Genomic DNA, 284,148 nt, shown 5'->3' on the forward strand with positions numbered 1-284,148 from the left:
TGTGTGTGGTGTGTACGTGTGTGGTGTGTGTGTGTGGTGTGTGTGTGATGTGTGTGTGTGCACGATGCAGTGTGTTGTGTGCTGTGTGTGTGGTGTGTACGTGGGTGGTGTGCACCTGCGGGTGGGAGTTTTGCCTGCGTGCCCATATAGTCCTGCGGCGCCTGGGGGTGGAATGAGGTTCTGTGCTGGTGGGAGAGGCCAGGGACTCCCCCTGGGCGCTGCAGGTTCTGTGCCCCTGCTCCCGACCTCTGTCCTTGACACCCTCATGCTCATCACGGCCACAGCAGCAGGAGGCACCCAGGTCATACCGGGTATCTGCCCTGTCCCGCTGTCCCTGAGGCCAATCCTGCAGCCATGTCTACTCTCTCGGATGTCTCCCCACCCTGGGCGGCAGGAGAAATGGAGGTGGCAGCACGGAGGCCACTGCCTGGAAGGGCTCCCAGGTCAGGGGTTCGGGGGCTCTTTGGAGCGGACCCCCTGAGTCTCCTCTCCCCTGAAGCCTGAGCGGATGTGGGCTGGGAACATTAGCTGAGTTCTGAGAGATATATGAGGGGGGTGCTTGGGCAGATAATGCCGTTCTCTGACACATGGTAGCCCCTCCCGAGTGCTGGCTGGCTCGGGGCTCTGCGAATTGTCTCTTGTGGTCCCCTGGTCACCCTGGACACAGACGCTGGTGTGTAACCTTCATCTGCTGACAGGGAAACAGGCTCAGGGAAGGTAGGTGGAGGGGGGGTGGCTGAGGGAACTGGCCCTTCCCTCTTGTCACGGCTTCAGAACCGAGATTCCTGCTCAGCTGACCATCACCCACTGTGCACCTGGCACCAAGGCCTCGTTACTGTTAGCCCACTTCATGGATGAGAAAACTGAGGCTGAGGAAACTAAGGAATCTCTTCCGGTGACCACGCTAGGAAGCAGGATGTAGCCCGGGGCTGTCTGACTCTCAGTCTGGCCCCCTTCAAGGTCCTCTGGACCAGGTGCTCGTGGGAGGATGGATTGTGTCGGGATGGGTGGAGGCTGATGGGGTGGGAGAGGCCCACAGCCGTGTGGGCTCTGCCAGGTAAGTGCCGGGAGGAGCGGGAGTTCCCAGGGCACCCAGGCCCTGTTGGGGTGTGCAGGGGGCGGGGGGATGAGTCAGAGATGTCACCAGAAAGGATAAATTCTTCTGCATATGGTGCTACCTTGTTTTGCTTCTAAGGAAAAACAAGTAACCTTCACCCTAGCCAGGTGAGCACGTTTCTTGGGAATTAGTGACAGAGCTGGCCACAGCCCCCCAGCAGGAGGCCACACCGTAGTTACACACAGGAGTTCAGAAGCACCTGTCAGCACCCCCATCACAGGACCAGAGCCCACATTCCCTCTGTAAAGCCGGCCCTACCTTGGTATAGCAGACTCCCCCATCAGCCTCTGGCCAAAACCCAAAGCCCCCAGTTTGCCTGGAAACGGTCTCCTTCACCTAAGGGAGGGTCAGAGCCCTGCAAGGGCAGAGAGCATCAGATGGGGAGGAGCCGAGAGGGCCTGGGGAAGGGGAGGCATGATGGGAGAGGCACATGCAGGGCAGCTCCTCTTCCGATGGCCCAAGTGGGTAAGGCACCTGTGTGCCCAGCAGGAGGCGACCTGGGCAGAATCAAAGAGGTGGGGCTGGGAGTGCAGTGCAGGCACACCTCAGCTTCTCTGAATCTGTGTCTTGGGCCCATGTTAGTGAGGGTTCTCCAGAAAAGCAGAACCAATAGGGTGTGTGTGCGTGTGTGTGTGTGTGTGTGTGTGTGTGTGTGTGTGTGTGTGTGTGGAGAGAGATTGATTGATTTAAAGGAATTGGCTCGAGGGCTTCCCCGGTGGCGCAGTGGTTAAGAATCCGCCTGCTAATGCAGGGGACATGGGTTCAAGCCCTGGTCTGGAAAGATCCCACATGCCGTGGAGCAACTAAGCCCGTGTGCCACAACTACTGAGCCTGTGCTCTAGAGCCCGCGTGCCACAACTACTGAAGCCCGCACGCCTAGAGCCCATGCTCCGCAACAAGAGAAACCACCGCAATGAGAAGCCTGAGCACCGCAACAAAAGAGTGGCCCCCGCTCGCCGCAACTAGAGAAAGCCCGTGCGCAGCAACGAAGACCCAACGCAGCCAAAATAAATAAATAAAATAAATATAAATAAATAAATAAATAAAATAAAGGAATTGGCTCGAGACTTCCCTGGTGGTCCAGTGGTTAAGACTCTGTGCTCCCAGCGCAGGGTGCCTGGGTTTGGTCCCTGGTCAGGGAACTAGATCCCACATGCTGCAACTAAAAGATCCTGCATGCCGCAACTAAGACCAGGCACAGCAAAATAAATAAATAAATATTTTTTAAAATAAATAAATAAAGGAATTGGCTCATGTGATTAAGGAGATTGGCAAGTCCAAAATCTGCAGGGGGATAGGCAGGCTGGAGACCCAGGAGAGCCAAAGTAGCAGTTTGGGTCCAAAGACCACCTGCTGGCAGAATTCCTTCTTGTTCAAGGGAGGTCAGTCTTTGTTCTAATCAGGTCTTCAACTGATTGGATGAGGCCCACCCACATTATGGAGAGCAATCTGCTTTATTAAAGTTCACTGATTTAAATGTTAATCTCATCCACAAAAAAACAAAAAACAAAAAAAACACCCTCACAGAAACATCCAGAATAATGTTGGACCAAATATTGGGGCACTGTGGCCCAGCCAAGTTGACATGTAAAATTAGCCACCACAGACCATTTGCTTGGATGCAGCTTTGCTGTGAGACAGAAATCTGATCAAGGGGAGACAAACCAACATGACACAAAGGAAACCCAATAGGCTTGATGCTGAAATGCACCCGTGGGCTGGTGGCTGTCATCATGCGGGTTGGGGGGGGGACCTCAGAGCCTAAGGGAATGTGGGAAAAGGGGTTGAAATAATACCCATAGTGGGCAGCTCTTCAGGAATTCACCAGGGGTGGTCTACCCTCTGTGGTCCTTGCCGTAGTTCCCAGCCACAGGGTGCCCCCAGTGATGTCTCCTGCCACCCCCCAGGCTGGCCACCCTCACTGCAGCAGCCACACCAGCCTGGGTCCCGCACCTGGCAATGCCCTCTGCCCAGCTCCTAGCTCCCTTCCTTTCCCTTCCCCCCACCAGCCTGCACCCTGCCTCTGCCCTGTGCTGGTTCTGGAACTTGACAGATCAGCTTCTCTGGTGGGAGACCCTGTTGGGTCTCCCTCCTGCCTCATAGGGCAGAGGTTAGCCCAGCCTGGGCCACTGCCACAGGCATGTGGGCAAGTTTGGGGGGTGAGGGCAGGTTTGGGAGGTAATGACTGTCTGGAAAAAAATGCTTGAAGCTGAGGGCAGAGCCAGAGCCGCATCCCCAGGTGCCAGGATCGAAGTCTGGACCTGAGTTGTCAATCCAGAACTCAGGCGGGGAGCAGGAGAAAAGTGGGCTCCCAGGTGGACGGGGATGCAGTTGAGCCCAGGGCCTGGAGGGACCCAGTGGGGGCAGCAGGCTGCATGGGGTTCCAGAAGAGACACATGGCTCTCAAGGCAGCTGGGCCGGTGCCGGGGCCTGGTGAAGACGCAGAGGTGGCCCTTCCTGCTCCTCATCCGGGTCCTTGCCCCTGTACCCCATCCTAGGGGATCTGCTGTCCTCGCCCCTGTAGGGTTTGCCCCAGCATTCCATGCCGTGGCTGGGACCACAGGGCAGCTCCCAGGTGTGGGGCAAGGTTGCCATGGCGACCCGCGTTCACGAGGACCAGCACTCTTGAGTTCTGCCCACCAGCTTGCCGGGCTGCGCCTCCGGAGCCCTATCACAGAGATGTGCTTTGTGGCAGCTCAACGTTCAGCCCGTTCTCCCCAAACATGGCTCTCCAAGGGGTGAACACGCAGTGGGTTCCAAGGCGAGGAGCCCTTGGGGACCCGCCAGCCTTCTGGATGGGCCATTACCAGGAAATGAATGTCAGGAAGGTGGTCTGATCTGCGGTCTCTCCCGGGGTGGGCTCTGCACGCCTGGCGCTCACTCTCCTCCGCGCCCGCACCCCTAACCGCCAAGGGAACAAGCTCCCAGGCTCTGAAGCTAGGCTCCCCTCACGTTATCATTCCAAAGGCCCCAAGTGGAAACATGTTCTTCCTAGAAGATGTTTTATGATCACGTGTAGCATTTGACAAGGGATGGACTGTGCCAGGCTGTGGGTTGGAGAGTGACTGATTCTGTAGCTGGGGTACATAAATGTGCTAGAGTCTGCAATGGACACGTCATGACAGGCCCAGATCTGCAAAACCAAGGACAGACCTGTTTGACTCCATCTGCTGGCTGAGCTAGAACTCCCTGAGCCCTGAGCACCGTCGTCACCGCCCACATCATCTCCTCCATCCCTCCCCGCGCTCCCCACCCCATGGTCCTCACCAACACCTCTGCCACCTTCCACTTCTTATGTCTTTATTTGCTGGGCCCTGCCTTGCACCCTTCCATCAGCAAGCACATCTTATCAGGTGTGGCCCAAGCAAAAAAAAAAAAAAAAAAAAAAAGCACAAGAGTGAACAGATACGGCCAGTGACACACAATACAACTGTAGCCTTACCGGATGCACATCGCATGGGGACATCATGGAGTGACAACAGAGAGGGAAGGACGGTGAAATGAGCCTGGCTACCCAAGGCCTGAAGGAGGCAGTCGGGGAGGGGCACAGAAGGGAGGGCAGAATTCTGCTGCAGACCCTTTCAGTGGCCACCCTGTTCTCACCCCTCTGGGTCTTCCCACTGCTTCCCAGGGTCCCTCACGATGTTTCTGTGCTGAGCCAGGGCCCCCAGACACCCAGCCAATAATAGCTTCTTAGAAGCTTGTGTCGGGTGCACGCTGGTGTAATGGACTCACAGAACGTCACAGCCTGCAGGGGATATCCAGAATATTCCCCCCAGAGTTCAAAGATGGATCTTACCTTCCTCTGTGTCTAGGAAGATGGCAACCCTCTTGCTACCTGGGCTGACTTCTCTGCAAACCAGGAAGGACTGATATGTGGTAAGAGAGGTTTTGTCTGCTCTGCTGGAAACGAAGGAGACTCTGTCCAATGGGATTACTACAGTTGCTGCCCCTACGGTTTCGTAATCACAGTGAGTGAGTTCATAGTTTGCAGGGAGGGGAAGCAGTTTAGTCTCTGCTGAAAGCTGAATTGGTCGGGCTGTACTTAGAACTCTCTTGGCATCAAAACCAGAATTTACAAAAAAACAAAACAAAACAAAACAGAACTTACATTCCTGGCGCACGAGCGCACGCGGCTGGGAACAAGTCGCGTTCACACTTGTGAGATGCGAGTTCCCGCCACCTCCTTCAGCACTTTGAACTCCCCCCGGGCTCCCCTCCTGCGTACAGGGCTGCCGTTTTCTCTGGCACCCACTCCCACCTCACGCTCTGTCAAAATGCTTTCAAGAAACGTGAGGATGAAATGTAACTAACATGTACCTTTGTGTGAAAAAGGACACCAGAGGTCTGAACAGGCCCTGGGAGAGGCAACTGCACAGGAAGAGAGGAAGAGCCTGGATTGGGAGATTCACACTTCCTTCAAGGCCTCACCCTCCTCCTGGGGCCGCCACCACCATGCTGGCCTCAGGGAACCGCTTTGACTTTTAGCTTCTCTGAGCTGGGAAGTAGGCATCAGTGGCCTTGGTTTCCTTATGAGGGATACCTACCTCTCCATCCCCGCAACCGCCTTCCAGGAACAGGAAGATCAGGTCACGACAGTTAACAGAAAGGAGTTTTGCAAACTGCAACTCAAGCCACATTGCTATGTATCTGTCTGAGTCTGTTAAATCAGATGGTATTAAATTTAACTAAATGGCATTTATTTATTCATGCAATAAGTATTTGTTGAGTGTCTACTGTATCGATATATGTGTCATGGGCTGACCAAAGCAACCAACCATCCTGGTTTGCCTGGGACTGAGGGATTCTGCGGGACTCAAGACTTTTAATGCTCAAACTGGGACAGTCCCACGCAAACTGGGACCGTGGGTCCCTCTGGACAAGGTAGAGGTCTCTATCCTAATGGAGGGGAAAGGTGAGCAGGAAGAAAGTAACCCTGGCCACCACCACCAGTTCTAACCTTCAGGGTGATGGTAGTAGGAGGTGGGGCCTTTGGGAGGTGCTTAGGTCATGAAGGTGGAGCCCTCATGAATGGGGTTAGTGCCCAGAGAGATCCCTTCCTCCATGTGAGGTTACAGAGCTGTGAGAAATAAATTTCTATTGTCTGTAAGCCATTGGTCTACAGTATCTCTGTTACAGCAGCACAAACAGACTAAGACACATGGCCAAACCCAAAGGATTCATGTGATGGGAGAAACCACAAAGTCATATGGCAAAAGCATGAATGTAGGAGGGGTAGGGTTGGGGCCAATCATGCACTGACCATGTGGACACAGCCATCCCACTGTGATGGGTCAGGTCTGGGTGACAAACCCAGCCCAGGGCCAGGGAGAGGGTCAGACACTCTGACAGACGCACCCCAGAACTACATGGAATATCAGGAAAACGGGCACCTCCCCAGCTGGAAAAGGGTGCTGGGCAGACAAAACCCCACAAACGTCCTCTACAGACAGGAAGGCAACTAATGGCTTCCGTGGGACAAAGACCACCAAGGGGCGTGACCATGGGCTGTGGAACTCAGAGGACACAAGGCAACCTGGAGTGGCCAGGAAAGGCCTTTCTGGAGCGAGGCACGCAAACTGAGCCTCGAGCGTGGGCGCAGGGGCATTTCAGGCAGAGGGAACCAGCTGTCCGCAAGCGTGAAGCAGACCTATGCTCAGGGAAGTGAGTGCCTGCAGCCTAGGGTTGGGGGTCTGGTGAGGCAATGAGGCAGGAGACAGACGGGAGAGGCAGGCAGCCCGCAGATCACAGAGGGGCCACAGGCCAGGGGGAGGGGTCTGGAGTTTGTCCCGAAGGCAGTGGAAATCCCTCATGGGCTTTAAGGAGGGGCGTGACGTGATCCCACCAGCAGATAGGCAGGTGGCACTGATAGCAACATGGGGTTAAGTGGGAGTGGGAGCTCTCGTGTCGAAACTGGAGACCATTCGGGACGGAGTTGCTGAGGCTGGAACTAGGAAAAAGGGGACACAGAGAGAGAGAGTAAATCAAGGGACATCTAGCACCTTAAAAGGATAAGGATTGGTTTCTCTCTGATCGGAGATGAGGGAGAGGGAGTGTCCAGAAGGAAGCCAGGCGCCCAGATAAGGAAAGTCAGCTCACGCATCTCAGCAGCTCAACACAGCAAAGTTTATTTCCCGCTCAAGCAGGGGTTCAATCTGGGTGTCCTAGGCAGCTAGCTGCAAGCAGAGACTTAGGGATCCAGGCTTCTTTCCTCTTGTAGAGCCACCCTTTATGACATGTGGCTCCCCAAGGTCACCCTGGGGGTTGCCTCCCCTCTACCCACTAAAAGAAAAAGGAGGACGAGGAGGGGGAGGGTTTTATGGACCAAGACTAGAAGATCCATAAATCACTTCCACCCAAGTTCCTCGGGCTCCGTCTCCATCGCATGTCCACACCTAGCTGCAAGGGAGCCTGGGAAATGCAGTCCAAACTGTGTGTCCAGGAAGAAGAGGCAACAGACTTGGTGTTCAGCCTGTCCCACACCAGGTTTGGGGCTTGGGGGAACCCAGGCAGGGAAGACTGAAGGGGGAGGAAATGTGTGGAGGGATGGTCTGGGTGGCCTGAGGGACATCTAAGCATGTGTCTACGTGGATGCATTGGCGAGAGTTGAGGCCATTAGCGGTACAAAGAGCAGAGGTGACAAACCTGGGAAAGAAGACCTCTCAGGAGGCTCTGAACAGAGGAAAGACTTTGTACAGGAGTCTGAGATTTCAAATCCAGAGAATGTGACCTTTATTCTGGGGACAGTGGGGAGCCATGGCAGATCTTTGAGTGGAGGGGTGACCTACGCAGAACCGTTTCTTCATAGAAGGTAACGTTTGTAGGTTTCGGGGATTAGGACACGGATGCTTGTGGGGTCCTGGGCCACACAAAAGCCTGATAGGCTCAGAAGAGCCGGGGTTGCCCCAAGTCCCCCCACCCCCTGTACATACACACACTAGAGGTGCCGGCCTTGCCCAGGACTCGGCCCTCTGGGCTTTCAGGGCCTTCCTCACTCGGTCACCTCCTCTGGAGGAAGAACCCAGCTCAGATTTGCCGAGAATCCCTGAACATTCTAGCTGCCTCGGCTACAAGTACCCAGTGGGCTCCATTTTAAGAAAACCCAGTATAGAAAACCCCACGTGTGTCAGCGCCCTTGCCGCTATTCCTGGTCTAGGTGAAACATTCGCTTGGCAGCTAAGTCACCTTGCAGATCCTTTCAATACACGTCTCCTGGTGCATTTGAAATATTCAGTTCCACAAACCCTTATTAGGTGCCAAGCACTGTGTTGGGCACGGAGCTGGGGCCCCGGAGACCACACGCATAAGAAAAACTCCCCAGTGACTCTGAGAAGGCAGGGGCTGCGTCCAGGGCAGGGAGGGGCCCGATCAGCGCGACCCGAGGGGACTCGCCTGGCGGAGGACACACCCCTGCACGTCCCTGGAGCCATCATCTTCCTGACTTGGCTAAACTCAACAGGATTTCCAAACAGCACCTCTGTGTGGAGCGAGGCTCCCTGCCTGCTGGCACCATCAGCTTATCTTTAGAGGCTGGAGGAGCTGCCAAAAGAGAGCTCCCCTCTGTGTCGAGTTACACCCTGGCTTTGCCATTTAACAGCTGCCCTGCGTGAACCAATCCCTCTCCTGCCTCTGCCCTCCACCTGCTCCCGGGAATGGGTCTTTGGGAACTAGTTTCCTTAGCTGTCAGGGCGGAACCTGGCAGCCTCCTTTCTCCTACGTCTGAGAGGAGGCTCGGTGCCAGAACCTGAGCTCTAAGGATGGAAAAGATACTCTGCCTCCCTCCAGATGCCCCCAGTCAGGTGGGAAGGCAGACTCCTAGACACTTAATGCAGCAGCTTTGTCCCCGGACAGAACACACACCCTGGAGGGGCGGTGGGGGCAGAGGCGTCCTGGGGAGGCAGTGAAGCCAGGCTGGGGCTGGACTGCTCCTCCTGCAGGTGTGCATGATGACTGGGTCAGGGGTCCACCTCCACCTCTGCCCCAGTGCCTGCACCCCAGCCTTGGCTCCATTTATGTTCCAGCTAAGTGTGCCAGCCCTTGTGCTGAGAGCAGTCTGCAGAGTCTCCCGCCATTGATTATTATAATACATGCCCCTGATTCTAAGAGGCCACCTGCTAAAAGATGTACCTGCAATTGCAAAAGAGCATGAGGGGAGGGGATAGACCAGATGCAATTACAAGATTCATTAGAATTTCACACATATTATCGTGTGTGTGTGGCTGGGGGTTGGAGGGCAGCTTAGAATCAAGGAGATGTAGTGAATGAAGATGACGCATGAGGCAAACCGTACCTCAGAGCATGCAGTGCAGTGGTTCTCAAAGTGTGATCCAAGGGCACCTCAGGGGTTCCCCAAGACCTTTTCAAAGGATCTGCAGATCAAAACTGTTTCCATAATAATAGTAAGACATTATTTGTTTTCATTGTTCTAGTTCGCTCCTGAAGATACAGTGGAGTTTTCCAGATGTGGGCACTATTATAATAAATGCAGAAGCAGGCATGTAAATCCTCGATCAAGCCAGACATTAAAGATATTTGCAAACAATGTAAAAGAATGCCTGCCACTCTTCTCACTAAATTTGTTTTATTTTAGAAAATATAGGGGTTTTTTTTCATGTAAAATGTTATGATGTAAAGGACTTATTATTTTTAAGTTAATTAATAAAAATATCTCTGAAATTTGGAAGTTTTAATTTCGAATACAATATATTGATAAATATAACCCCCATACACAGAGTATCTCTGGCGTCCTCAATAATTTTTAAGAGTGGAAGGAGTCCTGAGACCGCAAAGTTTGAGAATGCTGGTCTAGAGACAGCCCTGCCGAGCATGGAAGCTATTGAGGTGTCAGGTGGGGACGCTGCAGACAGCTCTGAACTTGGAGTAGGAGACAGGGCTCGTGGCAGGCTCTGCAGCACCAGGCCCACGTGGCTCTGGGCAAATCACATGGTTCCTCTGGACTCCCATCTCCCCTCCCTGCCGGGGGAAAGGTAAATCCAGCCCGCTCCAGAGGCAGCAGGACCCAACAGGGGGCCAAATGTGGGGAGGGGAGCGTGGCTTCGAAGCTGTAAGCACTGTGCAAATACCGGCTTCATCACCTTTCATGTTGCTCCCTGGGCATCAGGGGCGTGTCACCAACAAGAAGCCAAAACTACAGAAGCTGTGTCACTGGCAGGCAGGGAGTGGTTTCTCATGAACACGCACACCTATTGCGGGAAGCGCTCAGGTGCCGGCCTCTTTCTGGCCCCCAGCTCCGGCATAAGTCAGATGAGCCAGGTTTTCTGACTTTGAAAGGTGGAGAGGGAGTGAGGGCGGAGGGCGGAGGGCAGGCCAGGGGTGCTCCTCTCTGCTGGTCCTCAGTCCTGTTCCCCAACAGGTGGACCTGGGTCAGGTCTGGCAGCGAGAAGGACCCCACCCCGTCAGCTCCTGGGGTGGCTGAGCCCAGCCCGTGCCAGCCACTCTGTGCCCCCAGGGTCCTTGGGCACGCGGGGCTGGACACACGGACACGGAGGGCCGAGGATGGAAGGCGCTGTGGCTGACCAGCTGGGTGACCTTGGGCACGTCCTTTCTTCTTCCAGGGCCTCAGTCCACCAGCTGTGAAATGAGAGGGCTGGAGTCTGCTGTGGGGTCTGAAGCCTCCCACGGGGGGACCTCACCCAGGTTTCTAAGGGCTTCTGCATGAGGAAGGTGCCCAAGGACCAAGCCCACAAGGCTGCGTGGCCTCACCCGGTACCACTCCCCTTCCTCAGGCCAGCCAGGAGCCTTTTCGGGCCTGCCTTGCCCAAGACACCGCAAACCAGATATTGCAAACCTGGTATCCCAGGCTGAGTGGGAAGCGTGTGTGTGTGTGTGTGTGTGTGTGTGTGTGCGTGTACCTACACTCCCTCTGCTTCCTGCGAGCACTTCCTTCCGTTGTGAGGCTTAGGTCAGAAGGATCATGTATGACCCGCCTTCTCCTTCCCAGGAATTGGGGTCAAACGCCCAACTGCAGCAAAACTGGCCCGAGGAGACCACAGCCGGCTGGGGAAGGTTCTTTCCAAGGAGGACAGCGTCCCGCAGGGCCAGACCACACACCCCCGCTGGGCTGCACACACAGGCAGGGGAGGGACTCGCCTGGCCCTGCTTTTCTCTTTTTCCTTCAGACTGTCTGGCCGATTCATATTTTCCAAAAGCCTAGTGACCTCACCATCTCTTTATCATGCCTGTGGTTGAGTTAAAATTTTTTTTTTCCAACTTCCTTTTACTCTTTCCAGCTGATTTAACTTTCCACGCTCAAGGCCACATTACACACCAGAGACTCCCTCCAGCCAACAGTGGCAACACTGGTTCAGGCTGGGCTCTGAGTGCGGGACCCTCAACCCTCTTTTCCCAGAGGCGGGAGCTGAGCCCCGAGAAGGAGAAGGTAGGGCTGGGGGGAGGGGGCCCAGGGACCTGGTCTAAAATAAGGAGGGCTTAAAAAAAAAAAACAAAAACAGACTTCCCTGGTGGTCCAGTGGTTAAGACTCCGTGCCTCCACTGCAGGGGCTGTGGGTTCGATCCCTGGTCGGGGAAGTTCCGTGTGCCGTGGAGTGCAGCCCCCAAAAATAATATAAAAACAATAAAATAAAATAAGGAGGGCTTCTCCTCCTCAACCCCACACTTCCCACTGAATGGCTGTGGCCCCCCTCCCCTCCTACTGTCCACGCAGTGCTCATCTCCCCAGCCCGCCCCCTCTTTGCCAGGAAAACCCCTACTCATCTGTCAGGACACAGCTGAGGCAGTGCCTGCTCTCAAAGCCCATTTGAGGCTCCCAGTTTGCAGTGGATGCCCTTCCCTCCCTGGTAGGGTTGAATTGTGTCCCTTCCAAATTCATACTGTCAAGTCCTAGCCCCCAGTAACTCAGAATGTGACTGTATTTGGAGAAAGGGCCTGAAAGAGGTAATTAGGGTGAAATGAGGTTGTGTGAATGGGCCCCAATCCAACATGATTGGTGTCCTTATAAGAAGAGGAGATGAGGTCACAGAGAACTCAGACAGAGGGACGACCCCATGAGGACACGGGGAGAAGACGGCCAACTACAAGCCAAAGGGGGAGACTCAGGAGAACGCACCCCCGCCGACACCTTCATCTCAGGCTTCTGGCCTCCATTTCTGTTGATTAGGCTCCCCCCCCCCATTTGCCATGGCAGCCCCAGGAGACTAATATACCCCCTATGCTCTCCCGCCTCCCCGATTCCCTCCATGCCAGCGAGCACCATGTTGAAATGCTTTCTTTACCTTGACATCTCCTGCTCTGGATGGTGACTTCCCTGGAGAGGAATTCATCTTGCCATCAGTGCCTGGATGTCTAGGTATTCAGGGAATGCTTACTGGAGGGAACTAAACTTTTCTTAAACCAAACACACACTTTCTACAGCTCCTAGGTTCATGGAAGAAATGAATAGTGGGCCTGGGCACACAGACTCTTCAACCCTCTCGAAGGTTCCGGGGGCACCTGACAGTACATTAGGCTCCATTTAACTGATGATCTGCAGCTCCGAGCGATGCCCACTGGTGCTGCCAGTTCTTGACCGCAGTGCCTCCCTGGTGTGCCCGCGTCGTCGGGCTGCTGCGGCTGCTGTACCTGTCCCCCTGTCAGTCTGTTACATCCCCAAATCTACTTACGTCAGTTATGCTTGTTATTAAAACGACCTTATGTATTAAACATACATAAAATGATAAAATGTGGACTTAAAGAGTTGTTTCTCTGAATGCTAAATTAAATGCTTTGAAAAAGATTAATTCTAGGTGAGTTGCTTTAAATAGATTGCTGTTGAATTAAGCTTGGTGCCATAGCCAGTCTCCAGGAGGGCCCCCTTGGTGTTCACACCTTGTGTAAGCCTCTCCCACACTGAATCAAGACTGCTGCGTGAGGCCAAGAGACTACGGTGTGACACTCAGTGCCTTCTGAGGTGAGGTCACAGAAGGTATTGCAGCTTCTGCCTGGTTCCCTTGGGTCAGTTGCTCTGGAGGAAGCCGTCACACCATAAGGACACGCAAGCCTCTTGGAGAGGCCCACGCGGAGAGGAGCTGAGGCCTCCCACCGCCGGCTGGCACCAGCCCCGTGAGGGAGCAGATACGGACGTGGACCCTGCAGCACCCCGAACCTTCTCGTGAGGGCAGCCCTGGCCGCCGTCTGGCAGCAGCCTCATAAGAAACCTTGAGCAGACCTGTGTGGATGAAAAACACATTGCCTGCCATTTCAGTTAACAAAGAACGTTACCTGCCATCAAGCCATCAGCCGACGGTGCATCCTGGTGGGAATTCGGGATGGAGAAAAATAGGATACTGGCCCTAGATAGTTAAGATACACATGAAAGGAATAATTTCAATGAGCCCTGCCTCTTGCATCTGCCCATACATAGAAAAGCACTAGAATCATTAACTCGAGATGTCTGGTTTTTTTGCAATTAGCAGTAATCTTTTGATTACTTTTTTCTTTTCTTTTTTTTTTTTTACAGTAAAAATCTCTTATATGTCCTGACTCCTTCCTTACCTCTTTGGCACCATCCTTCAGAATTATCTGAGAGGCTGTCTCACGGGCTATGGTCCTTAGTAAGTTCCCCAAATAAAACATAAGTTGAAACGTTTACGTTTTTTGTTTTTTTTTTCCAGTCAACATGTGAATAATCCAGTTGCTCCTGAACTGCTGGTCGCAGACACTGAAACAGAATGAACGATTCTCATTGCTTCCAGGCACTAAGTACTGACGGGATTTTTTACACAGCAGTAGATAACCAGCACACACAGGGAAGGTCTTTGTAAAAGAACCACAGAGACAAGAACAATCTAAACGGAGCCTGCACTCAGGTTGTTTCACAAATGCTTTTCAGTGTTTTTCAGATTTTAAAGAAGCAGGAAGTAAGAGTCAGGAGTAGTGCGGTGTGGGGGCTGCCGGTGTGAGAAGAGCCACTCGTGCTCCAACCACGTGACCCAGGCTCAGGGGAGGCTTTGCCCCGTCATCACAGTTGACTGATGAATGTACTTCTACATGATTTAAGTTAAAAATGTTAAGATATGTTTGAATTTTTTTTTTAGGCTGAAGAACAACTTTAATTTATTAAGACTTAATAAGACATAATATATAATAATGAAAATAATCAAGAACTAATAATGTATCAAGAAAAAGGATTAGTACTGACTGATACACGTAACTGAAAAGCGCAAGCATGGCTAGATTCCAAGACTCAGATGATGCTGTCAGGATTCCGCCTCCTTCCATCCCTCGGTCTAGCTCTATGCCTTTCATACAGACTCTCCACATGTGGTAATAAAAGTGGCATTCAGCAGCTCTAAGTTTAAATGCTACCAGCAGTAACTCTGAGACAAATAGCTTCTCTTTCTGAAGGGTTCCAGTACATTGACTAATTGGCCTGATCCGGTTCAGGCACCAACCTCGGAACCAGTCTCTCTGGGCAGGAAAAGTGTGATGCATCAAACCTGGGCAGGGTCACGTCCCACAGTAACCACACTGCTGATTTACAAAGGATTCATTTCCCCCAAGAAAATTTCAGATACTGTTGCCAGTTGAATAGGGTAGATTCTGGGAAGAAAAAAATAGCAGGTATTCATTACTTTTATCTTAAGACCATAAGCACTTAACCATATTTCTCAGACAAAGGAGTTTACTGAAATAGCTATGTGTGTGGTGGTTAAACTGTTACATTAAAAAAGGGACATTGAGTGATTAAGTCTATACCAATCTGTTCATGAAGGTAGTCTCAAATGTCCACAGACAATGCTGAACACAAGAACAAATGCTCAACTTTGGTTTGTCACAATAATAATTAAAATAAAAAATATACAAAGGACCAAGAGCAGAGATTTGAGGCCTAAAATCCATATCAAGATATGTTTGAATTTTTAAAAATAATTTTCCAGGGAATCCCTAAGTGTGGTTAGGACTCCACGCTTTCACTGCCAAGGGCCCAGGTTCAATCCCTGGTCGGGGAACTAAGATCCCACAAGCCACGCGGCCAAACTAAATAAATAAATAAATATAATTTTCCACTTGAACCCACTTTTTAAAAATTTATTTTTATTTTTTGGCTGCATTGGGTCTTCGTTGCTGCACGCAGGCTTTCTCTAGTTGTGGCAAGCAGGGGCTACTCTTTTTTTTAAAAATTAATTAATTAATTAATTAATTAATTTATTTATGGCTGTGTTGGGTCTTCGTTTCTGCGCGAGGGCTTTCTCTAGTTGCGGCAAGTGGGGGCCACTCTTCATCGCGGTGCGCAGGCCTCTCACTATCGTGGCCTCTCTGGCTGCGGAGCACAGGCTCCAGACGCGCAGGCTCAGCAATTGTGGCTCACGGGCCTAGTCGCTCCGCGGCATGTGGGATCTTCCCAGACCAGGGCTCGAACCCGCGTCCTCTGCATTGGCAGGCAGACTCTCAACCACTGGACCACCAGGGAAGCCTCGAGCCAATTCCTTTATTTATATTTATTTTATTTGTTTATTTTTGGCTGCGTTGGGTCTTTGTTGCTGTGCACGGGCTTTCTCTAGTTGCGGCTAGCGGGGGCTACTCTTCGTTTCTGTGTGCGGGCTTCTCACTGCGGTGGCTTCTCTTGTTGCAGAGCACGGGCTCTAGGCGCGCGGGCTTCAGTAGCTGTGGCGCGCGGGCTCCGTAGTTGTGGCTCGCAGGCTCTAGAGCGCAGGCATAGTAGTTGTGGTGCACGGGCTTAGTTGCTCCGCGGCATGTGGGATCCTCCTGGACCAGGGATTGAACCCGTGTCCCCTGCATTGGCAGGCGAATTCTTAACCACTGCACGACCAGGGAAGTCCCCTTGAACCCACTTTTTGATTAACTAAACCAACACTGCTCCAGAAAGCTTGGAGAGAGAGTGTTTCTATGGGATTCGATATATACAAATGGATGGCCCTTTGTGCAATGACCTCGAAGGTTGACTGTCAATCAAACATTAAAACATTTGTTATATTTTAAATATCTGATTAGATAGCTTTAATTTAAAAAAAAAGGGGGGGCTCATAATAAGTTCTTTGACATAATCTGGGTTCAGGTCCTAAAACGGCTAAAATGGGTAAACTCATAGCACAGGTGGACCAGACCAGAAATAAGAGCGTTCCCACAGAGAGCTGTCGTCCGTTGGTGCTGCGGCCCGGCCGACCTTCGGCTCAGCTGTTGGCTTGAAGAGAATTGCGTTTCTTCCCTTAAGTTTTCACGAACTGAAAAGAGCTTGAGAAAAGGCCGAGCAGCTCCCCCAGCCCGGGAGGGCAGCTGTTGCTGGGTTCACAGGCTCGAGGCTCCATCTCTGCTTTCCTCTTGCGTATTCCCTGGTACGTCTCCTCCTCAGGCTCAGCCACCTCCTCCTGACTGTCACCGCGAATCGCCCCTCGCCTGGGCCCCATTTTGTACATCCAACCACCTGCGGGCATCTTGTGGATGCCACCACAGCTCACCACGACCTTCTCTCCCTTCCCCAGCCCTCCCACTCCAGTGCCCTCCCCTTGCAAATGGTGTCACCTGCCCGCTCCTGAGCCAGGAGCCTGGGCTTCTCGCCTCTTCTCTCCCCGGCTCCCCTTACCTCCCATCAGGGACAGAGTCCTCTGATCCCCCATCCGCCCTCTCCTCTCTCTCTCTGCTCTCACGGCTCGAGGACCCACCAAGAGTGGCTGCCTTGGAGCCGGGAGACCTGGGTCCCAGTCCCTGCTCTGCTGGGCACCGGCTGTGGGACCTCAGGCTGACTGCTTCCCCTCTCCAGACCCTCAATGTCCCCATATTTAAGAATGCTTTCATGTCTTCATGCCTTCAGCAAACACCAGTGTGGCGGCATTGTTCTAGGAAATGTCCCCACCTGAGGAAGTTCACACCAGGTGGCAGAGGTAGATGTTAATCAGATAATCACACACCTGGTTAATTGATCACACTTGCATGGGGTGCTATTGACATGTAAAAGGGGGGGACACTTACCTACTGGCGGGAGGTTCTGGCAGGTTGCTTGACAAGTGACATCTAAGTTGGGACCTGAAGAAGGAGCAGGGGCCAGGCAAGGAGGGGCCTCGGGGACCAGAGCATTTCAGCAGAGACCATGGTGCACGTGGACAGCCTGAGGCTGAGTGTGGGGCATTGGAGGAACAGGAAGAGGGCGACGAGGGCTCTGCTTTGTCAGAGTGGGGAGATGAGGTTGGTGAGGTCACAGTGGGCATTTAGGCAACACCTTGTGGGCCGTATTCCTAAGAGAAACGAGAGGCTTTGAGGGGTTTTACCCAGGGGAGCAATGTGATCGATTCATGATCCAGGAGCTGATTTGTTCCACAGGGTGGAGCGGACACCAGAACCAGAGAGAGGCTCTTCCTGCATTGGAAGTGCGGAGTCTTAACTGCTGGACCGCCAGGGAAGTCCTGAGAGAAGCTCTTCCTGAAGGCCAAGTGTGAGATGCTGGCAGTGGTCATGGGGATGGAGAGAGGCAGACAGATGCGAGGAATATTCTGGAAGCTGGACCACAGGGACTTGGTGGTGGACTGGATAGAGGAGGTAAGAGAGAGGGATGGATCACAGATGATGGCCATGTTTGGGCATGAGGCTCCAGGTGGAGGTCAATGCCACCTTGAACCAGGAGCAAAAGGAAATGGAGATGCATGAGTGCATGGGTGGAGACCATGAGTCCTTTCAAATTACAACACATTTGAAACAGAAATGAAAGAGAAGGAGGGCAGTAAATGGAGAGGAGCATGGAATTCTAGAAAGGATTTGTTGTTATCGTTTTATTTTCAGATTGGGGATAGTAGAGGGTGCTTATCCATTACAATTGGGTTTGCTGTGAGCTTGTTATGGACTGAATGCCTGGTCCCCTGAACTTCATATGTTGAAGCCTCATTCTCCACTGTGATGGTATCTGGGGGGTGGGGGGGAAGGGGTTGGGAGTTGATTAGGTCGTGAGGGTGGAGCCCTCAAGAAGGGAATTAGTGCCCTTATAAGAAGAGGAAGAGAGACCCAAGTCCTCTCCCTCTCCCCCTTCCTCTCCCTCTCCCTTCTCCTCTCCCACCCTCTCTCTCTCCACCATGTGAGGACACAGGGAGAAGGTGGCCATCTGCAAGCCAGGAAGAGGGCTCTCACCAAGAGCCAAACCTGCTGACATAACGACCTTGGACTTCCCAGCCTCCAGAAGTGTGAGAAACAGATGTCTGTGGTGTAAGCCGCCTATGCCGTGGTATTTTGTGAGAGCAGCCCGAGCTGACTACTTCTGACACCGACCACAGGGTGTGGTTGTTCTGTCAGGAAAATTTAGAGGTCAGCCATCCAGGGTGGGAGTGACAGTGACACCCTCACGTCTGCCCTCCTGCCGGGAAAGTCTCCTGGGCACTTTCTGTGCCTCATACACACAGCTCAGAATCACCACCACCTCCCGATTCCCTCCTGCCGTTGGATGCAGGAACAGGGGCAGCACGTGCCTTAGCCGCAGACTCTAGAAATCAGGGCACGGGGCAAAGATTCAAGAGCTGCCTCTTTATTGGGGAAGTGAAAGCCCAGGGCTGTGAGGGTGAGGAAACACCAGAAATGAGATGACCGTTCTTCCCCAAGGGGCAGTAAGGAGACAGCAGTGGCTCCCCAGGTGCTGGGCAGAGCCCAGAGACAAAGGAAGGCGATGCATCTGCAAACCCCCTCACCTCCCGTTGGTGCAGATCACTCAACAGGGAGCTCCCCTGACCCAGGGTGCATGCTCTGGTCCCTTGGGAAGCTTTAGGGAGAACTTCCTCACTGAAACCAAATCCCCCAGCACCCTGATCTCAGACTTCCAGCCCCCAGAACTGTGAGAAATTAATGTCTGTTGTTTAAGTCACCCAGTCTGTGGTATTTTGTTATGGCAACTTGTGATTTTGTGATTCTTAATAAGAAATATATATTTGATCTTCGTCCCCGCCTCCCACTTCCTGCCACAGAGCTCCTAAAACCCTTGGAATTTCCTGAACGTGTGAGAGATAAAGGTATCTTTTGTTATTCATAACAAGCCCCTTTCAACCACTGCTGAGTTTATGTTAATGAAGTGACTTTGGAAAGCCCCCAGGGGAGACCTGAGGGGGGCGGGGCTGGAGAGTGAGTTCAATCACCAATGGCCAATGATTTAATCAATCATGAAGCTCCATAAAAATCCCCAAAGTACAGGGTTTGGAGAGCTTCCTAGTGGAGCTTCCAGAGGGTGGCACCTCTGGAAGGGGCAGGGAAGCTCCTCCCCGAAGCCCAGCTTGCCCTGGCTGCTCCGGAGTTATATCCTTTGCTAATGAACTGGTAATCTAGTAAGGGAACTGTTTTCCTGAGTTCTGTGAACCACTCTAGCAAATTAATCAAAGCTGAGGAGGGGTCATGGGAACCTCCAATCTACAGCCAGTTGGCCAGAAGCACAGATGACAACCTGGACTTGAGATTGGCATCTGAAGAGGGTGGGGAGTAGTCTCATTAGACTGAGCCCTTACCCTGTGGGATCTGTCCCTCTCTTCAGGAGGATAGTGTCAGAATTGAATTGTAGGGCACCCAGTTGGGGTTGTAGAGTTACTTGATGGGAAAACCACTATATGTGGAGTTCAGAATATTCTGTGGGTAGAAAGAACACTGGAGTTTTTCCTAGATGCAGCTAGAGCAGACTAACAGGCCAGGTTTGTGCCCAAAACTATGAGCAACAAGTCGAATTCACCTCTGCTTCCTGCACAGCCGCTGACTGGGTGCCTGGCCCCAAAGCCCACAGCGTAAGCATCCCCAGGAGGGGACGAGTGAGTCCTGGGCCGCAGCCTCCCGCAGGGATGGAGCAACAGGGGAGGAGGGAGCTATCCATGTACAGTGAGGGCAGTGAGGGCTCATGGCCCCCTCTCTCTGTGGGTTCTCATCCTCACACTCTGTGGGGGAGGTCCTTGGGCCCAGATGGGTCTGGCAGAGGAGCTGGGAAAGGTAGGGGAAGACGGGGTGTCATGGCCATGACGTTGAAGCAAACAGAGCCTTGGGCTGCCTCCCAAGGGCTTGCATGTCCACCTCTCTGCACCACACTTTCCCCATTTTTTTTTTTTTTTTGGTCATGCTGCATTGCTTACAGCATCTTAGTTCCCCAACCAGGGGTTGAACACGGGCCACGGCAGTGAAAGCTCAGAGTCCTAACCTCTGGACTGCCAGGGAATCCACCCTTTCCCCATTGATTCAGTTATTAAAGGGTGTCACCAAGCACCACCCAGCTCAAAGGCTTCCCATCGTTGGCCCAGCCCTGCTGGCCCCCAGGCCCCCTCTTTGGCTGCTGGTATTCTGGGCATCACGGGGAGGCTTCTGTAAGTACCAGCCTGTGGGGAGGGGTTTGTTCAATGAGGGTTCACTCCATGGCCAGCTGCTGGGCACCCCGCCCCCAGTTTTGCCCCCCAAGTGGCCTTTCTCAAGGCCCACTCACAGCCCCTCCCAAGCAGCTGCTCATCCCTACTCACCCCTCCAAAATGGACCCTCCCTGGTAGGACCAGCTCCCAGCCTGAGAAGCTGGGGGCATGGCACCCCTTCTCTCCTCTTTCACCCTCACCCTCTTTATTCTGCCACCCCCAAAGTGCTCTCTCTTTTTCTTTCATGTTAGATCCTTTCTGCAAAGGCCAGGCTAGCTTAACTTCCATATACTTCCTGGATGTAAAGGAAAATATTTGCATTTTTCTCCTGGGAGGTGCGTTTAATGCTGGATCCTTCTTAAGCAACAAAGAAAACGAAGAGGAAAAAAATTGTAGTTTCCATTTCAAACCAAGCTGTACGTTTATTTCCTGTCTCACGTCACGCAGACATTTGTTGTCTGGGCCCCCAAAATAAGCCTGGGATGCAGCGGGGACTAAGATGGTTCCTGCCGTCAGCACTCCTTGGGGGGGAGTCTGAGCAAAAGACCCAAGTCACAGAGCAGAGGCAGTGCTGGCTAGAAGGGTGCTCAGGGCCCCAGTGACTGCAGGGCTAGGGTGGCAGCTGGCCCTGCAGAGAAGGGGGGAAGGGTCCCCAGGCACCTCTCCATCACCCAGGTGTTGAGGCACAGAAGCGGGGTGGCAGGAGGGGGCGTGGTTCAGCACTACAGGGAAAAGGGAGAACTTGGAGATAGACGATGCCCCAAGGCAGCTCCTTCAGGAAGCCCCAGGGCTCCCATACCTCTGGAGCTCTGAGACACAGGGGGCTGAGTGGAGATTCCCCACCCAATGCTCCAGGCCCTCTGCCATTAGGGTGTGGGGACCTGAGGCCTGTGACCTTTCTCTGTCAGAGGCTGGTGCAGATGCCAAGTTGAGCACAAAGACACACCGTGTCCTCTGGCATACGTTAACTGACCCTAAGTAGCCAGCTGAAAACAGGCGCAGCTCTGAGGGGACCTGGCACCCTGTGGATGATGCCTCCCCAGGCTCCATGGGGGGCTGTGCAGCCTCCCTCCCAACCTGCACTCCTGGCAGACACGCTCGCGGCAGCCCCGGGACCCAGGTCCTCCTGGATGAGCATCCTTCCCCACCGTCAGTCTGGGTGTCCTGAGTTTTGGAAAATATGACCACCATCCACAGCAGCTTGTACCCCAAGACGTCTGCAGGGAAGCAGATCACCACGTGTGACCTTCGAGACCCGTCCCGTCCTAGCTGCGCTAACATCTGGAAGCTTCCATCATACGGAGCACTTCCCACGGGCGGACACATTCACTCCCCTTGACAGCCTGCAGTGAAGCCCAGACAGACAACCTGCCTTCTGAGGCTGGAGACTGGTGTCTCGAGGAATGAGGGAGCTGCCTCGGGGCACACAGCATGGGCAGAAATGTGTGCTTGTGTCTGAGCTTCAAGCGGGGACCTGTGGTCCATGGCTTTTCCGTCGTCACCACTGTGCTTCTTTTGCAAGAAGGAAAACTTGCCGAGCACCTCCCTGGGCTGTCCCCGGGGAACCCTGCAAGGACCTCACAGGGCAGAAAGTGGGGAGCACACAGAGAGCCACCATGTATGCCTCGACTGCCAACACGGAGAGGGGAGCTGCAGGGCCAGATCTCCTGCGGGGCCATTGAGCTGGGAGGAGTTGTCTGCACAGCTAAGAGCAGGAAAGCCTCAGAGGTAAGAAAGGGCGGGGTCTGCAGACAAGGGGCGGGACTCTCAGGGTCACTTTATATTTTTTAGATTTTATTTATTTATTTATTTTGACAAGTGGTATTGCTTTATCTTTTTTTTTTTTCCTTTTTATCATTAACTTGTATCCTAGGTGTTTGCTTATCATTGTGAATACTACATTTTTTTTTTTACATCTTTATTGGACTATAATTGCTTTACAATGGTGTGTTAGTTTCTGCTTTACAACGAAGTGAAGCAGCCATACATATACATATATCCCCATATCTCCTCCCTCTTGCATCTCCCTCCCACCCTCCTTATCCCACCCCTCTAGGTGGACACAAAGCACAGGGTCACTTATTTAATTCTTGAATCAGCTTCGGAGGGAGGAACGCTGAGTTCCAATCCTGCTTCTCAGAGATGAAGAAACCCAGGCTCAGAGAGGTTGTGCGATATGCCCAAGGCTGCACAGCTGCAAATGGATTATCAGAAGCCCAAGTCCCAAGGTCTGACCTCTGGTCCGGGGATGGCACCTCAGAAACACCAGCCCCAGGCGCTGGCAGGCACCAAGCTCCCTGCTGGCTGCCCAGCCGGTGGAAGGGGTGGTGCTCTCAGTAGGAAGCCTGTCTCCAGTGCTGAATCACTCTGGCCCCTGGCTGGTGTGGGCAGGAGGAAGGTGGCTGCCCGGGCTGTGGTGACCGCTTGGCCCTTTGCTCCCCAGGGTTCCCAGCAGCCTGGGTTCACATGGCCTGTCCAGATGCGGACAAGCCAACCCACCGACCCCTGCAGGGCCTGGCGAGGCCCCAACCCTCGCTTGTCACTGTGTGTTTACTGGGCTGGGGCTGCCCCATGCCCCTCAGCGGGCTCGCAGATTGGGCCGTGCTGGCAGGTAACCCATCATCGTGAAGCCCCGCCATAGTGCTGTGAGGGAGCAGTACAGGGCCGGAGGGCCTGGGGGAGCTGGCGCTGGGGGCCAGAGGGCGCTCAGGGAGGCCACGTTTGAGCTTTGAGATGAGGCTGAAGGGTGAAAAGTGCGTAATAAGTGGAGAAGGTGAGAAGGGCCTTCCCAGCGGGGGTGGCGTGGGCAAGGTTGCCTGTGGGGATGCAGGAGGAATCCCAGGGTGGCCCATGCAGACTGGCCGACTGTCGGGGGAGGCCAGGGAGAGGGGAGGCTGACTTTTGCTGTTAGGGGCCTGCCGACTTGTGGTGGGCCCTGATTTCTCAGCAGTCTCCACTTTGATCAGGTGCTGGGTGGGCTTTTGGGCAGGGAAGGCTGGCCAGGCTGGCCGAGGGGTCCTGCCTCAGAAGCAGCCGGTGGTGAGGACGGCTTGAAGGGCTCAGTGTCTCATGTCTTCACTGAGATCAGAAGATGGAGGTCTTGGGCACAAACCCTGTGGGGAAGGTCCCTACCCTGCATATTCTTACCCAAATGCACATCTCTGACGGGGAATCCCTTCCGGAGAGCAGGCCTGTCAGGGCCTCACCTGACTTCCGCACAGGCAGGCCTGGCCCTTGCTTGCCTCTGCCCTCGGCCGGGGCTGCAGAGGGCCGGTGAGCTCAGTGCCCTGCTCCCTCTGAGTTGACGGTCTTTTCTGGCAAATCTGGACAGCCTCCCAGGAAGGTGGAGGAGGTGAGAAGAGCCCCTGAAGCAATCCAGCAAATCCCCTCCTCCCAAAGCAATGCCCAGCACCACTGCAGCCTCAACCCTCAAAAGAGAAACAACAAAGGCAGGTGATTTACTGTCTGCAAAGTGCTTTCAGCTTCCTTTTCTCGCTGGTGTCCTGGCCACCCTGTCACCCTGAAGACAGTGATGCTGAGAGCTTCTGCTCTGGGAGGGGGAGACGCAGTGCGTGTCGGACCAACGGAGGGCTGGTTGGGTCCGGAGACCCAGGTTCTGGAGCTGCCAGAGGCTCAGGGCATGGCCCAGGCCTGCCTTCGCCTCCCTACACCTGTAACTGACACACGGGGGCGTTGGTGGGGGGATTATTTCAGACCCTGAACCCCTGGAGCCTCCGTGAGCCTCTAGACCATGCGCCTGAGATGCTGGGGATAATGCTGGGGGTTCTGTTGGCAGCTGGTCTGAACTCCAGAGACAGCGGGCAGAGAAGGAACCATATTCTCCCCAAGTCAGGACAGGATGCTGCCCAGTCAGCCTGGGTTAGCCCATCACCAGGACCAATTTTAGAACATTTTTATCACCCTGAAAAGAAACCCTTTAGCAGACACCTGCCCATTTCGCTCCAACACAGCCTCCAGCCCTAGGAAACCACGAATCTACCAAGAAAATAAAATGCTTTTACATTGGAGGTTAGATCTTTGCAGATCCTAAACCTGCCTTAACAGTGTAGATACGAATGTATGCTGACTTTCTCTTTTTCCTTTTTTTCTGCCATGCCACATGGATGGTGGAACCTTAGTTCCCTGACCAGGGGTTGAACCCGGGCCCTCGGCAGTGAGAGTGCAGAGTCCTAACCACTGGACCACCAGGGAGTTCCCTGTGCTGACTTTGACATTTCCTTTCTTTCTTTCTTTTTTTTTTGACATTTCCTTTCACTGGAAAAGCCCTAAGACCCCCACCCTCTGCCCCCAGTCAACATTCCACCTTGACGCTCTCCCTTTAAAGTATACAAAGTATTTTTTATTTCAACTACTTTTTCATGGAAATCTTTCTAAGATATTGTGAGAATTGCCCCAACAGTCATTCTCTTCCTGTTCCTTAACAACAGGATCCCAAATATATTTGGAGCTGCAAAGATCTCATTTAAGGACTACACATTTTCCAGCTTCCTTATTGGAAGGTGTAGCTATATAATAAAGTTCTGGCCAATGAGATGTGAGCAGAAGTGTTGTGTGGCACTTACTTTCTCTTTAGAAAGGAGGGAGATGGCTCTTTCATCCTTCTGCCTAGAAAAAGTATGTAAGTGTTGGAGCTTTTGCAGCCATTCTGGGCCATGAGGGGACTTTGAGACTAAAGATGATGCAAGGAGGAAAAACACAAAAATAGAAGACCAAGTCCCAGTCACCTGGACAATTTTAATCCCAAACTTCCTATCTTTGGGCTACTTCCTGTCTCTGGGTTTCTCAACTTTATTGAGTTATAATTTACATAAAATAACTTGCACCCATTTTAAGTGTACAGTTCAATGAGGTTTGATATATGTATATACCCATGCAACCACGATCCCAATCAAGATATAGAATATCCCCGTTACCCCCAAAAGTTTCCTTGTACCTTTTTGTAGTCAATCCCCACCCCTTTCCTCAAATACCTACTCTATCTCCTTTCTGTCCTATAGATTAGTTTTGCCCTGGGCTACTTTTATATGAGGAAGAACTAAATGTTTATTTTGCTGAAGCCAGTAGTTCTTGGGCCTTTATTATTTGCAGCTGATTCTAATGCAGAATTGAATATAGATATATTACACGGTCTCACATAGAGGCTCCTAAACACATTGTATGTAACATGTTTTTGATAACTTCAGACCAGTGTTAGATACCCTGTGTCTTTGATTGTTCCCTGGGAAACAGATTTGGAGGTGAGATTTTCAGGCAGGAGGTTTATTAGGGAGTGCCCTTGGGGACACACCTCTGCCGTAAGTAAGAGACACAGAATGAGGCAGCTACAACAGAGCCTCAGCCATCCTCACAGGGAGCTCTGAGGCTGGGTAGACCTTCAGAGACGTCCTGAGCTGGGTCCCCAAGCTAACAGTTACTGGATGTGGGCTGTCCCTGGGGAGCGGTGAGCCTTAGGCCAGGCAGCTCTTTTCACTCAAGGGCAGTTCCCAGGGAAGGATGAGCCGAGAGCCATTAGTAGCCAACACTCCCAGCAGCTGAGGTGTGCATGTCTTGGGTCTGATGGGGAGTCTGGGAGGTGCACTACAGCAGCCATGATACCGCGAGTTCTGGGTGGTATCCTCAGGGCAACTCAGGGGCGTGGGAGCGGCTTGCACTTGCCTGGCAAGATCTTATGTCCCTCTTGGGGCAGATGCCCGGCTCTGTGGGCCCTGAAGCTCTCAGAACAGCAGAGGCCTGATCTTGGGGGCAGGGCCATGAGTTGTCAAAGAAGCTGTCTGCTCTGCTTCTGCTGGACCTTCCGTGCGCTTCTCCTCCTGGATTCCCTCTGGACAGCCCCTCCTACACCCCCTCACCGGGGAGGTTGTGGCATCAGATGCCTTCTCTCACTGTCTCTTAAGCTTCCCCTCATAGGGGCTGTCTTTGCACACCCTGACTTTGGCAGTGCCTCCTCCTGTCCCGGCCCTTCCTTAATTTTGAGCTTTACGGTGACTTTGACCCTGCTCGAAAGACATGAAATTTTAACATCCTTCTGAGCTACTCACATTCTTCTGTTGTGAGAATTGTTTCTAATATCCTGCTTTATTTATTTTTTTAAACATTTTATTTATTTATTTATTTTTGGCTGTGTTGGGTCTTCGTTTCTGTGCGAGGGCTTTCTCTAGTTGTGGCGAGCGGGGGCCACTCTTCATCGCGGTGCGCGGGCCTCTCACTATCGTGGCCTCTCCTGTTGCGGAGCACAGGCTCCGGACACGCAGGCTCAGTAGTTGTGGCTCACGGGCCCAGTTGCTCCGCGGCATGTGGGATCCTCCCAGACCAGGGCTCGAACCCGTGTCCCCTGCATTGGCAGGCGGATTCTCAACCACTGCGCCACCAGGGAAGCCCTATCCTGCTTTATTTTACCAACTAAGGCTGAAGCTTCTCTAGAATTCGGTACCTGGGCTTCATAACAACTGTCTCCTCCACGCCAAGGGCCCTTCCCTTGGTTTGAGGGCTGTATTCCAAAAAGTTGAGGTTCCTGGCACTTTGACTTCTAGATTAGCCAGACATTACCATAAATCAGAACTGGAGACTTAACATCAAATAAAATGTGGGTCAAGGGATACTATTCATGTTACTTTTTAACGAGAACTATTTAAAATACAGGTAAGTACTGGGACTTCCCTGGTGGTCCAGTGGTTAAGACTCCACGCTTCCACTGCAGGGGGCACAGGTTCAATCCCTGGTTGGGGAACTAAGATCCCGCATGCCACGTGGCGTGGCAAAAAAAATAAACAAATAAATAAAATAAAATAAAATACAGGTAAGTACAGAGACTATCAGACACATATGCAGCCACAACAGAGTGGCTGTCAGGACATAGCGGCTTCTTTTTTTTTTTTTTTTTTGGCCATGCTGCAAAGCCTGAGGGATCTTAGTTCCCCGACTAAGATCAAACCCATGACCCCTGCAGTGGAAGTGCAGAGCCCTAACCACTGGACCGCCAGAGGATTCCTTTCATATTTTTAGAAATAATGTATGTCAGGTATCAGTGAAGCCCCCTTCCATCACTCCAGTCTTTTTCTCACCCTGCCCTGTTCCAGAACCAATGCTTAACATGAATTAGTGGCATTCTTTTTCAGTCCACTTTGATACTTTTGCTATATTTGTTTATATTTACATAGATATACGTTGTATTGTATGTTTTAAATAAACCTAAACAGTAACATACCATACAGTTTCCATTCCTTGCCTTTTTAAAAAATTCAGTGCTGTTTTTTAGATCTGTCTATGTTAATTCAGATATATCTAGTTAGCTGATTTTAACTGCGGTTTATAGGAGTCCATCGTGTGAATATAACGTGATTTATTTACTCATTCGCTGAATGCTGGACATTGAGGCTGCTTTCAATTTTCACTCCTCCTTTGTTGCAGTGATGTTCTTACACATGGCCTTCTGGCTTCTGCACAGAGGTTTTCTTGGGGTGTATAACCAGAGGGGGTGGCAATTGCTGGACGGAAGGGTATTTGCCTTTCTGCTTTACTAGATGTTGCCAAATTGCCCTCCAAAGCGATTGTCGCAATTTCCCCTCCATGTACTCGAGTCCCCTTACTTACCCATATCCTCTTCACTACTTGGTACTGGTAAGGAGGTAACACTATCTGTCTCGTGGTTGCTTTATTTTGTCTCAGCTGCTGAGGAGGCTGGACATCTTTCATGCTTATTGGCCACTTGGATTATTTCTTCTGTGCAATTCCTTTTTCACTTTATAAAAGGATTTTGCCCTTCAAGCTTCTTTTAATGTCATGTTCTTGCAATACTAAAAAAAGAAAAAAAAAATGTAGCCCCACAGGTCATGTGAAGCTGCAGGGAAAAAATCTTACGTAGGAGTCTAGGGCAGGGTCTAGCTCCCACCTTGATGTTATTATCTATATGATTCGGGGCAAATATCTTCCTCTCTGATTTTTAAAAGTTTATTTTTCAAGTGTACAATTCAGTGGTTGTAAGTATATTCACAAGGCTGCACAGCCATCTTCCCTGTCTAATTCCAGAAAGAAACCCCGTGCCCACTAGCAGTCACTCTTCCTCCATTTTCCTCAATTCTCAGACTCTGGCAACTACTAATCTCTATGGATTTGCTTATTCTGGACATTTTGTATAGCTCCTTTCACTCAGCACGATGTTTTCAAGGTTCAATATGCTGTAGCATGTATCAGTACTTCATCTCTCTTTAGGGCTGAATAATATTCCACTATTATGGACAGACCACATTTTTCTTTTTTCTTTTTTTTGGCCGTGCTGCACTGCACGGCTTGTGGGATCTTAGTTCCCTGACCAGGGATTGAACCCGGGACCTCAGCAGTGAGACCGAAGAATCCTAACCACTGGACCACGAGGGAATTCCCAAGACCACATTTTGTTTATCCATTCCTCAGTAGGTGGACTTTGGGTTATTTCTACTTTGTAGATGTTATGAATAGTGTTGCTATGAACACTCATGCACAAGCTTTGGGGTAGACATATATTTTCAATTCTCTTGCATATATACCCAGGGGTAGAATTGCTGGGTCATATGGTAACACTATGTTTAACTTTTTGAAGAAGTGCCAAACTGTCCTCCGCAGCCGTCACACCATTTTATATCTGTTCCCCACCACCCAGCAGCGGACGGACGTTCCAGTTTCTCCCCATCCCACCAACACTTGTTAGTGTCCATTTTTTGGACAATAGCGACCCTACTGGGTGTGGAGTAACCTCACTGAGGTTTTGATTTGTATTTCCCTGATGACTAATGATGTTGATCATCTTTTCTTTTTTTTTTTTTTTAATATTTATTTATTTGGCTGTGCTGGGTCTTAGTTGCGGCATGTGGGACCTTTAGTTGCAGCATGTGGGATCTAGTTCCCTGACCAGGGATCGAACCCAGTCCCCCTGCATTGGGATCGTGGAGTCTTAGCCACTGGACCACCAGGGAAATCTCTTGATCATCTTTTCCTGGCGTGTGCTTATTGGCCCTGCATATATCTTCCTTGGAGAAATGTCCATTCAAGTCCTTTTCCATTTTTAAATTGGGTTGTCTTTTTACTGTTGAGTTGTAAGTGTTCTTTATATATCCTAAATAAAAGTTCCTTAGATATTTAATTTGCAAATATCTTGTTCCATTTTGCGGGTTGTCTTTTCACGTTATTGAGAGTGTGCTTTGAAGCACAAAAGTTTTATTTATTTATTTGTTTGTTTGGTTGCACCGGGTCTTAGTTGTGGCAGGTGGGCTCCTTAGTTGCGGCTCACCAGTGAAGCACAAAAGTTTTTAATTTTGATGTCTAACTTGTCAGTTTTTTCTTTGGTTGCCTGTGTTTTGGGGTCATAGCTAAGAAACCATTGCCTGATCCACAGTCAAAAAGAGTTATGCTTATGTTTCCTTCTAAGAGTTTTATAGTTTTAGCTCTTGCATTTAGGTCTTTGGTCCATTCTGAGTTAAATTTTTGTAAATGGTGTGAGGTAGGGGACCAACTTCATTCTTTTTCAAGTGATTATCTAGTTGTTCCAGTACCATTTGTCGAAAAGACTATTAAGCACTTGAATCTCATCTAATCCGAACTGAGATGTGCTGTAAGTACAGAACACACGCTGAATTTCAAAGACTTAGTATGAAATAAAAAGAATGCAAAATATCTCATTCATAATTTTTAGATTGATTACATGTTGAAGTAATAGTTTTTATAGATTGCATTAAATAAAATGTATCATTAAAATTAGTTTCATCTGCCTCGTTTTACTTTTAAAATTGTGCCTGCATGTGTGGGTTGTGCTCTCTTTCTGTTGGAATTTGGACATTGTTGGCTGGAAGAAGGCACAGGACCGCAGGCTGTTCCTTGCACCCCACAGAAGTTGTGGAACTGTTGCAGGCACACACCTATTGTCCCGCTCAGGGCATGTACCAATTTCTCAGGCACCAGGAGCTCTATTTCCCAGAAAAGAAGCCATCAGGAGCAGAGCTGGAAAGGCAAGCAGCCTTTTCCAGTATGAACTGGTTTGAAACAGTGGTCAAAGCCACTGTTTGTGTTTGGCTTTGGGTTTTGTGCTTTCGAGGGAGCCTTATGCAGCCACACAGACTCTGGGCTGCTCCCCACCTCATTCACTGACATGGAGAAGATGTCAGGCCTGGCGGGCAGAGCCCTGGGCTGGGGGCTTCGGCTTGCGGGGGCTGGCAGGCTGCTGCCCCGATGCCTCCTCCTGCACTGGGTAACCACGTTATCCACAGCCGTGTTGTGCATGGACACACGTCCTGGCCCATCTTGCTCTGCAAATCAACAACGTGCATCTGCCCTGGGGGCTCTAGAGCAACCCACCCACCTATCCTTGTGGAGCCACTGCTTTAAGATCAATACACTCGGTCCTTGGTCTGCACTGCAACAGGGGACAAAGGCATTTCCCATTCCGAGGCGCATCTGAATGCGCCTCTTCCTGTAGCCACCTGAAGGCAGAGCACTCGTGAGGAAACAGCTCAGAGAGGGTAGCTGTTCTTGTCCAAGCGACACAGCTAAAACCTGTTGGAGCTGGGACCAGAACCCAGGTCTCCTGACAGATTCACTGTGATGATTTTCTTTATACCTTTGTTCTGAGTCAGCTAGCCTTTGATGTGATGTTGATGATGATGCTGATGAAGGTAACATACTGATCATTTATTGAGTTTCTCTCATACCATAGGCCCTGTACACACATTTGCCTCTCTTAGTCCAGGGGAGACATTAATATCCACATTTTACAAATTAGGAAATCAGAAACCTGGTTTATCTTGACCCCCCGGAGCTTGCAAGGATGAAGGGGAAAGGGGGATCCATCAGAACGTGCCCCTGAGTCACATTCCCTGGGTGACCCATGGACCACAGCATCTTCTTTGGGGACCGCCACAAACACTGGTGGACCTCAGGGATATGCAAGATGGTCTAATGGTTCAATTTCCCCACCTCTGATCATCCACTGACCAGAGGCAGATCCAGTGATTCTTACTGCTGGTGCTGCCAGCGAGTTCTCTGCCTGTTTCCTTTGCCTTGAGCTTCTGGGGTCAGGAGAAGGGCGGGCAGCCAGAGGAGCCACCATCACCCACTCTATTCCTGGCAGCCACACTGTAATTACAAACGAAACAGTGACAGAATAAAAAGAGGACCTGGAAACAAGCGGGCTTCCACCTTCTCAAACATTCTGGAGCAGGGGTTTGTGAGCTAGAACTTCATTTATTTGAAAGGACCTCCCTAGTAAGATACACACTCAAGTTCAGCAAAGTAGTACAGATAGCTTTCTTAAATAGTATTTTTTCTGATGCCTGTGTGGGCCCAGCACGGCGACACCGAGTCTGGCTTTAAACCTGGCTGTCACGGATTCTAATATGCAATCTTACACACCTCATTTCTCCAAGCAGAAGTGTGCTCAACTGTAAAATGGGGGGGAAATAATCTCAAGACTGTTGGATGTGGTATATGTAAAAGTGCTTCAAAAACAACGTCATACCCCAGACATAGAAAAAAAACTGATGGTTACCAAAGGGGAAAGGGGGTGGGGAGGGATAAATTAGGAGTTTGGGATTAACATATACACACTACTATACATAAAATAGATAACCAACAAAGACCTACTGTATAGCACAGGGAACTATACTCAATATTTTGTAATAACCTATAAGGGAAAAGAATCTGAAAAAGAATATATATATATGTAACTGAATCACTTTGCTGTACACCTGAAACATTGTAAATCAACTATACTCCAATAAATTAAATAAATAAAAAAGAAGACAGACTCTAAAAACAGAATTTGTACATAAAAAATTGAATAGATGAAAATATTTAATATCTGTCTCGTGCAGAAGGTGAATGGTAATCTTCATCTCCAAGGAGATCTTAGAAATGATAACAAAAAGGCAAGTATTTTGTAATAACCTATAAGGGAAAAGAATCTGAAAAAGAATATGTATATATATCTGAATCACTATCCTGTGCACCTGAAACACAACATTGTAAATCAACTACACTTCAATTAAAAAAAAATCATAAAAGTCAGATATTATTAAGAATAATCAGAGTCATTCCTACCTTTAAGTTTTCACAGCTATCATATGGAAAACAAGTCATATGACACCTGTTATGCGTTGAATTGTTCCCCTGTAAAGATGTTAATGTCCTAAACCCTGGTACCTGTGAATGTGACCTTATTTGGAAATAGGGTCTTTGCAGTTGATTAAGTTAAAGTGGGGTCATGAAGGTGGGCTCTAATTCAATGACTGGTGTTGTTATGAAAAGGGGGAATTTGGACACAGAGACAGACACACACAGAGGAAAGCTGACATGAAGATACAAGAAGACAGCCACCTGTGAGCCAAGAAATACCCGAGGCTACAGAAGCTAGGGGAGTGGCCTGAGAAGACTCTCCCTCACAGCCCTCAGAAGGAACCGACCCTGCCGACACCTTGATCCTGGACACTCAGCCTCCAGACTATGAGACAATAAATATCTGTAGTTTAAGCCACCCAGTTTGTGGTATTTTGTTACCGAAGCCCCAGGAAACTAATGTAACACGCTACTCTGAACTTGCTTTCTTTCTTGCTCTATTGATTAAATCCACATGTACTTATTGAGTGACCACTGCATGCTCTCCACGAAGCTTCATAAGGGGTATTGAAGGAGCTGCAGACACAGAAAGGAAGATTCTCGGTTGTATCTCACCTGAGGGAGAACATGCCTTCCTTAGAAGTTCAGAGAAGGGAGAAGTACATCTGAGCTGAGGGATGGAGGGCCAGGTGGGAGCTGAACTGAGCCTCAAGGGACGGGTAGGTGCCAGATTGGTGGGAGAAAAGGGGAAGCCATGCTGGGGGAGAGAAGAGCCTGGGCAAAGGCAGGGAGGTCGAGGAATGTGCCCCATCTGCTTCTGCGCTTTCACAGGGCTTTCTCAGCCTCCACCCTGCTTCTCCCCTGTGTCTATGTCTCCCCTCCTCATCTTTCCAGGCCCAGCAAGAATGTCACCTGCTCTGTGAGCCTCTTCTGAGCTTGTTTTGTGTGTCATCATAGGTGGTCACAGCTCAGACCTTGATGACAGTGATTCCCGTGCTCTGGTGGACATCTGTGGCCTTGAAACTGAGCTTCAAATTGTGTTCTGATCTTGTAGCAGAGACTTTGCAATGAGCTCACCAAAGTGACTGTTTTCTTCTGGGCACACAGGAGACTGTAATTCCCAGACCCCGTGCATTCAGGTGGGACCAGGTGGTTAATTCCGATCAGTGAATGAGGTGGATGTGATGTGTGCCTCCTCCAGGGCTGGCTCCTAAGGACCCCCGAGACCCCCGGCTGGCGCTCTCTCTTCTCTCATTGCTGGCTGGTAGCCGAGGGGCCAGTGGAGGCCTCAGAAGCCCTGAAGGAGGGTGGTGGACTCTCTAGATGGAAGGGCTAGGGTTCCGGAGTGCTTGTATGGACTCTTCTCCATGCCCCCCGACCTGCACTGAACCGCACCCTGAGTGAGAAGTAGGGTCATAAGTGTGACCACGGCAGAACATAACCTGCCTCCACTACCGGAGGCTGATAGGCTTGGACTGGACTTCTGAGTCAGGGCGCCTCAGCTGTAACCCTACCTTCTGCGTGGATATGCTACCAGAAGCCGAGGCAATGACCTTGGCCACTGGTCTCTGCAGAGAAAGAAAGATGGAGCCCTTGGGTGCCAGAGCTGGGTCCTGATGACATCACCACAGCCCGGCACTGCTCCTGCTGACGGTCATTACAGCAGTTAATGCTTGAAGCAGGGCCCTAGGAGACGAACTCCTTCCAGGTTTAGTTCTAGCATTTGCCTGCAGAGAGAGGGGTCTGGGATCAGACCTCCTTGCCTGCCAGCCCCAAGCCAATTTCCCCCAAAGCCGCCAATAACGATTTCTCTGGGCAGCCTCCTGTGTAGTGGGAATTCACGTACTGTGCTTTTGTGGAGGAGGATTTGAGGGAGGATTTGAGTTCACCCCTGGAGACTCTAGAAAGACAGTTTGTCTCAGCCTAACACTAACTCTCAGCTCCACATTTATGGCAATTTCTGTGGTTAAATTTCTTTGGGGATGTTTGGGGTGGGTGGAGACGGTAGTGGAGGGGGTGGTGGTGATGCTAATGGTGGGGGTGGTGGTGATGGTAGTGGAGGGGGTGGTGGTGATGGTAGTGGTGGGGGTGGTGATGGTAGAGGTGGGGGTGGTGGCGATGGCAGTGGAGGGGGTGGTGGTGATGGTAGTGGTGGTGGTGGTGGTGGTGGTGAGGTTGTGGTGGTGGTGGGGCGGATGGTAGTGGAGGGGGTGGTGGCAATGGTAGTGATGGGGGTGGTGGTGACGGTAGTGGACGGAGTGCGGGTAATGGTAGTGGTGGTGGTGGTTGTGATGGTAGTGGAGGGGGTTGTGCTGATGGTACTGGTGGCGGTGGTTGTGATGGTACTGGAAGGGTTTGTGGTGATGGTAGTGGCGGTGGTGGTGTTGATGGTACTGGAGGGGGTGCTGGTGGTGGTAGTGGTGATGGTGGTGGTGATGATAGTGGAGGTTCTTCGGGTGATAGTTGTGGAGGGGGTAGTGGTGATGGTACTTTTGGTGGTGGTTGTGATGGTAGTGGAGGGGGTTGTGGCGATGGTAGTTGTGGGGGTGGTGTTCATGGTACTGGAGGGGGTGCTTGTGATGGTAGTGTTGGTGGTGGTAGTGATGGTAGTGGAAGGGGTCATGGTGGTAGTAGTGGCGGGGCCCATGGTGATGGTTCTTGAGGGGGTGGTGGTGATGGTAGTGGAAGGGGTAGTGCTGATGGTAGTTGAGAGGGTGCTGGTGATGATAGTGGAGAGGGTGTGTTGATGGTAATGGAAGGGATGCTGGTAATGGTAGTGGTCTTCGTGGTGGTGATGGTAGTTGCGCGGGTCGTGGTGATGGTACTGGAAGGGTTGCTGGTGATGGTAGTGATCTTGGTGGTGGTGATGGTAGTGGCGCGTGTCGTGGTGATGGTGCCGGAGGGGGTTGTGGTGATGGTAATGGAAGTGGTGGTGCTGATGGTAGTGGAAGGGGTAGTGCTGATGGTAGTTGAGGGGGTGCTGGTGATGGTAGTGGAGGGCTAGCTTGTGATGGTAATGGTTGTGCTGGTGGTGATGGCAGTGGAGGGGGTCGTGGTGATGGTAGTGGAGGGGGAGCTGGTGATGGTAGTGATGGTGGTGGTGATGGTAGTGGAGGGTCTTGTGGTGATGGTAGTGGTGGTGGTGGTGGTGATGATAGTGGCAGGGGTGGTGTTGATGGTACTGGAGGGGTTACTGGTGATGGTAGTGGCGGTGGTGGTGTTGATGGTACTTGAGGGGTGCTGGTGGTGGTAGTGGCGGTGGTGGAGTTGACGGTACTTGAGGGAGTGCTGGTGGTTCTAGTGGTGGTGGTGGTGGTGATGGTAGTGGAGGGTGTGTGGGTGATATAGTTGTGGAGGGGGTAGTGGTGATGGTACTGGTGGTGGTGGTTGTGATGGTAGTGGAGGGGTTTGTGCTGATGGTACTGGTGGTGGTCGTTGTGATGGTAGTGGAGGGGGTTGTGGTGATGGTAGTGGCGGTGGTGGTGTTGATGATACTTGAGGGGGTGCTGGTGGTGGTAGTGGTGATGGTAGTGGAGGATGTGTGGGTGATAGTTGAGGAGGGGGTAGTGGTGATGGTACTGGTGTTGGTGGTTGTGATGGTAGTGGAGGGGTTTGTGGCGATGGTAGTGGCAGGGGTGGTGTTCATGGTACTGGAGAATGTGCTGGTGACGGTAGTGGTGGTGGTGGTAGTGATGGTAGTGGAAGGGGTCATGGTGGTAGTAGTGGCGGGGGTCATGGTGATGGTTATTGAGGGGGTGGTGGTGATGGTAATGTAAGGGGTGGTGCTGATGATCGTGGAAAGGGTAGTGCTGATGGTAGTTGAGGGGGTGCTGGTGATGATAGTGGAGGGGGTTGTGTTGATGTTAGTAATGGAAGGGATGCTGTTAATGGTAGTGGTCTTTGTGGTGGTGATGGTAGTTGAGCGGGTCGCGGTGATGGTACTGAAGGGTGTGCTGGTGATGGTAGTGGCAGGGTTGGTGTTCATGGTACTGGAAGGGTTGCTGGTGATGGTAGTGGTCTTGGTGGTGGTGATGGTAGTGGAAGGGGTTATGGTGATGGTAGTGGCGGTGGTGGTGTTCATGGTACTTGTGGGGGTGCTGGTGGTGGTAGTGGTGCTGGTGGTGGTGATGGTAGTGGAGGGTGTGTGGATGATAGTTGTGGAGAGGGTAGTGGTGATGGTACTTGTGGTGGTGGTTGTGATTGTAGTGGAAGGTGTTGTGCTGATGGTACTGGTGGTGGTGGTTGTGATGGTAGTGGAGGGGGTTGTGGTGATGGTAGTGGCGGCGGTGGTGTTGATGGTACTTGAGGGGGTGCTGGTGATGGTAGTGGCGGTGGTGGTATTGATGGTACTTAAGGGGGTGTTGGTGGTGGTAGTGGTGGTGGCGGTGGTGATGGTAGTGGAGGGTGTGTGGGTGATAGTTGTGGAGGGGGTAGTGCTGATGGTACTGATGCTGGTGGTTGTGACGGTAGTGGAGGGGGTTGTGGTGATGGTAGTGGCGGTGGTGGTGTTGATGGTACTTGATGGGGGTTCTGGTGGTGGTAGTGGCGGTGTTGGTGTTGATGGTACTTGAGGGAGTGCTGGTTGTGCTAGTGGTGGTGGTGGTGTTGATGGTACTTGAGGGGTTGCTGGTGATGGGAGTGGTGGTGGTGGTGTTGATGGTAGTGGAGGGTGTTGTGGTGGAGGTAGTGGCGAGGGTCTTGGTGATGGTACTGGAAGGGGTAGTGCTGATAGTAGTTGAGGTGGTGCTGGTGATGGTAGTGGAAGGGGTGCTTGTGATGGTAGTTGTGGTCATGGTGCTGATGGTAGTGGAGGGGGTGCTGGTGATGGTAATGTAGGGGGTGGTGTTGATGGTACTTGAGGGGGTGTTGGTGGTGGTAGTGGTGGTGGTGGTGGCGATGGTACTTGAGGGGGTGCTGGTGGTGGTAGTGGTGGCGGTGTTGGTGATGGTAGTGGAGGGTGTGTGTGTGATAGTTGTGGAGGGGGTAGTGGTGATGGTATTGTGGTGGTGGTTGTGATGGTAGTGGAGGGTGTTGTGCTGATGGTACTGGAGGGGTTGTGGTGATGGTAGTGGCGGTGGTGGTGTTGATGGTACTTCAGTGGGTGCTGGTGGTGGTAGTGGCGGTGGTGGTGTTCATGGTACTTGATGGAGTGCTGGTGGTGGTAGTGGTGGTGGTGGTGGTGATGGTAGTGCTGGGTGTCTGGGTGACAGTTCTGGAGGAGGTAGTGGTGATGGTATTGGTGGTGGTGGTTGAGAAGGTAGTGGAGGGGGTTGTGGTGATGGTAGTGGTGATGGTGGTGTTGATGGTACTTGAGCGGGTGCTGGTGGTGGTAGTGGTGGTGGTGATGGTAGTGGAGGGTGTGTGGGTGATAGTTGTGGAGGGGGTAGTGGTGATATTACTGGTGGTGGTGGTTGTGATGGTACTGGAGGAGGTTGTCGTGATGGTAGTGGAGGTGGTGATGTTGATGGTACTTGAGGGGGTGCTGGTGGTGGTGGTGGTGGTGGTGATGGTAGTGGAGGGTGTGTGGGTGATAGTTGTGGAGGGGGTAGTGGTGATGGTACTGGTGGTGGTGGTGATGGTAGTGGAGGGGGTTGTGCTGATGGTACTGGTGGGGGTGGTTGTGATGGTAGTGGAGGGGATTGTGGCGATGGTAGTGTTGGGGGTGGTGTTGATGGTACTTGAGGGGGTGCTGGTGATGGTAGCGGTGGTGGTGGTGGTGACGGTAGTGGAGGGTGTGTGGGTGATAGTTGTGGAGGGGGTAGTGGTGATGGTACTGGTGGTGGTGGTGATGGTAGTGGAGGGGGTAGTGGTGATGGTACTGGTGGTGGTGGTTGTGATGGTAGTGGATGGGGTTGTGGTGATGGTAGTGGCGGTGGTTGTGTTGATGGTACTTGAGGGGGTGCTGGTGATGGTAGCGGTGGTGGTGGTGGTGATGGTAGTGGAGGGTGTGTGATTCATAGTTGTGGATGGGGTAGTGGTAATGGTACTGGTGGTGGTGGTTGTGATGGTAGTGGAGGGGGTTGTGGTGATGGTAGTGGCGGTGGTGGTGTTGATGGTACATGAGGGGGTGTTGGTGGTGGTAGTGGTGGTGGTGGTTGTGATGGGAGTGGAGGGTGTGTGGGTGATAGTTGTGGAGGGGTTAGTGGTGATAGTACTGGTGGTGGTGGTTGTGACGATACTGGAGGGGTTTGTGGTGATGGTAGGTGCGGTGGTGGTGTTAATGGTACTTGAGGGGGTGCTGGTGGTGGTTGTGGTGGTGGTGGTAGTGATGGTAGTGGAGGGTGTGTGGGTGATAGTTGTGGAGGGTGTAGTGGTGATGGTACATGTGGTTGTGGTTGTGAATGTAGTGGAGGGGGTTGTGCTGATGGTAGTGGTGGTGTTGGTTGTGATGGTAGTGGAGGGGCTTGTGCTTATGGTACTGGTTGTGGTGGTTGTGACGGTACTGGAGGGGGTTGTGGTGATGGTAGTGGCGGTGGTGGTGTTGATGGTAATTGATGGGGGAGCTGGTGGTGGTAGTGGTGGTGGTGTTGTTGATGTTACTTGAGGGGGTGCTGGTTGTGGTACTGGTTGTGGTGGTTGTGACGGTACTGGAGGGGGTTGTGGTGGTGGTAGTGGTGGTGGTGGTGGTGATGGTAGTGCAGGGTGTGTGGGTGATAGTTGTGGAGGGGGTAGTGGTGATGGTACTGGTGGTGGTGTTTGTGATGATAATGTAGGGGGTTGTGGTGATGGTAGTGGCAGCGGTGCTGTTGATGGTACTTGAGGGGGTGCTGGTGGTGGTAGTGGCGGTGGTGGAGTTGATGGTACTTGAGGGGGTGTTGATGGTGGTAGTGGTGGTGGTGGTGGTGATGTTAGTGGAGGTTGTGTGGGTGATAGTTGTGGAGGGGGTAGTTGTGATGGTAGTGGAGGGGGTTGTGATGATGGTAGTGGCGGTGGTGGTGTTGATGGTACTTGAGGGGGTGCTGGTGGTGGTAGTGGTGAAAGCGGTGGTGATGGTAGTGGAGGGTGTGTGGATGATAGTTGTCGAAGGAGTAGTAGGATGGTACTGGTGGTGGTGGTTGTGATGGTAGTGGAGGGGGTAGTGGTGATGGTACTGGTGGTGGTGGTTGTGATGGTAGTGGAGGGGGTTGTGCTGATAGTACTGGTGGTGGTGGTTGTGATGGTAGTGGAGAGGGTTGTGGTGATGGTATTGGTGGTGGTTGTGTTGATGGTACTTGAGGGGGTGCTGGTGATGGTAGCGGTGGTGGTGGTGGTGATGGTAGTGGAGGGTGTGTGATTGATAGTTGTGGAGGGGGTAGTGGTGATGGGACTGGTGGTGGTGGTTGTGATGGTAGTGGAGGGGGTTGTGGTGATGGTAGTGGCGGTGGTGGTGTTGATGGTACATGAGGGGGTCCTGGTTGTGGTAGAGGTGGTGGTGGTGTTGATGGTACTTGAGGGGGTGCTGGTGGTCGTAGTGGTGGTAGTGGTGGTGATGGTAGTCGAGGGTGTGTGGGTGATAGTTGTGGAGGGGGTAGTGGTGATGGTACTGGTGGTGGTGTTTGTGATGGTAGTGGAGGGGGTTGTGGTGATGGTAGTGGCGGCGGTGGTATTGATGGTACTTGAGGGGGTGCTGGTGGTGGTAGCGGCGGTGGTGGAGTTGATGGTACTTGAGGGAGTGCTGGTGGTGGTAGTGGTGGTGGTGGAGGTGATGGTAGTGGAGGGTGTGTGGATAATAGTTTTGAGGGGGTAGTGGTGATGGTACTGGTGGTGGTGGTGAAGATGGTAGTGGAGGGGTTTGTGCTGATGGTACCGGTGGTGGTGGTTGTGATGGTAGTGGAAGGGGTTGTGATGATGGTAGTATCGGTGGTGGTGTTGATGGTACTTAAGGGGGTGCTGGTGGTGGTAGTAGTGGTGGTGGTGGTGATGGTAGTGGAGGGTGTGTGGGTGATAGTTGTGGAGGGGGTAGTGGTGATGGTCCCAGTGGTGGTGGTTGTGATGGTAGTGGAGGGGGTTGTGATGATGGTAGTAGCAGTGGTGGTGTTGATGGTACTTAAGGGGGTGCTGGTGGTGGTAGTGGTGGTGGTGGTGGTGATGGTAGTGGAGGGTGTGTGGGTGATAGTTGTGGAGGGGGTAGTGGTGATGGTCCCAGTGGTGGTGGTTGTGATGGTAGTGGAGGGGGTTGTGCTAATGGTATTGTTGGTGGTGGTTGTGATGGTAGTGGTCGGGGTGGTGGTGATGGTAGTGGAGGGAGTGCTGGTGATGGTAGTTGTGGTTGTGGTGGTGATGGTAGTGGAGGGGCTGCTGGTGATGGTATTGGAGAGGGTGGTGGTGATGGTAGTGGAGGGGGTGGTGGTGATGGTACTGGAGGAGGTGGTGGTGATGGTAGTGGAGGGGGTGGTGTTGGTGGTAGTGGAGGGAGTGGTGGTGATGGTATTTGTGGGTGTTGTGGTGATGGTAGTGGTGGGGGTGGTGATGGTAGTGGTTGGGGTGGTGGTGATGGTAGTGGAGGGGGTGGTGGTGATGGTACTAGCGGGGGTGGTGGTGATGGTAGTGGAGGGGGTGTTCATGATGGTAGTGGTCGGGGGGGTAGTGATGATAGTGGAGGGGGTGGTGGTGATGGTGCTGGAGGGGGTGGTGGTGATGGTAGTGGAGGGGGTGGTGTTGGTGGTAGTGGAGGGAGTGGTGGTGATGGTAGTGGCGGGGGTTGTGGTGATGGTAGTGGAGGGGGTGTTGGTGATGGTCGTGGTCGGGGTGGTGGTGATGGTAGTGGAGGGGGTGTTCATGATGGTAGTGGTCGGGGGGGTGGTGATGATAGTGGAGGGGGTGGTGGTGATGGTAGTGGAGGGGGTGGTGGTGATGGTAGTGGAGGGGGTGGTGTTGGTGGTAGTGGAGGGAGTGGTGGTGATGGTAGTGGCGGGGGTTGTGGTGATGGTAGTGGAGGGAGTGTTGGTGATGGTCGTGGTCGGGGTGGTGGTGATGGTCGTGGAGGGGGTGTTGGTGATGGTCGTGGTCGGGGTGGTGGTGATGGTAGTGGAGGGGTTGGTGGTGATGGTAGAGGTGGGGTGGGGGTGATGGTAGAGGTGGGGGTGGTGCTGATGGTAGTGTTTGGGGGTGTGGACATATTTGCTCTTCTGTGACCCAGATTTTCTGGGGCTGGTGGCAAGGTGTCTTGGGAAGCACAGACCCTGATGTCTCTCTGGTAGCTGCTCACGCCAGTGACATGGCAGGCAGATGGGAAAGTCTGCAGGAGATACCTGTCCACCTCCCCGAGACCCAGGGACTCTGAGTCCCTGGGACTAAGATTGCAACCAAGCCCCTTCCTCAGCAGAGACTGAAAACCCACAGCATGTCAAGGAGGGAAGGGCCCGAAGAAGCCCGCTCATTGTCCCGTCCATTTTATGGGAGGGGAAACCGAGGCCGAGGGAGTCCAAGGGATTTGTCAAAATGGCCTAGAGTCAGAAAAGGGAACCAGAACTGGAACCCATGCCTACCTTCTCCCGGCCCCGGGCTCCTTCCCTGAACCAGGCGCGGGAATGCTTGGGGCATCTCCTCACGGGACGGGCGGTGAAGGGTACCAGAGGGGCCTGGCAGTTGGCCTGGGGCAACTGAAGCCTTTTCCCTTCTGGGTCACCTGGGCCGCACTTCCGGAAGAGGACTCGAGGCCGGCCCCTCCCGGGTGCCGCCTCCAGGCCTCTCCCACACCCTCAGGCCAGAGGCCAAAGGTTAGGGAGGCGGAGCCGGTGCTTGGCCCCGCCCCTGCCCCGAGATCCAGGCGGGGCTGAGACCGGGACAAGGCCTCAGCCGGGCAGAGTGCGCTAGAGAGGGGCAAGGGGCCGGCGTTGGAAGAGCGGCGGCCGGGCGCTGCAAGGCCATCTGGGGGCGTGGTTAGGGCCGGGGGCGTGACCTGAGTGGGTTGATGGGTGGGGCTAAATTGGGGCGTGGTCGAGGCGGGGGCGGGTCCGCAGGAAACTTGAGCTCCCGCCCCGGCCGCGTGCCCCGCCTCCGGGCCCCGCCTTCGCGTCCCTTCCTTCCCCGGTCTGGCAGGCGGGCCGCGGCGACTGCAGACGGCGGACTGGCGGATCGGCGGACTGGCGGGTACCTCCACTTCGCTCTCTCCCTCACTGCCGGCTTCCTTTTGTCTTTCTGGGAGGAGATGAGCGCAGGGCCGGCGCGGCGGCTGCGGACTCACGGAGGCCCGCGCTCCTAGGCACCCTTTCCGGCCTCGGTGCGCTCGCCCCTCAGAGCGGCCCGCGCTCTCCCCAGCGCCGGTGGCTCGGAACTTGGGCTCGGGGAGCCGGCGGATCGCGCCCTGCGACGGAGCAGGTAGGAAAGGGGCGGGCTGCGGGGTTGCGGGGAGTACGGGCGTGTGCACCGGCGTGCGCTGCGATCGGGCTCTCTGCGTGTGTGTGTGCGTGTGTGTGTTGAGGGGTGATTGTGTTTCTCTGCGCGGTGGAGTTGTGGGTGACTGAGTACGGTGGTGTGTCCCTGGAATGGCGTGTCCTCGTGGGGATCCGTGTGTGCAGTTCGATGTGCACATTTGGGGCTGCGTTTGTGGAATTGTGTGTCGGGGCGCAGTTGCTGGTGGGGACCGGGGCGGGGAGCGTGTCGTGTGTGAGCGGCTGTGCGTGAGGCGCGTGTGGCAGGGTGGGCGTGGGCGGTCCACCTCGAGCGCGGAGCCCGGGGTCCCGGCCGGCCGGCCCAGTGCGGACGGAGTACAGAGCCCCGGAGGATAGCTGGGATCCGAGGGGGCTAGCCCTGCCCGGGGACAGGTCCGCGCGGCCCACGTGAGTCGCCTGGGGAGGGGGCCCTCGCGGCGGCCATCTGCTCCCTCTTCCCCAGGCGGAGGGGCGACGTACAGAGCCCTGCTGCGGAGTTAGGAGCCCTGGCATCGCCGTGACTCGCACTGCGACCTGGGCCCGACACGCCACCTTCCCGGGTCGCGGTTTTATCAAATGGGGACAGTTCCTCCCTCGGGGTCTGTCGTGACGGTTAAAATGAGAACCACTAAAGATAGCTCTCGGCCCAGTGCCTGGCACATAGTAGGTGTTAATGTTAATTGGATTAGCGTCTCTCTTTTAAAAAATCCTTTTGTTTTCTTTATCGTGGGTGGGACTCTTACACCCCCCCCCGCCACCCCGCGCGTGTTTTGTGCCTCACTCGCCGTCCTAACTTAACCATGAAGCTCCGAGATTCGAGAAAGTTTAGGCTGCCTGCTGCGCCGCCTCCCCGCCGCAGCTCCCAGGCGGCGCCGCCTCGAAGGTGCAGTAGCGCGCAGCGCGGGGCGCCGGCCCTTCTCTAGCTGCGAAGGCTCCGGCGCCCGAGCGGGGGTCCCTCTCCTGGCCGAAGGCAGAGGCTGCGGAAGTCAGGAGCCCTTTTGTTCAACAAGTGCCTAGTCCCCGGGGCGTGCACATCTGCAATCTGAGAGCCCCGGTGTGAAGTGGCGCTCCCCGCAGAGACGGATCTCGGGCTCCCAGGGCACCCTGGCCAGGCCTGGTCACGCCGAAGGCTGCCCCCTTTTCCTCCCCGCCAACATCGATTCCCCCTAGAGGAGCATGATTGCCGGGACGGCGAGTCCTGCCTTAGGCCCTGGCATTGAACACTCTCTGGATACCACCGCCCCCCACCCCCATCAACGGCAATCCCCTGTCCCTTTGATCAGCCTTACGCAGGAGGCTGAGGGTCTGCATCCTAGTCCCACGCCTTAATTTTTAAATTGTTTAGTTTCAAACCTACTACTCATTGAACTGCAGTGAATGTGCACACAGCTCTAACCACGATTCTCTCTCTGGCGGAGTCCTGCCAGCAGCACCACAGCGCTTGCTCAGACCCAGCAGGGTGAGCTGGCCAGGGCTGCTCTGCCGCCTTCTGCCACAGCCAGTGACTCCTTTCCTCCATCTCTGGTTTCTTCCTCTCAGGACCCTTCCCGGTAGGAAAAAAAAAAACCCTTTGCCAAGGGAGCAGCTGACCTCATGGTACATGAGGTTGTTAAAATGAAGCACTGGCATGGAGTGGGCAGGGCCCGCGTTTGGGTCTAGGTGCCTTTCTAAGTATCAGATGCTCCCGGTTGGTGTTCTCAAGGAAGCTTGTTCAGACTTTTATGACACAGTAGCAGAAACCTCTGGTTTGTCTTCCACCAGGACCGAAGCCCTGAGATCTCAACAGTGATTGCAGGTCAGGGGAACGAATAAGCTAATTTGTTATCCTGATTTGGTGTCAGGAGCATACTTAGAATGGAACCTGCTTTTCGTGTTTCATAAAATGATTTTATATCCTTGAGGAGAGAAGGCTCTTGATCTGAATCCTATTCTCTTCCCCATAATCCAATTCAATAATAATATTTTAAAAAATTCAGTCTGACTTTCTCTGCTCAGAAGACAGACCAAAAGCTGGGATTTTTTTCCCCCTAGTTAAAACCAGCCCTTTGCCTTAAGGAAACCAGTGTCTTGGCCCTAGATCTATTTCTGTTTCACTTTTGAAAGCGCCTATAATTACCGAGCTCTTGAGGTTTTATTGGATAATGTGCCAGAGGGAAGGGCCAGGGGCTCTGCCTCCGGTTTGCCGTGGGACGTGGTGCCATGTTCTCGCCTTGCCTGCTCCATTTGCATTCCGATTTTTGTAAGTTGGAAAATAGATGTCAACGTGCGATAATAATTTGGGAGACCTGGCTTTGGGAATCAGATGCCCGGAAGGTCATCTTCTTGTGGAGAAACAAGAATAAGTCAAAACCCCAGAAGAACAAAGATTTGCCCCAACTCTAGCCAATGACCCATTCATTTCCAATAAGCCCTTCTAGAGAGAGACTCTAGAGAAATAAAAAGCTTGGATGAATTCCTTCAGAATTTGTCCTAATGTCCCTTTCTGGCCACAGGGCTGTGCAGAATTAGAAATACAAGCGACAGAAGGGCAAGGAGTGGGCCCCCGTTGGCCCACACTCCCCAGCCTGGGCCTTGCACTCACCAAGCCCCATTTCTATTGGAGCTGCTGTGGAGTTTCATTTGGTAAAGAGGTAGTGCTATCATCTGGGGCTGGCACCCCCCTCTTTTCAGGGCTCTGTGTGCACAATTCCAAGGTCACCATTCACATAAAACACCGTGATGAGGGACTTCCCCGGTGGTCCAGTGGTTAAGACCTCGCCTTCCAATGCAGGGGGTGAGGGTTTGATCCCTGGTCGGGGAGCTAAGATCCCGCGGTGATCCCACGGTTTTCTCGCGGCCAGAAAACCAAAACATAAAACAGAAGCAGTATTGCAACAAATTCAATGAAGTCTTTAAAAATGGTCCACATCAAAAAAAAAAAAATCTTTAAAAACAAAAAACACCATGGTGAGTGTTCGTCCCTCAGGGTAGTCTGTGTTCTGCTTATTCCCACAGGCCTCCCCCAGACTTACTCTAAGACCTTGCATTGCCACTTGGAAGTAGTAGAGTGCCAAGATCTGATAATCCAGGGTACTAATAAGGAGCCCCAGAGTTTATTTGGCACCAGATAGCAAGCTTCTTGGCAGCCAAAATTTTATCTAGGTTGGGGATTGGGTTTGTATTAGAATTTAGCATTCCAGCAAGCCCTAAACAGTGCTTGTTTTTTGCAGGATAATGCTTCCAATTTATGAGTTGCCAGCCCGGACTTGATGGGGGATTATGTGTGTTTTGCTAGTTTGTCAGCCCCTGATGTCGTTGTGCTTGGGGAAGGAGGGCACTTGGAGGCTTAATCATGCTCTACTTTAGGACTCACCATTATCCCACAGTCTCGTTGGGTTCCTTTCATGTTTTCATGCCCACACGCAAGTCTGCACATCTGTGCATCTCATGTGGCTCTTGTCTTCTTCCCTTTGGGTTGAGTTTCTAATCAGGGGATGACAGAGGGTAATTGTATATGGAAATAGCAGAGCGGGCTTAGGGCCTCTCGGTGCCACTTGCCCCATGGAAAAAACTCTTTCTTTCAAATCACTTTCCACCAAAAAGAAAAAAATCCGTTGGAATCTACTGGTGTGGGTTTAATGTAACTTCAGGTAATCAATACAGTTTGACAGGTGGAACATTTCTTAGGCACTGAGCAAGGTGCAAGTCTAAAGAATTAAAAAGAAAAAAATCATCTGAAAAGCTCAGTGAATCCTTTAAGAGAGCCTTGCCTCGGCCATGTCATTTCAAGTCGAATTGAATTTCAGAGGCAATGCTTCATATCTTTGCGTTCATGACACGTGACTAACTAAAGACACTTTCTGAGAGGCCTCAGGCTCCCTCCCCCGCCTGCATCAGGGCAGCAAAGATGCCTTCTTTTACCTTTACATTTTCATTTATAAGCCCAGTGCACCCTACCCCTAGACCCCTGCTTGCTAATCCAGTAGCTGTGTTTTCTGGATATTTGTCTCTTTTTAGAGTCTTAGTACAACCCAGGCTGGCAGGAAGCCAGAAGACTGGAGTAGGGGTGCTGGCATCAGCCTCACCTGCCTCGTTAGATGAGAAGTCTTCTTTGAGGAGCTAGTGATGGGTTTCTGACCCTTGATTAAGGAATACTCAGGATTGTTAAATTCTGACTCTTTGGATAAAGCAGCCATGGTCTTGGACACAGGAAAAAAGCTTTTGCAGGTATGCAGTTCCCCTCTTGAAAGTCTTCCCTGATTGCCTGAATACCCTGTTGCCCTAGCCGAAGTCTTCCCTTGCTGTGTGTCCCCTTGGTCAGGCACCTGCTGTCACGTCTGTGCACTGACAGTGAGCTCTCCCACCACCCTGGCCCAGTGCTGTGTGTGTGCTCCGTGCTACTACACGTCAAAGCAGAGCCCAGAGTCCACCGCCCCCTGCCCTTCCCCCATTTCCCCACCCATCTAATGGGTCAGACCTCTGCTGCCCAGCCCTCCTCCCCATCCCCACGCCTCTTCTTCCCAACGCCCAGCAAAGCCTCATCCCTTAGCCTGGAGCTCGGCTTCCATTTCATCCTGTCCCTTTCCACCCGCCCCCCAACCCCCCGGTTCATTCTCTTCCTCACTAACTTCTTCTGAACACCTACTGTGGCCTTGCTTCAAGCTGGGCTCCGAAAGCTGGGCACGGGCTTCATCCCTGCCCCTGAGAGCTTGGTCTTGGCTGGGGGTGGGGAGAACATCTAGTGAGCTGGTGGAATTGCTCCCACCCCGGCCCGGGCCTGGGGAAAAGCCTCGGGAGGAGGTGTCTGGAGGGAGGTGGGGGAGTGGAGCGGCTGGAGGTGGGACAGTGAGGGTGAGGCCAGGCAGGTGGGCACAGCGTCTTTCTTCTCTCCCAGCCAGACTTGATCCACTAAACTCCTACTTGATCTTTAAAAAATTTTTTTTCAATTAACAGCTTTATTGAGGTGTAATTCATATACCACAGAGTGTACCCATTTAAAGTGTATTAGTAGGACTTCCCTGATGGCGCAGTGGTTGAGAATCCACCTGCCAATGCAGGGGACACGGGTTCGAGCCCTGGTCCGGGAAGATCCCACATGCTGCAGAGCAACTAAGCCCGTGCGCCACAGCTACTGAGCCTGCGCTCTAGAGCCTGCGAGCCACGACTGCTGAGCCAGTGTGCCACAATTACTGAAGCCCGTGTGCCTAGAGCCCGTGCTCCGCAACAAGAGAAGCCTGTGCACCGCAACGAAGAGTAGCCCCAGCTCGCCGCAACTAGAGAAAGCCCGCGCGCAGCAACGAAGACCCAACGCAGCCAAAAAAAAAAAAAAGTGTATTATTAGATGGGACTTCCCTGGTGGTCCAGTGGTTAGGACTCTGAGGTTTCACTGCCGCGGGTGAAGGTTCTATCTCTGATGGGGAACTAAGATCCCGTATGCTGCACAGCGTGGCCAAAAAAAAAAAAACAAACAAAAAAAACTATTATTCGATACTTTTCAGTAAACTTACAGAGTTGTGCAACTGTCACCACAATCCAGTTTTAGAGCGTTTTCCTCGGCCCCGGAAGGCTCCCTCGTGCCCATTAGCTGTCACTCCCTGTTCCCACCCCTGGCCCCGGGCAACTACCCTCCGGCTTTCTGTGTCTAGATTTGCCTTTTCTTCCTCTGGTTCCTTTTATAGATTTGGCTCAAGGGTCCCCTCTGGGAGGCCTTCCTGGAGTCTTCCAGTTAGAACTGGCTTCTCCCTCAGGCTGCTAAAGTAGCCAGTGCTGTCTCCCTGTGGGTTGGGGAGCTCTTTGAAAGAGCCTCAGGTCTTACTGGCCCCTCATCTGTCACCTAGCACAGCGCCGGGCACCTGGGATGCCCAGAGCATGTTGGCCGGACTAACTGAAGTTGCCTCCCTCACGTTTCTTTTGTGAACTCCTGAGTATCCAGCAAAGTGTTGGAATTTAAAGTACAGGGTGTGTAACTGTGTTGTGAGGCCCTGCTACATTATCTTGTTTCAGCAGGAACATGTGAGGCAAATGGGATCAAACCCATTTTTTAAAATGAAAACGTGGAGGATGCCCAGGGCAAAATAAGTAGCCCAAAGCCATTGGTAGATAGTAGAAGAAGCAAGAATTAAACCTTCTCTTCCACACCTATTAGGTAGTAAGGAGATGCCCTTCTGTGGCTTTTCCTGCCATCACCTCCCAGGCAATGTAAATTCCTTTGAGGGCATGAGTGGTACAGGGCGCAGCTTCCTTTGCCCCAGTGCTTGGCCTGGTAGGAGTGACTCAGTTTAAGTGTGTGGACGTGCAGAGAGGTTTCTTGGTCAATAGATGTGGAGGAAGGCCCTGGGGGAGGGAGGGGGTGCATGCGCCTCCATACATTGTGCGTTTCAGAAGTCTCTTCCTGTGTCATTTTTCTTTTAATTAATTAATTTTATTTATTTTTGGCTGCGTTGGGTCTTCGTTGCTGAGCGCAGGTTTTCTCTAGTTGTGGCGAGTGGGGGCTACTCTTCGTTGTGGTGTGCGGGCTTGTCATTGCGGTGGCTTCTCTTGTTTCGGAGCACGGGCACTAGGCCACGCAGGCTCCGTAGTTGTGGCGCTCGGGCTTAGTTGCTCCGCGGCATGTGGGATCTTCCCAGACCAGGGCTCGAACCCGTGTCCCCTGCACTGGCAGACGGATTCCTAACCCCTGCGCCGCCAGGGAAGTCCCCTCTTGTGTCAGTTTTGTTCTTTGAGGAAAGTAGCAGGGGAGGAGATCCCATTTTACAAATGTGCAGCCTGAGACACAGAAATTGTATACCCAGTGTATATAGGTCGATTTGGGTCTGGTGTGTAGACCACCAGGTCACAAATGGTCTCTACCACTCACTGATGCAGAGAACTTTCACCGCGGACACTGAGAGTGTCTTGTTTCTTCCTGAAGGATTGGGGTTGTTGGACCCTATTTTTCAGAATATCCCAGGGGAAAGACCAGGGATGGGGTCAGGCAGACCAGGGTTCCAGTCAGTCTCTGCTCTGTTGTTTATTGGCTGAGTGACCCTTTCTGAGTTTGCTCATGTGAGAAAAGGGGTTCTGGGCCCCCATCAGACAATCTCATGAAACCTGGATGTAGAGGACCCAGTTGAGTCTGGCTGGTCACATGTCTGCGGAAATGGAGGCTGCTGCATGGCTTCCTCAGCAATAAGTGTTTCTTTTCAAATTCAGGTTTATTAGGCATATTTTGACCCAGACTGTAGCAGCAAGGCACGTGACATGAGAGCCTGTGAATATGTGTGTGCCAAGGGTCCTGGAAGGGAGCCGGGAGGGTCATGATTTGGAGTTTGGGGAGCTGCCGTGTTGGATTGTCCCAGCTCTCATCTCCTGCAAAGCGTCGCTCAGGGTCCCTGATGCAGCCACACTGACCCTGAACCTGGGGGGGCGGCAACTAGAGAGAGACCTGTGGGTTATTCCTCAGAGATTAGGAGGCCCAGACCCCCTAATCCCCTCCCCCCTTGGGCACTTGGAAAGCGTTTATTAGTTTGGATGCGTGGGTGCCAATGGGCTGAAGGGGGGCTCCTGGCAACATTGGCAGAGTTATGATTCTGAGCAGCCGTATGTGTGGATCGCAGTGCTGTTTTCCCTCCAGCAGCAAAATGCTCGGGTCTCTGCTTCCTTCCTGTGCATTTAACAGACGTTTCCAGAAAACAGAATTGACGACAGCTCCCCACCCTTCCCTGTCACTCCCATCCTTTCTCTCTGCTGCGCTGTAATCCACTTTTGGAGGGAAGTGAGGACCTCTCCAAATCAATCACCTGGGTTTAAAGACAGTCGTTTCCAATGTCGTGCCATTTTCTGTATTTACGGGCGTGGCTGAGTGAGCCGGTGGGGGGTCCCCTGAGGGGCAGGACTGGGGGCGGGCTCGCCCCCTCTCTCGCTCTCAGCCCTCGCCAGAGCGTGGGGCGGCGGCGGCGGCAGGAATGAGGCTTTATTAAAAATCCCTCAGTCGTGCGGTGCCAGTGCCACGCTTTGTGACGCAGCCTGGGCTGCCTGGCTCAGCCTCCAGGGGTGGGAGCCCGGCCGTGCTGGCTGCTCCGGCTCGTTTGGGTGTGTTTCTCCTTCCTGGTGAGTAAAGGTAGAAACAGGCCTTGGACAGATGCTAAGTCCTGGCTTTCCTTCATGCCAGAACTTTGGCATTCTTATTCTCTGGGGATGGCTTTTTTTCTCTTCTTTCTCTCTAAAGACAGGATAAAGGATTATTGCTTTTATTAGCCTACATTCCTGGTGATGTGCTTTTACCTGACCTAAAGACAATATGGCCTGGCTGACTGTTCTCAGAGTTAGCTGTAAAGTGAAAGCTTGTGCATTTGGGAATTATTTTCAACATTGTTGGTGGGGGTGGGGCAGGGGAGGTGTAGCACAGGTAAGGGACTCCAGGTCCTCGGGGCCAGGGACTCTCAAGCAGTGTAAAGGTCTCACTGTGTTCCTTCCACTGTAACTACTTCCCCCTGTGTGTTGTCCTGGGCCAGTTGCTGGCTTTCCAGTACAACCACATCATCCTCATCATCGCCCATCACTGTTAGTTACCATCATTGTCATCCTCATCATCACTATCACCATCACTAGCATCACTATAGCCATCATCATGGTCACCGTCATCATCATTCAGTCTCAGCATTGCTTCCCAAACTTTGGCTACTGCATCACATAGCCCATTTCTGCTGAATTAGCTGTTCTTTGGGGGGATGCCCCCTAGTGTTAAGGGGGTCATGAGGGGAGTTACGACAGGGTGGTGGTAGGCACAGAGGACCCAAATGGGTGGATGATGGAATGTTACTCTGCAAGTGGCCTCATGAGAATAACTAATCTGTAAGATTCTTGGACAAATCTCACCTGTGATGATTAATTTTATGTGTCAGATAAAATTTTATTTTTTAATTTTATGTGACAGGGCTAAGGGATGCCCAGGTAGCTGGTAAACCATTATGTATGGGATGTATGGGTATGTCTGTGAGGGTGTCTCTGAAAGAAATTAGCATTTGGTTCAGTAGACAGAGTAAAGAAGATTGCCCTCACCATTGTGGATGGGTGTCATCTAATCCATTGAGGGCCTGAGTAGAACAGAAAGGCAGAGGAAGGAGAAATTGGCTCTTTCTCTTGAGCTAGGACATGTATCTTCTCCTGTCCTTGGACTTCAGTGTTCCTGGTTCTTTGGACGTGAACTGGGACATACACCGCTGGCTTTCTTGGTTCTCCAGCTTGTAGGACGTCTTGGCCTCAAATTGTGTGAGCCAATTTCTGTAATAAATCTATCTATATATGTATATACAGTAGTCCCCCCTTATCGGTGGTTTCACTTTCCACGGTTTCAATTACCTGTGCTCAACTGTGGTCCAAAAATGTTAAATGGAAAATTCTAGAAATAATTCCTAAGTTTAAAATTTTGCGATGGGAGAACAGTATGGAGGTTCCTCAAAAAACTGAAAATAGAACTACCATACGACCCAGCAATCCCACTAATGGGCATATACCCTGAGAAAACCATAATTCAGAAAGAGTCATGTACCACAATGTTCATTGCAGCACTATTTACAATAACCAGGACATGGAAGCAACCTAAGTATCCATGAACAGATGAATGGATAAAGAGGATGTGGCACATATATACAATGGAGTATTACTCAGCCATAAAAAGAAATGAAATTGAGTTATTTGTAGTGACGTGGATGGACCTAGAGACTGTCATACAGAGTGAAGTAAGTCAGCAAGAGAAAAACAAATACCGTATGCTAACACATATATATGGAATCTTAAAAAAAAAAAAAAAGGTTCTGAAGAACCTAGGGGCAGGACAGGAATAAAGACGCAGACATAGAGAATGGACTTGAGGACACGGGGAGGGGGAAGGGTAAGCTGGGACGAAGTGAGAGAGTGGCATGGACATATATACACTACCAAATGTAAAATAGATAGTGAGTGGGAAGCAGCCGCATGGTACAGGGAGATCAGCCCGGTGCTTTGTGACCACCTAGAAGGGTGGGATAGGGAGGGTGGGAGGGAGACGCAAGATGGCGGGGATATGGATGGGGACATATGTATATGTATAGCTGATTCACTTTGTTATACAGCAGCAACTAACACACCACTGTAAAGCAATGATACTCCAATAAAGATGTTAAAAAAAGAAAAAAATAAAATAAAATAAAATTTTGTGATGTTCTGAGTAGCATAACGAAATATCACACTGTCCCACTTCATCCCCCTGGGATCCCCAACCATCAATATCATCTGCTCCTGACATCCAACCGTCAACATCTTCATGGCTCAAGTGATCCAGGATCCCCAAAGCAGATGATCCTCCTGACGTATCATCAGAAGGTCAGTAGAAGCCTAACATAACATCGCAATGCGTACGTCATTCACCTCACTTTATCTCATCATGTAGGCCTTTTATCATCTCATGTCATCATAAGAAGGATGAGAATGGTACAGTATGCTATTTTGAGAGAGAGACCATATTCATATAACTTTTATTACAGTAAATTGTTATAATTGTTCTATTTTATTATTATTGTTGTTAATCTCTTACTGTGCCTAATTTATAGTTTAAACGTTATCATAGGTATGTATGTACAGGAAAAAAATATAGCAATATAGGGTTCAGTACTGTCTGTGGTTTTAGGCATCCACTGGGGGTCTTGGAACGTATCCCTCTCGGATAAGGGGGGACTACCGTATGTGTGTGTGTGTATGTATATATATGTGTGTGTGTGTATACACACACACACACAAGATATAAGATATATGCGTATCCTGTATTTGCATATGTCTCTTTATCTGGAGAACGCTGGCTAATTCACCACCCATTCTTTCAGGCCCAGGGGGGAGCCATTGTCACCTTTGTCCCCCCCAGGGAGGACAGATTGGGCTCCTGGCCGTATTCTCCAGGCCCTTTGCTGATGCGCCTCTCTAGGGCCTGACCTAGCAGGTTGGGGACTGAGCTCCTCTGCCTCTCCCAGGGCAGTGGGCCTCTTTGCATATGGGGCCCCTGTGGATTTCTCCTCCGTGGCCCCGCATTCCTGGCACTGAGCCTGCGACTCAGTGGATGTCCAGGTGTGTGGCCAAACCACCATCCTCTTCTCTCAACTGTAGGATGGTGAGTGAATTGAATAATTTAAAACTTAGCACCTCAGCTAAGGGGCTTGCTTTGCAGTCCTGAATGTGCGACTGTGCGGTTCAGTGCACTAATGCTGTTTCCTGTGCTGTCACTGGTGGTGAGTGTTTTACGCGTTCATGAAAATTGCAGGACAGTGGCCTGGAAAGCATCACGACGTTATGGGCTGGTGGAGTGACTGCCCTCCTGTTATGAATGTCTGGTTTCACTTGGCATGGGCGGCTTTTCCTCCCCAGATCTCAGTTTCCTCATTTGTCAAATGCAGCTCAGGGCTAGATAACCTGTAAATTCTCTGTCAGCTCTACAAGCCAGGAAAAATGCTTAAAATTGTAAACTTGAGGGGCTTCCTTGGCGGTCCAGTGGTTAAGACTCCTCGCCTCCACTGCAGGGGGTGCAGGTTTGATGCCTGGTTGGGGAAGTAAGATCCCACATGCCACGCGGAGTGGCCAAAAAAAAAAAAAAGTAAATTTGAGTTGTAGGGCACATCCAACATAAAGCATAGAGAGAATTTGCATAGCTAAACTGACTGCAACAAAAAAATGAACCTCTTACGAAACACAGATGCAACTGCCATCTGAAGAGCTGGCATCACAATTCAGAAGAGAGTGATAATGTTGAGGAACAAATTTGTGGAGCACAGACTAGAAGGAAGGGGTAGGGCAGAGGGTACTGAACTTAGGGGGATGACCTTTGTGTGTTTCATCCACCCATCCGTCCATTCAGTGCCTTCTTATAACTTCCTGTGCCAGGGATGGGCTATGTCTTAAGGAAGCTGAGATTAAGAAGACAGGGACTCCTGGTACCAAGGAGGAGTGTGATTTCCTTGGGGTATTCGCTGTGGGAGCACAGAAGCAGGTTGGCAGTTGAGCTGAGATCTTAGGCTCTAGATCCGAGAGCCTCACTTAGAAGCTGTTTACGATTCCTTTTTTTTTTTTTTTTTTTTTTAAAGATTGATTGATTGATTGCTATGTTGGGTCTTCGTTTCTGTGCTAGGGCTTTCTCTAGTTGCGGCAAGCGGGGGCCACACTTAATCGCGGTGCGCGGGCCTCTCACTATCGCGGCCTCTCTCATTGCGGAGCACAAGCTCCAGACGCGCAGGCTCAGTAGTTGTGGCTCACGGGCCCAGTTGCTCCGCGACATGTGGGATCTTCCCAGACCAGGGCGCGAACCCGTGTCCCCTGCATTAGCAGGCAGATTCCCAACCACTGCGCCACCAGGGAAGCCCCCGATTCCTTTTTTTTAAAAAAATTATTTATTTATTTATTTGGTTGCACTGGGTCTTAGTTGCAGCAGGCGGGATCCTTAGTTGCGGCTCGCCGGCTCATTAGTTACAGCACGTGGGCTCCTTAGTTGCGGCTCGCCAGCTCCTTAGTTGCGGCATGTGAATGCTTAGTTGCGGCATGCGTGTGGGATCTAGTTCCCTGACCAGGGATCGAACCCAGGCCCCCTGCATTGGAAGCGCGGAGCCTTAGCCACTGTGCCACCAGGGAAGTCCCATGTTTACAATTCCTTTAAGAGGACAATCTGGCAAGAAAAGCCAGCGTAGAGGATGTAGATGTTGCCTTCCTCGGTGTAATGGGGCACTTCTGTTTTTTCTGGGAGGTCATGCCGCTCACGATCTAAGAAACTGGTGGACTGAACTTCTTGTTTTGACTAATTGTGAACCAGAGAAAAGTCAGAATTAGGGAGTTTTGTAGAAGATAAGTAATTGTATTATTTTCAGACAAAAGTATATGTATTGATGCAAACTCCTGACCAGCTTTCACCTCAAATTGGTCTTTTTAATGAGTTACTAAGAATTCTTTGAAATGAACATATTTCTGGCAGTAAGCTAGTAAGTATTTGCTAAAGGGGTTGAAAATAAGCAATTTAAACGTGTCTCTTAAATATGGGGCTGAAAAGCAAGATGTAGAACTAGATAGGGAGGGAAAAAAGGGTCAGAGAAAATAGATGGGAAGGAAATATACCGAACTGTTAGCAGTTGAGTCTGAGGGGATCATGAGTGGTTTCTCTTTTCTGCTTTTTCATATTGCTCTACATTCTAAATTTTCACCCACGGGAATGTATTAGTTTTGCAATTAGGAAAACAAGAAGGTTTTAAAAAGGAGCCCCAAGAACGCATTCCTCTGATAACCTTGTTTATCCTCTTAATTTGCTTAGCAAACTTTCTTTTTATAGGCAGACTGGCTGGAACCCATAAATTCCATACTTGTGATGATTTGAATTAATGGAAATTTATCATGCTACATTGTTAGAATTTGTTAATCTCATCTAAATTCAATACTGAGTAACTCTATTAACTTGGATATAAAAAAAAAATGTTCCAAGTCTTCCAAGAAATTCGCCATTTCAACATGGCAGGGGTAGAGTTTGTTTATGATCTAGGATGTGCTTCTTCTGTTTTGTTTGCTTCCCTTTGGGCGTTCACTTTGTTTCTTGACCTGGAAGGAGGCTTCGCGGCTCCTGCTGTGTTGACATTGGGTCTTTTAATGAGGTGGTTTGACGTCCTCGGACCACCTACCCCTGCTTTTCCTTCTGTATTCTCATCACTGAGTGATCGCGCAGTGGCCCTCTTCCAGGAATAATCTCCTTACTGTTTGTCTCTCAGGCTGATGTTTTTTAGCTCCCTTTTTGAAAATAACTTTTTTGGTTTCCCATCCCATCCCAGCCCTTCCTTCCTGACTCCCCCAGAGTGGAACTGCTGGTCTTCAGCTCCTGCAAATTGAAGGACTTCTGAGGGTGATCCTTCCCCGCTGCCTGTCTGCTCCTGCCTTGAACTTGGGTTGATGTTGGGTTGACTTGGGTTGACCTTGGGTTGATCTTGGGCTTATGTTGGGTTGACTATATTTATTTACCGGCTGGTGAGCAGGGCCATCTCAGCCCTTGTTAGGGCCGTGCCTGACTTTTGGTGGCATTCCTCCAAAGGCTTCTTAGGCTGTTATTCCTGTCGTTTTGCAGAGGTTTAATCTGTCTGAGTCCAGGATATTGAGTCAGCAGTGGAAAGTTATGAAGGCAGAGCCAGCCATAAGAGAAATTGGCTAATAGGAAAGATTAATTTCAGAGTGAATGAAGGAGAGGGATGCTTGGGGGCTGGGCTGTCTCTCCAGGCAAATAATATTGCTATAAAATGTGATAAATCAGAGGTTGCCTTTGCTACTAGCTCAGTGCCTGCTCATAGTCTCTTGAATTAGAAATTTAAAAAAAATCATATCTTTATAGTCTAGTGTCTGTATTTATGATCTTGTGAAAGAAAATATAATTGTCAGCAAAATTACATACACATCTGGTTAATTATTTCAGGATCTTCACTATGAGGAAACCATATTTTAAAAATATTAGTATGGCCCCTGTGTTCAGAAATTGTTATTTTTGAAAGCTGGGTCCTTAGCTTATTGCGGGATTCCACATGGAGGCGGGAAGGAAGCTCTCCTGTCACTGGAAACAGGTAGGTTACCATGGAGACCGGGTGTGTCCCACTGGTTTCTTGGGTATCCCAGTTGTCCTGGAGAAGGAATAAACCTCACTTTCTGTGATATTTCTGAAACTGTGTATGTGAATTAAATTTTTCTAAACAAAGGTCCTCTGTTTTATTGACTTACACAGGGATTTCTGACATAATTTTGCCCTCCGTTCTGTTTGCTTAATTTTTAACACGCATAACCCTACCTTTCCTGCCAAAATGCTTAAAATGAATCGAAGGAACACCTACCCCAAAACAACAGCTGGAACAAAATCTTTGAATAAAGCCAGGAATGCTCTCTTTAGTGTGAACGATGATTACCCTGTACAGTCCAACAAGTTAGTTCAATAATTCTATATTGTATGCCAAGTCCGGCTCTGGGCCTGGGGATACAACGATGAACAAGATGCTGGGGGACCTGCCCTTGTGGAGCTTATATTATGATTGCGACCCAAGACAGCAGGAAGCCAAGGAGGGACCCTGGGCTGACCTCCCCTGGCCTACGCTGCTGGCCGCTGCCACACAAGGGGGCCTTGAACGCCTCTCACTGTCCGTGGGGTGAGAGCCCCCGGGCCTTGTTGGAGGGATGACACAGCAACGGATTCGTTTGAGCTGTTCTTATCCACAGGCATTTTCCAGAGTGTAGAACAGTGCTTTATCAGTCTGCTTATCATGATTTTATACACAGAAAAAAATCCTACTCATGCCTATGCTTGGGTCCCTCTCCATCTAATAGTTTCTAAAGGCAATCCCTTGATGGTTAACTGTGTAGAAAGATCTTTGCACTTCCTGCGTCTTGTTGAACACCTGGCAGTTTCCTTTCTCCCTTCATCCAGTTCGGCTTCAGCATCCTCCAACCCCATGGAGACAGACTGCCTCCCCCGCCCCCAACATTAGCAGCTGGAGGCCCACAGTGGGCATCCCTGCCTCGCTCTCCCGCCCTGTGCTTCTTTGCAGTCACTTCATCAGCAAAGGCACATCCACTCTTTTCCTCCCCTTCTGCGGGTTGGTGGTCATGAGCAAAGGCCTCCTTCGGCCCCTCCGCTGTGCTGGACGGCCCGTTTTGCACAAACTCGTTAACTGGTGGGGACCTCGAGTGGGCTCGTCACAGCCTGAAGAGGCTGTACATGGGCGTGGCACAGAGTTGGTGGCTGTGTTGGCTTTCAGCGCCGTTGAGAAAGTGGCAGACACCGGCCTCTGTGTGCACTGTGAATTGACCGGAGAGCTTGGTCTCATAGCTGTAGAGGATGCTGCGATCTGAACAAGAAGACAACCTTCAGACCCCAAGTGCCCTGGGCTTAGGGACATCCTGCCTGGTTGGATTCCAGTTTGGAGGTAACTGCACACTGGAGATGTCTCTTCCTGATGCTGCCCTGACTTCCTTACCGTCTAATGGATAGGGAACAGACCATTCTTTTTTTTTTTTGAAATAATTTTTGTTGGAGTATAGCTGCTTTACAGTGTTGTGTTAGTTTCTGTTGTACAGCAAAGTGAATCAGCTATATGTATACATATATCCCCTCCTTTTTGGATTTCCTTCCCATTTAGGTCACCACAGAGCATTGAGTAGGTTCTCATTAGTTATCTGTTTTATACATGGTAGTATATGTATGTCAATCCCAGTCTCCCAATTCATTCCCCCACCCCAAGACCATTCTTTTTAAAGGAAAAAAGTCACCTCTATCACTTTGTCCCGATCCTGCTTTCCTCCCCGAGGCTCAAACACCTCCCACCTTCACCTTCTCCACGCAAGTCCCTTGGGTCTGCCAGGCACTGCCCTGGAGCATCTGTTTCCTCATCTGTGAAATGGGAATTATAGAAGCACCCAGGATTGTTGTAAAAATAGCCATTAGACCTCTTGTAAACTCTAAAGTGCTATATGAATGTAAGGCCCATCACCATCATCAGCATTATTATCATCATCATCCTCATCATCATCACCAGTCTTTTTATTCACATCCTGCTGCCCCTGACACTTGATCGCCTAAAACAGCAGGGTCTTTCTGGTTTCCTTTGTGGAATTTGAGTTCCCAGTCTTCTGCCCTTTTCCTTTCTCTGGTCTGGAGTCAACCTGTGGTTTTCATTTTCCTCCTGCAAGATGTTAGCCCGCAGAAGAGGTCCGGGGAGTGTACTGTCTGAGCCTCACAAAGGATGTGGAAATTTGTATCTGCTCTTCCATCTTCCCGGAATGTCGGATCTGCTCCGTCTTTCTGTCTCCAGGCAGGGAGCGACTGGCTGTTTGTGTGCTGGGCAGCCCGGGAATTTACTGCTCAGGTTAAAGACATCTGTTGGAATAAGGGCAGTCAGCTTGGCTCAAATCAGATCATATGTTGAGCAAGCAGCTCCCCTTAAACCTGCTCCTGGATTACAGCCAGCTGTGTGGTCACCTTTGTCGGGGACAGAGGGCCAGGGTTGGGTGGGGACTTGCTATGAAACTCTCAGGGACTTTTTATTTTTTATTTTTATTTTTTTAAGGGACTTCTTTCACATCTGACCTTCTCCTTGCTCAGGGAGCTGGTCCTGGGGACTCCCCCATCACGGCCTTGCATTTGGGTTATGATTCTCAGCACCATCATTTGAGGAGAGGAACATTTGCTACACCCTTCTGCTTGCCCCTTGCACCCTCCCAAATCACCCTCACAACTCCCAGCCTTGCTCAGGGGTTGCCTCTTCCAAGAAGCCTTCTGGGCCTGCTCAGGTGCCCTGCTCAGCTCCTGGGGCAGTGCTGCTCCGGCTCCCACAGCCCTGCCATCTGCAAGGCTCTGGTCCTGGCCAGTCACCTCCAAACGTGGGTCTCATCTTTCCTCCAGGCCAGGGGCTCCTAAGGGCAGGGACCACATACTGAATAGTCTCCCTTTAAGTAGAGACCGGGCTTGGGAAGAATCCCTAGGTAGGGAAAGGTGCTCTCTCATGAACCGGCCCTCCATTCATTCATTCATTCATTCATTCACATAGCTCCCACTGTGTGCCAGGCTCTGCTCTAGGAGAATATCCAGCAGAAATCCTGCCCTCTCAGAGCTGATGTTTCTAGCTGGGAGCAACAAGCAGTAAACCAAATTAGTCAATTTGTAGTATAATACAGTAATACTTAGAAGATGTGGGGGGAAAAAAAAGGGAATTCCGTGGTGGTCCAGTGGCTAGGACTCCAGGCTTTCACTGCTGAGGACCTGGGTTCGATCCCTGGTCGGGGAACTAAGATTCCAAGCTGCAAGGTGCAGCCAAAAAAAAAAAAGAAGCTGTGGGAAAAAATGTTAGTGAAGGTCCAGAGGTATTAGATGGGGGGGGGGTGGGTGAGAAATGAAATTTTAAATAGAGTGGTCAGAGAAGGCCTCATTAGAAGGTGATATTTGAGCAAAGACTGGAAAAAATGAGGGAGCTGGTCACGTGGAGCTGGGCAGGACGGCAGGCACAGGGAACAGCAAGTGCGAGGGCCCCTCTGCTCAGAGGCTGGACAACTAAAGGTACAACCTTCCAGCCTGGAGAACCCAGTGAGTTTTGGCCAGTGAGATGTCAGTTCGAGGCTGCTGGCATGCTCTCCTATCCCTGCTCCCTTCCTGAATAAAAAGCCAGAGTCCCAGGACAGAAAGATTTTGACCCATCCATCTTCTCCTGCCTGGAAAGCAGATGCAATTTGTGGAAATAGGGTAGCCATCCTTTGATCACGAGGCTGAGATCCATGTGCTAAGGATGGTAGAACAGAAAAAGACTCTAGGTCCTTGATGGCATTCTTGAACCGCTGCCCAAGCCCTGGACACAAAGAAAACCCTTTCTTGTCAAAGCCATGGTTTGCTGGGTTTTAGGTTGTCTGATGGAATGTCCGAAAGAGAACCTGCTATTCCCAAGTCCCCCAGATAGACCACTGCCTGCTCAGATATGGAGGCAGGCCCAGGAGACATTCTAGCCCCTTCTCAGCTTTTCTTTCCCTCCATCCTATCAAGCTGGTCTCTTACGTTAGTCATCAAGATCTAGATCCCCCAGATGCAGCCCAGTCTCTCCAACTAAACCGCTCCTGTGCTGCAGTCACACCACCTGCTTGCGTGATTGTCAGTTTCTAGCCGGTTTCCTGACCCCGCCTCTCCCCACACCCACCAGACCCATCGCCCACACACAGCCCCAGCCCCAGCCCTGCATGAGCCTTCTCTAATGTATGTCAGTCGCATTGCCCCACGCTCTCAAATCCTTGCTTGCAGAGCAAAGTCCAAATGCTAAGCGTGGCCTGAAAAGCCCTCCTTGTGACCCTCGACCCTGCCTGACCTCTCGACCAACCCTTCATCCCCTACGTGACGTCTTGAATTCCATTGACTGGCAGTTCCTTATCGCCCATTCACTCCTCTGGGCCTTTGCACGTGCTGTTCCTTCTGGGAATCCCTGACCGCACCCCCTCCCCCAACAAGCACCCACACATCCTTCAAGAATCGAGCAGGGCTTTCCAGACCAGTTGATCCCTTTTCCTGTGCACCCGACTCTATTGTCCGTGTTAGAGCACCTCTTGGAGGGGGGGAAATGGCATTTTAAAAAATACTTCTTTCTTCCCAGTAGACAGAATTCCCCGGAGAACAGAGGTCAAACACGTGTGGTCTAGAGACTCTAGCCTGTGTTGGGCTTTGCATCAGGCCTGTAAGCAGCACTTGCGGTAGATGGATGTTCAGTTGGAATTGCTGGGGGTGGTGGGTGACTGAGGCAGTTACAGGTGTTGGCCCCCAGGTGAGGTCCCTTCCCTCCCACCTGCACCCATATCCTTACAGGCCCAGAAGTGCCTTCTCCAGGCAGGAGCCTCACCTCACTTATAATGATAATGAAAATAGTAAAAGCTCAAGTAACTGGCACCATGCTAGGTGTTGTACATGCTTTATCGCAGGTAATGAGAAGTGGCCCACCTTTACTCATTCAACAAATGGTTATGGAGGGCCTACCAGGGATTCTTCTAGGCACAAGGGACACATCAATGGGAAAAAAAAAAAAAAGAACCCCCCCCAAAAAAAACCCTCCCCCGTGTCCTCATGGAACTCACATACACTTCCATTGTTGCTACTTCACACGCCTTGCACTAAAGCACCAAAAGCATTCTAATCATTAATTTTTAAGTGCGATGCAGGAAGTCTATGAATTTCAGTTGATGAATTTCAACATGCAAAAGGTCCTGCTGTCTTCTCAGAAAAAAAGAGGAGAATTAAGCAAAAATGTGCTTCCAGCAAGTCAGTGAAGAATTTTTCCAGACACGAAAATTTTAAATTATGAGCTTTCATCTTGCTGTTTTAAGGGTCCCACTATTAAGAAGTCATTCACCCTGTTGTCATTAAGGGTGAAACCGAGACGTTTAGTTATGTAAAAGCCAATTAAAATAAATGCAAATACTGTTTCATTGTAATGTTAATTTTGAGAGCTGGATCAATCAAAGGTTGTGGAAATGCCAAAGTTGTTAAGACTTTGGTTGCCATGACGACAGCACTCCGTCGGTGGTCTGATATTCAGGTTCCGGCTCTGGCGGTGACTGCGTGTCTCCGGGCAGGGTTGGAGCTTCCTGCAGTCAGGTGTGGGCTCAGCCAGGCTACCTGTTTCATGACCTTGGGAAGAAAATCACCATCCCTCTGCTTCAGTTTCCTCGCTGTAGGGACGGCCCCTCCACAGCTTTGAGTGTAACACCGCCATTCAGCGCTTCTCAGAAACCACCGCATTAAGTTCTGGGATTTCTCGTTGGCCTTGCTGGTTTTCAGCCTCCCTTTTGGGGAAATGTGAATAACAGAGGCGAGGGAAGGTGAAAAAACCGTTGCTGCTCCCGCCTCACCTGTCTAACTGACCTTTGGTGAAAATGGAGTCCTTTATCATCGTGGCCAGTGAATAGCTGCCCTGTTGTTGTTTGTTCTGGTGTGTGTGTGTGTGTGTGTGTGTGTGTGTGTGTGTGTGTGTGTGTGGAGGGTGAGGGCAGTTGTTGGGTTGAACTCAGTGCTTTTAACCCATCGCCTGCGATAATCACATTTTCTCAGGGGTTTTTCCCTGGGGCCACCGTTGTTTTCTAGACGAGGACATCGGGACTCGGTGGGTGGCTTGTCCGAGCCCTCAGGCTCCAGGTGGCTGGGCCAGGATTGGTGCAGGCTCGCAGGTGCTGGGATGGGCTGTCCGCATGGAGCCCCGGAGGCCCAGGCCACTCGGCCTTGCCCTGCACCCGTTTCTGCAGACAGTGGCTCGGAGTGGGTCCCAAGGAGCCTCCCTCGTCAGCATCAGGCTGACCAGGCCTCCGTCCCCAGCTCCAGGCCCAGAGCTGCCATGATGTTTCTTTTGGGGTGTCCTGCAGAGAAGCTTCCTCGTGCTGCGCGGTTTTAGGACGTCACGAGTCAGAAAAGCGCGCATTAAACATCTGCTCTCCTGGCTGGAGGCGGGCCCAGGAGCCATTGCTCAGGTGCCGCTGGCCTGACTCACTGTCCCTGCCCTGCGGTCCTGCTCTCTGGCTAAATCAGGGCTAATTAGTGCCTTCTTGGGGCTGCACTCCGGGTCCTTGTTGAATGAGATCCGACTGGCCTTTTCCCACTCTTGGGGGGCGGTTGTTGGGAAATGATGAAGCAGTTGGGTTTGTTTTTTTATTGGAGTGTAGTTGCTTTACAATGTTGTGTTAGTTTCTACCGTACAGCAAAGTGAATCAGCTATACGTATACAGATATCCCCTCTTTTTTGGATTTCCTTCTCGTTTATGTCACCACAGAGCATTGGGTAGAGTTCCCTGTGCTATACAGTAGGTTCTCATAGTTATCTATTTATACATAGTATCAATAGTATATATAAATCAATCCCAATTTCCCAATTCACCACCCCCCCTTCCCCCTTGGTATCCATACGTTTGTTCTCTACGTCTGCAGTTGGGGTTTTTTTAAACTCTGTGCAGGAGACAGGTTGTTGCACTAACGTTTAACCTGCTGCAGAGCCACCTGAAAGTGAGGTGAGGACCCAGAGAACTCAGAGGGGGTGAGATTGGACTTTTGCCACGGGCCTGCGGTGGCCGGACTCCACCTCGGTGCCCGCACCCATCGCCTGCTGGGAGCTCCCCAAATGCATCCTGGACAGAATAAGCACAGAGGCAGCAGGGGCACTGAACAGCCTCGCTCCCAGGCCTGTTGGGGGGTGTATGGGTGAATTAACTTAGCCATGTAATCTTGGGGTTGCTTCGGAGGTCTCAAAGTGCAGCGGGGGTCTCCCTGCCTCCCAGGCTGCTGGCCATGGGGCCTGAGCGAATGCTGCCCGGTCGGCCCCAGCAAGTCACTGAGAAGGGAGGGTGCTGGTTTCAATGTGGGTTGAAGGAGGCTGGCACGTCATCCCCGTCTGGCATCCTTGGTCTCTTAAAGCAGATGGTGGGAGCCCTGTGGTTCGTCCTGCTTTCAAAACCTTGTCCGGGGACTTCCCTGGTGGCGCAGTGGTTAAGAATCCGCCTGCCAGTGCAGGGGACACGGGTTCGAGCCCTGGTCCGGGAAGATCCCACGTGCCGCGGAGCAACTAAGCCCGTGTGCCACAACTGCTGAGCCTGCGCACCACAACTGCTGAGCCTGAGCTCTAGAGCCTGCGAGGCACAACTACTGAGCCCGAGCACCACAACTACTGAAGCCCGCGTGCCTAGAGCCCGTGCTCCGCAACAAGAGAAGCCACCGCAATGAGAAGCCCGTGCACCGCAACGAAGAGCAGCCCCCACTCGCCACAACTAGAGAAAGCCCGCATGCAGCAACGAAGACCCAACACAGCCAAAAATAAATAAATAAATAAATTTAAACAAACAAACAAAACCTTGACCGGCAACTCTTTGGGGGTGGAGGTGGGGGTCAGGTCGTGCTGGCGGGATGCTTGGCCTGGGAGTTAGTGGCCTGGTGTGTGCGGCCTCCCTGCCTCCTGAGCCTGAATGTCTGCACCTGTGAGGTTAGGTAAGGCCACCCGCCTGGCCAGCTCGCTGTCAGGGTGAGAATCAGAGGGGAGAGTGTGAGAGAGGCTGGCTTGAAGCCTGTGGAGCCCTGGGTGAGGGACTCACTTTCCTTCTCAGCGGCAGCGCTGATAAATTTATGAGACATGTGGTTTCTCCCTTTGGAGGACTTGGGGTGGTGTCACTAGACATCTTCTGTCTTTTATAGAGCCCTTGCCCCCTCTTCCCCTCTCCCCATGCACTTTGAGGTTGGCCAGGGCTTTCTGACAGATGCTCCCAGCTTCCAGCCTGGGCTGCTGGCTACCGAGGCCTCTCGCCCCAGATCCACCCTGGGGTCCAGCTGCGTTAGACCGTCACCATCCCCCAAACGCATCCCCTTCCGGCCTCCAGCTGTTTGTCTCTGCTGTCCCTTTGGCTCAAGGGCAGGTGTCAGCTCCTCTGGGAGGCCCTCCTTCCCCAAGCTGGAGCCAGCTCTCTGTCTGGGTGGCCAGAGCACACGGGGCTGGCCCTGCTTTGACGTGTGGACCCCACATCTTAGGCGCAGGGAGAGCGAGAGCCTCTCCACCGCAGCATCCTCCAAGGAGATGAGCCCATCTGGGATGTGAGCCGGGGCCCTTCTTCCCTGTGGTCCAGAGCCCCGTGCAGCTTGTGGAATGGCTCCTGTCACCTGCGTCCACCTGGAATCTGGCTTCACCTTCCCCACTACTCCTGGGATTGGCAACCACGGCTAAGAATTGGGGAAATACTTTGGTATTCTTCTAGATCATGTGAGACAGAATTTCCAAATGTGCGTTTCGTGCACAGCCATCCTGTTACCCCAAAATGTGTAAAGCAGCTCACTGGTGGCGGGGGGACTGGGTCAGTTGCTTCTCTCGAGCCCACGCAACGGCCAGTGATGGGTTAGATGCCGGCTCTTTGCTTCTTGGCGCCGTGAGCCCCAAGCAAGTCCCTTAACTGCTCTGAGCCTCCGTTTCCTCACGTGTAAATTATCCTGACCGGGGAAGGCTGTCACGAGGATTCTATGAGCTAGTGGTGATTAAAGTGCTATTGTATTCTTGTTAGTTATTTTGGTAATGTTGGGGCTCAAGAAGTTTTTTTCTGATTTATTTCTGTTTTGGGACTGGACAGGAACCAACTTACCAGAGTCATCTGTGGGTGTGAGTACTCTCACCTTCAGCCAGGGCTTAATTTTGGCCCCGAGCTCTGTCTTATTCCGGGAGAGAATGGTGTTATTCAGAGCCGAACTGCGCGGGACTTGGTTCTCTAGGTAGCGTTCTCTGCAGATGGCATTAACGCTAATGACTTACTATATATGTATTCACAAGTGGGTGATTTATGGTTACACCAGACCCGTAACTTTTCATTTCCTGACTGATGTAGCAGAAGCTTCATTTGTAATGGCCTGTTGCATTTAGTAAGTGTAAAAAGACTTCAGTTGAAGCCATTTCTGTCCTCAAGCCGTTTGTTCGTGAGGTTCTGAGGCAGCCTGGCCTGGTGTGATGGCTGGGACAGCCCAGGGGCGCCCGCACTTGCCTCCACGCGTGGCCTTCTTTGTCTCCTCAGGCACCCTCTGCAGTAGGCAGGTGCTGGGGAGGCTCTCATTTCACAGAGGAGGACGCTGAGAGGCCCAGAGAGGTTAAGTAACTTCTCCGAGGGGTCACAGCTCTGCATGGGAACTCAGGGGTGTCTGACTCCAGCCCGGAGCAGTGCCTGGCACGGAGCAGGTGCTCGGTAAGATTTGTTTACCACCATCTGGGTTACTTCCCCACCTGAATACTGTCTGCTACAGATGTTCTGGCCCGTGAGGGGTTGTCAGGGAAGATTATTAAATGCAGCTTCCTGGCCACATCCCACCTCTCCTGCATCAGGGGCACCAGGGGTGAGCCTCAGAATGCCTGTGAGCTGCCCTGGGGGGTTCATGCACCCAGAAGTTAGAATCCGTTGGCTCCAGCTTTGTGGAATCCAGCTCCTTGGCAGTCTTGTGGTCAGCAGGATAATGGCCCCGAAAGGAGTCCACATTTTAATCCCTGGATCCCATGACTGTGTTACCTTACATGCTAAAGGGCTTTGCGATGTGATTAAGATGGAGGATCTTGACACGGGGAGAGTGTCCTGGATGACCAGGGTGGACCCAGTGCCACCAGGGGCGAGCTCTTAAAAGGGCCTTTCCCAGCTGTAGTCAGTCCCATGGCAGTGTGACTTAAGAATGGGCAGCGATGCAATGCAGCGCCGCTGCTGGCTTTGCAGATGGAGGAAGGGGCCAAGAGCCAAGAGATGTGGGTGGCTGGTAGAAGCTGGAAAAGGCAAGGAAACAGATTCTCCCTTAGAGCCTCCAGAACGGATGTGGCCTGGCGACACCTGCCTCTCAGTGAGACCCGTCTCTCCTGCGTCACTTCACCCTTTCCTCCAAAACACAGCCCCCGTCCCACCATCCTGGCCCACTGCTTCCACCCCCCTACCCACCCAGGCCCAGATTCCTGGCCTCCAGGTAGGTGCTGGGCTGGTGTGGTTCCCAGCTGCAGGAACCATGAAGTTCCTCTGAGATGACGATTCCTCTAACAAAGTGTGTTTGAGGTGATGCTGGCCCCATCAGCTAGGCCTCAGATTTGCCACGCTTTTTCTGATAAAGCAACAGCAATAGGCCCTGCCCCCCTGGTCTGCATGGGGGCACAGGCTGTGGCTACACGGATTGGCGGACGGTTCCAAGAGTCTGGCTCCAGGATTAGCCGAGCCGTGCAGGGTCTCCCACCCTCAGAACATTTCCTGTTATTTAAATCTTGGTTCTTTTGCTTTTTAAACTAAAGACTTTGTGCAGTTTCTGTGGCGAGCCAGAAGTGTTTTCCTGTTCAGAGTGGTCCCGTGATCTTTGAGTGTGTGATGAGGGCCTTGTAATGGGACTCGGTGAGGCCTTGATGGTCCCAGTGTAGATCCTTCTGCTGAGGAGGAAAGATGATAAATGTTGCCTGACCAGGGATCGAACCCATGCCCCCTGCGGTGGAAGTGCAGAGTCTTAACCACTGGACCGCCAGGGAAGTCCTGGGTCAGTTTCTTAACCATGCCACTCTCAGTGTTTCCTCTGAGTGGGAGGCTTAAATAACAGAGATTGATGGCCTCACAGTTCCGGAGGCTGAAAGTCTGAGATCAGGGTGTCAGCAGGGTTGGTTCCATCTGAGGGCTCTCTCCTTGGCTTGTGGACGACCACCTCCATACTGTGTCCTCACGTGGTCACCTCTCTGTGCGTGTCTGTGTCCTGATCACCTCTTCTTCTAAGGACACTAGTCAGATTGGATTACGTCCACCCGTATGTCCTCTTTCTAACTTCATCACCTCTTTAAAGAGCCTGTCTCCGGATACAGTCACATTCTGAGGTCCTGGGGGTGAGGTTGTCAGCGTATGAATCTGGGGGACGTAACTCAGCCTATAGCACGTGGGAATGATAGTGTTCACCTAATAATGTTGGTAAGGGATTAATCTCGAGGATGATGCATTTAAGGGCTTAGCACCCTCAGCTGGTGGTGGCCAGTGCTAACTATGGAAAAGGAAAAGGACTCTTTCCTTAGTGCCTCTTATATGCCGGGTCTAGATTCTTGCTGGACCCTCTTCTCTCACTGATGTGCAGCGCAGCCGCTTTCCACGCCTGTTCCTCAAAGCGTGGACCCCGACCCTCTACCTGAGGATGCAGATTCATGGGCCCCACGCCAGCCTTTTGGAGTCTGAAGCTGCTCTGTCGGGCCTGCGAATTTGCGTTTTCAATACAGGAACTGCAGTTTGAGAACCACTGCTCGAAGCCCTGTGGATTCTGCCTCACTAGCATGTTCCCGTCCACGCCCTCTAGTCAGCTGTCTTGGCCTGTCCCTCGTCCCTCCCGTGGACCAGGTGGTCCCACTTACCCGGTCGCCTCCACGTCCATCCAGGCCTCTTGCCTAGTCTCCCAGCTGCAGGAGTGACAGAAAAGAAGCCACACACGACTGCTCCGCCCTCTTGATTTGCACTTTGGGGACGTGCCAGTCATCTGCAGAGAGCAGCTCCAGCTCTGGGGACTGCCTGGCGTCCAGGTTTGTCCTTCCTGGGCTCCTGCCCACCCCTCCGCCACTCCCCAGGTGCCCCCGGCCCCAGCCTTCAGGAGCGGCTGCCGTCTGTGGGACGGGCAGCCTCTCCTGCTTCCTAGGCTTTGCACGTGCCCTTCCTGCGGTCCAGGGATCCTGCCCTTCACCCTCCTGCGTTTCCTCCTGTCCAAGTCCTCAAGCACTGGGCTAGGCCTCCTTCATGTCCTTTGGGGCACCGAGCACTGTCCCAAACCCAGGGACACTCAGGAAATGTTTGTTGGCCAAATGGATGCAGGAAGTGATTTTCCAGGGTAGGAAGCGAACTCCCAGGAACTTTTTCAAGGCTGACTTGGACATCCTTCCTTGTTAGGTGTGTTCTCGGGGAGCGGGAGACCGTTCACCTTGTGAGCTTGCGTGTTTTGTGCCTTGTCCAACTCCTTGCTTGTTCCAGGCTCTGTGTCCTCTCCGGCAATTCCTTCCTCCCCATCTGGCGTGGTGTTTCTGATCTTCTTGGACTTGGAAATAAATAAGCCACCATCACTTGCTCGGCCACATTGGCCATGCCGTGGTGGCCCCTGGCTGAGCTACTGCCTGTGCTGGTGACGTGCCCTTGGCAGGGCTTGTGTCACCTGCTATCATCTCACTGGGAGCTGTGTGTACCTGTCATCATCTCACTAGGAGCCCCATGTCACCTGTCATCATTTCACTAGGAGTCCTGTGTCATCTGCCATTGTTTCCCTGGGAGCCCTGTGCCACCTGTTGTCCTTTCACTTGGAAGGCTCTTGTCACCTGTTGTCATTTCCCTTGGGGGGGCTCGTGTCACCTGTGATCATTTCACTTGGGAGGCCGTGTCACCTGTTGTCGTCTCGGGGGGAGCCCCGTGTTGCCTGTTGTCATGTCATGCCCTGCGATTGCTGGCTGAGCTGTAACCTGGCGCACACCTGCGCTCGCGGCACCAGGTAGGGGGTTGGGCTGGGCCGTCGCAGTTACCTGCTCTGCAGCTGGGGGTGCAGGAGGGTGGACGGGGGGGCCTGAGCCCCGGTGAGCGCCCCGCCTGCCCTGCCACCCGCCCTCACCCCGCACCTGCATTTTATCGAGGTTCTGGGTAAGAAATCATTTTTAAATCCTTAGCCAGAATGTTTGAAAACACTAACCTAGGCAATCTCCAAGGCCTTCCCAGCGCTCACCTTCTTTGGCTCGTAAAGCGTATCCCGTCAAAAACTGTAGGTATGTTCACTGGAGGTCACTAAGGTCAGGGCGCCTGTCCCCACTGTTCCTATGAACTGTCGTGGCTGCCTAGACCGGGTGAGTGAGGATGGCTGAGAGGAAAGGCAGCTTGCGATGCGGCCGGTGGGACCCCTGCGTGTGAGCATCTGTCCTGGCCTTCAGCATCCAAAGCATCCCCCACTGGTCACTTCATGGCCATGCTCCAGGCCGCATAACCGACCCTTGAGCCGCAGCTGTCCCCTCCCTGCAGCCTGGCGGATGTGGCCTGCACTTTAGGGGGCTGAACATAGCTTTGGGGAGCAGGGTCCACAGCTAACCAGGTGGGAGAGAAGGACACCACTGTCATCCCGTCACAAGACCTGAGAGATGGCAGCCTGCCGGTGAGTGGTAGCGGGCTTCTAAAGAAGGGCCTTGAGGCTTTTAGCCTTGTTGAACTCCATGTAGCTCTGAGTGCTGATTTGCATCGCGGTGCGTGGAGACAGGTTGCGGTCTGAGAATTTTCCTTGTCCTGCCACTGGCATCAAACTGGAGTGGGTCCCACCCCCCCAGGCTGATGAAGGCCCCTCCTCCCTGACGCGAGAGCAGAATCACTTGTTTTGCGGACTCCCAGAGACATGGTTCCTAAACACTCATTTGCTTGTCTCGTCTGCCTCCCTTCTTACTTCTGTGGAAGCTGACAGAGGGTGGTTCCAGGGGGAAGTGACTTGCCCAAGGTCACCCATTTGGAGGCAGTGCTGGACCAGAGCCCGCGTCCTCTCACTGCGTCCCCAGCCCACCTCCCTTCCCTTCTCATTTCCTCTGGCCTCCTAAGCATCTACCATCTCATTCCAGTAAAGACTCCGTTACAGGACCATGAAGTTCATCATGTTCTCTGACTTTTTTTTAATGTGTGTTTAGGTCCCTGTGCCCAACAGGTTTCTCTTTTCTCTGGAACTGCCCTCCTTCCCTCCAGCCACTGTCCCATCCCCACCATCCGGTGGTTCTCTGCAAGTCCCTTTTTGATCCTGCCACCCCTTCTTTGGGCAGCTTCTGCCCAGGGTGGCCCCTGTACTCCCTGCCAGGCCGAGAGCTGTTACAAATTATCCTGACATTTGCTAAATGGTAGGGAGACTTTATTCAGGACCATTGAAAAAGGGTTGACCCTGTTAAACCGGGGGAGAACACAGCGATGACAAGTGGGAATTCATAGCCAAGGAGCAGGGTCGAGGGGTCAGTGGATGGAAAATTACTAAGAGGACACATCAAGTGTTGGGGGAATCTTGCTAAGCTGGCCTGACGGGATTGTTGCCACAGGCAGGTTGAGGACTTGGACCTCAAAGGTGGGGGATGAGGAACGTGATCAGGGATTGGGGGGATCAGATATCAAGGGTGGGGCGATTCTCCATAAGCTGACTGGGCCAGGCAGGGGAAGCCAGGAGGGGCCGGGTGGGGTGTGAATTGGGGGTGGAGAGGCGGGGTGCAGAGGTCCAGGTATGGGCTGGGTCATGGTGGGCTTGGTCTTTAATCAACCTCTTGGGCGGATGCAGACAAAGCTACTTCTCTTTTTAAAGATTATTTTCTCCCCTCTGATACAAGCAATGTGTTTTTACTGTTGAGGCTCGGGAAGCAGAGCGGAGTGTAAATCAGGTGGTCATAATTACTTGTAGACACTTGTGCCTGTGCTTGGGGCTTTGGCGTTTCTCCTTCTGACCCCAATCTCTGTGAACCCTCTGGGGGAAGGGTTCTGCCTTGGAGGTCAGGGGAGCCAGCACGATGGTCTCAGCAGCCTCCTGGCCTCAGCACAGGCAACGAGAAGCCTTCCCTCCGGGGCTGGGAGCCACTGCAGCCTCCCAGGCAGCTCCCCAGGGTCCTGACGTCAGGTGCGCCTTCACGTGTCCATGCCCAGGGACGGGGCACCGCCTAGAACGAGCTTCTAGAGTCTGTGTTCTCAAGGAGGCAGGTGTATTCCTTCTTCTGCCCCAGACCTTCCCTGTAAACTGGAATTCCTTCGTGCTCCTTAAGCTGACACGTCCAGAGTTCACCTGTGGCCATTTTGCTTTTGAGCTTGACTTGATTTTTGAAGAAATTATTTTTTTCACACAAAAATTCCTGGGTGAGATTGGAAAACACAGAAAAGCAAAGAAGAAAGAAAAAAATCCCCCACAACTCTTGCTAGCATGCTGTCGTGTACCCCTCAAGAGTTATTCCTGTCTACATAGAGGAGTCCGTGAGGTCTGGAAACATTGGCAGGTAGACACAGCATCGTCAGGAACATCCTCAACCTGTGAGGGAACAAAAGAATGTCTTCTGTGTCCAGACTTTATAGATGCCCTGTATATACTTGTAATAGAAATGTATATCTTTAGCAAAAATAAGATCATATTTTCACTTACTTTGATTGATGCTTCTGTAAAGACCTGTAAACATGACAGATGGGCATAAAACAGTATCACACGGTTGTTTTAAATTGTATGTTCTTGAGTTCTAGCGAGGCTGAACACTTCAGTATGTTTATTTTCCTTTTTGGTTTCCTCTGCTGTGAATTGTGTGTTCATTTCCTTTGCTCAATTCCTTTTTGGGTAATTATCTTTTTCATATTGATTTATAGATATTTTTGTATTTCAGAGACTAATCCTTTGTCAGTAGTGTTATTTTATATTCTGCTTTTTTTTTTAATTCTGCTTTTTTTAAAGTTAACATACTGAGACCGTTTTCCATGCTAATGTCTACATCATTTTATTGGCCTTCCATTGTGGAGATAGATAGATAGATAGATAGATAGATAGATAGAATTTGTTTAGCTGGCCATTTAGGTTGTTTACAGTTCTGTATTAATAGGAACAGGGCTGTGTGTCAGTCAGCTAAGTTATGTTCTGGTAACAAATGACCCCCCCGAATCTCCATGGTTTACAGCATCATAGGTTTCTTTCTTGCTCAAGTTACATGACTATCCCTGTTGGCTATGGCTCTGCTTGATGCCCTCGTCCCTCTGGGACCCAGGCTGACAGGGCAGCCTCATGTGAGACATTGCTGGTCTCATGGCAAAGAAGAAAAGATGGTGGAACACGATGGTTCTTTAAGCTTCTGCTCAGAATCGAGAATTGGCGTGTACCATGTGTCAGTTCCCCTCACACTTCATTGGCTAAAGCAAACCATATGGCAAGGCCTGATGTCAGCGGGGTGGCCCACCTCACCGTACCCCCTCCCCTCGCTGTGGGGGAGGGACAGTGAGCGTTTTGAACATTACAATTTACCAAATGATATAATGAACATTCCTGTACCGCCCCCCCCCCCCAATCTGTGTGTTTATGCCTGAGGATAGATTCTTAGAAGTAGAGTTGCTAGGTTAGAAATATGCACATTTGTAAAGATTTTGCTATTTATTATGTTTACTAGGTTTCATCTGTTGCTGCATGTCTGCTGTGAAATTATAAATAATTATCAGTTCTGATGACCATTTTTATTTTTTTAAATTTATTTATTTGAAAAAATATACCCTTATTTATTTATTTATTTAGGCTGCACTGGGTCTTAGTTGCGGCACATGGGATCTTCGTTGCAGCATGCAAACTCTTAGTTGTGGCGTGTGGGATCTAGTTCCCCGACCAGGGATCGAACCCAGGCCCCCTGCATTGGGAGCGCAGAGTCTTACCCACTGGACCACCAGGGAAGTCCCCTGATGACCATTTTTAGAAGAAAACAATACTATTACATGGAAATACTTCACTGCACCCCTCCCCCCTCATGACTATAACGACTCATCTAGCTTGATAGTTGTCAGATTGCTTTCATATTTTATTTACTTCTCACAGCCGCCTTGGGAGGTTTGGTGTTACGGGTGTTTCATCTCTATTTACAGATGAGATGCCTGAGGCTCAGAGAGGTTGAGAAATGTGCTCAGGGCTGCACAGCTGGTAATAAGGAGAGGCCCTGAATCCAGCCCCGTCCTGGGCTCTTTCTCTGCCATTATGGCCTTTGGAAGCTGTGACTAGAATCTTGCCACCCACCCCCTTGCTCCCTTGCTGCTCCCTTCCTCCCCACAACCTGCCTTTTCCTCCCCACCTCCCCACCTCCCTTTCCAATCGCGCTCAGTGGCTGGGTGTGCAGTCCCCTGGGAAGGAAGCACCTGGGCCAGACCCGGGCTTAGGAAGGCCCTGGTGGTGTCCCTGGTGACGCTGCAGAGCCTGCCCTCTGAGGACGAGCCACCCCTGCTGCACTGGCTTAATCTGTATCACTGACCATCTCTGGATTTGGGGAGGGGATTTACTATTTTTAGAAAAAGTTAAAGGAGCATTATAAATCCTTTTAGTGGGCAGAACTGAAGAGACATGATTCTTTATCGGGGAGGGTGGCTTTTTCTTAGGAGTGGTGCATTTTAGACCAAGGGGACTGGTCTGAGTGATGTGGAGGTGCTGAAATCTATGTAAACCTCACAGTGCGGTCACAATAAACGGCGGGAGTCCTTCTTCCTCGTGGGGCCACCAGTGTCTGGCCGGTCTCTAGAGCAGAGGAGAAACTGAGCTCAGAATCATGCTTCTTATTTCTTTGGGATGGAGGTGACCTTCTATCATCTTTCAGTCAGGTTATTCATTTCCTCTGAGCCTACAGTTTACTCATCTGTAAGATGTAAAAGTCTTCTCTGCCTACTTTGTGTGGTTGCCTTGAGGAGCCCATGAGATTTCACAGAAGTTTAGGACGAACTATAAATGCATATAATAGAAATGGATGCCTCCGCCGTGATGGCTAGAATCAAAAAGCTGGACGATAACAAGTGTTGGTGAAGATGTGGAGAAATAGAGGCATTGCCAGTAGGGGTATAAAATGGTGTAGCGCTTTGGAAAAACAATTTGGCATTCCTCAAACAATTAAACATAGAGTTACCATATGACATAGCAGTTCCATTCCCAGAGGATAGAAAACACACGTTCACACAAAAACGTGTACGCAAATGTTCATAGCAGCGTTATTCATAATAGCCCGAATGTGGAAACAACTCAAAGGTCCCTCAACTGATGAATGGATAAACAGAACATGATATATCCATGCAGTGGAATATTATTCAGTCATAAAAAGGAATGAAGTACTGACACAGGCTTCAACATGGATGAACCTTGAAAACATTATGCTCAGTGAAGGAAGCCAGACACAAAAAGCCAATTATTGTACGACTCTATTTATATGAAATGGCCAGAATAGGCAAATCTAAAGAGACAGAAAATAGATTAGTGGTTGCTAGGCCTAGGAGTGAGGAGGCTCAGGAAGTGACAGCCAGAGTATGGGGTTTCTTTTAAGGGACGATGGAACTGTGCTGAATTAGATGGTGGTGATGGCTGTACAACCTTATGAATATGCTAGAAACCACTGAATTGTATACTTTAAAAACAAAACCAGGGCTTCCCTGGTGGCGCAGTGGTTGAGAGTCTGCCTGCCAATGCAGGGGACACGGGTTCGAGCCCTGGTCTGGGAAGATCCCACATGCCACGGAGCGACTAGGCCCGTGAGGCACAATTGCTGAGCCTGCGCGTCTGGAGCCTGTGCTCCGCAACAAGAGAGGCCGCGATAGTGAGAGGCCCGCGCACCGCGATGAAGAGTGGCCCTCGCTTGCCGCAACTGGAGAAAGCCCTCGCACAGAAACGAAGACCCAACGCAGCCATAAATAAATAAATAAATAAATAAATAAAATTTAAAAAACAAAAAAAAAAACAAAACCAAGCAAATATTAATGGACAATATTTTGACAAATTACTGGGAGGCAACGTAAGGGAACAGAGTGTGAACTTTGGAACCAGACAGGCCTGGATGTTAGTTGTGTGATTTTAAAAAATAGATGGCTTAATCTTTTTGAGCCTCAGTCTCCCCAGCTGTAAAGTGGAGATAATTCCCACTTCGTAGGGTTGAAGGGAGACTCAGCAAGGTGATGTTTGTCTCGCTTGGCACTGGCAGGTGCTCACAGAGTGGTGGCTGTGATTGTTTGGCCACCTTCTCTGTGCCCGGCTCAGTGTGCCAGCCGTGGCAGTGTGGTCATGTGGGCTCATTGATGTAATAATGGGGAGAAGTGCAAGCTAATGTTTATTGAGTTCTTACTATGTGCCCCCTCCCGGTGTCTGAGTGCTTTACTTGTACCATCTCTTTAGTTCTCAGAGCACCCCTGTGGCCTACTGAGATAGCTAGCGATGGACAGGGATGTTTCCCAGGAAGCACCCGGGGGGGGGGCGGTGGTGGTGGCACAGAGGGGACAAGATGTGTCGCGAGTTGGGCATCTGAAGCTGGGTGATGTGTACCCACCATTCATTACACTAGTCTCTCTGTCTTGTATATTTTGGAATTCTTTTTTTAACAATAAAACGTTTACAGACCAATAACACCGTGAGGTAGGTGCTATTATCTGTGTTTTACAGATAGGGAAATCGTGGTACAGAGCGTACAAGGTTACATGGCAAGTCTCAGAGACAGATCGCTACCGTCTTCTGGATGCTGGGGCTTAGCAACCAGACTGGCGAACAGGTCCCTTGGGCCAGTGGGCCTCCTGGGGTTACTTGACACCAGTTCTTCCTACTGCCAGAGCTGTCGAGGGCCTGGGGCTCCTGCGTCGCCCAACCCTGGCTGATACCCTCCCCTTTCCTTATCCCGAGAGATCCAGGCTTGACAGGTGGGAGATTAAAGGCTGGGGATTAAAGAAGGAAGACATTTTCCTTCTGTCCCTAAATGCAGGGGATTCTTGGATAATCTGGGCTTCGTGACATTGGGATGAAGTTGTTTCACTTGATTATGTTGATCTGGTAAATCTGTGGGCACGGACATCACTTTGTTTCTCATACTGTGACCTCTCAGAAATTTGGGAATCAAATGGTGGGGGGCGGGGCATGTGCGCCTGCCCTGCTTTTTAGCCCCATCCCCACCTCGCCATCCCCAGAGCAGAAACAAGACACAGACCTGAGTGTGAAATGTAGCCCTCCAACCAGCTGTGTGGCCTTGCAGAAGTGGCTTAACCTCTCTGAGCCCAGTTGCTTCACCTGAACAGGAAGGCTGTTAATGCTTCCTTTACTGATTCCTGGAGCTCCTCGTGTCTCCAGGAATGCTCCTCCTGGGTCTCCAGGCTGCTCTGACCACGTAAGGCATAGCGATTATGTTATAGGGGTGATTATGTTATAGGAGCAATTATGTTATAGGACCTGTTGCTAAAAACTGCACCACAATCCTGCTAAGGGTTGGCAGAGAAATGTTCTAGTTGTTAATGTTTCTTTAATGTTGGATAACTCAGAATGTCACTTACAACAGTAGAGGTGGTGACTTTGCGAGGCCATCTGTAAGTGGGTGTGGGAATGTCCCTGGAGGGGTGACATCGTTTGTCCCACGGGGATGCAGGCTCACAGGGGGCTGAACTGGCTGGGCCACCAAATCTGTAAGTGGCAGAGCTGGGTTCCAGCCCCAAGCTTGTCACTCCCACAGCTTTGCTTTTGTGCTGTCACTTTGGATACCAGGGGAGTTTCCTTTGGGACTTAGTCTGATCTCTGAAGAGCCTCTAAGAAGAAACTCTGCAGCCTGCAGGCCCTGCAGGTTTCTGTCTCTGGCTGGCTTCAGTGCCCAGAGCTCCCCTCCTCCCCCGTCCCTGTGTCCCTGTCCTGTTGACTTTCCTCTGGGTAAGAAAGGGCTCTTACAATCAAGATGATTTCATTCAATTAACCCTCAGACTTCTCTTCTCTGGGCTAAATCACCACCCACCCCCGCCCCCCAGAACATCTGTCATAAATTCCAGATACTGTATTGGATGTGCAGTAAATTCCAAATAAATTACGTGACGGCCCACTAACCTATGCTCCATATAATGCATCTAGAGGGAGGTTTTCAGCGGAGTTGTGCTTTAAATTGGCTGTCCCGGGCAAAGTTTCTTAAAGCCTAGGCTGAACCCAAGGGTCTAGATGTAAAATGGAAATTGTGGCAGAAACTGAACTACAGGGCTGCTTCTCTATCAGGTTCAGTTGTGACCACAGGGTGTGGGCTGGGTCTTTAAGCAAAACTCTCCCCTAGAGTCATGAAAGCTGCCCACAGACTTCGGAAACCTAACTGGGAACTGTTGGCCCTTACAAAATCGGGAAGTGATTCCAGGGCTGCTCAGGCTGTGTTGTGAGACCACCCGGGGTACGTGCGAGAAGCGCAGCTAGAGCAGAAGCTGGTACGGCCCAGCGCTTCCGCAAGGATGTGACTGTGTTAAAGCAACGCCTTTTTGATTACCCTGGGGAAAATTCAAATATTTTGAAAAGATCCAGGAGTGTGGAGTTTCAAGGGTCCTTCCTTGCAGAGTTGCGCTGTTTCATTTAGATAGGGATTTTATAGGATTTAAGGCAGATTTTTTATCGCTGGTGAGTAATCAGTGACTCGTCACTGAATGAGCTTGGGGGTGGGGACGCTGCACTGCTCGGCTCCAAGGGGCACCCCGCCTTCTCTGCGCAGGCGCCTGGAGTGCAAGGCTGGGCAGCTCCGGCTCCTGGGATATGGTGATAAAGCGCTGCAGTCCCTGGCCTCCAGCCTGATGGGGAGGATGAACATAAATAATATAGCCCACGGGGACGAGTGCCCAGAGAGCTCCAGGAGGGACTGATTAACCCTGCAGGGGGTGGTGGTTGGGAGAGGCGGGAGGGGGGACGTGATTTGCTAGCCTGGGCTGTTAGGGTTGCTCGACTTTGGCTTGGGAAGAATTTGGGGCGAGTGCGTTCCAGGCATCAGGAACAGCATGTGCTAAGGCATCTGGGCCGTAAAGAGCCAGATGTGTTTAAGCTCTTCCTGTGCCTCCAGTTCTCTCTCTGGTTGAGTTTGGTTCTGTCTCAGGGCAAGGAGAGGCACAATCTGTTCCTGGGGTGGGCTGGCTGCCCTCCAGGCTGGCCAGAATGTTCCAGCCTGGCCTTTGAGGATTCTCTCCGTCTGTCTGTCCTGTGGCCTGAATCCAAGGCTGTGGCGTGTAAGTGGCTGTTTGCATCTCTCCCCACAGTGTCCCCTGTCCCCCTCACGGGGAGGCCGACATACCAGCCAGGGCATGGCTGAGCCATGCGGTGGAAACACAGGCTTTGGAGGCTGCCAGCTCCTGATCAGGGCCTTGCGTGGGACTGGAGGGAGGAGGAGGACTGTTTCCTTCTTCTAACTAAAGTCAAGTTGAGGTTGGCAGAGTTTTAAAACAAGGGAAACATTCGGTCCTTTCCATTCCTCTTTGCACCCCCTTCCCCTCCTGTGCCCATCCTGCCCCTGTTCTCCCCTAAGGCAACCGCAGAGGCCCGTCCCATCCCCTTAAAACACACCTCACTCATTACTTATCCCCTCTTCCCCTACCCCTCTGCTAAGAGGGTCCGTGCTCTGAGTAGTGGCTCCCTTCTGGGGCAGGATGAATGCAACCTGGTGGTAATTCACACTAGGGTGTGAAGGACTGATGGCACCATATCTCCCCCAGGACTCCTGGGTGTGTGTGTGTGCGTGTGTGCGTGTGTGTGTGTGTGTGTGTGTGTGTGTAGGGGGTGTTTGGATGGTGGGCCATGCTGGGGGGGCGGGCAGGTGAGCCAACCTAGCATCTGCCCACAGACTTTCATGTAAGTGCTTCCCGTTCTCAGGGTCATCCTTTCTTTCGTTTCTGAATTTGGAGGCTCCTTGAAGTCTGCAGCATTTTCAGGGTGAGGAGGGGCTTAGGGTGGGGCCTCTGGTACGTGGGTTTGCAAGCCGCAGCTGCCTTTGACTGCAGACCTTGGATTGTGCGTGGCCAATGGCGGCTCAGAGAGACCCCACTGGAACCGACCAGAACTGAGTTTGAAGGGCAGACGCAAAGCACATCCTTGCAGAGGGGTGTTTAGATGGACCACCGATGGCATATAAAGTCCTTCTGCCGTCCTCTTGTTCGGGGTGGGGCTGCGGGGTAAAGAGTGACCAGAGAAGAAAGACAGAGGGCTCAGCCTGGAGGCTGGACAGACGGCCCACGGCCGAGCTCTTCCTAGGCAAGCAATTATGGAGCGAGCCTCGGGCAGGCCCGCGCCCCAGGAGGATCACGCTTTTCCTGGGTTATTGAGAACCTTAGCGCACCAGCTCTTTGAAGTGCAGACCAAGCAGCGCAGAGCAGAGGGCTGTGTAGCCCGACTGCATGGGGCCCTGACCTGTTGCTTTTAAACTAGGTTCTTGAGCTATTGAAGGACCAGGTATGCGGGGTCCCTTATTAAACACTGAACAAGAAAGGCAGAACAAGCCACTCGGAAGACTGAGTGCTACGGTGACCTCATCAACCCTGCTTTCATCTTGGAGGACGAGGAAGACGTGGGCTTTGATGTGCGCTCTCCCCGCGGCTATCACCGCTGAGTCGAGCTGTCTGTGAAGGCTGTGCTGCTCCTCTGAGCCAAGGATTAATTATGTAACAGAGCCCAGATCCCTGGGCGGGCGGCCATGCCACGAAGGGGCCACCCCTGTCCGAGTGCCCCCAGGTGCCTTACGGGTAGCCAAAGGCCCGTTTATCTGGGAAGCAGGAATGAAGGCACATCTGTTACTCGGATGCATTGAACAGTGTTTCTTAAATTGTACAGTTATTGTGTTTATGGCGTCCAGAATAACTTCTTGGATATCACTCTGCAGGTCCCTGAAATGGAGCCCGGTGCAGAGAAATGAAGAAAAGCTATCGGGCATCTGCAGCCTCTATTATACCATCTGGTGGCTCAGAAATATTTTATAATCAAATGAGTAAGACGGGTTTCTTGCATGCCACGGTCCCCTCCACCCTCCACCCTCCCTTCTCAATGTGCTGTCTCTCCCTGTCTCTCTCTCTCTCTTTCTCTTTGTCTGTCTCTCTGTCTCGCTCACTCACTCTGCTGTCTTTGGGAAACACCAGAGAAGCCTGTTCCCAGCAGTAAGATACCATCTACTAGCTGGGTGACCTTGGGCAGCTCTGTCCATTTTCCCATCCTTGGTTTGTTCCTTTGTAACATGGAGACGCTCAGTGCTGTTATGTGAATCAAAATGAGATTAATATCTGAGTGTGTCCTACTTTGATGCTACTTACTACTTGCCTTAGAAAGACTCTTAAAAATTGTATACTTGAACTTCTTCTGAATATAAATGTGATATGTGCGTGTTCACTGTAGAATATTCAGAAAATATAAGGAAACTAGAAAACAAATTAATAATGTGTAATACCCCTCCCTGCAAAGGGGCAACCACTGAGAACATTTGGCCATTTGGGGGAAGATTTTCTAAGTAGCTCGAGCACACAGATGGTCTATGTACGCAAACCAGGGGGAGTAATTGAGTTTATAAATGGAGTGTGAGTCTCTGGGCACGTCTGAGTGTGCTCCCGAGGGGGGTGTATGGGTGCGTGTGAGTGTGTGCTCACGTGTGCGTGATGCCTTGGGGTCTTTGGGCCTGCCTTGGTCCGAGCAGGGTCCCCCAGCTCCCCTGGTGGGGCACCAGCTCTGTTCCATGGGTGCCTTTCTCCGAGAGGAGGCGTGGTGCTGGTGGCACGGGGCGGGGTGGGGCGTGAAGGTGCACTGCTGGCCTCCTCTGTGTTTGTTTCCAGCAGTGCTGCCGAGGAGCTGGTCTGGCCCCGCAGAGGCCGGGCCGGGAAGCTTTGGGATGTGGCAGAGGAATCCTGGTCCCGGGATGCCCCACCCGGCTGGTCCTCGACCCCATCCCAGCCCTCATGCCTCATTTAGGACCGGCCTTTGGAGCCCCCAGTGCTCACTTTGTCTGCCTGGTTCGCCACCCCGCTCCACCAAGAGGCTTTTTTCCTTTTCGGGTAGGGAAGCAGTTCTGTCTTCTAGAGACAGTTAAACAAAACACATCTCCAGATACCCTTGAGGGTGTTTGTGTCTTAAGTCGCAAGCCAGGTGGTGTAAATGATCAGTTGAGTGTCCCCCCCCCGCCATTGACTGGGCAACTGAACTGAGGACCCCAGACCCAAGACAGGTGTTTAGTTACATTGATTAGGTGCCCGGAGAGCGTTCAGCATGGTCACCAAAAGCAGAACTAAAAGTTCTGTATCTGCAGGACGACGGTAGAAAAACGAGAACATGACCCAGTCTGTCACTCTCTCTCTCCCTCGCCTTTAGTTTTCCATGTCTATTAAAGCCCCCATATCCCCCTACGCAGACGCTGGCCCTCCCCCTCCCTCCCCCTTCTCTCTCCCTCTCCGACACCCCATCTACCGCCCAGACTAGTTTCTGAGGGAGTTGTACTTACTTGCTTGGGGCGAGGGGGGCAGGGGGAAGGGGGTGGTGCGAACCATTCTCATCCTCAAAGGGACACGGCGCTCACAGATAAGCCCGAGTGTTGTACGACTGGAATTCACTTTCAGAAGTCGTCTCTGGAACACCTGCCCCAGGTGCTGGCTGGTGGTGGAAGCTGGTCACATGAGTTCAGCCTGCCACGAGGGCCAACCTCACGAGAGCGAGTGTGTCTGACCATCTGGCCTCTGGGGTCCGAGCGGTGGGCCCTGATCTTTAGGAGGACTTGCTCACAAGGTCACTGGTTTGGTCTTTGACCCACTAGCCTTCCCCTCTGAGCACCTCCTCGGTGCCAGGCTCGGCCGTGGCCGAACCTCACGGGGTCCGGGATCCAGCACATCCAGGGGAAGCTTTCTCCCGAGCTGGTGGCTGACTTGGATCACGGCGGTTTCATGTTCGGTAAAAAATGTGTCTCCCAGTGCCTGATAATGGTCGTTCCGGTTGAGCTCCAGTCACAGGTGTAGTGACCTGTAGGGGGGCAGTGGGGACAGGGGTGGGGCAGAGATGGGGGAGGAAAACAGTTTTCAAATGGCCACACTTTCCACTCCTCATTCGGAAGTGCCTCTTGCTACCCTGGGGTTCCAGGATCTGATGTGGCGGTGTCAGTCCCTTCCTTCAAGTCCAGCTCAGAGACTCTGGGTCCTTCTGCCGGCCCCTGGTCCCCTACAGATTTAAACACCCGTGGGTTATCGCCTCTCTCTGGGTGAGGGTGGGAATTCCCGGAGGCCTCCTTCATATCCCTGGGATCCACTATGTGCCTGGCACAGAGCACGGGCCGAATCGGCTTGCCTTCAGTTCCCCAGTCCCTTCATTTCCATGTCTTCGTGGATCCAGTCGGGGTCCTGGCTTAGCAGACTGTATTTCAAACATAAGAAAGCGTAATTATGAGAATGTGGGGCGTGGCTATGCAACAGAAGGATGGAAGACACGTTTCAGTGGCCCCTGCCATTTCAGAAGCTCTGGTCTGCCGCAGAAGCATCAGTATCCTGATAGGCCACTCTTCACTGCATCATTCGTTCTCTCCTTCCGTTGTTAGATGCCTACTGTAAACCCAGCAGGGTGCTGGGAACTTAGAAGCCAGATCAGCAGTGGAGGAGTTTAGATACAGTGAGACGGACCTCTTAACTGACTTATTTTGCATGTATCAAAGCAGAAGCCTTGTGTTTCTTTAGAAATACTCTGAATTCTGGCCTTCTCCCAGGAAATCCAGATTTGCATGGCGTGATGTTACTCAAACCTGTTTGATCTGGCAGCCTTGTCTCCTTTCCAAAAGCTAGCCTGCCTCTCCAACTGCTGACCCAAAATGCTTAGCGGAGGGGCCTATCTTAGTTTCCACCAAAGTAAGGAATCTATTTCAGTGTTTATTACCTCTCAGTGAAAGGAGCAGCACACTCCGGTCAGGGAGTCCTGGTTGGTTCCATGCTGTTCCCTTCCTGTTTCTCCTCCTTATTTACCTGTGTAGCCCCGGGGCACTTTGTTGGCACCACCGGGGACAGTGCTGGCCCGGACAGTGTGGCAGTCCTGAATTTCTCCCCATTGCTAGCTGGAAGTAATAGAATCTGAATCTTAAAAAGGAAAATTTATCACACATTTTTCTCTACTATAAAAGCAATACATACTCATTAGAACATCTTGAAAATACTAGATGATAAAAAGGAGAGAGGAAAAAATGACATCTTGTCACACCTGCCCAGGTAACCATTGTATATTTGTGTCCAGAAAGAGCCCTCTTCTGCTACCATCAGCCCTGGCAGCAAGTTGCTTAATTAAAAAGATTATTAAAGAAGGGATCATAAAAATGAAAAAAAAAAAAAAAAGAATACAGGCATACCTTGAGCATTTTATTTTAATGTAAAACATTTCATTTTAACATAAAATGTGTGTTCATTGTGCCATCATCTGATTTAAGGCCCAGGCCTTTCTTGGATTACCACTGGATGGTGTCCACATTATCTTTTTTGTAGTATCCTTTAATACATTTTCTGTGATTCTTGGTTTCTGTTTCTATCAAGTAAAGTAGGAACTAAGTGCCCAATACTTGCAGATTTTTATACATCCCTAATATTATACAGCTATTTTGTCTGTGCCTGAGTTAACAGCAATCTTCCCCGAATATTCAACTGCGATCTGGAGCCCGCGAGCCACAACTACTGAAAGCCACGTGCCACAACTACTGAAGGCCCCGTGCCACAACTACTGAAGGCCCCGTGCCTAGAGCCCGTGCTCCGCAACAAGAAAAGCCACCGCAGTGAGAAGCCTGCGCGCCGCAACGAAGAGTAGCCCCCACTCACTGCAACTAGAGAAAGCCCGCACGCGGCAACGAAGACCCAACTCAGCCAACAATAAATAAATTAATTAATTAAAAACAACAACAACGGAAAAAAACTACAGTGAGATTCCACTTCACACCCACTAAGACTTCTAGAATCAAAAAGTCAGATCAATACAAGTGTTGGCAAGGATTTGGAGAAATTGGTCCCCTCATACACTGCTGGTAGGAATGAAAATGGTGCAGCTGCTTTGGAAGACAGTCGGGTGGTTCCTCACAAGGTTAAACAGAGAGTTGCTATAGGATGCAGCAATTCTGCTCCTAGTTATATACCCCAAAGAAGTGAAAACTTATATGCACACAAAAACTTGTACATAAATGTGGAAAGAACTCAAATGTCCATCAACTGATAAACAAAAGTGTTGTGTCCATACAATGGAATATTATTTGGCAATAAAAAGGAGTGAAGTACTACTCATGCTACAACACAGATGGAGTTTGAAAACAGTCTGCTGAGTGAATGAAGTGAGTCACGGAAGACCGCATATTGTGTGATTTCGTTTATGTGAAATATCCAGAACGGCAAATATATGGAGACAGAAAGTAGATTCATGGTTGCCTAGGGCTGGGGTTGGGAGGTTGGGGGGAAATGGGGCGTGACTGCTAACAGGTAAGGGATTTCTTAAAATGTTCTAAAATTGATTGTAGTGTTGGTTGCACAGCTCTGTGCAGCTGTTAAATTATATGCTTGAAATTTGTGAGTTGTATGGTATGTAGATTATATCTCAACAAGCTGTTATTTTAAAAACAAAACAAAACACCAGGAGCACTGCTGCCTATCCATACCCACCCCTGCCTGACCCCTCCCTCTTTTCCCATCTCAGATTTCTAGCAGAGGGAGGTTCTTCTGCATCCTGTTCCTTTTGAGGTATTGGGACCCTCCTCTTTCCCCTCCGTAATCCCTTTAAGCCCTTTCTTAGAAGGTAGAATATACCTTTATCCCCACCCACATATTAGCTAAAACTTTTCCATTCTAGTCTTGAATCTCTTATTCTCTTAATGGGCTGTCTGGACCTAAATTAATTATCCGAGAAGCAGTTGACTTCATCCCCTATCACTTGGTTCCATTGGCACAGGTCATGTGTGCTGGGGCAAGACCCAGGCTTGTCTCTTCCTCTGTAGCCCTCTGGGGACGCCTGGGATCTGGTCTGGTCTCCTGCCAAGGGGTCAGGAGAGTTCACAGCATCCAGCACAGGCCTCCAGGGAGAGGTGGGGAAGGAGACGTGAGGATTTTTTTAATGTCAAGAATGGAACCCGCCTTTAAAGAGCTTACTAGTTGGTCAGAAAGACTGCAAGACTCTTTCTTGTAGGCGGGTTCCATTCTTGACATTAAAAAATTCTGAGCAGGTTAGACACGTAATGCTTTTTGATTTGAATTGGTCACTGAAAACGAAGACTTTTCTTGAAAATTATGCTTTGTTAGTTCTGCAGAGACAGGGTGGTTGGAGGTTGTTTGCTTGACCAGGTTAAGATGAGGGCAGAGATAATCCCCACTGCCCTGGGCTGGTGGTCAGTCAGTGAGGACTTGCCATTCATTTGCTGGGGCACCCTGGAGAGGTCACTTGGCCTTTCTGCACCTCAGTTTCCTCATCTGTCAAATGGGGAGTATGTCTGCCCTGTTGGCCTCGAAGATTGATTTGAGAAGCAGCAAAGGCCTATGCAGGCGTGTGGGACCTGGGACGATGAGGTCAGGGTGACATCCACGGTGAGGCAGGTCCCCTGTACCCCCAGCCTCTCTCCGCCTGAGGCTGCAGCCACCTCAGCTTTGCCCTCAGCGCTGGCAGGGGGTCAGGGCGTCACACAGGTGCTTCACGTGGGTCTTGGAGAGGCGAGGCTCTGGGGGTCAAGAGCAGCCTGAGGGAAAGTCAGTTTTTAGGACGCAAGGAAGGGGCAGTGGCTCCCAGACTTTAGGGTTCTATGAACTGGTTAAAAAAAAATTTTTTTTTAAGTTAGGGCCAAGATAGGGTTTCTAACTTTAAATTTTGTCAAATAAGAACATAAAACATTCTCGACTACTGTTATTATTCTTTGATAATAGAAGGGACATTTTATTCTTTATTTCCTTATTTATTTTTATTGAAGTATTGTTGATTTACAATACTGTGTTAGTTTTGGGTGTACAGCAAAGTGATTCAGTTTTATATATACATATACATAATATATATATTTTTTCAGATTGTTTTCCATTATAGGTTATTCCAAGATAAATTGAATATGGTTCCCTGTGCTATGCAGTAGGACCTTGTTGTTTATTTTATATATAGCAGTGTGTATCTGTTAATCCCAGATTCCTACTTTATCCCTCCCCCCGCCTTTTTCCCTTTGGTAACCCTAAGTTTGTTTTCTATGTCTGTGAGTCTGTTTCTGTTTTGTAAATAAGTTCATGTGTATTATTTTTTAGATTCCACATATAAGTGATATCATATTTGTCTTTGTCTGACTCACAGATCTTCATTTTCAGCCCCTTCGGGCCCAGCGGAGGTCGGCTCCCTCTTCCCTGTGCACAGCCCTTCAGCCCTGCACTTCCACTCCTTTTTTTTTTTTTTCTGATTAATTGTTATTGGAGTATGGTTGCTTTACAATGTTGTGTTAGCCTCCACTGCACAACAAAATGAATCAGCCATACACATACAGATATCCCTTCCCTTTGGGACTTCCCTCCCATTTAGGTTACCGCAGTGCACTAGGTGAGTTCCCTATGTCCACTCCGTCTTTTCTTCATTCCACAAATGTTTCTGAGGACCTCCTACCTGTCAGGCAGCTAAAAGGCCTCTGGGAGCCACCCCCCAATCCTCCCAGCCCCGAGCCTTCGTTTTCCCTGTCACGGTAAGAGGCCACTTTGCTCTGTGGCTCACTTAAACAGAACCTCCCATCTCTTCTCAGAAATTCTGGGCTGAAATCAGGGCCCGCCTGGCCAGGGTCAGGGTCAGGGCCAGCTACCTTACACGTTCACTTACCAGAGCGTCCCACAAGTGCCCTTGTCCTTGTATGGAGGCGTGAACCAGGCTCCCAGGCTCATTGCTCAGCCCAAGGCCAGGGCGCGAACTCAAGGCCAGGTCTCTTGGCTTTGAATCTCACGTTCTTTCTGTCGTGCCACACTGTCAAGGCAGGAACCAGCGTTCTAACTACTTAAGACTCCTTTTTGCTTCTTTCTGGGTTCTTCCAGAAGCTCCAGGGATGGAAGATATGGATGGGGGCTTATTGTACAAGTGCCCCAGCTTTTCCAAAAGCATCTGATCCTAAATATGCAGCCCCATGGGAGGGTCTACTGTGAAAACTTGTGGAGCAACCTTTGTTTTGCAAACTATGGTCACCTCCTCATAGGTCCTTCGATTAACAGGTCCACTGAGCTTCCTTCAGGTGCCAGGCCCTGTGTTAGCTGCTAGGGAGATGATGAGGGAGATGGTGACCTTGTGCCCTGGGAGCTCACAGATTAGCAGAAGGTCAGGAGACAAAGGGGGCACGTGCACCCAGCCTTCTGAAGGCCCCCTGGGAACAATGGGTGGGACGTTCCTGGGCTGAGCAGTGGCAGCAAAGAGAGAGGACTTTTGAATTGGGCTTTGAAGGGTGCATAAGAGTTTTCCAGGACAGCCACACAATCAACTGATTGCTAAACAGTAAGTGAGGGGCAACAATGGTGTTCAGTCCTGACAACCTTTCCTGGAGACTGTCTGTCTTGGTTTTTGCGGTGACACCCTAGAAATGGCTGGGAAGATCAATCACTGTTTGACCTCCTTTATCTGCTTACTGCCCAGGGGTCAAGGAGAGTGAGAAGGTAGTTTCACAAAGGCATTGGAAGAAAAAACTCCACGTAGACATACACACTTTTTTCTAGATAGATAAAGAAAGACCTTATTAAGGTTTCTTTTGGCTCTGTGTAGGGGGCCCACAAAGCCTTGCTATGAGAGTCTCAGAAATCAGTCCCTATTTTCTCTTATTTGGACATGGGGGTCCCTGGCTGAGGCAAAGGGCTCTGTCTTGGAAAGTGTGTTCTTGTCCCTGGGAACATTAGTCATGTAACACTAATTTACCCCAGGACTTGTACAGAGTGGGATGGTACTGATTTGTGAGCCTTTTGGCAAAACATACTTGTTCACATCTGGCAAGAGACCAGCCTGAAGACATGCCGTGCAAAGCCTGAGTCCATGGTCACAGATGAGGTCCTGCCCTGCTCTCCACACGTCGGGGAAGACAGGTGGAGAGAGAGAGATGATGGGGGTGGGGTGCAGAGAGACAGAGAGACAGACAGACAGACACACACATACAGATCTGCAGAGAGAAGGAGGCAAGGAGACCAAGAGGAGGGGAGAGATGGAGAGAGACACACACACGGACACGCGGAATGAAGGAAAGAAAGAGATGTGCACAGTGGGAGAGAGACACGGGGGAGGGGGACAGGGAGATGGAGAAAGACACAAAGAAGGGGGAACAGACTGGGAGAGAGATGTAGAGACACGCTGGGCAGAGATGGAGAGATAGGGAGAGAAAGATATGCACAGAGGAAGACATGCAGAGACAACGTCGGGGGAGAGACACGTGGAGATGCAGGTCCAGAGAAGGGCGTGGGGGGAGAGGCCGGTGTCGTTGGGTTCACTCATGCCCTGGCCTTTTGCCTCCTTGGGAAGCATGGTTTCTGAGCTGCCTGGTGCCACCCCCCGCATCGCCTCGTGCCTGTGAGGGGACAGAGCCCCCCGCGGGAGGAGCCTGATGGGGATACGCCCCCGCCCTGCCCCCCATGCTTGTTTGTTGTGCATATTCACTCACTCATTCGAATCATTTGTCTTCTGATTCCAGCAATAACCCTGTGAGCCATGTATTTTTATTGTCTCTGTTTTATCCATAAATGGATACCCAGCAAGGTTAGGTAACCTGCTTAAGGACACACAGCTCCCAAGTCCAGGGCGGAGACCCCTTCTAGCCTGAGGGTCTGGGAGGTGGCTTTGAATTAGACCTCGAAGGACAGGCTGAGGGGGTAGCTCGAGGTGGGACAGGTGGTGCAGACACTGGGGGAGGAGGTGGAGACAGGCTGCTCAGTGCTGGGCGCCCCAGTGCGGGTGTCACACACACTGTCCCCTTCGTCCTGCAGCCACTCAGAAAGGCTAAGTAACTGGGTAGGATGGGGACCCAAGTCTGTCTGGCCTCACAGCAAGCCCGTGCCCCCGTCACCCCACCACCCGGGGCTTGGCTGGCAGGAAAGAGCACCCCAGTTAACATTCCAGCATTGGTGGCACTAAGTGAGCGGCCGATGTACCGAGAAGCCCTCAGCTTAATTCTCCAGGCACCTCCCGTGGGGTCCTGGGCCCTGCCCCCGGCCTCCCCCAGCTCCAGCTCCTGCCCTGGGCTCCCGTGAGCTCCTCAGGCCTGACCATGTTTGGGGGCTCACACCTTCACTGGCTACCCATCCCCCAAATCCTAGCTGTAAATCCTCATCTTTGAAGCTGTTTAAGGGAATTCCCCGGCGGTCCAGCGGTTTGGACTTGGTGCTCTCACTGCCGTGGCCTGGGTTCAGTCCCTGGTTGGGGAACTAAGATCCTACAAAGTGCGTGATGCGGCCAGACAAAAAAGCAGTTTGAAATGGCCATGCTCTCCACCTGTGGGATGTGGGCCTCCTGTTCCTACCACGAGCCCACGCCGTCCATTCAGGCAACTGCATCCTTTTATAAAAGGTCCGGATGGCCGAGTGGGATAGAGGAGGAGTGCTGGGTATATGCAAGGTACACGCAGTTGGGGGGTGGCCGGGGGTGGGGAGGAGGGAGAGCCGCGCAGGTGATGGCCACATGACGAAGTCCCCACACCCTGGCCTAGCCCAGAGTCCTGCGTACCCCATCTCAGGTTTCCTTCTTTCCCATGTGAGCGTTTTCCTTATTAATTCGCAGCGCTTCCTTATCTTACTCCTTCATCCATGGTGTGAGCTGTGTGATGCAGGGCCCAAGTCTCATACCTTCTGTGGCACTGATGTGGGCAGAGGGGCGGCAACAGGTCAAAGTAAACGACCCCAGATGAAATGCGGGAGGGAGCGGGCCCTTATGGGGCTTGGCACCGGCAGAATTCTGCCCTGATTGGTTTCCCACCATCGCCGGTGATGCGTTTCCCCCAAGGAGTGTATTAGAAAGAGCAGAAATGCCACTTGCATCATGATTAGATTACGCTAAATTGAGCATCGAACCAGAATGTTCTTTTAAACATCACGACCTTCCCTCCCCACGAGGTGTTTTCAGAACAATGTTATTTACTCCTGTTGTTTTCCCCGTTTGCAGTTTAGAGAAGGAAATCAAGAAATCACGTTTCTCTCCCACACACAATCCCATCCCCAACAGCAACAGTAAGGAAACTGTCATCCTGTTATGAAATCGCAGCAACTTCTTTGGGCAGAAAGGACGTTTTCTTACCAGGGATGAGAAATCATAAGGAGCAGTGGGGGTTGAGGGGGGAGCGGCCACACCTCCCCAGGTGTACCCACCCCCCAGGGCTGCTAGCTCTGACCACCTGCCCATCATCTTCCTCCCAGCCTGCTTCCTTTCATGTGGCACAGGAGCCTTTGTCCTGGTCCACAGTGAATTGCCGGGAGAAGGAAGTGCCTTTCTGGCTAGGCATGGCCCTGCTTGCGATGACTCTGGTCCCACTTAATAAACGGACAGATGTAATGTCTGGTTGTCAGGATAGCTGCTGCCCCTGCGGGCTGCTAGCTCTGACCACCTGCCCATTATCTTCCTCCCAGCCTGCTTCCTTTCATGTGGCACAGGAGCCTTTGTCCTGGTCCACAGTGAATTGCCGGGAGAAGGAAGTGCCTTTCTGGCTAGACATGGCCCTGCTTGCGATGACTCTGGTCCCACTTTATAAACAGACAGATGTAATGTCGGGTTGTCAGGATAGCTGGGTCAAGCCCTACCTTTTTAATAGAAAGTCTGAGGAGGGAAACAAGAATGCATCAGTAGTGTAACCATCTGAAGAGCCTCCTCCTACTTCAGAAATTCCTGGCGACCACAGCAGTGGCCATACGGTGGGCAGAGGGGCAGCCTGCCCAGCGAGGGCGCCCCCAGCCCCAGCCCTCCGGCTGGAGTCGAGCCTCACAGGTGATGTGGGCACCCCCGGCCTGGTGCTTTTGCAGGCGTCCGTGGGCCTGCTTTTTACCTGGTTTCTCCGCATCTGTTTTCCTTTGTAGTCCCCGCAGGCATGGGACTGCTAGCCAGCAGCTAAGGAGCTGAAACGAGGCGCCTTTGTTCCCAGACTTCCCCACTCCTGCCCCATCCTCGTAGCCTGCGTGGCAGCACTGAGGTCAGAGAGTTGGCCCGGGAGCCCTTCTCCCACCCTCTGCCCCGAAGGGAGCCCTGAGCCACGGCGAGTGGGGCCTCATCTCTCTGGCTCTCTCCGCAGGTGGAGCCTCCCAGCTAGACCTGGGCCTCGGAGGTAAGAAAGCCACGTCTCTGAACCATGAACACGCTGGGCTTCCAGGCCTGCTGGGTGGTGGGTGGTAGGTGGCCTCACTCTCCAAACCCAGACCAACCACAGCACCCGGTTCCCTTCCTCCCGGGACCCTGACTTCAGTGACACCGTGGCTTGACATCGGGCCAGCTCCTCTCCACCCTGAGTGAGGTGCCCCCCTGCCCCGCCCCCCAGCAGAGTCCAGCGCTCCCAGCAGTGGTGGGCGATTTTATTTCCGTATTTAGGGATGCAGTAATGCACACGGAAAACCCCTTTCAGAGGAGGCCGGCGTCCTCTTTCTTCCCCCAGCTCGAGAGACCCTGAATTTGCTTTCCACCTCCTTGTGCATCGCCCTCTGGTTTGGTGTCAGGGCTGAACAGCACCTTCGCTCACTTGCTCTTTGTTTGTCATTCGTTCCTCCGCTGACATCCTGCCTGACCTTGTGTTGGGGCTGCTGGTCACTAGCAAAGGCTCCCAGTCTCGCGAGGGCAGTCAGACCCCACAAGCACATTGATGGAGGGGGCACGGGCTAAAGGGGGGCAGGGCCGACTCCCCTAGGGTACAGGGTGTCGGGGAGGCGTCCCTGGAAGGGGCTGCCAGGGGAGAGCGCGCTGAGCGGGGAGGGGATTCCGGGCACGTGACGCCTCGTCCAGGAAATTGAGAAGATCCTTAGGCTTCCAGGAAGGGTGAGCTGAGGCTTTATCTGACTGCCCTGTTTGATGAAAGACTGAAAAATGGAAAGCAAAAACAAAATAAAACTAAATCTCATCAAAATTTCCTTTGGAAAATGAATCCCCTGTGATAGGAAAACAGCCGTCTTCCTAGTATGAGGGCTGAGCCTTGTGCACGGTCCAGAATGGTTCTTCGGGAGCTCGCCTCTCCCTCCACTTCCCTCTTCTCTCTCTCTCTCTCTCTCTCTTCCTTCCATCACACTTTTCATTACTTAGCCAACAGCCCTGTCTCCTGCATGTGCTGTGCAGCTGCGAGGTGCTGGGACCATGTGGGAACAAGATGGCCAGACGTGGGCCCTGCTCTCAAGGAGCTCATTGTCTGGCCTGTTGGCCGGGGCCTCTATTTCTATAAATATTAGATCGGGATGGGTGAGAGTACCCTGGAAACCCCGGTGTGAGTGGCCACGCAGGGCATCTGATGGTCACAGGCTCCCAGGTGATGGGGGAGTTCAGTCGGTGGTGGATGGGTGGGGGAATCAGAGAGAGAAGAAGCTGGTTTCACTTTCCATCCATTATCTCGGGAGGAAAGTGTACAGAATAACTCACATTTTGCTCTGTCTCTGAAATTTGAATCAGTTACCCTACTTGCTTTCAAATTATTGGAAGGGCGAACTCCCAGCAAAGGATCTTGGCCAACCCCAGCTGTCTGGATGTTACTTCTCTCTCCTCATTTGGTTTTGTGAAACCAGTCACATTCAGGGACTTGAGATGGGCGATTCGTCAGTTACTTTGTAGCTGATTGCCTAAGCTGTGAACAGCGATGCTTAACATGATGCCTACAGCCCTTCTTATGTTGTAAATGTTACTCTCTTACATCAGAAGGTTGGGCTCTGTTATGGTGACTGTGCCTTTTGATAAAAACATTAATAACATTTCCATGGCTCTTGAAAGCTTGCTGAGTGCTTTCACATACGTCAGCTAATTTGATTCTCACAATAGCACTAGGAACTGGAGTTATATCATCTCTCTTTCATAATGAGGAAACTGAGACTCAGAGAGGTTAAGTGATGCGCCCAAGGTCACGCAGCTAATACGTGGTCGAGCAGGGCCTCAGTGCTGGTTCGACTTGACTCTGCTGTCCTTGAATACGGGTTTCTCAACCAGCCAGTCTATACTGAGCACTTGCTGTAGGCAGCATCCTGGGGGAGAGTGGAGCACGGGCACGAGCAGGCAGTAGCAGTCAGAGCTTGAGTGGTGGCACTGGGGGAGGGTGGCAGTCTCAGGCGGCCGGGCGGGGGGAGGAGCCCGGGGCAGGTGTGTGGGTGGCACCTGGACGTCAGGTGGGGACAGCACCTGTGGGAGGCTAGTGTAACAGCAGGCAGAACTTCGAATGCCTCTGGGTCCTGCTCCCCTGACAGGTCAGGCAGACATTCTCGGGGGTTTATTTCTGCAGAGAGACATCCGGGGAGTGGCGAGAACAGGGAAGGAACATTTCTGCTCGTCCCTCTACTTCCTTATTTAGATGAGCCTTCATTCCTTCTGGAAAGAAAGGTGAGCCGCCGAGACGGAAGGAGGCCCAGGCCTTCACAATGTGCTGTTGTAGGCTCCTGCTAGTTGACAGCCTGTCGGGGGGGACATAGCAGTCCCTGTGCTTATCTGCAGACACGGGATCCCATTCTGCTGCTGCAGGCCCCGAGGCTGTGCAAAATGCACGCTTGTTTATGCTGGGGGGGTGGGGGGTGGGGGGAACCCACATAGCACCTGCCCCGGCCTTTCCCCGGCGCCCACGCTGAAGAGGGACGCTGCCTACACTTGTCCTCTGTCAGATAGAAGCGCTCCATAAAGGGGCTCCTTTGAATGGTGGCTTTAGGACAACCCTGGCCTGTATTATCGAAAAGATGAGGTCAGGTGATTCCTGAGCAGAGACGGATCTTAGGGATTCCCGTATGGCTGGGAATCTCCAGCCCAGAGAGGGAAAGTGGTTTTCCCAGAGTCACACAGCCTTGCAGCACCATTCTCTCTAGCCCATGCTGTCTGATTTTTTTTTTTTTTTGAAGTGGACTTGAAGATGAGGGGGTTTTGGGGGTTTTTTTTTTGTTTTTAAACAAATGCAGTAAAGAGCCAAGCAGCAGGATAGCCATTTTTCTGAGGTCACCGTGACACCATGGCAAGGAGGGAGAGCATTTGACTCAGAGAGCTCGGCAATGTGAAGCGAGCAGTGCACCCTCCAGTGTGGGTGGGTGGAGGTTTCCCCTCCATCACCTCCATTTCTGCCGCCCCCAAACTTGGCCGTGTCAGTACGTACTCACTCCCATAAGTTTTATGTGTGGCATTTCAGTTCTGTGAGAGGTTCTGGGCCATCGCTGTGTTTCTGGAAGGCGTCACCCACTTTCCCTCAGAACCACCGGGGAGCTGGCAGGGGAAGGTGAGACTCCTGGGTCCTCCCAGAGCTACTGATCAGAATCTCCAGGGCGGGGCCAGGAATCCACATTTTAAACCAGCTCCTTAGGTGGCTCTTAGGTCAGCCAAGGTGTGAGCGCCCCTGGCCGGGAGCCAGAATGTGGTTCAGATGAGGCTGTGCCCTTGGGTCAGCTATTCCCCATTCCTGAGCCTTGGGGTTTATTCTATAAGGTGGAGATACCACACCACCACTCTAGGTCAAGATCGCCTGCCGTGTAGAAGGCGTTCAGCGCCCAGGGAGTGGTGGCCTTCAGTGGGCCTGCTAAGTGGTGAGCAGGGCAGGGTGATTTGGGGTGCAGAGAGGGGGTGCAGGCACTGGGCGGTGGGACATCCCCGCAGGGAAGGTACCTGGTCGTGATGGGCCTCCTGGAGGAGAGTGGCCTTTGGGACTAGAACTCAGATCCTCTGACCCTGCTTTTGCCCCTGTGGAATGATGTTCTAGGACAGTAAGGTCTTGGTTATTTCAGTGGACACCCTCACCAGGCACCTGCTCCAGGCCCTCATGTGTGTGTGTGTGCGTGCGTGCGTGCGTGCGTTTGTGTGTGCGTGTGTGTGTGTGTGCGTGTGTGTGTGTGTGTGCGTGTGTGTGTGTGTGTTGAGGGTACTTTCCAGAGCCGGAGCCCCAACTCTAGACATGTTCTTGGAAACAAGTGCCCCTTCCAGCAGCGAGGCGGGTGGGTGAGGTGTCTGCCGTGTGGACCGCCAGCCCGGAGTTGGAAGGGGGGGTGGAGTGGAACTGGACTCCGGCCTGGGAGGGACAGCAGGTCTTCCCCAGGGATGGCTGTTTCTGGAGGCCGCAACCAGGAGCCATCGCTTGCCTTCCCACCTGGTCTGGGATGGTTCCCCCTCACCCCTCCTGCATCATGATGTGCCCGTCGCAACCCCACAGGCGCCTCTGCCTGCCTTAGCTGCTGAGGTGGGACAGTCATGACAGCCACTAACAGATGCCAGGCCTGCAGCTCACACGCGCTCATCTGAGTGAGGTGCGCTTTGTCCTGACCTCACGAGGCTCTGAGAAGATGAGGGTGAGCAGCACACCGAGCCGTCCGTCTGGACCAGACCCGGGTCTTCTGCTTTCTGGAACCCACTCCTATCACCGTCTCGCCTGCTGGATGCGAGTCTCCACCACCCGTGTCCTGCGGGCCCTCCCACTGAGCTCCAGTCGGACTGGAATGTTAACCACGGAGGGATGCTTTGTGCACCAGAGGCGCTCACGGCTGCATTCCTATAAATAGCAAAATCTCAAATTCAGTTAAAGATCTGGTTTTCCCAGCGCACATCTGTCTGGCACCGGGGGAACCAGCATCCCTAGCTCACGGCACCTGGCCCTTCCTGGTCTGACGCCTCCTGCCTCCCCGGCCCATCGTAGCCTCAGCCTCCCACCTCAGTGGCTCCACCATTACCTCTGGAAGCCTCTGATGCCCGCCCTGCCCATCCACCGAACTGTGTGCTGTCCTGGTTTCTACCCCCTGGTGTAGACACTCTGCCTGTGCATCTCTGAGCCTCTAGCCATGGGCACAGGGAGCCCTCGGCACTCGGTGACAGCACCAGTGGTTTGGCTGTTAGATCAAGGATGCTAGAGCTGCAGGAGCCCCAATTGATCTCACGCAGGGGACGGAGTCAGGACTTTCGGGGGGATAGTGCTGCAGGGCAGACGCCGGACCCTCAGTGTGAGGATGGGGGCTTTTACCAGACGAGAGGGGCCTGGAGCCAAACGCAGTCCTTCTGGCCCTGCCTCTTGGGAGAGGAGCCCATCAGGAGCACGACCCCCGAGTCGCATTGGGTGGAAGGAGATGTTTCTGCCTTGCTATTTCCAGTTGTTTCTCCAGTTTCTTGTCACCTGCCTGGTCCTTGAGGAGAACTTTGTCCCTGCACATGCTGGCACTTATATGAGATATTTAATCTGTGGAGGTGGGCAGATAGTGGCGTTGTATCTGGGGACACTTTGCTGGCATTTTTTAAACTAAAATTTTAATACCCTCTTGTGGAAAATTCATAAACTTTAGAAGGAAACCAGTAAATATGTGAAATAATAATAATAATCACTATAATCCCACATGTTGGTTTAGATATATATTTTTTAGGCTTCTCAGCATAAGTTTGTCAAAGTGCCAGAAAAACTCTCGTCCCATTCCACAGTCCACAGCCCCCATGGAAACCTTGGAATTGTCACAGTGAGCCTGGTCCTGGGGGTAGGTCTGCCCTGGACCCCCGTGCTGCCTGGGGTCCTCATTTGTCACGTGGTCCTTACTGCCTGCCCTGGGACTTTGCGAGTGCATGTGTGTGCATAGGTGTCAGCGTGTGTGTGCCCACAGGTGTGCATCCGCAGTCCCTGGACTGGAGCCCCCTGAGGGCAGGGCAGGTCCCTCTCCTCTCTGTCCCCAGTGCCGGCCTGGCATTTAATCCTGCGGTCAGTGGAGCTTTGCTGACCGCCGGGGACCTCCCTTGGGAGCCTTCCGACTCCCCCGGTGCGGTGGGTGCATCTGTCCTCAAGCTCAGTGTGTCACGTCCTCGTTGCTCTGCAGCACACCTCCCAGACTCTCAGTCGCCGCCACCTGCCCCCCACCCCTGTGGCATCCTCGGCTGGCCCCCAGCACAGGCGCCGGGCACCGCAGCTCCGGGTCACGCGGGTGTGTTTGGGCCTGAACGATGCGTGATTCCCGAGCTTCCCCGTCGCCTGCACCAGCAGCTCCAAATGACACTTCAGGAATTGAATTACGACGTTTCAGTACTTGCAGAATCCAGGAATAGATAATTTGATTACATCTGTTGGAAGTCATTGCCACAACTGGCTTCGTTTTCTTAGCCATCATCTATCCCGAGTGGGGAGAGACAGCAGAGGAATGCCACAATGACTGCATTTTCCCCAAAGCGCGTCTCCCAAGCTGGTGGTGGCCTGTGGCCTTTTCTGGGGGTTGGGGAAAGCGTGAGGCCGCCTCCAGGTAGGACCCAGACCCGCCCTGAGTGCCGCCCGGCGCCCGGCTGCCCCGCCTGGCCCACGTGGCCGAACTTGCCTAGCACCCAACCAGCTACAGATGCCGCTTCAGGGTGGCCGCTACAGCAGAGGGATGTCCCTCCGGCTCTGTGGGATCAGGGAGAGGGAGATGTCCCCCTGTGCCCTGGAGAGTCACAGAATACCTGCGGCCTGATTTCTGTGCCTCATCTTGCCTCTTTGGGGTTGTTACCTCGGGGTCACACGTCCCACGGGCCCCGGCAGCCCTCGTGGCTGGCTGTTCCTTCCTTCACCCCTTGGGAAATTCTCTCTGGGGTTTTCCGGCCTCACGGTATCAGGAGACCCTGTAGAGGTCTCGGGGTGCCCTTCTTGGCCCTGCAGGGGCATCTGCCTTCCTGCCTTCTGGCCGGGAGTCTGGGGGCCGGGCGAGTGTAGACACTTGCCCCGTGCGCCTGTCTGGGTTCTGCGTGGAGCTGAGCTGGGCCCCTGGCCGGCCCCCGTCCAGGGTGTGAGTCCCGAGGTGTCTGCTGCTGCAGAGAGGTGGGAGCCGTGGAGGCCCTCCCAGCGGTGAGACAGGAAGCAGATTTAGACCCTGGTGTGTCCAGGAAGAAGTGAGTTTTCCTAAGGAACTTCAGAGGAGAGAGTCTCCGATCCAGAAAGGACAGCCCTCAGCCTGCTGCCAGCTCCCGTCCCCTCCTTCCCCTCTGCTCTGACATGGCGCTTCTCTCCGTGCTGTTGATGTGTGGACGTCAGCTGGACCCTCTTGCTCGGGTGATCTTGGGTGTAGGGTCAGGCTGCACGGGAGCCAGGCCCATGGCTGGGCCTCCGTTTTCGTCTCCCACGTAGGGCCCCGGGCCCAGTGCCGGGAGTAGGCCCGAGGGAATGTAACCGAGCCCTGCCTAAGAAATGAGAATGGGGCCAGCGCAAGGCAGGGAGCTGGTTGATAAAACATGTCTTGTTGCGGTCGTTTTAACCAGCAGTGCGTGTGGGCCTCCTGGTGCTTTCTGGTTCAGCTCCTTTTGATGAGGAGCAAGTTCAAGCACTGCAGGACCCGCCTCTGCCCCCAGGGGCTCTCCGGACAGAGGGCGTGTCCTCACGGTGGCCCTGATACAGCTCCCATGACGGTGGGTGCGGTGGGAGCGCTGGGAGGGGATCCCTGGAGGAGGTGGCAGTTAAGCCAGCCAACTTTGTTGGCAACTGTCACCTATTTGGTTCCCTCTTTTGTTGTTTGTTGTTGCTGTTTTGGTTTTGGTTTTGGCTGCGCTGTGTGGCTTGCACGGGGATCTTTGTTCCCCGACCAGGAATCAAACCTGTGCCCCCTGCAGTGGGAGCGCGTGGAATCTTAACCACTGGACTGCCGGGGAAGTCCCTTGATTCCCTCTTAATCAAATAATATACGTTGTGTTTGGATCCACCAGGGAAAGCTGCACATGAGCGAAAAAGCAGCGTGAATTCAACCAGACCGGAATTAGTTATACTTTAAGAAGTTCAACTTAGGATTTTGAAAAAGGGAAAGGCTCTGGCCTCACTAGGCCACTCCCAGTGTGTCCTTGAAACCTTTCCACCCCTTGAAATATGCTTCTTAACATTCAGGAAAAACCAACTTTCTCCTTCTGTATACAGCCCTTATCTCTACGTGCAGGCCGTACCTGGTCCACTTACCTTCAAGAAATGACTGGGTTAGGCCCCAGGGCTGGTGGGGACTCAGGTATTGGGTTTGGCATCCTGCCCAGGGCAGCCCAAGCTTGTCCTTGGTGGGGCCCCAGTGGAGGTAGCTAAATAAATCTAGGAGCCCTTTTCTTTCTCTCTTGAATCTCCCCTTCGCCTTAGTAGCCACTACTTCCCCATCCCAACGCCTCCGGCTTAATTTTCTTGCAGCCCAGTTCCCAGCAGTCCTAGAGGGGGTGGGGCATGGGGTGGAGGACCGAGAAGCAGCACGTGTGTGTGTGCACCCCTTGTGTCCATGGCTGCATGCACGGAATTTGGTCTGTGTGTGTGTGTGTGTGTGTGTGCACGTGCGCAGGGGACTTTGGGGTTAGGATTTTGGCCTGTTTTGTGAGTTTGTCCCCAGCTGGGGAAGCTCTAGCTAGGCCCTTGTGTGCAGAACCGGACTGTCTCTCCGAGGAACAGTTAGGTGGATGCTGGCAGGAAGAGGAAGTGCTAGCCTCGGGGCGGGTTGGATCGCGTCTGAGCCGAGCGGGGTCCCGCACACTTGGCTGTTCCGGGGCTCCGGGCCGGGTTGGCCCCGGTCCTGTTCAGGAAGCCAATGTGGGTGGTGGGGAGACCACGGTCTGCAGGCCTGGCTGCCCTCTCCTCGGTCCATGACTGGGTCTGCTGCACTTTGGACGGCTCTCTCGTCCTCAAAAGGCGGCTTCACATCCCTCGGTTCCTCTGCCTGATGAGTTTGAAGATGACGGAATACACCTCGAGGGCCTTCTTGACGGAATACACCTCGAGGGCCTTCTTTCTCTTGCATAAAAGCCCGAGAACTGCGTTGCTTAACTGTTGGCTGTTGGGTGAACGGAGGTCAGTCTAGTTTCACCAGCTGGTTCTGCTCTCACTTTGGCTTCATCTCTGTTTCTGATCATTCTTCAACTGGGGCTAAAGATCTGAAAGGTTGCCTTTCTGTGGCATGAGCCGCGTAAGGGAGCCGGGTGGTGCTGTGGGTTGCGCGGCTCAGGTGAGGGAGCAGAATCTCCCGAGAGGTGCTTCTTTGGGGCCCAGTTTGGTTCTGCCTGAGTGTGTCGAGCACCCACTTCCCACCCTCCTTCAATTATTAAGCCCCTATTGTATTCCAGACACTGTGTTCCATGCGGGGGATACCCGCTGGGTGAGGCTTGATGCCCAGAAGCCCCCGGTTGGGGGGGAGGGAGATGGGCAGGGGAGCATAGATGTGACACAGTGTCACGGGCACTGCCACTGGGGCAGCGGGGGCCCACACTCCCTGGCCCGGAAGCTGAGGCTGATCCTGGAGAAGGCAGCCAGCCCCCTGTGGCCTCTGGAAGCTTCCTGGACCCCTCTCCCCACCTCTCATCCTTCAGCGCCCCCCCGAGTGAGCAGATCAGCACTCAGGCCCCCCCCGCCTCTCTGTCCCCGCGCTGGCCTTACCCCACAGGTGGGACGGTCTTGAACAGGTGTGACGTCGGGGCCTCAGAGCCACAGGCATGTTCCAGGCCGGTGAGGCTAGCAGGTCTGAGTGCCGATGATGCTCCAGGAAAGAGAATGGCCTGTGGGCCGGGGGAGGCGGGTGGGCAAGATTCCCGGACTGGATGGGAGGCAGGCGGGAAACTGAGGCCCAGAGCAGCGGGGCTTGTCCTGGGAGGGGCGGAACCGGGCCTCCCGCACGTTCTCCCTGAAGACACTGCTGCTTCTCCGTGAATAAGACATGAGGTGGGCAGAGGCCTCGACGTGGCATCGTTATCATTTGACTTGATAATAGAAAAATTAAAATTTAATGTGATCTAAAGTGACAAGTGACAGGAATGTTCCTAGAAACCGGAGATTGGGTGGCAGAGCAGATCTCAGGACAGATGATATCAGACACAAAAGCCCCTGGATTTGGCGGGTTTTTAATGTTTCAGAATCCTAAGACAAGGACAAAAGGTCCCTTGATTCTGGGGTGGCTGGAGGGTGTCCCCCGTCTTCAGCGCTCTGAGTCCCGGGCTCAGGCTGAATCACATATCACAGCTTTGTTTCTGGGTGCAGCCTCTGTGGTCCTGGGGTGGCTCCTTCCAGCAGGGGACCAGAGCTGACCCCCTTGGATCTGAGGCCTCCTTCTCATTCAGATCTCCCACCAGCCTTGGGAAGCAGACTCTCCTCCCACCCGGCCCCCAGCCTCTGGAACCAGGAAGGCCCCCGGGCCGGGCAGGTACAGGCCCTTGGGAAGCTGGGTGCCCTGGCGTGGCCCAGTGGCGCCCCTACCCTGGTAGATTCGGATGTTCCCATTCCTAACCAGAGGGCCCTGGGGACTCCTAATCCAGACCGCCCACCCCGCCTCACCTGGGCTCCTGCATGGCTGCCTTTCTGATGCATTTTAGTCTGTTTTCCCCCTGGGCCTCTAGGAAAATCCAGCTGGCTGCATCCTTGCTTCCCTGTCCGGGGCTCAGGGTGACCTGGCCGGCTTAGCTAGCAGCCCCCTACCCCGTCCCCGTCCCCACAGTGCTGCACCTCCCTTCTTTCTTGGTGTCCTAGATCTTCCCCAGAGCCACTGGGCCATGACCTTCGGGTCACTGGGGCAGAACGCCAGAGCCCAGGGGACAGCGGACGGCGTAACACACTTACTTTAATTAGAAGAGTTATGTAACAATCTATCAGATAGTTGGCAGAATACAGGGCAAAAAAAAAAAAAAAATCACGGATGGTGGCTTCCCAAAGCAGGCTCTCTCTCCTCTGTGTATTCCCTTCTGGTCTTTGTTTTCATTGCAATATCGGCACCTACCTTCCAGGGTTGCCTGTTGCCCCCCATCTGACAGTTCTTGTGGTCTTTACAGATTGCCCTGGGGGGCTGTTTCTCTTCATGTTTTTGTTTTTAATTTTTTTTTTTTACAATGTTGTGTTAGTTACAGGTGTACAGCAAAGTGAATCAGTTATACATATACATATATCCACTCTTTTTTTTTTTTTTTTTTAAGATTCTTTTCCCATATAGGCCATTACAGAGTGTTGAGTAGAGTTCCCTGTGCTATACAGTAGGTCCTTATTAGTTATCTGTTTTATATATAGCAGTGTGTACATGTCAATCCCAATCTCCCAATTTATCCCTCCCCCGCTTATCCCTTGGTAACCATAAGTTTGTTTTCTACATCTGTGACTCTACTTCTGTTTTGTAAATAAGTTCATTTGTACCCTTGCTCTTCATGTACTGCTGTCTCTTCAAGTTCTTATAGAGCACAGGATGCAGAGATGGGGCCCTGTCCTGCCCTCGGAGGGGCTGACCCTCTAGACTGGAGGCACAGTTTGAACTGAGTTGGCCTTCCCAGGGCCCCGTGACTGCCAGGCCCGTGCTGGGTGTGGGTGAGGCCTGGCTCCTAGGAGCATGCAGGGAGACAGACATGGGTGCATCTAGTTCAAAGATGAAACATGTGACGGGATCCAAGTGAGGCAGGAGCGGGGTCTGGAGAGGGGGGTTTTGGATGGAAAGGAGAGAGTGCTTTTGACTGAGAGGTTCTGTGACGGCCTCTTGGAAAGGCCTGGGAGCTGAGCTGGGACAGAGAGGAGGCAGGCAGACCTTCTCCCCCACCAAGCGGCGTAGAGATGGCGTTCTAACCCCGTCATCCCCGGCGAGGACCAGTCTGCTGTTACCTTGTCTGGCGGGATGGGTTGGGGGGAACGCCCAAGGGACAGGGCTTCGTTGACCTACTCGCCACACAGGATAGACGCCTTAAAGTACTGACTGGAGGGATGGGAGGGGGAGAGGTGGTAGGCTGATGTCTGTGCAATGGAAGAATCCATGGGCTGGCTTCAGAAGGGTGGTCTTTGCAGGGGGATCTGAGCCCAGAGGGGGTCTGGGGTCTCTTCCCTAGTTAGCTGTCTTTTGAGAAGAAAAATGAGAAAGTCATAGACGAACAAAGCAGTGTGGGGAGGGGAGAGAATTCCTACCCTTAATCCCAGCACAGAGGCAACACTTTGGTGTATATCCGACCCCGGGATGCTCTTGCACAGATCCGTAATCCTACAGATTTGATTTCATACATGGGATCATCCCACATCTACTGTTTGAAAACCTGTTTTTTTCACTTAGCGACGTTTCATTCTCTGTAGAATTCACCAGGCAGCACCGTATTGACAAGAAACCTCTCCTGCCCGGACACCCTGGTACTCATCTTGGGGCTGGTCTTAGGGGGTCTTGGGGGCTTTTCTTAGGCCCAGAGTTGTGTGTCGCAGCCATCCGGGTAAAGCACAGTGGCAGAGAGAATGGGAATTACCCCCACTCCTATTTCATATCATTTAGGAAACTCAAGACAGAGCTGTCAGACAAGACTCAGAAGTAAGAACACAAATTACAACTACGTCCTTGGTGGTGGTGATTACATTAACTGTACCGTTATTTGTTGGGACGAACGTGAATTCTGAAATCAGAATTGACCTGGATTTAAGCCCCAGATAGTCTACTTAGCAGCCGGGTGACCTTGGACGAGTTAGCTGCCCCGTGTACGGTGGGGACAGTACCTCCCTCTGAGAGTTGGAGGAGAAAATGAAACCCAAAAAAAGTCTCTACAACAACCCCTTATGCACACGGGGCACTGAGCACGTGCTGGCTGCCTTTCTGCCCTTCTTTTGTATCTGGTAAAATATGAAGGAATCAACTGGAAAACTATCAATTAGTAAAATAATCAGAAGAGTAGTTGGAAAGATGATAAATATTCATATCAGCCACGACCACTTATTATCATATAATATTCAAAGATCCCATTCTTGTGCTGAAAATATTATGTCAGTGGTTATACAGCCACACACATTTGTCAAAACCCACTGAACCGTATACCTAAAATGAGTGAATTTTACAGTATGTGAACTATACCTTAAAGGGCTTGACTTTAAAAAAAAAAAAAGACCCCATTCTTAATGCCAACAAAGCAGGTCTAGCATTAAGGAGAAATATGACTGACCTAGATGAAGAAGAAAAAGGATTTAAATATTCTGTTATTTTTTCCTTGTTACAGAAGTTATACATGTTCGTTCCTCATTCAACAGGTGTTTATTGAGTGCCTGCTATGTGCCAGGCACTGTTTTAGGCTCTGGGGATCCACCTGAAAAATAAAATGACAAGCTTCCTGCCTCAAGAGGTGCACATTTCTTGGGGGGGGACCACTAATAAACGTGGTGAGTAAATCGTATCACGTGTCAGGTGCTACACGCCACGGGAAGGCATTGATTGAGCAAGGTGATGGGGAGTGGAGATAAGCTGGCGGGCGTCTTGCAGTTTTAGGTAAGTCGTGATGGCAGACCTCATTAAGAAGGTGATAGGAGCAAAGTATGGGGACCACTGCCGAGGAGGGTGGTCCAGGCCGAGCCAGTGCCAGAGCCAGTGGGGGAGAGTGGGCCCGTCAGGTGGGAGGAGCGGCAAGGAGAGCAATTTGGGGCAACCTTAAAAGTCTGAGTGAGGAAATAAACCCTCCTCACCCGGCAGGGCAGCCCCGGATCACACTGTCTTAGAGTTCCTACTCTCGTGAATGTCACAAAATGCATGTTTCATTAAAGTTTACCATAATGGGACTCTATTTTTTACATACTGTGTTGTGACCTAACATCATAACTTATTGAAAAATGTTACTCTGTTTATTAAAATCACCTTGTGTGGCCCGACTTTGCAGGCTTTGTTACTGTTTCATTCCTCGGCGTGCACTACGATTTGTTAAACTAACACCCTGCTGTTCAGTGCTTGGTCCTTCTAGAAGGCGCCGTCGAGAGGCGTGAGGGAAGCTGGGCAGCCGGGGCCGAATCCACCCTGAATGGCCAAGTGGGAGGTGGTTGAGCTGAGCCCCAACTAAAGCCCGGTACCTTGTGTGTCCAGAGTTGCTAGACACTCTGGATTTATACTGTTTTTCCATTGCTTTAGATGTAGAGGTGCGTCACCTGGACAGGTGTGTGGACGGTCACTGCCATACTGCTTGCTGATAAGTTTGTCTCCCAATCTGTGGACTCCGGGATAGTTAAGTGGCCTCACCCACTACCTGGCTGGCACCCGAGTGCCTGGCCACATAGGACCCCCTCCCCCCTGGGCGCGGTTCCCTCCACTCCTCCCGGTCTGCCTCCAAGCCCAACCGTAGATCCTCCCTCCTGGAAGCTTCCCTTCCTCTCTGCTCACATTAAGTGTCTCCCCAGCAGATGAGCAACTCCCCGGGCAGTGCCCGGGGCCAAGGTTATTCACCAAAGCACAGAACCACCTGCTTTCTCCTTCTCTCCTGTCTTCCATTCAACCCAAGTGCTGGGTTTGGCACTGAGACACAGAGGTTCTTAGGGGGTTCTGTTCTGAAGAACTATCGGCCCAGTGTGGAAAAGTAAACACGTAAACATATATGAACATTCAGAGTCGTCCTGGGGGCACGAGCTGCCGAGGGGCAGGGAAGGCAGCACAGGACGGGGCATTGGAGCAGGTGCAGAGAAGGGAGGGCTGCCAGAGCCAGAAGATATGGGGCTGGGAAGGCCTCTTCCCTTTGGACTGAAGGCCTTAGTTGAGGCAAGGTGGTAATTTCCAGGCTCGTGTCCTCCTGTCAGCATGAGTGTTAGAGGACAGGATGACACTGGCCCTTTCGGGGTAACTTGTTTGGATTCGGGCTCTCGATGGGATTTCTGACATAGTAGGATCCTGAGGATGCCTTCAGCTGTCTGAATTCTCTGGCATGTTCCAGTGTCAAGACTCCGCAGCTGCCTTGCCCAAGGCAAAATGGAGGAAGGTATAGTCTCACGTTTGGTTTTTTTTAAAAGGCTGCCTTGAAGGGAGGTGTGGGACTCGTCTGCATGAAGCATTAACATTTCTGAGGCCCACGGGGGCCAGAGAGATGCAGTTGCAGCTGTCAGTTTTACCTCCCGTCCCCAGAGGAGGGTGCTGCACGGTGCAGGGTGCGGGGCCTGGGGCAGCTTGCTGTCCTTTGGGCGTCTGTCGTGGAGAAGCATGTCCTTCAAAGTATTTTTGCTCTGGTTATATATGTTAAATGCTCATTGTAAAACAGGCGAGAAATGAACAAAAGAAGAAAGCAAATACAATCCGCAGGCTGACAGTTCAGAGATCATCACAGCTAACATTTGGGGCCATCTCTTCTGGTCAGTATTTATTTACAGAGAGGTGAAGAGACATAGCGTTATGTTGTCCTTGACGTCATGTAACATTCGTGTCACGTCCCACCTTTTCCATTTACTCTCATTTCAGCCCAGTTTCCTGTGTCATTAAAAAGTTTTTGTAGGGACTTCCCTGGCGGTCCAGTGGTTGAAACTCCGCGCTTCCACAGCAGGGGCCGCGGGTTCGATCTCTGGTCAGGGAACTAAGATCCCGCATGCCGTGCGGCACGGCCACAAACAAAACAAAATGAAACAACAACAACTACAGCAACAGTTTTTGTAAACTTTTAATGGAGAGTCACAAAGTTTTGGACTTGGACATGGTTCAGCCCAGCCTTCTCATTCCATGGAAGGTGGTCCTCGTGCCCCTGGCACCCTCCCGGGGGCATCGGGACGGAGTGGGGAGTTGGCACTGGATGCGACCCTGTGACCTGCCCCCCGCACCACTCTGCTTCCCTCCACTGGAAGCGTGTTTGGGTCTCCAGCCCACAGGCCTGCGATTGTCCACCCGAGCAAACGAGCGATTCTAGAGATGAGACCTGAAGTCCCAGCTTCCCAGCGGGACTTAATTTGAAGGGGAGGTGTCGATGGCTCTGGGAGGCGGGTCTGAGGGTGGCCATACGTGAGGACACGCAACCCCGCCTGCCTTTTGATGGGCTGGGCTATCAGAAGACAGCTGTGCAGCTGGGCCTCTGGTGACGGGCGCTGAATATCAATGGTTAGGTGGCCTCACAGACAGCCGAATGACCCGACCCCCAGACGCCTTGAGTGATGGGATGGTGGTTGCTGACTGCATCTGCATTTTCAGCCACCGCTTTATAAGATGTGGCATGTGTATCAGATTGGCTGAGGGTACAAAACTGGAGAGCTATGAAATTCCAGAAGCTCTGGTAGGTTGAAAGGATGAGAGGAACATAGGATGAATTTAACAGGGTTAAAGACAAGCTGTGCACTTTGGTTTAGTACAGATTCGTTCATTCATGAGCGTGCAGGTTTGAGAAAAAATGGAAAGCCGTGGGAGGCTTCTGCACACACGCAGATCCTGACTCTTCCCGGTTGGTCCACGCAGGCTGCACTGCAGCCTCCGAGCTGGAGTCCGGAGCAGGCCCAGCTGTGCGTCCTCTGGGCGAAGCTTCCGGGAGCCAGGGGGCCCTCTTGTAAGGGAAGGTGGGCTCCCTGCGCCGGGTCTACCTGGAGGTCCAGACGGGAATTGTCATCACTGCAGAAAACCTTGGCACAATTTTAACTGCACAAATGTCTACAGCACCGAAGAGGTGTAGGCAGAGCTGGTTGTGAAACTGTGGGCTGCGTTTCCCTTTGCCAAAGTAAATTTATAATTAAAAAAAAAAAAATCCAGCTCTCAGTCAGGAAGTGCACGAGGCTGGCTTGGTCTAGGGCCACCAGGGTCCTGCGCCCTGGGGATGGTGAGAAGGTGGTAGGCAGGCCGGCAGAGGTCAGCCTGCCTCCTGGGGGGGCCAGAGAGTATTTACGCAGGGGCACTGCTGTGGGCTGGGCGGGGGTGGATGTGTGTCTGCTGTTTGTGTCTTCAATATGACTGGCCCCTGGGCTTCTTCCACCCAGGACAGACCTGCTGGACACAAGCCTGTGGGCTCCTGGCAAAGGCTCCCCACCTGATCCTCTCAGGTCCCTTTAACCTGGGAGCTGGGGGTCCTGACTGCAGCCGCCCACCACCCTGTGGTGTGTCAACTGCCACCGCCTGGGTGAGGGAGTGTCTTGGGAATCCTTGGAAAAGCTTCTCCCTAGACCCCACCCCTCTGCGTTTCCTCATTCTCTGCATGGCTAACTCTTAGTCATCCTTCAGGTTGCCATTTAGATGTCACCTCCTCCAAGAAGCCGTCCCAGATCCTTAGATAAGGCTGTAGGTCTCACCACGGTCCCCCTCAAATCCTATACTCACTATCCTCATGGCACTTGTCACTTTGCCCCATAATCTCCTGGGACACTTAAGTGAGCTCCTTGAAAGCAAGAATTGTGCATGTTCCCTGTTGCATCTGTAACACCTGGGAAAGTGCCTGGCACATAGTAGGTGTTCAATTAAATGTGTTTTGAGTGAGTGAAAGGATGCATAAATGAGACTTCTGTTCCATCTCAGAGACCAGCCCATCACTCCTGTGAGAAGGGTCAAATGTGGGAACCCCTGGGCGTCTTGGTTGGCCTGGGTCACCACTGGTGCAGGACAGAGGCAGCCCCCAGGTCTTCATGGGGGCTCATACTACCCTGAGGGCCGGGCTTCCTAAAACATTGCCCGCTGCCCCCGAGCGGGGTGAGTGTAAAACGTGGCTGTGGTCGCCACGATTCCAGAGCAGTGGGTGTGGGGTGGCTCTGCGCACTGCAGGACCTTTGACCCGGCATTTGGGGATGAGGGTGTGGTTCCATCAGCACACCCCTGGCCACTAGATTCTGAAACCAGTGGAGAGGTGGACCCAAGTGATGAGCAACAGGGGACAGCGTTTATGTCAGGGTCTCACCCTCGCACTGCGGACAGTTTGGGCTGCATGACTTTGTGGTGGGGCGACCTGTGCACTGTGGGGTGTTTAGGAGCATCCTTGCCTTTACCCATCAGGTGCCAGTAGATGACTCCCCCGCTGCCGACCCCCGCCGCCCAGTTATAATGACCAGCAATGTCTCCAGACACACACACACACACACACACACAGACACACACACACATACACACACACACACACACCCTATTTTTGCTGGTAGTTCTGGATTGGCAAGCTTGCTCTGTGGCCAGAATCAGCTTCCTGCTACTTGCTCTCACCCTTAAAAATGTTTCCCAATCGTAGGCAGACAGCAGAGCCACTGCCGGCGTCCGCTGTCGGGGCAGAGTAGGGGAGACGGGAGCGGGGCTCGGGGAATGAGGTTGGAAGGTCGTTTCTTTAGCCAGGTCAGATAAGCCCCCTCCTCCCCCCAAGGAGAGAGGTGAGAAGTGTCGTTCTTGCAGAAGACCCCTCGTTGCAAGGACAGGGATGGAGGGACAGAGCCCGCCCGCTCACATCACACGGGACAAGTCTGCAGAGAGACAGCTTTCAGCTGAACGAGTGCCGTGGGCCGCGGGGCGCCCCTCTCACGCGGTCACTGCTTCACCGCCCGGCTGACCCGCGGCTCTGTGCCCGCCTTGGCAGTCAAAACCCCTGAGGCTTTTCTTCCCAGCTGTGAAGTGAGCTGAGAGGCTGGAATCAAAGATACAAACACGGAGAGGGCAGAGACCCAGCTGCGAGTCGGAGTACTCGTGTGTGACAGTTGCTTTGCAAAGGTTCTTTCTTGTCATCCTCCCAACAGCCCCCCAGAGCACCTGGGGCCCCGAGAGGCCCAGAACCTGACCTAGGGCTGCCCAGGGCTGCGAGGCCGGCCGAGCTGCAGTTGATCCGGGGGTGACTCGGGGACTCCAGCACGTCCTCCTGGTGGCCTCAGCTCCAGCGTGTGTGGGAAATGCGGTGCTGCGGGCTGAGCCCCAGAGGGGGTCTGGGGCAGGGTCTGGGACTCTGCATTCTAGCAAGCGGGCCGACCCCAGGCTTGGGTCCTGATGGGTGGTGGTAGGGCGATGCAGACCCCGGAGTGGCGGCCTGGGGAGGCTCTGTGTGGAAGGCAGCTCCTTGGGACCCGGTCCTCCGGTGTAAATGCTCTGCCCAGGAGCCCCGTGCCGCCTGGGCCAGGCCGGCAGGGCTGTGATTCTCCACGTGGCGCCGGGCTTCTTTCACCCGCGGACGCGGAATGGACCGCAGCGTGGGCAGCTCCCGGCTAGAGCCGCCTACACCGGGCGGCGGCGGGATCCAGCGTCTGCTCGGCTGAGCGCTGCCGCTAATAGGATTCGCAGAGCCTTTCAGCTGCCGCAGGAGCCCAGAGGCTGCTCGTTTGCGGGGAATGAATAATTTATTTGTGTTTTCAGATGACTTATCCCTTCATCACGGATACGGCACATGGGCTGCGCGAGCTCTGTGCTGAATAAGTGGCTTCTCAGGAGGACTTGCCTTGATGCTCCACGGCCCTGGCTGCCCGTTAGTGGGCTGCTTTGCAGGCTGCGTTTCATGGGAGACCAGATGCTCTCTCGGCGCCTTCCTTTCTTTGTGGGGAAGTTATGCTTTTCTCCCCGGTTACCTGCTTTGGGAAGCGCAGCCCGGAGCACCAGCTGGCCTGGGGGTTTCAGGGTGGACCGGCGACTAGGACATTAATGCCAACAACGCACTAGAGTTCTGTCTTGGGGGGCGGGGCTGTTTCCCATTTCTGGGTGTGACCAGCTGAAAGCCACACGTGATCGCAGTCACCCTTAAAAATCCCCGATATTCACGAGTGTCAGTGCCCGCGTTGCTCACCCCCACTCCTCCGATGGCCTCCCTGACACCAGCCTCGGCACTGCTGTCCTTCCTTCCTGCCCAGGCTGCCACGCGGATCTTCCTCCTAGTCCCTTGCTCAAGAGCCCACCGTGGCTCCCTATTGCCCAAAGCGACCTGGACCCCAGTGTTCAAAGCCCTCCGTGGGCTGGCTGTGTCGTTCTCTGCAGCCTCATCTCGCATCTCCTCTTCCTCGAAGCGGCCTGGTCGCTGATTCATTCGTTAAACGCTGACTGAGGGTCCGCTCCGCCGCCCTCCAGGCGCCGTGCAGGGCAGATGTAGGAACGAGACCCAGCCCTCCCAGCGCTCAGCCTCAAGGGCCAGGAGCCCCAGCAGGCGGGTTCCAGGCTGGCCTCACAGCCTTCCAGCGCCCTGGGAATGGGGGGAGGCTGTGTGGGAAGGAGTCTCGGAATTTTCCACATCCTCAACCTGAGGGCCCAGGGGTACCTGGACTGGGGCTTGATTGTCAAAGTCCTCAAACGCTTAGTGCTGGGGCCTGGGGGACCACCAGGGCTTCAGTCAGGGCACGGGGCAGGCACCTGGAACCTGGCCCGGGGAGACTGCTCTGCGGGTGGCCTGGCCGAGAGCCCCTCTGCCTGCCCTCCTGCCTCTGCACAGACCCCACCTCACTACCCTCTGCACTGCCTTGCACATCTTGCTTAATTACACTCAAATGCTTAATTAGTGCCTCTTTCCTCGCTCCTTTATCTGTCGCTCCTCGAAGGCAAGGTTTAGTCTCTGGCAGCCTCCACTGCGCAGGTCACGTGGCCTGCAGGACCCGGCAGGCTCAGCTGGCGTAGCACTGTCCGGCTGTGTGACCTTGGGAAAGTGGCTTAATGTCTCTGAGCCTCCATTTCCCCATCTACAGGTGGGTGATGATCCTGAGACTGGGGTGGTGTGTGAGTGTGCCCAGTGGTCCTGAGGTAGAGCCTTAAATGCTAGGAGCTTCAAGGGCTTCCATGTGAATGTGTCGCCTCCTCTGGTCCTCGCAGTCTCCTCCGGGAGCTCATGGGGTGGAAGCAGTCACGAAGGACAGGTGACTTGCCCAGAGCCACATGGTGACATGTCAGAGTCCAAACCTGATGCGCTTTGGGCCGTTTCCATGTGAAGGGGGTGCTTGGTACCCACCCCCATTCCTGACGCTCTAGTACCTGCTGTCCGGGGCATCCAGGGTGGGCCCAGGGACACCTTGTCGAGGAGTAGCCTTCCTGTCCTTTGCTGCCCAGCTGTGGTCGCACTGGTTGTGAAGGGAGGGGACTTTGGGGTGGCAGGTGCAGTAAGGGCACCCCCGTGCTCCCTCTCCCCATGGTTACTTGTTCAAGATGTCCACGGTGAGGGACCCCACCCGGGCCTGCAACCAGAGAACAGAGGCCAAGGGGCGCCTGTCCACAAGGCATGGCCACTGTCACCTGGTGACCCCTTCCTTGGCTCCTGTTTAGAATTACAAACCCCCTCCCCCTCCCCCCTCAGGACTTACAACGTGTGGCATGAACCATATGTAACCAGAACTTAAGCCCCAAGAGGGCAGGGCTCTGGGTCTGTGTGCCATCTGTGTCTGGACGGTCGGCCGACTCATGGGCCGTCGGGTCAGTGGATGGAGGAACACAGGGCAGAGAAGCAGGTGGACTGGCCAGAGCCAACTCCCACCTCAAGCCTGGGACCAGACCGGGCGCATCCTGGGCCGGCAGAGAGCCTCCTTCCTCGAAGGGACAACTGTTCTGAGGGGGAAGAACTGGTTGGGCATCAAGTAGCCCCTTTGGGAGTGGTGACACCTCCCCTGAGTGACCTGAGTTGGAGTCAGAAGCCCACAGTCTCTTCCTTTCTGTGGCCCTGTGGCTCCAGGAGAGACCCTGAACTTCCGGGCCTCAATGTCCTCATCCATGAAGTGGGGGTGAGACTGAATCCAGTGTGTCCCCCCGCTGTCATGAAGTCAGCTGCGGTCACGGGTGTGGCCCTTGCTGCCGTTCATGGGGTGCATAATTCCCGTCCTCTCCTGCCCATGGGCTTTCAAGGAAAAGAGCACTGTTGACAGCTCGTTCGAAACCCTTCCCCTCTCTTCTCCAACATCGTTACTCATAAGATTCTCAGAACATTTAAGAGAGAGGCCTGTGGCCCAGCTCATGGGACAAGTGACCAGCCGGGGACAGGTGACATGCATTCTGAGCACCTGGAAGGGGCCTGAGTCTTCGCATCTCTGCCCAGCAGATGGAAAGCGCCTGCATCCCTGCAGGAGTGTGTCGGGCTGGGACCTGGCTCTGTGACCCTGGGTGAGACCCTTCGGGCTGGGACCTGGCTCTGTGAGCCTGGGTGAGACCCTTCGGGCTGGGACCTGGCTCTGTGAGCCTGGGTGAGACCCTTCGGGCTGGGACCTGGCTCTGTGAGCCTGGGTGAGACCCTTCGGGCTGGGACCTGGCTCTGTGAGCCTGGGTGAGACCCTTCGGGCTGGGACCTGGCTCTGTGAGCCTGGGTGAGACCCTTCGGGCTGGGACCTGGCTCTGTGAGCCTGGGTGAGACCCTTCGGGCTGGGACCTGGCTCTGTGAGCCTGGGTGAGACCCTTCGGGCTGGGACCTGGCTCTGTGAGCCTGGGTGAGACCCTTCGGGCTGGGACCTGGCTCTGTGAGCCTGGGTGAGACCCTTCGGGCTGGGACCTGGCTCTGTGAGCCTGGGTGAGACCCTTCGGGCTGGGACCTGGCTCTGTGAGCCTGGGTGAGACCCTTCGGGCTGGGACCTGGCTCTGTGAGCCTGGGTGAGACCCTTCGGGCTGGGACCTGGCTCTGTGACCCTGGGTGAGACCCTTCGGGCTGGGACCTGGCTCTGTGAGCCTGGGTGAGACCCTTCGGGCTGGGACCTGGCTCTGTGAGCCTGGGTGAGACCCTTCGGGCTGGGACCTGGCTCTGTGAGCCTGGGTGAGACCCTTCGGGCTGGGACCTGGCTCTGTGAGCCTGGGTGAGACCCTTCGGGCTGGGACCTGGCTCTGTGAGCCTGGGTGAGACCCTTCGGGCTGGGACCTGGCTCTGTGAGCCTGGGTGAGACCCTTCGGGCTGGGACCTGGCTCTGTGAGCCTGGGTGAGACCCTTCGGGCTGGGACCTGGCTCTGTGAGCCTGGGTGAGACCCTTCGGGCTGGGACCTGGCTCTGTGACCCTGGGTGAGACCCTTCGGGCTGGGACCTGGCTCTGTGAGCCTGGGTGAGACCCTTCGGGCTGGGACCTGGCTCTGTGAGCCTGGGTGAGACCCTTCGGGCTGGGACCTGGCTCTGTGAGCCTGGGTGAGACCCTTCGGGCTGGGACCTGGCTCTGTGAGCCTGGGTGAGACCCTTCGGGCTGGGACCTGGCTCTGTGACCCTGGGTGAGACCCTTCGGGCTGGGACCTGGCTCTGTGAGCCTGGGTGAGACCCTTCGGGCTGGGACCTGGCTCTGTGACCCTGGGTGAGACCCTTCGGGCTGGGACCTGGCTCTGTGACCCTGGGTGAGACCCTTCGGGCTGGGACCTGGCTCTGTGACCCTGGGTGAGACCCTTCGGGCTGGGACCTGGCTCTGTGAGCCTGGGTGAGACCCTTCGGGCTGGGACCTGGCTCTGTGAGCCTGGGTGAGACCCTTCGGGCTGGGACCTGGCTCTGTGAGCCTGGGTGAGACCCTTCGGGCTGGGACCTGGCTCTGTGAGCCTGGGTGAGACCCTTCGGGCTGGGACCTGGCTCTGTGACCCTGGGTGAGACCCTTCGGGCTGGGACCTGGCTCTGTGAGCCTGGGTGAGACCCTTCGGGCTGGGACCTGGCTCTGTGACCCTGGGTGAGACCCTTCGGGCTGGGACCTGGCTCTGTGACCCTGGGTGAGACCCTTCGGGCTGGGACCTGGCTCTGTGAGCCTGGGTGAGACCCTTCGGGCTGGGACCTGGCTCTGTGAGCCTGGGTGAGACCCTTCGGGCTGGGACCTGGCTCTGTGAGCCTGGGTGAGACCCTTCGGGCTGGGACCTGGCTCTGTGAGCCTGGGTGAGACCCTTCGGGCTGGGACCTGGCTCTGTGAGCCTGGGTGAGACCCTTCGGGCTGGGACCTGGCTCTGTGAGCCTGGGTGAGACCCTTCGGGCTGGGACCTGGCTCTGTGAGCCTGGGTGAGACCCTTCGGGCTGGGACCTGGCTCTGTGAGCCTGGGTGAGACCCTTCGGGCTGGGACCTGGCTCTGTGACCCTGGGTGAGACCCTTCGGGCTGGGACCTGGCTCTGTGACCCTGGGTGAGACCCTTCGGGCTGGGACCTGGCTCTGTGAGCCTGGGTGAGACCCTTCGGGCTGGGACCTGGCTCTGTGAGCCTGGGTGAGACCCTTCGGGCTGGGACCTGGCTCTGTGAGCCTGGGTGAGACCCTTCGGGCTGGGACCTGGCTCTGTGAGCCTGGGTGAGACCCTTCGGGCTGGGACCTGGCTCTGTGAGCCTGGGTGAGACCCTTCGGGCTGGGACCTGGCTCTGTGACCCTGGGTGAGACCCTTCGGGCTGGGACCTGGCTCTGTGACCCTGGGTGAGACCCTTCGGGCTGGGACCTGGCTCTGTGACCCTGGGTGAGACCCTTCGGGCTGGGACCTGGCTCTGTGACCCTGGGTGAGACCCTTCGGGCTGGGACCTGGCTCTGTGAGCCTGGGTGAGACCCTTCGGGCTGGGACCTGGCTCTGTGAGCCTGGGTGAGACCCTTCGGGCTGGGACCTGGCTCTGTGACCCTGGGTGAGACCCTTCGGGCTGGGACCTGGCTCTGTGACCCTGGCTGAGACCCTTCGGGCTGGGACCTGGCTCTGTGACCCTGGGTGAGACCCTTCGGGCTGGGACCTGGCTCTGTGACCCTGGGTGAGACCCTTCGGGCTGGGACCTGGCTCTGTGAGCCTGGGTGAGACCCTTCGGGCTGGGACCTGGCTCTGTGAGCCTGGGTGAGACCCTTCGGGCTGGGACCTGGCTCTGTGAGCCTGGGTGAGACCCTTCGGGCTGGGACCTGGCTCTGTGACCCTGGGTGAGACCCTTCGGGCTGGGACCTGGCTCTGTGAGCCTGGGTGAGACCCTTCGGGCTGGGACCTGGCTCTGTGACCCTGGGTGAGACCCTTCGGGCTGGGACCTGGCTCTGTGAGCCTGGGTGAGACCCTTCGGGCTGGGACCTGGCTCTGTGAGCCTGGGTGAGACCCTTCGGGCTGGGACCTGGCTCTGTGACCCTGGGTGAGACCCTTCGGGCTGGGACCTGGCTCTGTGAGCCTGGGTGAGACCCTTCGGGCTGGGACCTGGCTCTGTGAGCCTGGGTGAGACCCTTCGGGCTGGGACCTGGCTCTGTGAGCCTGGGTGAGACCCTTCGGGCTGGGACCTGGCTCTGTGAGCCTGGGTGAGACCCTTCGGGCTGGGACCTGGCTCTGTGAGCCTGGGTGAGACCCTTCGGGCTGGGACCTGGCTCTGTGAGCCTGGGTGAGACCCTTCGGGCTGGGACCTGGCTCTGTGAGCCTGGGTGAGACCCTTCGGGCTGGGACCTGGCTCTGTGAGCCTGGGTGAGACCCTTCGGGCTGGGACCTGGCTCTGTGAGCCTGGGTGAGACCCTTCGGGCTGGGACCTGGCTCTGTGAGCCTGGGTGAGACCCTTCGGGCTGGGACCTGGCTCTGTGAGCCTGGGTGAGACCCTTCGGGCTGGGACCTGGCTCTGTGAGCCTGGGTGAGACCCTTCGGGCTGGGACCTGGCTCTGTGAGCCTGGGTGAGACCCTTCGGGCTGGGACCTGGCTCTGTGAGCCTGGGTGAGACCCTTCGGGCTGGGACCTGGCTCTGTGAGCCTGGGTGAGACCCTTCGGGCTGGGACCTGGCTCTGTGAGCCTGGGTGAGACCCTTCGGGCTGGGACCTGGCTCTGTGAGCCTGGGTGAGACCCTTCGGGCTGGGACCTGGCTCTGTGACCCTGGGTGAGACCCTTCGGGCTGGGACCTGGCTCTGTGACCCTGGGTGAGACCCTTCGGGCTGGGACCTGGCTCTGTGACCCTGGGTGAGACCCTTCGGGCTGGGACCTGGCTCTGTGAGCCTGGGTGAGACCCTTCGGGCTGGGACCTGGCTCTGTGAGCCTGGGTGAGACCCTTCGGGCTGGGACCTGGCTCTGTGACCCTGGCTGAGACCCTTCGGGCTGGGACCTGGCTCTGTGACCCTGGGTGAGACCCTTCGGGCTGGGACCTGGCTCTGTGACCCTGGCTGAGACCCTTCGGGCTGGGACCTGGCTCTGTGACCCTGGGTGAGACCCTTCGGGCTGGGACCTGGCTCTGTGACCCTGGGTGAGACCCTTCGGGCTGGGACCTGGCTCTGTGAGCCTGGGTGAGACCCTTCGGGCTGGGACCTGGCTCTGTGACCCTGGGTGAGACCCTTCGGGCTGGGACCTGGCTCTGTGAGCCTGGGTGAGACCCTTCGGGCTGGGACCTGGCTCTGTGAGCCTGGGTGAGACCCTTCGGGCTGGGACCTGGCTCTGTGAGCCTGGGTGAGACCCTTCGGGCTGGGACCTGGCTCTGTGAGCCTGGGTGAGACCCTTCGGGCTGGGACCTGGCTCTGTGAGCCTGGGTGAGACCCTTCGGGCTGGGACCTGCTCTGTGAGCCTGGGTGAGACCCTTCGGGCTGGGACCTGGCTCTGTGACCCTGGGTGAGACCCTTCGGGCTGGGACCTGGCTCTGTGACCCTGGGTGAGACCCTTCGGGCTGGGACCTGGCTCTGTGAGCCTGGGTGAGACCCTTCGGGCTGGGACCTGGCTCTGTGAGCCTGGGTGAGACCCTTCGGGCTGGGACCTGGCTCTGTGACCCTGGGTGAGACCCTTCGGGCTGGGACCTGGCTCTGTGAGCCTGGGTGAGACCCTTCGGGCTGGGACCTGGCTCTGTGAGCCTGGGTGAGACCCTTCGGGCTGGGACCTGGCTCTGTGACCCTGGGTGAGACCCTTCGGGCTGGGACCTGGCTCTGTGACCCTGGGTGAGACCCTTCGGGCTGGGACCTGGCTCTGTGAGCCTGGGTGAGACCCTTCGGGCTGGGACCTGGCTCTGTGAGCCTGGGTGAGACCCTTCGGGCTGGGACCTGGCTCTGTGAGCCTGGGTGAGACCCTTCGGGCTGGGACCTGGCTCTGTGAGCCTGGGTGAGACCCTTCGGGCTGGGACCTGGCTCTGTGACCCTGGGTGAGACCCTTCGGGCTGGGACCTGGCTCTGTGACCCTGGGTGAGACCCTTCGGGCTGGGACCTGGCTCTGTGACCCTGGGTGAGACCCTTCGGGCTGGGACCTGGCTCTGTGAGCCTGGGTGAGACCCTTCGGGCTGGGACCTGGCTCTGTGAGCCTGGGTGAGACCCTTCGGGCTGGGACCTGGCTCTGTGAGCCTGGGTGAGACCCTTCGGGCTGGGACCTGGCTCTGTGAGCCTGGGTGAGACCCTTCGGGCTGGGACCTGGCTCTGTGACCCTGGGTGAGACCCTTCGGGCTGGGACCTGGCTCTGTGACCCTGGGTGAGACCCTTCGGGCTGGGACCTGGCTCTGTGACCCTGGGTGAGACCCTTCGGGCTGGGACCTGGCTCTGTGACCCTGGGTGAGACCCTTCGGGCTGGGACCTGGCTCTGTGACCCTGGGTGAGACCCTTCGGGCTGGGACCTGGCTCTGTGACCCTGGGTGAGACCCTTCGGGCTGGGACCTGGCTCTGTGAGCCTGGGTGAGACCCTTCGGGCTGGGACCTGGCTCTGTGACCCTGGGTGAGACCCTTCGGGCTGGGACCTGGCTCTGTGAGCCTGGGTGAGACCCTTCGGGCTGGGACCTGGCTCTGTGACCCTGGGTGAGACCCTTCGGGCTGGGACCTGGCTCTGTGACCCTGGGTGAGACCCTTCGGGCTGGGACCTGGCTCTGTGAGCCTGGGTGAGACCCTTCGGGCTGGGACCTGGCTCTGTGACCCTGGGTGAGACCCTTCGGGCTGGGACCTGGCTCTGTGACCCTGGGTGAGACCCTTCGGGCTGGGACCTGGCTCTGTGAGCCTGGGTGAGACCCTTCGGGCTGGGACCTGGCTCTGTGAGCCTGGGTGAGACCCTTCGGGCTGGGACCTGGCTCTGTGACCCTGGGTGAGACCCTTCGGGCTGGGACCTGGCTCTGTGACCCTGGGTGAGACCCTTCGGGCTGGGACCTGGCTCTGTGACCCTGGGTGAGACCCTTCGGGCTGGGACCTGGCTCTGTGACCCTGGGTGAGACCCTTCGGGCTGGGACCTGGCTCTGTGACCCTGGGTGAGACCCTTCGGGCTGGGACCTGGCTCTGTGAGCCTGGGTGAGACCCTTCGGGCTGGGACCTGGCTCTGTGAGCCTGGGTGAGACCCTTCGGGCTGGGACCTGGCTCTGTGAGCCTGGGTGAGACCCTTCGGGCTGGGACCTGGCTCTGTGACCCTGGGTGAGACCCTTCGGGCTGGGACCTGGCTCTGTGAGCCTGGGTGAGACCCTTCGGGCTGGGACCTGGCTCTGTGAGCCTGGGTGAGACCCTTCGGGCTGGGACCTGGCTCTGTGACCCTGGGTGAGACCCTTCGGGCTGGGACCTGGCTCTGTGACCCTGGGTGAGACCCTTCGGGCTGGGACCTGGCTCTGTGACCTGGGTGAGACCCTTCGGGCTGGGACCTGGCTCTGTGACCCTGGGTGAGACCCTTCGGGCTGGGACCTGGCTCTGTGAGCCTGGGTGAGACCCTTCGGGCTGGGACCTGGCTCTGTGACCCTGGGTGAGACCCTTCGGGCTGGGACCTGGCTCTGTGACCCTGGGTGAGACCCTTCGGGCTGGGACCTGGCTCTGTGACCCTGGGTGAGACCCTTCGGGCTGGGACCTGGCTCTGTGACCCTGGGTGAGACCCTTCGGGCTGGGACCTGGCTCTGTGAGCCTGGGTGAGACCCTTCGGGCTGGGACCTGGCTCTGTGAGCCTGGGTGAGACCCTTCGGGCTGGGACCTGGCTCTGTGAGCCTGGGTGAGACCCTTCGGGCTGGGACCTGGCTCTGTGAGCCTGGGTGAGACCCTTCGGGCTGGGACCTGGCTCTGTGAGCCTGGGTGAGACCCTTCGGGCTGGGACCTGGCTCTGTGAGCCTGGGTGAGACCCTTCGGGCTGGGACCTGGCTCTGTGAGCCTGGGTGAGACCCTTCGGGCTGGGACCTGGCTCTGTGACCCTGGGTGAGACCCTTCGGGCTGGGACCTGGCTCTGTGAGCCTGGGTGAGACCCTTCGGGCTGGGACCTGGCTCTGTGAGCCTGGGTGAGACCCTTCGGGCTGGGACCTGGCTCTGTGAGCCTGGGTGAGACCCTTCGGGCTGGGACCTGGCTCTGTGAGCCTGGGTGAGACCCTTCGGGCTGGGACCTGGCTCTGTGACCCTGGGTGAGACCCTTCGGGCTGGGACCTGGCTCTGTGAGCCTGGGTGAGACCCTTCGGGCTGGGACCTGGCTCTGTGAGCCTGGGTGAGACCCTTCGGGCTGGGACCTGGCTCTGTGAGCCTGGGTGAGACCCTTCGGGCTGGGACCTGGCTCTGTGACCTGGGTGAGACCCTTCGGGCTGGGACCTGGCTCTGTGAGCCTGGGTGAGACCCTTCGGGCTGGGACCTGGCTCTGTGAGCCTGGGTGAGACCCTTCGGGCTGGGACCTGGCTCTGTGAGCCTGGGTGAGACCCTTCGGGCTGGGACCTGGCTCTGTGAGCCTGGGTGAGACCCTTCGGGCTGGGACCTGGCTCTGTGAGCCTGGGTGAGACCCTTCGGGCTGGGACCTGGCTCTGTGACCCTGGGTGAGACCCTTCGGGCTGGGACCTGGCTCTGTGAGCCTGGGTGAGACCCTTCGGGCTGGGACCTGGCTCTGTGAGCCTGGGTGAGACCCTTCGGGCTGGGACCTGGCTCTGTGACCCTGGGTGAGACCCTTCGGGCTGGGACCTGGCTCTGTGAGCCTGGGTGAGACCCTTCGGGCTGGGACCTGGCTCTGTGAGCCTGGGTGAGACCCTTCGGGCTGGGACCTGGCTCTGTGACCCTGGGTGAGACCCTTCGGGCTGGGACCTGGCTCTGTGAGCCTGGGTGAGACCCTTCGGGCTGGGACCTGGCTCTGTGACCCTGGGTGAGACCCTTCGGGCTGGGACCTGGCTCTGTGACCCTGGGTGAGACCCTTCGGGCTGGGACCTGGCTCTGTGAGCCTGGGTGAGACCCTTCGGGCTGGGACCTGGCTCTGTGACCCTGGGTGAGACCCTTCGGGCTGGGACCTGGCTCTGTGACCCTGGGTGAGACCCTTCGGGCTGGGACCTGGCTCTGTGAGCCTGGGTGAGACCCTTCGGGCTGGGACCTGGCTCTGTGAGCCTGGGTGAGACCCTTCGGGCTGGGACCTGGCTCTGTGAGCCTGGGTGAGACCCTTCGGGCTGGGACCTGGCTCTGTGACCCTGGGTGAGACCCTTCGGGCTGGGACCTGGCTCTGTGACCCTGGGTGAGACCCTTCGGGCTGGGACCTGGCTCTGTGAGCCTGGGTGAGACCCTTCGGGCTGGGACCTGGCTCTGTGAGCCTGGGTGAGACCCTTCGGGCTGGGACCTGGCTCTGTGAGCCTGGGTGAGACCCTTCGGGCTGGGACCTGGCTCTGTGAGCCTGGGTGAGACCCTTCGGGCTGGGACCTGGCTCTGTGACCCTGGGTGAGACCCTTCGGGCTGGGACCTGGCTCTGTGAGCCTGGGTGAGACCCTTCGGGCTGGGACCTGGCTCTGTGACCCTGGGTGAGACCCTTCGGGCTGGGACCTGGCTCTGTGAGCCTGGGTGAGACCCTTCGGGCTGGGACCTGGCTCTGTGAGCCTGGGTGAGACCCTTCGGGCTGGGACCTGGCTCTGTGACCCTGGGTGAGACCCTTCGGGCTGGGACCTGGCTCTGTGACCCTGGGTGAGACCCTTCGGGCTGGGACCTGGCTCTGTGACCCTGGGTGAGACCCTTCGGGCTGGGACCTGGCTCTGTGAGCCTGGGTGAGACCCTTCGGGCTGGGACCTGGCTCTGTGAGCCTGGGTGAGACCCTTCGGGCTGGGACCTGGCTCTGTGAGCCTGGGTGAGACCCTTCGGGCTGGGACCTGGCTCTGTGAGCCTGGGTGAGACCCTTCGGGCTGGGACCTGGCTCTGTGAGCCTGGGTGAGACCCTTCGGGCTGGGACCTGGCTCTGTGAGCCTGGGTGAGACCCTTCGGGCTGGGACCTGGCTCTGTGACCCTGGGTGAGACCCTTCGGGCTGGGACCTGGCTCTGTGAGCCTGGGTGAGACCCTTCGGGCTGGGACCTGGCTCTGTGAGCCTGGGTGAGACCCTTCGGGCTGGGACCTGGCTCTGTGAGCCTGGGTGAGACCCTTCGGGCTGGGACCTGGCTCTGTGACCCTGGGTGAGACCCTTCGGGCTGGGACCTGGCTCTGTGACCCTGGGTGAGACCCTTCGGGCTGGGACCTGGCTCTGTGACCCTGGGTGAGACCCTTCGGGCTGGGACCTGGCTCTGTGACCCTGGGTGAGACCCTTCGGGCTGGGACCTGGCTCTGTGACCCTGGGTGCGACCCTTCGGGCTGGGACCTGGCTCTGTGACCCTGGGTGAGACCCTTCGGGCTGGGACCTGGCTCTGTGACCCTGGGTGAGACCCTTCGGGCTGGGACCTGGCTCTGTGACCCTGGGTGAGACCCTTCGGGCTGGGACCTGGCTCTGTGACCCTGGGTGAGACCCTTCGGGCTGGGACCTGGCTCTGTGAGCCTGGGTGAGACCCTTCGGGCTGGGACCTGGCTCTGTGAGCCTGGGTGAGACCCTTCGGGCTGGGACCTGGCTCTGTGAGCCTGGGTGAGACCCTTCGGGCTGGGACCTGGCTCTGTGAGCCTGGGTGAGACCCTTCGGGCTGGGACCTGGCTCTGTGACCCTGGGTGAGACCCTTCGGGCTGGGACCTGGCTCTGTGACCCTGGGTGAGACCCTTCGGGCTGGGACCTGGCTCTGTGAGCCTGGGTGAGACCCTTCGGGCTGGGACCTGGCTCTGTGAGCCTGGGTGAGACCCTTCGGGCTGGGACCTGGCTCTGTGACCCTGGGTGAGACCCTTCGGGCTGGGACCTGGCTCTGTGAGCCTGGGTGAGACCCTTCGGGCTGGGACCTGGCTCTGTGAGCCTGGGTGAGACCCTTCGGGCTGGGACCTGGCTCTGTGACCCTGGGTGAGACCCTTCGGGCTGGGACCTGGCTCTGTGAGCCTGGGTGAGACCCTTCGGGCTGGGACCTGGCTCTGTGAGCCTGGGTGAGACCCTTCGGGCTGGGACCTGGCTCTGTGAGCCTGGGTGAGACCCTTCGGGCTGGGACCTGGCTCTGTGAGCCTGGGTGAGACCCTTCGGGCTGGGACCTGGCTCTGTGAGCCTGGGTGAGACCCTTCGGGCTGGGACCTGGCTCTGTGAGCCTGGGTGAGACCCTTCGGGCTGGGACCTGGCTCTGTGACCCTGGGTGAGACCCTTCGGGCTGGGACCTGGCTCTGTGAGCCTGGGTGAGACCCTTCGGGCTGGGACCTGGCTCTGTGAGCCTGGGTGAGACCCTTCGGGCTGGGACCTGGCTCTGTGAGCCTGGGTGAGACCCTTCTCTCGGGGCTGTTTGTTTGCTCAACTGCAAAGTGAGAGAAAGGGTGGGACAACGGGGGTGGTTTTTCTTTGTTATTATTCTTTTCAGCTGAACCTTTTCCTCCCAAGTGAAGTCATGGTGGAGGTCCATGTACGCGGCAGGTGAGGTGGCCTCACGGGGGGTGGGGGAGGCCTGGCCACTTCCCGGCACCAGCCCGGGGTGTCTAGGGTCCCCTCAACTGCAAAAGCGTGAGGCTCGTTCTCTGGCCGAGACTGACAGCTGACGGTGGGCGTGTCTGTGGGCAGAATGTGCCCCCAGATAGAAATTGCCGGCTGGGGTTTGGACTTCTTGCTCCCCCCTCCCCGGGCCTACCGGTGTTTCCCCTGTGGCTGCCTCATTGTTCTCTGTTGGCAAAGGTTTGCTTTTTCCTCCTCTGTCGGGAAAAGGAGGTGCCTCAGACGCCGCCTGAGAAGAACGCCAGGCCGGGGTTTTACGGCCCCTGGTCCTGGGCTCTTTGGCATCAGGAGCCTGTCGGGGGAGTGGGAGCGGTGGCTGGGCCTCCGGAGGCTCTAGGAATTCATTAGTGGGCAATGAGCCATTTTATGTTCTTTCCTGCCCACGGAGGATCAAGAGTGAACAAACTTGAATTCTACGTCTCAAGGAAATGCAGCACCTTTAGAAGTACCTGCCCCTACCCCCAACCCCCCACCACTGGGGGAGGCCTGGAGGGTCGCAAGGAGGTCTCACTTCTTTTTTTTTTTTTTTTTTTTTTAAAAGGAAGTGTTGATTTTTTTTTTTTTTTAATATTTATTTATTTATTTATTTATTTTTGGCTGTGTTGGGTCTTCGTTTCTGTGCGAGGGCTTTCTCTAGTTGCGGCAAGCGGGGGCCACTCTTCACCGCGGTGCGCGGGCCTCTCACTGTCGCGGCCTCTCTTGCTGCGGAGCACAGGCTCCAGACGCGCAGGCTCAGTAGTTGTGGCTCACGGGCCTAGTTGCTCCGCGGCATGTGGGATCCTCCCAGACCAGGGCTTGAACCCGTGTCCCCTGCATTGGCAGGCAGATTCTCAACCACTGTGCCACCAGGGAAGCCCAGGTCCCACTTCTTGCTGCCCTCAGTTCCAGGGAATCTTATAATCCCATTCCCCAGCGCCTGGTAGTTTTGTAGCACTCTCTGGTTTTTCAGAGCTCTTCTACAACAATTGTGCTTAAAATAAAAATGTGAACTCCCTGCCCCGTCCTCTGAGCCCCTGCTCACTGCTGACCCCATCTCTTAGCCCCCTCCCCTGGCCTTGTTGCCATGCTTTGGCCACACTCACCTTCTTGCTGCTCCTTGACAATGCCAAGCACACTCCTACCTCAGGGCCTTTGCACTTGCTGTTCACGCTGCTCAGAGCTGCCTTCCTAAGTCTGTCCCTTCCTCCTCATGTGTGTCCCTGACTCAGGAGTTCCCTGAGCATCCAAGCTAGAGTATCGCCCTGACCCCTAGCCCCCTGGTAATCTTTGTCAAATCACTTCATTTTATTTTTTTCCTAGCAGTTTGTGATCTGCGCTTACTTTCTCTTTTGGTGTCTTGTTACTGGAAAGCCAGCCCTTTGAGAAGTGGAGTGCTGGTCAGTACTCAGTATCCCTGATGCCTGGCACATACAGTAGTTCGTCAGTAAATTTCTGTCCAATAAATGGGTGGCTGACATTTCAGGAAGTGCAGGCTGGACGCTGGGTCCACAGGGGTCTCACTTTGTGAAAACTCACATCTCTAGCAGCCTCCCTGGACAGATGTGGGGAAACTGGGGCCCCTGGAGGAGGTCAGGGCCTGAACCCAGCCTGCCCGACTTCAGAGCTCTCTCTTCCCACCATTTCATAAGTGGACCTGTCTTGGGAGATGTCCTTGGGCTATGAGAACAGTTACCACCAGTCCTCAGCCTGGGTGGGGCTCCCGGGAAGCCCCCAGATCTGCCGGGTGGGCTGGGATGGATGCAGGAATGACAGCGGGTGCCTCGCTTCCTTTCTTTAACATTTTACTGAAACTTAACTTGCGTGCGTTAAGTGGACAGCTTGGTCAGTTTTCACAAAATGAACAAATCTGTGTCACCAGCACCCAGAAGCCCCCTCATGACCATTTTTGGTCATTGCCCCCCACCAAGGACAGCCGCTGTCTTGATGCTAATCACCATGCGTCCATTTTGTAAATGGACTCACACAGCATGTACTCTTCTGTGTCTTCCCGTTTCACTCAGCGTCATGCTTAGAGCTTCATCTATGTGTCATGTGTCACTGAGGTTCGTTTGGATTGCTCTGTGGTCCTCCGCTGTACCAACGCATTACAGTTTCTTATTCATTGATGGCGGATAGACACAGGGACAGTTTCCACCAGGGACTTTTACAAGTCTTGCAGCTGTGAGCCTTCTCGGTGGACATAGGTCCAACTTTCTGTTGGGAATACATCAAGAAGTTGAATTTCTGGTTCACGGAGTGTGTGTAGTCATCTTTAGTAAATATGACAGTTTTTCAAAATGGTTGGAGATTGTAGGTTCCTTTTGTTTTGTGACGGGAGCTCAAATACCCAAGTAGTGGGAGTGGACACAGGAGCTACAATAAGACGTTGTGACTACCCACTGGAAGTTGGGAATGCAGCTGGCCAGCCGCCAGGGCCCCAGGTGACCAGAGGGCTAGTGCTGGGTACTGGTCATGGCCACGCAGGGCTCAGGGTTTAGCTCACTATCGCATTGATGTCCTTTCCAGTCCTGCCCCCTTTGTGAAGCTTGCATCCTGTGTGGTCTCACCAGCACGTCTTGGCTTCCACGGTATGTTCTGTGGTCTTTCCCGCCCCCGGGGACATCTGCAGGACATGCAGCCCCTCTAACTCAGTTCTTGAATTGAGCAGTAGAAGAAAATGCCTCTGTCTTGTGCCAAACGTCTGTGTGAAAGTATTCTGCGAGCCACTGCCCTGGTTACCTGGGGACCGTGGGGGGATTAGTCATCCTAAAAGCACAGTCACCTCAGAAATAGTCATAATCCAAAATCCATCCGTCTTTGACTCCAGACCCACTATATTTTTCTCCCACCGGGACTCTGCTGTTGAATTAAGTTGGACTTCAGGATATATTAAAATAATTTGTCATCTCTTGAGCACACATCCACCCTGGTGTGAGCGGGCAGATCAGAGGCAGCCCAGGAGGCCTGTGTCTGGGCGAGAGGAGGCGTCGAGCCCTGGCAGGAAGAAGCTTGTGTAGCTGCCTTTCCCAAGGACTGGCCAGCAAGGACGGTGGGCACTGAGCCCTCCAGGCCTGGGCAACTAGAGGAGGAACTGGCCCCAGAAATGGCCCTAGAACTGTTGCTTCTTAGGTGGTGATTCACAGTGAGTGCCCTGCGGGGCAGCCTGTGTGGTTTCAGGAACTGAGCTCTTTCAGCCTGGACCGAGGGTGTATCCTGAGGGACTCCTCCCTCCCTGCCCCGCCAGTGGACCAGATCACCTCCTTGAATGCAGAGCCATCCTTAGAGCTTGTGTTTGGCTGCCCACCCCTGACATCTGGCACAGGCCTGCGGGTACCCCGCTGGGCTGTGGGCTTCTCAAAAATTGGGCCAGTGTCCCTGCACCTAATACACATTGCAGGCACTCGGCATGTTTCTGGAGGGCATGCTGTGGGGAGAGGGGGCTGTTTCAAGGCAGTTTTGCAGCTCAGCCTGGATTTGAGTCTGCCAGGTTCTCAAGGTCGGCCGCAGTGACGAGCTCTGAGCCCCACTGGGTCCCCGGGCTGTAGCACTGGGAAGCCCTGTGGTTTGTCTCCCTGCTCCTGTGAGCCTGCCCTTTGCCGTTCTGTCCTCTGAGGTAGAGAAGTACAAGAGCACTGGCCTGGATTCTGTTTTTTAAAAAAACAGCTTTATTGAGATATAATCCACGTTCCATACAATTCACCCTTAGAAAGTATACAGCGCGATGGTTTTTAGTACATTTACAACTATATGCGATGCTATTGCTAATGGAATTGTTTTCTTAATTTCGTGTTCGGATTTTTCATTCCAAGTGTACAGAAATACAATTAATTTTTGTATGTTGATCTTGTATCCAGCAACCTTGTTTAACTTATGTTATTAATTCTATTAAGGTGGGTTTTTTTTTTTTTTTGGTGGATTCCTTAGGATTTTCTATATATAAGATCATGTCATCTGCAGATAGAAATAATTTTACTTCTTCTTTCCAATTCAAATGGCTTGTATTCTTTTTCTTGCCTAGTTGTGCTGGTTAGAACCTCTAGTATAATGTTGAATAGAAGTGGCAAGAGTGGGCATCCTTGTCTCATTCCTGATCTTAGGGAAAAAGCATCTGGTCTTTTCACCATTAAGTATGATGTTGGCTGTGAGTTTTTCACAAATACCCTTTGTCAGACTGAAGAAGTTTCCTTCTATGCCTAGTTTGAGTGTTTTTATCATGAAGGGATGTTGGATTTGTCAAATGCTTTTTCTGCATCAATTGAGACGAGCATGTGATTTTTGCTTTTTATTTTATTGTATGATATACTACATTAATTGATTTTCAGATGGTAAACCAACCTTGCATTCCTGAGATAAATCCCACTTGGTGTGATGTATAATTCTTTTCATTCTTTACGTTGCTGGATTTGGTCTGCTAGTATTTTGTTGAGGGTTGGTTTGTTTTTCTTTTCATCCATGCCCATTAGGACATTGGTCTGTAGCTTTCTTCGCTTGTGAAGACTTTGTCTGGTTTTGGTATCAGGGTAGTACTAGCCTCATAGAACCAGTTGCGAAGTGTTCCCTCCTCTTCTATTTTTTGGAAGAGTTTGTGAAGAATTGTTATTAATTCTTTAAGTGTTTACAGAACTCAGCAGTGAAACCATCTGGGCTTTTCTTTGTGAGTGATATTTTTTATTATTAATTCAATCTCTTGCCTTGTTATAGGTATTTCAGACATATTTCTTCTTGAGTCAGTTTCGATAGTTTGTGTCTTTCTAGTTGGCTTAGATTCTTACAAGAATGTTTTCAAGACCTCTCTCTGCTCTTTTAGTCATTGTTGACATTTAGTGCGTTCTTCCTATGAGCAAGTAGTTTGTGTGTGTGTATATTAGCTCATTTAATCTTTATAAGAGCTTGATGAACTAGGTAGGATTATTATCATCTCCATTTTACATCCTGGAAAACTGAGGCAGAGAGAAGTTAAATAATGTGTCAGGGTCACACAGCTAGGGAATAGGAGAGCTAGGATTTGAGCCCAAGCAGTCCAGCCACACAGCCCTCTCTGTTCTCCCGAGGCCTTGCTCTGTGCTAGGAGCTGGGAGTACAAGAATGAGTCAATCCTGGTCACTGCCTGAGTCACTCCTCAGAGACCCCAGACCTAAGAGAGGGAGGTGCCTTAGGCCTAACGTGAACAAAGGGCTGAGAGGTCAGGCAGGGCCCCAGGAGAAAGTGATGGGTGAAGAGGGCCTTGAAGGAGGGTTCAATGCAGTGGGGCATGTGGGGGAGTCAGTGAGTGTGCCCCCTCCCCAGGGCTTTTGTCTTCTACCTCTCCTCTCTCCCAAGTGCTCAGAGAAAGGAAAGGGCGTCACAGAGAATCTTGCCCTACGATGCTGATGCCCCGCCCAGCAGGAGGAGTTTGGAGCAGTAGAATTGGGCGCAGGAGGTCTGTCTGAATCACCCAGGCCTCTGCAGTTTGCTGTCCCGGAGAGGAAGAGGCAGGACCATTTGTAAGACAATTGTGAGACAGAAATCAGGAGCAACCAGACATAACTCAACATAATTATTTCTGCATAATGACTTCTGCTCCTTGATTCCATCTCGAGCAATGACTGTAATCTTTATCTGTCACAGGAAAGCTGGTGGCTGGGGGAGCCCCTGTGGCTTAGCGATAGAGCCAGGAGGAAATTTGCAATTTGAGTTAATGGAGTGTTCCCAAGCAGCCTGGGAGCCAGAAGCCTCTGGAATGATGGCCCCTCCTGCTAGGAAACCTGGTATCAGAGCTGGCCCAGCCTCCCAGGGATCCAGCCCCTCCGCTTTGTCACAGATGGGGAAACTGAGGATGGCAGAGATCACAGGGCTACTCAGCACAGGCGCACCTCTCTGCTCTCCCCACTGCACAGAGCTTGCCCCGTGAGAGCTGGGGTGTGTCTGGTGAGACGGTGTCCATGTGGACTAGGGACGCTTTCATCCATCCCTGAGCTGATCCCTGAGCTTGATGTTCCTGCAGGGCTGCCCCCACGAGGCTGGAAATGGTCGGGCCTCTGTGGCCGGATGTCAGACTGACCTGCAGCCAGGCGAGGCCCCTAGGTATTAATTGTGCAGTATGGCTGGAGGGCGGGGTCCCCCCAGGAGGGCTGCAGCCCTGGGACCCACCTGCTCCAGCTCCGGGAAAGCAAAAGCCCCCCTAACCCGAGGGGGTGCCTGCCCACTGCATTCTCATGCCTCCTATAAGCCCCTGTAACTAACAAGTGCATCTGGAAAGAGCAGAAGTGGGTTTAGGGATTTGCATTTTGAGCGTCCCACTTAGCCGCGTGTGACCTTGGCAAGTGTCCCCAAGTCTGTTTGCTCCTCTGTAAACCGGGGGTTAGAATGGACCTTCCCCGCCAGGGCTATTAGGAGGCCGGGATGATAAAATGACCACCAGACACAATGCTTCTAGCACATTCTACCACCGACTCTTGTTACCGGTTTTCACAAGGGTGACCTTGTGGAGGGCCCTTGACCCTGTCCGGATCTTGATTTCCCTGAGTGTCAAAGCAGGGATCACAGAGTCGTGAGATGAATTCGCTAAGATCATTGACATGAAAGCGCCTTTTAAAAATATGAGACGAGGCGAGCATAGAGGAATTTTAGGGCAGTGAAACTGCTCTGTATGATACTATAATGGTGGATACAAGACATTATACATTTGTCCAAACCCACAGAATGTAAAACACCAAGAATGAACTCTCATGTGAACTATGGATTTGGGGTGATAATATGTATCAGTGTAGGTCCACCGATTGTAACACATGTACCCCGGTGTGTGGAGGGGATGCTGAACGTGGGGAAAGTTGTGTCTGGGGGACAGGGGGTCTGTGGGAACTCTGCTTTCTGCTCTGTTTTGCCGTGAACATAAAACTGCTCTAAAAAATAAAGTCTATTAAAAATGTTACATATAGATATATATGTGTATGTATGTATATATATAAAATCTGTAAGTGACCTCCAGTGAGAATTTCTGGTGGGAAGATGTGTGGCTTTTCTGCTCCACGTCTGGAATCCTAGCAGTGAGTTTAAATAATGTAACTGGCATATGAAGCTCTATATTGGTGAAGCAGGGTCGAATTTCAACTCTGAACAAAGTGCACTCTGCCTGCAGTTATGTCCGTGTGATGCATTTTGGGGCACTCGTTTGTCAAACATGGATTATTTATGGAGCGCCTGCTGCATACAGGCTCTGGGCCAGGAGCCAGCTGCACAGAAACGAAGACGCCGCCTCCCTGCCCTTGTGGAGCTCATAGTCAGTTCGGGGGAGCTGCAGCCCCTCATTCTGCAGGAGCAAGGGGAGCCCCGGGGGCCCTCACACTGTGGGGGACTGGGCTTTCCGGGGTGGGTGAGCTACTCAGTTCCTGTCCTCAGGACCACTCCAGTGAGTGCATATAAACCATGATCATTGCTGTGGAGGGAGAGAACCTTGTATTACGAGAAGATAATGCGGAAATGGGTGTAGATTGCACGGAACCGACCGGAGAGAAAGCCAGTTGCTCTGAGCCAGGGTGTCCCCACCCCACATGATGGTCTGTCCTCTCTTCCAGGGCATGGTCTAGCAGCCCAGGCCAGGACGTGGGACCGGCCTCCGAGGTTCTGATCTCTGCTCCCTCTCCGCCTCCACTCGGCCTTGGGTAAGTGTTCCTGGAGACCAGACGGGCCTGGGGGCAGGTGAGGATGGGAAGCTGAGGGGCCTCTACCACTCTATGGGGTCCTGACCACGTGCCGGCGTGCACGGACTTGACCCAGCTCACCGGAACAAACAGGGAAGACCGGGCTTTGGGGGGACAGCCTGCCCAGCACTCCCATGAGATGGGTCAGGAAACTGGAGCCTGGAGACAAAAAGAACCACCCAGGTCTTACAGTAATCTAGGTTTCTTGTCCTAAATTGGCCGGGTTTTTGTGGGTAAGTCATTTGGCCTGGGTGCTTTGGTGGTGGGATGCGTCCATTGAGGAGAATTAGCGAATGAGAATATAAGGGGCAGGGAATTCCCTGGCAGTCCAGTGGTTAGGACTCAGCACTTTCACTGCTGAGGGCCCGGGTTTGATCCCTGGTCAGGGAACTAAGAGATCCTGCAAGCCATGCAGCAAGGCCAAAAAAAAAAAAAAAAAAAGGAATATAAGGGGCAGACTTTTTTTTTAACTATTTATTTTATTTAATTTATTTATTTTTAATAGATCTTTATTGGAGTATAATTGCTTCACAATACCGTGTTAGTTTCTGTTGCACAACAAAGCAAATCAGCCATATGCATACACATGTCCCTGTATCCCCTCCCTCTTGAGCCTGCCTCCTCCCTATCCCACCCCTCTGGGTCATCGCAAAGCACCGAGCCGATCTCCCTGTGCTATGTTGCTGCTTCCCACCAGACAACTATTTTACATTCGTTAGTGTATATATGTCGATGCTACTCTCACTTCGCCTCAGCTTCGCCCTCCCACCCCATGTCATCAAGTCCATTCTCTATGTCTACCTCTTTATTTCTGCCCTGCAACTAGGTTCATCAGTAACTTTTTTTTTTTTTTAGATTCCATATATATGCCTTAGCATACGTTATTTGTTTTTCTTTCTCACTTACTTCACTCTAGGTCCATCCACCTCACTACAAATAACTCAATTTCGTTTCTTTTTATGGCTGAGTAATATTCCACTGTATATATGTGCCACATCTTCTTTATCCATTCATCTGTCGATGGACATCTAGGTTGCTTCCATGTCCTGGCTATTGTAAATAGTGCTGCAATGAACATTGTGGTGCATGTCTCTTTTTGAATTATGATTTTCTCAGTGTGCCCAGCAGTGGGATTGCTGGGTCATATGGTAGTTCTATTTTTAGTTTTTTAAGGAACCTCCATACTGTTTTCCATAGTGGTTGTATCAATTTACATTCCTACCTACAGTGTAGGAGGGTTCCCTTTTCACCACACCCTTTCCAGCATTTATTGTTTCTAGCTTTTTTGATAATGGCCATTCTGACCGGCATGAGGTGATACCTCATTATAGTTTTGATTTGCATTTCTCTAATAATTAGTGACGTTGAGCATCTTTTCATGTGCCTCTTGGCCATCTGTATGTCTTCCTTGGTGAAATGTCTATTTAGGTCTTCCGCCCATTTTTTAACTGGATTGTTTGTTTTTTTGATGTTGAGCTCCATGAGCTATTTGTATATTTTGGAGATTAATCCTTTGTCTGTTGCTTCATTTGCAAATATTTTCTCCCATTCTGAGGGTTGTCTTTTTGTCTTGTTTATGGTTTCCTTTGCTGTGCAAAAGCTTTTAAGTTTAATTAAGTCCCATTTGATTATTTTTGTTTTTATTTCTGTTACTCTAGGAGGTGGGTCAAAAAAGATCTTGCTGTGGTTTACGTCAAAGAGTGTTTTTCCTATGTTTTCTTCTAAAGGTTTTATAGTGTCTGGTCTTACATTTAAGTCTTTAATCCATTTGGAGTTTATTTTTGTGTATGGTGTTAGGGAGTGTTCTAATTTCATTCTTTTACATGTAGCTGTCCAGTTTTCCCAGCACCACTTATTGAAGAGGCTGTCTTTTCTCCATTGTACGTTCTTACATCCTTTGTCGTAAATTAGGTGACCATACATGCGTGGGTTTATCTCTGGGCATTCTATCCTGTACCACTGATCTATATTTCTGTTTTTGTGCCAGTACCATACTGTCTTGATTACTGAAGCTTTGTGGTATAGTTTGAAGTCGGGGAGCCTGATTCCTCCAGCTCCATTTTTCTCTCTCAAGATTGCTTTGGCTATTCGGGGTCTTTTGTGTTTCCATACGAATTGTAAGATTTTTTGTTCTAATTCTGTGAAGAATGCCATTGGTAGTTTGATAGGGATTGCATTGAATCTGTAGATTGCTTTGGGTAGTATAGTCATTTTCACAATATTGATTCTTCCAATCCAAGAACATGGTATATTTCTCCATCTGTTTATGTCATCTTTGATTTCTTTCATCAGTGTTCTATAGTTTTCTGAGTACAAGTCTTTCGGCTCCTCAGGCACGTTTATTCCTAGGTATTTTATTCTTTTTGTTGCAATGGTAAATGGGAGTGTTTCCTTAATTTCTCTTTCTGATTTTTCGTTATTGGTGTATAGGGATGCCAGAGATTTCTGTGCATTAATTTGGTATCCTGCAGCCTTACCAAATTCATTGATTAGTTCTAGTAGTTTTCTGGTGGCATCTTTAGGATTTTCTATGTATACTATCATGTCATCGGCAAATAGTGACAGTTTTACTTCTTTTCCAATTTGTATTCCTTTTTCTTCTCTGATTGCCGTGGCTAGGACTTCCAAAACTATGTTGAATAAGAGTGGTGAGAGTGGACATCCTTGTCTTGTTCCTGATCCTAGTAGAAATGCTTTCAGTTTTTCACCATTGTGTATGATGCTTGCTGTGGGTTTGTCATATATGGCCTTTATTATGTTGAGGTAGGTTCCCTCTATGCCCATTTTCTTGAGAGTTTTTTATCATAAATCGGTGTTGAATTTTGTCAGAAGCTCTTTCTGCATCTATTGAGATGATCATATGGTTTTTATTCCTTAATTTGTTAATGTGGTGTATCACATTGATTGATTTGCATATATTGAAGAATCCTTGCATCCCTGGGACAAATCCCACTTGATCATGGTGTACGATCCTTTTAATGTGCTGTTGGATTCTGTTTGCTAGTATTTTGTTGAGGATTTTTGTATCTATCTTCATCAGTGATATTGGTCTATAATTTTCTTTTTTTGTGATATCTTTTTCTGGTTTTGGTATCAGGGTGATGGTGGCTTTTAGAATGAATTTGGGAGTGTTTCTCCCTCTGCAATGTTTTGGAAGCATTTGAGAAGGATCGGTGTTGTTAGCTCTTCTCTAAATGTTTGATAGAATTTGCCTGTGAAGCCATCTGTTCCTGGACTTCGGTTTGTTGGAAGATTTTTAATTACGGTTTCAGTTTCATTACTTGTGATAGGTCTGTTTATATTTTCTAATTCTTCCTGGTTCAGTCTTGAAAAATTGTACCTTTCCAAGAATTTGTCCATTTCTTCATGGTTGTGCATTTTATTGGCATATAGTTGTTTGTAGTAGTCTCTTATAATCCTTTGTATTCCTGCAGTGTCAGTTGTGATTTCTCCTTTTTCATTTCTAATTTTATTGATTTGTGTCCTCTCCCTTTTTTTCTTGACGAGTCTGGCTAAGGGTTTATCAGTTTTGTTTGTCTCCTCAAAGAACCAGCTTTCAGTTTTATTGATCTTTGCTATTGTTTTCTTCATTTCTATTTCATTTATTTCTGCTCTGATCTTTATGATTTCTTTCCTTCTACTGACTTTGGGTTTTCTTTGTTCTTCTTTCTCTAGTTGTTTTCAGTGTAGGGTTAGATTGTTTATTTGAGATTTTTCTTGTTTCTTGAGGTGAGATTGAATTGCTATAAACTTCCTGCTTAGAACTGCCTTTGCTGCGTCCCATAGGTTTCAGGTCGTCGTGATTTCGTTGTCATTTGTTTCTATGTATTTTTTTATTTCTTCTTGGATTTCTTCAGTGATCTCTTGGTTATTTAGTAGCGCACTGTTTAGCCTCCATGTATTTGTGTTTTTTAGTTTTTTTCCTGTAATTGATTTCCAATCTTATAGCGTTGTGGTCAGAAAAGATGCTTGATATGATTTCAATTTTCTTAAATTTTCAGAGGCTTGATTTGTGACCCAAGATGTGATCTATCCTGGAGAATGTTCCATGTGCACTTGAGAAGAAAGTGTATTCTGCCACTTTTGGGTGGAATGTTCTATAAATATCAATTAGATCTATCTGGTCTATTGTGTCATTTAAAGCTTGGGTTTCCTTATTTATTTTCTGTTTGGATGATCTGTCCATTGGTGTAAGTGCAGTGTTGATTTCTCTTTTCATGGTTGTTAACATTTGCCTTATGTATTGGGGTGCTCCTATGTTGGGTGCATAAACATTTATAATTGTTATATCTTCTTCTTGGATTGATCCTTTGATCATTATGTAGTGTCCCTCCTTATCTCTTGTAACAGTCTATTTTAAAGTCTATTTTATCTGATACAAGTATTGCTACTCTAGCTTTCTTTTGATTTCCATTTGCATGGAATATCTTTTTCCATCCCTTCACTTTCAGGCTGTATGCATCCCTAGGTCTGAAGTGGGTCTCTTGTAGACAGCATATATATGGGTCTTGTTTTTGTATCCATTCAGCCGGTCTGTGTCTTTTGGTTGGGACATTTAATCCATTTACATTCAAGGTTATTATCAATATGTATGTGCCTATTACCATTTTCTTAATTGTTTTGGGTTTGTTTTTGTGGGTCTTTTTCTTCTCTTGTGTTTCCCACTTAGAGAAGTTTCTTTAGCATTTGTTGTAAAGCTGGTTTGGTGATGTGAATTCTCTTAGCTTTTGTTTGTCTGAGAAGTTTTTGACTTTTCCATTGAATCTGAATGAGATCCTTGCTGGGTAGAGTAATCTTGGTTGTAGGTTTTTCTCTTTCATCACTTTAAGTATATCCTGCCACTCCCTTCTGGCCTGCAGAGTTTCCACTGAAAAATCAGCTGATAACCTTATGGGGATTCCTTTGTATGTTATTTTTTGTTTTTCCCTTGCTGCTTTTAATATTTTTACTTTGAATTTAATTTTTGTTAGTTTGATTAATATGTGTCTTGGTATGTTTTTCCTAGGGTTTATCCTGTATGGAACTCTCTGTGCTTCCTGGACTTGGGTGACTATTTCCTTTCCCATGTTAGGGAATTTTTCCACTATAATCTCTTCAAATATTTTCTCAGACCATTTCTTTTTCTCTTCTTCCTCTGGGACCCCTATAATTTGAATCTTGGTGTGTTTAGTGTTGTCCCAGAGGTCTCTGAGATTGTCTTCAATTCTTTTCATTCTTTTTTCTTTATTCTGCTCCTCAGCAGTTATTTCCACCATTTTGTCTTCCAGCTCACTTATTCGTTCTTCTGCCTCAGTTATTCTGTTATTGATTCCTTCTAGTGTATTTTTCATTTCAGTTATTGTGTTGTTCATCTCTGTTTGTTTGTTCTTTAGTTATTCTAGATCTTTGTTAAATACTTCTTGTATTTTCTCAATCTGTGCTTCCATTCTATTTCCAAGATTCTGGATCATCTTTACTATCATTACTCTGAATTCTTTTTCAGGTAGATTGCCTATTTCCTCTTCATTTATTTGGTCTTGTAGGTTTTTACCTTGCTCCTTCATCTGTGACATATTTTTTTTGCTGTCTCATTTTTTTTTCTTTTTATGAGTGGGATTGTGTTCCTGTTTTACTGGTTGTTTGACCTGAGGCTTCCAACACTGGAGTTTGTAGGCTATTGGGTAGAGCTGGGTCTTGGTGCTGAGATGAGGAACTCTGTGAGAGCTCAGTCCAATGAATAGTCCCTGGGGTCTGAGGTTCTCTGTTAGTCCAGTGGTGTGGACTCGGAGCTCCCACCGCAGGAGCTTTCCCCCAACCCCGGGCCTGCGAATCAAGATCCCTCAAGCTGCGTGGGGTGGCAAAAAAAAAAAGAGAAAAATAACAAAGTAAAAAATAAAATTAGACTAGGAAACTAACAGTTATGTTAGAAAGAATGTAAAAATAAAAATATAGATGAATCAACAACCAGAAGGTACATCAGTACCACAATAGTAAAATAGAGGAGGAGGGAAAGGAAACAAAAGGGGGGGGTTGGATGGAAAGGCCTTGGGTGTGGGGGGCGGGGCCTAAGCAAGGGTGAGGTTTGGGGGTGGGTGGGGCCAATGCTCAGGACCCCCAGGGCTGGAAAAGGCCCTGGGGGCTGTGCAGGGTGGGGCTTAGGCTCAAGGAACAGAAGGGGCCCAGGCGTTCCCCCAACCCCAGTCTCAGAGAGCAGAGGACCTCACCTGGGGGCCCAGCAGGCTTCCTGGGCTCGAGTGGGCGGGGCAAACTCCCTCCTCTCCTCTCCTGCTCCTCGGGTCTGGGGTCTGGGAGGGCCCCTCCCACCTGCCTCTCCTCATCTCCCCGGCCTCCCTCCTATGCCCCCGAGGACCCATGTGGCCTGGAGGGGGGCTTGGAGGGCAGGGATCGCCCTGGGAGCTCAGCAGCCTCCCAGTGCCTGAGTGGGTGGGGCAGTCGCCCTCCACTCCTCCCTGAGGGCAAGGGGCAGACTTTGAAGAGGACACTCCGGGGGAGGGTAGGGGTGAGTGTGGTCGGGTCCCTCAGTGCTCCCAGCCCACGTCCCACAGCCCTGGGCTCCTCCCACAGGATGCCTGGTGCCCCTCTCCCAGGTGAGTAGACTTTGCTCCATCCCCAAACCAGGGTCTGCAAGGACGCAGCACCCTGCAGCTGGCTCCAGCTGTCACCCCTGATGACAAAGTGGGAAATGAGTATCGAGTCCTCCCTCCTCTAACTAAGAAGGGGCCCCTGGTCGCTGAGGCTCTTGCCGCTGAGCTATTCCCTCTCCACCCACATCTCCTGTCATCCTCCACCCAGACCCCATCCTCCCAGAGGCACAAGGGTCCCGGTGCTGAGCCTCCCCTCCCCTCCCTTCTCACCCTGTCAACCCAACCCCCTCCCATGGCCACACCGGGACCTCAGCCGCATCGTTTACCTCTGACAGCTTGGGTTCAAACGCCCCCTTCTCCCACCCACCTCCCTCTTCCCAGTCGTCTCTCTCCAGCCCCCGCCTTTGCTGCCCTTCCCGTCTCCCCAAACTGATCACAGGAATCTCTTCCTCGCCCAGAGCCCCCTCACCCTACTGTCCTCCTGCATGGTAGGGCCCTAACCTGGTCTGAACCCCAAACCTGGAGCGCTGTACCCCACCTGCTCTCCTGTCAGACAAGGGGCAAAGTGCAAGGTAATTAGCAAGACCTGCGAGCCCTTCGTCTGTTTGCATCCGGTACTCTCCCGGCCTCATCTCAAGCTTTGGGTGTGAGGGAGGCTCTGTGAGAGCAGGGCACCTGCACCGTCTGAAGGTGGCATCCAGCCCCCGGGCCTTTGCTCAGCCTTGCCCTCTGCCTGCACCACCTTTCCCCTTGTATCCGTTTCACACATCCCATCCCTTCCCAGGCCTTCCTGACCCTGGGCGGAGCCGGTGCCTGTCACCTGTGCCCAGAGGCACTCTGTATTGCTCCCTTGTGATCCCTATTGCCCTACGGGCTGCACGTTGCTCTTCTCTAGCTGAGTGTTCAGTCCTGTCCCGAAGGAAGGAACCAGTTGGTGGGTGGGACAAAGGCCTTTGACCTTGGATCTGTGCACTCAGATCCCTCTAGGCCACTTAGCCTCCCCCCAGTCTCACCCATAAGGTGGTTAATCACACCTCCCTCCCTGGGGTGGTTACAAGAGTAGAGCTAAGAATAGTGTCCGGTGCGGTGCTGGGTCCGGGTGCCGTGGGGGTAGAAGGAGGCTCGGTGGTCCCTTAGCTCCTCCGCCTTCCCGCCCAGTTGTCCAGTAGTTAGTACAGTGACTGCCCTTCGTCCTCAGCCCTGCCCTGCCCGCCCCCAGTGCTCTGAGCGACCACTGAGGCCAGGGATGTGGGCTCTGTTCCCGAAGTGGGGGGAGGGCTTGGGGCAGCGGCTGTTGGAGGCTCAGCCCTGCCTGGCCATGCCCAGCCCAGGAGAGCCAGCCTTAGAGCCCTCCCAGGACGTCTGGAATTTTCTCGCCCTCAGAAGCAGAGGATGCCGCTTTGTAATTCTCATCTTCCCACCCAGAAGGCATCACCTTTAGCGCTCGGCCATGAGGCTGAGATCTGGACCCCAAGCCTGCTGAAGTGTCACCACCTTAATTTCCGAGGTCGCTGGGTGCCCGGCATGACGACCGGTGTGTCTGAGGGCAGATGCCAGGTTGCCGGTTCCATCTGGGGGCTCCCACCAGATGTGAGCTGGCAGCTCAGACACACAGGCCCCAGCAGACCCCGGGTGTGGCTGCTTTCACGCCGGCACAGATGCCGCGGCACCAGCCGAGCACTCTCTCTCCTCCCCGCATCCCGTGGGTGGGGCTTTCCTGCCTCTCTTGTTTGGACACTGGGGTGTGGACTTCCTGACGGAGGGGTGTTTCTCCCACTGCCCCATCCTTCCTTCTCTCATCTTCCCTGTTCACCCAGTGAAAGCATTCCCTGGGGCGGAACAAGAGACCCAGGCGGGGCCCTCTGCCTCAGGAGACAGATTAGTGAGTGCGTCTCTGGGCTTTTCTCCCCAAAGAAAACAGACATAGCTTCACGTGGAAGGTGCTGCTTTCATTAGTCCAAACTCCTTTCACCAGCCCTGTTGGAGCTGGGTCTGGGTCTCCTTACCTGGACATCACCTGCATACAGATGCCCAGCTGGAGGTCGGCGGGTGGGCCCAGGTGCACGGGGTGAGGGTGGTGCCTGGCCAGGTTGAGTCCTGCTGAGGCTAGTAGCGAGGCATCAGGAGCTGGAGCAGGTGCAGGGGTCCAAAGGGGGCAGAGGAGCTGGTCCGTGGTGTCTCTTCCCATCCCGAGGCCCCGGGTATTTCAGTGCACACATGGCAAATACTCAGTAACCCCTCCACCCCTACCACCAAGAGATCAGAAGCTCTGGGGGGCAGATGGCACCTCTGCCACAGGAACATCCTTGGTCAGGATGTGCTGGGTCAGTGATGGGAAATGGCAGGACCCCTTCTCTCTGTCCCTCTGCCTTTGGTGATAGACAAGCCAGTGTGTCCCCTGCATCCTCCATCTCGGCCCACCTGCTCCAGGCACTGGAGAAGAGGCACCTGCGTGCTATGGCTGCGAGTCCCAGCCTCCCCCCCCCCAGCAATCATGCATTCATTCCCTCGACAAACATGTACCGATCACACACACTAGAGCTTCCAGGCTCTGGGCTTCCAATGGAGAAGCAACTAGAATAAAACCTGGCCCCAGGAACTCTGTATTCTAGTTGGGGGGAGAGAGACAATTCAGTAAAATAAAGAGAAAAAATAAGGTAGGAAAGGGGATAAGAATGTTTGTTGGGGCTTCAGTTTTGGACAGAGGACTTACAGAAGGCTTCACTCAGAAGTGCCCTGAGCCAAGACCTGATGGAAGCGAGGGAGAAATTTGATATCAGAGGAAGAGCCAGTGCAAAGGGCCTGTGGCAGTAGCATGTCTGAGGTGTTCAGGAGTGGCAAGGAGATCAGTGTCACTGGAGGGGATGAACAAGTGGGGGGCTAGGAGATGAGCCGGACAGGTGGGAGGGTGTAGATCATGCCTGAGGAGTGGGACACTCACAACCATGATCCAACAAGGAGAAGCATCTCAGTGCAGCCGAAATCGCACTGCATGGTGGACTTCTGCACACACTTCAAAGATAATTGTTGCTCATAGAGATTTAACCATGGCTATGTAAGATGGTAGATGAACAGGGACATGGAGACCAGGGGTTCTGCAGGAGCCAGGAGAGACATGCCCCCGGGCTAACCTCTCCTCTGCGTACTGTCCACCTGCCCGTCCCGAAGTGGCCTGCAGAATGGAAGCTGCTGTGGTTTTGAGGCGGGGCACCACGAAAGGGAAATCCTTCCTAGGTTGCACGTTGAGGGTTATTTTTAGAGTGACTAGCGATGACTTGGCAATGTCAGTTCCTGTGGGCGTCTCCTTCAACCCTCAACCGCAGGGGCAGGTCCTGCCTGACGAGCGTCGTGGGCAGACGCGTGCTCACGTGTGCACACACACGCACACACACTGTGGTACGTACCACTTGTCTTGGCATTCTCATCCACTACGCAATCAGTGGAGAGATGGGGGCCATTGTCCTGGCCTGTCTGCAGGACGACCAGCCCCAGGCAAGGGAATCGCTGTCTTTGGCACCCCTGAGCTTCTGCTCTGGGTAGGTTTCTGCATGAGAAGAAAGGCAGGGGTAAAAGGAAGGGCACCTGCTGGTCAGTCTTTGCTCAGCGCCCAAGGGGTGGGACAGAGAGGGAGGCTTCATAATGAACAAACGAAGGATCGAGCAATGTCCCCGAGGTCTCGCTGCCTGTTGGCCCCTGGCGGGGCCCCTGAGCCAAGCCTGAGCCCACTCGGCTCTTCCCCCGCTGTCGCCCACCTCTCCCGTCGAGCCCACGCTGCTCCTTCTTACTTCACCTCCCAAGGCACCCGGCGCGGTCCCAGGCCCATGGCCATGATTTCTGAGACAGCCCAGATTTCACATTTTCTCTCCTGTGGACCCCTCAAATTTTCTTGGGTTTGTCAGGCCCCAAGTGCACATTTTTAGCTTAGAAATACCCCTGGGGCATGCTTACCAGACGGTAGCTCTGGTGGCTGTTCCTAGGACCTCAGAGGGTCTCCAGGAAACTGGCTCTTCCACTGATGTTGCAGAACATCTGGGTCAGAAGGCCTCTGATGGACAATTCGGATACCTGGAGGGCCAGGAAGGCGGGCTCTCGGGCACGCTGGACAGCGCTCCGTGGCTACAGATGCACTGAACTGCTGGGCCCGCGGAGGAGCTGGGGCTGCCTGCCAGGGGCGCCCTCGTCACCGGCCTTCTCTCCCTCTTCCTTGCTTCCTCTCACCAATTACGCGTCCATCCTGTGTGTGTGTGTGTGTGTGTGTGTGTGTGTGTCAGGTGCTGTGCTAATTGGCTGTGGATTATTCCTAGCCGCGCCCTGAGTAACTGGAACTCAGCTCTATGTCTTTGGGGAAAAGGGTCAAGGAAGGACCCCTGGGCCCTGGCCTGGAATGCCACCTTCCTTCCCTCCCCCTTCTGCCACCCCTTCCACTGCCCCCCTAGCTCCCCACACACCTCCAGCACCGTGCTGTCTCAGAGTTAGGCTAGAGTAGGAACTAACTCAGAGTAGAAAAGGAAAGAGGAATTCACGCCTTCCACGCCTTCCTTCCTTCCCAGCTAGACTGGAGGAGCTTTGGGGGCACCTTGTACTTTTGTGTATCCCAATGATTCCCACGCAGTAGGTGCTCAGTTAATCTGTGTTGATCGACACTTCCTGTGTGAGTTTGTGCTTTGGCCCCAGCTCTCCCTGCAGAATCTGTGGCTTCTGGTGCTGTGATTTAAAGAATAAAAATGGCAAAGGGCCACGTTTATGAGCTGTCTTCACTCTGATTGTAAATACAGTCTCTGATGACAGCTCAAGACCTTAGCCCTGGGCCCACCAAGGGGCAGCTGGCACCTCACCATCTGTGTGTCTTGGCCAGGCTGATGCCACTTTTAGGAAGAATGACTTACTGTTTTTATTTCTCTCCAAAGACATTAAACATGAATCAAATAGCAGATGAGATGATTCACTGGAAGTTTTCTTCCAAGTTTCAAAAAACACACACAAAAAATGGGGATTGGTGTGCTGAACCGCACTTAAGTGAAGCGAGGCAGCGTTCGGCGGGAGCCATCCCTCCAGGGGCTCTGCCGTGGGCAGCACCTTGCAGAGTGGACCTTGCCCTGAGGTCGGAGCCCTGTGTCAACCGGCACAAAACCCCAGGGGGGCCACATGGTTCTTGAAAACACCTCAAGTCTAATGTTTAGAATGACATTTCTTCTGTTTCTACCCAAGACGTCATAGAATGTGACCGAACCTCATTCATTTGGGGCACAGGAATTCAACATTTGCGAAGGGTTCATTTAGGGCCCACGGATTGAGAATTGAGTCATCACTCAGGCAGGAACCTGGCAGAAATTAGCTTTCTACCACCTGCTGGGAAAAAAGGGAACGGGTCTTTTCCCAGGGATCCCGGGGAGAGGGACACACACTCCAGCCAAGTGGGCGAATTTCTCCGGTGCTGTGGAGACCTCCACTGGGGATAGACTCCAAGACGTTTTTTAGAGTGGGACATGCCTGGGGGCCACATTGTCCAAACTCGTATTTTTTAGATGAGGAAAGTAAAGCTGTGAGACTGGTGACTAACCCAAGCTCGCCCAGGCCTCCCGAGTCTGCCCCGAGGGGGAACGTCGGCGGCTGTGCTAATAATAACAACTGATTCCTTTCTGCTCACTGCAAACGCCGCCATCTACCTCGCAGCTCTCTGACATTCCAATCCTTACCCTTTGCCTGAAAAAGAATTCAGAGACATTTTTTCAGGTATTTTTTGACTCAGACTTTACCCAAAGGGCAGTTCAAATTTGTAATTAGTCTGAATTCCTAGCATTTGATGGTGTTTTTTCCTTCCTTCCCCAGCTGCCTCTCCCCTCCCCACCCTGCACTTGTCCTTTTGTTCCTCAGTGTCCTCTACCGCGCTGTTCTACACTGTTCGCTACTGTTGTATTGCTAGGCCAGTCATTGCCCAGGAAGGTGCCTGGAGAGGTCGCAGGCCCAGCTGTGCGGCCTGGATGGGTACTTGCTGGCGGTGGTCTCCCCAGAAGCTCGGGCCTGTGAGTGTCTGAAGTGGAGATGCTGCCTGGGCCCCCCGCCCACCTCCCCGGCCTTGTTCATGTTCACACCCTCACGCCGCCTTGAACACTCACTTCCCCTGGAATGCTGCTCCGACCCTTCTCCACTGGGTGGACGTTCCCCGGATGGCAGCTCGGAGGCCCACTCGCCCCTCTGCCCCCGCAGAGCCCGGCTCTGGCACAGCTCACGTGTCCCGTCGTCAGGTCCTCCTGGTGCATAAAATATCTGCGAGTTTAGTAGGTGTATAAAATAGAGGTGGCACGAATGCAGGAATGATAAGCACGGCCCATACTGTTTTCTCTGAGATAATTGAATTCCCAGGAGTGAAATCCTAGCCATTCCATACGCTGTTGTGTAGGAAAGGCCTTCACCCGAGAGCACCGCCCGCTCCGCCGCCAGGCCTGAGTCTGATTTCCGTCCCAGTACCAGGAGCCAGAGAACAGATCGAGGCTTTCAGACAGTCAGTGGTGGGGACCACGCCAGTGTGGAGGAAAGGGGCGTGCTCTGTGTGTGTGTGTGTGATGGGTATGGTGTGTGTGTGATGTGTGTAGGGCGTGATACGTGGTATGTTGTGGTGTGTGTGTGATGTGTGTAGGGCGTGATACGTGGTATGTTGTGGTGTGTGTGTGATGTGTGTAGGGCGTGATACGTGGTATGTTGTGTGTGTGTGATGTGTGTAGGGCGTGATACGTGGTATGTTGTGGTGTGTGTGTGATGTGTGTAGGGCGTGATACGTGGTATGTTGTGTGTGTGTGATGTGTGTAGGGCGTGATACGTGGTATGTTGTGTGTGTGATGCGTGTAGGGCGTGATACGTGGTATGTTGTGGTGTGTGTGTGTGATGTGTGTAGGGCGTGATACGTGGCATGTTGTGGTGTGTATGTGATGTGTGTGGTGTCTATGCATGGTGTGTCTATGGGCATTATGTGTGTGGGGTGTGTGTGTGTGAGATGTATGTGGTGTGTGCAGTATGGTGTGTGTGTGCACAGGTGTGTCACAGGCCCACCGAGGGCTGCCCTGTCCAGCACAGATCTGAGCGGCCGGCCTCCCGGGAGCGCAGGGGTTGCTCTGGGCTCGTTCTCCTTCAGTATCTGCGAAGTGCCCTGTCCTTCAGGGAGCCTGTCCCGTGGGTAAAGAGGATCCTCGTGCCCGTTTAAGTGGACCTGAACCAGTTAGAAGCCTCAGGAGACACCTTGCTGTTGGAGAGAGCCCTTCACCTCCTCGGGATGGGGGTTCGTGGTGTCCGTGTTGCACTGATCCCCGGGTCCTCAGGCTGGAGCCGAACTTGCCTTGGGCAGTGTGAGCCCAAGGCTCTGCCGCTGTTGCGGGACTGGGTCTCTCCCATCCTTTTCCCTCATTTTCTCTTTGAAGAACAGGAGTTGGATTTTCACTGGCCCTGCCCCCGCTGGATGTATTGAGCCGCTGGGATCCCAGGCCCTCTGCCCACCTGGGTGTGTGGCCCAGGGTTTAATACCACTGTGTCGGGCATGCAAGGGAGAGGGTCGGCGGGAAAGTGCAGGACCGCCTGCAGCCTCCAGCCTCCCAGCCTGGCTCTGTTTGATACTGTGATTAAGCTCATCAAGCGCATCACGCATTTCTTTTGTCATAAAAGCTGTGATATAACCTCCATATATTTGTCTGATGCTTAAATTTGTCAAAGCCCTTTCACAGCCTTCATTTCCCTTTATCCTCACAACTACACTGTGAAACCAACAGGTTGGGACCATTATTCCCATTTACTGCCAGAGAAACTGAGGCCCAGAGAAGCTCAGAGACAGCCAAGACCAAAAGGCTGGAGAAGTGGGTCCTGGGAGGAGACTCAGGCTGGCCATTTACCATCCGGGGGGGGGGGTCCCTTCTGTACACAGTCCGCATCCCGACTGCAGCCCCCGAGGCTGGCATTCGGTCCCCTTTACAGAGGAGCATCAGAGGCTTAGTCTGGAGCCTTGAGACAGGGGACTGCCTGACTAAAGCCCAGCGAGTAGCCCCCGCCCCAGGCCTCCCGGGAGCTGCCTGTCCAGCCACTGCGTGCTGGGTGCTGGCCCACTGGCTGGGCCAGTTCCTCTCCTCGGTTCCTCTCCTGCTGGGAGGACGTTGCCTCGGGGAAAGACTGCGGCTCACATCCCGGCCGGGAGCATCAGAGTGGAATTGCAGACTCACTGTGCCGCCTGCCTGCGGGTCTTTCCCACGCGGGCTTGGCCTGCGTGAGTCACTCCGCAGCCAGCTGGGCCCAAGCAGCCGGGAGGAATTTACTCCAAGATGTGCAGGGGCCGGTGTCCCAAACCTCCATGCGTAATAAGCCAGCTGAGGTGGTGGCCCCTCTGCCAGCTCTGTCCCCCCCCAGGGCTGACCGAAGTGGGAGCAGATCTGTGGCGGGGCTGGGAGTGGAGGGAGTGGCTTCTGAAATCTCAGACCGGTTCCTGTCTTCAGCCGACGGTGTCCAGCCTGCCGTGGCCTCTTAGGTTTCCTTCAAAAGAGCAGTCAGCCTGCGGCCGGCTCTGGGTCCCTGAGGAGATGCTGTGTGATTTATATGTTTGTTTGTTTCAACCTCGGAGCTTTTATCGTTCGATAGAACAGTGATAGAGTCCTGAGTCCTGATTCCTGGACGAGATTCATTCTGAGCGTTTCCTGGGGCATGGGCTCTTTCTGGGGAGGGTTGGGGGGCATCACCCCCTGTGCCAACCCCTCCTGTCGCTCCCCTTGACCATCTCCTCTGCAGTCGGCATTGCGTTTTTGGCATTCTTCTGCAGTCATGCTCAGTGCGCACGTCCCAGCCTCTGTGGCACTGGGTGGGTTCTCTCTGGGCCTCCTTGCCCTGGCACACGCTGTTCCCTTTGTCCGCCCACCTGGAGAACTCTTGAGCCTTTAAGCCTGGCTCAGACCTGCACTGTCAGGCCTCCCAGCCGTCTCACGGGGGACAGGCCAGCTCGGCTCCGGCACTCCTGGACCCTCTTAAGTCAGCCTCGTTCTACACGTTACCCATCTCGTGGGTGTGCTGGGGGCACCTGGGAAGGGTCTCTGTGTCTTGTTCATCCAGGTGTTTCCATGCCCGGCACAGAGTGGGCCTCGGGAACATTTGTGGGCAAAAGGGAACAAATTTCCCTCCCCACTCCAGCCTGGCATTTGGGGCTGTGCCACCATAAGCCTCAAATTTGCCTTCAAAGCAAGGCACTAAGGCTCCAGGTGGGGCAGAGGAAGCCCCAGGCTCTGTGGCCAGGACTGCACACCTGGATTCCCACCTGGCTCACTCAGGCCCACCTCTCGCCAGGTGCTGCTGGCCCTGCTCCTGGCCTGGCATCCAGCACCCTCTGTAGAAACATGGGACTCACCTACGGCTGGACATGCATGGCAATTTCAGCATTAAGAAAAATCACGCGGCCTTGGTTTTGGTCCTGCCTCGAGTCCTTTTCCTGTTGCATCATCAGAGTCCGTCGAGAGACGCTCATCCTCTCGGGCATTTCCCCTTCCTTTCCCTGTCTTGTTCTTCCCCCGGAGGCTCATTTATGTCTGATCCACTAACCTGCCTTCCTCCACTGGGCAAGCAGCTCAAAGCGCTCGTCCCCTGAAGATTCAAGTAGCAGTGACCTTGGCTCTAGGGTGAGGCTGCACCACTCAATTGAGAGATCCCAGCTGGAGGGCAGAGTAAGCCCCCGTGGCTGAGGACCACATAGTTGGGGGTGTGTTCACTGCAGGAGGGAGGAGGTGGCACCAGTTTGGTGAATGGACCTCTACTCTGCTGCAGCTGGTCCTGTGCCGATACATGGAACTTTCCAGAACACCAAGTCTGAATTACAGAATGTCCCTTCCTGGAGCTTCAAACCTGAGCAAGAGAGCACTTTGTCATCCTAATCCCTGATGTTCCTTCCCATCTTCCTGTTACTGGAAGAGTCACAAACTGTTAGAACAAGAGGGTCCTAGAAGAAACCCATTCACTTGTTCATCTGTTCATTCATTCGGACACTGTGCTAAGCCCTTGGACACGCAACCATTATTCAGATATTTTTACTGAGCCTAGTTGCGTGCCAGGCCCTGTTCTGGGCAGTGTGGGGATGTAATGGTGAGCAAGAGCAGGGAGTCAACCATGTATCAGTATAGTGCCAAGTAGTAGGAACAGCCACGAAAAGGGGGCAGGGTAAGGGCGGATGCTGCTTGAGATGGGCTCTTTGGAGGAGGTGCCCCCAAGAAGACTCGAGCAAAGATGTGAACATTGAGGGAGTGCACTTTGCAGATACTGAGGGGGAGGGCAGACCAGGTGGAGGGAACTGCAAATACAAAGGCCTTGGGGCTAGAACATGCTAGCAGGTTCTCCTACTAGCATGAGTGAGACATCCTCTTTCCTAAAGGAGGTCCCAGTCTAATGAGGGAAAAACATTAGTAAACGATGTACTAAAAGTTGAGGTCATAATAGAAATAAGTTTAAAAATGGTATTGGAATGCAAAAGGAAGAGCAACTGTAGAGGGGTTGGGAAATGCCTCCGTGAGTAGGTGACATTTGAGCTGGGCTTTGGTGGATGAGTAGGAGTTTGCTGGGTGGCTGAGAGGAGCAGCCACATGGCTGACCTGGTGATTTCAGGCACAAAGTATTCAGGGAAAGCTATCCACAGTTCCTATTGCTGTTGTGTTAGCAGTTTCTGCAAGGGAAAGAACATCCTCTCCTCTTGGGGACTTTCCTTTCCTTTTCTCCACCTCTTCCTTTTCCCCTGCCTCATTTAGGGCATGTCAACCTCAGGAAAGTGGAAGGAGAGGATGGCTCAAGATAAGGAGGAGATTTCTCTGCCTTGCTTGGTCAGCCTGCCTCTTTCCTTCCTTCTTCCTTCCTCTCTCTTTTCCTCTCCTCCCTCCCTCCCTCCTTCCATCCTCTCTTTTATATATTTTTAAAGCTTTGGGGAGTCGTGGGATTTTAAACTGCTGGGGTGGGTACAGAAGTCAGGAGGACTTTCAGTTGGATTTCTCAACCATGGTCACTGCCTGAAGCCCATCCAGCATGTGAAACTGTGATGCAACAGTTTTTCAGGAAGCCTCTGGAAACGGGCTCCCCGAGGTCCGTGGGCTGAATTTGGATCTAGGTACACCCTGTAGCCACCAGCTCCAGAGGTGTTACTAACCCCCTCTTGCCCTAGATCTCACCTGGGGCTTTTGTGTTCTCCCTCAGAAGAGGAGGAGGGACACCCCCTTTCTGCAGCCCCTCCCCCTGGCCTTACACCTTAGCCAGGACCAGACCTGGGTCTTCATTGCAGCTGGCCTCCGGCAAAGTTCTTGAAGCTGCTGAAAATAGAAACTTGTGGGACTCACATGTAATTATGAAACGCAAACACCCTTATCTTTCACTCAAGGGCACCAAGGAGTGAAATAAACACAGGCCACCTCTCCCAGCTGGGTCGCAGTTAGCAGTGGGTCTGTAAACAGGACGCTAAGGAACTTGGTAGCCCCCTAAACCGCGCCCCAAGGATCTACCCAGTGCTGAGCAACCACTAGATAGACAACGCAAGTCACCTACGTATGTAATTTTAACTTTTCTGGTAACCACCTTAAAAAAGTAAAAAGAAACAGATGAGATTAATGTTACCAAAATGATTAATCCTACTATATCTCAAATGGTATCATTTGTCATTTCACATGTAATCAGGATAGAAAAATTATTTTTTAATTAATTAATTGATTTTTGGCTGCGTTGGGTCTTTGTTGCTGCGCATGGGCTTTCTCTAGTTGCGGCGAGCGGGGGCTACTCTTTGTTGTGGTGTGTGGTCTTCTCATTGCCGTGGCTTCTCTTGTGGTGGAGCACGGGCTCTAGGCGCGCGGGCTTGCTCAGTAGTTGTGGCTCGTGGGCTCTAGAGCGCAGGCTCAGTAGCTGTGGCGCACGGGCTTAGTTGCTCCGCGGCATGTGGGATCTTCCCAGACCAGGGCTCGAACCCGTGTCCCCTGCATTGGCAGGGGGATTCTTAACCACTGCGCCACCAGGGAAGTCCCGAAAAATTATTAATGAGATATTTTTTCCCTGTATTAAGTCTTCAAAATCCAGTGAGAATTTTACTCCTAGGGCACTTATATGAATTCAGATTGGCCACATTTTAAGTGCTCAATAGCCACTGTGGTTACTATATTGGACAAATACAGCTTATAGATGGAAGAACTGAGGCACCAGCGAGGTGGAGGGGGCGTGGCAGGGGCGGGGTCAGAAAGCTGGGAGGCGGGGTCTCCAGCTCAGGTCCTGGGGAGCCTGCCCGACTGCGCCCTCTAGCGTCCAGCCAACCGCACTGCAGCCGGAGCCACCCCTGCACCGGGTCCTGGCAGTTGTCGCAGACCTCTTGGGACAGGACTGGCCCCTCCTCAGAGCAGCTGCACTAGAAGCCCAGGCAGCAGGCGGCTTGCTTCCCACCCGCATACTGGGAGGAAAGAAGGACACGAATGCAGTCAGCCTCTTTTCCCCCTAGGACCCGGGCTCAGCCACCGGAGGAGCGTTTCTCCATGAGTCATCAGGAGAAAGACCCAGGGCTGGTGCTGCATGAGAAACAACACAAACCGCCAGTTTTTCTCCTGCCCCTCCGGCCCCCCCGTACCCCACCCCACCCAGCGTGTCCTGTTCTGCCAGACAGAACAAGCGCTGTCTCAAGTGAGCCCTCCAGTTCCTTGAAGTGCAAATTCACTGCCGCCGCCCCTCCAGCCTTTGGCCTTTTATAAGGAGTTGGTTCCTCCCACCTCTCCCATCATCTTCCCCCCAAGTGTTTCTAAGTCTGGTTGGACCAGCAAGCTTTGGAGATCTGAGGTGATGAAAGCGTTTTAGAGCAATGGGATGAAATGTCTACCCACGCCGGCAGCAGGCGTTGAGCTGTGATTAATGGGACACACGCGCCCTCGGTTCCAGGAGCCTCGCCGGGCAGCTGATAGGAACTACGCCATTAAAAAGGCTTTAATTTGCAGGCAATACAGACTTTGGGTTTAATATTTTCATAGGGCTCCCCAGTTACATGTTTACTTTTTTTTTTCTTTACAATTTAACACATTGAGAACAATAACAGAGTAACTGAGAAGCAGAGAGATGGCTGTTAGCGCTACATTAACTCCCTCCCCCATTTTTCCATTACTGTGAATTAAAATGTCGTCTTCGATGCCCTCAGAAGGCTGTTGTCTGATCCAACCCCTGCTTGGTCGTGAAGCTTTTTAAGCCCAGTAAGAGATGGCTCTGACCTTGAATCAGTTGTCCTCCCCTGGCACGTCCATTCTTCACCCCATCTTTCACTGGAGATGAAAGTAAGATTTTCTGGTAAATGAAAGCTGGGGTGTTTGCCTGATGACAGGGCCAGGGGGCCATTTCTGCTGGGAAGTGGGAGTGGTGGCTTTGTCTTTGCAGAAAGGCTTGCGTTTTGTCAGCCATCTTCCCAGCCAGCTGGTCGTCAATAAGGTTGGTTCATTGGCTTAATTAGTAACAGAGGGGTCACTGGGGTGCAGCGTTCCACCATCCACCATGTTCCCTTGAGGCTGCCTGCTTCGGGCCAAGAGCCTCCGGGACAGAGTGCTGAAATGAGGTTCTTTGGAAATATTTCACCCGAGCCTTTGGAAAGCACACGCAGGCTGATCCAGGAGGTGATGGGGAGTGCCGGTGGGGCTTTATGTGACATTCATGGGCCCCACTTCACGGCTTCATGAGAGTCACAGTGGGAAGGCCGTCTTGTGAAACTGTGTGGTGAGAAGTTTAATGGCAAGGAGACAGAGGAGGTGGTCGCCAGCTGGAAGCCCTGCCTGTCACAGACAAGCTCGTGCCTCGCAGAAGCCTCAGTTCTTTGTCTCTAAGTCGGAGATGTCGGAGATGCCCTTGCCTGCTCCCAGTCTGGTCAAGCGTGACCCCCGCCTGCAGGGCCTGGAACCTGCCTGTGCACCCTAGAGGTGGCCTGTGGGAGTCAAGCCTCCAGTGGCTTTTAAAGTCCTTGTCATTCAGTTTGGATTCCGCGTGCCACCTTTCTAGGCAGACTGCCTCCGCTCCACGTGGGAATGAAGGATTCCTCCTCGGAGGTTGGACCTTCCCCCGCCCCCTCCTTCGTGTCACTTATTATGCCCCATCCGTATGCCATAAGCAGCCTGGAGTGAGAACCAGGACCTCCGTCCCCAGGCATTCAGAGGACCCAATGGACTGGAGTATACTGCGCACAGCCTGTGCAGCCAGCCTGGAGCCAGACCCAGAGGACACGCCGAGGGCAAGGGCGGCCTGCACTCCTGGGCTGAGGTTTTGGGGGGCAGAGCACCGGCTAGTGGACACATGTGCACCACAAGCATTTGCACAATTACTCAGGTGCAGGATGTGATGAGGCACACAGGATTTGTAGACAGCGGGTTTCTGGATTCTTCCAGGGGATGCTGTACCACCTTCCCTGATTCCATTGCCTGTCTTGGGGTGGGGGGGGTCAGCCCTTGTGATGAGAGGCTTCCGCATCTCAATAGGGACACAGGATTCTTCGACCTGGGGCCTCCAGACCCAGGGGTCCTAGACCATCAGACTGCAGAGGGGCCCAAAGAACACTGTGGTCCTTATACCGCCTGGCCCCCCCCCCCGCACCGGTTTTAAAATTTGTGGTAAAACATACATAACATGAAATTGACCATCTTCGCCATTTCTAAGTGTACAGTTCAGTTGTGTTAAGTACATTCACACTGTTGTGCAACCAATAATCTCCAGAACTCTTTTCCTCTAAATTCAGCTTGGGCTCTTAGGGAATTTCTGCAAACATAAGCCCTCTCCCCAACTCTGGATTTTTACCTGGTACCCCAGGATGGCTTCGACATCCTTGGAGTTGTCTCGAACTTTCTGTAGCAAAATTAATGTCACCGACTTTTACAACGGTAATGCTATAAGTCAGCCCTTTAATTCAGCTGACTGGGCATGGTCAAGAAATCAAAGCAGAGGTGGGTTCCCTACTTGAAAGCCGTGGGGTCTCCCTAAAGGACACTGGAAAATCAATGATGGATTCCTGCAACATCATCCTCAAAAATGTGGTCTCCCATCAGCCCTGATTTTGGCAGCCCCAGATTTTCCTAACTCAACCTTCAAGACAGTGGCAGGAAAACATGTTTTTCCACCCACGATTTCTTGATAGTTTTCCCCCAAAGTAAAACTTATCTTTGTTTCCTGGACCCATCCCTCAATTTCTCCCAGCCTTGCTTTTCCTCTCTGTACAGCTTGGAATGCCAGGCCTGCCCTGCCCATCTCCCAGGGTTCAGGGTCGATCGTAGAGCTCCGTGGTCAAGTTCAAATGGACTCCTGGTCACATCCCAGCTCCAGCAGCTGTGGGACCCTGGGAAAGTTACTTGACACCCCCGGGCCCCAGTTTCACCATTTGTGAAATGGTCTGCACAGTGCCTGGCACAGCTTGGTGAATTGTGGCTGCAGTGGGGGGTTTTGATGCTAAAATGGACCAGTGTGAGTGACTTGCCTGCATCCTACATGCTCTGGCCTTGAGGAGCTCTTCAAAGGCAGGACCCAGACCTGATATGTCTGTCCCAGAGTCCTACCTTCTCCCCTCTCCCCATCCCGTGAGCCCCCAGAACTCTCAGGAAGGACCCCCTGCATTGCATCCCCCAAAGGGGAGCACACCCAGGCTCTGCTGGAATGCCAGCTTTGCCAGAAACCACCCTGCCTCAGAGTTAGCAGGTGTCTGTATATGTGTGTACACAACCAGCACCAGCACTGCAGCGGGAAGGCCCACTCAACCAACACAGACATCTGTTCTGCGCCGGGCCCAGCGGGCCGCTGGGATTCTGCAGCCCCACGTGCCTGCCTGCGGGGACACGTGAGAAGGGCTGGGAAAGCTGAAGCCTCCCCGGGCAGACCTCGGAGCCCTCGGCTGTCACCTTCTAGCGGTTGTGTCGACCGTACTTGTCGTGCTCCCTGATATGGTCCCTTCCTTTCCATAAACATTCGTTACATTGGGTGGAGGAGGTGTTAGGAGTTTGGCATTTCTGTGGGATCAGAAAGAACACAAATCACAGACAGATTCTGAGGCCAGTTGATACCGTTGTTCTGAGCCGTGGTTTGGTTTTCGCTGAGGTGAATGGATTCTAAAAGGACCGACCGTGGGAATTCCCTGGTGGTCCAGTGGTTAGGACTCAGCACTTTCACTACCCGGGCCTGGGTTCGGTCCCTGCTCAGAGAACTAAAATCCTGCAAGCCATGCGGCGCAGCAAAAAAAAAGAGAAGATTTAGAAGGACCAACCCTGAGCTCTCAGAGCCCAGAGCTTCACAGAAGGTGGGTTGTTTCCACGATGAAAAGTGCAGGAAGGCTAATTGGGAGAAGGATGTACCATTAACTAGTGAAGGCGGCCGGGAAGGCCATGTTCATGACCACGGTGCCCTCCCCTGGACCAGCCTCCCCTGGACCAGCCTCCCCTGGCTGCCCCCAGCAAGATGTGGGACAGGGGGCCAGACGACCTGGTCCGAGGGCTGGCTTTGCCGCCAGAGCCTCCGGGTCTGTTTCCTCCCTGGTGAAGTGGGACTAATACAGACAAGGTGTCTGATAAAAACAAAAGTGTCCCACAGTCCGTGGACCTTCTTCTGATTGTCCCCGATGCTGGCAGATCAGGAGTTAAAGCTTTGGGAACCTCACGGTGCCTGGCACGGGGTTCTGCCTCACGGATGCTGATGCCACACGGTATCAGGTCAGTTCTCGGGGCAGCTGTCTTAGGGCCCCAGAGCTGCTGCATCAAAGCACCACAGATTGGACAGCTTCAAAAACAGAAATTTATTCTCTCTAGCTTCTGGAGGCTGCAAGTCCAAGATCAAGGTGTCGGTTGGTTTGGCTCCTTCCGAGGCCTCTCTCCTTGGCTTGAAGACGGCCGTCTTCTCCCCGTGTCCACACATGGTCTTCCCTCTGTGTGTCTGTGTCCCAAGCTTCTCTTTCAAGGGTACCAGTCAGATTGGATTAGGCCCCACCCGTATGACCTCATTTATCTTAATTACCTCTTTAAGGGCCCTGTCGCCAAATACAGCCACATTCTGAGGTCCCAGGGTTAGGACTTCAGCGTGTGAATTTGGGGGGGACAGTTCAGTCCACGACAGCAGCTGACCCGCTCTGCCCACCCCTGCAGACACGTGGGCACACGGTGCTGGCAGAACGGGCTCAGGTCTCAGCTGAAGGAGTGAGGAGCGAGGAGGGGCAGATGCAGTGAAACTCTCCACATTGCAGCCTCTTCTGCTCGTGGATGCTGCCTTTGAAGCACGAGACGGGAAGTTGAAGGAGAGACACCTAAGACAAACCACTCCTCTCCACACCCTCCAGACACTGGCTAGGAGACTTTCACAATTAAGGGGAGTGTGGAAAATACCAAGCCTTGAGAGCAGCTGAACTGAGTAAAGGACTGAAGATTAGCCTTTTTAGTGCAGGAAATGCGGAGGTGGAAGTGTGCAGTCTGCGGGGTGTCTTAAGTCAAGTCTGGGAGCCCTGGGGCGGGGGAGTGGGGCTGCTGGGGGCCATTGGAAACTGACAACCAAGTTACGTAGAGATTTGCTGGTTTCCACCTATTAGGATCAACCTATAGGTAAAGCAGAAAGTAGAGATTGTAAACCTTGGTGATGTACAAATAGTGGTTCCCACACACGACAGGAGCTGATGTGGAAGGAAGGTGGAGAGGTTAGGGGAGGAGAGGGGGATCAGTAGCTTGATCGTAGAGAGAGAGAGAGATCCGGGTCAAGTTGCTCAAGCAAGAAATAGAGGATTCGTGTGTGTTTATTTTTTTGAATTAAAAAAATACACGGAGTTCAACATTTGAAATTACAAAAAGGGTTTACACTAAAAAGTCTCTGTTTGTATAAAAAATAAAAATAAAAAATATATATAATAATAAACAGAAAGTAATGGTAGAGGGATATTTATTAAAAGAAAATATGTTTGTTGTAAAAGAATAAATGATCCAAAGAACATTAAAAAAAAAAAAAGAAAACCAACTATACCTCAATGAAAACTAAACAAAAAAATAAGTCTCTGTTTGACCCTTGTCTATCAGCCGTCTCTCTGTAGCCAGTGTTATCATTTCCCAAGAAGTCATTCCAAACATACAAACACGCACATATATTTTCTCTTTTTTTTCCTTCCACAAACGGTGGCAAACTCTATGTGCTGTTCTGCACCTTTTCTTTTCACTTAAAAATAGATCTTGATGATTATTTCACATGTTAGTAATGACAGACGCCTGGGTTGTTTATTATTACAGACAACGTGTCGGAATTGGCCGTGTACACAGGCTATTTGCGCGGGTGGGAGCATCTTTAGATTTGTTCCTAGAAGTGGGGTTGCAGCGTCGAAGGGAACGTGTTTGTAATTTTGAAAGATATTCCCAAATCCCCCTACCTGGGGGATAGAAAAGGAACTTTTCTGTAATTTAAATTTATATCAATTTAAATTTCATATAATTTCAAGTCATAAAGATAACAAGTAAAAACAATGACATATGTGTATGAAACTAATAAAACCTGGGAGGAGACAAAGAAGAAAAAGGAAGTGCCAGGGAAAATATGTGAACTACATTGATTATATTTAGTAATGGGGATTCAGTACTTAATGTTTAGCATTCATAAATGTTAAGAAGCAGTTCAAGGTGGTTACCTCTGGGACGAGGGTGGAAAACCTTTTGTTTTTATTTTCTATTCTATATGCTTCAAAAATGAGTAAGCCAGGTACTAGTATTACTGTGAAAAATCAGAAAATAAAATGAGGTGGCGAGGTGAAAGCTGTATTAACGTCTAGTAAGAGTACCACCCCAGGGTCAGTCTTACGGATGAGTCTTATGGAAAACCTCGCGGGGGAGCACGCTTCTGCACGCCCGCAGGTGCCTGAGACTTGACTACAAACCTCAGAGACATTCATGTACTCTTGGTGCTAATTGTAGATCCACCCCTGCCCCCCACTCCCAACCAGAGGGCTTCTCAGAGGCGAAAACAAACAAGAGGGACTCCTTAAAAGCTTCTATATAAAGCAGAAACTAACACACCATTGTAAAGCAATTATACTCCAATAAAGATGTTAAAAAAAAAAAAAAAAGCTTCTGGATGCCTGTTCTAAGGATAAAATCAGAACATGGTGCCCGAACAAGAAAAGAACTGCTCAGAACACAGGGTGTGGGGTGCAGTCAGCGTGACAGTTTTGCCTGAAGCTGATGAGGGTGGTGAGATTCATCCTCCAATCTTGTACAGCCCCTGCTGGGCACTTGATAAACGCCTCATTCCATTGATTTCAAGTTGCTGTTTTTTCCACATTTTCACATTCTGGAAGTCAGGATATGCCTTGCAGCGCGAGGTGGCCTGTCCTGACTCCACCGGAGTATCCTGGCCTTCCTAGTGGTACACAGACCGAGGGCCCCCCTCCCCGCAGGGGTCCTAGGAGGACTGAGGCATCGCATCGCGGGAAGGGCCGGAGGCGGGCCTCTCCGGCCCTTGGTGCGGGACACGTGGGGGACGTTTCTTCGCCCCGCTCGGTGGCTGTAGGCTGTGGGGAGCCCTCCCCCGCCCTGATGGCCCCAGCCCGGGCCCCTGTCTTGCAGGTGTCGCCGCCGGCCGCCATGGGCAAGCAGAACAGCAAGCTGCGGCCCGAGGTGCTGCAGGACCTGCGGGAGAACACGGAGTTCACGGACCACGAGCTGCAGGAGTGGTACAAGGGCTTCCTCAAGGACTGCCCCACCGGCCACCTGACCGTGGACGAGTTCAAGAAGATCTACGCCAACTTCTTCCCCTACGGCGACGCCTCCAAGTTCGCGGAGCACGTCTTCCGCACCTTCGACACCAACGGCGACGGCACCATCGACTTCCGGGAGTTCATCATCGCGCTGAGCGTGACCTCGCGGGGCAAGCTGGAGCAGAAGCTCAAGTGGGCCTTCAGCATGTACGACCTGGACGGCAACGGCTACATCAGCCGCAGCGAGATGCTGGAGATCGTGCAGGTGCGCCCCGGAGGGAGGGGCTGGCGGGGCGCAGCCGCGGGGGGTGGGGGTGGGGTGGGGGCGTGGTCCCCCGAGGCCCCGCCCACTCCGGACAGCCCTCCTGTCCTGCCCGCGCCTTCAGCCCTTCGCGGCTAGGTGGCTGCCAGCCCCTCCCTCGTGCACTTTTGAAAGTGACCAGTTGTCACCGGACTGGCGGGTCCTTGCAAATAGTGATGAGAAGAGCCATTGTTTACTGATCACTGGCCATCCATCAGGCCTGGCCTAAGCCCTTTGATGAGTTGTGGCCTTCCCGACCCTGGCGGGGCGGGGGTGGGGTGGGCGGAGCGGGGGGTGGAGGTGTCGTTCTCTGCATTTCACAAAATCTGAGGCTGGGTGGGGGATGGTGATTTCCTGAGAGTTAACAGAGCTGAATTATAGTAATTCAGGGAGAATTATAGTAATTGAGAGGACCCTTGACACTTGCAGAAGGCACCTGCCAAGACCTGTTTGAGTCCCCGTATCTGAGAATAAAAGAACAGTTTGTCATGTCCCCAGGAACGTGCAGTTGTAAAGCAAAACTGAAACGTTAGTGGTCACAGAATAAGCTCTGGTACAGAAAGCACCACTTCAGAGACCTCTTCTCCTGGACTCCAGTCAACAGCTCTGGCAGGGGAAGCTGTTTTCCAGAAAGAAACCGTGTTTTGTCCACTTCCCCAGCTTCCTAGGTGTGTGGTAGAGAGGCACAGAGCTGCCGTTCCCTGGGTGCCTCCCTGCATTCCCACTCCTGGAGCCTGGGAGCTTCAGTTCTAGAATTCCTCAGAGGAGATGTCCTCTACATGGAAGGAACTTCCGGGCTAAGCCACAAACAGAGGGTATCAAACTCATGAACTCCTAGACCAGCAGCAAGTGGCCTGAGGAGTGACCAACCTATTTCCTGAGCAGGTGGTTTTCGCACAGTGAGAATAAATCAGCACAGGTTCAGGGGACTCTGCTTCAGCTGTCGCTCCTGGCTCTTAGTGACAAGCGGTGGCAGAAGGAAGAAATCTCCTTCTCAGGAATCACCTGTCCCGGCCCACAAGCTGGCCCTTACGCTTCCCTGTCCCTGGCCAAGCAGACCGGCCCGGCCAAGACTTAGAGACACAGCAGGACAGCGAGGGGCCCCATGCCTGTCCAAACGGGATCTGGCTGCTAGGCCCCCAGACCAAGTTCCCAAACTCTGAGACCCTTCCCGTGACACCCGCAGGTGGCTCCTTGGCCTGCTGAGCGGGATGCCCGGCCACTACACCTTCGTCAAAACGGACTGGGTTCTAAGTACTTCAGAGCCGACCAGAGGCCGGGAAGGGCCTTGGCTCTGCCTCCTCTGCACTTGAGCAAGTGCCTGCCCCTCTCAGGAGGGGGTCCTGTCCCAAGGGGCCCTGAAAGACACACTGGCCATGCTGTGAGGCCTGGCCACCTCCACCCTCCTCGGCAAATGGAGAGGGGGCAAGGAGGAGAGAGTATAACAGATACCAGAAGCCTCACTTGGGATCATTCCTTTTTGGTTTGGTTTTGTAAACCTGCTTTTTAAGATGCTACAACTCTCAGACTTCTGCTGTCCTTGGTGTGTTGTTTCAGGAATGAGACTCTCAGTCAAGCCATCTCCGCACAGAAACCCACAGTGGCACAGCCCCTCCCCCTCACGAGTTACTCTGATGAGCTTCTGGTCACTGGCCTCATCACGCCCCCTGGACCCACACACACACACACACATGCACACACACACCCACCACTGGGCCGGGCCCCTTGGACAGAGACACACAGAAACGACTGGCAATGGTGCTGAGCCCTTGGATGGCAGTGTCCTGGGGTTCTCGGTCCTGCTGGAGACACCCATCTGCCCTGGCGCTGGCCTTTCTGGGGCTAGTTATGTGGCTTTCCCTGTGGGCTGTCTTTTTTGCTTTTAACTCAGGTACAGCAATCCCATAGTCAAATGTTTGCGGCTACGTGTGCTGAGTGATGGGCAGTGCACGTATGCGCCTGTGTCACCACCACCCTCTGTGAGTTAGGGAGCATTCCCAGCCCCACAGAAGGCCTGGGAACTGTCCCACCTCCCCGCCCCGCAGACACCCACAGGCTTATAGCTGTCAAAGTGGGTTGTTTTGCCTGTTCTTGAACTTCGCGTAAATGAGTCTGGCTTCCTTTTGCTCACGTGCTGTCTGTGACATGCATTCACACTATTGGGAGTAGCAGAGAACATTCCAGCTGGGGAAGGGCCCTGAAGCTGGTGAGCATCCTGACCTCTTGTCCTGCTGTGGGCTGGGCAGAAGCTTATGCCTGTGCCCCATCCGCCCAGGGACACTCTGGAACCTCTGAGCACATCTGTCTGTGTCCCCCTTTGCAGGCTATATACAAAATGGTGTCCTCCGTGATGAAGATGCCCGAGGATGAGTCCACGCCGGAGAAACGGACGGACAAGATCTTCAGGCAGATGGACACCAACAATGATGGTAGGATCCCTGTGTGTCTGTGCCCCACTGCTGGGAGCAGAGATGTGTTTGGGACCTTTTCCTCCTTCTCTGCAGCTTCTCAGGCCTCACCTGGCCCACACCTGGCCCTGCCCGGCCAGTGCAGCTGCGCTGAGGGGAGAGCCGGAGTTTGGAGTCGGGGCACTGGGCCAGCATCCTGCCCCATGAGCCATAGTCTCCTTGCTTCTAGAACGGGGAGACTGTAGGCCCGTGGGCGTGTCCCGGGGAGAAGAGGCAGGTGTGCCCTTGGCACCTGGGCCCTGGAGGGGTTGGGATCAAGCCTCCCAGGTGGTGGGGGTCCCTTTGCCCCCCATCATCCCTCCCCCAAGCCTCAGTGGCCCCAGGGACTCTGTCAGGATGTGCTGGCCTGCAGCAGCTCTGCCAGGATCTCTGGGCCCACACCGCAGCAGAAGTGGAGTGTCCGGGGGGGGGGCGGTGGCGACCATACAGTGAGGACGTGCCCTGTGTTTCCTTCTCTGCATTGGCCGTGAGCTTCTGCAGGGTCCCTGCTGGGGAAGGTAGCTATGAAACTGGATGGATCCGCACCTCTTGCCAGTGCTAAGTGCAGTCCCAGAGTCAGGTCTGATTTGTTTTTGAAGGATAAAGAAATGCAGCATTTAGAAAAGAAAAAGAGAAAATACCCCCGGGCTGTGCTGGAGATTAAAAATAAGCTAATGCACAGAAAAGTGCTCCTAAACCCTAAAGTGCGGTTTGCAGATGATGCCAAGGACTGAGCCAGCAGGGGGAGGGGGGCAATGTGGCTGCAGGCACATCATCCGCAAGGAAACAGTTTTCCAAACACGATCCATCAAATGTAAAACAAGATGGCCTCGTGCCTGGCGTTGCCTTTGGGCCAATTTAAAACATGTCTTCTGCCTTCCAGGGTAGCAGCACAGGCTTTGGGTTCAACAGACCTGCTCCAACCAATCTTGGCTTTTCTGAGCCTCGGTTTACTCCTCTGTGAAATGGGGATAATAATTCAGTCTCTTGTGGTTTTGAGGATTCAGTGACATGGAGCCAGTAGAGCTCTTAGCACAGCGTCCGGCTCTCCCTCCACCCACCTCTGCCCTGACCCCTCAGGGCCTGCTCTGGGCACCTTCCCAGGGTGTTTGTGAACTTGGGCCTGTGCCCACCAGGACAGAGCTTCTCCTGTGAACCCCGGGGTCCATGCGTCCCTGGAGCTCGGGGAGGGGTGGAAGAGGTGATGTTGGAGGAGAGAAGAGTGAAGCAGGGGTGGTCCAGAGCTAGGCCCTCGTCCTTCTCTGGGAACTGCCCCACACCTTCCCTGCCCCCCTAGGAAAGCACAGGTATCATTGAAGCACCTTCTCCTGTGACCTGAGCCTGGCCGAGCACCAGGAACACCCTGATGGCTGCAGGACAGACGGTGCTCAGGGATCCCCAGCCCCTTGCCAGCCCCGCTTTCTGCCCGGAGGAGAGGCTGGTGCTTTCAGAAGCTCCTCGCCCTGAGTGGTCGGAGTAAAGTGCCCACCGACCATATGAATAGTAACAAAGCCCAGTAACCCCTCTCCATCATCAGAGGGGCCCAGAGATCTTCTCTTCTGCCGAGGGGATGGCTGCCCCCTCCCTTCCCAATCCATCCCTTAGCCTGGGGTTGTTTAGTCTCCCTCGGGGCCAGCCTGTCTGCCCCCGCTGCTGGGGACCCACAGGCGGAGGTGTCCGTCTCGGCAGTGGGCAAGCAGGAGGTCCCTGCCTGGCTTCCTGGCAGCAGCTCACTAGCTGAGTGCATCCTGCAGGCCAGGCGTGGGCTGAACCCCTCAAACACATCCTCCCAATTAACCTTCCCGGTGGCCCTTTGAGATGGGCGTTCCCACTATCCCACCACACAGATGAAGACCCTGGGACGTGGAGAAGTTGGTAGCTTGCCCATGGCGGCAGAGCTGTGAGCCCTTTGTGTGCTGGGCATGGCCTCAAGCTCCTGCATTCCCTTTACTGCTGTCCTCCGGGGTAAATGGCTCTATTTCATTTTATAGCTGCAGAGCCTCAAACGCAGAGGCAAGAAGTAGGTCCCCACCCAGGCCTGGCCCTCTCGACCCTGGGTTAGTTATGGTTTAGAGGCAGATGTCATGTTCTTTCTGGACAAGGCACATCTTTCTTAAATAAGGCGTGGGGCTATTTCTAAAAGGGTTTGAATTGCCCCACCAGGCACGGCCTGCTGCCATACTGGGTACGTCCCTTGCGATGCCCGGTGCTTTGCAATGAGCACTGAAAGCAAAAAAGGTTTTTCCAGAAATGCCCTGGAAGTGTGTGGAGCCTGGACGCATCTAGCTTCAGGAGGGCTCAAGACTTGGGCCAGAGGAGACGTCCCTGACACAGGAGCCGTCCCCGTGCTCTCCTAAGGGTGATGAACAGTGAGCACTGGCTAACTCCCATTTCTCCCGTCCTCCATCCCACAGGCAAATTGTCCCTGGAAGAATTCATTAAAGGTGCCAAGAGCGACCCATCCATCGTCCGGTTGTTACAGTGTGACCCCAGCAGCGCCAGTCAGTTCTAAGGGGTCGGTGTCTGGACAGTGCAGAGAAACACAGGCTTGTCTTGCCGTTTAAGCTTTGCTTGCAAAAGTGGATGCCTCTTCAATCATTCCTGCTCTCCCGGGGCGGCCAGGCTACACGCACCTGCCGGCTTGGTGGCCACGCCTCCCTCCTCACCTGGCCTCCTCCCGCCCCCTCCCCAGTCCCTCCAGGACGAACTCCCCGGCATGTGGTTACTCCCAGAGCTCACGGTGTCCTCGCTTCTGGGGCACCTCCCTGCCCGCAGGGAGCCCAGAGGACACCCTGAGGATCCCGGTGGGACTTTCTAAGATCGCGCCATGGCCAGCTGATTGATTTTGTGATTGCAGGTGACTCTGTGGGAAAGACGGGGACAAGAACAGAGGGAGAGTAGACGGGCAAGCCCTCCCCGTGCATGGCTCCACCCAGCTCGTTCGTTTTCTCTGACCAAAGCCGCTTGCACGTATATATACTGTGGTCTCCTTTTAATATATAAGTTATACGTATGGTGAAGTGAAATGTAATGTGTAGGTCCCATATTTAATGCCTCGATTGCCTTTGAAGCGTGGTTCCCTCATGGCCTGTGATCTCTCCGAGCCTGGTTATTTTGTGGTATTTATGCCCTCAACCTGCCCTTTTCAAAAGGACATGCATGCGTGCCCAGGGCCGTGGAGACCCTCCCGTCCGCGTAGTGAACGCAGCATCTCTGTAAGGTTTGTCCTCCCTGTTGATTGGTCTGGCAGTTCCTGTATTAAAATGATCAAATAAATGGCATTGTCTGAGTTTTGTGTGGGATCGGGAGACCCCCGTTCTGCTGCCGTGGCCTCCGCGCTCTCCGGAACAGGTGGATTCGGCAGGTCCTGCTGCTGTTTGTAAACTTGGCCCCTTCTGTATCCATGTAGCCGTTACTGTGTCTATAAATCTTGTGCAGCCTGTTCTTCAATATCTGCCTAATGCCAAGAAATATTTGTGGAAATGAAAGATGACAGTTCTTGGCAGGTTTGACTGTCAGGCTTCTGCCTGCATCCACCCCCCCGCCCCCCGGCTCTCCCGCCAACCCCATGGTTTAATCAGCAAGGTAGCAGGACCGCACACCCCCAGCGAGGACTCCATGTGCCGAGACTAATGCGGCAGCTGGGGGGCGTCGCTAAGGATGTCCAGGTTCCTTCCGCCTCCCCACCTCCCTGCCCCCGGCCTCACAGGCAGCTTCTGTCCTCGCACTTGAATCCTTGGGGTCCCCGCAGGGCTGTCACCGTGCAGGGCAGTGCAGCTGACATGGGAGCCTTCCACAGGCAGGACGAGAAGCAGCCTGTCTTCTGTTCTTCCTTAAAGGGGAGGAGAACTTTCCAAAATTCTCCTGTCCTCCCTGCCCACCCCTTCTCAGTGCCTTGGCCAGGAGTGTGAGGTGACCACGACTGGCCAGTCAGGATGCACCCAGCTGATGAGGGCCCCCTCCCCCCAGAGGGCATGGCGCCGGGAAGGGTGAACAGGATTGGGGTTCTGGTTCCAGTGTCTGGCACATCCACCCATGGGCCACGCCACCTCGCTGAGTCTCACCTGTGGAAGCCGTGCAGCAGGGAGACGGGATCAAGGTAAGTGGGCCGAGCGCGTAGCTCAGAGCCTGACCCACAGCAGGCGGTCAGGCACCCTGGCTGTTTGGCTGGTTTTAGAAATCTTAATACCTTTCACCACTCCATGCCTCTGAATAGAAACGGTGAGCCCTTCTGCAAGTGACTTTCCAGCCAGTGGCACTGCCCGAGGCTGGACCGTTGTGGGCGGCGCCAGGGGAAGGGGGGTGGGAGGGGGAGGCCAGGTGACCCGGGGGTGGACCCAGCTTGCTACAGATAAGCAGGATGGTGCCTTGCCAACTCCGCCCGGCCTGGAGGAATCTCCCCTCCCAGAGAGGGGCTTGTATTTTACAAAATGTAAGGAGAACTGGCCAAGGCTAAATCAGTAGTGCTTGTTGCCTGTTGAGGGGAGGCGGGGAGTGCTGCAGTGCTACTAACAGGGGACGTTGCCCAGGAATGAGGCACAGATGGGAATGACCACTGTAACAGGGTTCCCCCCAGAGACAGAGCAAAGGGGGTGTCTCCCTCTGTATGCACACATGTATACTCGGGTGGGGCGGGGGGGAGAAAGAGAGAAAGATTCATTGCAAGGAATTGGCTCATAAGATTATGGGGGCTGAACGAACCCAAGATCTACCAGCTGGAGACCCAGGAGAGCCGATGGCATTAGTTCCAGTCTGGATCTGAAGGCAGGAGACCGACATCCCAGCCCAAGACCGGCAGGCAGAGGACGCAATCTCCCTGCTCACTTCAGCCTTCTGTCTAGTCAGCCCTCTGGATGAGGCGGCTCACATTGCCGGGGGCGGGAGGGGGGGCATTCTGGTTTACTCAGTCCGCTAAGTCAGATGTTCATCTCCCCCAGAAACGCCCTCACAGACACACCCAGAATAATGTTTAACCAACTGTCAGGACACCCACGACCCAGGCAAGTTGACCTAAAATAACCATCCCAAGCGCTTCCACCCGAATGTGGAAGATGTGGATCTGGGGGTCAGGGTGGTGCCTTAGGGAGTCTTAGGCGATGAGGAAACCGGCCCAGGGAAGGGCAGGGATGACCCACAGGCCCGTCACTCACTCCGGGGACTCCGCTAGCAACCGGCCATGCCCCTCAGGTCCCAGGAACTCAGTGGCAGAATCAGAACTAGTCCGATTGTCTTACCCCCCAGACAGTGCCCCTTTCACCGTGTGTGTGTGTGTGTGTGTGTGTGTGTGTGTGTGTGTGTGTGTGTGTGTGGAGGGGCAGGTGGTGTAGTCTCTGCAGGCAGGGCTTGGTGGGACTCAGGCGTCTAGTTTGGGGGGTGTGTCTGCCCTACAAGGCAGCGTCATAGACGCACACCTAGGCCCGACCCGTGCAGAGACTCGGCACCAGACTCCCGGCGCGTCTGGCCTGGGCCCGTATCAGCAGGTGAGTGGCTTCTGGGGACGTGTGCGAGGCTGCGTTGGGTGGCAGCCCTGCAGCTCCTTCCAGGTGGGTGGGAGCGGGACCCGAGCCCCCTGGCCCTGGCTCTCAGCTGGCCCAGTCGGCTTTCACAGTAGGGCGCCCACCCTACTCCTGTCCCCAGCTCGGGCTGAAATGGCCTCCGTGAACTTCATGTGCGCCCACACACCTGCCTTTCCCAAGATGCCATGCAAACGTCCCTTCCTCCAGAAAGCCGTCCCCACCCCTCCGCAGATACTCCCTACAGCCACCATGTTCCCCTCACACACAGCGCTGCTTCCCTTGTATTGACCTCATAATTCACTTCCTTCTGGTCGCCTTCCCCCTTCCCCTCCCCAGAGCCGGTACAGGCCAGGCTTAGAATTAGGGAGTTCCCTGGTGGCCTAGTGGTTAGGAGTCCAGGCTTTCACTGCCACGGCCCGGGTTCGATCCCTGGTCGGGGAGCTGAGAATCCCGCAAGCCGTGTGGCAGGGCCAAAAACAAGGGGGAAAAAAAAATTCGAGGCTCAGAATGAGTGAGTGAACAAACGAAGAGTCAGCGTGGGGTCCACCCCACAGGCTGGAACTGCACCCAGTGGGCCTCAGACACAGAGGCAGAGGTACCAGTCTCAGCCTGGCCACTGACAAGCCACGTGACCCTGGGCACATAAAGCAGGGGCCCAGAGAGCCAAGGGTGCTGACCTTGATCTCGCAGGTCAGCTGGCAGAGGGACAGGCTGCAGAGCCTTGGGGGAGGGCAAGGATGCCCGTGGGCCAGGATCTGCCCCTCTCTCTGCCCCTCCAGCTCGGAGCGAGGGCTGCAGATGGTTCCTGGCTCCTCCAGAAGGGGGCGCCAGAGCCAGGGCTGGGACCAGGCATCCAGGGTGGGGCGGCCCCCCCGCTGTGGGAAGAGTATGGCCCCGGGCCAGGCGAAGATGGGGAGGGGCAACACCAGCAGCCTTAGGTGCCCGAGCACCGATGTGTGGGGATAAGCAGGACCTGGACTTAGGTCTCAAGGGCTGGTCAGTGGGTGGGGTGTGAGGGCAGTGCCCCCTGCTTCCCACGCCACCCACGCTTCAGCGGGGGGTGGGGGGCGAGGGGGAGCCTGGCCGCACGGCCCGGGCGGGGCACGGGCTCGAGCGGTGTGCCCAGGGGGCGCCGGAGGGGTGGCCGGCCAGGTCACCAAGTGTGGTGTGGGTACTTCAGGAGCCCAGGCTGGGGGCATCACCCACTCCGGACAGGCAGGGGGCAGAGAACGCAGGCCGTGGGGACCCCCAGCTGTTCCGTGCGTGTGAGGCAGGGGGTGAGGGCTGGGCTGGGGGAGTCTTCGCCTGTGGGGCTCGGGAAGATTTTCCGGGGGAGCAGCCTGGTCCAGGACGAGCTGTCTGGAGCCTCAAAGCCTAGCTGCCCAGGTGTGGCTGCCCTTGGATCTCCCCCTGAGCCAGGCCACGCTCCAGTCCCCACAGCCCTCCTGTCACAGTCAGGCCTCCGCCATCGTTTGCTGAGGGACTGGAGGACCTGTCCACTTGGTCGCAGCGCCAGACGGGCCGAGGAGTCTCAAGCGCGAGGTGCTGCTGCCCCCTGGTGGGCGTAGCCAGGAGGGCCGTCCGGGCCTGGGAGCGCGGATCCCCCAGCCTGGGTTCGGAGCCTCTCGGGCCAGCTTCATATAGGAGCTTTCTGTCTCTGTCCCATTTGACAGATGAGGAGCCTGAGGCCCGGGGGAGCAGCTGATTTTTCGCGGGCCACACAGCACACAGAAGCTGAGGCCGGGCTCCTGGTACCCGGGACTCGGAAGCCTGGTTGATAGGGTTGTCACATAAAATACAGCCTGACCAGCCGGCAGGTAGAGTAACCTGGGAAAACCTGACAAACAAGGATGGAGTCTGCACAGAGATGCAAGGTGACCATCGTAGGGGTCACCGTGGGCCGTGGGGAGCACAGGGCTACAGAAGACAGGCTGAGCAAGGCCTGCGTGGGCCAGTGGGCCACCTGCGAGGCAGCACGAAGGCTGCTCAGCCAGGAGGCTAGAGACGGCTGTGGAAGGCATGGACAGCGGCCTGGCCCTGGGTGCGGACGGGTCCAGGTGCAGGCTCAGGCTCTGACCCTGACCCCGGGTGACTGCACCCTGACAGGGCAGACGGCCCCGCCTGGGCAGTGACGGGGCTGCGGGGCAGAGGTGGGGGGTGAGTACTCTGCCCCGATGACTCGGCCACTTCCGGCAGCCTCAGGAGCTGGGTGGGCGCGAGCCAGCCCCGCCAGCCGTGCAGAGCTGCAGAGAGGCCCTGGCCAACGCCGCCCTGGCCCCGGCCCAGCCCGCTGGCCCTGGTTCAGCCGCTCGTGCGCGTGGGAGTTACACGACTGAGGACTTTTTCTCTGGGACTCTCTTTCCTCACCCAGGAGGCATATTTCATTTGATTCCTTTAAGATCAGCCAGACACGTGTAAAAGTGCGTACGCAGTCAGTCTCCACCCCCCTCCTCAGGCCTCCATCCTCCTGCTGCGCTTCTTGTCAGTTCTTTCAGAAGTTTCCGTGCGTGTGCAGGTATGCGCTTGCACACCAAGTTTGGCTTGCTTTTTGCACAGGGAATAGCTCACTGCACGGTGCTCCTCACCCCGCTCTTGCTCCAGCGTGGAGATCGTCCCCCACCAGCTCCTGCAGGGCTCTGCGTCTTGAAGCAGCCGTGTGTTCAGTGATCTCAGCAAGTACCCTCTTGACGAGCAGACGGTTGTTTCTAATCTGTGCTGTACAGACACTGTCACAATGAAAAGCCTTGTAAGCCGACTCGTCAGAAAATTCTTACAAGTAGACTTGTTGGGGCAAAGAAAATGTGGATTATTTTTGATATTGCCAAATTCCCTCCAGAGAGATGATTCTTGTTCTCGCTTTCCCATCTGCCTTGGGCGAGCCAGCCTGCTTACCCAGCAAGCCAGTGCACTCTCCTACCTTCGCCAAACTGACAGGTGATAGATTCTCATAGTTTTAATATGCACTTAAGTTTTAAAGTTTGTTCAAGTTCAAAGTTTTTTCTTTCCTGTGAACCTAAGTTCATGGCTTGCCCACTTTCTATTGAATTGTTTCTTTTTTACGGATTTATTGGAGCTCTTTTAACACAAAGAAAATTGGCCCCTTCCATGTGTGTTAGTTTTCCCATTTGCCCCTTGCATTTTTGACTTCAAATGTTTTCTTCTTATAGATTTGTGGCCTAACCTGTCACAATGAAAACTTTCATCTGGGATTTACTGTGGTGTAAGGAGCATCAGTGACATTTTACTTTGCCCAGGTGGTTACCCGTTGCCCCACACTCCCTGTCCCCAGTCCTGGGGTGGACCCGGCAATCTGCATTTTGAGACGCTCCCCAAGTGATTCAAATGCAGGGCCTGCCAGGCTTGGAAACCACTTCCTTTACCTTGGACCAGTAGCCCCTCCCACGGCGGCCTGCGTGGAGACTCCAACACCCTCAGGAGGAAGAGTCACCCACTGCCTTGGTGGAGGCCAGAGCTATATTCACTTCAAATCAAGGTCTAGAAATGTCATTTCTATGAATGACCAGACAGTACCATCTATAATGGACATAGGTAAGTGAACACTGCAAACTAGAACTTAAGAGGGTCCTGGAGGACAGTGATGACCGACACACGCCCAGCCGTCTGAGATCTCCATCCTTTTGCCAAACTCGCCGGGAGTCATTTGGCCCAGCCCAGGCCGTGTCACCATACAAGCTCCAGGGCTCACAAGTGGCTTCACCAAGCTGTCAAGAGCCAGGTTCAGAGGCTGTTGTGTGGGCACCATGGGACTACCCTGGGGCTACTTCTGCCCCCACCAGCACTGGCCAGTCGGTTGGACTGCACTTTTACCTAAACCGGCTGAGAGAAGAGCAGTTCCCAAGCCCTCAGTACTGCATACTTTTTGAGTGGGAAACCTCTCCTCTTTTCAATCCAAGCTCAGTGCTGTCACTAGGGCATCTTGTTATTCCTTACTTCTGAAGGTAGATCTGATTTCCCAAAATCCTAGGCATGGCATCTAGCTTGCATTTCTTGGCACTTAATCCATACAGCACACCAATTCCTTTACTCTGAACATTAGCAGCGGGCAGACTGAGGACCCAGAAAAGGATGTGCTCACAGGAAGTGGGACAGACAGTCCATTTAAGTGTTCTTTCCTCTATTCTGCCCAGACTCCAGTCAGACCTATTGTCTCTGTGGCTCCTGAGAAGTCTTATTCAGGAGTCTGGCAATAAAGCAATGTCCTCAGGTCCAGGAAAGGACACCAGGGCTGGTGACAAGCCAAGCCCTGGTCTGGCTAAGCAGCCAAGATGTGACGTCAGCGATCACAGCAATGTGCTGTGTCCAGGTGGAACTCAGGTCTTGGGGGAAGGTGGCTTTTTAGAAACACAAGTCACTCCCCTCAACCCCTTGGTAAAGGTACTAACAGCATCAGCAGAAGCGCTTCATTTAGTCCCTGAGATGCAAGAAGCTGCAGCATTCCCATCTGTACCACATGCTGTCTCCCCGTGTCCCTCTAAAGAAGCTGGTGAGACACTCAGTGCCGTCTGCAGTGTCTGGTGCAGACAAGTGGCAGTTACTAAGGTGACACCTGGCTTTTACATGGCCTTCCTTTCCTCCCTCCTCCCTGTGCTACAGCAGGAATTCACAATTCCCATTTTGGAAATTTACTATGAGAGCCTGCCAACCTTTTCTGAGGAATGGGGGTACAAGTTGAGTAAGAGAATATAAAAGGCCAAGGTCGGAAAGGTAAAGATCTACAACACGTGTAACAACTGCCAAAAGCGGTGCTACATTCCTAACTAGTTGTAACTATGCAACTAGTGAAGTCAAGATGGGGAGGGCCTGTGTCTAGCCTCTGGAGGCAGGGTTCAGAGGGCCTGGGCACCAGCCCTGCTCACCGCAGGCCGGCTAGTTAACAAGGGTCTCTGGGCACTCCAAGCTCACAGTCGCATCCAGGGTGGACTGAGCCATTAACAGCAGAGACTGCCCACTGTCTCGCCCCTCCTTTTCCTTCCACCGCACATGGGGCTAGACCCACTCACTATTCTTTCCGAGAATCCACAGCAAACTTCCTACAGGACTCGCGGACTTGAAATAAAAGCGTCAAACAGGAAAAAGGCATTCCATGGATCTTCAAAATATTAAAAACCTGTCAACTCCTTAGTCCTCTGGGGCAATTTTCTCAGCCTATGGGAAAAAACATCAATTCCCCACCTGTAAAACACACTCAAGGTGAGCCATTTGGAATGGACACACTGTAAAAATTTCCCAATGCCTAATTATTTCAAGATACTTTATTTACTTTAAAACAGGTCGCGACACTAAGCTTCTGGCCCATTCCGCCGCCGCGCAAGCTACAAACGCTTGCTCAGCAGTTGAGGGGCACGCTTTAGTAGCACGTTTGAAAAGTGAATAAAAATCCATATAAAACAAATATTCAAATAGTTTCCATAGGAACACAGATAAGTGTGACCCCATCGCCTAGTCTTCCACATTGCTGCATCTGTGCCAACCCTATTCACATAGACATCCAAAACTAGCAGTAATTAAGTTAAGTGGTCCCCCCCAAACCCTTAAATCAAGCTAAACGCGCAGTTAACAGCTACAAGAATGGTATCTACACATTAATACGAGCTGAAGCACAGGCTGCTGGGTGCCGTTTCATTCCACTCTCCCAAGCACAGGACACAGGCAGAGTGCCAACATCCTGCTCCTCTACTCCGGGTGGGAAGTCGTGGTTCTGGATTTGCTGCATCAGTTGCCTGAAAGAGACAGAAGTGGCATGTTCAGAAACCCTGAGTCACCCCTCACTGAGCAATTTCACACCGAGAAACTGAGAATAACTTATTCATGAGCCTATTTATGCCCTTGGTTACTATGTCATCAGGAAGCAATTCAACGTAGCTCTACAGCAAGCATTTCTTCAGAATCATCTTTATGGTAACAAGGAAAGCACAAGTCACAGACACTAATTAAAATATTCTAGTTGGGGCTTCCCTGGTGGCGCAGTGGTTGAGAATCTGCCTGCCAGTGCAGGGGACACGGGTTCGAGCCCTGGTCTGGGAAGATCCCACATGCCGCAGAGCGACTAGGCCCGTGAGGCACAATTGCTGAGCCTGCGCGTCTGGAGCCTGTGCTCCGTAACAGGAGAGGCCGCGATAGTGAGAGGCCCGCGCACCGCGATGAAGAGTGGCCCCCACTCGCCGCCACTAGAGAAAGCCCTCGCACAGAAACGAAGACCCAACACAGCCATAAATAAATAAATAAATAAATAAATAAAATTAAAAAAAAAAAATTCTAGTTGCATAGAAATATCCTGATCTTTTCTAAAATGATTATGCCTTAAAAATCTGAAAATACAGATCACTATTATTGAAGAGATTTTCCTTCCATTGTATTTTCCAAAATTTCTAAAGCATACATTAATATGGAGAGAAAAACAATTAAAAAAAAATGTTACTATTTAATCCTAGGTAAAGCAATTTCTTATTCGGCAAAAGCAAGCATAACAAATCCAGGAAGGTTTTATTTTCTTATCGGAAACATAAACACACACACTGTTGTCACTAACCATGTTGGCCCTGACATCACATAGTAGATGGTCGGTCTCTGGAATCCATTGAAAGTAGAAGCAGCAGCGACAGTGTAAGCACCCATGTTTTCAAAGAGCATCCAATCGCCCACATGCATCTCGGGCAAGTTACAGCGCTCAACAATGCGATCCAGGCCATCACAGGTCGGTCCCCAGATGCTGGATGAATAATACTTCTCATCTGGTTTGGGTCTCTACATTTGAGAGAGGAAAACACACCTGCTTACACGTGTTCTGACCAATCATCTTAACTGCTGTATACAGCATGTTCAGAAGGTACCTTCTGCAGAAGAGGCTTCACGTGTGCATGATCGTAGAGGATGCAGTTGAAGGATCCGTATACTCCATCATTCACGTAATACATAAATGTCTGTTCACTTGACTCATCTTCATCTAGAAAAGCAGAATTAGTCTCAATTACCACTTTATGTACCAACTTTGTTATACATGCGATGATTCATCCTTTGTACGTACCATCAGAGCCCGTCTGTTCCTTTAATACGCGTTTTTTGGCAATGATATTAACTGCTAGCGTGAAAGCTGATGCAACATAGTATCTGCCTGGCTCAGCTATGATTCTAACTCCAGAGTCTGATGGAAAATACTTGTCCAACGCCGGGTTGATTACACTGGTGATCTACCAGAGTGAGATAGAAAAGAGCAGTTGGTCATCAAGGGGAACTCACACAGACCAGCACTTTGTGACATGACACATCAAAAACACTGAGAGCAGTCATCAGTAGAGAGGTTTACCCTCAAACAACAGCAAAAGATAAACATCTCCCTGAAAACCAGCCTGTACATCCCTGTGGTTTCATTTTGATTCCCCTCCAGACACCCTTTCTACCCTCTTGAAGATGTTATGGGTATGATTTTATTAAACAATGATACAAGTTTATTACCACTTACAAAGTGCCTAAATGTTTTTATCTAGCAAATACATGCCAACAGAACAAAACTTTCTATTCTGCCTATTCACATAATTTTAACAAAAAAGAGTACGGATTTATTTTATAAATGAGTAGCATATAATGGCCTAACTTCTTCTAGTTCCTTGACCAGGGATCGAACCCGGGCCCCCTGCATTGGGAGCTCGGAGTCTTATCCACTGTGCCACCAGGGAAGTCCCTTAAGTACAATTTTAAATAGCACAGAAGTCATTCAAAATACCACACCAAGACATTTATTTTCATGTTTGTAGAGTCCCTTTACTATCTGTTAAAACTAGTAAGTTTTGAAATATTCCAAAAAGGAACTTGCTAAGAGCTACAGATTATAGTTTTGTTATAAATTACCTCTTCAAATTTAAGCTTTACATCCTCAGATCCAGGAAAGCCACCACCAATATCAAGCAGATACATGTTGAAACCAACCTCAGCCTAGAGTCAAGAAAGTTAATTCAATCAAATTAAGTCAATCAAGTAGCCAGATTCATAACAAGTCATGAAAAATGCATGCAGCAGATAGGGTTAAATGTCTGTAATATGAGATGACGTCTACAAAAGGTCAATTCTGGAATTGGGACTAGTTATTACTGTCATCCTTGCCCCCCTCCTCCCACTTGGGGTTCACATATACTCACTCCCATGTCAAAGACACAGCGGGCATCAGAGATGGCCTGCACAAAGGTCTCCGGATCAGTACAACCACTTCCGACATGGAAGCTGGGGCAAAAAAAGTAGAATATGCTATTTCTTACTATTTCTGGAAATAACTATTCATAGTGGGAGAAAACCTGTAAAACTTGCATTGTCTAATCTTAATCTCTACCTCTGCCATCACCAAGATCTCACCTGACACCAATGACATCAATATCTAGCTCTTTTGCCCGTTCCAAAAGAAGCCTGCTGGTTTTGAGTGTGGCACCAAATTTGACACTGAGGCGACAGACTGCTTTGGAATCATCAGTGGCAATCCGCAAAACCAACCTAGAAGCAAGAAAAGTGTATCAAGTTTCCCATAACAGAAGATCACCTACAGCCATGGTTAAGACAGAGACTCCTTGGCTCTGATACCCTGTGGTTTGAGTCTAATTTGGTTTTATTAATCAAGAGGGTTTAAGCTTTTTTCTACTTTGTCTCTGATCCAGTACACAGATAATTTACTAAAGTATGGAAATCTAACAACTGGAAATTTGAGTTTGTCTGCCATTATTATACAGATGCCACATCTGACCCTGCCCTCAAATGGAGAAGTAACTCACTTGGCCTTTGGATGTGCCCTGGCAACTTTCATCAACTCAACTTCACTATCAAAAGTCATCATCTGGACTCCATTATTGGCAGCGTATTTAATCTGAGACACTTGTTTACAAGGATTTGCATAGATAATCCTCTCTGGAGGCACCCCGAGACTCTGCACCAACTGGATTTCAGTCTGAAAAAGAAGAGGTGTTACAAGACATGTAGCTAATACATGGAAGCAACAGAAAAACATGGGAAGCTGTCACCATCCCCACTCAATTCACTAGCAACGCAATTCCTGCCCCAGCAACACAATTTCGATCTGCCCTGCTGGGAACACCGAGGCCATTACAATCACGTGAGTTCTGGGGCTTTTGCTCACCTTGCTGGCACAGTCAAATCCTGTCCCTATGGCAGCTAGGGTCTTCACTATGGTTCTGCTATCATTGCATTTGACTGCATAAAAGGGGGTGACCCGAGGAAGAGCTTTAAACCATCTCAGATGTTTCTTTAGGATGTCTCCCAGGTCCGCAACATAGAAGGCATCCTTATCGTCCTGCGGTAACAGGAAACACATCAGCAGCCTAACAATATGTCCAACATGCAGCCTTCCCGTCTCTTGCCCGTCATTCTCATGAATCCTACTCTATTTAGTCAATCCCTGGCATGAATATCATTATTATTGGAGGAGCCATAGCCAATTAAATTCTAAATTCCCTAATAAGACACTTCCATTTCCGCAAGACCCCACTGAAGCTTCCCATCCAACCCAACATTCTCAAAGCTGCACTCCCAGCAAGGACTTAACATACACTTACAGAAGAAGAAACTTCATTAATTTTTTGGTCCAGAATGTCCTTGGCAGTAAAGCCTTCATCCAAGAAATGGCAGTCAAACTCTTCATTACTAAAGTTATTCATGGTTCCTTGATATCTTTCTGAAACAACAAACTGCAAACAGGGCAGACAATTTACTCAGAAGTCTTAGCAATACTTAGTAACTCCTAATAAGATAAACCTGCAACAACCATGAATACTTACAAGGGAAACTAAGAGATGAAATTTAAAGAAATTATGCCAGCTTTTCACAAAGGCAATTCTCCAGGAATTCCAAGTCCCAGTGAAGGATGGGCGTGCCCTTGCTGCAGCAGTGAAAATGTCCTGACAAACGCACAATCTGCTGTCCACCTTCGGAACACATTAAATTGGAAGATCAGTTACTGACTGATCACACAATTTAGCACAACTGAGCACACACAAGCAGCAGGACTACTCAAGCACCCTCCACAGATACCTCACTCACTGGGTTTGGGAATCCCATTATTCCTAGGTTTAGGTCACATGATCCCATAAACCTCAATGGAATGAGGACACCACAGATTCAACACTAGATTTTTTTCACACTGAACTTCCATATGTAGTACTGACCACCTCAAAAAAAGCATTTCAAATATCCCTGGTAAAAAATGCTGAATGCAGGTTTCAGAAGCTTTCCTGCACTTAGTTCACTGATAGGGAAAAAGTTTCATGACAGTTAGCTTACTTTATTTCGGATCTGTTTCTCTTTAGAAGCTTAAAATAGCATGACAGCAATTTTTCAAAGTTGCTATATAAACATCTTGCTATTTCCTAAGTCTTATACAGAAAAACTTTTAGTGACTAACAGGCATCATTGCTCTCAATTTACTGAGTGCTCTTAAGTTTCCTGAGAATTTTATGAGTTAATTTTCATGCTAGGCATGTGTTTTTTAAAACTGCAATCTTCAAATCAACATAATGTATTACAGTTGCTGTAGCTGATCAGAAATCAGTATTCTTAAACCAGCACTGCCTACTAAATTAGCAATTCTGGGAACCTCAACTGTCCTTACAGGCACTCTAATACTTGCTTAGCTATGAAGGATCATCACCTGGTAATAATTTTTGACTAACTTTATGAATAACAAAAATAAGCCAACAATAATTTATGAATAAGCAAAAATAAAGCTCATTTAACAATCAGAGCCACTGTCCTTGGCCTTCATGAAATGCGACATTGGTCAATGACAGTTATCTTAAGATTACTGATTTTAACCTATTTAATTTCTGCCAGGGAGGGCTACTTTTCCACTGTGCAACCCGCTTCAGTGCCTGCAGCCTACGGGCAGAGGCCAGGCAATGGTTCAGGGCCAGTTTGCTCTGGCATGGGACACTATGAGAGGCCCAGGGGGACGGGCCTGCCATAAATCCAAACCCATGCACGGCAGAACTTGCAAGACTTGATCTAATGTGACTTGCTGGCACTGTCAACCTCCTACGTTGCCTAAATCGCGCATAGGGGAAGGGAAGAGACTTAACTGCCAGCAAACCCATTTTGTCTATATAATAACATTTAAATACGCTCACCGGTGACAGACTGGGCTATTTAGAGTCTTGTTAAACATTTTTAAGGCAATATTCAGGCTTAAGCTTAGGACGTTTTTGTTTCTCTGAAATACACCCCTACTAAGTATTTTGCTTTCTTGTATCTTTCAAAGCTTCATCTCAATAACTTTTGATATAGAGACATTTCACCCAAGAACACCTTTTGGTATTCTTTCTGTATAGCTAAGTTACTTAAAATGACTCGGATTAGCGCAAGATAGCACCTCTCTGCTATGAAATGCTTTACTGCCAACTGGGTAACGTTAGAAAAGACAGGTACTAATTCAAACAGCAACTGAAAAATTTACAAGTCAACTAAATTACGCCCTATTTTAGGTTTGAATGAAGTCAACACATTCTTTGTCGTCCCTAGACATTTCCAAGAGGTTCTACTCCCCACACTTTCCCCCATTATTTCGGATTTTCAAACACAGTTGGTCTTTTTGGGAAGATCTTGGGACTGGCTCCTATGCCTAAGCCTGAACTGGGATCTTAATAATATAGGTTTTTCTTGACTCACCAAGTCATTCAAAGACCCGTAAACAACTCTAAGCCATGGCCGGCTGAGTATTACCAGTTGTTATTACAAGGTTATCTCATCTCAGCTCTAGCGACCCGAGTGGGTTTCTATAATGGGTCATTCGCTCTGTACACATAGCACAAATAAAAGCTAAAATGAAAAAAGAAAAGGAAATTCCAGGGCAACACGGCGGAATGGCACGTCTCTTCCGTCTAGAAGTGAGTGCGAGCGATGGGCGCCCGGAGACCTGCGCCAGCTCGCCTCTAACCTCTCCTGCACCTGCTACCGGACTGCCAGATGGGTTTTTAAAAAAAAACAGCGGTTGAAGGAACGACCGACCCTTTTCAACAGCTTCCGGCTCAGAAACCCTCACTGACGTGGTTCGGGGGAGATGAACCCCGGGCCGTTCCAGCCCAGGCTGCCCTGAGCCGGGAGGGCGGCCGCCGTGCGCGCCGGGGGCCGGCTTCACCGGGGACGCCAGGGCCGGGGGCGCAGCGGCTCACCGAAGTCAGGGGCCAGCGGCCGGCTCTGCGACCACGTGTCCTCGCAGCTCCAGGGCGCGGGAGCTGCTCCGGCCTCAGGCCGGGCCTGGGCGCAGGGACACGTGGCCGTCACCCCCGCTCCCCCGGCCTTCCAACCGCCCGGACGCGCCCCTCTCACCTTAGAGCGCACGGGCGTCGCGGGCAGACCCCATGGAGACCAGACGCCGCCGCCGAGCGCGCAGGGCCGCCGGCCGCCCCGCCGCTGTCCCCGCCGCCTCCGTCAGCCGCCCGCCCGGCCGCCCGCCGCCTCACTCCCTCCCGCGGAGAACCGCCGGCCCGAGGTGGCGCCGGAGCGCTGGCAGAGGGACGGCGGCGGCGGCGGAGGCTCAGGGGACTGACAAAGCCCAACTCGCCGCCGCTCCGCTACTTATAGCGCCGCGCGTGTCGTCATGGAAACGCACCAGCTCAAACCAGCCGCGATCGGTTCCGTCCGGGCGTCCTCCCAGGGAGGGGGCGGGGCGCGGCGGCGGCCAACCCGGAGCCGGGCGGAGGGCCGGGGGGCGCGGGCGGTTAGACGTCAGCGCATCCGAGCGCCCCCCGCCCCTCCCGGGCCAGCTGCAGGCCCGCGCAGGCGCACACGCCGCGGGCCCTGGGCTCCAATAACGCACCCTCAGGCGCCTGCGCCTGGCGCTCCGCCTGGGGCCAAGAGCCGCAGCCGAAGAATTGCGAAACCTGCCTCTGACCGCCGCCAAATTTGAGCTCCTGCGCCAAGCAGCACTGTTCTTCCACCTGGCATTAAATGCCTCGTGCCCTCGGGCGGAGAAAGGAAATCGCGGGCGCGAGCGGGCCACGTGGACCCCACCTGGCACACTCTGGCTCCTTCTGCCCGGCGTCTCCATTCCTATGGGAGGGACCTGGAAGCGATTCTGGCGCAGTTCCACCCCACGAAGAAGGGGGCAGAGACGCAGAAGGGAGAAATGTCATCCGGCAGGTTAGCGGCACAGCTGGGGGCAGCTCCCGAGCCACTGCGCCTGTAAACCGTGTCTAACATATCCAGGTGTCTTACAACTAACTAGGTGGCAGACAGCAGTGGACAAGCGAAGATACGCGTTATGCTTACCAAGCCAAAGACTTGTCTAAGGGCATTAGGGGAAGGGGTAGGAAGTAACAGGTTTGCAAGCCACCGAGCGATCCACTGCCCTTAGTTGTATTGGGTGGCACTCATCAATGACTTCTTTAAGGGCAGCTGCGATTGGCACGCTTTGGGAGAGTTGAGTCCCAACACACCACCAGTGTCTACTCAAGAAATACATATGGAAAAAACTGTGTCATCAATTGGGAGTCCCCAAGAGTGCAGCCAAGGGTCTGGTGGAGAACTGGCCTCTCCAGGGTGCAGGCCACCCCCCCACTGCCGGCCCCAGGGAGGGATTTGGGGCACTTTTTTCCCCTTGCATTTTTACCGTTCCTTCCCTTGTAGACAAAATCCAACAGGTGATTATGTCCCAACCTAGGGTGTGACCGACCTGAGGGCTGCGGGTGGGAGTAAAACGGTGTGAAACTAGCCCCAGGCACACAGTCAGTGCTCGGGACCCTGGAAGAGCTCAAGACTGTAGCCCACCTTGGCCCCAACTTGCTGTGTGATCTTGGGTAAGGTACCTCCCTTCTCTGGGCCTCAGAAGAAGGCTGGACTAGAAGACCCAAGGATCTTTACAGCTACAGAAACCTCCTTTGTGAGGAGAGAGTACTTGTTTGATGAATGCAGGAATGAATGAGTATCTAACTCTCCCTGGACCATGCATGGCTTCCACAGAATCAAGAACAGGGAAAACAGCAGTAAACAGTAATGAGTCTTCATATGTGAAGGGATATGACAGGCTGAGCTCCCTTTTTTCTTGGCCACCCTGATCAACCTTATTTTTACATAGTCCTTGAGCAACCACTGGGTACCAGTGAGAGAGAGGGAGAGGGGAGTTATCCGCATCCCAGCAAGTTTAATTCCTAGGAGGGCATGAGATTAATAATGAAATTAACAGTCCCATCAGACACCATTACAATCCCAGGCACTAAGTGGGACAGCTTTGATTCCATGGTGAACGCTCTGGTATTTGTCCCCACTCTGAGAAGAAACATTTTGTTCCAGTGACACGCAGATTTTTCCTCAAACTCCGGAAGTCTCCCATGTCCAGAGCTGGGGACGAGAGGGGAGCATTGTCTGCACTGCCCAGCTCTCCGAGGCACATCAATCAACCAGTCCTTGCGTGGCAAACACTGTCCCCACTATTCGGCTTCCTCCCAGCAGAGGGAACCGGATGTCTCAGCGTGTGGGATCCTAGTAGGAGCCCGGTGTGGAGGGAAGGATAGCCAGCACCCCCGTCCCGCCGGCAGCTTGCCTTGTGTGACCTTGACCATCTCCTTGACCCCCTGTGAGCCTCTCTCCAGCCATCAAGGGAAGAGTTCGGGCCTGATCTAGAGTCCCTTTCAGCTCAGTTCTGTGATCGTATTTTAGAACTAGAAGTATTAGCTGGAACGCAGAGGTGAGTTCTTGATTCAGGAAGCCGGGTGATCTGTCCCTCTGCTGCTCATATGTGCTACTCACATGTGGTCACGTCCCACACTGCCTCTCCTGCTAGCCCACCCCAAGCTGCCCATGTGCTGCACTTTCCCCTGGGGAGGCCTGGCCTTGCCCAGATGCCCCATCTTGACCCAGATGGGGAAACAGAAGCAAGAGAAGGAGGAAGTACGGCTTCCCTGAGAGCTGGCCCTCCTGGCCGCAGACAGACTCTTAGAGTTTGGCCTTGGGTCTGGGAGTCAGCCTGCCTGAGTCATTAAACCCAGTTACCAATCTGGATCTGAAAAGATAAACCTACAGTGATTAAACCTGGCTTTGTTCAGATGCATGGCATTCATGTCTTTCTGTATATTTTCAGTAGAGTTTATCTTCTCCCTTACTTTTTTTTTTTTTCCTTAGAGAAAAGCAGCAGATCCTTGAAAACTATGTGAAGTCCAACACCTAGAAGTTACCCTTACATGGAGATGAGGCTTTTGTGTTTGGCACAGAAGCAGCACCTTAGGGAAGTGAACAGAAACATCTGAAACCACGTTGGACATGCCAATAAGATCTGTACCCTTAGTCATCCCACCTAAGTTCTGGGACCACCTCCAATTTCTTTAGCTACCCTCAGCACCTAGCTCATCCCTGGGTATCACTTCTGCTGTCTGGATCTCAAGCTCTTTCTGTAAAATGCACTCTGGCTGGACTGGACTGAATGAAAACTCAGGCTCTTGCACTCTGATGTTCTAAGAATCTCTGACTTCTTTTACAAAGAGCTCTGTATGAATCTGCAAATCACATTTTCTGAACCCAAAGTGAGGACATGTCTGGAGCAGAAGGTATTTTTTCTTAACTTACTTACCCGAAAGGGCTTATAAAGGTATGTGATGATTACAAATTTAAGGAGTCACCTTTACTGAGAAGAAGTAACATAAAAGACAATGGTCAGCAAGAATTTATGTATCCATGTCCTCAGTAATGGAAGAGTCAACATTCCAGTAAAAATTGAGAACTTTCTGGGAAATGGGTTTGTGTTCTGTCCACACGTCCGTGGTCGTATATATTCTGCACCAAATCTCTTCCCAGAAGTGTAGTAAGAGTTGACTCTGGAGTGAGGCTCATGACATCCAGCCACAGGAGGACTTTGGGAGGTTAGGACCTGTCCTGCAAGGATGCCACAACTCAGGGAAATAGGAATTAGTCACGGGACACTGCTAGTCACATGTGGATGCTGGACCAAAAATAATGTTTGGAAGCTCAGTTACTCACTAACGCTCCAGGCTTGCCCTTAAATTGTTTTAGGTGTTTCCAAAAATCCAATCCACCCTCTGAGGCGGAAAGTGTACCATCTTTGCCAATATCCAAGTGATGTGCCCTGGGCACAGGGAACTTCCGTGGAGGCCCTCCTTGCTCTGAGCAACACAGGTGTCATCGGAGAAGTAGAGCATCTCCAAAAGTACCTGTTGGAAGCCAAAGACACCAGTGTCAGTGGAAGTCCCGGGACGTTTGTATTATGAAGTGCTGTTGCATCACCGCCCCACCCGGCCTCCGCCCTGGTGTGGCTCCCTGGGAGTTGCTGGGACAAAGGCCACCTGGCAGGAAGTGGGCCAGGCCTCTGGGAGCCCAGCAAGGCCCTGCGGCATGTCAGCGGCCACATAGTACATTGCAGAGAAGAGGTGGCCTCTGTCCAGAGGTTGAGAAGCAGGAACTCACTTGCCTGGCGCATTGATTTTAGCGATGCTTTGCTTCCCACAGCCTGCCTTTTCAGTGGACTGAAGACAGAGTCCCAGGAAGTGTGTGCCCAGGCCAGCTTCAGACATGCCACCTTCCTAACACGTGGGCTGACCTTAGGACAGAAGGTTTCAGATCTGACCACTTGTTTATTTAAAGCCCTTCGCTGGTGGCCCTTGGTCCACAGGGTAAAGTCCAAATGCCTTAGCCTAGCACCCAGGAGCCTCCGAGGTCTGCCCTGCTCACCTTCCCAGCCTCATCCATCTCCTGCCACTCTAGCCACCTGAAACCACTCTGCTCTGCAGGCCCTGCATGCCTGACATCACAGCATGGATCACACCGTACGGACACCTTGGGCCTCCCCCACTCCCACTCCCTTTGAAGTTAGGACCATGATTTACTGGTCTTCGTAAGTGTCTAGCCCAGTACCTGGTACACAGAAGTCGCTCAATCTTGCTAAATTGAAACTAGGGCTGTCCTGAGAAATCTGTGATTTGTATTTGCTACATGACTGATTAACTCGTGGGAATTTCTCCCCACGTGCTATCTAAAATTTGTGGGATAAAAGATTCGGAATATTTTCCTTTGGTCGTTTATTCATTCATCCGTTCAATACATGTTTTTTTTTTTAATTTTTATTTTTTAGCACCTTTAATTATTATTTATTTATTTATTTATTTTTTGGGCTGTGTTGGGTCTTCGTTTCTGTGCGAGGGCTTTCTCTAGCTGTGGCAAGCGGGGGCCACTCTTTATCGCGGTGCGCGGGCCTCTCATTATCGTGGCCTCTCTTGTTGAGGAGCACAGGCTCCAGACGCGCAGGCTCAGCAGTTGTGGCGCACGGGCCCAGTTGCTCCGCAGCATGTGGGATCTTCCCAGACCAGGGCTCGAACCTGTGTCCCCTGCATTAGCAGGCAGATTCTCAACCACTGCACCACCAGGGAAGCCCATCAATACATGTTTATGTTGAGTGTCTGCTACATGCAGGTGGGCAAGGAAGGACCCCCTTTGGATGCAGCTGGGGGCTGGGTTCTTGGGGACCAGTGAGGAACCGATGGGGGCCCAGTGAAACCTGACCTTCTCCCCAGCGCTAAAAGAAAACTGTCTCTTAAACTCCTGGTGACTACATCTGACCCAACATGCTGCAGCACCTCTGCTAGGTTTTGCCACTGCCCCATTTTTGCCGGGGCCCACCCTAGTGGGGCCCCGCCTCTGGGAATCCCCAGAGCCTGCAAGACTTCTCTCATGGCAGGGAACAGCCTGTGGAGGGCCCTTGCACAACCTAGACCTTCTGGAAGGTGTGTGCTCTTCCCAGGTGTGGTGTGAGCATCACTTTCCTGCCAAGTCAGAACTGAGACCATCCAAACGGCCTGCAGCATCGTGCCGGACTGAGCCCCGGGGGCCCCTGGACACAGGGCAGCTGTGGGTCTGGGCTCCCAAGGACAGGCTGCAGGAACATCTGAGGGGATGCTCGTTGCCTCCCTTCACACAGCCTGTGAGCCCTCGTCCTAGGCCAGGGCCGCTCCAGCCACCAGGGAGAAGGTGAGCAAAGGAGGCCCCCGCTCTCAAGGGCTCACAGTCCGGAGGGGACGCTGGTCCCCAGGCTTGTGCTCCGGTGTCCTGGTCCCTGGGACAGTGGTCACACGGTACCACCATGGGGCCCAAGGACAAAGGTGTGAGCTCTGCTCTGAGTATTGGGAGGAGCTGGAGGAGGGCTCTGGGCTTGGAAAGGCTTGTGCAGGGCTGGGGTGAGTCGGCGAGGGGCCCGTGGCACGCAGGGCAAGAACAAGACCGGGGCACACAGAGAGGCAGCCCTCCACAGGCCCAGCCTCCTTTGGGGAGAGGACCGGGGTCTGTGGGTGGGGTCGTTCTGGGGACAGCATCCGACCCCCAGGGTCTTTTCCTTCATTGAGCGGACAACTCAGCTCTGGCCTCAACCTGCATTTCCCATCAGTCCCACCAAATCCTCGCTGACTACAGGACCTGGTGATCTTAGAAGGCGGGGAGGCCGCCATACACAGGTACCAAACCTTCCCCTTTGGCAGGTCGTGCCCTGTATCGCTCAGGCCAGAGCAGGCAAGGCAGTTCAGCAAAGGGAATTTAACTAGGATGGGAACCAGCTACAGAGATAACAGAATATCTAACCGCTGCAGGAAGCACCACCACCCATAGGGCTGGGCGTAAACGGGAACGAGGCCCACCTGCAGAGGACCTGGGGGCTGTCCAGTGAGGACCGGAACCACAGGGAGAGGTGCTGACCAGATGGGCTGGAACCGAGGGGAAGCAGCCAGTGCTGTGGACGCTGCCCGAAGCAGAGAGGTGGGAGGGAAAAGGTCCACTTCTGCCTTCCTCAGGCTCCTGCCAGGGCCTCCCACTTGGAACCTATTGGCCAGAGAGCCGGCAAGCGTGATTTCCAGGGGTCAGCCCCCGTCTCCACTCCTCCCAAGAGACAGAGCAGGGCCCGGAGGGGTGGGGAACGGGTCTGAGATCCAACAAGCCAGCGACGGGCACAGCTCCCTTTCCAAAGGCTTGTCAGCATCTTCCTGCCCGCTCGGAGGGCACTTCCCAAGAAGAGTCTGGTAGGCATACTGTTACGTTACACGCTGGCTTAAGCAACACGGAAAATTAATCATCTCCTATGACAAGAAGTCTCAAGGAAGGGAGGCTCCAGTATCATCCACTCAGAACCTCAAGAACAACACCAGAGACCCAGGCCTTTCCATTTTTGTCATTTCCAGGCCCAGAATGTGAGCCCAACTCCCCTTGTGGTTCCAAGATGGCCCCAGTTCTAGGCATCAGGTACAGATAGGACAAAGGAAAGGGCATCTCTTCCTCTATGTCTCTCTTTATCTAAGAGACGATTTTCCTCAGCAGACTTCCCTTCCTGTCTCATTGGGTGGAACATACCATATCCTCTTGCCTTCTTCGTCCCTGGAAAGGAGAGTAGGGCCTCTGTGGTTGACATAAGCTGATTATGATTCACTCCCCAGCACTGGATGTGGGCTTGGGCCTCCCATGAAGAGCATGGCTCCCCGGAAGATGCTGTCTGTTAGGGCTTAAATTGTGCCCCCGGCCGCCCCACAAATTCATACATTAAAATCCTAAGCCCCAGTACCTCAGAATGGGATCTTATTTGGAGACAGGGTTTTTGCAGATGTAATCAAGTTAAAGGAGATCATTAGGATGGACCCTAATCCAACATGTCTGGTGTCCTTGTAAAAAGGGGAAATTTAGACACAGAGACAGACAAGCACAGGGGGAAGATGGTATGAAGACACAGGGAGAAGGCCAGGGGAAGATAAAGACAGAGATCAAGGTGATGCTTTTACATGCCAGGAAACACCAAAGATTGCCAGAAAACCCCTGGAAGCTGGGGGAGAGGCCTGGAAGAGATTCTCCCTCACAGCCCTCAGAAGGAATGAACTCTGCTGACACCTTGATCTTGGACTTCCAGCCTCCAGAGATCTTGGACTTCAGCCTCCAGAGCTGTGCGAGAACACATTTCTGTTGTCTAAGCCCCCGAGTCTGTGGCACTTTGTTACATCAGCCCTAACAAACAAATCCACCATCTGTCAAAATGAAGGTTCCACTGCCAGAAGAAAGCAGGGGACAAGAGTGTAGGATAAGCCACTTGGGGAGAACCTCAGATTTCTCCAGGACTCCCAAGCTTGCTGTGAAGAATAGAGATCGTGTGTGTGTGCAGGGGCTCATCGTCAAAGCTCAAGACGAGTTAACATAAAGCTTACAAGGCTGTGATCCCCAGAGCTCAGCCCCCGTGGGGTGTTGTGTTTCAAGACAGTCCAAACAGAAATTTCTGTCTTCCCTTGCTTCTTCTCGAACATTGGGGGAGGGTCCAGTGTCTCAGGAAACTGTCTCCATCACTCTGTCTCCGGCAAGGGAAACCCCTGGGACCTGCTTACTCCCCTCCCTGGAAGAACCTTCTCTCCCTTCCTTGGCAGACTGCCCCACCTGTGTTCCTATGATGGCCTTGCCCTGCTGGGACACTCCCCTGACAGCCGTGCCTCCCACAGCCCTCCTGCCCTCCTGACACAGTCCCTGGTCTCCATTCTGCCCTCTTTTCTCATGCCAGAGCTCGGGAGGGCAGAGGAGCAAAGAAGACACGGCCTTCCCGGAGGGAGGGAAACGGTGGGTATTGGGATGAGACAAAATCGTTCAAAAAGTATTCAGTGAATCAGTTAGAGAGGGGCTACGTTAAAAAATGTAAGGGTCTGGAATTTCAGAGTCTGAATAAACGTTTTCACCAACAGTCCAGGGAGGTAGCTACTGCCTGGTGATTGGTAAATGCCTTCAAAACTCAGCAGATACCATATACATCAAAGGTCTCCTCTTATCTGCTGCTTCTCCTAGAGCCCCACACCAAAATGCTTTCTGGGTTGGGACCGCCTGACAGATCTGTGATAGACCAGGAACTGGAGAAGGCTGCAAGTCCCAGGAAGGGCCCAGCTGAGCACTGACGGAGCTAGGAGATTCAGGAGCAGCTGGGCAAGAAATGAGAAGAGAGGCGAATTGGAGCTTGCAGAGACAGCTGCCAACCCCATCGAGAAGCGAAGTGGAATCTGGGCAGGCCTGCGACTTGTTTAAACCTAGAGAATGTGACAAAGGCGATGCAGCTTCTGCCTGGCTAACTGGGATGCTCAGCTTCGGAACCGTCACCTTGCAAGAGTGAGGCTACCCTGAGGCCACCAGGCGGGGAGAAACTGCAGGCCACGTGGACAGCCCCTGTGCAGGTGCTCTGCCCCCAGCGAGCTGAGCTGCCAGCTGATAGCCAGCAGCAACTGAGGCGTGTGAGCTAGGACACCAACAGACAACACCCAGCCCCAAGCCGGGGAGTCTCTCGGCCACCAAATCCTCCCAGCTGAGGCCCCAGATGTCACAGAGCAGAGATAAGCCCGGCACCACCGTCCCTGACACACACAATCTGTGCACCTAATAGATGGATGTTTTACCCACTAAAGTTTGGGGTGTTTGTTATGCAGCCACGTAAAACTGAAAGAAGCAGCTGTAACATTCTCACCAAAAAATTCGTAGCCAGGCCTTCACACCTCAGCAAGAATTGGTCTCTGGAAGAGCCCAGCGTTCGGGTTAAATACGTCCCAGTAGAGTAGTCAAGAGAGCAGGCTCTGGGGACAGAGGGCCTGGGTCTGAACCCCAGCCCTCCCTGGCAAGTTAGTTCACGTCCCTGAGTCTCAGTTTCCTCATCTCTAAAAGGGGAAAATAAAGAAGCCACCTCATAAGGTTGCCATGGGGATTAAATGAGATAATTTATACACAGCACCAATGTTGTACCTACTGGACTTGACCCCGAAACAGAAAAGCTTTCATACCCCCTCCTTGGTACAAGATTGTCTTCTGCAGTAACTTATGTAAAAAACCAGCAGTAATCATTATTTTCTTGATTTGTTCCTTGGGTTTAAAAGAAGAGACTTCAGTTCTAAAGACATTATTCAAATTAAGTTAAACATTTCACGTACAAACTAAAATTTGTACCTACTGAACGAATAGATGATGTCTTGCAGTTAGCACTTTTGCTGTTTAAATTTTCAACACCATGAGAGTTCCCTGGCGGTCCAGTGGTTAAGACTCTGTGCTTTCACTGCGAGGGCCCAGGTTCATTCCCTGGTCGGGGAAGTAAGATCCTGAAAGCCGCAAGGCGTGGCCAAAAATATGTTTTTTTCAACACCAAAACTGCAAGTGGAATGACAGAATTGCAATAATTCAAGCTCTGTTTTTTGCCTTCACAGCCTCTGTGATATCCAAGTGTTTGGGATGACCAGGGCTGAAGTCAGAAAATCCCAGCTGACTGGGACCAGTTGGTCAGGCCACCAAAGCATCGTCCCCCATGAGCAAGACTCAGAATGAACACAGGTGGTCCAGTGTGTGGGAATCAGGCCCAGCCGTGGAACTGGGAGTTCTCAGAATTAATTTAGGCGCGGAATACAAAGCTCATGAAAGGGCAGGTAATGAAAACGTGAAGTTCACATCTATGTTATTAAAACTCAATCATAACCACAGCAATTGTTTTGAACAAAGGAATTTTTTTCAGGGAGGAGTATTTTATCAGTGACATTGTTTAAAATTGATGGGCATGGTGATAATAATATGCAGAGCAGCTTTTAGTCAGTTTTAAAAATTATCTACAGGCCATGCAGTTCCTCACTGCCTGCACCTGGGCTCCACTCTCCCGCCCTCAAACCACAGCACCTGGTCAGCACAAATGCTGCTCTGGTCAGAGTGAGCCTCGGGCTCGCAGGGAAGTCCTTCCATCTCTGTGCTTCTGGGCGTCCAGCGATTATTCTGTCGGGTCGTTGGACGTGGAGTTTTGCGGGCCTGTTGTCAGTTGCAGGTGTATTGGGTGAACTGCTACGTGCCCAGCTCAGGCCCGGACGTTTGGAAGGGACACAACCACTGTCAGTTTTCACATCTGCCTCTGCATCTACCTGGGCCAGTTTCTTCTCCTGGAATAGCTGACCCTTTGATGCTTGCTGATTGAATTTGTCTCATCCCAAATCAGGGAAGCCCCAGTCCCTGGATTCCTACGGATCGCTTTGCTTTTGGCCTCTCCGGAATCTCTTGGCCACATCTGATTTGTCTGGTCTCTGCTTTCTAGACAAGGCGGAGAACTAGCCTTCTGCCATGGGCTGTCTTGTGACCCCAGTAGGCTGCACGGTCCTTGGATGGTGGGACCATGTTTTCCCTTCACTGCACCCATGTGGAGACCGAACCCCACCGTCTCCAGTGAGGCACTCGTGTCAGATGTTTGGGGTCCCATTCCATGCAGCCTCTCGGTACTAACTGTAGGGGAGACACGTGGTTCCAGATGGTACTGAAGTCGGGTGTCAATCCTGGCTTGCCTGGTGCAGTCAGCCCTGGTCTGTGCTGTTGGTCTAGTGTCCTGGTGTCAATCCTGGCTTGCCTAGTGCAGTCAGCCCTGGTCTGTGCTGTTGTTCTAGTGTCGTGGTATGGCTGAGGCGTCTCATCGTCCCTTCCCGCTAGGTGACCATCGCCTCTTATCTTCCAACCTTCACACGGCCTCCTCTGCACTCACCTCCTCTCTCGCAGTTTCTCTCCAGAACGCGCCACCTGCCTGAAACTCGGGCCGTGCCGCACGCCCTCCTCTGCAGTCCTGGGCGCCCTGCTGCCAACGTTCTTTCCGAGGGTCCGAGCTGGTGGCTTGAGAGCAGTTACTGGACTTTCAGCCCAAAGCAGCACTTTGAGAGCTGTGAAGCAAGACACCTAGCAGGAGGAAGGGGAGAAACCACGGGTCACCAAGAATTTTCAAAAATGTATTTGTTTAGGCTGTGGACTTGGGACAGTGACTTTCTCATAACTAAGAGAAGTGCAAATCGGTACAGCATTTACTGAATGCAATCTGGCAATAAGTATCAAAAGCCTTAAGAATGCCATTTCCTTTAGTCTGGGAATCCCACTGTTAGGACTGTATCCTAAGGATAGACTCTAAAAAGCATATGAAATTTTATGCCCAAGGGTATTCACAAAAACTTCACTTATAATAACCCAAATTGGAAAACACTCCAAATATCCAGCATGAATGGAATGGTAATAAAATTATGCTGCGGCCATAGGATGAAATAGTATTCAATCTGTAAAATCATATTTATGAATGTTTTCTAATGATATGGAGAAATGTTGTGCTATATTGTAAAAAGAAAACATTTATAAAATTGTGTGTCTGGTGAGAGTTTTTTGTTTTTGTTTTTGTTTTGGTGAGAGTTTTTTCTTTCATTTTTATTGTGGTAAGATATACAGATCCTAAAATCTAGCATTGTAACCATTTCTTTTTTTTTTTTTTAATAGATTTATTTATTTATTTATTTATGGCTGTGTTGGGTCTTCGTTGCTGCACGTGGGCTTTCTCTAGTTGCTGCGAGCGGGGGCTACTCTTCATTGCGGTGCGCGGGCTTCTCATTGCGGTGGCTTCTCTTATTGCAGAGCACAGGCTCTAGGGCGCGCCGGCTTCAATAGTTGCGGTGCATGGGCTCAGTAGTTGTGGCTCGTGGGCTCTAGAGCGCAGGCTCAGTAGTTGTGGCGCACAGGCTTTGCTCCGCGGCATGTGGGATCTTCCCGGACCAGGGCTCGAACCCGTGTCTCCTGCATTGGCAGGTGGATTCTTAACCACTGCTGCCACCAGGGAAGTCCCTATCCATTTCTTAAGTATACAATACAGTGGCATTAAGTGCATTCATGAGGTTATACAGCCTCACTATTATCCATTTCCAGAACTTGTTCATCACCCCAAACAAAACAGTGGGACTTTATATACTGTAAATGTATATGAATGGACAAAATTTTTACTCTCTTTTTTTATGCTGTCCTGTATTATCTAACTTTTAATTGACAAGCAAATTTCTTTGTTGATTTAAGGCATATTTAAAATGCTGTCTCATGGGAGAAACACCATCTTTGTCTTCAAAATAACATTTTTAATTGCCACCTCCAATACTTTGGAATGATTTTGGATACTTGTTTTTGCTACAGTGAAATTTATCAAGAGAGTCAGGAAGTGTAAGTTCAGTTTTCCTTCATCATCTTTAGAATACGTGTACATACAAACTTACTTAACTTGTGTCTTCCCCATGAGACGGAGCTCAGAGATGGAGCTCTGAGAGCCAGTTCTGTGTCTCTTTCATTGCCAAGGGTTCCCAGTGTGCTGTGCAGGGTAAATTTTCAGTAAATGTCTGCTGAAAGAAAGATATTAAAAACTTTGTGTCTATTTAGGCACAAAAGGATTTTTTTTTCCTTTCAAAAATCAAATATTTGGGGATTTCCCTGGTGGTGCAGTGGTTAAGAATCTGCCTGCCAATGCAGGGGACATGGGTTCGAGCCCCGGTCCAGGAAGATCCCACATGCTGCGGAACAACTAAGCCCGTGTGCCACAACTACTGAGCCTGTGCTCTAGAGCCCACGAGCCACAACTACTGAGCCCATGTGCCACAACTACTGAAGCCCGTGCACCTAGAGCCCGTGCTCTATAACAAGAGAAGGCACTGCAATGAGAAGCCCGTGCACCGCAACGAAGAGTAGCCCCCGCTCGCTGTAACTAGAGAAAGCCCGCACACAGCAACGAAGACCCAATGCAGCCATAAATAAATTAATTTTTAAAAAATCAAATATATGAAATAAAATTCCTGTACTCTGTGGATCTCTTATAGTTCAATGAGGCCATTCATTCGTTCTTTGTACAAATATTCATTGAGCAGGCTGTGTTCTAGACACTTGGACACTGAAAATTTAGGTTCACATTCTTGAATTTCCAGTCGAATCTGATCATTGTAAATGACCATAGAGATTTTCATTGTTTTGTTTTCTCTTTTCTGACCACACTATTGAGGATGTTCTGATTGATCTCACACCAATTTGTACCAGAGAGGCAGCCATTCTTTCCTCCTTCTCCACCTGTCCTAGAGCACATGTGCCTTCCACAGTCTTGGAATAAATGTACCCTCAGGCTCAAGCGGTTGGACATCGGAGAGATACCTGACCCGGACCTGCAGGGCCGAATTCTAGCAGACCAGATATGCTTGGCCTGGACTGCTGGCACCCTGGAGCCACAATGCTTGGGGGTCGGTCAGCCAGGATCAGCTGAGAGCAGGCAGCTGAGGGAATCACATAAGGCACGTGCACAGAGGAGAATGACCCCGTGGCCTGTGGCCGAGGGAGCAGGAAAAGGGAATGCAGAGGGGCAGGTGGGGTGGCCACCCAGGGCCTGCGAGGGGCCACTTCCAGCCCTGCCAGGGGAGAGCTGCCTTCCTCAGGTGTCATGAGATTTCCCAACTCCTTAGAAGAAATCTCCCTTTCCTTAATCTAGGTCACTTTGGTTCCTTGAAAACAAACATGCCCTTGGAATAAGTAGGAACATTTTTCTGGAAGAGTATGATTCGATTTATAATAATTGCTTCACGACTGGATATCCAGGACTAAAAATACATGCAAAGTGAAAAACAAGAGACTGCCTATGGTTCCTTTGTGTCTCCAGCGAGTCCCCCACTAAGTGGGGTTCATTCTGGAACTTGTTCTGTGCAGAACCGATTTGACACCATGGTGCAGCCAGCAGATTCCTCCCTGTAGAATGATGTGCACTGTCCCCAGGTCTAGATTTTCTCACTACATCTAGACTTGCAGACTCGCTCACGTGCTCTGCGGCTCAGGCCTTTCTGGGTGGTCCCTGGATCTGTACTAAATACTCTTTTCACCCACTCCTGCCAGTGGTCCTCACTTTCTAGGCCAATGCCATCCAATTCTGCACCCCTGGAGTGTTCTCTATTTTTGCTGTCCAGAATGGCAGCTACTAATATGGCTTCTGGACACTTGAAATGTGGCTAGAGTGACCGAGAAACCGAATTTGTAATTGTACTTAATTTTAATTCGTTTAAATAGCCATGCCTGGCTGGTGGTTGCCATGTTAGTTGCTGCAGTTCTAGGCCAAAGCTATAAACGTTGATATTAGACATACAAATAGTGACACACCCAACAGCATTTGCATTTTTTTTTGACCGCGCAACGCAGCATGGGGCATCATAGTTCCCCAACCAGGGATCGAACCCATGCCCACTGCATTGGAAGTGTGGAGTCTTAACCACTGGACCACCAGGGAAGTCCCAGCATTTGCATTTTGAAGACCATCTGAATTTGCTGGAACCATTTTCCCCTTTCAACCTGGCCTTTCAAGAGCTGTGCCCTTGAGGCAGGATTCTGGCCTGGAACAGAAAGTCTGTTAACTCAGCGCTTCAGAAGCAAGTGGGAATGGCTCCCTAAGCCACAGGCTGTGCCCCCTCAGCTCTGACCTCCCCTTGGAATAAAGCACCCCTGTGAGGTGTCATACATTGCCAGAGTCTGAGAGCCGCCCCATGACATAATTTTAACTTTAAAACCACTTTTTCATGCTGCTGGACAAAGGAAATTCTTCCTGTCATAAAACCAAACCCCTTATTACACAAAATGGACTCACAGCTAAATATTACTTTTGTGAAACACACACTTCACAAAAGTGAATGAAGGATCCGGAAGATGCTGAGCTGCAGATGTGAAACACAGGGGAGGCGGGTGCTACACCGTCGCACCTCCATGAAGTCACATGTGGACAACTCCCAGTGACATCACTGAGTGCAGCTCACAGAGCGGCCTTGTGGCCGTGCCCGCTGACTGCAGGGGGAAACGGCTCCTTGTAGCTTAATTGCACGTGTGCACTGGGACCTGGGGAGTGAGAATGACTATGCCCTGACCTGCACCCTGCCAAGAGAGCAGGCAGCGTGCTGGGTATACGAAGGCCTGGTTTCTAGCCCTGGCCCTGCCACGTTCTGGTTGTTTCTTTAGCCAAGTCGTTTCCCTGTTCTGAACCTCACTTTTCCCATCTATAAAATGGGAGGGTGGGATGACTGACCCAGTGAGCTCTCAGCATCTTCACAATGCTGACTTTCTCCAGATTTAAAGTGAAGCAAAGGGAAGGAAAAGATTTGCCCGGTGAGGGAGCAGCCAAGTCGGGCAGAAGCTCTCCTCTTGTGCACAAGTAGAGCCGTCCTTTGGGCTCTTTGCAAATGCCAGCTTTGTGACCCACCTTCACCAAGAAGTAAACAAGTGACTGGTTAGCTAATCGCCAGCAGTGTCAGCCAGAAGAGCCCTCTCTCCTCTGAGAAGAGCTGGGTTTTGAGGTAGAAAATCTTGGGTTCAGATCCCAAGATCTGGACCGTTCTCTGTTGATCAATCACAACTTCTCTGGGCCTCGGTTTTTTCATGTGTAAAACGGGGTAACAATATCTAGCTTACAGGGCTGTCACATCTTTGCTTGCTTCATTTTTGCCTTTAACTTATATAAAATAACAAGGATAATCTTAGTACTAGTCAGAGTTGATATTCAGATGCTAGGGCCACACCAATTATTTACATATTGAAATAATTCCTCAGCCCTGAGCCCTGTGACTGCTGCCCCCCACTCCCACCTTGGGACCCTTCCTCCCTCCCAGCCTCCCTGCATGATTCAGCAAAGAAAAAGCTGCTGCCCGTCCCTCAGGGGGCCTGTGGGACTCTTTTTACATCTGGTTGGCCAGGGTCTATGTGGTATCATTTGTTTTTTAATTAATAGACTTTATTTTTTCAGAGCAGTTCTTGCATTATAGAAAAATCGAGCAGAAAACATACAGTTTTGCTAGTCCCATTCCTCCACCCACCCCATTTCCCTATCATTACTATTTTTTAAAAAATATTTATTTATTTTGGCTGCGCCAGGTCTTACTTGCGGTACATGGTATCTTCATTGCGGCATGTGAGATCTTTAGTTGCGGCATGCAACTTTCTGTGACGGTCTAAGCCTTCCTCCTGTTCTGCCCCTGGTTAGAATGAGGCCACCAGGGAAGCAAACCTGGTCCTGCCACAAAGTGATGGGTCCAGTTAGACAGTTTTTGTAAAAAATTGTGGTAAAATCCACATAACATTTCCCGTTTTGAAGTGGACAATTCAGCAGCATTCAGTCCATTCACAGGGTAGTGTGACCAGCACCCCCATCTACTCCCAGAGCTTTTTCATGTCCCCAAAGGAAACCTCAGAGCCACCAAGCAAGCTGGCAGTCTCAGTTAGGAGAACCCTCTTTGACAAAAAGGAGTAGGGGAGCCCTGGACCCCTGGCCAATCACCCCTCCCTGCCCATCGCAGCCCCGGCTCTGGGGCCCCGGGAAGGGGTGGCCTGAGGGGTCAGTTTTTCAAGAGGGGCAGCGTCCTCTGTCACTTACGTGGCTGCCCCTAAAGGCTAATAAACGGGACAATTAAATAAATCGTGGGTAGGTTTTCATAGGCTGGGAACTCACACAGGGACCGAAATGGTGTTCTCAAAGGATGCTTCACAACCAGGGAAGATGTTTACAATACAGGGTTTAAACACAGAAAGCCGACTACAGATGAATGCAATTTGGGCCCAGTTTTGTTGAAAGCGGAGGAGGGAAGTAGTTTACGTCGGGAGAAAAAGCCTAAAATGTAAATCGTTTTGGTGGGGTTGGAGTGCAGGCTGGACGGCCACCCCTGACGGTCTGACCGAAGCCCTTCACTGAACCTCCGCGCGTGCCGGTCCCTCAGCCCAGCTGGGTGCCCGCTCACGGGACCGTGTGTCTGCCACCCCCTGAGAGCTCAGGAGATATGACTTCTCCCAGAGATAGTGGGATTTCAGATGACCTTACTTTTTCTCTGTATTTTCCAAATTTTCTATAATGAGTGAGTTTTGGCTTTTATGATCATAAATAATAAATGTGATTTTTTAAAATGAGAGAAAACAGCATTGCTTGGGGGTGTCTGCACTTCTAAGCCAGATCAAGGATGAGCCCATGTCTCTGCTCACTCCCTTCGTTGGAGAGCAGGGCCCGGCAGCTGGCTGAGCTTTGGTGTCTCGGGTCATTTTTGTACTCTGGTTTGAATTCAGTACTTCCCATTGGACCCAGGGGCTGCCCACAGGTGCACATGTACACACACACACACACACGTACGTGCATGCACACACACCATCCTTGTTCTTTTACAGTTGCATTCTTTATGATAGCCCAGAAACTTCTAGAAGGACCCATTTCAGTGAAGAAATCTACTTTCCTTTAGCGGGAGGATTACATGACCCGAGTGTGGGAGTTCTTGAGGCTGTCTAGGCACATGAACTTAGCAAACATTTGTTTAATTCTGCTACTCTTTAAGTAAGAAAGGCAGACAGCTCAGAGAGCAGGAGAGGACAGGGCCCCCAGGGGGCTGGACTTGGGTGGGGTTGGCCATGGCCAGGTCATTGCCTTTGCAGGCCCAGATATCCCCCACTGGTCAAGGCTTGAGGCACTGGCTCAGGCCAACCCAGGTAGGGAGGCCGAGGAGACATCAGACCCATCAGGGAGCCAAAGACCCCAGGTGGCTGTGGGCATGCTGGGGGGCCAGGCAGGCGGCCAGCCCCAGCTCTCCTAGGCTGCGGGCATCGCGTGTCAGAGGCTGCCTGGGGCCAGCACGGTAGCTGTGTTGTCCTTTTCCTATGAGGGCTGGTCATCTGGAGCCTCCATGCTTCTGTCGCTGGACAGGCCATCCCTGGGCAAGGTTGGGTGCACAGGACATGCCCTCCTAGTCCCTGACCTTGTCGTGCCCACCGTCTAGTCAGGGGGAGGAAAGGGGCCTCAGGGTCTGTTCTGCAGGCAGTGGCCCGGGACGCCTGGTCTAAGAGGCCCGGTGGCCCGGCTGCCTGAGGCTCCAATGCCCCTGCCTCAGTGGCCCTCTTGAGGGCCATTCTTAGGGCGCCTCTGGCAATGCTGGCCCAGAACGGGGGCCGGCTGGGTCCCAGGACACCCCTCTCCTCAAGGGCTCCCTGCTTCTGCTGCCAGACCCTCATTTCCCACCCACCGGCCCTCCACTTCCTTGGGGCACCTCACAGGCTCACGGCCGCCTGGCCTTGCCGGCTTCTGTGGGGTTAGGCCGGCTGTGCTCCCCATGGGGGAAGGCAGGCCACGCCACCCAGCCTGCTTGTGGCTGGAGCAGAGAAAAGGCAGGTCCAAGAGGAACCTTTAATACCAAGCTGACCAAGACCTTGAGTGCGTCTGGGGAAGGGATTCTCACAATAAACTAAGGTTCACCAGTTGAGCCAGAAAGGAGGTATGGCCTGAGGAGCAGAAAAGAGCAAAGGGAAGCCCACAGGGAAAAGAGAGAGAAAGGTAGGGGCTGGTATTTTAGAACTTGTTTAAAGCTGAAATGCTGCTGTGTAACCATTCTTTTTTTTTTTTATAAATTTATTTATTTATTTATTTTTGGCTGCGTTGGGTCTTCGTTGCTGCGCGTGGGCTTTCTCTAGCTGCGGCGAGCAGAGGCTACTCTTCGTTGTGGTGTGCGGGCTTCTCACTGAGGTGGCTTCTCTTGTTGCGGAGCCACGGGCTCTAGGCGCGCGGGCTTCAGTAGTTGCGGCGTGTGAGCTCAGTAGTTGTGGCTTGCGGGCTCTAGAGCGCAGGCTCAGTAGTTGTGGCGCACGGGCTTAGTTGCTCCGCGGCATGTGGGATCTTCCCGGACCAGGGCTTGAACCCGTGTCCCCTGCATTGGCAGGCGGATTCTCAACCACTGCGCCACCAGGGAAGTCCCACGATTCTTATTTTTTAAAGTTATAATCCAATAGAAAACTCGTTCTTTTCTCTCAGATTTGCCCTACTTGAGAGAAGCCTGATCCTTCAGGCTCTATGACCACCCCTCACCTAGTGGCCCCGGGGAGGGGCCGCCTCATTTCCTGAGGCTGAGGTTGCAGCTCTAAAGTGGTCAGGGCAGAGTGGAATCCTGGGGCACCAGGGCTGGAAGGCTGAGGGCCTGAAGCCCCTTAAGTCCAACACGTCACTTTAGCGAGGAGGGGTTCAAAAGAAACAAGAGTGACATCGAGGATTGGTGAGAGGCAGAGCTGGGTGGCCCCAGCGGGCTGTCACGTAGGACTGCGGAGAGCAGCTCTTGTGACCGCTCTTGGTGTTGCAATGACCTGGGTGAGGTACGGCAGGGCCTTGAGGGTCCAAGCCAGGATGTTGGCAAAGGCAACAAAGGAAAGAATTGGTCAGCACTGGTCTGAGTCAGCCAGATAGGATGTGGGCAATGATCAGGCAAGAAGAATGTAGAACATTGACATTTACTAAGCACTTACTGTATGCCAGACCCTGTGCTGCGAGCCATGGTATTTGTTACCTCATTGAATCCTTGCAACAATGCCTCTACAGATGAGGAAACTGAGGCTCAGAGAGGTTGAAACTTGCCTGAGATTAACCATGAGTGAGTACAGAACCGGAATTCAAATCCAGGCTTGTCTGACTTCAATAGTCACTCTGGAGGAAAGAAAGTGAAGCTTCCTGAGTCTCTCCCAGGTCTCAAGCCTGCGGGAAGGAGTTTTGCTGCCCGTGGTGAGAAGCCATTGAGTAAGGAGAGATAGGGTGGGGTGGGCAGACAATGGGAGCTTTCTGCCCCACACCCTTTGGAAAGGGTCTCTGGAGGAACCAGGCTCCTTTCTGAAATCTTGCGTACAATCAGACCTTGCCAGGAGAGTTCCTTATTAATTCGTGCATCCAAGAACAGAAGCTATTTATTAGCTTGATCACCTACCATTGCCCCTTGGAAATCCATTGTAGGGTCAATAACCCTTCCTGCCACACAACTGGACACCAGGTGTCAGCTGGTGCGTGACAAGATCACCCATCTTTGAGCCAGAACTTGGTTGTAATCCCAGTTCTACTGTGTCACCTTGGATATGCCACTTCATTTTCTGAGCCTCAACTGTCCTCATCTGTACAATGGGGATAACAGTAGTCACTCATAGTTTTGCCATAAGAATAAATTTAGAGGAGAGGGCACAGGCAAAAAAAAAGCTGCTAGCACAGTGCCTCGCACAGAGCAGATGCTTGCTTAAGTCCAGATCTGGGCGAAATGGGAGTTTCGTAGCAGGAGCTATCCTGATCTGAGAAGTGGGTTTGCAGGTTTTGCTCAGCTCACCTGAAGATAGACCAGTACCCAGGGGCAAAGCATATGAGTCAGCCTACATAATTCCCCATAACACCTGTAAGCCATCCAACATGTATTTAACATGGGTACTGCAATTGATCGAGGCCTCCCCATCAATCATGCCCTGGGGCCCGGGGAGACCAGCAGGGCAGCCCCAGTGGGCCAAGCGAGGCCTGAGATAGGCGTTTTGCAGTCTTGTTCAGACTTAGCTACTACCTGCTTTGGGGCCTTTGGCAAATTACTTAACTTCTCAATGTCTCGCTCTCCTTATCTATAAAATGGGGATAATAATACTTACCTACCTCACGGGGCTTGTTGCAAGAATTAATTAAAGTTTATGAAGTGCTTTGAGATTCCCAGATAAAAGGCTCTGTGAAAGTACAAAGTATTATTATCATAATCCAGTAGGCTATAAAAGATAATTTTGCAGGAAAAGGCAAAAACTTAATTTCTATACAAGCAGAAACAAACGCAGATATAGTCATAGAAAGTGGGGGAAAAAAGGTCTAGAAGATAATTTATATAGTTTTAAAAAATTATAACGTTTTCTCCCTACCAATAATCAATGCAGCATGATATTTACAGATTTTAGCAAATAATAATGTGTCTCTAATAAGTGTGCCAGGCCCTGGGTTAGGGACTGTCCATGAGTTATCTCCTGGAATCCCATGACCACCCCATGAGGTGAAAGTCATCACCCCAGTTAGACACACGAGGCAAGGACTCCAGGACAAACTCTAGAATCCCCTCCTGACCTTAGCCACTGCTCTTCACGCTTGAGCTCTGAGGAGGGCCTGGGTGACCTTCTATCGATAACTCCCCTTGGCAGATTTGAGAGGTAATCACAGGGGAAACTGAGGCATAGGCCGGGACCAGGTTGTTTGAAGGAAAAATGAGCTCTTGCCACCCTGCATCATAGTTCATGTTCAAACACCCATCCCCCAAGAAAGCCACCCAGCCCACATCTCTAGGCTCCTTTCTTCGTAGGAAAAAAAGGAAAGACCGTCTCCACCTGCCTCTGAGCTGTGTTGGGAGAGTCAACTACCTACTTTAAAAAAAATTAATAGATGATAAATAGATAGATAGAGCTTTCAGACGAGAGGGCCACGTGTGGAAAATTCTGTAGTGCTGACCCTTTCATCTCTGCTTGAAACCTTTCCACACGTGTAATTAAGTCCCAGGCTGGGGAGCCTGGGGTGAGGGGGCAGGGAGACAAACCCAGGCCTTTAGGAGGGTCTTCTACTGGGGGAAGCAGAGTCAGAGTGGGGTAACCACGAGCTTGGGGTCCCAGGAGAACTGGATTGAGTCTAGCGTTGCCCCCATTAGGGGTGAGATTTGGGGTCAACGCTATAACACCTGGGCCCCTTCGTCAATTCATGTAAAGCACCTGATACTGACAAAAAGTGATTTTTATTATTCTTTTTTGTGTACTAGATACACAGAAAAATGGGAGGATGCAGGATAGGCTGAATAGTCATATAATTTCACAACTATCTGGCATGTTTAAAAAATACATTTAGACTTGAAAATTATAACATGAAATGAATGGGCACCCAGAAGAAAGAAGAGGTGTATCTGCCTTGCTCACTCCAGGGTTCTGTGGTCTGGGGAGGCGGTGCGGGCTGATGGAGAGGAAGGCAAGCCTGAAGATTGGGTCCCAGGAGCACGGACCACTGAAGCGGGCACTGGGGTCCAGCCTACCCAAGCCGCTGCCTCTGGGCGACAGACGGTGAAGGGCCAACAATTTCTAGTCCCTTTTTTCAGATCTCAGCTTTGCCACTCACTCTCTGTGACTTCAAGAGGATTTGAATCTCTCTGGGTGTTTCCTTATCCGTAAAACTGGGACCCCCTCCCCCAGAGTGTGGTGAGCACCTCACGGGTCAGCGCTCGGCTAAGTGCCCACGGAGAGGTCCGTGGTCCTGTGAGGACCGGCCATGCCGTGGTCTGGGCCAGCTCCTTGGTGAATGTGTTGTCTCCATCTTATTTCATTGGTTCCCCACAAGGAATCTACGAGGCCAAATGTTAGGATCTTAATTTTACCTTCGAGATATCATTTCTCACAACAACAAGGCCCTATTGTATAGCACAGGGAACGACATTCAATATCCTGGGATAAACCATAATGGAAAAGAATATGAAAAAGAATGTATATATATATATATATATATATGTATAACTGAATCACTTTGCTGTATTGTAGAAATTAACACAATATTGTAAATCAACTTTACTTCAATAAAGTAAATTTAAAAAAATCATTTCCCACAAAATTCCCTGTTCTATGAAGAAAGAGAGAAAGATAAACTCTGTGACATAATGGAACACAGAGGTGAAATCCCTCACTCCACATCCATAGCACAGGGAGCAGCCCCCTGGCAAGGGTCTGAGAAGGAAGCAGGAGGCGGGGAGCACCCGGCAATCAGGAGGGGCTGAGATGCTCCGTCATCTCTCCCGCGTGCCGGCCTTCCTGGGCAGGTGACTGAGAGCTGGGGAGGGACGAACACCCGCAGACCCTGCCGCGGGGGCCGCCCTCTCACCAAATATGGGCCCTCAGAGTCGTCCTATGGTTCTCTGCAGGGACAGACCCCCAAGGAGGGGTTGACACAGATGGGGGAGAGGAAGGAAATCCATGTTCCTTGATTCTTGGAATTTGAGGAGTTGAGTGTTGGAAGGGACTTTTGAGATCATCTAATTTTATAGATAAGAGAAGCTGAGACTCAGGGAGGCCTGGGGGCTTCCCAAATGTGTTACCAAAGAGGGGAACACACTGTCCCTGGAGAGGGAAGGTCAAGCTTCCCTTCCTGCATTTCCCACCAACTCTCTGATCTCGGTGGCCTCTGAGCCTTGGTTTTCCCATCTGCAAAGCCCCATGCCTGTTCCCCAGGATTACTGAGAGGCCAAAGTGACCATAAGAATAGAAAGTCTGGCAGAAAGCCCCTTGGGAGCCTGGAGGGCCACCGGGAATTACCCACCAAGAGGGCAGGGCCTCGTGGCTCTGGCACTTCTGGGCCTGCTCTGGGAGAAATGGCCACAGAAGGGCAGCCGGGGCCTTGGCAGGGCCTTGTCGTGGTCTCTCAGACCCAGGCAGCTCCCCGGAGCTTCTGTCACCTTTCTGTCGCCTCCTCTACCACAGGCTCTCGGTTCACTCCCGGGGCTGATCAGGGTGAGGCCCCAGCCCTGAGCAGAGGCGGGCCCCAGTCAGAGAGGGGGAAGCAGGGCGGGGATGTGACCGCTGCTCCCAGACCCGCCCCCGCACCCACTCTACCCACTACGCTGGCTTTCGGTTGGCTGGTGTTCCTCCTTTATGTGGCTACATCCTAAATGGGCCAAGGCGGAAGACACCGTGGCTGCGGTTTACAGCATCGTGTGCGGGAAACTCTCATCTCCAATTCTTACACACCTGGCTCAACCAGCAATGAAATCTGCAGCGTGGGATCCCCGTTTGACAGATGAGGGCACGGGGGCTCAGTGCTGTTAGGCAGCTCGCCCAAGGCCACACAGCATGGGAGGGCAGAGCCGCGATTCTAGCCAGGTCTCCTGGACTCCACTCCCATGGTCTGCGGTCCCTCTGGGAAGAGCCCTTGCATCCTGCAGAGCCTGAGACATGATCGGTGCCTGTGTGGGGAGCCTGGGGCCTCTTCCAGCCTCGGGCTGCTCGTCTGTGCAGGGAACTGTTGGACTTTGGGGTTGCCTAAGCCGTTTCTAGCCCCCATTCTGGGGCCTGGGGCTGGATGCCCTGGACTGTGGTCTGGATAAGGTCCCCGGGGTGCTCTGACCCTCTGCCTGGGGGCAGGGGACAGAGCTGCGCAGACATGACCCCGGCCCGCAGCCTTGGAAAGACGTCTTGTCTCAGGGGGCCCTGGACTAGTGTGTGATTAGTAGAAAGAGGCCTGGGCTCGTCCTGTGGCCTCTCAGACCCCACACATCCTGGGCATGGAGGACAGACGAGATTCTCTGGGCCAGTGTCCTTACCTGTCAGAATGAAAAGGGTGTAGGTGCTGATTTTAGGAATAAGAAAAAAATCTCCATATTCTGCTACGGAAGACATCTCCAAGGTATATTGAGAGAAAGAAGCATGGTGCGTAGGCAGTATGCTAACTTAAAAACTCTATATGTATTACATGTATATATTGTATTATATATGTATATATTCAATAATATGCTTATATATACATGATATATATACATATACATATTCAGCATATATATGGACTCAAAAGATATATTTGCTTATTTTTCACAAAGAAACAATGCTAGAGTAAACCATTCATTATTTTTTCTTTCTTTTTTTTATTTTATTGAAGTATAGTCGATTTACAATGTTGTATTAACGTCTGCTGTACAGCAAATTGACTCCATTATACATATATATTATTTTTCATATTCTTTTCCATTATGGTTTATCACAAGGTATTGAATATAGTTCCCTGTGCTATACAATAGGACCTTGGTGTTTATCCATTCTACATATAATAGCCAAACATTCATTTTTAAACGGTTGCCCATGGGAGGAGGGAGAGCAGGGCTAGTGGGGGGACACAGGCGTGCAAGCTGGACCTCTCTGAATGTGCCTTGCTTCATGGTGCTAATTTTGGAAGTGTGCATCTATTTCATGTAACTTAAAAAAAAACAAAAGTGAAAAAGAACTGCAAAGCAATCCATAAACAACAAAAAAAAACACTGATTAAATAAATGTTTGCATATCAATGTGAAGACATAAATGCCCAGAGAAGACTATTTCCATTGACAGTGCTTAGGTGTTACAGCTTAGTGACACCAAGCCTCCTAAGAACCCACCAAAGCTGCGTTCAGTGGCTGTTCTCGTGGTGCTAATGTGGATACTGTGACTCTGAAATGATTACATATGTGAATGTATATAGCAGGATAAATGTCTATGCTGTTAAGAACCAAGGTTCTCAGAGTAAGAGAACGGAGAAGCAAACTGGATGCCAGAGCTAGACTGTGAAGTAAATGCTTCTGGACTTGTGTGTCTCTGAGCCCGAAGGCCCCCTAGGGAGACCCCAGAGGATTGCACCCAACACTGCTCCCCACCTGCCCCTAGCTCTTTGCCACAGTCTTTGCTAGTTTTATAGTCTCTGGGGAACAAATGGCTTGGTTTGGAAGAACGTTTTCTTGCTTAAAGAAAACCAAGAGTCTGGAACCGCTGATGGAGATGATCATTAACTGTCCCTTCAGAGCTGACATTTCATGGTTCTAGAAACCGAGGTGCTCAGCTAGCCGACTTACACCGAGCTCATGCCTAGGTTAACGCTGCACAGAAGCCACATCTGAGGTGAAGCTGTTCCCGCACATCCCAGCAAAGTGCCGCCTGCTCGAGTCCCCCTGAGTCAAGGGCTGTGCTTGCTCTGGTCCTGGCCTTCTGGGGCTTGGGCTTGTCACTCTGACTGACCCAGACGTGATCATTTACAATGTCCCAGAACCTGCTGTGTGTTGGGAGCTGTTACATGTGTCACCCACTTCATCCCTTCCAAGACTTGTGAAGAGGGGACTCTTAACCCCATTTTCTCAGGGGAGGAGAGGCAAGTGTGAGGATGCTGAGTGACCCAGCCCTGGACCCAGCTGGGCAATGGTGGGGCCAGAGGTTGAGTGTAGCCTGACTGACCTCAAAGCCCTGCTCTTTCCCTGAGCCCTGTGCACCTGTCACGGAGAGAATGGTCTCCTGGCTCTTTCTAAAGGTGTGAGACGGGCTGTGAACGAGTTAAGCCAACAGCAAAGCGCTTAGTAGCAGGTTGGATCCTCTGGCCTGGGAATGGTCCCATCCTCTCCTGGCTAAAGAGAGAAGTGTACACACAGCAAGATTAGCTACCAAGTATTAATCCCTGCTGTGTGCTGGGCACCGCCTACGTCAGCTAATGGAATCTCCACCATGCCAATGAAATGGGCATCCTCTGTACTTCACAGGTGGGGAAACTGAGGCTCTGAGAGATGAAATGGCTTGCTAATGTCACAGGAATGAGGAGACACAACTCCGGACTAGCCTGCAATACTACAAATCAGTCATTGAGAATTGTAATTTAAATCTCCATCTTCACTCTACAGGCTAGGAAGAGGAAAGCAACCAGCTAGAGGGGGAAACATTCCCTGACAAAGGAAGTTTATGGATTGAAGCTCCAGGTACCTAATTCTGTTCAGAGCCAAAGAATAGATTTTATTGGTCTAGCCCAGTGGTTCTCAGCCGGGGGTGATTCTGGCCTCCTAGGGGACATTCAGCCATGTCCAGAGACATTTTTGGTTGTCATGACAAGGAAGGGGTATGTACTCTTGGCATCTTGTGGGTAGAGGCCAGGGATGCTGTCACATGTCTCACAATGCACAGAGCAGCCCGGATGACAAAGAATGGTCTGGCCCCAAAAGTCAGCTGTGCCAAGGTTAAGAAACCCTGCTGTGGTCTAGACTTTGGAGAAGGCCTCCCCCTCCGAACCTGTTTCTCTTCCCACTTGCCAGTGCTCTTCAAACACTCAGTTTTCAAGAGAAAGTCATAAGCCACCTGTTCTTTATTTTTTTTAGAAGGTTTATTTATTTATTTATATTTATTTATTAATTTTGGCTGCATTGGGTCTTCATTGCTGCACATGGGCTTTCTCTAGTTGCGGCGAGCGGTGGCTTCTCTTGTTGCGGAGCACGGGCCTTAGAGCGCACGGGCTTCAGTAGTTGCGGTGCGTGGGCTCAGTAGTTGTGGTGCACAGGCTTAGTTGCTCCGCGGCATGTGGGATCTTCCCGGACCAGGGCTCGAACCCGTGTCCCCTGCATTGGCAGGCGGATTCTTAACCACTGCGCCACCAGGAAAGTCCCAGCCACCTGTTCTTAAAAGTTTCCAGAACGTCTCCATTGGCAGCGAAGCCAGCTCAGTTATAGGGAAGTGTCTCTTTCATCTTTCCAGGAGGGTTTCATGTTGGGAGACAGTGTTTGGGAACCCACGTGATGCCAATTATTCAAATGGGCTTCTCCTCTGAGAATCCGCTCTCCTCTGAACTTCAAAGATCTTGAACAGGGACTTCCCTGGTGGCACGGTGGTTAAGAATCCACCTGCCAATGCAGGGGACACGGGTTCGAGCCCTGGTCCGGGAAGATCTCACATGCCGTGGAGCAGCTAAGCCCGTGCGCCACAACTACTGAGCCTGAGTTCTAGAGCCCGCGAGTCACAACTACTGAGCCCGCGTGCCACAACTACTGAAGCCCAAGTGCCTAGAGCCTGTGCTCCACAACAAGAGAAGCCACCACAATGCGAAGCCCACGCACCACAGCGAAGAGTAGCCCCCGCTCACCACAACTAGAGAAAGCCCACGCGCAGCAACAAAGACCCAACACAGCCAAAAATAAATTAATTAATTAATTTAGAAACAAAACAAAACATCTTGACCAATACTAATCTAGCAGCAGAACATCTCAGGGAGATTCTATCTGCTCCAAAACCAATTAATTGAACTCTAGGCAAGTTTACCAAACAGTCTTCTTTGATCAAATAATTTATTTTTTTTCAAAGGATGTGATGTTCTACCCATATGTCTTCCTTTGACATTAATTGATAGACCAGAAAGGAGAAGCGCCTCCCACTTTTGGAGATGTCATTGGCATTTCAGAGTCAGGTTTAAAATATTGCATTTTTCACTGTTGTTTCTATAACTTGGTACAGAGGGAAGAATCTTGGGGTTCTGAGGCACCCAGCAAGCACTCAGAGATCAGAATCCCAAGTCCCAGGCTCCACGAAAGGAGAAAGGACTCCAAGTCCCCTCTGGGCCAGGACAAGATGGAGCCCACTGCAGGGTCAGCTGTGTGATGGCCTTTGTTTGACTCACTCTCCATTCACTGAGTGGCCCCACCAACATCAAGCCCATTGTGAGGTGCTGGGGCTGCCACAGAGGAAGGGAATGCCATCTGTGCCCTAAAGTTTACAGTCCAGTGGGCAAGAGACACAACTGAACAAATAATTGTGGTGTTTTTGTGTGCCTGTGTGCTACACACCCGCCCCACGGCTGGAGGGGTCGGAACTGCCACCCTCTCCCCTCTTCTGAACATTTGCCTCTGCTGGTTCTTTTCCTGGTGAGGTCTACTCATCCTTCCAGACCCAACGGCAGTGTCAACTCACCCTGGCAGCCTCCCCTGTCCGAAGCTGAGCTGGTGGCCCGTCTGTCCGCTGAGCTGCCCGGGCTCCCTGAGCTTCCCTCTACCAGGACATGGGGCACTGGCCCTTTGTTTGTTTTTCTCCCCCTACTGCCACCCCCTAAGTGTGAGCTCCTTAAGGTGGAACCCTGGGTTCTTTGTCTGTGTATCCCCAGCACAGGGAAGATACTGGATGAGTGATGAATGAATGAATAAATGAATGAAATGGGTGGATGTAGGCCCAAGGGCAACAGGAAGTAAGAGTGAAGAGGTGGATAAAGGAGTGATTTTCAGCTGATGCTTTGTCAAGCCTGTTTTCTGGTGCCATTTTGGCATTTTTCCCACAGAACAATGCTGACAGGCATCCAATCAAATAAATTAATATTCCCTTCCCACCATGAAAGACTCACTTTGTGGGAACAACAAGTCCGCACAGCCGTGTGTGGGTGTGTGCCCCATACATCAACCCCACCAGAAACCACCATGTGTTTGCCTATGTCTTCCTGCTACAAGAGATGAGAAGTGTTCAGCTTTCCTTTCTCATGGGAGCCACTGACGCTCATCTGACCTTTGTGGTGGCAGAAAATTGGAGAAGGGGTGGGAACACAGAGAGGGGAGCCGAGAGGGAAAATGTTTATCAAACGTGAATCCAGGCACCCCTCTTGTAAGAAAAAACAACATAGTTGCCACTATTTAAAGGTCATAAACTTTGTGCCTGTGGAATATTCTCCTGGAAGTTTCAATTTTAAAAAAATCACTAAAACTTTTCATGAACAGAAAAATGGAGACTCTCTTGTTCTCAAGATAGTAGAAATAAATTTCTCTGGTTATAGGCAAGATGGATTTAGAACTAATAGCAATTGTAACTTAAACGTCTTCATATAGAGTATAAGCCACTTCTTAATTTAAAGATGATATCTGAATTTTTGAATAAGAACAATCATAACTTAGCAGTTTGGGGGCCTCTAAACTCACTCAATTTAGCCTCAATAGATATGCTAATTTAAGAACATTTACCAGCTGCCATTTTGTTTCAAGATGGCCAAACCCCACACACTCACCCAGTGGCATATCATGATACCCTTTAGTAGCATAAAGTGATCTAAAGTCTGCCAACTTCCATGCAGGTTAGCTGGGGAGCCAGGAAAGAGAGGTAAACACAAATACGCAATGTCACTGAAACCAGTTCATCGTCTTGTTTGGTCAATGAATGAGCAATGGCTTGGTCGTCAGTAACTACAATGTTTACCAGGTGCTTCCCAAGTGCCAGACCCTGGGCTATGTACTGAGATACCTCCCTTGGCAGAGAACCGTGAGGGGTATGGTGCCATCATCAGCTAACAAGTGAGGAAGTGAAATGAAGCACTGCCTGGTGTCCAGAGCTGGTAAGGGGGGGACCTAGCGGCCCGAGTCCGTGCGTGTTGCGCTCCAGGGAAAGCAGGTGGAGCAGTGCCTGGCACACGGCGAGCTCCATGGAGGCATCTATGTCATCCCTGCTGTTCAGCACCAAGAGGAATCTGTCCCTGCACAAGGTGCTCTCTGAGGAAGGAGATGCCAGAGGCACGTGGCCCTTGCCCTTCCAGAACCCACGGGGGGCTGGAGTCAGGTTCTCCCTCATTAGCCTGAACAGGATGGGGACCAGGAGGTCTTGGGACACACAGCACTCCTCACACACCATCCTCCCCAGTGCCTCCGTTGCCTGCTCATTGGCCCCTGCTGGCCCCTCACCTCAGTTGGGAGGGCGCCTGCCTTTCCTTCCAGGCCCGGGCCAATTGCTGCAAAGTCTCCTCAGGGTCCACTCGCTGTAACTGCCTGCTCCCTCCTATGACCAACAAACAGGAACTATTATTATTTTTTAGGGTTCAGGGTACAGAGAGAGGTAAGATTTGATCTCTATTAAGGGCTCTGTGTCTATATCCACGTTGTAGCCAAAGCTCTCTGGCTTCAGGGGTCAGAAATTTTTTCACATAATGGAATGAATGTAGTTACCAAAATGATACACGGTGTGCAAACACGGCCACAGCTCTTCGAAGCTCCTTCCATGAAGAGGTAGAGCCTCTTCCTCACCCCTTGAATCTGGCTTTGGCAGAAGCAACATTAGAGTTCCGTGCCTAGACCTGAAGAGGTTTTGCAGTTTCTGCTCTTGGGCTGGGAATCCCCTGCCACCAAGTCCAAGCTAGCCTGCTGGAGGATGAGAGACATGTGGATGGATGCCCAGACAAGTGAGTGACCCCAAGCCTAGCACAGCCAAGCTCAGCTCAGCCCAGAGGGACAACCTCACAGACTCCAGCTCAAATCACTGACACACAGAATCATGAGCTAAATAAAATCATTGTTTTAAGCCACTACGCCCTGGGGATGTTTGTTACACAGCAGTAGATAACTGGTGCACAGGGCAAGCTCATGGAAACAAAGTCCAGTTCATGGGAATGGAAGCTGGGGGCTGGGAAGCCATTGAAGGCTTGGTGACTATTCTCTCGATTTCTCTCTGGGGATGTGTGGTGGTTCTTACTGCAGTCTGTGCTTTCTCCCCCATCACTCTCTCAATCCTGCTTCTTCAGCCCCAAATGGTCACCCTAGCCCCAACTCAACATAACCTTTCAGTGCAAGAGCTCACCATCACCAAATGACTGGTCCTGGCCTCTTCTCCACTCACGTGTACCCTGAGTGCAATTGACACCTGAGTCCAGTGGCCCCTGTGGGCAGCTGGCATTCCGGGGAAGGAAGCTGTCCGAGAAAGTGCTCGTGGTGGGACAGGCAATAAAAGACTGCATTTCATCATCCATATGGGGACAGGGCAAGGTGAGACTTTTCACTACCATCTTGTTGCTGAAGAAGATGCAATAAGAATGATTTTACTGAATAGTACTAGGTCATAGTAGGTTAAGCTGATAAGCTGTGTCTCCCATTCCTACTTGCTAAATATTAGAGAAAAACCTCCATGCTGTGTCTTTGTTGGCAGATATGGCAGATCTCACTGGACTTCCCCTGGGCCCAGGCCAAGGAAGAAGGCCCAGAATGCACAATTTCCACCATCCCCTTTGGTTTATTTTTCTTTTGGGGGGTAGTAATTTTTTCCTTTGCCTTTTTTCTGCCAGCCCTTCATGCCCCTTCTAGCTCCACTTACCACAACTCCCCTGGACATCTATGCTAACAACCTAAAATATATTCTCCTTGTATATAATAATATACAAGCATATACAAAGTTCTAATAATATTATTTACAAAAACAAGGTCATACTTTATACAGGTTTTTGCATCCTACTTTTCTCAAAGAAGTTAACCACCTGAATTTAAAGAAGTTAAATTAGTTGTAGCCCTAATTTATTCTTATTAATGGTTATATAATATTCTAAGGTGAGAATTACTATGCTTTATTCAACCCTATCCTATTGATAGGTATTCACTTTGTTCCCACATTTTTCCAGAGCTGCAATTCTTGAATATAAAGTCTTATGTACTGATGCTTTTATTTCTATGCATTAGATACCCAGACATGGGGTTATTGCTAGGCTGAAAGATATATATGTATTATTTTAATGGATGTTGCCAGATTGCCTCTCAATTAAGCTGTAACCAGTAATTGAGTACCCATTTCACCATATCCCCAAGAGCAAAAGGTGTTATTGCTGTTTTTAAATTTTGCTAGTTTGATAGCTGTGAAGAATTATCTCACTGTTAACATAAACTGCCTTTCCTATACTCGAGAGTTTTGAGAATCTTACAAAAAATTTTGTCAGTCACTTGGATTTTCTCTTCTGTAAATTGCTTCTCTATATCCTTGTCCATTTTTTATTAGGTAATTGTCTCTCATCAATTTCTAAGAACTCTTTGTAAATAATAGATACTAAGCTACTGTCTGTCCTCTGAATTGCAAATAATTGGCACCTTATTTAAGATACCTTTCGCCATAAACAATTTTAAATGGTTTAATATTGACAAACATGTCTGTCTGGTTCTTTTATGGCTGTTTAGTTCTGTTTTTGTGGGTTGTTTTTCTTTATTTTTTTGGCTGCATCAGGTCTTAGTTGTGGCTCACAGGATCTTTCGTTGCGTCGTGGGCTCTTTGTTTCGGCGCACAGGTTTCTCTCTAGTTGTGGCATGCGGGTTTTCTCTTTCTTGTTGAGGCGGGCAAGCTCAGTAGTTGTGGCGCGAGGGCTTAGTTGCCCTGCAGCATGTGGGATCTCAGTTCCCCGACCAGGGGTTGACACCATGTCCCCTGCATTGGAAGGTGGATTCTTAACCCCTGGACCACCAGGGAAATCCCTATTGTCTTGCTTTTTATATTTAAGTTTTTATTTGGAATTGACCCCTGTGTAAGTTGTAAGACTGAGAACAAATTAATCCATCTGTTCATGTATTAGAGCATCTTTTTCATGTATTAGGTTCTTAAACATACTGGATCTATTTCTGCTTTCTCAGTTTGGTTCTAGAGCTAGTTTCTCTTCCTATGCCCATACCATATGTATTTGAATAGAGTAGCTTTCTGGTATGTCCTGATCTGATAATGCAAATTCCTCTAACTATTCTTTTTCAAAAAGTTGGTATTCTTAGGCATTTATTTTTCCAAATAAACTTTATAATTTATTTTAATCCAATTATCTGTCCCTTAAAAAGCTCTGTTAGGATTCAATTTGGAATTGCATTAAATACATATATTAATTCTAGGAGGGATGACTTTAAATAAATACTATGCCTTCCCATCCAAGAATAAGGTATGGCTTTCCCTTTATTCAGGATTTTGTTTATGTCATTTGATAAGATTTTATTGTTTTTGTGTAAGACTTTTTTCTTGTTATATTGTGTTCCTAAATATTCAATAGTTTTGGTTGCTACTGTGAATACTTTTTTTCCCATTTCTAGCTACTTAAGGCTAGAATAGAGAGAAGCTGTCAATATTTGTACATTTATCTTGTATCTAGCTATGTCACCAAATACTCATTAATTCTGATCACTTTTACTAATTTCTTGGGTTTCTAAGTATATCATCAAAGTACAAAGTACAAAGTTCTCTCTTATTTTCCAAGGTTCAAACCAGCTTTATAGTTTTTAAAAAAATTTTATTGCATTTGCTGGAACCACCAAGATCATGTTCAATAATAGTGATGGTGATTATATCATCTTTATTTAGTTCCTGACTTAAATGAACATTATTCTAGAGGTTCACCATTTAGAAAAATATTCTCTGTTGGTTCTTGGTAAATGATCTTTATTTTTAAAGTTTCCATAATATAGTGTTTAGAACTTTTAAGGAAAGGATGCTAAGTTTTTTTCAAATGCCTTTTAAACTCAATTGTGCGTGTGTGTGTGTGTGTGTGTGTGTGATTTTTTTTTTTAATTGCTCTAACTTTGTTTTTAAAGAAGAGACTTTTGTGCTTGGAAATTTACACAGGCATATAGTCTGTCTCTCTTTCTTATTTTAATTCATCTCTATGGTTTTCCAAAGACAAAAATCAAGCAAAAAGTTATTTGCATATGATGGAATACAATATCATTTCAAATAACTTATTCCCAAAGACTATTGTCATAAGAAGAGAATGGTGAAATAAGTTAAAGTGGAGAAAAAAATAGAATGCAAAACCATAGACAGCACGATCCTAATTCTTTAAAAAATAAATACCTATCTATACATGAAAGATCTCAGAAAAGAAATATAGTGTTAAGAGAGATATGGGTGATTTTTAATTGTTCCTCATAGTCTTCTGTATTTTCAAGGTTTTCTGTAATAAACTTGTCATGCTGTTATAATCAGGAGGAAAACCACATTTTAATTTTGAAATGTCAGTAACAAGAATCTTATGTCTCCTTCAGATGCAAACAACACCCAGAGTTTTCACAGCACAGCCTGGTTGGGGCTTAGTGGAGGATTGAGGCTTACAGATTCTGGAAGGCTCAGGGGTCCCACTGCCACCCAGTGGGTCCCATTATCAGGACCTATATTACAGTTGTTTATTTAACCCCAAATCCCTGCTCCTTCCAGCACTTGCTGCCCCTCCACCCCAGGACAGTAGTGGAGCAAATCTGAAATGGGGGCTAGAAGAACAGACCAGCCCTGGCTCTCTCTTTTTCCTGCTGTGTGACCTTGGCAAGTCACTTGGCCTCTCTGAAGCATAAAATAACTCCTTGCTCATAAAATGGGGCAATAATGTCTGGTCTTCTTGGTTGTGTGGATCAAAATCTAAAGGAGACCCTACAGGTAGAGCTGCTTTATAAACCACCCAGAGTAGTATAAACCCAAGGGATTGTTCTTGCCTCTAAAGAGAGAGCTCTTTGTCATAATCTGAATAACCTGATTGCAAAACAATTCTTATTTAATTGGATCCATCTGAGTAGGTCAAATAATAATAATAATTACTGAGAATGGTAGTCATATCAAGAACAGCTCACTATGCTTCTATTACTAACCTGAGCTTCCCTCCAACGCCCCAGTTTGAAAGCCTCTCCCATTCACCTGCTCGTGACTCAGGGATCACAGATCAATCCTGTGCTTGGAGAAAGGCCCTCGGCTCCTTCTACCATAATGCAAACGAGCGGCCAGGGTTGTCATCCTTGCTTCGGTCTCTTCATACCCAACCACAGAGTAAACATGAATGGATTGCTCATCCAGCCTTGAAACGCTGCTCCATGGACAGGTGTGCCGTCGGATGAGGGATTTTAAAAAGGCCAAGCAGGGGATGATGCTATGGCATCACCTGTTCCTTCAGCCAAAATGCGTTTAAAGCACTCCTCCCCCACCCAACACAGATGCACCCTGTGGCAGCTGTCAAAGGTCCCTTCCTGCCACAGCTCCTGACGCCTCTGTTCCTAATACAGTTTCTTTTCCCCAGCTCCCCAGGGACAGTCAGCAGGGGGCCTGGACCCTCCCCCCGCGGTCAAGTTCCTGCACCCAGGCTGAGCCTCATTCCCCTTTAGTAACCCTCTCCACTGATTAGACACCCCCTTCAATTCAATGTTTCATCCCATGAAATCTTCAAAGAAAAATCTCAGGAGACCCCAAGGTGGTAAGGAGGGAGTGTTGGGGGCCCAGAGTGCATGCCCTGATGCTGAGGTGAGGTAGGGGGTAGGGCACGCTAAACCTCCCTTTAGTTCCTGCTACAAAGCCTTCTCACCTACCAGAACTATCAACAACTCCCAGAGGCCTCTTTCCTCCCACATTTCAGGGGGAAAGTGACTGCTTACAAGTTTTCAGAGAAAAAAAAGCAAGCCACTTTCCCAGGAAAGCTTTGGTCACTGGTCAAATTTCCTCCATTGTGCTGGAACTCAGGGGCCCTGTCATTCTGGACACTCAGACCCTTTAGCCTGGGAAAATTTTCTTGAATTATTTCATCCATTATTTCCTCTCCTGTTTTCTCAGTTCCTCTTTCTAGATTGCTTTTCTGGGGGTTTGTTTCTAACTGGGCTCCCTGCCTTAGGCCATTAGTTTGCTTGTCTTTCTTCTCCTAGACCTTCACTTTGTGTTTCTTTTTTTTTTTCTTTAAGATTTTATTTTTATTTTTTAATTTATTTATTTAGGCTGTGCTGGGTCTTAGCTGTGGCATGCAGGATCTTTTAGTTGCAGCATGCGGACTTCTTAGTTGCGGCATGCATGCAGGATCTAGTTCCCTGACCAGGGATTGAACCCGGGCTTCCTGCATTGGGAGCACGGAGTCTTACCCACTGGATCACTTGGGAAGCCCTAGACCTTCACTTTGCCTTTTGGCTTTACTTCCTAGGAGAGGTCTTCAACTTCTTTTTCCTGTCCTTTGATTATTTCATTACTTCTATCAAATTTTTAATTCTCCAGAACTGTTAGTTTTCTTCTGAGCCTTCTTTTGGTCTACCATCTGCTTCTTGCTTCATGGATGGAATTAACATTCCTTTCAGGAGTTCCATAAGAATGATTTTTTCCTTCCTCCTTTATAGACTGTTTCTTCAGGCTTATTTGTTTGTTTGAGTCTCTGTATTTCAAGGTCCAGGATCCCTGGTTGTCTGTCCCTATTGCAGAATGAGGTGCTAAGACATTGATTAGCAATCCTGGGCACATCGGAAGGGCTATAGGGTCATTTTCTTAGACTCCCTCTTATTTTTTTGGGGGGGGTCCCTAAACATGTCTGTATCTTTAGGCCTGGTAAAAAGACACATTAGGGTTTTTTTCACTAACTTCTTCCATTTTAGAGCCTGGCTGCCAACCCAAATACTACGAATAAACATTTGAGAACAGATTCACACGGAACATGATTAGTTTGTAAAAATCAGATTTCTGTAGTGCCCTCTCCAAGAAAGAAAGATGCCCTAGAGTGTGGGACCAGACCAGGTAGTGTTCATTGCATCTACTTTGGAATTTCTGGTGGACAAATAAAATCTCCCCAGCAACGTTGGGTGAGGATCCAGCCTCACTTCTCTCAAAAGAAGTGCTGTACTCACCTGGTGTCCGGACACCAGTGGGATGTCAGCGTCTTGGCCAACAGGGTTTCCCTAGATAAGCCTAACTTGGGGAGAACCTCCCAGGTCATTCAGCCTGTGGATCTAGCTTACAATATGCCCAGTGTCTTCTGTTCTGACTGATCCTGTTTCTGCCTACCAGGAAACTTCTGTTGCCTGAGATGCTGTATCTCAGAAACAGCACTCCTGACAGTCTCCCGAGGCTCTCCTGCAACTGAGTCATGGTTCTCACTGTTTGCAATTCCTATCTGAAAGTGCTGCAAGTTGCCTGTGGGCATTGGAAGGCACCGGCCACATGAAACATTTAATTTAAAGGCTTAGCGCCCAGGAGAAGAGAGTATTGTTATTATTAATATTAATATTATTATTATTTATCACATTTAAAGTGTTCCATCTCTGAGCCTCTGGGTACTCCTAAAGCAAACAATGCTCCCATTTAAGCACCTGAGTTAGAGCTAAATGCCCTGAGTCTTGTCAGTTGGAAGCAGGCTGTGGAATGAGAGGATGAATGGCAATCTCCAGCCATGCTTAGAATGCTTGGTTTCCAAAGAGAGAGGGACTTTCATTCACAGGACGTGCCATAGCATCAACCCTGTCCTCGAGCGTCCCCAAATGTACTCTTCAGTGGGATTAATAGTTGTTTAGATCCAGGGAGCTGTCTTACTGCACGAACATTAACAGAAGCAGTGGAGTCAGACCCTAGAGACACAGAGCTGGCCAAGCCTGGGTCACTGCTTCGAATGGGTTCATAGTGTCCTGGGGCAGGCAGACAACAATGCAGGACCAGCATGCTGGGGCCTAGGAGCATGTGGGTTACTGGAGGTCAGTGTGGTGTCCTAGGGTGCTGTGGAGCCCCCAAAGGCACAGTTCTTCCCCCCTGCCATGCAGGTCAGAGTGAGACCTCTGTGCTCAGGGGTTCTTGGTTCCACAGCATCAAAGGGACCCAGACAAACAGGAACACATCTCAGAGGACCATCCAGGAGGCTGAGGGGCTTATAACCACGTCTGATGTGTTACCTCGAGGGATTGCTGTTATTTTGGCTGGAAGGAAAAGGCTGGGGTTGGGGGTAAGAGGGAGAGGGAGAACACTGTTGAAAGAAATTAAAGACCTAAATAAATAGAAAGACATCTCCAGTATATGGATCGGAAGACGTAATATTGTTAAGATGGTAATACTCCCAAATTGACCTACAGAGTCTATGCAATTCCTATCAAAAACCCAGGTGGCTACTTTGCAGAAATTGACAAGCTGATCCACAAATTTATACGGAAATTCGAGGGACCCAGCATAGCCAAAACAACACTGATGAAGAAGAACAAAGCTGGAGGACTCCCACTTCTCAATATCAAAACTGACTCTAAAGCTACTGCAATCAAGACAGAATGGTACTAATATAGGGACAGACATACAGATCAGTGGAACAGAATTGAGAATCTAGAAATAAATCACGTATGAGCAATTGATTTTCAACAACGGCGCCAAGACAATTCAGTGGGGGAAAGAACAGTCTTTTCAATCGTGCTGGGACTGATGGATAGCTACATGTGAAATAATGAAGTTGGACCCGCCCCACAAACATACCATATCAAAAAAAAAAATCTCAAAATGGATCAAAGATTTTTTTAAATGTAAGAGCTAACACGGGCTTCCCTGGTGGCGCAGTGGTTGGGAGTCTGCCTGCTAATGCAGGGGACACGGGTTCGAGCCCTGGTCTGGGAGGATCCCACATGCCGCGGAGCAACTGGGCCCGTGAGCCACAATTGCTGAGCCTGCACGTCTGGATCCTGTGCTCCGCAACAAGAGAGGCCGCGATAGTGAGAGGCCCGCGCGCCGTGAGGAAGAGTGGACCCCGCTTGCCACAACTGGAGAGAGCCCTCGCACAGAAACGAAGACCCAACACAGCCAAAAATAAATAAATAAATAATTAAAAAAAAAAAAAGAGCTAACACTATGAAACTCTTAGATATAAATCTTCGTGACCTTGGGTTAGGCAATGGTTTCTTAAATGTAACACCAAAAGCATGAGAGTCAAAAGTAAAAAAATAAACTTCATCAAAATTTAATTTTTAAAAAATTGTTATGTTGTATACTTTAAATATATTACAATTTTATTTGTCAATTGTACCTCAGTAGACTTACCCATGAATTACCCTCCTAGACCCTAAGTCTTGTGCTGCCTTCAAGGTACAGAATCCCTTAACCACAAGGAAGCCAGTGTTTCATTCTGGAAATGACTCCACCTCATAGGTTTGGAGACAATGTCTGTCTTTCCCCAGAGCTAACAGTTTGATAGTCAAATAGAAATCAAATAAAGAGAATTGGCCCTTGGAGAACATGGGCCCAGGGTGAAAACTGCCAGGGGCCGTTTCAGGAGCCTGGATTTTACCTGCACCAGGCCCTGCGTTCCTTCTACTGGAAGCATCCACCTTGGCAGCCCGGCCTTTGTTTGCACTCCTCACCGGCTTGACCATTTGCGCAATCCGGGCAGTGACTGGGCTGGGACGGCACATCCGAAGGCAGCAGACTTTCTACACACCACTTCCTGGAAAGAGGGGAACCCCCGGGAGAGAAGATGATTACTTAACAGGATGTGTAAGCTGTCCCACTGATTCACCCAGAACCCATTCAAGGAATCAGCCAGGCTGAGTGGTGTTTACTTTTGCAGAATGTAGGATGGTGCCTTGGACTCGGGTGAGCTCTGGAAACACCCACACGGCAGATGAGGCCCCCAGAGTTGGAGACAGAGACAAGGGAAAACAGCCCATGGCAGCTTTCACAGATGTCAGGCTGTGCCGGTGGAATCATGGAGACTGACCCTTGACACACTAAGGTTTACTTGAGGGAGGAAGCACCACAGAACACCCCACGCACTGGGGCCAGCGTTGACCAGTAAGACTCACCCTCCCCTTGTGCACATGTGTGTTTCACATATGCCGAGGTCTTCCACGTGCGTGACCTTGCCTGAGCGTTTGCATTTGGCCATCTGACCCACAGTAAAGGGAAGGAAGAGTCAAGCGTCATTACGGCAATTGATGGAAGCCATTTACGATTACGTCCTGGTTCTGCATCAAGCTTAGGGCTTCATAAGCATCATCTCCTTTAACTTAAAGCAGGGTGCGGAGTCGGTGCTACTATTATCTCCACTTTACAGCTGATGAAACTGAGGCTTGAGATTCTAGAAATGCACCCCAAGTCACGGCAGGTCAGTGGCAGAGCTGACTCCCACTGACACCCCAGCCCCACCCGACCCATTTGCATAATTTAAACCAACGATCATCTGAAGCTGTCCCCTGGGTCTCTGGTGGCTGGTCACAGGGGCCATTTGGGAGGGAGCCCCGGATCCCACGGAGCCCTGCGCAAGCGCGCTGAGCCGCCTCCCCTCAGGAGGCAGAGAGGCTGCTCGCGCCCCTCTCCCCGTAGTGATCTCCGTAAGAAGAGGAGCCGATGGTAGCAAGGCAAGACGGGGCCCGCAGCTGTGCGGGGAGGCGGTAGGGAGCTACAGTCATGACGGATCCCTGGCCGGGGCCGGGCCGGGGCGTCATCCAGTGCGTTTGAGTGGGTGACAGGCAGCCGGGTGTGTGGGCTGTGATGTAACAGAGCTGCTACAGCTGCTGGATGGCGGGGTGCCTGACTAACTTTCCTCCTCTGTCAACAGCCTCTAATGGCCTCCACGGCTGGAGAGGGTGGGTGTGGCAGTGCCCACAGCCAGGGCCACCAGCCAGGCACCGAACATCAAGCACGCCACGGATCAGCCAACACTCACAGCTGCCGCCACCGTAGCCTTGGACCAGATGGACTGCTAGGTCGGTCCTGGCGCGGAGCACGTGTGGGAAGAGAAAGCAATGCAGGCAAGACCCAAAAAGCAGGCTGTCAGTGCGTGAAGAAGGGTTTTCTTCTTCTGACCTAGAGAAGGAGGTGAAGGGAGGAGGAACCATGTTTTGATTTCCTACTGGCAGCCAGGTGCGGTGTAAGCACCTGCATGATCTCACTGAGGCTTCACAACCGCTCAGTGAGATGCGTATCGTTCATTCATCCATCCGTTTATTCATCCATCCATTCATTCACTTAAATATTTCTGACCACCTGCCAGGTGCCATCACTCATAGCATCGTTTTACAGAGGAGAAAACCGAGGCTCAGAGGTGATCTGACTTCCCCAGGCGAGGCCGGAGCTGGGGCTCACAGCCGCCTTCGTGTGAATTAGAAGAGGCTGCACCTCTGGGAAGATGCAGCCTCCCACCAGGAGACGCCCCTGTTCTGCCTCTGAGATCTCACGGCCAGTGGGCGGTACAGCCGGGCCCTGGGGAGCCAGCCGTGTGCTCCTTCCCACACGACACCAACTTTCTCTACCAGCAAAGGTCTCACAGCGGGAGGTCACCTTAATGGACCTGTTGGCAAACTCTACCAACCAAAATCAGTGTTTCTAGTCATAAAAGGGAGACTGGAAGAGTTCTTATGGAACAGCGAGCAAGCCAAGAGCCCAGCAGGGCTGGCGGGCTGGAGCAAAGGGCCTGATCACGCTTGACGGAAGGGACAGAGGTGGACGCTGGTCCTGCGCCCGTGGGGAGTGGGGCATGTGAGAAGCACGTGGAAGTGATGTCAGTTTTGGTTGGCCCACGTGAGTCCTGTTTTTCTAGCACTTGAAAGGTTCCAAGGAAAAGGATAAATGTTGGTCGGAGCTACCCTAAGGATGTATGGGTGTAAAATACTAAGGGGAACATTTAAGAAAAAGTTTCTAATAAGATCCATTGAGAAGTGGAAGGGGCTGCCTTAAATGTAGTGATGTCCCTGTTGCAGGCCGGCCACCGGTTGAAGTCACGTTAGTGTGGATTGCATAAGGTTAGGGGACTTTCCAGTGGTGAAACTCAAGGATTATGATTTAACAAACCCATTTAGGTTATTGCACTGAGCCACTGCCTCAAAATTCCTTTCCATGCAAATGAGAATCACCTCACTGAACAGGGCCAGGCCCCTGAAGAAGGAAGTGAAGGATGGCTGGAGGGAGGTGTGTCCCCAGGCGCATCTGGGGAAGCCAGGGTTCCAGGAGAGTCCCTGCCAGCTGTCATCCCAAGCTGATTGCGCGTTGCTCTGGGAACCTGGGCAGGTCCTTGGCCTGGCCGGCCCTTCTCCCAGCTGTTTCCCAGGCGCATCTGGGGAAGCCAGGGTTCCAGGAGAGTCCCTGCCAGCTGTCATCCCAAGCTGATTGCGCGTTGCTCTGGGAACCTGGGCAGGTCCTTGGCCTGGCCGGCCCTTCTCCCAGCTGTTTCCCAGGCGCATCTGGGGAAGCCAGGGTTCCAGGAGAGTCCCTGCCAGCTGTCATCCCAAGCTGATTGCGCGTTGCTCTGGGAACCTGGGCAGGCCCTTGGCCTGGCCGGCCCTTCTCCCAGCTGTTTCCCCGACCACCTTGGACCCTGGGGAACGTGGGGAGCACACCCTGGAGCAGAAGAGGAAGAGCGACGGGGGGGGTGTGTGCACCCCAAGCACCCCAGCTTGTCTATACTGTTACAATAGGGACACACTTCTGCACCACCTGGCAGAGCTGCTCCCACCTTGGCCCCCAAATTGTGATTGCCCAACACAGGCTGTGCCCAGTGTACGTAGGTTGAATTTATATGCATAGATATCATGGATGAATGAAAAATACGCACAGCCCAACTATGCCCTTGGGTTCCTTGGGGCTCCTCCATCCTGAAGCCACTCAAAACTGCCAGGCCACCCTTGAAGTCTCCTGTAGCAGTGAGGGTGGGAGCTGGGCCCTGGGGCCTTCATGGAGAGAATCGCTGGGTTAATATTTGTCAAGTATGCTGGTGCTGGTTTTTTCTATAAAGCGGCTTTGGTTTCAATTTACATTTCAGGGAGAGGCTGCAAAATGATAAGTTAAAAAAATCACTATCTCATGATTAATTTGCATGTCTTTATATTGAAAATAAAGTTAACTTTTTGTGCTGGAGCTATTCCTATCTAGTTTGTGTGGCTGTGAATCGCTCACATACAGCTCTATACTGCGGCTCTTCGACTTTCTGATTTGTAAGCGTGCGTTATGTTCAAAGATGGTAACTCTTAGTCGTGGAGTTTAGAAATTTCTCAGCGATAGCAGGGGTCTTCAAGGCAAAGGCTGACAGCGTGAGGGGCCCTTCGTGCCTCTACGTCCCTTCCCAGATGTCTGGGCTTGTCCAGGGGGGCCAAAGAAGAAGGCCAGTCAGCTCTGGCCCACACCTGGAAACACTCCTTGCTGATCTGTCTTATAACTTGGGGATCCCATATAAGATTTCCATTGAGTAAGCGTTTGTGGTTAAAAGGTTGGAACACTCACTTCTAGTCCAAAGTGCACATTTTGCCTGTGAGGAAGCCCGTGACTGGGTGAGGGGTAAGTCGTTCTGGACACACCCCCTCACACACACACACCCACATCCTCTGGGTGTCCTGAGCCTTGGTGTCCTGCCTGCACAGGTGGACAGCAGCATCCAAAGTGCAGCACTCGTTTCAGTCCTGGTGCTGTGGCCTCAGTCTCCTGCCTCAGTTTCCCCACCTGTAAAGTGGGGGCAACCCCGGTGGCACCTCTCTCATAGGGCCGCAGGGAACCTTAAATGAGATAATTCACGTGAAGGGCTAAGAGGAGCGCCCGGCACAGTGCTCAGTCAAAGTTAATTATTATTATTTGGTCCGGGGCCTGTTACCTATTAGCTGTTCAGTTCACTTTCCTCTCCTTCCCAGCCCTGGGTACACGTGAGCCCAGGAGGCTGCTGGGCCTGGGCCCTGAGCACCCCCTTAGTCAGAGCCCTGAGTGGAGACGGGGAGCCTCGCGCTCCTCCTTCCCTCCGGGTCGGCAACGTCTCCCAGTCGCTGCAGACCTGGCAGAGCCGCGGCCCGCGGGAGTCAGCACCTCGTCTCCTGCCCTACTTTGTTGCCATCCCGTCCCGGACGATCAGACGGGGATGCGGGACAGCTGTCCTGCCTTTGCCCCTTCTCCTCCGGGCACCTTTCCTCTCCTTCCCCACTGCTCCCTCCTCATCTGTATTCCTTGTCTTTCCACATCCTGGACGTCCCCTGGTCCCCTGGTGCCCTGGTCACAAGGCGGAGGGGCCGGCGCTGCCGGTGCCCGCGGCCAGGACAGAGCTGCACTGGATCCAGCCTCCAGCTTGAGGGCCCACCCTGCCCAGAGCGGGCAGCCTGTCTGACCCAGCTCCCTGTCCGCAGCCGTGGGCATAGCCCAGCACACAGGGGCCAAGCCGTGACCGATGGCCCAGGGTCTCTGCTGCGGATGGAAATGGGGGTCCAGAGAGGGAATGGGGGTCGGGCCACAGGAAGAATCACATCCCCACAACTAGGAACCTGAGAACTTGGTCAGACCTGCCCAAGGCGGCTGTTAGTGTTCCAATTAATTAGTGAACTCTGTAAAGTACTTTGAACATGAAACACACTATATAAATGCTAAGTATTATTATGAAAAAGTAAGAAGTTCTCTAATATGTCAGACTGGAGAGCCCCAGGCTAGTCCAAATAAAATGAACGAATGCAGAAAATTACGCAACTAAAAGGTGATATTTCAGGATTTGCAAAAAGCTGAAAGTACCGAATGGCTGCATCTGCGGGGTGATCGTGGCGCCCCTGCCTCTGCCCTCTCTGCATAGCCGGCCCCCTGAGCCAACCTTGCATCCATCTGGAAGGGCTGCGCGGAGGTTGAGAGTGGGGTTGGAAGGGGGCGAGGTCTAGGAAAAGACTCTGAGCCTGGACCGACCGGCTGGTGGGAGCCCCCGTGCCAGTGGTGTGAACTTTGGCAAGTCAGGCCTCCCCTCCGAGCCCCCGTTTCCCTGAGCGTAGAACAGGGAGGCACCTGCAGCACCAGCTCTGGCACCGCCCTTGACCCCGCTCCCTGGCCAGAGGGCTCTGAGCAGAGGCAGGAAGGGGTGGCTAACAGCATCAGGCTCCAACACTTACCGCCTCCATCCTTATTGCCAGGTGACCCCACGCGGCACGTGTGCTTCCTTGTCAGCACTTGGGGACGGCAACATCCCCTTCACAGAACTGTCGTGGTTAAGAAATGAAACTGAGATACAGATGCATGGAAAACTGTTGACCACAGCATGCGACCTGGGGTTTGCTTGCTGGCTCATCCTTCAACTTGACATATTGAAACACTGTGGATTTCTCTCTTCCTTTTCTGGAGCTCTGTCCTGACATCCAAGGGCCAAGGTTCAAATCCCAGGCCTTCGCTGAGGGGCTGTGTGACTTTGGGCTCTTCCCATCCTTGTGGAAAGGAGATAAAGATTCCCACCTCTGAGCCTTGCTGTCCCCAAGTAGAAGCCCTCAGTCCAAGGTCAGCCTCACGGTAGATAAATGCAGGTAAATAAATGTTTGTTTTCCTTCCCTCCAGGCTGGCAGAGGTCAGCGGCGTGACATGCACAGTTTCATCCAGGCTACGAGAGACAAGAGAAACCCCGTTCACAGCCCCTCTCCCCAGAACCTCCGTCAGAAACTCCTTATTCACGCGTCCCTTGAAATAAACACCCAGGAGGATCCAGTCACGGGCCAGCCTAAGAAAAGGACTGAAAAACCAGCACAAAGTCAAAACTCCTTGGCCTCAGACAACAGCTGAGCAGAAATGGTCCCCTGATTCGGGACCATGGGGTTCCACATTCAGCTGATTGGCCTCAGTTTGCTTATCTGTAAAATGGGCTCTTTGGACTAGGCAATGCTCAGGATCACCGGCGCTCTGACCTCACTTGTCGTTTGCATAAATCTCAAGCTCAGACAAAGGTGGCAGGAGTCCTGGGTTGGCCTTGCCTCTTTTGACCTCCTTCTCTGGCCAGTGTAGGTTTTCTGAGGTGTGGCGCTCCCGGGTTGGTCCCTGGGGTCTCCATCACTGTGGAAAGGGGGAGAAACCAGCCCTTGGGGAGCACTTGCTCTGGGTGGGCCCTGGGCCCCCAGCAGTCATGGAGGGCGTCACTATCCCCAGGGCCGTGTGTCAGCGAGGGACACCAAGGCTGCTGCTCCCAGCTCTGACCTCTGCCTGATGGCCGCCTGGGAGGCCATCCTCTGCTTGGCCCCCACCTGAGTCGTATCCCTGCTTCTCTGGCTTTCCCCCCGGAGGCTCAGCACCAGGGCTGATGTAGGGCCTGGGCCTTGATCCCCCGGGGTGTGGCTCAGCCCCTCACATTAGCACCACCTGTGAGGCAGGCCTGCAGGGGTCCCCCATGGAACAGAGGAGGAAACTGAGGCTCAGTGAGGCGGCAGACCCTCCCCACTTAGAGCACCTGCTTCCTCCCCCACTGGGTCTGGCGGCTCCTCATCACCCACCCCTGCGGGATGCCTGTGGCTAGTGGGCCTCCTGGGAGAGCAGAGGAGCCATTTCTGAAGGGACTCCCAGGCTGGGACTCGGGGCACAGCAGGACACTGGGGACATATTAAACTTCACATCTTAGTGGTCAGTCACTGAAAATACAGACTTTTGGGCCCTGCTACAGGTCCCCGGATCAGAACCTCTGGGGCTAGGACCAGGAGTCTGACTTGTGACAAAATTCCCAGGGGGGACAGTTTGGGTCACTATTCTCTGGGGACTCCCAATCTGGTCCAAGCCCGTGTCTTACAGATCAGCCCCCGCAGACCCAAGAGGGTGCATAGCCTGCCAGGGGGCACACTGCCGGTGTCCAGCCAGGCTTCCGCCATCCCACACAGGCCCACGGTGACCCTCCACCTGCACCCCTCCTGCTGGGTGTCTTCAGACGGTAAGGAGGGGCTGGGGGATCAAAGCCGCCCTGCGTTCAGAAGATCCATAGCATTGCTGGGAGCTGGCCCATGGCCCGCACACTTAGATTCAGTAAACATCCCTGATGACCTAGTGTAAGCAGGGGACTGGGCCCTGGTCAGACAGAACCAGGAAAGTCTTCTTTAAAGAGGTAACCTCCGAAGGGTCTTGTCGGCTGACAGAACTTTACAACCAGACGGCGGCGGCGGACATTCCTGGAAGGCGGGGCGGAACTATGGAGAGGAAAATGCTCCACCATGTTCTGTGTTCGCAGGAGGCTGGCATGGTTACAGCGCAGGTGTATTGGGAGAGTTGGGGGGTGGGGGTGGGGGTGGGTGGTTGGGAGGGCTGGGGGCACCGGAATCTCCCTGAAGGCGAGGATTTCTGTTTGCATCACTGCCATATCCCAGCATTTAGAACAGGGCCTGGCACATAGTAGGTGCTCCTATGTGTTGCATAAATGAATGAAAGGATGAACAAAGCTGGAAAGGTAAGTTGGGACAAGGTTATGGAAAGTGGTGGAACACCAAGCCAAAGTGCCTGCACATCATTTTTGCAGACAAGAGAGAGCCTTTGAGCATGGGGTGAATCCATCTCATCGTGCTTTGGGAAGGTCACTCTGGTGGCCGGTGTGTGGTGTGTAACGAGTGTGTGCTGAACTGAATGGCTGACACAGGCCCCTTGACCCTGAGGGAATCACATGCTCTCAGGGGCCCATGAGCCAGCCTCAAGGTTCCCACTGGCAGAGGCTGAGGCAGATAATCATCAGCTTCAAAGTGGTGAATCACCAAGGCCAGCAAGCACTGGTCACCGGGCCCCAGAGGCCAGACCTGGAAGAGGACACCCTTTACCTTCTACCCACTGTTCCCCAACCAAAGGCAGCTTGAGGGACCTGTGCTCGGATTCAGCCTCACCACAACTCCCCTGAACCCCACTGTCACTGAGCCCCAGAAAACCCAGGCCAGGGTTTCTACTTAAACATCCATAATGGAAGTGCAGTCAGATAAATGCTCTCATACCCGCCAGTGAGATCAAAAATTGGTAAAGCCCTTCCAGAAAGGAATGCGTATTCACATGCTTTGACACAGGAAACCTACTGTTGAGAAACTACCCTAAAGCAATCATCAGATTTAAGTAGAAAGAAGTTCATCTAGGCATCATTCATGATAATGAGAAGCTAGGGAGCCATACACATATTTAACAATAGGGCGATGGCTAAGTAATACAATGTAATACTAAGCACCTACAAAAACTGGGTTTTAGGAATGTTTAATGATGGGAAAACATTTATGACAATTTTAAGGAAAAAAACAAGGTATAAAGCTGCATGAATCAACTTACATTTAAAAATAGATACATCAAATAAAGATTAAAGTGGAATCAATGAATGAGGAAAAGAGAAACAAAAGAGGAAATCAATGAAACCAACACTTGAGCAACACGATTGACCAAAGAAGAAAAGAGAGACATCACAGATTACCAAAATCAGGAGTGAAAGAGGGGACATCACGGCTGAGTCTACCAAAGTTAAAGGATTATAGGGGAGTACCATGGAAAACTCTATGCCAACAAATAGACAACTAAGATGAAAAGGACAAATTTCTAGAAATGGAAGTGACCAAAAGTGATTCAAGAAGAAAGAGATAATCTAAATATTGTAAAGAAACTGAATTAGTAATTTTAAAACTTTGCCCAAAGAAAAGCCCAGGCCTGGATGGCTTCACTGGTGAAATCTACCAAACATTTAAAGAAGAAATGGGGACTTTCCTGGTGGTCCAGTGGGTAAGACTCTGCGCTCCCAATGCAGGTGGCCTGGGTTCCATCCCTGGTCAGGAAACTAGATCCCGCATGCATGCCGCAACTAAAAGATCCCGCATGCTGCAGCTAAAGATCCCGTGTGCCAAAACTAAGACCCAGTGCAGCCAAAATAAATAAATAAATAAATAAATAAATTTTTTTTAAAAAAGAAGAAATAACAACAGTACTTCACAAATTCTTCCAGAAAATAGAGAAGGAGGGAATGCTTTCCAGCTCATTCTATGAGACCAGAATTACTGTGATAGCAAAACTAAACAAGGACATCACAAAAAATTAAAAGTACAGATCAGTATCTTTTATGAGAATAGATATAAAATTCTCAAAAAAATTCTGGTAAAACGAATCCAACAACATATAAAAATAATTATACACCATGACCAACAGGGAATTATCCAAGGAATGCAAGAAAATGAATTAATGTAATACACCATATCAACAGAATAAAACCCCCAAACCACATGATCAATAGATACAGAAAAACACACATCTGACAAAATCTAACACCCATTCGTGATGAAAACTCTCAACAAATTAGTAATAGAAACTTCCTCAACCTAATAAAACATCTTTACTAAAAGCTTACAGCTAACATCATATTTTGTGGTAAAAGAATGACTGCTTCCTCCTTGAGATTGGTAACAAGGTGATAATATTCACTATCACCACTTCTATTCAGCATTTTAAGGAGGTTCTAGCCAGTGCAATCAGGAAAGAAAAAGAAATAAAAGGCGTCCATATTCAAAAGAGAGAAGCAAAGCTGTCTTTATTAGCAGATGACATGATCCTGTATGTAGGCATACCTAGGAGATATTGTGGGTTCGGTTCCAGACCACCACAATAAAGCAAATATTGCAATAAAGTGAGTCACACAATTTTCTTGGTTTCCCAGTGCATATAAAAGTTGTGTTTACACCACACTGTAGTCTATTAATTGTGCAATAGCATTATGTCTAAAAAAAATGCATACCTTAATTTAGAAAAACACAAAGTATTGCTAAATAGCCGTCATCTAAGCCTTCAGCAAGTTATAATCTTTTTGCAATAGTAACATCAAAGATCACTGATCAAAGATAATACAATAATAATGAAAAACCTGAAATATTGTGAGAATTACCAAAATGTGACAAGTGAGCAAATGCTGTTGGAAAAATGGCGCCAATAGACTTGCTGGATGCAGGGTTGCCACAAACATTCAATTTGCAAGAAATGCATTATCTGTGAAGTACAATAAAACAAGGTATGCCTGTATAGAAAATCCTAGGAAATACACCCTTCCCCACACACACAAACACCTAGAAGCAATGAACAAATTCAGCAAGGTCACAGTTTAACGATCAATATACAAAAATCAATTAACAATCCAACAATGAAATTAAGAAAGCAATTCTATTTACAATGGCATAAAAATGCTTAGGAATAAGTTAACAAAAGAAGTACAAGTCTTATACACCAAAAACTATAAAACTTCCCTGAGAGAAACTGAAGATTTAAATAAATGGAAACACATTTCACATTCATGGATTGGGAGACTCAATATTGGATAGATGTCAAATCTCTTCAAAGCGAATTACAGATACAGTGCAATCCCTATCAAAATCCCAGCAGGCATTTTTTGCAGATATTAACAAGCTAATCCTAAAATTTATATGGAAATGCAAAGAACCCAAACTAGTCAAAACAATTCTGAAGAAGAAGAACAAAGTTGGAGAACTCATGCTCCCTGATTTCAAAACTCATTATAAAGTTACAATAATTAAGACAGTATAGTACTGGCATAAGGATATGTATATGTGTTTGGTAGTAAAGAATGGTGTTTCAGCAAATGTGCTAAACTAATTATATATCCATGTGCCAAAAGATGAATTTAGACCCTTAACTCACACCTTACACAAAAATTAACTCAAAATAGATCCTAGACATATGTATAAGAGCTTAATATTTTTAGGAAAAAACATAGGGTAAAATCTTTGTGAACGTGGGCTAAGCAAACAGTTCTTAGATACAGCTGTAAAAGAAAAAATACTGATAAATTGGACTTCATCCAAAAATTAAAATCTTTTGTACTTTAAAAGACACCATTAGGAAAATGAAATGACAAGCCACAGACTGGAAGAAAACTCTTTGTCAATCAATATATCTGATAAAGTACTTGTACCCACAATATATAACTCAATAAGAAGACAAACAGCCAATTAAAAAATAGGCAAAATATCTGAATAGACATTTCATCAAAAAAAGATACACGAATCGCTCATTAGTCATTAGAGAAATGCTAATTAAAACCATTTCACATTGAGATACCACTTTACACTGGCTATAATTTTTAAAACTTGCAATACTAAGTGTCAACATGGCTGGTGGGAATATATGTTAAAACTTCAAAGAAAACAGTTTTTCAGTTTCCTAAAAAGTTAAACATAATTTTACCATATAACCCAGGAATTTTCTCTACCCAAGAGTAATGAAAAAATATGGCCATACAAAAAGTTGTACATAAATTTTCATAGAAGCATTATTCATAACAACCAAAAATGGAGGAAATCCAAACGATCATCAACTGATAAATGAATAAACAAAATGTGGTCTGTTCGTGCACTGGAATAATATTCAACAAAAAGAGAACAAACTACTGATACAACATAGATGAACCTCAAAATATTATGGTAAGATAAGATAGATACAGAAGACTTCATACTGTATAATTCCATTTATATGAAATATCCAGAAAGGACAAATTTATAGAGACAGTGAGCAGATCGGTGGTTGCCTGGGGCTGGGGGTGAGAATGGGGACAGATGTCATACGTTCTTGAGGGATCCTTTGAGGGTGATGGATGCTTTAAAAGTCAACTGTGAGCCACTATGGAGAACAGTATGGAGGTTCCTTAAAAAACTAAAAATAGAACAACCATATGACCCAGCAATCCCACTACTGGGCATATACCCTGAGAAAACCATAATTCAAAAAGAGTCATGTACCACAATGTTCATTGCAGCTCTATTTACAATAGCCAGGACATGGAAGCAACCTAAGTATCCACTGACAGATGAATGGATAAAGAAGATGTGGCACATATATACAATGGAATATTCCTCAGCCATAAAAAGAAACGAAATTGAGTTATTTGTAGTGAGGTGGATGGACCTAGAGTCTGTCATACAGAGTGAAGTAAGTCAGAAAGAGAAAAACAAATACCGTATGCTAACACATATATATGGAATCTAAAAAAAAAAAAAAAAAAATTGTTCTGAAGAACCTAGGGGCAGGAATAAAGACGCAGACGTAGAGAATGGACTTGAGGACACAGGGAGGGGGAAGGGTAAGCTGGGACGAAGTAAGAGAGTGGCATGGACATATATACACTACCAAATGTAAAATAGCTAGCTAGTGGGAAGCAGCTGCATAGCACAGGGAGATCAGCTTGGTCGGTGCTCTGTGAACACCTAGAGGGGTGGGATAGTGAGGGTGGGAGGGAGACGCAAGAGGGAGGAGATATGGGGATATATGTATATGTATAGCTGATTCACTTTGTTATAACGCAGAAATTAACACATCATTGTAAAGCAATTATACTCCAACAAAGATGTTAAAAAAATAAATTAATTAAATAAAATAAATAAAAGTCAACTGTGGTGATTGATGGCTGCCCATCAATTTACAAATGTAAATTTACTGAAAGTCATTGAATTTTACACTTAAAACAGGTCACTTTCAATGTACGTAAAATTATACCTCAAGAAAGCAGTTAAAAATATATTCATAAAATATACGTGTAAAAAAGACTGGAAGAAAACATGCCAAAACAGTAAGTTCTTTTATCTTTGGGTAATAGAATTATGGATGCTGTTATTTTCTCCTGTATTCTTTTCTACATTTTCTAAATGTTCTCAATGGGTCTGCAGTTCTTAGATATTCAAAAAACAGTGTGTGTGTGTGTGTGTGTGTGTGTGCAGGATATGAGGCAAAACTTGTTCGTTGTTTGCTTTGGTGGAAGAAGCTGTTGTCTTAAAGCTGCCAGATTCTTCTTGAGCAGGAAAAGCAAAGACATGCCTCTATTCTGGGCAGAGGCCACAGGGGCGGCCTCCATAGCAATGCACACGGAAGAGTCACAGGTGTTCATCGTCTGGACAAAGGCCATTCCGGAACATAATCCCTGAAACACAGAGTTCAAGGTCACAGCAGGGTGAGAAGGTGGGCAAATTCATAAACAGTGAGAAACCTCCTGGAAGAAAGGAGTTGGAGACCTTGACTCCTTCCCTTTCGTATTTGTTAAGAAAAATTTTGTTGACTATAAACTACATCAGGAAATGCATAAATTCTGAGCGAACAAGTCCATGAACTTTCCAAAGGTACAACTACCATTCAGACCAAGATACAGAATGTTCCTGCAGCCACCTCATGCCCCCTCCCAGTCACTAACTCTTCCAGGGGAAACCACCCTTCTTATACCGAAGACTGTTTTACTGTTTTTGAACATTATGTGTATAAAAGCATGCAGCACATTCTCTTCTGCATCTGCTTCTTTTATTCAGCCTTATGTTGGTGTCTTGTACATGCTGTTCATTCTCGTTGCTGTGTCCTGTTCCATTGTATGAATATACCTCAATTTATTTATTTTTTTAATTGAAGTATGGTTGATTTAAGATGTGTTAGTTTCAGGTGTACAGCAAAGTGATTCAGATATACATATATATATGTGTGTGTGTATACATATATATTGACAAGGGTCCTTGTCAACTCACGGTTTTGTCTGTCTTCATTTTAGCCCCTTTGGTGGGTATAGTAGAACCACATTGTGGTTTTACTTGCATGTCCCCGATGGCTGATAAAGCACATTTTCTTTTGCTTACTCGCCATTGGCTTTATTCTTTGGTGGAGAGCCTGTTCAAGTCCTTTGCTTATTTTTCTATTGGCTCGTCTGATTGTTATTGGTTTGTGGGAATTAAAATATATATATTCTGAGGACGTGTCCTTTGTCAGAAATATGTATGGCAGGTAACTTCTACTCTGTGGCTGACCTTTTCATTCTCTTAATGGTGCCGTTTGATGAAGAGCAGTTTTTCCTTTTAGTAAAGTCCAATTTATTGGTTTCTTCCCTTATGGTGAGTGCTTTTTGTGTTTTGTTTAAGAAATCCTTGCTAATCCCAAGACCGTGAGGATGTTTTCCTATTTTTTTCTTCTGACGACTTTACTGTTTCACCTTTCACATCTAGATCTGCTGTGCATTTGGAATTGATCTCTGTGAATGTATGGAGTGAGGCAGGTGAAATTCAACGTCACTGGAGCCTCTGAGGGTGGGAGAGACAAGGCCCCACCAGGAGGGAGGGGACTTGGCCTGGCGTGGCCGGGCAGGGTGAGCTCTTTCAGCTCTGCGTGGGTCTCCGACTAGACTACGCTGTTGACCTGGCCACTACCCAATGTGACAGAGACTATGAAGAGGTGGGAGGGGCTGGGAGCCAGATACTCAGGTAAGCATTGGCACAGGTGGCCTTGGTCTGGCACACTGCTAAGGGAGGCCGGGGTGCCCATGTCAGCAGAGAGGCGAGGGGTGGTCACAGTTGAATGGATGCAGGCAAAGACCCCTCCTCCTCTCCTGTACCCTATGGAACCGCCTCCAGGCCAGCTGAGGGAAAATCACTGGACTGCGTGAGACCTGTGCTTGGCAATGATCCTGAGTGAGTTTTCTTTTCATCTGAGTTGTAACTTTTGTGTTGTTATTGAGTTTGATTAAGGATAAAAGGAGAAAATGGCTTAAAAAAAAAAAAAAAAAAAGGCCATGATGAAACCGCTGCAGAGGGAAACTGGGTCAACTTCTCACTTCTCTACAACTGGAAGCAGAGTGTCCAGCCCTTTCAGACTGAGTCTCTGAGGCTCTTGGGAAATTGGTTAGATGCATGCTCAGTTGACTAATTCGAATATTAAAAAGAGATATGCCTGAGGAAGTGGGTCACACCAGTAATGTATATAAATAAGTGAATCACCCTTCAAGCCATCAAAATAGGTGGTTTTTGATGTGGCCCAGCTGGCACTTCCTGAGGAAGAGGTAATTCTCCACACCAGGCCCACCAATGGAACAGCTGCTTTGAAAAATATTATTCTGGGTGAGTTTCCACTACGTGGCATAGGCCAGAGCAGGGGATTGCCAGGAGACCTGCCTCTAAGTGCTCCTCATCAGTGTTGAATTGAAGGTTGCCTTCCAGAACTTTCCACGTGGTCTCGGATGGCTAAGTTAAAACATGGTCTACCAAAGGAGTGACAGATCAGTTTAAGCCTTGCTCTCCACTGAACAAAAAGTCCTCTTCCAAGAGACGTGCCTGGTTTTCTTCCCCCATCTCAACTCTTCCAAGCTACCAAAGGGGAAGCCCAGCCCTCCTGCATAGCCTTTGGGAGTACGGGGTGGCGGGGAGGCAGGGCCCTCTCCACTTGCTCTCTCTTCTTTCCTATGACACCCTGGGGGTCTGCCTTTCTCTACATCACAAAGGCTGTCATAAGACTGGAGGAGTCCTTCTGTTCTGGTAGAAAAAGCGTAGGCCTTAGGATAGATTTGCCTGGGATGAATCCCACCTCCATCACTTCCTACTAACTGTGAGATTCTGGGCAGGTTCTTAATCCTTCTTAGCCTCAGTTGTCCCATCTGTGAAATGGGGACAATGCCTATCTCATAGAGTTGTTATGAGGACTAATCAGGATGATGAATCTCAAGAGTCCATGTATCTTTTTGGAACACAGTAGGCACCCAATAACATTAGCTATTATTATTACATTTTAAACTACCATCTCCCTTGGGTGGAGGTGCAGAGCCCACCCATCAGAATAGTCCAGAGACACATTGTAGAGCTTTGGCCCAACCTTCTTTGGAAATTTACTTCACTTGTGACGTTCCATTGTGAAATATCGAAACATCGATGTGGAAGAAAGGAAGACAAAGCCCAGACTCTGAATCAACCAGTAGGTGTAGTGTTTCAGAGGCTCCACAGGAGGGTGAGCCCAGTGACTCACCATAGTGATCCTTTTACTTTTCCTAGTGACCAATCTGATTTTTCCATTACACGGCAATGATTCAACATTTGCTGTTGCAGTTATGTAACTGGGGCTGTTTTGATCTGGGGTGTCTATATCTGTATTTCGATATCACCCCGGGAAGCTTTGGGGAATATTCTTTTTCACACACCCTGGTACATGCTATAACAAACCATTGTTGAAATGCCATCCCTGAGAATGAAATCACTTGCCTCCTTGTTCTCTGAGAAGGAAGCAGCTGAATGGTGGATCGCACCCTGGACTGGGAGTCAGGAGACCCCGGCCCAGGCTGGCCTTGACACAGATTCCCCCGTGTGGCTTACCTTCTCTGGCCTCAGTTTCTCCACCTTAAAGTGAGATGTTGGACTACATCAAACCTAAGCTTCGACATTCAAAGAACTTACAGTATTAAACTTTTCTCAATGAGTCTTTTTGCTAGGCAAGAGTTCCCAGAGTGTTTGCTGTCAAATCTTAAGTGCATGTCACTACAGAGGTGGACATGGAAATTAAGTTAAAGGGCAGGGTGGGGGAAACAATGGATTCATGCTAGATGTCTTAATAATAAATTAATCTAGCCTTGGAGGAATGGGGTCCCCACAATTTTTCCCATCTCTCCTGTGTTATAAATAATAAACGGGAGAGGATCTGCATGTACTGACACCTCAGCTGCCATGCTGATCATGGCCCTCAGCAGACCTAGGCCAAGAAAGAAGGGAAGGGCTTTGCAGAGGCAGTTATTGTACTTGCTTTGCTCATTCCCTGGCAGGAGCTCCATGTCTTAGGACTGGCCAAGTAATATAAGCCCCTTGGACACATCATTGGGCTACCCTGCCAGTAAGAGACAGGGCTGTCCTGGGCCCTCAAAATCTAAATCTCCTTTTTACTTTTTTTCTCATCTTTAGCATTTGCTGGGCTTCTTAAATCTATGGATTGGCATCTTTCAACAGTTCCAAAAAATTCTCAGGCATGACCTGTTCAAACAATACCCTTGCCCCTTCTCTCTTACTTCTCCTTGAAGAACTTCAGTTAGATGTATTTGGGCATCCTCACGCTATCTGTCTGGTCCCTGTGTCTCTTTTTCATGACTTTTATCTTTTTGTCTCTCTGTGCTGTCATTTGGATAATTTCTTCTGACCTACCCTCCAGTTCACTGATTCTCTCTTTGTCTATATCTAATTTCCTAGTAAATCCATCTATTGAGTTTTAAATTTGAGTCATTGTATTTTTCATTTATATTTTTAAAAGATCTATTTGATTCTTTAAAAAAAATCTGCCAGATCAGTTTTTTATAGTTCTCTATTTCCTGCCGATTTTTAATCTTGTATTTTATTTAACATAATAAGCAGTTTTATAATTTTTTTCTATCATTCTGTTATATGAAGTATTTGAGGGTCAGCTTAGCTATGTTTTTTTCTGCTTATTCTTGCTCTTATTGCCTCATTTCCTTGTGTGTTTCATTATATTTCACTGAGTGCTGCTTACCATTCCTGAAAAATTACTTAGTGGGAATTTTTTTGAGGACCGGGATGAATGTGACTTCTTCCAGAAAGGATTTGCACTTGCTTCTGCCATGTACCTTGGATCATGTCTCCTCCAGGATCACTTTATTCTAAACTTGCTTCTTGAAGTTTTTTGGCCCCTTCAGATGATGTGAATGTAGGCTACCAGTCTGCACAAGGGTTAGCATGTGGTTACAACTTCCCAGAGATGAACTTTTCCCCTGACCTCCTCAGTGTCAAGAAACTGGTCCTTGTAGTCTCTAAAGTGGGAGAAGAAGGGAAGATTTGCTTCTGGTCACACTCGTCCTGGGTGTGTAGCCCTTTGAAGATGAAGTCTGATGGACATCAGTGGTTGTCTTCCCCTGCTGGGTAGATAGAGTACCTGTCTTTTACAGGATTTATAGCTGGGCCTGTCCTTGGAGACCTCAATCTGGGAACCCACTGGTGATTGTGCAGCAATCCACCCCTCAACCCCATTTCCACATCCCAACATGGACAAAACGTCTCTGGTCTTCAGTCCTGGGGGCCTGGTGAGTGACAGTCAGGACTTCCCAAAGTTGGTGAGTTGGGGTGGGGGGTGGCAGGGAGTGTGGATGAGCAGAAACCCATCCCTGTGAGGATGTTTTAGAGAGGAGGGGGCTGGCTTTCTTCATACTGCCCACATGCTTTTCTTCTCATTCCTCCTACATGCCACGCACGTCCCAGACCTTGGGCTACCTGCCTAAAATGTTACCTCCCAGCCACACCCTGATTTAAATACTTCCCCACAGCCTTCAGATCTTAGTTTCAACACCAGTTCCTGACAGAACCTCCTCACCAGGTGGGTGCTCCTCTCGTTGGCAACCAGAGCAATCACACTTCTCCTTCATAATGCTTGTCACCCTTCAAATGACTATTTACCACCCGTCTTTCCCACTGGATGGGAACCTGCTCAGGGGCAGGAACCACATCTGTTTTATGGCTTCTGTGTTATCAGTGTCCGGCACACGCACAGCTGGTCTGGAATCTGCATTTGCTGAATGAATGAAAGAATGAAAAATCAAAATCCACAAATGGAAAAATAGGTACTGACACGTTGAATATACTCATGATACAATGTTAAGCTAAACAATCACACCAGGACTTCCCTGGTGGCGCAGTGGATAAGAATCCGCCTGCCAATGCAGGGGACATGGGTTCCAGCCCTGGTCCGGGAAGATCCCACGTGTTGTGGAGCAGCTAAGCCCATGCGCCACAACTACTGAGCCTGCGCTCTAGAGCCTGCGAGCCACAGCTACAGAGCCCATGTGCTGCAGCTACTGAAACCCGCGCGCCTAGAGCCCATGCTCCACAACAAGGAGAAGCCACTGCAATGAGAAGCCCGTACACCACAATGAAGACCCAATGCAGCCAAAAATAAATAAATAAATAACTTTATTAAAAAATAATAAAAAAATAATCACACCAGTGAATGAAGGGGCATGAAATTATATCTATAATGTGAAACAATTTGGGGGGAAATGCCCATAGGAAAATATTGGGAGCAAAATAGAAAGAAATACAGCAAAATGTTAACCTTAATTCTGAATTGTGTGGCTACAAGTGATTCTAATATTTTTGTATCTTTCTGTAATTTCCAAATTCTCTGTAATGTACATTTTTGTTCTCAAAATACAAAAGATGAAAGTCCTTCAATAGACAGAATACATGGAGACTTGAGTTAAACTTGGGATGTGTTTGCTCATGGTCAAAGCTGCATCAGGTCAACGAGGATGGAGGAGGGAGCTGGGAACCCGTGTGACAGCTTCATCAAAGGGCGTGGAGCCTTGAAAGGTCACTCTATGGTCCCAGGGCATGGATATTTTTCTATATGGTAAGCCCCGGGGCCCTGAGCATCCATCATGGGCACGTTCCCAGGCATATCTGAGGGCACACTGTCCATCCAACGCAGGTGTGCTTCATGTAGGGCCATTGTCTGTTAGCAGGAGAATTCACTGCAGGAGTGATTGTGGTATTTCACCTGTGTATTAGTCTGCATGGGCTGTTATAACAAAATACACCAGACGGGTGGCTTGAGCACCACACTTATTTCCCACAGTTCTGGAGGCTGGAAGTCTTAAGATCAAGGTGTTGGCAGATTCAAGTCCTGGTGAGGGGGCCACTTCCTGGCTTGTAGACGGCCAACTTCCTTCTGTCTTCACAGGGTAGAGGCAGAACGATGGTCCCTCTTCCCATCATGGGGGCTCCACCCTCATGACCTCATCTAAACCTAATTACTCCCAAAGGCCCCACCTCCAAATACCGTCACATGGTGGGGGGCGAAGGTGGTGGTGGGTAGAGCTTCAACATAGGAATCCGGGTGGGGAGGTGACACAACACTGAGTCCATAGCAACCTGCCTTCACACCTTCCTTCTAGCAGAAATTACGTTGTTGCCCCCCTCCCTATGGGAATGCCTCAAAGCACATTACTTATATACCCCTTAAGGTCTTCCTACCTGTTCTCCCAGGACACTTCCTTTGAATTCAGTCATCTGTTTACCTTATTAATTGATTCACTCTTTTATTCATTGAATAAAGACAGACAATACAATGGGGAGCATGCGGTCCTGGATTCTGAGTCCCCAGGGCAGGGCCATGCTTTGGTCACCATTTTATCCTCACCGCCTACCCCAGGGCCGGGGTGCCCAGTAGGAATGCCCAGTGGACAGAGGAGCGAGGCAGGGCACTCCTGGCATGAGAAACAGCCCACAGAGCAATGGCAGGGAGTGAGGAGGCAAGGCTGGGGCACAGGACCGGAGCCAGATGATAAGGGGCCCTGAAAGCTAAGCCTCGGGCTTTGTGTCTGGAGCACAGTGGACCATTCATTTGAGCTGGTCCATTCATTGGAGCAGGGAAGTGACACCATCTAAAGGACTTTGGAAAGAACTTGCCCAGGGAAGGAAGGACTGGAGAGGGAGGAGACCGGAGGCAAGGAGACCTGCTAGGAGTCCCAGGATTCCCGGGGTTATCGTAGCCTTTGTGGCACGTCTGTCCCCCTGTGAGCTTTGGAACCCGACACCACACAATGCTCGGCCCTGAATGGTGCCCAGTGGAACTGGGGGAGAGCAAGACCTGCCAGCCCCTGCCGTGCAGAGCCACAAACACCAGCCTGGTCGACGCTCCCCTGCAGTCTGTCCTGTTGAAAGGACACACCTGGAAGCACCTGGGAAGGCAGGAGGGTCGGTGAGGCCCTGATGGAGAGGCATTCCTGGTCCAAGCCCTAAAGGCTAAGCAGGTGTCAGCCAAGGGGAAGGAGGAGGTGAAGGACATGTCGCTGAGGGGCTGCTTGAACAAAGGAGCAGGTGTGAGAACAAAGTGACAGGGCAGGCAGCCAGGAGCAATTTTTTTTTGTTGGAGGGAGGCCAGCCGAGGCCAGGGCAGAGGCTGGGGAAGTGGAGCGGCCCTGTCAGGCAGCCGCGCTCACCCTGGAGGGAGCAGGGGGCTTGTCTGGGTGGTGCTGGGCGCTGGGCGTGAGGGGGCCATTCCAGCAGGGTCCACGCTGATGCATGGGCGCTGTGGACGGGCCAGCTGGCCAGGGGCGTGGAGGCAAAATTGGGAGGGGCAGGTGATGGCTGGGTGCTGCACGTGAGAGGTGGGGGCAAGGAGACCCCCAGGTCCCGGGCTCAGGCGGTGCCACTGGGCGGGGCGGGGGGGGGGGGCCCGGGGCAGGAGGAAAGTCAGGAGCCAGTCCTGGCTGCGGCGAGCCTGTGGTGCGGATGGGACATCCACGTGGAGACGTCGTGCTGCCCGGGGGACGGACACCACGGTGGGGCGCCGAGGAGCATCTGGACATGGGGGTTCAGGGGTCACGGGCAGGCAGGCAGGGCTCCAAAGCCTGAGCAGAGTTCAGGAGGGGCTGTGGGCTAAAGACAGAGCCCCGGACCCAGACATTGAAGACGACACGGAGCTAAGGAAGAAAAAGCTGGAACAACCCAAGGGGCAGGAGGAGGACAGGCAAGCTCTGCTTTCAGAAGAGAGTGTGGTCCACACAGTCAAACATGACACAGAGATCCGGAAAAAAAAACCCAACAGCACAGCCCAGAGCACAAGAGCGCCATCCTGTGTCCTTGGGTTTGGGTCCCAGTTCTTCTACTTACCTGCTCTGTGATCCTGGGCAACTTACTTTTTTTCCTCATTGACAGAGAGCATAACCGCTCTCCAGGCGATGCTGTGAGGGCTGCAGCATGGCGCGGGCCCTCTCTAAGCAGTGCTCCTCCAACGTTAGCCGTTCCTATTGCTAGCGTGGAAAGAGGCCAGCGGCTGAGTCAGGGCTTTATCCGTTGTCTCTCAGGTCCAAGCCCACCCTTCCGCCCCCGGCTCTAATGATGCTGGAGTGGGGACCCTGCCAACAGCCATGCCCACACCCCTTGTGGCTGCCTCTGCCCCTGGGAGGCTGGAAGATGGGAGAAGGGGAGAAGGGACCTCCCGTCTGTTTTCCACGTGGGTTAGTGTCACTTCAGCAGCAGCCGGGGACCACACAGCAGGCCTGTGACTTCCAGGTCCCCTGAGCGCCCAGATGGCTCCACAGATCTGGCCTCACCTGCCCGCTTCTGTCCTTCACACACATGGGCAGACTTCGGACATTTGCTTGGTGTTCCTCTGACACCACCATCCCCAGATACCCACTTGGCTCGCTCCTCCAGCCCCCAGCCCGGCTCAGCCCGGACCCCTGTTTATTGGTGCTGCCCCCTCCCACCGGCAGCCTCTAGCCCTCCCACCTGCTCTGGCCCCTCTCTCCTCCACAGCACTTACTTAGTACTTTTGTGGGTCCGCCCCCGCTGGAGTGGGACCCCCCAGGGAGGGATCTTTCTCTGTTTTGTTCACGGATGTATCCCCAGCACCCAGACGCTGTCTGGCACCTGTGGGCGCTCAGGTGATATTTGTTGAATGAAGAACCAGTGAACAAATGAATGAGCGGTTGGGAGTCAGTGCTCTGGAGGGGTTGAGGGTCCAGAAGAGATGAGGGGTAGGGATGTGGGAGGTAGGCATCTCCCCCAGAATGAAGCACGGCCCCTGGGGAGGCCAGATAAGCCATGAAGGGGCTTCCGGCCACACAGGCAGCAGGGGGAGAGCAGGGGGAGTTGGCGGGGGGAGGGGAGGCAGCCATGCAGGGAGAGGTGGGGAGAGGAGAGCTGGGGGTCCAGAATGACTCCACAGAGGATCTGACTGGCCTCGAGGCCAGTCAGAGGCAAGGAGGCCCAGGCGGCGCCGATTCCTGGGCGGAGAATCCAGGCCCCGGGTGAGGCAGCCACAGATGCTGGGGTCATTGCTGAGGTCAAAGGCACCAAACGGGAAGGGACAGACCCTCATGGGCATCGTTAGGCACACCTCACAGTGGCCCATCCTGCCAGACGCAGGTAACCTCGCGTGCTGAGTCCAGCCCGCCGGGGGGTGCCGCAACTCGTGGGCCCTGTGGTAGCTCCTTGGTCATGGTGGCAGAGGGCGGGACCCCAGAACAGGGGTAACAGTGACACGGGGTCAGGTCCCCATCCCAGCAGACTGGCTTTGTGGTCCTAGGTGTGTCCACTTCACCTCTGGATTAGTTTGCTGTTGCTGCCGTAACAAATGACAAGAGACTTAGTGGCTTATAACAGCCCAGGTTGTTCTCACAGTTGTGGAGGCCAGAGGTCCAAGGCAAGCTATGGGGCTAAGAGCAAGGCGTCGGAGGGCTGATTCCTTCTCCGCTCACCAGCTTTTCTGAATCCTGCAAGGTTACCCACTGCTAATAACTATAGGTCTGCTGCAGGGAGCACCAGCCTCTGCCAGCCTGCATTCTAAACAAGTGAAAATTATTATGTGCCTTTTCTACAAGTGAAAACGGGGCTCGGAGAAGACGAGTGACTTGCCCAGAATAAATGGAGTGGCAGGATTCGAACTCAGGGCATTCCAAGAGGAGCACCCCGCCTCTCTGCCCTGCAGGAGCCCCTCGGCCGCCCGGGAGCCTGTACACCTGAGGGGCAGGCTGCCTCTCTCAATGGCCTGACACCCGCCCTGGCAGAATTGACTTGAGTCTGTGTCTCTGTGGGCCCAGAAAGCTGGCCTGTCCTAGCTTCCCACTTGACAGAGGGAAAAACTGGTGCCCTAGGGTCCATCATAGAGACTCACATTGATACAGCACTTTTCCTAAGTGCTTTGCGTGTTTGATCTCATTTGAGCCTCACGACAACTATTTTCCACTTTGAAGATGGGGAAACTGAGGTATCCAAAAGGCCAAGCACTAGGTGCCCAAGAGCAGGACAGAGTGAGGACCGCAACCCAGGTTTTCTGATTCCCCGTCCCGCCTGCTTCCACCACACCGGGTGGGTCCCTGGGGAGGGGCTGTTTCATAGTGAGATGGGCAGTCAGAACCCCAGCGGGAGCCTGGCCAGGCCGTGGCCACGCTGCCGTCCGACAAGCCCAGGGGCCTGTCCCAACGAGACTCAGATCCGTGTGGAGGCAAGTGTGCAGAGTGACTGACTGTCCGGGCAGACCTGCTAGCACCCTCCCAGGCACAGAGGGCCGGCTTGGAGGCTGGGCTTCCTTCCTTCTGTGGCAGCACCTCCGGTGCCTGGGTTCCCAGTCTGGCCGTCAAAGCCAAAGTTCAGCTCCAAGTAAAAATGAGTCTGAGTTATAAACCTTTGAAGATGCGGGTTCTTTTATTTATTTATTTATTTATTTATTTATTTATTTAATATTTATTTTTGGCTCTGTTAGGTCTTTGTTTCTGTGCGAGGGCTTTCTCTAGTTGCGGCAAGCGGGGGCCACTCTTCATCGCGGTGCGCGGGCCTCTCACTGTCGCGGCCTCTCTTGTTACGGAGCACAGGCTCCAGACGCGCAGGCTCAGTAGTTGTGGCTCACGGGCCTAGTTGCTCCGCAGCATGTGGGATCTTCCCAGACCAGGGCTCGAACCCGTGTCCCCTGCATTAGCAGGCAGATTCTCAACCACTGCGCCACCAGGGAAGCCCGAAGATGCGGGTTCTTAATGAAAACGGAGAGAAGCCAATTAGAGTGGCATGAACAGTAATCACTATAATAAGGGTAATTGAGTTGGATTTATTATAGCTGATGACGGGCTTTTTTTTTTTCGTTAAGTAGAGAAAAAAAATAATTTACCGATATTAAAACATGATTTAAGTTTTCCTTCAAACCTCTGAGAAACAGCTCGGTTTCTGGAACTTCATCTCAAATGGGTAAGCTGAGACGAAGTGAGAGAGTAGCATTGACATAGATACACTACCAAGTGTAAAATAGCTAGTGGGAAGCAGCCGCATAGCACAGGGAGATCAGCTCGGTGCTTTGTGACCACCTAGAGGGGCAGGACAGGGAGGGTGGGAGGGAGACGCAAGAGGGAGGGGATATGGGGATATATGTATGCATATGGCTGATTCACTTTGTTGTACAACAGAAACTAACACAGTATTGTGAAGCAATTATACTCCAATAAAGATCTATTAAAAAAAAAAAAATAGAAGGCACGGTGTTTAAAGGAAATTAATGCCGATTTGAACCCTGTACCAGGCCAAAATAGTCTTCAAGGATGAGGGCCCACTCAAGCCATTTGCAGATAAAAACTGAGAGCAGTTGTTACAAAGAAACACTGATTCACTTTGTTATGCAGCAGAAACTAACACAACATTGTGAAGCAATTATACTCCAATAAAGATGTTTAAAAAAAAAAAAAAAAAGTGAGGCTGGAAGAAAGCAAGAAGAAAAAGCCACCCTTAGTGAATTTGACTTTCTCAGGTAGGAGCTCTTCTTTTCAGAAGCAAAATCAAATGAATCCATCAGAATTTGGGAGGCAATAACGGAAAGTGAGAAGAACAGAAATTGGGAAATTGGACGCCATCATTGTCTGTGTGATTTAGACAAGTTCCTCAGCTTCTCTGAGCCTTAGTTTCTTTGTCTATAGAATGGTGATAATAATACTAACACTGCAGGTTTGTTGAGAAAATTAAATTAAGCTAAATTACATTAAATTTAATTGAAGAAGGTATATAATATGCCTGGCAAGTGGTACACTCAATAAATGTTAACAACATTCCCTAATAGTGGGGAGCTATCTATGGAGAGAGCTCAGGGCTCCAAAAGTCCGGCCACACTATTTTGTTATTTTAACAAGATAGAAATTTATTTCTCTCTCATCTAAAATTCTACAGGTAAGTAGACCCAGGCTGGCAGGGTGATTTTGTAATCTTCTGGGACCCAGGCCCCTTCTCTCTTACTGTTCTGCTACCCTCAGAATGAAGCTTTTACCTCGGGGCCCAATATGGCTGCCAAGCTCTGGCCATCATGCCCTGTTTTCAGTTAGCAGGAAGGAGTAAGGAGCACAGTGGGGTTCTCTGACATTCTTTAAAGAACACTTCCAAGAAGCCACACACAACACTTTAGCTTACATACATTCAGACAGAATTTGTCACATGCCCCACTCGGCAACAAGGAATTCTGAGGAATGTAGTCTTTATTGCAGCAGCCACGTGTCCAGATAAAATTAGGATCCTTATGCTAAGGAAGAAGGAGGAGGAGCACTGGGGTAAAATAGGCCATCTCTGACCCGTTGCCCCGTTTGACAGGTTGGCCACGTGAGTTGATGGGATAACGCACATGTACTTCTAACATCAGTGCCTGCAGCTCCCCTCATTACACGGGTGCCTCCAAATCTCTCATGTCTGACTTCCTTGGCTCGAGTCAGAGCCTGAGACCAGCCAGCTCAGAGGTGGAAGTTGTGCAATGCAGGGACAAAGTGGCATTTTTATGTAGATATTTATTTGGCAGTGGGAATTTACCATGTGCCATGCACCACGGGTATCATAACCTCTCCAAAAGTTTAGGCTTAAAAAAAGTGAATTTTGCTTTTAGATAATGTTTATTGATGTGGGAAAATCCACAGAATATTATATTCAGTTACAAAGCTCACCCCCAGCATACAAAACAGCAGGCAGTGTGATTCCAGTTATGACTATTTTTTTTAAAGTTACCTTTATACACTGAAAAAGGCCTAGAAGAAAGACCACAAACATCTGTGATTGCTCAGATGTGCGATTATGAGTGATTTTTGTCTTCTTCATCCACTTTCTCTATTTTTCAAGTTTCTCATGAGCACGGGTTACTCTCATAATCATAGAAAGCAATTGAATTATAAACTTATATTGGTGCTCCAGGAATGGTATCCAGGAGATGGCCAGGCAGGGCAGGCAGGGGCAGGAGGAGGAGGAGGAGACCGGCACTTCTTTGCCCCGGACTGAATTTGGGGTTTGGGACAAACACCTGGGGACCCAACTACACCTCCTGCCAGTTGGAAGATGAACACAGCGGCTCCGAGTCGCGGGAGGCCATGGCAGGGAGAACATCTTGCGGCCGGGTTCTCATGAGAGAGCCCTGCACTTGGGTCTGTGCTGTCCGTAAGCCAATTGAAGTCTCAAATTAGACGTTTAGCAAGTTCAACGTTGCTGTGAGTGAATTTTCCATTTTTCGAGAGCTCCCTGCCAAGAGCTGTGCTCTGCTCTCGCCCTTGGGTGGGCGGCTTCTGATTTATTTTTTGCACAGGGCCTGGGGGCAGACCTGCAGGGAAGGATACAGGCTCTGCTGGGTAGCCTGAAACCCCAGGGGGTAGGAGGTAGAACTGCCCGGGAAGTTGAGCGAGGCCGAGAAGGTGGGCTGGGTTCAGGTCCCAGCTCCGGGCCTCAGTGTCCCCACCTGCGCAATGGGAGCGCGGGGCTATGCCTCCCAGGTTCTTCCTGCTGGGACAGTGCGGACTCAGGCTGGCCCGTCACTAGATTCAGAATCTCTGGACTCAGAAACAGATCCACTGGGCAGGTTTGCTCTGGGGTGACCACTGGCCTCCCTCTAATCAGAAGAACTGTTTCCCGGCCAGCTCCCTCCCCCACTGGGTCTCCTCACGCCCTGCCCCTGGTGTATGGGTGGGCCAGGCTCTCCCCTGGGCCCCCTGCGGCAGGGAAGCTGGAGAGGGTGGGTCCGGTGGTCTGGCTGGAGTGGATCTGGGGAGGGAGCAGGTCACAGAGGACCTCGAGTGCGGCTCAGGCGGCCGCCCGGTCTGGAAATGAGGAGAAGCCGCTCCTGGGGCGGGGCCACCTCTGATCGGCTCAGTGAGTGGAGGACACCTTCGCACTCAGTGAAGAAAGACATCCTTTTCTGGGGGGCACAGCTAGGCGGCCCCTCGCAGCCCTCCTCCTATGATGCCCGGCCCCAGGAACCGCTCCTGGTGCTGTTGCTATGGCCTCTGATGCAGAGATAAAAAGGGGATGAAACGGGCAAAAGGCACTTTAGACAAATGAGCACAAGGGCATGAGCCCCGCTGTGGGCTCAGAAAACAGCATTTGCGGGGAGAGAGGCCACATGACGGCTCTATGTTGTTTTTTTAAGGTAGAAAGTTACATGGTATCTCTTTATTACATATGTCTATGTTCTTGAGTTAGTTCCTAAGCCCCTTTGACCTGCAGTGCCATGTAGAGATGATGTCACATCCTTAGGGATCGTGGCTAAACGTATGGGAGGGCCTGCTTAGGACAGACACCTAGCCTGCTTGTGCCATCTCCTCCTCCGCACTCCGTCCCCCCATTCCCCGCTCTGTCTCTCATCCCTTCCCTTCACCTCGTGTGTCTCTAACAGGAGACAGATTCTCTCTCTCTCTCTCTCTCTCTCTCTCTCTCTCTCTCTGTCTCGTCTCCTCCTCTCTCTCTCTCTCTCTCTCTCTCTCTCTCTCTCTCTCTCTCTCTCTCTCGTCTCCTCCTGATGATTCCCTGGTCCCACACGTCGAATTCCCTCCTCCTCCTGGGCATATAAGGCCCGCATTATATGGCTTCTGCCCGTGTGTCTCCCCATCACGCCCAGTGCAGCCAGGAGCCAGCCCTCTCCGACTCCCTCACTGCATCGCTTTCCCTGTAATTTACTCACCATGCTCCTGCCAGAATCATTTTCTCCGGCAATCACAGCGGTGGGCTGTCTCCCTCAGACCTGGGGGCCCCCACATCCGGCCCTGTCTGGCTCTCTCCTCCCCTCCCTGGGGGAAACGTGAGTTCCCGAGAGGATCCAGCACCTCCGGGTGGTACACACACACACACATGCACACACACACACATATACACACACACACGCCCCAGCCCCTTCTGCAGCCCCTCTCCCAGTCCTGCGCCCCCAGATGCCCTCCCCTCCAGGTATTGCTGGTCTCAGCTACCCAGAGGGCGGCTAGTTGGACCTGACTTTTCCTCACGTTTCTCTCTCCAGCTGCGTTTCCCCTGGTGCTTCCTCCACTTTCCAGAACAAAGCCTGCAATTTTGTACTCACCATTGTGTGTTCTTTTTCTCAAGTGGGGCTTCCCAGATTGAGTACATTACCGGCCTCATGAAACCCAGATCCTTCCCATCTCCTGTGTGTGCAGCTACCAAGGAGCATGGCCTGCAGGTGGTTCCGTTGACCCATATTTTAACTGGAATTCATTGCCCCTCATTAGCTAAGACACTGAGGCTCGGAGAGATTCAGAGAACCAGGCCGGTCCTAAAGCCTGTGTTTTCTCTCCCCCCTTCTCTGTCTCCAAATAGACGGCTTGGGTGAAAAAGAGTGGGACTGAGATTCATTACCAATGTAGTTAGTAAGGCAAGGTCATATTGGAGTAGGGTGACCCCTACTCCAGTATGACTGGTGTCCTTATAAGAAGAGGAGAGACACAGACACACGAGGGGATGACAGAGGCAGATGTTGGAGTGATGCTGGCAGATGTTGGCATCTCCAAGCCACGGAAGGCCAAGGATTGCCGACCACCACCAGAAGCTGGAACAGGCAGGGAAGGATTCTCCTCTACAGTTTTCAGAGGGAGCTCGGCTCTGCCATCACCTTAATTTCAGACTTCTGGCCTCCAGAACTGTGGGATAATAAATATCTGTTGTTTTGAGTCGCCCAGTTTGTGGCACTTTGTTATAGCAGCCCCAGGAAAGGAGCACAGCTGGCCACAGGGATTCCCCAGTAGGACACAGGGTGGGCCTGGTGAGAGGCAGTAACGCTGTAGGAGCCGGTGCACTGGGAAGGGAGCCACCTGCCCATCCAACTTACCTGTGCCTCCAGGACCTTCTCAAGCCCAGTTGTGTACAACCACCTCCCTTGATGATTAATTGCTGCTGGACACACCTAACCTATAGCTTGATGGCTCAGATCACACTCAGTTCAAGATGCCTGGTGCTGGTTCATGGTTACTTGGCATCTCCAGTGGCTGACATTCAGCCTAGGAGCTGTTTCTCAAACAGAGAACGGTTACTTGCTGATGAGAGATGAGGGCATTGCTTTGCTCTGAACGCCAGTCATCTGTGCTGTGATTCCTCCATCGGGGCTGGCCTAGGGCCCTCCATCACCTTCTGGTCTGGCACAGGCACTTGGGCACCCTTGGGCCGTCAGGGCCAAACAGCAGAGCTTCCTGCACTGAGGCCTGAATCATCCAGAAAGACTTCTCTTGCTCTGGCCACACGACAGTTATGGCTATTTAGTAAGCAGGACAGAGCAGCCCACGGAAATGGAACATGTGTTGTCTCCAAAATCAATAGGGATTCACCATGCTTTGTGCCTCTTTCTCAAAGTGTGGGATGGAAAGTTCGTTTCAGGACTTCTCTGGTGGTCCAGTGGTTAAGACTCTGCCTTCCACTGCAGGGGGCACAGCTTCGATCCCTGGTCGGGGAACTAAGATCCCACATGCTGCGCGGTGTGGCCAAAAAAAAAAAAAGAAAGTTCATTTCAGGGGGGATGTGCTAACCAGTCCCAGAAACTTCCCGCAGATGGGAGGGGTTTATCAAATCCTCTGGCACACATGTGTCTTCCTAAGGCACCTGGATGATACCTGATTCTTCCTGCTCACCAGGTCCCATCAATGTAATGGTCCAGCCTGACATCTTCTTGAACAATTCAAGTCCTGAAACCGAGCAGGACCCGGCGGCGCCTTCCCAGAGACAGACACCCACACCCCACCCCCAACTCATCTCTGACCTCTTGTTTGTAGAAAAGCTTTAGCCTCTTAGGCCTTCCCCAAGTTCCAAAGAGCAAAGTTAATCAGAGAAGTGAGAAAATGCAGAAACAAAGGAAAACAGTCAAGCAAGACAAAATAATAATCGTTTAACTATTAAAAAACAAAAAAAGTCAAGGACCTTTAGCTCCTCCTCAAGGGCTGTAAATAATATCCTGAGCCATATTCTTGAGTTGTTCTACAGACGGTAACACCTCCAGCCAGGTGGAGAAGGTAACGGCAAGCTGACCACCAGCAAGTAGACCCCGGACCGGTTGGAACCAGAAAGCTGATGATTGAGATTCCTTAAACATCACCCAGTTATCTCACCACCAACCAAAGAATGCCCACGAGCTGATCAGGCACCCTGAGACACTCTCCCTCACCTTGCCTTTGCAAACCCTTCCCCAAAATCCATCGGGGAGTTCAGGTCTTTTGTGCACGAGCTGCCCATTCTCCTTGCTTGGCCTCACACTGGGTGCCTAGCGATAGACACTGTACTTTCCTTCATGACAACCCGGTGTCGGTAGATTGGCTCTGCTGTGTGTCGGGCAAGCAGACCCACGTTTGGTTCGGTAACAGTCCCTGTGGACCAAATCATGGCAAGGACTCAGAGAGCAGCCCTGTGGCGAGAGAAAACTGTAGACCCTGCCAGGTAACAAACCACCTCTGGGGGCCTCTGCTTGTGTGGACAGAGAAAGGGCCTTTCCCAGGTCAATAACTGCCCACAGATGCCATAGCTGGAGAAGTCTGCTCCGTTAGAGAGAGCTCGGTGAGAACACTGGCTGCAGAAACATCTGATTAGGCTGCAGCAATCCACTGTCATCCTCCAGGACCCTGAGGCCTCTGCAGAGCCCAAATTAATAGAATTAGTCTACATCATTTGAGTCTTTGATGGTGAAAATGATCTCTCTGACTCCACCGAGGATACAGTCTTGCTTTGATACTGTTTGTAAGAAGAGGGAGCTTCACAGACATGCACTTAGCTGGTACCTACTGTGACAATCCTCATCCTGGGAGTCAGGAAGCCAGTGTGGGGATTCCAGTTTCCGTCCAGGAAACTCTTCATGGGGTGAGGTCCTGGATCCACAAGGCCCATGCATGATGGAGTCAGTCAAAAACCTGCTTTATCACTTTACCCCCAGCAGCCAGTGTTCTGACCGGTGAGCCACAGTCAACAGACCCCTGCTACCTGGTCCTCAGTCCTTAGAGCTCAGATCCAGTGTCGGACGACCCCCCCAGCCCACGAGTCTTGGTTCCTCTCGCTCACTCCGCAGTCCCCTGTTAATGGCCATGACCTCTTGGGAGACGTTTAGGCAGGTTTACAGTATTACCCGCAGTGTTATCTCAGGGAACTTCCTCTCTGTAATTCCAGGGGCTCTGAGGTCTGGGGGGCAGGTGAAGCGCTGTGACTCTGCACCTTGATGACTCAACCCAGGCCTCCACCTGTCAGGATCGATGTGTCCTCAGTCACACAGACCAAGGAGGGCTTCCGTGGCTTTTCATCTATTTAGGTCCCAGGCATCCCGTGATGGCCGGGAGTCAGGTGCTGCTACTCAGGAGCCCATCATCCCCTTTGAAATCAGAGAGCCCATCTCAGTGGCAGCAAATCCTACGGCTGCCCAGGCAGCTTGGGGAGGATATCCATGACATCTCTCTTCAAGATGCTGGCACTGCCCTGACAACAGGTAAAGGGAGGATCCTCTGTGTCCTCAGGGGGAATAGCGAGGGATGGGGAGGGGCCCTGCAAGGCAAATCCGCCCACCAGTTATTCCCACATTAGTGCAAGGAATCCCTGAAAGCATCACTCCCTTATCTCAGGCCAACACTGGGTCAAGTTTCCAGTCAACGGCCCAGCCAACAGCACTGTTCCCAACTCCCGGGCCAGCCCAGGGACTCCAGGATTTTGCTAAGTGCAGCTATATTAGTAAAAATCAGCCCAGTCTAAAATTGTCTTTCTTTCTTCCTAGTCTAATATTCTCAAGTCCATTCTCATACATATTCCCCAAGTTTCTGACAAAATCGTCAGGGGTCTTTTATTTGGTAGGGGAGGACGGCACCCTATTTCCAGAAGCTTGTGCTCCTCTCCCTGCATCTTGCTGGGCGATTGGTCTAAAGGCAACGAGGGGTGGTGGGGGAGGAAGACACGGGATCTCGGGCTTTATCAGCGAGGAGGGAGGGGCTGCTCTCCTCGGCCAGGGGAGCTCTGGAGGCTCTGGGTGCCGGGTGGGTGTGGGAGTGGGAACCAGCAAGGCAAACGTTCCCAAAGTGCCCGTGAATTCCCATGGTTCCTGCGCTTTCCTATCAGTGTGTAGCCTGGAGGGCTATGAATTCACCCCGTGATAGAATCAGATTCTTCTCTGGTTTTGAGTCTCTGAGACTACAAAGATAAGCTCTCTGATTCCGTTAACATGTCTTGAGCCTACTTCCTTTCTTCAGACTCCACGTAATTAGGAGCAGCCGCTCCACGGGGCTCACACCCTTCAAAACGGTTTACCCGCACGGCAGCTTGCGCCCCAGGTGAGCACAGTAACCTAAGTTACAGTTTCTCCACTGTGGGCCCTCGAAGGCCAACCGGGCCTCCACTGCCTGCAGCCCTAATAGAAAGGATAACCCTGTAGATCCCTGTCTTCTTGAGCATCTATTGCCTGTAGCTATTTCTGCCGCAAAAAGTACCACATTGGTCAGGATGCTTAACTGCCGACCACGGAGCCCGCTAGAGCCAGGGATGCGAGGCTTGAAGTTTCTGAGAGGAGCCAGAGCCAGGCTTGGTGCCGCCAACCAGGAGCAGCGCGCTCCGGACAGACGCTTAGGGTTTCTAGGGGACCCCCCTCTGCGGCCCTGCTGGGCGCCCCCGTTTGGGATACAGGCGCAGGGCCTAACACCCGCCCACGTGACCCACGCGCCCAACGCCTGAGCCCCAAGAGCCAAGGCCCGGCCCGTGGCTGCCCCTCGTGCTCGTCGCTCTGCTTCTCCAACCTGGCGGGGATTGGCGAGGGGAGCAAGACGCAGACACACGCGGGCCGACGCGGAAGGGGGTGCCTGTACCTCCAGGCGGGCGCGACCGCCGCGCGAGTTTAGAGGGCAGCTCCCTCCATGGCTGCGGGTCACGGAGAAGGGCGCTGGGAGCTGATGTCGGTGGGGAGAGAGGGCTTGCAAACAGAGGCCCGGGGAAGGAGGCTGGGCTGAGCCTGAGCACCGCACAGCCCGCGTGTGGGTGCCGGGCCCCCCCCCGGGCCCCCCGAGGGTCCTCCTCACCCTTCTGTCTGCACGAGCCTCTGTCCTTCCGCTGTGACGGTACAGCGCCTGGTCACCGTCTCCCCCATGGTCACCGTCCCCATGGATAGTGGATAACCTAATGGATAACCACACCGCGGGTGAGGGTTCAGGCTTCCACAGACGTGTTACCGGCCCTGCGACACACAGTACGTGAATTCCTTCCAGGCCCCAGACCTCCGTCCCCCTCCCCACCTGCCATGCTGGGAGCTGTTGGACTCAGAGGAAAAGAGCGGCCCAGGCAGCTGGGAGCAGGGCAAGGGGCTGCTGGTCTGACCAGAGGCCTCGGCCCCCGGAGAGGAGTCCTGCGGCCCCAGGACCTCCGTTTAAACTACTGCACTGTAACTTCTTTTCTTTCCACGTCCAGGAGAAACCTCCAGTTAGAGAAGCTCTGACTCTGTGCCACTGACATCTGCAAATCTTCCGCGGCTCCTGTCCCACCAGGCCCATCACACGCTGGGGAAGCCCTGGAGAGAACCCCCTCCTCCTCCCGGCACAGCGGCTGAGCAGGATGAAGATACCCCGAGGGCAGAGCCCAAGGGCTTCACACTGCGCTTGGCATCTCCAGCCCACGGGGGCTTGGGCTCGTTCCCAAGGTCACTTAGGCTCACACCCTGCACCCTCTCCCACCCTCACTCTCAGGCACCTGCACCTTGAAGCGCAGACCGTTTCTTGGTTGCTGGCCTGCAGTTGGCTCATCCTTTCATTCACGGGTCGTTCTCCCCAGTCCTGGGAGCCGCAGAACGCGGGCTGCTCTCTGACTCACACCGGGGAACCCAAGGCCCAGAGAGCTCCGGTCCTTCGCCAATCACACGACTGGTGAGAACCAAGGGCCCTTCCTGCCCATCACCGGTCAGCTGGCCTCTTGTGCTGCGAGCCTGTTTCCCTGGAACCGAGGTTCTTGCCTGGGGCCTCATTTTGGGACCTCTCAGCGGGGAGATCAGGACCTAGGCGGGGCCCACGCACTGGTGTTAATCCTTCAAGCTCCCAGGAGGTGATTCCCGTGTGGGCAGCCACGGTCATGGGCTCTGCTGTCCCCACAGGGAGGAGAGGGGATAAATGAGGTTTTATTTCGAGTCACCCACAATCGTGATGATTTAGGAACATATTGTGTGTGTGGAGGATGCCTGTGGAAGGACTGGGGACAAATTGGGGCCGGGGAGCCCTGAGTTGACCTGGGGACACGGGGCTCTGTCTAATCAGACAGAAATGAGCAAGACAAGGCACATAAGTACTCAGGGCTTTTTTCTTTTTCTTTTTTTTTTAACATCTTTATTGGAGTATAATTGCTTTACAATGGTGTGTTAGTTTCTGCTTTATAATGAAGTGAATCAGCTATACATATACATATATCCCCATATCGCCTCCCTCTTCCGTCTCCCTCCCACCCTCTCTATTCCACCCTTCTAGGTGGTCACAAAGCACCGAGCTGATCTCCCTGTGCTATGTGGCTGCTTCCCACTAGCTCTCTATTTTACATTTGGTAGTGTATATATGTCCATGCCACTCTCTCACTTCGTCCCAGCTTACCCTTCCCCCTCCCTGTGTCCTCAAGTCCATTCTCTACATCTGCATCTTTATTCCTGTCCTGCCCCTAGGTTCTTCAGAACCTTTTTTTTTTTTTAGATTCCATATATATGTGTTAGCATACGGTATTTGTTTTTCTCCTTCTGACTTACTTCACTCTGTAGGACAGACTCTAGGTCCATCCACCTCACTACAAATAACTCAATTTCGTTTCTATTTATGGCTGAGGAATATTCCATTGTATATATGTGCCACATCTTCTTTATCCATTCATCTGTCGATGGACACTTGGGTTGCTTCCATGTCCTGGCTGTTGTAAATAGAGCTGCAATGAACATTATGGTACATGACTCTTTTTGAATTATGGTTTTCTCAGGGTATATACCCAGTAGTGGGATTGCTGGGTTGTAAGGTAGTTCTGTTTTTAGTTTTTTAAGGAACCTCCATACTGTTCTCCATAGTGGCTGTATCAATTTACATTCCCACCAACAGTGCAAGAACTTCTATCCCTAAAAGTTTGGTCTGCAACCTTTCAGAGGGTGACACTTGTGACATCCCTCCTAGGGCTTTGGGCGTTGCCACCTATTGCGACATAAACTCACCTGATCTCTTTCCGGCCACAATGTGATGTCTCACTTTCTGCTCCTGAAAAATGGAACCGACACGCCCTAGGTATCGGGGGCACGATGAGGTCGTGGGTGTGAAAACGTCTTCCGCAGGAAGGAATGGCAATGGGGACGATGAGGAGGCCACCAGCTTCCTTTCTCCAAAACCCTTCCCAACAAGGCAGACAAAGGCCAGAACTTGGGCCCAACCCAGCACAGGGGGCAAACACGAGACACCTCTGTCTGCTCTGACTCTGGATTTTGGTCCAAGACCAACCTCGGTTCAACCCCTGGCTTTAAGCTCAGTCATTATGTGACTTTAGAAAGTCCCCCATCTCCTCTGAGCCTTCACCTCCTTTTCAGTGGAACGGGGACAATAATCTCTAGCTCAGAGGCTTACTGCAAGGAGCAGACAAGACAGTGGGTATGCAACGCCTTGCAAAAACTCAACGCAGAAAACGGCATCCCCAAGAGAGCAGCCCCAGAGTGGCACTGGCTCCAAGGCTGCTGCCCTTCTCTGATTGGCGTAGAGCTGTGTTAGAGCTGCCTGTGGCACCATCAGTCAGTTCTCCTGAATAGCTGCCGCCCCAGGAATCTTCGCTCTTTGCAGAAGGTGCCTCTAACGTGGAAATACCCAAAACGAGTCTGGTGAGGTACACAGGCAGTTGCGCTGGGTAGGATCCAAATCTGGGGACCTGACGGTATGAGGACAATCCTCTCAAGGGGCCATAAATGGCCCCTGGAAGGGGCACGATGAGAAAATGATTCCCAGCAGCGCTTCCATCGGTGTGTGTGTGCAGGGGCCGCGTAGCGTGTCTGTGCAGGAGACAGAGCTTTGCCCACGTGGCACAGCCAGGGCCTCTCCAGGCAGCCCCCGGCCGCCTCCTCCTGCTCCCGGGCCCCCTCCCCAGGCTGCCTGCTAATGAGCGAGCAAGGGAAGGACCCAGGGAACTCCACGGAGACCCCATTAGTAAACCGACTCCTTACATGTTAAAAAAAAAAAAACAAAAAAAACTTGTGGTCAGTTTTTATTGTGCATAAAGGCCCTGATGGGTGGAAGGACACCGATCTGCCCCCGGGAGGAGCGGGGCCAGGGCCTGGAAAGGCACCAGAGCGCCACCGCTGAGTCTGGACCCCAGAGAAATGAAAACACACGTCTGCACAGAAATCCATACACGGATCTTCATAGCAGCGTCACGCCTAATAACCAAAAACGTGGTTTACTTACTGTTTATTGTTTAAAATGAGGTTTCTCTTAATATTGAAAACACTTCCATCTGCAATGGACAAAATTCTCTCCGGGGTTTATTTCTACGATGGCCCACACAATGCTCTTTAAGTTAGTGACACGAGAATCCAGAGAAGCAGATATGAAAACTCTGGGACTGCTGGCTTATTTTAAAAGATAGTCTCTCTTTTACTAAAAGATTCAAAAGAGGCTATCCCAGGGCCGTGTTCTCAGCCACTGCGTGTGCAGGGGTGCAGGAGCTTCAGAACTATTTCCAGGGGTCCTTGCTTAGAGAAAAGAGTAAACCAAGGCACATGAGTGGGGCCCTGGAAGTCCACCCACTGGGACTCCAGGTAAAGAAGGGAACCCAGCAGTGTGGTCTCAGGAGGGAGGTCATTGCCAGGCTTCTGGACCGGAAGGAGTCAGAGAGCACAGGAGAGGGGAGAGCCCTGACCATGGGGTCAGGGACCTTGTCAGCCCCGGGCTGAACCATGGGCAGACCCCTTGCCTTCTGGGCCCCCATCCCTTCACCTGTGCAGTGATAGGGCTGGGCCACCTCAGGGGGCCTCACCCTCTTACACGTAGCCATGGAAACCTTTCTTCCAATGCACTCATTCCTGGCAGGCTGAGAGTCAAAATTGGGGCTTTCGGAGCAAAGCAGGAGTGAGGGTAGGAGCCCTCCTTCTTGTCCTGTCCCTTACCTCCCAGCTGTGCCAGGCACCTCAGTGTTGCCCCTGGGGTCTCTCTCAGAGAGCCATGGGCTCTGACTGGCCAGGAGGTCTGAGCACATCAGGAGTCCCCAGGAGGCAGATTTCATGCTCTGAGTTGTGTAGACCTGATGGGAAAAGTATGTTTGGGGATAGGGCTTCCCTGGTGGTGCCTGCCAATGCAGGGGACATGGGTTCGAGCCCTGGTCCGGGAAGACCCTACAGGCCGCAGAGCAACTAAGCCCGTGAGCCACAGCTACTGAGCCTGCGCTCTAGAGCCCACAAGCCACAACTACTGAGCCCGCATGCCACAACTACTGAAGCCCACGCGCCTAGAGCCCCTGCTCCACAACAAGAGAAGCCACTGCAATGAGAGAAGCCCTCGCACCACAACGAAGAGTAGCCCCTGCTCCCTGTAGCTAGAGAAAGCCCGTGCGCAGCAACGAAGACCCAACGCAGCCAAAATAAATAAATAAAATAAATACATTTTTTAAAAAAAGGATGTTTGGGGACTAAGAAGTAAAACCAGGATAGGAGATTGGGGAAAGAGAAGGACCTGGCAGGAAGCCAGATGGCAACATATTCAGAGGCCACGGTCCAGGTCCTCTGGGGGCCGAGCAAGGCTTCATGGCTGCAAACAAGCGTCCCTGTAGTCCGTCCCTCCCTCCAGGCCAACCCAAGTGTTTTCCAACACCCACACCTCCTTCGCAAATGTCCCAGGCCCTGGTGGTCCTGCTGGTACGTCTGGTCTCCTGGGCATGTGGCAGGAGCTCTGAACAGACCCGAGTCCCCAGGTGTACTTGTGTCTGGGGCAACTGGGTGGCATTCCTGCAGGCCACCTCTGCTTCTCTCCCGGGCAGGGGATGGAAGCTCAGGCTCTGCTCTCACAAGAAGGTCAGAAAGAACCTGTTCACGCCAAGGATGGGCAATGAGCTGAGGAGCGGTCTCAGGAACAGAATGGGAGGCTTAGTGGACAATCAGCCAGCCCTGCAGGGGCTCAGAGGTCAGAGGTCAGCTCTCTGACTACAGGCTGCAACACCGGGCAAGGGAGTGAGGCCTGACCAGGTCCAGTGCCCACCCAGACCGGCCAGATGAGCCCGACCTCACTCCCCAGGCAGGACATGGACAAGCCAGAGGGCATCCACGAGGGAGTGGCCAGGTTGGGGGCCGTGCGACCCTGTAGTCACACCGGACCCTGCTCTGGTTTAACGCTCTGTTCCTGAAATTCGTAATAATTTCTGAATAAGGGCCCTACCTCTTAACTTTTTTGCACTGGTGTGAGATAGTCTGGTCTCTGCCCTGGATCCTGGCACACAGCTCCCGAGACCTTTGTGATAAGAGCTCTAGAAGAGTCTTTTGTTCTAATATTTGGCCTTTGATCCCGGTTCCTGACACGAGTTCTTAAATCCCTTGGAATTTCCTGGGTGATAGCAGGTGTGTTTTGTCCTAATGAGGTGACTCTGGACGACTCCTGGATGGCGGCTGGTCACCAGAAAGGCCAAGCCACAATGAGAAGCTTGGAATTTTCATCCCCGCCTCCCTCCACCGCTCACCCCCCGTTTCCCAGAGAGGGGAGAGGGAAGATGGTGTTAACGATCAATCATGTCTGTATGATAAAATCTCCATAAAGATCTCAAAAGTACAGGGTTCAGAGAGCTTCCAGTCTGGTGGACACGTGTGGGTGCTGGGAGGGGCAGGGCAGCTCCACGTCCCTTCCCACACACCTCGCCCTATGCACGTCTTCCATCTGGATGCTCATCTGTATCTTGTGTCCTATCCCTTTATCATAAACCAGTAAACATCAAGGAAACTGTTTTCCTGAGTTCTGTGAGCCGCTCTCACAAATTAATCAGAGGAGAGGGTCGCGGGAAACTCCCCTTTATAGCCGGTCGGTCAGAAGCACGAGTGACAACCTAGACTCCCAACTGGTGTCCAGCGGGGAGAAGGAGTTTTTCCTAAGTTATGAAATTGTGACATTTTTCTGCAGATTCTGCAGCTGGGCCTGAGCACAGTGGCGAGGGGCCTGGTCAAAGGCGGACCCCTCGCAGGGCCAGGCCTGTCAACTGGGAGAACAGGGAAGACTCACGGAAAAGAAGGTCGTGTTCATATACCTGGAGCGCCTGGCAGAGAAAAGAAGGATCCGGCTTCCTGCGAGCAACCCTGGAGGATGGAGCCGAGGCCGGTGGCCAGAGCCGGGGTGGGGAGGAAGGGGCTGCAGAGCTCAAAGCTGCAAGGGCTTCGCACCAGAGGTGGGGACACCTGGCAGACAGATGCAGGGGATGTTGTGAGTGAGACCTGGGTCCTGGATCTGATACCTGGAACAGCCTTCCTGGACCTTGAACCTCAACTGAAGGCCATGAGCCACCTGGTGATGGAGAAACCACCATCCAGCACCCAGAGGGAGGTAGGACGATGATGGGGTCTCCTGAGCACAGGCAGCGCCACCTGCCCCGGCCCGGTTCACAGACAGGAGGCCTCGCCTTTCCCAGGTGCCCTTCCCCATGTGGGAAGCTGGTGAGCTCCCAGACCAGGCGCTGGCTGAGCCCAGCTGAGCTGCAGCGGCCAGGCCTCCCAGCATACTCTCCAGTCCCGTCATCAACTTCTTGGGCTGCCGTTTCAGATTTGGCATCTCTCGGCCCTGGGACTTGACAGGTGCCTCCCGTCTGACTGCTCCTCAGCTATTAAAGACACAGCCGGCTTTCCCCTTGCTGCCCCAGTCAAGCCCCAGCGGTGGTTCTTTAACCAAGCCTCGCTTGCTAGCTGCTGCTTTCTGCTGTTTGCTTAGCTCCGTCATGACTGGTGGTCCAGCAAGAAAAGAAAGGGCTTTTTCCTACCAAGACCTGTGAGATGCAAAAACAATTGAGCTCAGTTGTTTGGAAATTCCTTGCCTTGGAACCTAATATTCTTTTGGCTTTTCGCTTTGATCTTGCGTCTGGAAAACCTTTCTTTCTTGGCCTGGTGAAGGTTATTCTAGCTCGAGTAGCATGTTTGGAGCAGAGAGGCTGTGCGGGCAAACTGGAGTTGGGGATGGTGATCTCCAGAATGGGAGTGGCCTCCTTCCTTCATTTCTCGGGAGTGAGTTAGTGCTGATGCAGGGGCCAAACTGTCCTGGTTTGCCCAAGACTCTTCCAGCACGGGAAGTCTCACAGTCACCCCAGGCCTCTGGCCTGGAAGGAGGGGCTGGGGGCCCTCAGCGGAGGTGGCGGGGATGGGGGAGGTTACCTCGAGGACAGGGCTCAGGATTCTCTCCCACTCTCCCCCCTCCCCACCCTCTCCCCGCAGCTCTGCAAGGCCGTGCTGGCTCGGAGACACCAGCCCCCAGCCAGTGATGGGCTAAGAGAAACAGACTCTGCTTCCCAAGCCCTTCCCTGTCTCCCCCGACTGATGCCCCTCCAGCAGTCCATCCCACCAGCATCACTCCGAAGCCCTCCCTTTCCAGCATTTCCTGCATGCCTCACGTTCCCACAGGGTCCTGTGCAATAGACACTCCGACTGGCCTGTGTCCGCTCCTTGGAAGGGCATCTAAATCCGTGGGATTTCCCACACGGTGAGGTGTCTTGTTATTCACGGTGGGCCCCTCGGACCACACCTGACGGTTTATGCTAACCGACAGCTCCGGATAGGGGCTGGTCACACCAGGGAGACCAACCGTGTGACTAGGGGGTTGGGGCTTGAGCCACAAGATATCAGACCGGACCTGGGGGGACGGGGAGGGAGCAGAGACTGAGGTCAGCCACACCGGCCGTGAGTCAATCCATCAAGCCTGCGTACTGGGATCCCGCCTAAAAGTGCTGACGCTGGCGCTCGGGTCAGCGTCCTTGCTTGGCAAACACTCTTTGACCGTTGTCGTACTTTGCTGCTGGAGGAACACCATGACCCTGAAGATTATGGAAGCTCTAGAACCCTCCTGACCTCACCCTATGCACCTCTTCCTCTGGGCGGTTCTAATTCATTATCTTGCTGTAATAAAACTGTAACCATTGAGTCTAGCGCTTTCCTGAGTTCTCGCAGTCACTCTAGGGAATTATCAGACCTGAGGGAGTCTATGGGAACCCCTGGATTGGTAGCCAGCTGGTCTGAGCATGCAGTTGGTCTAAAATGAGGTCTGTCTCGGGGAGGATGGGGCCCCTAACCTTGAGTTTGGCTGACCCCCGGGAGCTCCCCTTCCTGCGGCCTCATCCTCTCCACACCACCCCCCAATGACAGCATCCCTCTCACTGGGTCCCTGACTCCTGTCTCTTCTTCTCTCTGCATCACCCTTCAACTTGCTGCCAGAAAGACCTTCCTAAAACTCGGATCTTACCTTGATCCCTCCCTTCTTCTGCTCTTCACGGGCCCCCGTTACTTTCTGGGTAAGATCTAAACTCCTTGGCCCAGGGCTCTTGCTGACCTCTTTTCTGCCCAACTCAACCTCAGGAAATTTCCCTCTGGCTTCACTGCCTTCCTTGTAGTTTCCTGAATCTTCTTGTCACGACATAGGTCATAACTCTGCTTTAATCGTCTAAACTCAGCCAGAACGCCACCTCCTCCTGGAAGTTTATCTTCAACTCTTTTCCTATGACTCATGACTGATGTAGGTGCCCCCGTACTGGTCCCAGCACTCACCATCACCCCACGGTACTTACACCCGGCAGAGGAACTGTCTGTCTTTCTGGATTGATGGCTACACTGTGCACTTCTCAAAAGCAAGGACCGTGACATTCAACCTCGTGGCTTCAGCCCCCTCACGGCATCTGAAACCCAGGAGGCTCCTAGCACATGCCTGTGGGATGAATGGGTGAATGAATCACTCAAACTTGAGAATCTTCACTGACTCTGTCATCTGAAGAAAGCAAGATTTACAAATATTTATTATTCCATTTGACACTGGTCCCACGTGGCCTGTATGTCAGAAGGTTGCCCTGCACGCAATATACAGAGAGCTCTCAACCACATTTCGTCCCATATTTTGTCCCTTTTTAGCCTTGTGTGACATTTGCAGATCACTTGTACCCAGGGGATTCCTATGGATATTTGGATTACATCATCTGATATTAGCTAAAGTAACTGTGTTAAAATGGAGAAGTGGTTGTGAAATAGTCAGCAAAAAACCAAAAAAAAAAAACAACCTCGAAAAACCTAAGAGTGGAAATAATCCTAATATGCAGGCCCAAGTGAATAATAGATACGGTATAAAAAAATAAAGATTTGATCTCTATCCTAGTTCCTAGCATAGAGCTCCTAAAATCCTTGCAGCTTCCTGTGTGATGAGTGTCTTTTGTATGCTGATGGGATGGCTCTTGGGGGGCCAGCTACATAATTTCAGGATGGCGGTTGGTCAGCAGAGAGACCAAGCCATGATTAGGGAGTTGGAACTTTCAGCACCAACCCCTGATCTCCAGGGAGGGGAGAGGGCTGGAGATTGAGTTCAATCACCAATGGCCAATGATTTAATCAACCGTGCCTATGTAATGGGACCCCATTAAAAACCCCTAACCACTGGGTTTGGTGAACGCATCCATGTGCCAGAGGGTGATGCACCCCAATTCCATGGGGATGAGGCTCCTATGCTTCAGGCCATTGCAGACCTGGTCCTATGCTTGCTGTTCACTTGTACCTTTTATAATAAACTGCGACAGTCAGTAAAGCATTTCCTGAGTTCTGAGTCATTCTAGTGAATTATCAAACCAGGATTGGGGGCGGGGGTGGGCGTGGGGATGGGGGCCAGGGGCAGAGTTGTGGGAACGCCTGAATTTGTAGGCAATGGGGTCAAATCACGGGCCACCTGGGGACCCCAAGTGTGGCTGGCATCTGAGATGGGGGCCATCTGGGAATTCCCTGGTGGCCCAGTGGTTAGGACTCTGGGCTTTCACTGCCAAGGACGTGGGTTCAATCCCTGGTCAGGGAGCTAAGGTCCTCCAAGCTGTGCCGCGCGGCCAAAAAAATAATAATAATAATTTAATTAAATGGAGGCCATCATATAGGACTGAGCCTTTAACTTGCGGGGTCTGACATTAACTCCAGGTAGGTCGTGTCAGAATTGGGTTGAATTCTTGGTCCCCCAGAGTTGGCATCAGAGAATTGGAGAATTAGTTATTGGTGTGGAAAAACAACATGCACTTGGTGCCACCAGCGATGGCAGAAAACACTGCACAATAGGTACCGAGCTCACAAACATCTAGTAAAAACAGTGCGGATCTAGTGGTCTGTGACAAGAAGTCAGCCATTCTTTAAAAGCTACCAAGACCATTCGAAATGTGGATTTATACTGATTGCTCTTACTGACAGGAAGCCTCCCTCCAAGTTCGCGTTCATGCATTGCATTGTGCCACGCCGCTTCAGTCAGCAGCACATTTATTTATTTATTATTTATTTATGGCCGCGTTGGGTCTTCGTTGCTGCGCGCAGGCTTTCTCTAGTTGCGGCGAGTGGGGGCTGCTCTTCGTTGCGGTGCGCGGGCTTCTCATTGCGGTGGCTTCTCTTGTTGCGGAGCACGGGCTCTAGGCGCGCGGGCTTCAGTAGTTGTGGCTCGCGGGCTCTAGAGTGCAGGCTCAGTAGTTGTGATGCGCAGGCTCAGTAGTTGTGGCTTGCGGGCTCTAGAGCGCAGGCTCAGTAGTTGTGACACACGGGCTCAGTAGTTGTGGCTCACGGGCTCTAGAGCACAGGCTCAGTAGCTGTGGTGCACAGGCTTAGTTGTTCCACAGCATGTGGGATCTTCCCAGACCAGGGTTCAAACCCATGTCCCCTGCATTGGCAGGCGGGTTCTTAACCACTGCGCCACCAGGGAAGTCCCTCAGCAGCACATTTGAAAACTAAGCATTTAAAAACTAAGCCCCCAGAGCCCAGGACACACCTCAATACTTTTCTCTACAAACTTTAGTCAATCCAGTTCTTCACAAACTCTTGCAAATGAACTCTTTTCACTCTTGTAGTGAAAAGTGTCTAGAAGCTTCTTTTGAGTTTTATTTTAATAGAAAAAGCCTAAGAGGCATTACCAGTGTGCAAACACTTAAATGGATGAAATAGTGATACAGAAGAGGGTAACAAACCAAAACACGTTCCTTTGTCAATAAATACTGTTGGAAAATGCCTAGAAAACACAAGTGAAAATCTGAACAGACAATCATTAGAACAAATTATTCAGTGGGCAGTTTGCTATACACAGTTGGATAAAACTACGGATATTGTTACTGTATCTGGAAAAGATTATGTTTCAAGATCGAAGTGCACAAAGAACTACTATTTTTTTCATGAGCCACCAAAATAAGGTATTTTCTCAACTCTAAGTGACCTCTTCAAAACAATGTGTTATTGAAAACCTCTGTGGGCAACTGGACCTTCATTTTCCTTGGAATTAAAAAAAAAAAAAGAAGAAGGAATTCAGAATCAGGTTACAAAGCGGGAACTCATTGCCTCCATCGCCGAGGAAGGCAAAGGGTGTGATGCCAAAGAACAATGCGACCAGAAGTGGTTAATTTTATAAAAACAACACTTTTAAACATAGTAGGATCTTTTCAATACTTTGCAATGATATAGGAGTGAAGAAAATCTCTCATTCCACAGAGATCCAAAGGCGACCTTGTGACAGAACACTTAAAAGACCCACTGAGCTGAGAACAAACAAAAAACAAGTGTTCCAAACGCAGGGAACCTTTCTCTGATCACGTGACCATCACCCAGCAGGTACTTTAAACATAGACACCAGCCCGCACGCGATCTGTCCCTTCAGAAAAAAATGACATTCTGATAATTCTAAGATAGTACTTGCTTTAGTTTGTGCAATTGAGCATTTGAAAAACATATTTGAAAATGTTCCCATTGTCGTGTGATTTTTTGAGGGGGACCACTGGTAATCAAAGTGTCAATAAAAAACTTCCATATCTGCACACACCAGAAACTTGGGAACAACAGCAAAGACACTTGGGAACATAATTCTCTGTTTCCAATTCATCCCAATAAAAAGTCTTGGTGGGTTTTGAATACCTTTATTAAAAATATAATAAAAGCCTCTGATTAGTTTGCAAAAACAACAGGTAGACAACAGGGAAGATGGAAAGTTATTAGCCAGATTTTAATGACAGAAAGAAGATCTTTGTGTAATTGGTGGATTTATTTATTTATTTATTTATTTATTTATTTTGGCTGCACGGCTTGTGGGATCTTAGTTCCCTGACCAGGGATTGAACCCGTGCCCTCAGCAGTGAACGCGCAAAGTCCTAACCACTAGACCACCAGGGAACTCCCTGTAACTGGTGGATTTAGAAGAGAAGCATGATTTAGTCAGAGTAGACAGATGACAAGGCCCTTATTTGTTTGTTTGTCCTTTATTATTATTTATTTATTTCACTTAGCATAATACCTTCCAGGTTCATCCACGTTGTACCATGTGTCAGAACTGTACCTTATCTCCCTCTAGACCCCGCCACGACCTCTGCTGTTCCAGCCAGGCTGATCTATTGTTCCCCAATACACCTTCCACATGTCTGTCTCTGACCCATAGCTCATCCTATTTCTCCCTTCCGGAACGTTCTTCCTTTGTTCTCACCATCTCAAGCCCTGCTCGTGCTTGGAGCTCAGCTCCAGCCTAACTGTCTTTACAAAGCATTCTGAATGACCCCTTTATCCTCAGAGGAGGCTTTCTTCTGGGGTCCCTCAGCACTTACAACTGCACCCAGCACGCTGGGCTGTCCCCTCTGTGTGCACCCTGCTTCCCAGCCTCACGGCCGGTTCTTGAAGGAAGACTTGGCCTTGTGTGTCCCTGGTACCCCTATGAGCTCCACACCAGGCCACTTGCGCAGCAGGTGCCTGATAAGTAAGTGCAAAAATTCATGGACCGCGATGCATTGTCCTAAGTACCCTCTGCACCTGTAGGTCAATTCAGGAGCCACTTTCTGTGTCTGCCAGCCCAGTCGGCGGTCAGGAGCGCCCCGGCCTGGAGCAGGCGTGGCTCAGCTTTGAAGATCGAGAGGCCCCAGCTCACACTCCAGCTGGGCCCCTCAGTGGCTGGGGGACCTTGGTTGGTCAGCTTCGATTTCTTCATCTACAAAGTGGGCAGACACTGTGGGCTTTCTGGGGTCAGTGTGCACAACAGTTGGATCCCACGTGTGAAGCCTGTCGCCCACAGTGTCCAGCTCTTGAAGGTGCGAGGTCCACAGTGGCTCAGGGACCTGGACACCATCCATGGTGAGGGCATGCCTTCCCTACCCCCCCTTAACCTGGGTGGGTAGGGAACACGACGCTCACCCCAAAGCTCTGCCGTCGTTGGCCTTTACTGACGGGAACCCCACTTAGTGGCTACAGGAATAAACTGAGGGTGGAAAGAAAGAGATTCCGTGGGGTCCTTTCACTGTGGACGGCCGTGTGACGGTCATGACCCCCTGGCTTCACCCCAACCCAAGCCATATGCCCACCACTGCCATCTGGCTCTTTATTTCACAGGAAGAAAAGAACTGGAAACAAAACTGAGTGTGAGGCTGGGCTCTGGGTCAAGGGCCGACAGGGAGGTGCTGGGACCCGGGACCCTCCTGGTGCCCAGAGGACAGGGACGCGATGCCCCTGCAGTCTGAGCCTGCGGCTACTGGCTTCCATGCTGACATTTCCCCCCAAAGCCAAGTTCTCATAGCAACTGGAATTCCCAAAGCTTTTCTCACCAGTGACCCCTTGTCTGGTTGACCCCGAAGTTGGAAACAAGTCCCATTGTCAGAGAAGGCTGCGAAAGACATTCCTGGGATTTTATCTTTAATTGTTAACGAGTTCATATTTATTTATTTGTTTGTTTGTTTATATTGAAGTATATTTGATTTACAATGTTGTCTTAATTTCTGCTGTAGAGCAAAGTGATTCAGTTATACACGTATATACATTCTTTTTAATATTCTTTTCCATTATGATTTATCCCAGGATATTGAATATAGTTCCCCTGTGCTATACAGTAGGACCTTGTTGTTTATCCATTCTAAATATAATAGGTTTCTTTTTCTTTTTCTTTCTTTCTTTCTTTCTTTCTTTCTTTCTTTCTTTCTTTCTTTCTTTCTTTCTTTCTTTCTTTCTTTCTTTCTTTCTTTCTATTGAAGTACAGTTGATATATAATATTGTGCTAACTTCTGCTGTACAGCAAAGTGACTCAGTTATACACATATATACATTCTTTTTTATATTCTTTTCCATTATGGTTTATCTCAGGATATTGAATATAACAGTTTCTTTTTCAAGAATCTGTTTTAAATGTTTCTTTTTCAATGACAGAAGTAGGCAAATAGGCTTTGAAGAACTAGAAATAATACAAATGTGTACAGAGGAAAATATAAAAGTTCCTCCCCTCTCCCCACCCCAAGCTGGGAGGAAACTGTCAGTGTTAGAAAAAGAGCCTCTGCTTTTCCACGCAAAGGAAGCTGGCCTCGTGGCCCCGACGCTTTGTCCTCTTTCGAGCCTCTGCAGACGTTTCCTCAACAAGGCTGGCGTCGGGCTGGCCCGGCTCCCCAGCTCCAGCTATTCTCCTGCGTTTGCAGCGTGTGCTCACTTCTGCTGGGATGGCTCCCATTCCCAGGGCGCCGCAGGCCCCGCACCAGAAGGCCTGCTCCACCCGCCAGGAGCTGCCCAGCCTCGGACAGCTGACCCCAGTACTTCCTTCCTGGAAGCCCTTCCTCTCTGGGACGCTGACCCGCACATGGCCTGGGCCAAAGGCTTCATTCAGCAGCCTCTGGAGGGAACGTCCCATCTGGAGAGATTGGTGCTAAGAAGTGATGTCATCCAGACCTGTCATCCACATAAATTAGGTCAAAAGTGAGCTTGGCATCCCTCAAAAAGGGCCTGTCTGGAACTTAAAATAGGTAGTCTTTAGAATGAAAAAAGAGAAGTATTATTGGCACAGCAGGAAGTCACTGTATAGATTTGGTTACTCCTTAAGTAACAGGATTTTAAAAGGTTGGATGAAATCAAATTAAAACACTTATTACGTGCTAGATGGTGAAAAGAATAAAGACACATAAACCCTGGTCTCTCGCTTCAGGGAGATTTAAAGTCATGGATATTGCTGTCATTTGGATATATTAGTCATTTGATTTTGCACTGTGAGGCAAAGATCCAAAGCTTCATCCTTTCATCTTCCAGAAGTTCAGCCCATAGCCTTGCTGGTGCTGGTACAGGAGCTCCACAAAATCACCGGGATCTGGGCTCTTCCCAAGTCTCAGTGCCTCATCCTGGGGTGCGTGCCTTGTCCTCATGGCCCAAGATGGCTGCTGGAACTTGGCCATTGTGCTGAAATTCCAGCCATTGAGGAGAAGGCTGGAGATTGGAAAGGATGCTCCCTCCATAAGTAACACTGGCTCCTACAGTGGCACTTATCACTGCCATTTTCCCTTGTCTAGAACTTGGTGACATGGTCACACCTAGCTCCAGGGAGGCTGGGAAGTGCAGTCTTTATTCCAGAAGGGCATGTGCTAACATTTGGGATTTCTGTTGGAAGATGGGGAGAGACGGTATTGGGGATGTTGTTACTACTATGCAGTAAACAAAGGAAGTGCTGGGCTTTGGAGGGCTGCGGCCTCGGGGAGAAGCGGGGCGGACAGGCCTCTCGACGCCACGCCTAGAGTATGCAGACCACTGGGCCTGTGTGCTCTGGTTAGTTATATAGATTCTGAGACACTCAGGTTGAAAGTCCTGGAGGACACTTGTTCCCACTTCAAACCCCATGCTGACTTTGGAGGCCCCTCACGGGCTGCCCCTCTTCTGTTTGAACAGACCCGTCGACATGCAGTCATTTCCTTCCAAGGCAGTTCTCATTTCTTTGACTTAGACGGTCCCTCTGTAGCTTGAACTTAAACCAGCTCACGATTTCTACCCAGGAATAATTAGATTAAATTAAAACCCGAATGAGGTGTGGGTTCCATGCCAGGCCAGGGGACGCGAAAGCCACTGAGAGGGGAACCCCCGATGTGCACACAGACCTCAGGGCACTCAGGGCACGAGTGTGTGCCCTGTGGGTGAGCAGGAAGGGACCTCCTACCCAGAAGTGAGAGCAGGCAAGGAGGGGGCTGCCCCAGATGAGGGGCCAGAGACAGGCTCAGGGCTGGGCTTGAACCCGGCGCCACTGGTCTGTGTGCACCTTTAGCAATAGCATCCCTTCCCCAGCCCCTGTGTAAACCTGTGTGTAAACCCCAAGGGCAGCTCCACTGAAGGGGGCTAGATGGGCAGGGCACCCCCTGCTGGGCTTACCAGGCCCCCATATTGCCGCAGGCAGTGGGGAGCCCCCAAGCACCCCTGAAATGATGCTGCCTTGTCCTGTCAGGCCCAACAGCCCTACAGGTCATCCTGACAAAAAGGCCCGGAGGAGTGAGACACCCCCAATATCATGGCCACGTTCCCAGGGGCCGACCACACCTCAAGGGTCAGGCGGGTTGCCTGCCCAGGCTGGCTTTTTCCATATTTACCCCTGAGAGTTCCTCCAAACAATTGAGAGGAAATACTCTCAACCCCAGCTGTCCAGGATACACGTGTCTGCAGCCTTTTTCCAGGGAGGGAGCTGCTGCTCACAGGAAGGAAGCCCGGCCCGCGGGAAGCAATACTGTAGCATCGCTGACTTCTCGGCCTCTGCGCTCTCCAGGCCGCGAAAGAGGCATTGCACGCATCCTTCCCCAAATGTCGGGTTTGCAGTGGTCCCCGGGGCTGCCACCGTGCTCCACCAGCAAACAAGATGCCACGGAGGTCTGCACGCCGGGCCACGCAAGGCTCCCCTCATACACACACGCAGCCTGGCTCGAGCCCCACTTTGAGAGGTTTGGGGTCCCTCTAGCCCAGGGACCCTACCTTCTGACATGAATTACAAGGCAAGCCTCAATCAGCCACTCATGATCTTTCTGTCCGCTATCCCTGAGGACCACGGGAAAGATCGAAAATACAACCTGAACATGCAGTCCATCCCTGTCGAGGACCCGGGCCCAGGTGGGAGAGGGAGTTGGGTCCAGCACCACCCACTCGGCCCCCAAACCCTACTTTTTCAAACCAAGTGACTCTGTGTCAGCTGTTTGGTTCACTAGGGCTGCCGTAACAAAGCACCACAAACTGAATGCCTTCAACAACAGAAATTCATCAGCTCATGGTTCTAGGGCTGGGAGTCCAAGATCAAGGTGTTAGCAGGGTTGGTTCCTTCTGAGGCCGTGAGGGAGAATCTGTGCCAGGCCCTTCCCCCAGCTGCTGGTGGTTTGCTGGCAATTTCTGGCATTCCTTGGCTGGTAGACGCATCACTGGGATTCTGCCTTCATCTTCACAGGGCCTTCTCCTTGTGTTTGGGGATGTGTCCAAATTTCCCTCTTTATAAGAACACAGTCACCTTGGATTAGGGCCCACCCTAATGACCTCACTTTAACTTGATCATCTGAACGACCCTATTTCCAAATAAGGTCACACTCATGGGTACTGGAGTTTAGGACTTCAACATGTAGATTTGCGGGGGACACAATTCAATCCATAATAGCAGATAAACTACAGGACCCCTGGTCATATGTGACTATCAGTGTGTCCCATGCAGGAGATGGGACATACTTATACTAAAAAATTATTTGTTGTTTATCTGAAATTCAGATTTAACTAGGCATCCTGGACTTTTTCTTTTCTCCTTTCCACTGGCAATGCTACTATGAGTAAACCCCACCTATGAAAACTCGGATATTCTCAACAGAAAAATGGGATGATTCGTTGTTTTATGAAAAGATTAATCATAGGATGCCTTTAAATAGCAAATTCCTCTGGAGGCATTAAGGCAATCGGAGTAAAGACCAACATCTGCGCAGGCTAAGGCAGAACCCCCCTGTCTGTCCTACATCTAGGGCTGGGGTAGGGAGGGTCAGCCTGGGGAGATGTACACGATGGAGCCCTTCTGGATTTGGGCTCCCAGATGTGTGAGGGTGTCAGGGATGAGCCAGGTGGGTGACCCTCCACTGGGCCTGGGGCCCAGGACCATCTCGGCCCAGTCGTCCACCCTCTGAGCCTCGGTCTCCTTGCCCGCACACCGGTCTCTTCCTCCCCGTCTTCGCAACCCCTGTGGCAGCTCCCCGCACAGGCCCCCCAGGGCGCAGGGCCGCACCTTCAGTCCTGGGCTTCAGACAGTTCTCCAGGTAGAGCACGAGGGGGAACAAACATGCCAAACTCCAAGACCAGGTGACAACGAGGAGACCAAGGGACATGAGAGGCAGGTAAGTGAGGTAAGGGATGCTCAGGGCAGGGGCAGGTGCTGAAGTCCCCACGTCCAGGGGTCTGGGTCCCCTCGGGGACGTGAACTCCTCTGTCCTTAAGGCGAGAGGCTGAGAGCCTGAGCCCACCCATGGGAGGCTGGCAGGCTGGAGGCTCCCTTCAAGGGAAGCGCCCTTGGCCTGCATCCCCCGGGCCGCCAGGCCCTCCCCACACAGTCAGCGGCTCAGTCGAGAAGATGTGACCGGTCTGGCTGTGGGCTGCCGGTGTTGGGAGCTTTCTCCACTGAGAGAAGGTCTGAGGGGAGCTGAGGCACATCCCTCTCTCCAGCGTTCTAGAAATCCAGGTTTTCCATTGTGGTGAGCAGCTCCCCAGAGATAACGGCAGGAAAATTATTCAGACAGATGGGATCAGATGTGGTTAGAATTCACCTGGAGTTCTTTTGTGCCGAGTTGCTGAGCTCCACCGTAGCTGAGATGACGGTAAATCACAGTGTCCATCTAAGGGGCATTGGGCAGCGTGACTCACCAGCAACTAAACAAAGGGCAGTTAGCAGTGCCAAGCAGAAGCTTCAGGAGAACAGGGTCCTGGCACCTCTGCCTAATGGCTCAGGGCTGCCTCAGCCCCATCTGGCTGGCACGGCAGAGCTGAGCCGAGGGACAGAGCCGGCGTTTGCTCCTGGCAGCCACGGAGGCCCCATCATCCCCTCGAGCCGCACTGAGCGCCCCATTCCAGTCTGGGACCTGGATCCGTCACATTTGGCTTGCATCTTCCCTCAGACGTGCTGCTCACTACCTCTTCCCAGGTCCTGTGGAGTCTCAGGTGTTCACTCCTGGAAAAGCTCAAATCCAAGTGGTGACCAGGAGGGCCTAATCCTTGGAGCCTGACTGTGGGTGGCAAACACCCATGAGAGGAGGAATTGGTCTGTTTGCACAATTTGAGGAATCTGACAAATAGATTGGGTATGACTCAGATGGGTAAGCCTACCACCTCCTTCGAATGCATCATACCTTGTGTAATAATACTGGCGTGGGTTTTGTTCTCTTTTTCCATAACTATTATTTAATATCCACACTCATCGTTTCCCTGAATGATGAAACTGCATCCACAGAGAGCCGTCAAGCATTGCAGACAAAATTCCTCTCCCAGAGAGGATGGGTGCTGATGGGCGCAGGGAGATTAACGAGGTACAGGAGGGGCAGGAGGCGCTGTGCGTCTGCAGGTGGTGGCTGGGGGTCACGAGGGGGGAGCCTGACGCACCCGGTGGGCAGCGGGAGGGGCCGTGGCTGTCCTCCCTCACGTCACCTCGGCAGCCACGCGACGGCGCCACGGATCAGGGCTCAGGCACTGCAGTCAAGCCGTAGAGAAAAGACCGAGAGTCCCAGCCCCCAAATGGGGTACCAAGAAGTGGGGTGTTGCTGTAACAAATACCTAAAAAATGTGGACATGACCTTGGAACTGGGTGATGGGTAGAGGCTGCAGGAGTTCTGAGGGGCGGGCTGGGAGTACGGAAGCGAAGGGTGATTCCGGTGAGGACGCAGAAGGAAGAGAGGAGAGCTGGGAGGACGGCCCAGTCTTCTTAGGGAACATCGAAGCGGCCACGAACAGAACGTGAGGAGAAATGCGGGCGGTGTCATAAGGACCCACTGTGTGGCCCAGGGAACTCTACTCAACACTCTGTAAGGATGCATACGGGAAAAGAATCTAAAAAAGAGCGGCTATATGTACAAGTACAACTGATACACTTTGCTGTACACCTGAAACTAACACAACATCGTAAATCAACTATACTCCAATAAAAATAAACAACAAACACACACACAGAAAACAAGAAATGTGGACGGTAAAGGCCATTCTGATGAGGCCGCAGATGGAAGCAAGGAACATGTTATTGGAACCTAGAGGGAAGGTGACCCTTGCTATGAAGCGGCAAAGAACTTGACAGAACTGTGTTCACGTTCTAGTGTTCTGTGGAAGGTAGGACTTGGGAGTGAGGGAATTGGATGTTTAGGAGATCTCTAGGCAAAGTGTTGAAGGAGCTGCCTGGCTCCTCCCGAAGGCTTCTGCTAAAATGCAAGAAAAGAGGAATGATTTGAACGCAGAACTGTTATTAAGCAAAAAGGAACCAGAACCTAAAGATTTGGAAAATTCTCAGCCTACCCATGTTGTGAAAAATAAAACAGTGTGTTTGGAAGAGAACACTAAGGCTGTGGTCAGCGAACATTTGATAAGGAGTGAACTAAGACAGAAATGGAGACAGACGGGAGTCTTCTGGAATGTTCCTTGGGAATGGAAGGGACTCTTCAGAGTCTGGTTTTGTTATGTTTTGTTTTCAAGCTACTTATGTGGTGCTGCAAAGAAAGGCTCGTGTTATTCCAACAAAGTAAGGTCAACTCGTCAACTTCAAGTCAACTTGAGGACTGAAGACATTGGCCCCAAGTACTCAGAACTTCCAGATAATAGGAATTTGGCTTCTGCACTCAGGTCTTAGGAGAAAATGGCCCAGGACAACTAGGAGAGCTTGTGTTCAAAGGGCAACCTGCTGCAGTCAAAGCCGCGTCTTTGCAGGAGGTGCCGTAGCCCCTAATTCTTCCTACCTGCCCTCAAGTCAGTGCCTCTTACTGCCAGGCCCTGGGCCTGGGGACCCACCAGGGATTCACGGCTGAGTAAGATCCGGTCCTGGCCTTGAGGACTCAGTTCGCTCCTGTGGGGAAATATAACCCCCCAGTGCAGCCCTCAGTGAACACGGGAGGGCGGTTCTGGGCACTAAGGGGGCCGCTGTCCTCAGTACCCCCTTGGAATCCTGTCCAGTGGTACCTGAGTTTCAGAACAAGAGACCAGCCACATCCAGTCCATTTCGATTCCAAGACAGGACTTACCACGGCAGCAAAGGAAATCACAACTTTTTAGAAGATTTTGCTAGAAGGGGTAACTTTCCCCTTAGCTGGCTAGAGAATGGATTTAACTGCCCAGCCATGAGATTCTGCTACCCCGGACACTCGCTCTCACACATCGAGATGGAGCCTGGAGCTGGCGTGACGTGGGCCTGGCTGGTCCTTACTGGCAATGCTGCAAGAATGTCACCTTCGCATTTACGCCCATTAGTGAGGCTTTGGGCAAAACCACAATGGCCAGAAGACTGGAGATGACAGAGGCCTTAGGAAAGAGCCTTGTATTTCTCTCATGTCATGGTCTGTAAGGAAGTCGTCTGAGCCGATGGGGCAGCCCAGCTGCAAGAAGTCACCGAGGGGCCCAGGTTCCCTCCCTCCTGTGGCTCTGCCGCCTCCCCATGTGCGTGGTCAGAGCTGGCCAGCAGCTTATCTGACACATCCCCACCTCTCAGGAACAGAAAGAGAGGAGGTGCAGGAGAAGACGTTTCCCTTCGATCTGGTGACGTGGAAGTAACACGTGTGACTTCTGCTCACATCCACTCCCGGGGGCTCGAGGATGCAGCCTTGGGCTAGATTGTGCGCCCAACTAAATCCGGGAGTGTCCCGTGACTAAAGGAGTGAGGGGGAACAGTTAGCAGTCACCCGCACAGCCGGCAGTGACGCGTGGGGTTGGACAGGGGTGGGACCCACCGCAGCCAGGGTCACTGTCCCAGCTCTGGCCCTACCTGACACCCGGACAAGCAGCCTCTGGGCTTTCACTTCTGCAAAACGGGGTGGAATCTGCCCCTGGGGTTTCCACAAGTGGAAAAGCACTGGCACAGGGTCTGGAATATTCTAGGTGCCCCGCCAGTGACAGGCCTCGTTATCAAGCCTGTTATTTATGCTCACAACCTCCCAAATGGTCTGGGCAGTTACACTGAATTAAGATTTATTATGTGCAGGGACTTCCCTGGTGGTCCAGTGGCTAAGGCTCCGCGCTCCCAATGCTGGGGTCCCGGATTCTATCCCTGGTCAGGGAACTAGATCCTGCATGCCGCAACTAAGAGTCCGCATGCCACAAATAAAGATCCCGCACGTGGCAACAAAGATCCCGTGTGCCGCAACTAAGACCCGACGCAGCCAAATAAATAATAAGTAAATAAATATTTTTAAAAAGATTTATTACATGCATATTAATGCATGAAAACCTAGGTGCTCAGAATCTGAGGATCATCTGCAAGCCTGAACCAGAGCTAGAAAGACAACCCCGTGGCAGCAATCAGATAGATCTGTGCTCACGTGGTTACAGCTCCTTTATACACATTATCATTCACCCCGTGTTATCCTCCTTTGGGAGGGAGGAAACGGCTCCCGAGCTTGTGTGACCTGCCCCGGGTCACAGAGCTGACATTTGACTCCAAGTCCAGGGCCCTTTCTCCACCAGGGCCACCTCTTCCTTCCAAACCCAGATCCAGACAATGCTTCCCACCCGAGGGGACTCTCTCCACCCTGAGAATTTTGGGTCCTCTAGACCAGGGGTCCCTGTTAGGAAACTGGCCGCACAGCAGGACGTGAGCAGCGGACGAGTGAAGCTTCATCTGCCCCTCCCCATGGCTCCCCATGGCTCCCCATCGCTCCCCATGGCTCCCCATCGCTCCCCATGGCTCCCCATGGCTCCCCATCGCTCCCCATGGCTCCTCATCGCTCCCCATCGCTCCCCATGGATCCCCGTCTCTCCCCATGGCTCCCCATGGCTCCCCATCGCTCCCCATCGCTCCCCATGGCTCCCCATCGCTCCCCATCGCTCCCCATCGCTCCCCATGGCTCCCCATCGCTCACCATGGCTCCCCATGGCTTCCAATGCCTCCCCATGGCTCCCCATGGCTCCCCACGGCTCCCCATCGCTCCCCACGGCTCCTCATCGCTCCCCACGGCTCCCCATCGCTCCCCATGGCTCCCCATGGCTCACCGTGGCTCCCCATCGCTCCCCGTGGCTCCCCATCGCTCCCCATGGCTCCTCATCGCTCCCCATCGCTCCCCATGGCTCCCCGTCTCTCCCCATGGCTCCCCGTCGCTCCCCATGGCTCCCCATCGCTCCCCATCGCTCCCCATGGCTCCCCACGGCTCCCCATCGCTCCCCATGGCTCCCCGTCTCTCCCCATGGCTCCCCATCGCTCCCCATGGCTCCTCATCGCTCCCCATCGCTCCCCATGGCTCCCCGTCGCTCCCCATGGCTCCCCATGGCTCCCCATCGCTCCCCATGGCTCCCCATGGCTCCCCATCGCTCCCCATCTCTCCCCATCGCTCCCCATCGCTCCCCATGGCTCCCCATGGCTCCCCATCGCTCTCCATCGCTCCCCATGGCTCCCCATGGCTCCCCATCGCTCTCCATGGCTCCCCGTGGCTCCCCATCGCTCCCCATGGCTCCCCATGGCTCCCCATCGCTCCCCATGGCTCCCCATCGCTCCCCATGGCTCCCCAACGCTCCCCATCTCTCCCCATCGCTCTCCATCGCTCCCCATCGCTCCCCATCGCTCCCCATCGCTCCCCATGGCTCCCCATGGCTCCCCATCGCTCTCCATCGCTCCCCATGGCTCCCCATGGCTCCCCATCGCTCCCCATGGCTCCCCATCGCTCCCCATGGCTCCCCATCGCTCCCCATGGCTCCCCATCGCTCCCCATCGCTCCCCATCGCTCCCCATCGCTCCCCATGGCTCCCCATGGCTCCCCATCGCTCCCCATCGCTCCCCATGGCTCCCCATGGCTCCCAATGGCTCCCCATCGCTCCCCATCGCTCCCCATGTCTCCCCATGGCTCCCCATCGCTCCCCATGGCTCCCCATCGCTCCCCATGGCTCCCCATCGCTCCCCATGGCTCCCCATGGCTCCCCATGGCTCCCCATCGCTCCCCATGGCTCCCCATCGCTCCCAATGGCTCCCCATGGCTCCCCATCGCTCCCCATGGCTCCCCATGGCTCCCCATGGCTCCCCATGGCTCCCCATCGCTCCCCATGGCTCCCCATGGCTCCCCATGGCTCCCCATGGCTCTCCATCGCTCCCCATGGCTCCCCATGGCTCCCCATGGCTCTCCATCGCTCCCCATGGCTCCCCATGGCTCCCCATCTCTCCCCATCGCTCTCCATCGCTCCCCATCACTTGCATTACTGCCTGAACCACCCCCCAGCCCCTGGTCTGTGGAAAAATTGACTTCCACGAAACCGGTCCCTGGTGTCAAAAAGATTGGGGACCACTGCCCGACTTAGTAGCCTTGGTCCTGCGGTATGAAAAGCTGCCATAGCCTCGGCCAGTGCATGTGGGTGTGCACTAGAGGGCGGATGATCTGCCTGGAACCAGCCAGAGGTCACAGTGGGAGAGGCGGGCTTCATATTTACTGGGGGTGCCTCTCCTTTTTACCATCAATTCTTCTGAAATAACTGGCGTAACAAGAAAAGCCCTGTGAGCAGAGTTCCCTTGGCTGGAGTGAAGGATGTATGGACCAGACAGCCCAAGGGTGTACTGGCTTTACTGGACATGCAGTTACCTTCAGCAGGACTGGGGGGCTGGTCACTGTGCTGACTGGGGTCCGCTCCAGGTGAGGCCCTGTAGACTCATCTGTGTCTGAAGAGTCCTCTATATACTGCTTTGCAGAGATCAGCAGTTGGAGGCCAAGCCAGCCTGGATGGAGACCTCCCCACCTCTTGTCTCTGATTTTCTCTCCTTTCCGTCCATTCCCAGTCTGGCACCTTGAGACACCTGGTTAACCCAGACATCGTTTCCTGGAGCATGAAATGCCTAAGAATAGCCCTTCCTAGACCACCCAGGTATGTGCGCACCTTGAATTTCTGCTCCCAGGTATGTGTGCACAGACAGATACAAATCAAATAGAATAAGGGGTGGATATCCAGTATATATAAAGAACTCCTACAACTTAACAACAACAAAAAAACCCCAAACAACCCAATTTTTAAAATGGGCAAAGGGGCTTCCCTGGTGGCACAGTGGTTGAGAATCTGCCTGCCAATGCAGGGGACACGGGTTCGAGCCCTGGTCTGGGAAGATCCTGCATGCCGTGGAGCAACTGGGCCCGTGAGCCACAGTTGCTGAGCCTGCGCGTCTGGATCCTGTGCTCCGCAACAAGAGAGGCCGCGATAGTGAGAGGCCCGCGCACCGCGATGAAGAGTGGCCCCCGCTTGCCACAACTAGAGAAAGCCCTCGCACAGAAATGAAGACCCAACACAGCCATAAATAAAAATAAAAATTAAATTAAAAAAAAAAAAAGGGCAAAGGATTTAAATAGATATTTCTCCAAAGAAGATATACAAATGGCCAACAGGCACACGAAGAGATGGTCAACGTTAGTAGTCAGCTGGGAAATGCAAATTGAAGCCACAGTGAGATACCACTTCACATCCACTAGGATGGCTATTGTAAAAAATAAATACATTTTTTTAAAGTAAGGAATAAAAACAGAAAATAACAAGTATTGGCAAGGATATGGAGAAACTGGAACCCTGGTGCATTGCTGGTAAGAATGTAAAATGGTACAGCCACTGTGGAAAATAGTCTGGCAGTTCCTCAAAAAGTTAAACATAGACTTACCATATGACTCAGTAATTACACTCCAAGGCCTATACCCAAAGGAATTGAAAGCAGGGACTCAAAAAAGATACTTGTGCACCAAGGTTCACAGCACCATTATTCACAGCAGCCAAAAGGTGGAAGCAACCCAGTGTCCATCAACAGATAAATGGATGAGCCAAATGTGGTATATACATACAACGGAATATTATGCAGCCATAGAAAAGAATAAAATTTTGATACATGCTACTGCCACAAAGATGAATCTTGAAAACACATGGTTAGTGAAATAAGCCAGATGCGAAAGGACAGGTATTGTATGATTTCAGTTATATGAGGCACCTAGAATTGTAAATTCATAGAGATGGAAGGTAGAGTAGAGGTTACCAGGTCAATGGGTACAGCGTTTCTCTTTGGGATGATGAAAAATTCTGGCGATGGATGGTGGTGATGGTTGCACAATAATGTGAATGTACTTAATGCCACTGAAGTGTTCTCTTACAAATGGTTAAAATAGCAGAATGATTCTCCCCCATGAATGTCACAGGCCACTGTTACCTGTACTAAGAATGGCATTTTCAGTGAGCAGATGCCCCAGTTAGCAGAGTGAGGTTCGCTGGGCACTGGGGCCTGAGCCTGGCCTGGGGAAGGGCTGGTGTTATGACGGAGCAGGAGCCCGGCCCGGGGCTCCCACTGTGCCGCTCGCTCCTTCAGGTGCTGGCTCCACGGTGCAGGCCCGGCAAGCATGGGGGACGGAGGGGGCGAGTCGAGTTGAGTCATCTGCAGGATGTGTAGATCCGGGGAGGGTCTCCAAACTTGGCGGCCGTGGAGGAAATGATTTTCATTTTTTTTGAACTCTCATATAACCTAGACATTCAGCTGGGACTCTGTTTCCTATTTCAAGACTTTTCCATACAGTTGTGTTTGCAGAGGCCTTCATAAACACACATCCAGGGGAAGGAACCAGAAGGAACCGGGCTTCTCTGGGGCTGCTGGTCAATCCCTCGGCCCCAGCGCACCTCGAGTGTTTGAACAGGAACACGGTGGCGGAGCCAACTGAGGGGCAGGAAGACTCTCAGAGAAGCTTTCTGGATTTGACCTCCAGCCATGAAACAACTGTAAAGAGGAACGGGAGTCAGAAGACTTACTGAGCATCTATTTACTGGCACCTACAGAGCCCTCCGCCTGGTTGGCAGAGGAGGCCTGAGTGGGTGCAGTAACGCCGGCCTCTGCCCTCCCGATATCGGTTAATAGTCCCCTTTCTCTTGTGGCTTTTCCAGGGCTCTCAGAGGGAGGATGAGGACCGGTTTCTGGATGGGGCCTCGGATGGCTCTCTCCTGGAACATCCGTCTTGCTTCCTTCACCCCCCATGTGGCTGGGAGGTCGTCCCCGGGTGAGAGCTCCTCGTGCTTCCACCCCCGGAGCCAAAAGCCTTGAGCTTCTTCTACCTCAACACACCGCTTACCATTTTGCCTGATCTATGTTTCCGGTTTGTCTTTTTTTTTTTTTTTTTTTTAAATACACTTAATGTTTTTGAACAGCTTTAGGTTTACAGAAAAATTGAGAATATGGTACAGGGTGTTCCCAGGTACCCACACCAGTTTCTACTCTTGCGAGCATCTCAGATTCGTGTGGCACATTTGTTACAGCTCATGAATCAGTGCGGATACGTTATCATTAACTTAAGTCCAGAGTTTACTCAGATTTCCTTGGTTTTAACCTAACGTCCTTTCTCTGTCCCAGGACCCCAGCCAGGACACCGTGTTACATGTAGTATCATGTCTCTTTAGGTCCCTCTTGGCCTAAGTTTCTCATGGATTTTTGTCTCCCTCCTTAGACTGGAAGCTCCTTAAGGACAAAAAGCACTCCCAACCCCTCACTGTGCCCTGAACGTGCTTTGCCCATCGAGTGCCCCATAGATGAGGAAGCATCGGCTTGCAGCTGTTTTCTCCCAGCAAATATCCAAACACCAGTAAGAGCAAGCGAGAAAAAATAGTGGCTGTCCCTGTAGAGACAGGGTTCTGGGGGAAATTCGCTTTCCTTGTTACATTTCTATAATGTTTAAGTCATTTTAAATAATCAGCATGTATTTCTCTTCTAATTAGAAAGAATAAGGGAAAATCGAGCTGCGAGTCGGGGCCTGACGGTTTAAGAACACAGCCTGGGCGGGTTCGCTCAGCACTGGATGTGTCCAGACGTCACCCCCTCAACACACGAAGAGGCCGGTGCCCTGAGATATGGGGTGGCCGCCTGGGGTGACCATCGGGTACAAGATGTGCCCAGAGCATGGTGTACTGGGTCCTTCCAGCCCTCACCCCCCCCACCCAAGGTGCCGGAAAAGACAAGGGCTTCAGAACCATTTGGTATAAATGAAATCCGACACATGCCCGCGACCCCCAGTCTCCTCCTAAGGCATTTTGGACACCCAGGTCCCACTTCTGAAAAGAACCATTGTTGGAATGAGCAAGGCGATGTGGTGATGGAGGAAACAGGGGCTCAAGGTGGCCAAGTCACCCTTGGGCGCAAGAAGCTGCCGGGCTACCCTTGTCCCCGAATCGAGGCCCTGCCCCTCTGGCTCCCGTGCCCCGCCCCCCCGAGCCCTTTCACCTCCTGGCACATCTGCGGGCCGTCACTCATTCCCTGGGCCAGCCCTGTGCCTGGAGGTTCAGACTCCACTCCCCCAGCTCCCACGTTTCCCCTGCACTCCCCATCCCCTACTCCCACCCTGCATTGCCTTGCCCTGTCATGCTTTTCTTGGCTGAATTGTGTCCCCATGCAAGGAGGGACCTGGTCTTATCTGTCTCTTATATGTCCCCGCCTCCCATCCACTGTCTGGGACAATGCCAGGCACACACTGGGGGCTCAGAACACATCTTGTTAAAGGGTTTGAAGAGCAAACTGATTGAACAAGTATTTTCAAGTATAATTGACATAAACCCTGAAGCCTCAAGCCCTGTTTAGAGACCATATCCTAATAAGGGAAGCTGGGAATTCGGGCAGACGAGCCAAGTCAGGTCTCCAGGGCCTGATTGCCCCCAGCTCCGGGGCCTCCAACCCGTCACAGCCATGCCCGTTTGGCCGCCTTCCCGCATTTGCCCTGACCTGGTGACCATCTGCCCAGCAAGGGCCCTTGGGGAGAAATGGGCAAACAATGAGGTTTTTCCACCAGACATTTCTGCAGCCTAGAAATGATGGAAATATTTTCTAAAACTGCTGAGCTATAAGTCAGATTTATATATTGTGTGTTGTTACTTAAACTGCAGATTTGCTTTGGGAAAAAGTCAAATATTTGGTACCCAAGAAATTAGGGTTCTGAAATCAAAGGCAGAAAGGACAGGGGTGTATGGGTGCAGGGGAATGTTCGAAATTCACCCAAAGCTCGGGGTTTATTCTCATCCAGAAGACTGCAGGGAAAGGAGCAGCAGGGATTTTTCCATTAGGGGTCTTGGCAATATCCCAAGCAAGGGAGGAGAGGCCATGGCGACCACCAGGCAGCGGGACGGAGGAGGGGGGGAGAAGCAGGACGTGAGTCCTCTGGTCTTTGTCCCCAGCATCCTCTGAGATGGCCCTTCAAAGACAGAAGCTGTCTGGCAGGTTGTATCGGGAAGGGGCAGTGACCATCTGGTGGAGATTTGGCTTCTATTGATGAAACTTGTGGCGCAAATGGGGTCAGGCACTGGGGAGCGGAGAGTAGGACTCCATCAACTGTTTCCATGGTAACGGAGCCTGTGACCCAAGTGTGGAGCCCACTTCGCTGACATGGGGCCTGGGACCTCATTTGGGGCTGAGTCTCCACCGTGGTGCCACCTTGTCACACAGTCAGATGACTGTCCTGTGGGCAGAACCCACCAGAAGGGTGTTCCTGCAGTGCCACACCTACGTGCCAAGCTGGGTCCACACTGGACCAAACGTGTTGACAAGACTGGGCAGGGAAGGGGGGTCAGATGTTGAACATCCACAAGGAACTTACCATTTTCTAAGCAATGTCTGGTTCTTTACACACTTTATCTCATTAAGTGGCCCTGCAGCCTTGTGAGGTAGAAGTAATTATGCCCACTTGACAGAGAAAGAAATCCAGGGGCTTTTAATGTTTCCAAGTTTCTAGATGTGGTAACCAGCGAACCGGGCTGTTTCCTCTGAGCCTTTGGTACCCGGAGATCTGCAGGTGGGAGGCCAACGGTGGGTGTGGTCCCTGTCGAAGAAGTTGTTGCTATGGTTACCAGTAGCAGGGAGGAACTCTCAACCCACAAAGTTCACAGAGGTGCAGCCCAGTCTGATGGCCTTTTTTGTACAGGCACGCTCAGCCCCACGTCCCCGGCCTTGCCCTCTGTCACCAGAGGGTACGACAGGAGCCAGAACAGGGTAGAGACGTGCAGTGTATTCTGTCCCAGCCCCTCACCCTTTACCAGCATCGGCTGAGACGGGGCTGCGTGGGGCTGACACAGCCCATCTCCTGGGGCCTGTCAGGGCTGGGAGAGTTAATTGGAGGGTTAAGGGTAGAGATGATGGACGGCCCTGTGAACGGAATAGCGAACGTTTAGAAAGTAATAATAAGAGATGAGGACGAACAGAGAGTGAGGAGACGAGGATAGCACCCTTAGATGGTGCGGCCCCTTGGGGCTCCCCAGGCTAAGGGTGAGCTGGCGGGTCTTAGCCCCCAGTCCTGATTTTTTCACGTAGTGCCTGCCACTCAGCTCTCCACAATGAAGAACACGCTGGTTTTCCTTCATGTGTGGCTGCACTCAACTACATGAAAGGCAATGACCCATACTTGCTAGGCCAAAACCTGAGGGAAAGTAATTATTTTCCAGCAGACATTTCTTAAATGACTCTTCAAAGATCCATGCTCCATCCCCCCTCTGGCAGGAGGAAAGCCCCCAGTGGCTGAAGAGAGGTCCACAGGTCTGGAGCCACCTACCATTACCGAGAGCTGCCCTGTCTACCCAGCCCCGCCAACCAGGAACTCTAATTAGGGAGGGGAACTCCTTCCGCTTGTCCGCCTCCCATTCACACCCTCCTCCATTTGTCAACAGAGCCCTCTCATAGCGTCTTCTTGCTGCTTCTTATCCGCACGGAGCCTCTGCTGGGAAGCCCTCCTGGGTTTCCGCTGGCTACAGTCAGTTCTGTCCGCCTTCCCCCTCCTGGTCAGTCCAGCCCGCCTGTCCCAGCCCCGGGGCCAAGTCTTCAGTCCAACCTCGGCAAGGGCTGGGCCGTTAGCCTCAGGTCCTTGCAGCCCTGGCTCTGCCACTTACCAGCCAGTGTTCTGTCCCCGCTGGACCCTCAGTTTTCCTACTACAGCCGCCCTTGCAGGCTGGTGTCAGGGCTCCATAAGGCAACTTCCCAGCACAGCCGGATTCGAGCTCAGTACCCAGCCCACGTGAGTCCCCCACCTGTGTTATCCCCTCCTGTCTTTCCTCCGTGTTCCTCTGTCAGCTTCATTATTTTCTCTTTCAAAGCCTGATTCTCCCCAATCCATTCCTTTCTGACCATTCGTGGTGTGTCCCTACGAGCATTGCATCCAGGCAGTTTATCTGAAGTGTGGGTGTAAAGTCTTCGCCCTCATCATGGGTCTGTAACTCCAAGTTCTGCCAGGGATTCTGGATCCCCTCTTCCGGCGGGATGGATGGGGCGGGGGCGGGGAGGTTAAGTGGCCACGCACACCAGGCTCCAAGCCCCCCGCACCGCCCGAGCTCCTGATGGCCCTGCGGCGGGGCCCGCAGCCCCTCGCCTCAGAGGGCCAGGTGCAGGAGCAGCGAACATGGGTCAGGCCCACTGAACAGTCCTGGGATCGCAGTTCCAGAAGCTCGGGGACCTGCTGAGTTGCAAGGAGGCCTTCTGGGCT

At 51.9% G+C, this 284,148-nt stretch overlaps 2 protein-coding genes and 1 non-coding gene across 4 annotated transcripts; 1 reads left to right on the forward strand and 2 right to left on the reverse strand.

Moving 5' to 3' along the window:
* Positions 1-42,527: 42,527 nt before the first annotated feature.
* Positions 42,528-164,555, forward strand: HPCAL1 (hippocalcin like 1). 2 transcript variants are annotated; one of them, XM_061210448.1, is made up of 5 exons: positions 42,528-42,837; positions 132,129-132,215; positions 158,381-158,796; positions 161,156-161,261; positions 163,694-164,555. In XM_061210448.1, the coding sequence occupies exons 3-5, from the start codon at positions 158,419-158,421 to the stop codon at positions 163,789-163,791; spliced, it is 582 nt and encodes a 193-aa protein (XP_061066431.1). In that variant the 5' UTR covers positions 42,528-42,837; positions 132,129-132,215; positions 158,381-158,418; the 3' UTR covers positions 163,792-164,555. The 2 variants fall into 2 exon arrangements, with proteins under 2 accessions (XP_061066431.1, XP_061066430.1); XM_061210447.1 differs by having other exon boundaries at positions 158,401-158,796.
* A 7,498-nt stretch (positions 164,556-172,053) lies between these two features.
* On the reverse strand, positions 172,054-179,363 carry ODC1 (ornithine decarboxylase 1). The gene is made up of 12 exons (XM_061210735.1): positions 179,132-179,363; positions 176,590-176,736; positions 176,368-176,499; positions 175,932-176,105; positions 175,570-175,742; positions 175,160-175,294; positions 174,949-175,030; positions 174,662-174,745; positions 173,841-174,003; positions 173,647-173,759; positions 173,346-173,560; positions 172,054-172,536 (listed from the first exon to the last, which is right to left on the reverse strand). Exons 3-12 carry the CDS (start codon positions 176,467-176,469, stop codon positions 172,392-172,394), a joined length of 1,386 nt encoding a protein of 461 aa, XP_061066718.1. The 5' UTR covers positions 176,470-176,499; positions 176,590-176,736; positions 179,132-179,363; the 3' UTR covers positions 172,054-172,391.
* On the reverse strand, positions 177,656-177,787 carry LOC133074888 (small nucleolar RNA SNORA42/SNORA80 family). Its single transcript, XR_009697287.1, has one exon. It is a non-coding gene; the product is annotated as a small nucleolar RNA SNORA42/SNORA80 family (small nucleolar RNA).
* Positions 179,364-284,148: the final 104,785 nt, after the last annotated feature.

This window comes from Eubalaena glacialis, chromosome 14, assembly GCF_028564815.1.
Source record: "Eubalaena glacialis isolate mEubGla1 chromosome 14, mEubGla1.1.hap2.+ XY, whole genome shotgun sequence".
Classification (NCBI taxonomy): domain Eukaryota; kingdom Metazoa; phylum Chordata; class Mammalia; order Artiodactyla; family Balaenidae; genus Eubalaena; species Eubalaena glacialis.

Excerpts from the sequence above, each read along its gene's own strand:
- HPCAL1 (XM_061210448.1), top strand. The coding sequence starts at position 158,419 with ATGGGCAAGCAGAACAGCAAGCTGCGGCCCGAGGTGCTGCAGGACCTG. Across the intron at positions 158,797-161,155 it reads AGATGCTGGAGATCGTGCAG|GCTATATACAAAATGGTGTC; the intron begins GTGCGCCCCGGA and ends CCCCCTTTGCAG. Across the intron at positions 161,262-163,693 it reads GATGGACACCAACAATGATG|GCAAATTGTCCCTGGAAGAA; the intron begins GTAGGATCCCTG and ends TCCATCCCACAG.
- ODC1 (XM_061210735.1), bottom strand. The coding sequence starts at position 176,469 with ATGAATAACTTTAGTAATGAAGAGTTTGACTGCCATTTCTTGGATGAA. Across the intron at positions 175,743-175,931 it reads GATTTGACTGTGCCAGCAAG|ACTGAAATCCAGTTGGTGCA; the intron begins GTGAGCAAAAGC and ends CTTCTTTTTCAG. Across the intron at positions 172,537-173,345 it reads GTGATGTCAGGGCCAACATG|GCAACTGATGCAGCAAATCC; the intron begins GTTAGTGACAAC and ends TGTCTCTTTCAG.